General features: G+C 40.4%; 5 protein-coding genes across 8 annotated transcripts; 3 read left to right on the forward strand and 2 right to left on the reverse strand.

Annotated features, from left to right (window-relative positions):
* Positions 1-427: 427 nt before the first annotated feature.
* Positions 428-63,632, reverse strand: SHC3 (SHC adaptor protein 3). The gene is made up of 12 exons (XM_065740572.1): positions 63,093-63,632; positions 42,962-43,032; positions 30,581-30,644; positions 28,448-28,567; positions 25,071-25,124; positions 17,839-17,890; positions 8,665-8,791; positions 7,676-7,833; positions 6,672-6,755; positions 5,594-5,788; positions 3,533-3,828; positions 428-583 (listed from the first exon to the last, which is right to left on the reverse strand). The coding sequence occupies exons 1-12, from the start codon at positions 63,630-63,632 to the stop codon at positions 455-457; spliced, it is 1,890 nt and encodes a 629-aa protein (XP_065596644.1). The 3' UTR covers positions 428-454.
* A 32,064-nt stretch (positions 63,633-95,696) lies between these two features.
* Positions 95,697-97,650, forward strand: CKS2 (CDC28 protein kinase regulatory subunit 2). The gene is made up of 3 exons (XM_065740573.1): positions 95,697-95,796; positions 95,957-96,084; positions 97,377-97,650. Exons 1-3 carry the CDS (start codon positions 95,738-95,740, stop codon positions 97,427-97,429), a joined length of 240 nt encoding a protein of 79 aa, XP_065596645.1. The 5' UTR covers positions 95,697-95,737; the 3' UTR covers positions 97,430-97,650.
* Positions 97,651-98,140: 490 nt separating this feature from the next.
* Positions 98,141-123,680, forward strand: SECISBP2 (SECIS binding protein 2). Of its 2 annotated transcripts, XM_065740651.1 has the most exons (18): positions 98,141-98,182; positions 99,424-99,569; positions 101,886-102,078; positions 103,662-103,791; positions 104,194-104,417; positions 105,369-105,450; positions 107,656-107,795; positions 108,332-108,487; positions 111,316-111,417; positions 113,145-113,264; positions 114,410-114,542; positions 116,370-116,539; positions 117,609-117,747; positions 118,187-118,316; positions 119,993-120,213; positions 120,566-120,720; positions 121,568-121,769; positions 122,479-123,680. In XM_065740651.1, exons 1-18 carry the CDS (start codon positions 98,141-98,143, stop codon positions 122,586-122,588), a joined length of 2,595 nt encoding a protein of 864 aa, XP_065596723.1. In that variant the 3' UTR covers positions 122,589-123,680. The 2 variants fall into 2 exon arrangements, with proteins under 2 accessions (XP_065596723.1, XP_065596724.1); XM_065740652.1 differs by lacking the exon at positions 99,424-99,569 and having other exon boundaries at positions 98,144-98,182; positions 101,886-102,069; positions 103,650-103,791.
* A 603-nt stretch (positions 123,681-124,283) lies between these two features.
* Positions 124,284-215,973, reverse strand: SEMA4D (semaphorin 4D). Of its 3 annotated transcripts, XM_065740659.1 has the most exons (19): positions 215,946-215,973; positions 163,006-163,069; positions 153,296-153,684; positions 151,136-151,281; positions 150,239-150,301; positions 146,529-146,627; positions 145,241-145,334; positions 144,613-144,726; positions 143,259-143,410; positions 141,358-141,533; positions 141,091-141,247; positions 140,111-140,333; positions 138,653-138,768; positions 136,062-136,234; positions 135,779-135,822; positions 131,654-131,860; positions 126,622-126,831; positions 125,442-125,539; positions 124,284-124,757 (listed from the first exon to the last, which is right to left on the reverse strand). In XM_065740659.1, exons 3-19 carry the CDS (start codon positions 153,387-153,389, stop codon positions 124,713-124,715), a joined length of 2,211 nt encoding a protein of 736 aa, XP_065596731.1. In that variant the 5' UTR covers positions 153,390-153,684; positions 163,006-163,069; positions 215,946-215,973; the 3' UTR covers positions 124,284-124,712. The 3 variants fall into 3 exon arrangements, with proteins under 3 accessions (XP_065596731.1, XP_065596729.1, XP_065596730.1); XM_065740657.1 differs by lacking the exons at positions 124,284-124,757; positions 125,442-125,539; positions 126,622-126,831; positions 131,654-131,860 and adding an exon at positions 133,331-134,678; XM_065740658.1 differs by lacking the exons at positions 124,284-124,757; positions 125,442-125,539; positions 126,622-126,831; positions 131,654-131,860; positions 215,946-215,973 and adding exons at positions 133,331-134,678; positions 215,784-215,816.
* A 39,468-nt stretch (positions 215,974-255,441) lies between these two features.
* Positions 255,442-256,866, forward strand: GADD45G (growth arrest and DNA damage inducible gamma). The gene is made up of 4 exons (XM_065740574.1): positions 255,442-255,494; positions 255,584-255,685; positions 255,768-255,981; positions 256,188-256,866. The coding sequence occupies exons 1-4, from the start codon at positions 255,442-255,444 to the stop codon at positions 256,296-256,298; spliced, it is 480 nt and encodes a 159-aa protein (XP_065596646.1). The 3' UTR covers positions 256,299-256,866.
* Positions 256,867-288,358: the final 31,492 nt, after the last annotated feature.

Genomic DNA, 288,358 nt, shown 5'->3' on the forward strand with positions numbered 1-288,358 from the left:
TAGATAAAATCATAAATAAGATGCTCTTTTTTTTTCTGTCAAGAAATTGAGACTGCTGTATTCTACTTTTATCTGAACAATCACAATCGGCAATTTTCTTCAGTTAAAAACACATGGCACAGAAGATTAGTTCTATACCATCAAGAGACTGACTTGAAAAATAGAAATATATACTGTATTTATGTATAATGTGTGTATATACACTTATTATTCACAATAGAGAATCAGAACAATTTTATTGAAATTATTTTTTAAGAAATCCTTTTGTTGCCACTTCATGTCCACATAAAGCATTAAGAATTGTCAAGTGTACCATGTGAAAGAGGGTTTCTTAAACCTAAAGAAAATATACTGGTGAAATGTAGGGGAATATGCTTTTTTTTTTAACATACATTTATGTAATTTCCACCAGTTATAGCTTGTAAGTTACAAAAACTGCAAGAATTATCTAGAGTCAGTGTTTCCTCTCAGCAGGCTGCTGCAGGCAGAGTTCACTCCCAGAAGACACTATTGGCAAGTTATTCTCAAGGTGATGATTGATGAGATGACTTATGCTGTCAAAGACACGATCTTTTGTACGAACCTTCAAAAAAAGGATACAAGACAACAGATTAAGAAGCAAAATACTTTTTCCCTTAACAATTATGCACCAAATTCTCTAAGAATAAAATGGAACAATTGATCATGTCTTAGAGACTGATTGCTCTCCCATTAAAAACAGTAGAAATTAGTCTCTGCTTTGTCTATGACTCTTTTAATCTCTCCAAATAGATACTTGACTAGCTTCCTATGGGCCAGTATACTATTATTACACTTGATGAATAGGTCTGCTTGAAAAGTTTCCGTACAATATTTTGCTCTGCTTTAAGATGGAATTTTAGATCAAGTTTTCTTCTTCAAGAAAGTAAGGGCTCCTTTTAAGTGTTTTTACTTTTTTATTAGAAAAGGACCTCCTTCTGGGAACACCAGAATCTCTCTATGCTCTTCAGCATCTCTGCCTTTTCCTCAACAAAGAGTTTCTCAAGGTACCAAAAAACATCACTGGCTTCCAATGGAAAATTCTCTTTCCCTGAAGGTGATCAACCACCGCTTTCATTTGACTTGGGATTGCCCCATGCTGCATGCATAGTATCTGCTTGGGACTTGGGACTGCTGGGACTTGGGACTGCTTGGGACTGCTGAAACTGAAACATTTTAGGACAGGGAACATCATTTACTTCAGCCCACTTACTAGCATTTGTACCAGTGTCCTGCTGAGTGAATTACTACTTCTGCGATACGAGAAAATTAATGTTGCAAGGTAAGCCAGTCAAGAGCTAGGACAGAACAAATCCTAATTTATATTACAAAGCAATAATTAAATTTATAACCTCACCTTCTGAAAACATTTTTTTCCTTTTTAAATTTAAAACTACTTAAGGCTTACAGTTCCACAGGCAGAGTAAAGCTGAGATAGTGCTCTGTATTGTGATGGCTCTACAGTGTCTCAAAAAAAGGTGTGCGGACACTGCTCTAAAATTAAGTGGATCATCTATTTTCCTTGAAATTTTCTAAAAAATAGATAGCAACTTCTGTTAAAACTTTCCAGAACTGTGTACTTTAGTGGGCATGTCACTTGAAATATTTCAGTCTTCATAAATAAGTTCTGGTAAAATTCTAATAATTTGAGATACAGTGTCACAAGAAAAGAAAACAAACAACTTTGATAACAAATGATGCCTTCCACTCAGGCTGCACATAGCTACATTATGAAGAAAACCAGCAGTCCCTCATTATTTTTTATACTTCTCTAAAACATCATTTCCTGTAATTATTCAAAGCTATATTTTGAAAATTAAGATATCTTTATAACATCATCTACATTCAAACCAAGACACTTGCAGTCCTTTCAACTCAAGTCAAAGCTTTCTCACCATCAGCAGGACTCATCATCCTTATTAGGGTTCAAGTTCTAACCCTAAACCCAGTAGAAAGTGTGCAGTCCTTGCCTTTTGCATGCCTTATCTGAACAAGTAGTTTGTCTGTGTGCTGGATCAGAGCAGAAGCATCAGAACAGTTAACTGCTCCAAGAACAGACCTTGAAGAGTTATAACAAGCTGTTGAATAATCTATGTGTGAAGTGGCTGTCAGGCACTCTTTGTATGAGCTAGTTTTTTACAGATGATCACTCTGAGGGCATGCAGAGAAGCGCATAACACCAGCACACTGCTGAGGCCTTCCACACACAGTCATTTAATGGTTGACTAATCTGTGACAAGTTGCAAACAGGGTTGCTCAGGAGCTGTGTCAGGACCCCACAGTTCATACAGGCAGCTCAACTAACCCTAAATATAGCTATGGAAAGGCTATCATTATTGAGTGGTGCCTCCTGAGTCAGCCAAAGCTGCTGCAGAGTAGCAGAAATACTTGGGGAGACCTTGCCAAGGTGGTACACAGGAACCATCCCTGGCCTCAGTACTTCCTGCCAGCCAGAAGAGTAGCAGATACACATCTATTATCTGCCTTCCAAACCTGCCGGCTTCACATCCCTGCACCTGCCATACCACATCACAACATATTTCTTCAGAGAGTAGCCCGTAGCATTTATTTTTAAGAGGGAATTAGGGGGTCCAACTGCAGGAGTCAGAAAGCACCCAGCAATATTTTAGAGAAGGAGGCTACTCTGGGACTGGTGTCCTGGTCAAGTCCAGGCCAGGAGCTAGCATGTAAAAGTGTTAAAAACATTCTTTGACTGCCTCGTATGTCAACAGTAAGTTAGTAGGCCAGAGAGTGCTATGGGTCATTCTGATGTTAGTCTACAAGAGTGGCACAGTTCTGCTGGTCATGCTTCTACAGGTTTCTCAGCTGAAACAGATGCCAACAGGCCATTTCCTTTCCAAGGGTTTCTTACTTACTTTGTGGCCTTTAATGCTGTTCCTCATAGTGGAAGAGATATTACCAGCTGCCAGCTACCAGGAGCCAAGATCAAAGTACACCAATGCTCCCCAGAGCCTGCCTAAGCCTCCCTGGAAGTTCAACAGGACAGCTACAGAAACAAGAATTTCTTGTCATTTATTGTGCTGCTGCTGGGAGGTTTCAACAGCTAGAGGAGTATCTGTGCAGCAAAGCATTGGTGTAGTTTTTACCCCATCTAGCTTTCAGGGCTGGAAAACTTCATGGCTTGGGGGACCTGGTCTTGGTCTTCAAAACTGCTGGCACAAAGGCTGATTGAGGTTGCACAACCTCCAGCAGCTTCTCAGCTAGATTAAATAAGGACTTAGCTACCCTTTTGAGTAAGACAATACTGCAGTGGCCAAAGCTGGGGAACCACATTCCTAGACTTCCTGCAATTTGCATAACTTAAGCAGGATATCTTCAGCTATCCCTACAATGTGCATAATTCTTTCAGTACATCTTCTGCTAGGCATTGGGAGAGAAATGGATGTGATTGGATTCTAATATGAAGCTGTCATTACAGTTAGTTGTGAATAAGCTTGAACATTCAGAGAAAATACAAAGTTATAAACCTCCTGTATTACTGAATCACACTTACAGTTCCTTCTGGATCCACCAAAAGAAGGTGTTTGGCTTGTCCATTTTGCATGCCTGTCAGCACATAAGAACCTGGATTTGTGGTACTCTTTCTCACAAGGAAATCTCCACATTTTTTTAACAGCTGTTCAGCTTCTTTCCTGCTCATCTCTCCTTGATACCATGGCTCTATACTCAGCTCTTCTATTCTAGTGCAGTCAGCAGCTCCAGATAAAAGAGGACTAGTACATTCAACAGAAGTCAATTTACTCAACGCAGGCTCAGATGTTTGGTTCTTAAGGGCATCTTCAAATGGTTCTGGTTGTGGAAATAAAACAAGTGAAAGATTAGGTAAATAAGATTGCAATACAGTGATATTCCATTTTAAAGTGACTTATTTTGTGTTACAGCAGCTCCTCTTTAAGAAAAAAAAAAAAAAGAGAGAGAGAGATGTGTTGCTCAGCCTACTGATTCATATCATATACTAAGACCAAGGAGTGTAATATGTTAAAATAGAATGTGACATGAAAAATGGTGACAAACATCCAAGTGAACCTTGGCAGGAGTTTTTGAATGATACTGATTTTATTTCAGTAATGGCTATTGTCAACAGCTGTACTTATATATCATGGTACAGAGCAAATGAATCCTTTTGCCTTAACAGTTGGGTCGTTCAGTCTCATTTCAAATAACCTGCAAAATTCTAGTGCCCAAAGTCATTACAATCATGTCTGTTCTATCATCAAGCAACATATTCATTTAACGTCTATCCATTACAAAGCTTCCAGCCCTTAGGTATCTCCAGAAAGAATTAGTTGTTCTGATTACTCAGCTTCTTCCAACCCTCAGCTTAGGTAGAGGACTCTGTGACACAGGCAGACTAACACCTGTAGCATGATTTACATCGGTGAAATCAGCCTTTGAGAAACAATATTTTAAATTTCAGCTGAATCTTTAATTTGGTATTACTATCCCAAGAGTGGAGTGAAAATATGTGTCATTAAAAATCCCATCAGTCTTACAGTAATAGTTAATAGGTCAGTGCATGCTTCTTTATAGGCTTTACTAACATAACCGAAACTATTTTAGGTCAGATAAAAATACTGAGCTGACACAATTTGGCTAATTCTTAAATCTAGCTTGTCTGTGTCTTCACTACAATACAGTCCGTACAAAGCTCATGTTTAACTTGATGAACTACTAACTTTGTTCTAGCTGACATATTTTCAGGTACTACTTTTCCATTATGTTCTAATGGCCAATAAAGTAAAGTACAAGCTGGAACATGTGAAACGCTTTTTGTTTTTAGGAAAAGAATATGTACAGTGTAGAAGTAAGCATGTCCATATGTAAGGGCATAGCTGTAAGAAATCAATGTTAACATGTGTCATTTCAGACAGTGATTTTTCTCATTTTATACATATGTACACTCTCTAACTTTCTCCCTTCTTCCTTTTCTTTCACTCCAAAATCAGTGAAAACATGCCAGAAAGACATTTTTAAGTAGACTGAGATCAAAGAAATGGTTAAAGACATGTTACATATACATAACGTGTAGACACCAAACCCTTTGTCTCACTGCCTTTTAATTATGCAAAATAAACTGAATAAATCACATCAGCAATTGAATTGAAGTAGTAAGAGTAGAACAACAAGAAAAGTTTTCTATGAATCAAACAACTTTATCCATATTTATTTTGTAAGTATCTGTTCGTGACTGGAAATGCTGTATTTGGGTAAGACCAGCAGCAAAATTATGTTGATGCTGATGCTTAAATCTCTATTTTAAGACTGTAGATAAAAAACTGACTTTTCCTTCTGACACAAGAAGCCATGATGCTATGGACAACAAAAATTTCAGCTCAGTTTAACACAGATCTAGTACAAACTATATTCAAGATTTTGGCCAAATGTAATTTTAATCATGTCAAATATGAAACCACTGTGATTTCTAAAATTCACCTTAAGTTCACTGGAACACTAAAATCCATCTGGACAATTCTGTAATTATATGTGTGCAGAATAAATGCGTAATGATATTGATTCTCTTGTTAGAAAGGGAACAAAAAGAAAGGCAGCTTACTCATGTCGAACAGATCCTTTCCTGGACTGCTCCCTTTGGTATTATCTGTGTTTCCACTGACATGACTTTCAGCATCTGCCTGAAGTGCCAGAAGAGTTTCCATATTTATATGCTGTGTGTTCACATATGTTGGCATCTCAGACATTGTGGTTGCTTGCGATTTCCTTTCTGGCATACTATAAATATCCAGGGATCCTAGAAAATTGAAGAGATTTTTTTTTTCTTTTTCCTTTTTGTATTTTACAGAACAATGTTATTAAAATGACCAGATGATAATATCACAGCCCATCACCACAGGTTTAAAACCCCCTGGAATGGGAACTGGAAAGATAGTAATTGTTGAACCATGCTGCCAAATGGAATCAGAACTGTTCCAGTGACTTTTATTTTTAATTATTCAGGAGGAAAGGGGATTTTTTGTAAAGATTGTGAGTTTCAAAACTAAGATTCATCTGAGGACTTATGAGGAATGGAAATAAGACAAAATCCCTGAACTTCTGCACAGTAACACTAGATAAAATATTCCAGTATTTGAAAGTAAAGAGTCCCCAGAAACACCTCAGAGCAGTCACTTAAGATTAGGTGGGGTAAAATTTTATACAGACATTTTAATGTGATTTCCTTATAATTCATAGGCAACGGCAAAATGAAAATTATACAGTATTTGTAGCTTTTAGAGCACGTATTCCTCTATATTTTAAAATAGCTTTGAACTTTAGGCCCTTCCTTTGGAAACTCCATCTTGCATATTCTCATGGATCAGATTTTCTGAAAAGACCAAAAAGCCAGCCTTTTAAATACTGTAGACTTTAAGACATAGGAAGCCAGATAGCTGAAAGTTCGGGGAAAATTTATGTATGAGCTGTTCTGTGAAATACACATTTTATAAAACTGTGCATTAAATAATTTATCCAAGGTTATTTAACATATGCTTTACACTGATACCAACAATAAATTATTATCAAAAAGAATTAATGAAGTGCATTTAATTGCCTTAAGGCTTCAAGGCATTGGACTGCTGCATGCTTTGCACACCCAAGATGTCTTGCTGTATTACAGATAAAATAGCAAGTCTCACCTTGCTTAACAGTCTCCTGATGCCAGTCTTCATAGAATTTATCTCCAAAGTGATGATTCTGGTAATAGATTTGCTCTCTTCCCACTCCTGCTGCAAACTAGAATGGACACATGCAAAGAAAATTTCAATTATCTTTAAAACACTCTGATATTATTTTGAGTGGCTTGGACAATTTCCTTGGTTGTATTTTGTGGACTCCCACTCTTTCATTTCTTATTTATTATTGTATCAAAATATATATTTCAGAAATGTGTGTAGGAGTAATGCATTTCTGGCGACCTTCATGAGAACTTCTTCCTGTTTTTGTTTATTCCAAATGTTGCTTCAGAACATTTGCCTCCACAGGCAGCTCTGACATCCTATGGGAAACGAAACAACATGTGGGATCAGAGGACAACCCTAGCACTCTCCAAAGCTGAAAGACTCACATCGTTACTGGAAGACTCACTCAGGTATTGATAGGAAAATGTTTTCTGAAGATGGGGCCCTGAAATGGTCTGAAGATTGCAGCAGAACTGAGCTGGATCTAAAACACTTACATGGCTATGTAGGTGCTGCGATCAAACTTCCAACCACAGTGCTAGCAGAAATAGCTGATCTGGCTTAATTTCAGCATGAGATAGAAGATCTACCTGTGAATGACTGAATATTAATTGGTTTTGAGTTATTAACATAATTGTTAGCAGTGACTATGCTAGACTGTTCAAAAGGCTTTGTATCATTATTTTCCCAGTTAATGTACACTCATTTCATACTCTGAGACAGATACGGTGTTTACAAATGTAGTAATACTCAAAGGGTTTATCTTCCTTGAACCTATGTAATTTTTTAACACCATTAAGTATTCACCTCCCTTTACTCTCAAAATGCCTAATCTGTTGTCTCCTAGATCTTCAGTCATCATTCAAAATTGAACTAGCCACACATTTATGTTCCCAGTGTATCCACCTTAAAAAACTTATTTTTTCAGATCCATCTGCATGAAGGCAGAGATGCAATTTCACTGACCTGAGCTGTGTCTGCAGCAGTGGGAATCTTTGCTTTGAGTCTGGTATCAATGAAGCCACCAGGAGGGGGTATTTTATTTGGGATATTATTGTAGTAGGGATGTTCTGCTGCCTCACTCTCTTCCTCCATCCATGGCTCATCAAAACTCTGCATCCTGTAAGAAAATGAGTGCTTCATTTTATCCCTTACTCCCAAAGCACTTACAAATACTTGCAGAGTGTTAAAACTGCTTGTCAGGGAATCACTTCTGCATCTAATTTGAAAATTCATATACCATTTTAAGTCTGGAAGAAATGATAAATTGTGGAGCAGACCCACTCTTTAGACAAATTTTCTCTAATTTTTCTATAATCCCAGAATAGGTGAAAATTCTTTAGTCTGAGTAAAGGATGTTTTTACTTACCTTCAACAATCAATAAAAATTGCATTAGCAACTATTTGATTTAATCCCACAGGATCCTTTGTCCTATTATTACTTCATTGACTGACTAAGCTCTAAATCATTGTCTTTAATTTAACCTACTTGACCACCAGTAAATCTTAAAATTTATTCTAGTAAATCAGTAATACCTTCATGAAATCAAGAGATTGGATCTGTGATTTCAGTCAGCATTTAACATTCATTTACACCATTACAGCAACTCTAGTTCACTTCATCCAAGTGGACAGAGTGACTATGACAGTAAGAACAATGAGGAAATGCTGCAAATTACACCCATCCTTAGGCATCCAGCTCTGCATATAAACTACAACAGAAAACATATGATCATTTTAATAATTTCACTATGGAATCCAGATTTATCCCATTCTTCTAAAATGGCTGTGTTTGTTTCAGATTCAAGCTCTGATTCGCCAATTTAGCAGAAATCTCTTTCTGAAGCATGTAAATCCTGTTCCCCTTCAGCAGTTTTGTCTACAGCACGTTTTAATAAACAAGCAGAAAGTTAAAGTAAATTCTTCAGCAGTCTTCTGTAATCATACTCACCTGTCATGTAAAGTAGGTATCTTAGAGGGGAATCGCAAGTATTGCTTAAATCGAAGCTCAAATGCTTGCCCTATGGTGCTGATGACATCCTGGGCAAGGCCATCACAGCATTCCAGTATATGACAAGCTACATGTAAAAGATTAACACTTGGAAATTGTTACTTATGTTAGAGCGCATATAGTGCAGCAGGGATTCACTGATCTATAACAAAGCACCTACATGTTGGGCATAGTCGCCCTATTCATGATATGCGTATTTCTATAAACCCTGAAGCAAGCACAGTGCATTTCAAACAATGGAGTATTTAAAGGTTAAATAAAATTGCTATGGCTTATATCTGTAATAAGTCAGAGCACAAATCAGTTCCACAAAGTTAACAGGTCCATAAAGACAGGAAACCTCATAAAAACTCGCCTTTGATTACTAGAATATAACAGGCTATAAGAAAATTCGGAGGTTTAAGTTGAGCTTATAAAGACATTAGTAAATAGCAATAGCAACACAAGCTATAAAATACTTAACCACTCTGTACTTTCTTTATGTTCATTAATGCTATCCCCACTTCAGTTTTATCCCTGACTTCCATGACTACAGTGTTGGAGTGGAAAGATAAAGGCTTTTTAGGAAGGACAGGCAGGGGAGATGAGGCGGAGGTGTCACACTCTTATGTCCATGACACACTGAAGCGCACAGAGTTCTGCCCAGAGATGAACAAGGAGTTGACCAAGAGTTCATGGATAAGGATTAAAGGGAAAAAAGAAAGCTAGCTAATATTCAATTGTCACCTTCTCTCAATACAAGAACTATACACCCCACAAAAGAAGAAGTCAGGCAAAAATGCCAGCAGGCCAGCACGAATGAATAAGGAGCTTCTAGCCAAATACAAACACAAAAAGAGAGCCTAGTTAGAAGCAAGGGCAGGTAACATGGGAGGAAGACAGCAGCATTGTCCAAGCAGCCAGAAATTAAGCTAGAAAAGCTAAAGCTTGGACAGAATTGAATCTGGCCAGGGACATCAAGGTCAATAAGAAGGGATTGCAAAACTACTCAAATAATTTTGCTGAATTGCATCAAATGGGAGGAGTATTCAATGACTGCAGGGAAGTAAAAGTTACTCCTATCTTAAAGAAGAGTGAAAAGGATGACCCAGAGAACAAAAAGGCCAGTCAGCCTCATCTTGGTCCCTGGGCAGATGATAGATCCAGTTAATTGTGGAAACCACTTCCAGACATACAAAGAAGAAGATTAGCAGTATTCAGCATTGATTCACCCAGAGGACATCACGTCTGGCCAAAATGCTAAGCTTCTAGTATGAAATCACACATCTTCTGGATGAGGGAGGATGGGTATATATTGTTTTCATGGACTTCAAAAATGCTTTTTGAATGCACCACATGGTTTTTCCTCGTAGAGAAGCTGTTGAAGAGTGGGCTGGATAAGCAATTACATGGATAAAAAGCTGGATAAACAGCTGCACCCAGATGGTAGTGATCACAGATGTATAGTCTAGTTGGAGCACCCCAGTAGTCAATAATGAATCCATTCTTATCTTCCTTAACAATCTAGACAATGGAGTAGAGTGCACACTTCAGTATGACCTCAAGGATGACACAAAACTGGTGACTGAGTGACTCACCAGAGAGGAGATGTAGCCATCCAGAGAGACCTTGATAGGCTGAAAACGTGGTCTGACAAAAGTCCCATGAAGTTCAACAAGTAGAAACGTGGAGTACTGAACATGGGGAGGAATAGCCCCATGCACCAGTACATGCTGGACACCACCCAGCTGGAAAGCAGCTCTGCAGAATTGAAGCTGGGGGGTCCTGGTGGCACCAAATTCAACACAAGACAGGAGCATGCCCTTGTTACTAAGAAAGGTAATGGTATTCCTGTCTGCATTAGGCAAGGCTTTGTTAGCAGATTAAGATAGATATCTTTCCCCTCTAGTCAGCACTGGTGATGCCATACTTGGAGTGCTGTGCCAGTTCTGGGGCCTCCGGTACAAGAGAGATCTGGACATACTGGAAAGAGACCAACAGAAGGTGACCAAGATCAAGAAGCATCTGCCCTGTGAGGAGAAGCTGAGTGTTGGGAGTGTTTAGCCTGGATAAGAGGAGGCTCGAGGGACCTCATTAATGTGTATAAATTCCTGAAGGGAGAGTTCAGAGAGGTCAAAACCAGGCTCCATTCAGTGAAACCCAGCACCAGGGCAAGAGGCAATGGGCACAAATAGAAACACAGGAGGTTTACTCTGAACACCAGGAAGCACTTCTGTGCTGTGCAGGTTGATGAAGCACTGACACAGACTGCCCAGAGAGGTTGTGAAGTCTCCTCCTTGGAGATCTTCAAAGGCCACATGAATGTGGTCCTGAGCACTCTGTTTTGGGTGTCCCTGCTGAAACAGGTTTTGAGCCATGTGGACACAGAAGTCCTTGCCAGCCTCAGCCATTCATTGATTATTTAAGTTTGCAAGTTTTTCTCTTTTGAGCCTGAAATTCTTAAATTTATAGGCTAAGGAAAGAACTGTGGTATATTAATTAATACATAGGAAGTTGTGCACAAATGTGCATAGGATCTTCTTCACAGTAGGTGGTGGAGTCTCCTTCTCTGGAGATGTTCAAGACCCACTTGAACGCCTACCTGTGCAACCTGATCTAGGGAGTTGCTTTGACAGGGGTTTGGACTAGATGATCTCTAGAGGTCCCTTCGAGTCCCTACAGTTCTGTGATCCTGTGATGATGTGATCACAGATTATATTATTCTGGACCCTGATATTATCCAAGTAATTCACAGGAATTGAACATTTTCCAATTTATCTCTATGGAGAGAGATACTACCACTGAACTGCAGGGTCACTGGGGAGCACAGAACCAGGTCCCTAGTTAATTCCCTGCGTGACATCTTTCTGAGACCCCTGTTACTAAGGTGATGGGAAGAGAGGGTGGCACAGAATTGCAGAACCACAGAATAATAGTGGTTGGAAGGAATCTCTAGAGATCATCAAGTCCAGCCCTCTGCTAAAGTAGTTTCCTCAGAACAGGTTGCACAAGAAAGCATCCAGGCGGGTTGTGAATACATACATGGAAGGAAACTCCACAACCTCTCTGGCCAGCCTGTTTCACTGTTCTGTCACCCTTGAAGAAGTTTTTTCTCATGTCTGTATGGAATTTCCTGTGTCCTAGTTTGTGCCTGTTGCCCCTTGTTTTGTTACTGGGCATTGCTGAAAATAGCCTGACCCCATCCATTTGACTCTACTCTGGCCCCTTAGTCATTAAGTGTTGATAAGATCTCCTTTCAGTCTTCTCCAGACTGAACAGGCTCCGCCTTTCCTCATAAGGGGGATGTTCCAGGCCACTCATCATCTTTGTGGCCTTACGTTGGACTCTACAGAAGCTGTCTTCCTTAAACTGAGGAGGCCATAACTGGTCAGCCTTTACTCCCTTGACCTGCTGGCCATACTCTTTTTAATGCAACCTTGGATACCACTGATTTTCTTGTCCATGAGGTCACATTGGTGACATATGGTAAAACTATTGGTTAGCAACACAAGCTTTGTTCTCATGGGAGTTCGAGAAACATTTATCAGCTGATTAAACAGCTAAGTCAGTCCCAGACTCAGAGAAGAGGGTGTCTCAGAGGTATTACCTTATGTAACAACATAAATAATTGAACTCATTTCACTTAACAGTAGGAATGTAGAGGTCTGGGAAGAGCTGGAAGAGAAAGATCTGTATAAGTAACGTCTCTTTGACAGTATGAAAATCCCATGCAAATTCATCTTCCTTACTCAGCGCTGTATATATGATCTACTGGCTACAGCCTGGATAGAATTTGAGACTGGCTCTTTTCCAAGCACTCCATAGTACCATGGGACATCCCACCCTGAATACTTCAATAACTTGAAGATAAATTATTTACTTGAAAAACTACACTTCAGTGTATGCCCAGTGCCCAACTCTGTGAAATCCAGAGCTTTGGATGTCAGTGTCCTACAAATGCAGATTGATCATGACATTTTTACAACATAAGTTTTGTTAAAGCAATATAGAAAGATTCTGAAAGTCTAGCAATGTCTTTGCAGTGGTGGTCTGTTTGACAAACTTCATAAAAGACAAAATTAAAGAGTAATAATGAATCTGCAGTCATGCAGTAGTTGCTAGGGCTGTTGCAGCAGATCCTATCTCATGAGATAGGATCTGTGAAAGTGCTGCCCTGCTAAACAGATCCAGAGATGCTGTTTTCTCCTCTTACAGCATTTGCTCTGTCTACTAGCAGACTGAAACAATATCTAATTCGAGGCCCTGACTTCATGTTGAAAGTGGATTTGTTGGCCAAAACCAAGAGCCTCCATATAAAGACAGAGCCTGCCAAAGCTAGCAGCAGGATATTTGCTGTTAACATTCTGCAACAGTGTTAGTGATAGTGAACAATCAGCCCCAGATAAGCTGCAGACATATCTCCTTGAAAGTGGACCCAGAGTAGTTAGGTCAAAAAAAGCTGTAAGTTTTGCACTCTATATCTATTGAGGGCATTTAAAGAGGCCACACTGTTCAATTGCTAAACCTATATGGAACTGAAATAAAACATGAGTTATTAAGTAGTTTCAGTGGGTGACACAATGAGTAACCTGTTTCCTTGGATACGTGAATAGATGTCCAGCAGGTAGATGTGTTTCTTGTAAAAGAATGAGGTTTGGCTCACACAGAGATAGATGATTTCTTTTCTGTGTTACAACAGAAGATAAACAGACTTTAGCTAGCCAGATGCAAAATATAAAGCATGAAGAAAGCTCTTCCAGCCTTGGGAAGGAATGAGTTTAATGCATGTGCAAGCTGCAGCACAGCACTAGCCCTAGTGTCAGTAAAAGCAGCAATAACAATTTTGAGAGGTACAGAAGTAAATCCAAACTCTGAAGTGATTTGCAGACAACACTAAGGCTGTCCAGTGATGGTGAAAGACAGCAACCTAGATACCTTGCTAAAGTAGAATTATGAGACTTATGACTTATATGAGATGCTGCTCATATAGCATGATATAGCCTCCAGTCTGATGCTTGAGCCTGCAAATTGGAGGAACATTAGATTAAAACATAATAAGCATGAAGAGAAACTATCTCTCTACCTCCCACTCCTCTAAAGTTTTCTGGGTTCATTAATATTTAGCAAAATTAGGTTTTTAGCAGAGGTACTGTTTATGAGTTAATGACGAACTCAGGACATTTCTGCACAAGGACAGAACAGATGTTGAGATATCTAAGATAACTAAAGGTCACAAAATCCAGTAAGATATCGAGTTAGCTGTGCTGACAGTAGCAGCTCTGGATTTTCAGGTTTGGAGTAAAAGTATCTAAATCCTGCAGGAATCCTGCTGAAAATGTGTAGACATATTTTGGAGCTAGTCTTTTTTCTTTATGAATATATGATAATAAATAGATTCTCATGTTCATTTTACAATATTCTGCATCTATGATTAAGACCTAGTGATGCTTTCTTCATTACAAGCAGGAATGTTTTATTTATGTATTGTTACATGTGGGATTATTGCCTTGGGTTCATCACTTTCCATAGCTAGTGAAAACATCATGAAGCCCTGGGAGAAGTGAAAACAAAGAATGCAGTGAAAAGATCATAGGGCACCTTGCAGTCAGGCACTGTCTTGTGATAGAGCAGTTGCTGTTGTTGAACTATTAGCTAATGAGCTGTTAAGCACTGTCTGTGAGCACTGGGGTATAAGAAGGGATCCTGTTCATACTAAAAAAGCTTCTTTCTGACTCCTTGACTGAACAGTGTGGTTACCCTGCCACAATTACGAACTGTAATTCACACTTTTTAATATGTGCTATTATTTTTGAGACTGCCCTGGATCTCAGTCTTTGAACCCAATCAGCAACAGGTTCCCTATTCCATACTTTTCACTGACAAAGAGATAGAACCAGGAATCTCCATTAATACAACTTCACAGAAAAAGAAGACTTACAGCCTCCAGCAAGCTGGTTCAAAAGCTCACTACTAGCTACAAACGGCGACCGCATAGGGGCAACTTGAAACAGGGACAGCTTGAAACAGCAACTCCTCGAAACAGGAATCCTAAACTGGAACCTGCCTTTAATGCGACTTGAAAGCAGGTTCGGCATAATTTAAAATGCGCTGGAAGGAAGCACTGTTCTCTGAGAGGAAGTGAGAATTTTGCCATAATGAGTGAAATTCGGGCTGTGAGGAAGCAGATTTGAGTGGCCACTAAGAGAAGTGAGTTTTTCGCCATAAAACAGCGAAATTTGTGCTGAGAGGAAGCATACTCGAGAGAAACTTAACCTAAGAGGAGTGTGACGCTGAGAAAAGCATGTCTGTGCACATATTCGCCTTTCGCTGGACGAAGGTAAGCAGTTGCTCTCTATGGGGAACATATGACCTGGGAGCAGAGAGAGGCTTTGGCAGTTTTCCTTAAAAAATGGGAGAAGTCTGTGCCTTCTGCAGCTTTGCAGCAGGTGTTCATGTGGGCCACTGAGAACGACCCCACTATAACCAGAAGGCAGACCAGGTATGTTTAGTTGGAGGGGAACCTGTAAGTAGAGAGAAGACATCTCAGGCGAGGTGTTAAAGGGCAGTTATTGCCCTTTGCACAGGCTGAGGCAGACGTGTCCCCGGCACTAGAACAAATCTCCCGCACGGCCTCACTGCCACAGCTCGTAAGCAGAACTCTCAGAGAGAGCTGGAGCCCAGAGACTCCAGGTGTAACAGCATGTTACTGCGAACAGGGGGGAGTGGAGGAAGGAACAAGCCCATGGCACCCTAAAAAATATGATTCAGAAACAAAAAAAGGGGAGTGTGGGTATGATCCCCCCAGGAAAAGATAGCCAAAGCATGCCATGTTCTGAATTTTTTAAGTCAGTGGACGAAGGATGGTCCTCCAGTTCACAGACACTTAATTGTGGTGTTTCTAGTTTGACTAAAGAAAGGGCTTATGTTATGATGAAGAATTTAACTACTAATTAATGGGAAGGACCCTATCCCTTGATAACTTGGAGCTGAGGTTATGCTTGTGTCTCAGCAGGAACTGGTTCGAGTTCCAGTTCGATGAGTCTGTGTTGGGGAATGGCTGCAGGAGCAGGGAGGTCACAGTGATATGTACGAGCATAGTTTGCACGGCAGCACAGACTATATACTGATGGAAAAGTATTAGATGCTGATAAAAGGTCATGATGTCCCTGGGCCAAGTGATAAACAACTCAAGGCAGACAAGAACTGCTTCAGCTGAGCAACCCAAGCTGCCAAGACGTCTACGGGAAACTTCTGTGATTATGTTGTTCAGCCTGCCTTCAGCGAAGAGGGCCTCAAAGGACTGCTGATAATTGTAACTATAGGTATTTTTTTAGAGTGAGCTGTCCTTGACAGTCTATTCTGTTTAGCTAGCAGGTGTTCCCTTTGGGCTCTGTGTTATGCACTGGCCACACTGATACGGTGCTCAAAGGGAACTACACTGTGTGAACCTCGAGAAAAATAAAAGCAGGAGACGGTCTGTGGCGAGTGGGAGAGGAAAAGTGCACTTTGAAACAAGGGACGCCCTGCCAGCACTGCCTTTCACATCCACGGCCGATGCGTTCCTGCCTGGTTTCTTAGGATTAGGATGATATCAAAAGTCGCCTCCTCCAGAATGTGTTTCTCACTGCTGTTAATCGTTGGGAGTTGTTTTAAGGTTGTTTTTCTTGAGGCTCTCTACCAATGGTTGTGTGATATTTTCTATACACCCCTGTCTTAAACACTATAAGAATAAGACTGTCTGGGTAATAAACTGAAGCCTGATCACTCATATATGGAGTCCTGTCATGCTTCCCCACCCAAGAGCAATCGACTTGGACCCTGATATCCGTGGCAGGTCTGGCCATTGTCTTCTCATCTGCTGTGATGTGATCTCAGCATGCCTGATGGGGACACCCGTAGGCGACCAGCCCATCCCTGCCTTCATGTTTGGTGTTTGATCTATTTCGAATGATGTGGTTAATGAGTGGGATGGATGGGTGCCCTACCTACAGCAGAGCAGCCTCGAGCAACAAGAACTGTTAGGTTCTGTTAAAATGGACTACTGCGTATATTTCAATTATAGTGGACAGAAAAGATTATTAATCCAATCTGTTAATTCTAGCCTGATTGTTTATAAGAATCCTGTTAGGAATTCTTAAGTTAGGAATTGTGTGCTCTGTAGCTTTTCCTTGTGTTTTGATTTGTGTTCCTTGCTTACTACCGTGTATACAAAAAATGATAGATAAAGTGTTTCTTATAAACAAAAGAAGGGGGGAGATGTGGGAATATTGCCCTGGGGCTCAGCACTAGCTGGTGAAAACATCGTGAAGCCCTGGGAGAAGTGAAAACAAAGAATGCAGTGAAAACATCAGAGGGCGCCTTGCAGTCGGGCACTGTTTTCCTGTAGAGCGATTGCTGTTCAGCAGAACAGTTAACTAATGAGCTGTTAAGCACCGTCTGTGAACACTGGGGTATAAGAATGAATCCTGATCATAATAAAAAAAACCTCTCTGACTCCTTGACTAAACCGTGTGGTTACCCTGCCACAATTACGAACTGTAATTCTGTGCTATTATTTTTGAGACTGCCCTGGATCTCAGTCTTTGAACCCAATCAGCAACAGGTTCCCTATTCCTTACTTTCCTCTGACAAAGAGATAGAACCAGGAATCTCCATTAATACAACTTCACAGAAAAAGAAGACTTACAGCCTCCAGCAAGCTGGTTCAAAAGCTCACTACTTGGTAAAAATATCTGATTCTATCAGGAAGAATTTGGCATGTGCTGAGCTCTAAAAAATTCAGCTTCTTAATCAGAAGAGGTAATCAGAAGACTGCTTACTTCTTGCATTTTGTTTGAGGCTGAGTTAGCTGTTGACTATGTTGGCTCATGCAGCCAGGCTTTTGATTTAAAAGATGAAGAGAATCTAAGTGAAATTTGGAGATGAACTACAGAAATGTTCTGTTCCAGGTTTCAGAACCAGCTTGCACAGGGCTGTTCTTTATTGCTACACAATTCTTCCATTATTCTGTTCAAGGCAATGTTTTACTGGGCCATGTTTATTTTTTCCTGGGAGCAAAAGAAGACTGAATTACACCGTAAATAGTCTCATGTTTCTCAAAGGAAAATAGATGCCAAAAAGATGTTTCTAACTTACCTCTCCGATTAACAGGATCCTTAGCTACGTACGCAACATAGTCAGTTGTATCCTGAAAAAAATTATCTACACTGAGTGCAAAAAAATTGCAGATTAAATCAAATTATCACAGTCCAGAGTGTACGTATATTCCCGCAAGTATGTGCTCAGTATTACATGTTCTGCTTTACAGTTACACACTACTTCAAATGAATAAAAACATTTACTACTCCAGCGTAACTGAAAAAATCTCTTCCAAGGTCCTTAAAAATCAAACAAATCTAGGAGAGTGTGGATAACACCTAATTTAGAAGGGTGTAGAAATTTCAAGTCCTCGTCTTTCAAGTACCCAGGCAGTTTGTTTCAGAATACAAATAGGGAACTGGGTCTGTGACAGAAAGAGTAGGACTGGATGGCTGGGCTTCTCAGAAATACTGAGCACTGTAGTTCATTAATGGGTAACAAGTGGGTGTATTTACATTACTGGCTACAATTACATATAGCACAGAGGTGATCAACCATGGCTAGGCTGTCACAGGTGGTCTCCCAGGATGTTCTCCTGCCCACGGGCAGTTCCCATCCATCCCCATTCCCACATGCCAGGCAGTTTTTCTGACAAGAGCAGGTTTGCATTCTCTTTGTGCATCTCCACACATGTGAAGCAGAAAGGACTGTGCCCCAGGAAATGTGAGTCTGCTGGCACATCTGGTAAGTGCCATGTATCCTTGGCACAATCAGGAAGCTTTGATTAAATCCAGTATTTCCTAACATTCCTCACTAGTGATTTATAGCTAAAGCTAATTAAGATATATATAGGATATGTACTGATTCAGTACTATGACTATTATACCAAGATCTAATGTCATAACAAACAAATATACAATTAAATGATAGATTTCTTTAAATCAGCTCTCTCTGGAACAAGCACATACACACTCCTATCAAAACAAATCACTGCTACAAGTATATATACAATTTCCTTCCTAAGGAGGGGACAAGGGAAGTACATGCACAGTTTTGATAACAAACGAATAGCCATATCACTTAATGCACTACTGAAAGACACTCAGGGACGGTGGTGATGAGGTTGGTCTGCAAACAAACAAACAAACAAACAATCAAACAAAAAAAAGGGAAGAGCAGACCAGCCCTAGCATTTTGTCTAGTAATTTCTTAAGCACCCAGTGACATAGTGTCTGGGCAAAGAGTTAAGTGGGAGTAATGATGCCAGTTAGAGGAAAAATAGTTGTGTCCATACTAGCAAATAAAACAGGGCCAAAGCAAAAGCCTGAGAGCTGTCCCACACTTGCTCATATCTGCCTGCAGTGGTTTCCCATGCAATGCCCTGAAACTGCTCAAAGGGAATGTACGTGCTGGGCATCAATCCTGTGAGACCACCGAGAGAGAAGAGAGCAGATGTGCGGATGCAAATTGCATTGTGATGTTTGGTTTTGGGGTCTTAAAACAGACCACAAGACATTTTGTTTACTAGTATAGATGTAGCTAATAGATTTACTTATGACTGAGTAAATCTTAGATTTATCTAACAGCATTTCTGAGTGTGGGGATGAGAGACTGGAACCACCTACTCTTTATTTCTTCTAAGGCCTCTTCAGACACAAGCTATGATGAACTGTAGAAGAAGAGGTGGAGACATTTAAAAGTGAATAAATTATAAAGTTCTTATCAAAAGGATATGATTTCAGAGGCATCAGCTGGGCAGAAACTGATCAACTGCTCTCTTCAGGTCTCCTGAGAGACTCTAAAATCTCAACAGGCATCTCCAAAGCCAGATGTCTTGTCTAGCAGCCCAGAAACAGCCATCTGAAATGACTATGAATGAAAAATGCTTGGTGTATTGTAAGGAGAGACTAAAGATCACTAAACCAGATCCAGAACAAAAACACAGTTTTGGAAGTAAATTAAAAATGGTTCCGAAATGGTTTGTAAAAGGATCTGATGGAAAGATTTTAATCTCTCATACACTGATTAAGCCAGAGAAGGTCTGACTTACTGCAAAGAGGAGTGTTGCAAATATGTATTGGTACTCAGAGTGTTCTCCAAAACCATGGAACACTTCTCCAGTGGATATATTTTCAGTGATGAAGGTAATTAACACTTACAGAGTGGGAGGAAAGTTGCAAAGATAATAGCTAGAAAAAATGTGTGGCAGAAAACCTGACCAGGAAAATGGATGGGTTGAGGAGTGGGGGCAAATTAGCTTCTAAATAATCCAAACTTCAAAATTCAGTATAAGAGAAGTATTCCCTGATGTAGTTTAGGCACAGATCTTAGCTGCTTACGTTTTATGCAGTATTGCCTTTCTTCCTACATCTGAAATCTGATAGAATGAGATGAGCTTATGGACTAGGACTTGACTGTGCTTGGGGATAAGGTTTGGTGACTGCCATCTTCAACCAAGTGGACATAATTAAGGGCTGATTAAAGTTTTGTCTGAATAACTCACAGATGGATTAATAAAGTGGTACCTTAAATCACATTGGTAACATTTGCCTTCTCTCCTGCATTCTTGGGACAAAGGAACTACTTGCTTTATGAACGAGCTTTTGATTTAAAGTTGTGCCATATTCTAGTTCACTGAGATGAGCCTGCACAATGTCATTAGATATTCACACCTACCCTCTCCACCCCCATGCTGTGGTCATACTGGGAAAGTAAAGTTACGATTTCACTCTCTCTTACAGACTCTCTTATAGCATACCATTCAATTTCTCTGATTGTTCACTGACTCAGAAGCATGATTTTCTCTCTACTGCATTTGGAAGAGCTTGTTTACTCTAAATTCAGTCTTTACTGCTGCTTCTCTCCTCTTCTCTGGTAAATCACTCTATCAGGGGGCAGTGTGCAACTTAGCATTTGGGATGGCAGATGGGGAGTGTAGAATCTTCTTATGGAGGCAGGGAACTGTGCTTATCACTCCTCTACCCACTTCAGTAATTGTTCACTTACAGCATTCATTGCAATCTGTTGTATTTAAAAGCTGACGATGATCCATTTTTTTGTTCCCCAAATTATTATGATAAAGTGTACTTTTCTCTTCTGAAACTTAACTATGTTCAGCAAAGCTATTCAAAGACTGAAGTTCGCCATTATGTTTACCAAGGATAGTGAAATGAACAGAGGAAATGCCACCTGTCTTCAACTTAACAGAATTTAACTGAGGGAAATTATTTGCAAAGCAGGCTATAAATCACAGAATCACAGAATCACAGAATCACAGAATCACAGAACTGTAGGCGTTAGAAGGGACCTCTACAGATCATTGTGTCCAGCCCCCCTGCCAAAGCAGCTCTCTAGCCCAGGTTGCACAGGTAGGCATCCAGGCAGGTCTTGATCGTCTCCAGAGAACTTTGCCACCTCTCTGTGCAGCCTGTGCCAGTGCTCCATCACCCTTACTGTGAAGAAGTTCCCACACACATTTTAGAAGAACTTCCTATGCTTCAATTTGTGACTATTTCCTGACGTCCTATCAACATACACTGCTGAGAAGAGTCCAGCTTTGTCCCTTTGCGCCCCACACCTTAGATACTTATAAATGTGGATCACATCCCCTTGGAGGTCTTTTCTCAAGGCTGAACAGACCCAGGTCTCTCAGCCTTTCCTCATAAGAGAGGTATTAGAGGCCCTTTATCATCTTCGTAGCCTTCCACTGGACTCTTTCCAGGAGATTCCTGTCTTTTTTTGACCCTGGGAGCCCAGAACTGGATGCAATATCCAGGTGAGGCCTCACCAGGGCAGAGTAGATGGGGTGGATCACCTCCCTCAACCTCCCAGACATGCCCTTTTTAATGCACTCCGGCATACCACTGGCCTTCTTGGCCACCAGGGAACACTGCTGGCTCATGGCCAAACTGTTGTCCACCAGGACACCCAGGTCCCTCTCCTCTGAGCTCCTCTACAGCAGGTCATCCCGCAACCTGTATCAATACATGCGGTTATTCCTCCCTAGGTGCAAGACTCTACACTTGCTTTTGTTAATGCTCATCTGGTTCCTCTCTGCCCAACTCTCCAGCCTGTCCAGGTCTCACTGAATGGCAGCACAGCTTTCTGGTGTGTCAGCCATTCCTCCCAGCTTCATATAATCAGCAAACTTGCTGAGGATGGACTCAATCCCCTCATCAAGGTCATTGATGAATATGTTGAACAGGACCAGAACCATCCCCTGAGGAACACCGCTAACTGCAGGCCTCCAAGTGTACTCTGCACCACTGATCACCACCCTCTGAGCTCTGTCAGTCAGCCAGTTCTCAACCCACCTCGACTGTCCTCTCATCTATTCCACACTTCCTCAGCTTTGTTATGGGAAACAGTGTCCAATGCCTTGCTGAAATCAAGGTAGTCTGCATCCACTGCTCTCCCCTTATCCACCCAGCCAGTAATGACATCATAGAAGGTCACCAGGTTGGTTGAGCATGACACTGGCTATTCTCCAGTCTTTAGGCACTTCTACCATTCTCCAAGTCCTCTCAAAGATGACAGAAAGTGGTTCAGGAATCACCTCTGCCAACTCCCTTAGCACATGTGGATGCATCCCATTGTGGCCCTTAGATTTATGTACACTGATGTTGCCTAAGTGCTCTCAGTCCATTTCTTCCCTCACCAAAGTGGATTCTTCCATTTGCTTGGCCCTCTCACTTACCCACATGGTCTAGTAGTCCTAAGTGGGAGTTCCCACAGTGAAGGCAGAAGCAAAGAAGGCATTCATTACCTTCATATCCTTTTTGGCATCCCCTGTTACCAGAAAAACCCCTCTTTTAGTAGGGACCCACATTTTCCCTAGTCTTCCTTTTACTGTTGACATAATAAAAATAACAATAATTTAAAAATCTCATTATCCTTTATCTCTTTTGCCAGATCCAATTCCAGGTTGGTGTTGGCCTTTCTCATCACATCCCTGAAGGTCCTGAAAACATTCCTATATTATTCCCAAGTGGTCAGACCCTTTTTCCACATTTCATGGACTTTTCTCTTCCCATTGAGTTTATGCATGAGCTCATCCACACAGGTCTACTGCCACCCTTGCTCCATTTCTTACTCACAGGGATGCACCGATCCTGAGCTTGGAAGAAGTGCTATTTAAATGCTGACCTGCTCTCACAGGCCTCCTTACTTTCTAACAGCCTAGCCCACAGGATAGCTCCAAGAAGGTTATGGAAGTGACCAAAGTCGGCTCTCCTGAAGCCCAGGGTAGCAATCCTACATTTTGGTTTGCTTCTTCCGCTCAGCATCTTGAACTCCACCATCTTGCGATCACTACATCCCAATCTGCCCCCAGTCTTCACTTTCCCAACAAGCCCATTCTTATTAGTATGAACAAAGTCCAGTAATACCCCACTCCTTGTTGGCTCCACGACCCACATCAAAAAGTTATCTTCAGCACATTGGAGGAACTGTCTGGAGTGCATGTGCCTAGCCATGTTGCTTTCACAACAAATATCTGGATAATTGAAGTCCCCAATAACAAGAAGCACCTGAGATCGCGAGGCTAGTTCCAGCTGTTTGTAGAAGGCCTCATCAACTTCCTACTCCTCATCAGGGGGTCTGTAATACAGCCCCACAGCAGTGTCCCCCACACTAGCCTACCCTTAATTCTCACCTACAAACTCTCCACAGGTACATCACCCTCCCCCAGGTGAAGTTTGATGCATTCTTGCTGCTCTCTCACATAAAGAGTAACTTCACCCCCCGCTTCTCCATCTTGTCTTTCCTAAAAAGCACATAGCCATCCATGACAGCATTCCAGTCATGCGAGCTGTCCCACCATGTCGCTGTGATTGCTATGAGATTGCGGCCGTGTGACTGCACACAGACATCTAACTCTTGCTGTTTATTTCCCATGCTGCACACATTAGTATGAAGACACTTTAGGAAGCAGCATGTGCAGGTATACCTAAAGGGATGCAAGAAGATTTCAGGCAGGGAATCTGCTATTGTTTCTCCTCTGGGAAGTCCTTACAAGTTCCTACAGGATGATCCAGAGTTGTTTCCCTGCAATCCCCTACAACAACATCCCCAAGCCCTTCTCTGTCCTGCTGACCTCCACCCTCTTCCCCCATCAGATCTAGTTGACATCTCTGAACTACTTGCTCCATGGTAGCGAGCAACATTTTCTCCCCTTTCCCCTTCATATTTAGCTTAAAGCTCTCCCAACAAGCCCTGCCAGCTCCTGGCGTAGGATCCTCTTTCCCCTCAGACACAGGCAAGACCCACCCACAGCCATCAGGCCAGGCAGTGAGAAAACTGCCCCGTGATCAAAGAACTCAAAGTTCTTGTGGCAGCATCAGCCTTTCAGCCATTTATTCAAAGCCTGAGTATTCCTAGACTGCTGCATATCCCTCACCACCCCAGAGGGGAGAGAAGAAAATATAATTCGCGCTCCCACTCCCTCAACCAACCTTCCTAAACTCCTGAAATCACTTTTGATAGTTGGCAGACTTCCCTGAGAACTCATCTTACCTGCACTCTATGACAGATAAATTGTGTACAATAATATGACAGGAAAAGGCAGACTCATACAATTAGTCCAGGCTTAAAAGCTCTGAAATCTCTAAGGTTATGAAGGAAGCACTGTCCTTGTTTTACAATTCTTTCACTTCTTGGAGGTGAGAAATACTTCTAGAGCACATTTAATATGCCTTTGGTGGGCCACTCATAAAAACAGGATAAAGAACAACCAGGGTTTGCCTTCTGATCTAGATGAATCAAATGCGTAGGTGAAACTGAAAGCTTTACAAAATTATAAAGATCCAGCCTTTTCTGAAAGCCAGCCTTCAAACTGTGTGCATGTAATGAGTATACCTGTAGGCAGTACTTAACACACTCTTTTCATTGTAAACTTCAAGACAAGAAGAAAAAAAGCCTATACATATACCTGCAACGTAGCTGTATAGTACTGCAAAGAAGGCAAAAACATTCAGGATGAAAATTCACACAATACGCATATGACTATCCTATATTACTCTGAAAATTGAGCTCCACTTATCAGTTTTTATATGAATGCTTGCAGCCCTTTAATACTTTTCATTTCAGTTATTCAAAGAGCAGAATTTATGACTGCTTGACAGTCGTTTCTCTTAAAAAGAGTTTGATGGCAACAATCAATCAGAATTTATGAAACAAGAAGTGGGAGCTATTGTGGCTATATTTTTCTTTCAGAAAGCCATACAATGAATTTTGTCACAGAGTTCTCAAAGCAGTATTTGTGTAGGAGAAAGCTTTAAGTAAATGCTTACCGGATCACCTCCAGATGCAAAGGAGATAGACTGCATGTGGTGATTTGCTATGATCTGTATCAAAAGATCACAAGAATTAAGTGCAAGTCAGTAGGATTTTTTTGCAGTTTATCTTTTTTTGGGGGGTTTATCTTTTTTGGGGGGTGAAAATCTGAAACCAAGATAGGCTGTGTTACATCTTCACAGAGTACATGTGTAACATGAGAATGTAAACAAACTCGAGGATGAATGAATCCATTCTGACCTTTGTAATCCAGCAGGATGCAGCAAAATTGTTAAATGTTCTTAGAACTTCAGCAAATCATATAGATTTGCCATACAGTGTCCGTATGAGAGTTTTTAACCTGCTGAAGTTCACTTTCTTTATCACAGTTAGTGATGAATGGAGCAAAGGGTCCTGTTCATCAAAATACTTTCCTGCTGATGCCGTGCCAGTAAAATCAGTGACATCATGCCAACCTGCACACCAGCTGAAGTTCCTATCATTCCTTCCCATAGCTCTGTGTTATTCTATGCTGCAAACATAAACATTTGCAATATGCAAATGGGATTTTCCATCTAGCTACAATCTAGCTTTATGGTCAAAATTTCAGGGATACTCCAGGGCTTTGAAATGACTAAATTAAATTTGCTCATATACAATTTGAAATAATAAGATATTTATCTCTGAAGAGGTGGATTGTAGCGAACCTCTAATACAAGGATAACAGCTCTGCTGCATTGCTATCTCAAGATTTAACTTATGAAATCTTTTAATAATGAAATCATGTAAGAACCAAGAAAGACAAGATCATTTGAGAAAAAATTTCTCTTGATCATGTTATTCATTGAATCCCACCAACATATTCATCTGTTTTAGGACAGGCCCCTTACTCAGTGCCTCAGACATTTGGATACCTTGCTTAGAGAAGAAACCAGAAACTTAAAAAAATTGTGGTTTTTTTTAATTATTTGGGGGAGGGGTGGTGATGGAAAAAGAATGACTCAATAAAAAATGTTCTGTGATGTCTTTCCTCATTCCAAATTTTAGAGATCTTAACTAGCAATCATCCTTCCTTAGAAAGAAAACATCACCAAGTCAGATAGAAATAACACAGATAACTTGATATGCTTATTTCATATAAAAAGCATTTCCTTTTTAATACTCCTCTTTTTCCACAGCAGCCTCAAAATACGTCCTTAATTTTTAAGTTTTCAGTGCAGAAACACCACTCTGTACTCAGCAGTGAGGATTTCCTTTTTTTTTTTTGCCATAAAAAGGGAGAGAACTTAACAATGAAAATGAATTAATGGATATTTTCTGCACTTTTAGTGTTGTGCAAACCACCTATTTTCTGAAAATTTTGTATTTTCTGAAAAATTTTGACCTTTCTTGTACATAGGGTTAGCTCAGATGACATAGGTTTCCAAAAAGTTGCTAACCTTTGAAAGATCACTTCATTGGAATAGCTGTTTTCCCCTGGAGATAGTATCTCATTTATGTTATTACTGCCAATAATGATTACAGGTTAGATAGATATACCCTGATCAACGTGAAATTTAATAAGTTACCTAGGAAATCTGAAAAGAAACATTCAGATTGCCTCAAAAATATTTTTTTTTTCAAATTTTAAGGAAATGTGAAAGTGTTTGAAACAGTCAGTCCTGGTCAGACTTCTTCATTTTTTTTATTTTTTTTTTCAAATTCCATAACTAAATATGTTAATTTAGTTTGAGTCAGGGCTATTCTTTTCCGCAGTAAAAAAAATATAGATAGGAGTGTCCAATTGTCAATATCTTTCCCTAACTAAATGAAGCAATTTGCTTGCTCTGGCGCATAGTTTGGAAAGACCTCAGGCTACCCAAATCTACACTTTAAATAAAGAAAAGAAAACAAAAGAAAACAAAAAGGTTGCCTATGGCCTCTACTTAGCATTCTTGTGCAGGGACACAAGCCACTGCTTGCCTGCCACCCAAGGACTTGCAACACCCTTGTTCATTCAATTTCAGCTCCTCTGGTAAAAAGGCTATTACAGATGTCCACAGCCTTATTCCCGGGTGAGGCTTCCAAGGGCAGAGCTGCTGTGCTGTGCCATGCTTATTTTCAAATCAAATGCTTGCCACAAACAAGAGACAACAGCCAAATGGGATCTCTGAGAAACCAGATGTTTCCCAGGCTGGGAGCATCCAGAACTGGAATGATGTGGGAGAAACATAAGCAGTTTTGTCAACTCCTAGATTTTTTTTGGTTTTTATTTTATTTTTCAGCTTACAGGTTCATCACTTCATTACTGATACAGAAAAATCAAAGTATTTTGGGGAGGATCCTTTTCAGGGATAAAACATTTAATCGCATTTCTACTCTGACGTCAGCTGGTAACAAAGCCACTTTCAGGGTCTGGCACTTTTAAAACAGATGTAATAAACATCAAGTTTCTATGCTTCTGACTGTGAACAATTGTCCTCATGAAAAACATTGCTTTGTCTATTGCATAATAAGGCTCCAAAATACTGCAAGCAGCCATAACACGGCTCTCACTGTCTCAGTGCTCACTGTAGAGGATTACAATATCTTCTAAATGGAGGATAAGAATGAAGACAAATCACTGAAAACATAATAATAAGCAGCAAGCTTTTTAGCACACAATGTGTGTATTCCTTTTTCTTCTATAATCCTGAGACTCCCGAGGACAGCAAAAACATTTTTTGTTCCTCTGGCTGTATCTAGGCAGAAAGTTGTATGCCTTAACGCAGTGTGTGGCTCCCAGCAAATAGCATAGCAGTGACTACGCAAGTCTGTCTGCTTTCTCTTTATATCTACTCTGAACGAGGTTTTTTCATACACCATTCATAGTCCACTGCAGCGATTCCCCAATGTCTGTAGGGTACCTTCAGCACAGAGAAGAAGAAATGGGCTGCTTGAAAAAGGCTCCCTTATCTTTTGAAAAGACTGGCATTTTACTGCACTGCAAAATCCCAGCAGCTACATTTTTAGCAGCACTTTCAGAGCAGATTGCCCTTTACGGATCTAACTGGGAAAAAGAAAACAAAATTGGGGATACACATTCCATCTTTAATCACCTGCTCTAGGTGCATCCCTGTGAACACTTTGAATGCTCATAATTGTACCTAAAAAGAACTCCTATGGCCAGCAAATGCAATTTTATAGTACAGGTCCCTTAAGAGCAAAACCTAAAGCATAGAAAGGAAAAAATCAAAGCTGTGTTGAATGCTCCAGCAAAATATGACTCCTATTATGATTTATATTTTATTTTCATTCATTTTATTAACAGTGTTGAGGAATAACACCTTGAGCCAGTATTTTGATGGACTACAAATAACTGCACACTAGGCTGTTTGCCAGAAGTCTCACAAATTAATATGGTACTTACACTCACCTGTTTTGTATCGGGAGTCATAAGGTTTAAGCTTGTGGTGGAAATATTCAGTATTATGCTCATTCCTGCAAACTGGAGATTGCTCTTACCCAGGATGCTGGACAGAACTTTGCTTGGTTGCTGTGGGGGGAAAATACATATTTTTGTCTTGTTTACTTCAGTGACCTTTCTTGTACATAGGGTTAGCTCAGATGACATAGGTTTCCAAAAAGTTGCTAACCTTTGAAAGATCACTTCATTGGAATAGCTGTTTTCCCCTGGAGATAGTATCTCATTTATGTTATTACTGCCAATAATGATTACAGGTTAGATAGATATACCCTGATCAACGTGAAATTTAATAAGTTACCTAGGAGCAGTTACATAGTTCACAAACTTCCCACCTCTGGTAACTCATGCAGCTGCCTTGTCCAGGTAAAAACAGCCTGAAAAAGCAGGCTGCCCAGAAACAGCAGACCAAGTCATACATTCCTGTAGATATACAGCTGCACATGCATGTTGGTAGTCAGGTTCTGAAAGCAGAGCTGTGACTGAAGGCAGTGCTCCTCTGACACTGTATTTGTGATAAGGTGCCTGCGAGGTTAGTGAGCTTTTCCTCTACCAGACTGGCCAAATTGTCAACTTCTTTCTTTCTGTTTGATGATTAAAAACACACTGACTGCAACAACATTTGAGATTCAGTGGTTTTAATTCACCACGTTACAAAGTGAGTGTTTTCACTAGGAGCTTTTAAAACAAGTTCTTTTAACTATTCTTATTACTCTTCTTTTTTAAACCCTTCCTAGCTAATGCCTGTGGATCCCAACTAAACAGTGCCACTGATCTCAAGAAGCCTCCTTAATCAAATAGGTAACCAGGCAAAACATGAAAGTTACACTCTGACAACAGATAACTTGCCATTAACATTTTGTTGATGTTCTGTTGCTGGGCAAAGTTTTCTTCTCAATCAGTAGATTTATTTTAAGATCAGTAATTCTTTTCCACAGCTGATAAGCGGCACTACTTCTAAACACAGTAATACAGCAAGGTATCTCACTAGGCACCTAAGACTCTTATATTTGATATGACAGTGCATTTTCAAAAAAGGCATTTTCCTCTGCCTTCAGGTTTCAAAACAAAGGCCAGAAAACTTAAAAATGCCTGTGAGATTAATTTGTTGTAGAAGAGAAGAAAATCACAACTTCAATTCTGAGACAATTTTCAATTATGCTGTCAAAGATGTGATTCCATTGCCTTATTTGGGGAATATTCCCCATTGCAGAAGCAACGTGTCAGTCTCCCTGTTCTGTGGGTACTCTGCACTGATGGACAGGCAGTGGCAAGCAGGCAGACCTCACCTTCACCTGCCTGTCCTTCTGCATCCAGAAACACACGTAAGTGCTGCAGTTAATTTCATTCTGCACTCTCTACCTGAGGCTTAGTGTTAAATCCCAACTTTGCTCATGGACATGTGGAAGAGCATGCAGTGATGCAAGGGCCAAGCTGAGGTTTCCTCCATTCACTGTTCACAGATCCTTATTTCTACTACACAAATAAGAATGCAAGTATAGTAATCAGTGTGCTAGGTCAATGCTGCTCAGATCTGTCTTCAGGGCTGGCCACTGAACAACTGGCCATAGTTGTCTAAGGGAAGAGCACGTGAAACAGGAAATTGCTGGGCACATTCTCTCAATTTCCAGGACCTGCAGTTTCCAAACTCTTTAAATGGCACCAATAGAACTACACTCCAGAAACAAATCTAGTCACTTGCAAAATAAGGTATACTTCTGCATTCTGCAGTAGTTTTGAGTATGGACTTGAACAATTTATTCCTGTATTGCATGCGAAGGCATCCCATTTTGTTTTGTTTTAGCCTTTCAACTGCAAATCTACAAAAGAAGACACACACACAGAAAATGGTGTTTCTAAAGTAGGAACAAGCTGCAGTCTGTTTCTAAGATGTACTTGTACTTCAAGGTTCCTGATAAAGAAGATTCTCGCAAAAGGAGAGGCAGCACGCAGTGGGTGAAAACAGCAAATACTTTAAATAGTTAATGGTCTGCAATTTCAAAGCTGCTGTAAGACTGGTGTGCCTGGCCTCCTCAGTGTTGATCTAGGAAAAAAGTCAACTTCACTACAAGAATAGAAAAATACCTTTCGTTTCTTGAAGGCTCCTTTGGCACCAGGCACAGCTTCACAAACACGACTGATTGCTTCCCTGAAGAGACAGAAAAAAGGTTTATGGCAAATAAATGTGGGTTTCTTCATTGTGCTTCTGAAATGCACTGGAAGAGAAAAGACAGTATTTCTGCTCACATAAGAGGATACTGCATCAGTGAGCTCTCCCCACCAATAACAGAGCCACTATTCAGATGTAGACTGCTTCAGAGTAAAACAAAAGGTAGCAAACAGCCAGTATTAATGAAAGGAAGAATACTTTGAAACTGCAAAGGATAAAAAAGTGCTTTCTCACACTTCTAAAAGACCTTTAGTACCTTTAAGTTAGAACATATATTTTAATACTTTCTTCCATTTCTCATTCCTGTATCTTATTAAGACTGATTAATATCTGAGGAATCAGATCACACAATACATGCATTTAATTAACATTGCTTTACATCTCTATTTGAAAACTTTCCTGCAAGGTAAGGGTTAGTAACAATCATTTATCTCAGCACATACTTTTCCAGACACAGGAAAACTACCTTTTTGGCTTTAGATAATATCAGAAACTTGTAATATTCTTAGTGATCTGTGTTATGTATAAAGTATGTTTTAACACAAAATTTTAATTGACAATATGCTCAATATGAGCTGAATAATTTATTTGTGGCCCTATTTTTCTACTGTAATCAGAATTAGTGCCCTGAACATTTTTCCTCGATTTTCTAAAGTTGCTTCATTCTTCCCACTGTATCCAGGTCGAGTGAAAGAAAATCATGTCAAAAATGAATTTGAATGAGGAGAGTAACCAGGTACTAGATTTTATTTTATTTTTTCAAATTGTATCACAACAACAAATCTTTTAGATACTTTCATTATATAACAACTCATTACAGAAATGGGCAGTCATCAGCTTGGTGTTTGAAATGTGCCACTATACATATCTAGACATTCCCATGACAATTATCAACAGTGCTAATTGTACTGTTAATAAACCTATCCCATTCACACTGCAATATAGAATTGTTGCATGTGGTCCAGTAAAGTTGGCTGCAAACCTCGTTTATCTAAATATTAATTGGGAATAATGGCTTATTATTTTTAGACCTAAAATCATGCAAATAGTATGATTTTTATGAAAACAAAACAAAACAAAACAAAACCACCCGGAATAGAAAACAATAAACTGTGAAATAAATAAATACATAAAAAACAGTAAAAAAAAAGCATAGAAATACAATCTTGTTGAGAATATATATTATTTTAATTTTGTGCCATGTGCAGGATGTCATTTCAACAACTCATTAAGTCAATGCATAGGATCAACAAGTGAGTCTGGAGTGAAATATCATACATGTTTCAGCATTCAATATGCAATAGCTCAGCAAATGTCACAGATTTATCCATATGTACTCAGTAATTACTGCGTAGCTGTGCTCAGCCTGTGTTACTTATGCAGGCCAAAAGTTCCAGTCATCTGAAAGAATTGCATACTTTTTTGGCAGAAGAGTAAGGGAATAATAGGCCTTGCGGAAGGTTTAAAATCTTGCCATTCTGAATAGCAAGATTTATAGAAATGGATAATCAAAAAGTTTTCAGGTCTTTTCTTCGGGTCTAGAGGAGAGCTTGTTTATTCGAACACTTGACTTTTTCCTTTTTTTTTTTCTTCCTAGCTACATCTGCTCATCTAATGAAATTGCCTCTCACTAAAAACTCTGCCTTGTATATGTGCTCATACCATCAACAGCACACCATATCAAAGTACAGTGCTTGTTCCCATGTTCAACACAGCACTTCTTTGAATCCAAACAAACCTTTCATTAAAGTGGTTACTAACTTTTGTTACATAGAAAGTATAAAACAGTTTCTCTAAATAAGCAGCCCTGATATGTCTTAGAAATAGAGTACAGCAGACATCACAAACACTTATTGCCATGAGATGTTTAGACATAGGTTACCTCTGAAAATGTAATCAGAGAAAATAAGTTTTCTTCTCCACCAGAAAAAAGTATTATTATGCAAAACCAGCAGACATTATTTTATATGGAAGCCTCTATCTTCTTGCTGAACTCAACATTGTGGATTTCCATCTCCTTGCACAGAACTGAACCCTTTGAAGGCAATTTGGTAGGAAGTCCGAGACTATCATACCCACACCTCATCCTTCCCCCACTGCAAATTGTTGTCACAGATGCACTGCCAGAACTTCATCCTCTTTATCCCCATCCCATGAGCTCTGTTGTTACCAGTGGTACAATGGACACATTAAGATCCCTCACAGGTTGTGCCTATTACAAAAAAGGCTTTGCCTTAAAAAGGCATTTTAGATATGAACTGTGCTTGATGGATAAATTTGTCCATAATTCCTTTCTCTTCCTATTGCCTCATCTTCTATCTCTTGCAGAATTGTGAAGTGAGCAGGAAGGGAATTTTCTGGTAATTTTCTGTCCTGACCAAAACTGTTTACAAGTATGTTGTTTTTCTGGTGCAGGCTCAGAATTCGTAATATTTCTGGTACTGCCTTTTGTGCCTGCCATCTCCAAGTTACCAGCCACAAAACACGTAATGCAATAGACTGATCTGACTCAAGGACCTTGTTGATCAAAACCATGGCTTGAGTCTGCAACAGAAAATGAACCAGCTCAAGAGGAGTGGGGGTCAGCAGGGCAGCCTGTGCTTTCTTTCTGGCTGGGAGAGCACAGTACAGCTGAAAAGCCAGGGTACACATTCTCCTTCTCAATTTTTATGTAACAGTTCTTCCTTTCAGAAGAATACCTCAGTTTTACTGAACTCAATGTTCCCAAATGCATGAATGCTGGAAGTGAAAGGAAGACCTGGGAAAGGTGACAGTACATTGAGATGCAAATTAGATAAGTAGACCATTTGAATTGAAATTTGACAATTTGTTTAAAGTCCATTTTTTATCTCATAGTGAATACTAAATGTACTCAAACAATTGCAGGGTTTAAGTTATTGCTTTTGGTGAAAATGCAGGGAACTTCAGAAAAGATACCGTTAAAAAAAATGGCCTAGGCAAGATCAGTGCAGTCTGGCAGCAATCCTTTATATGCCTGTTAACAAAAGAAAGGTTCAGTACTTTTCTTCCACGCTGTTGAGCACTCTTATAGAATGAGGTGATGAAAACAAGAAGAAAATGGGCAGGTGACTATCTGCCACCACATAAATAACACACTTTTTTTTTCCTGGGGGAAGGTTCCTGGATCTTGTTCAGAATATCCTAAATCATTTTTTGGGGACTTTACACAGGTAGTCATTTGAAGACATATTAAAGGCCTTCTTTTAGCTTTCCTTGCCAGGCAGCACAGAGGAGACACTGCTTCTCTTTTAAGCTTATCATATTTGCACATGCCTAGCAAAAGTACCTGAGCCACAAGTCATACCCAGAAATAGCTGCTAGGTTGAGAGTGTGATTATCTAACTTGTACATGTAAATGCTTGCCTATGGAAGTTCAGAGTGTATTTGCAAGGTTAAACAGACGCATGGACTTTGCAAAAGTTGGATGTGACTTGACTTTCCTCTGGTAGGAGCTATTTGACATAGGCAAATGTTACACCTTTCTATGCCATATACCATTTTGATTGCTGGGCAGAGACTAATACTAGTGTTAAATCATCGTTATATCTTGTAAAATTAGCTGCTGTGCTGTCTGCGTGAGGAAACACATGCTAAGTTCCAAATCTGTCCAAGGGTATTTCCTATTCTGCACATGGTCATACTGTGGGGTCATTTTCTTGCCAAAAAACTTCTTGTGTATTTTGAATAGAGTTTCAGCGTGCAAATATATCTGGTGAAAAATTACCAGTATGTATTTTCTCAACCTGGCCTACTCTACCTTGAAATGAATTGACATCTTTCTCAGACAACAACAACAACAAGACATTTTACATTGCTGTTTTGTTTCATTAAAAAGGCTAATGCCCTGATATTTTTCACTGCTTTACTAATATTTTTGTCTGACAGTTATACAAAGCAACCCACTCAGGGAGCTCAAGTCTATTCTTCTATTAAACCCCACCATTTGAAAATACCCTCCTTTTCTGTGATTTAAGTGATTTTTTTTCTTTTTGGCTGAGAGGCTGGGCTTTATTATTGTTGCTGTTTAAAATGATTGAATTCAGTAGTAAGAAAACCAACAGAATTCTGGAAATGATAGCACATAAAATTGCACTGATTTTTTCAAAGAAGCATTTAGATGAGGTGCTAAGGGATTTGATTTAGTAGCTTAGTGGGTAGGGATGGTGATAGGAGGATGGTTGGACTAGATGATCTTGTAGGTCCTTTCCAACCTAATGTATCTATGAATCTATGAATCAACACATTCAGAAAAACAATAGCCACCTCAGGTATTAAGTCTAGCAACTTTGACTATTTTTTAGTCTGAAATATTTTGTATTATTAGACTAATAAACTACCAATATTCTCTCATTAATATAATCTAGACTCTTAATTCCCAGCTTTATCTTTGCCACCTCCAAAGGCTAGGGCTTCACAAGTTTAAAATTAGACATCAAAAGATGGACTTCTTTCATGCAAACATGACACATCTTGGAGAACTGTACATAAGGCTCCTGTTTACATCTGCAAAGTATTACGTTCCTGACAATCTTTTTTTTAATAATTTATAAATCATATGTACCAGTATCCGCTAAGAAAAAACAAAGCCTATGCTAAATATAAAAATAACTTGCTTCTGGAAGAAGAAAAAGAAACAGAAAACAAAGAGCATTTTCAGAAATCTGTTTAATAATTGAAATATTTACTTGTTTGTTTGCAAAACAGGCAAAATGAGTGAGTGCTGCCTGAAGTAGCATAGGGGACATGTACAGACTCTGAAGACTAGACCAAGACATTACTATTTACAGAACTTTAAATGCCAACAGATTCACAGGTGATGTAAGGCTGAAAAAGCAGCTAATGAAAACATGAGAGGAGAATACGAAACACAGAGCAGGGTTCAGACACAGGGTGCATAGATACCAGAACCCATAGCTTGTGGGGCACCCAGTGGGAATCCACAGGATACAGCTGCTACTCTGATATGTCACTGGTCACTGGTGGCTCAAAGGCAGAAAGGGCTGGTGGAGTGAGAGCAGGCTGGCTAGTGAGATGCAGTCAGCTGGTAGAGCAAGCAATAAGCAATTTGCCCTTTTCTTCCCCTCAGTATGTTTCTTGAAATTGAGTCTTTTTACCTGTCAAAAATTCATGAATAAAAAATGAAAGGAAGCTGGCCAAATTATTTTTTTTTTACAATGGATAAAATTCATATGATGGTAAGGCTGTCTTTGACAACCATTAGGGTACAGAATGTCATTAGGTACATAGCATGCAACCCATCTAGTGATAACTCAGGCAGGACAACATGGCCATTGTTTTAGTTCACCTATGTCTCCACTGAGAGACTAACTTGAATTTACTAACAGAAGCTTTTTTATGTTTTTAATGTCAACAAAACAAAACAAAACAAAACAAAAAAACATAGTATCCATCCATTTGCTTTATGACAGCATACATAATCTAACTTTAAGGGACATTTGAAGCAATTTTAACGCAATCTTTACCTTCTTCTAACACATGCATATTCCAGAAGCTTGCTCTGTTCTATTCATTACTAGCAGAGATATTCATCTGATTTGATGATATCTTCTAAGACAGTGGTTCTGAACAATGCCATGGTTTTTAGAAAGGCACAGTGAAATGTTATCCACACACTTTATCTCTTCACTCTGCATGCACACACAGTAAGCTTAGCACTTAGAAAACTGCAGCAACCATTGTCATTTTTAACACAGTTATGCCGAAGGTGTGTTACCAACAGCTGACACCAAAGAGGCTGCTGGGAATATAGTCATATATAAGCAATTGAATGTTTCTGAATTGTAAAGTCTCTGGTAATCTTGGTCCAAAACTGGGGGTACCTTTCCAAGAGACAAGCTCTCAAAATAGTTTGCAGCTTTGGGAACATAGAGGCATACAAAACCATGATTCTGAATGCATACCTACAAAAACCTTTCCTTTTGCACAACCCCCCATCTGTCAAGAATAAGATCAAAAAAGACAAAAAATAAAAAATAAAAAAAAGAAGAAGAAAGAGAGAAAGATATACTTGGAGGCTTAAACTGTTAGACAGCTCCAATTCTTTGACTTCTTTTGTGATCTCCAGGCCTTCTTCCATTCAGCCTGGTCTCTAGCTGTTTATTCTGGTAGTTGTCAGGGAGATGGACAGGATCTGAACTGGGATCACAATAACCTCCAGACTGGGTCCAGCCGCAGGTCATTTGTTATAGCATTCTCTCAAAAAACAGCCTGTAGCAGACATTTCAAAAGAAGGCATAGTAAATCTTACAAAAATAAAATGAAAAAAATTTAGTCTGAAAAATGTTTTCCATTACTGCTAATTAGCTCAACACCTAAAACAGGACTTTGGAAATAAAAAGGGAGTCTTGGAAGATATGTATTAGAATATAAATATTCTAACATCATGTTTTCATGCTATCATACAATCTTATTAAAAATAAACAAGTTGTATCTGCCAAAAAGGTCTACCTGATACAGATGAACTGTCCGGTATGACAAGACATGTCACATAAAAGGCATACGTTTCTCTGTAATCAGACATTGTGGTGGCTATTAATAGAATTTGAGAGCATGTTAAGACCACTCTGCAATAACTGTAACTGCTTCCTTGAACTTCTAACTTCAGATTCCTCTGAGAGGCTCTTTTCTTTCTCATGAAGACAAGTGGAGTGGGAGAGCTCAATTAATTACTCTCGCTCAGGCTTTGCATTGCCAAGTATTAGTTAAATGAATCCAAATTCTTCACAGTGCAGTGATGGAGCACTGGCACAGCTGCACAGAGAGGTGGTGGAGTCTCCTTCTCTGGAGAGTTCCAGACCCACCTGGACGCCTACCTGTGCAACCTGGGCTAGGGAGCTGCTTTGGCAAAGGGGTTGGACTAGATGATCTCTACAGGTCCCTTCCAACCCCTACAATTCTGTGATTCCACAAAATACCAGTTAGCATTTTCCCCACAAGTAACACATCAGAATGGAAGATCTCAATATTATGCATACAGAACTCTTTTATTTTAGCCTGCTTCTGTGCTACTAACAGCTAAATAAGCAAATGTACATTATTCCCTGAGAGTATCAGCCACTTCAGCCATCATTGCCCCACTTAATGGCCTGTTGTCTGAGTTATAAAAGTGCCTCCAACCACCTACAGGAGTACGGCTTCCTGGTACAGCAGCAGTGGCCAGCAACATTCCTTCCCAGCACTTTGGCCCCCAAGGTTGGCGTGACCACAAAACTTGGACCAGTGTTGTTCCCAGCCCTGCCCTGGAGAAGCTACATGCCCAGAGTGCTGTGCTCTGTGTTTCCCTGCGCACCTCACCTGTCCCTCACTACTGCCTCACACCCAGATCCCACACAGCAGAAAGCAGGGACAAATGACACACACCTTCTACACCAGAGGGCTTGTTTTGAGAAATATGACCACAGAACTCCCTGCAGATGATAGGTGGTACCTATCCATCCTCTGAAAACACAGAGGAAGCATATTCCTTTCCAGTGTCTTCTATTGTTTTTCACTGACGCTTGTTGATAGCGAATTTCTGCAAAGAACACAAATATGTTTTAAAGGAAACACTTTATGAACCAAATTTTATTCACATAGTTTAGCATTGAACTCAAAAACTGCTTAGAAATATGGATTTGCATTATCTCCCCTTCAAGCAGTTGGGATACTGTCATCAGCATGTTTGATTTTCACTCTTAATGAACATGGGTTCAGGCTCCACATTTGTAGAGGAATCTCTTTCAAATTGTTCAGCATGGCATAACTGAGGAGGGAATAGTTATTTGGATTTGGGTTCAGTGCTGGTATGAAGTATTTCACTCCCCTGATCTACTTGTTATTAATACAGCATGTGATTTATTTATTATGCAGTATGTTTTACTCTGCAAGGGGAGGCACGATTTTCTGAAGCTGCATGCAGTAAACTGGTGGCATTTGATTAGATATCAGCAAACATGCAGCCTTGTAGCCCAGATACTGCTGTATAAAAAATAGCGCATGCAACATTATTTTAATTCAATCCAGTGTGTAACTACATTCATGCATACAGTAAGCGGTGAAGACTCATTCCACTGTAACAGATTTAACAACAAGCATACAAATATTAGAGGAGCTGCAAACTCCTTACCTGACTGTTTTATAAAAAGCCTGAGGGAACAAACTGTCGGGTCACAAAAGCTCAAAGGCACAGACCATCTTTCTCTGTTGCTGGTGATAGGTTTCAGACAAACTTGGGACCTCTTGACACCTGCAGTTAGCTGAGCATTCTCATCTGAAAGTCCTCTTTTTCCTTCTCTATGTTGAAAATTAAATGCTTCCGTTCATCTTGCTGCTTAAGAAAGTCATCTTGACCTCGCAAGTGTTACAAGAATTGTCACCTGATTATTAATGATGCACCATGCAGATTCAGATGGCTTTTATTTTTCGTTATGTTAAACTGCTGACTCTTGGCTTGCACTTCCATTTATTTGCTCAAAAATACAGAGCACTATATTCATTATAGAAAAGAATAAATGCAGTACAACTTGTTAGTACACTACTCAAGATTTCCCATAATTAAAGAATCTTGAAACTTCAAATGTGCAACGATAAAGGAAATATTCTCTAATAAATTGTACAAAGCTGTTCATTTTTCACAAAATTCAAAGTTAGGATAAAAATACCTTTTGTCAGACACCAACAAGATCGTAAAAAATCTGATGAAGAATATGACAAATGAAACTGTTTGCTCATTGCTTTTGTGCAAAAGTAAGTGTATAGCTTAGTTTAACATATTCATTTACAAAAAAAAAGTGAAAATGTGAAAAAAAACAAAGAAGTTGTAAGTAAGATACAGTGGCATTAAATGGTATGGATTGGTAATAACTGTAATTCACCCCATGCCTGTGACAGGAAAGGAAACAGCCTGCACCAGATTGTTGATACCTTGGCTTCAATCCTGTTCCTGGTGTTGAAATCACAATTTTTAATTTGTAAAAATAGTCCATGTATTTATATTGACATGTATTCTCTCCTAAAGTGCTAACTATATAAGATGGAATTTTCAAAGCCATAAATACACCTGGCCAATCTTTTTTCATTTCCTTCCTATGTAAGATGGGTGTCTAATCAACTCATCAAGTGGAAATGGTAGCCAGGTTAGATAACTGCTAAATGTTCACCAGTGATGCAAGTCCCATGTAACAAACACTAATTCCCCTCATCACAGAGTTATCTGGGAGTGAAACTAATGGTTCTCCAAAATAATGCCCAGTGTTTGCAGAAGGTCCATAGACTTCATAACTCAACCACACCATGGCTGGGTCACAGTTGTTTTGTTGTTTTTTTTTCTGAATTGAAGCTGCTCATCTTTCCTAGAGGATTTATTCCTGCTCTGAGCCAGCAGAAAAGTAACGATGCAGAAAATATGATGTACAAAATAACCAAGAGACAGGAAAAAAAAAAAGAAAAAAAAGGTAAATGTAGGATTCTTTAAGCTTGATGTTCCATGTTGGAGCTCTGCAATATGGAGGAAAAGCAGAGAGAAGGCAGGCAGGTGAGAGTAGATGTTTCACCTGAAAGTTAATGTTTTTTATGTGTCAAACACAGTGCACTCCAGTTAGGCAAAGGTATATCCAGGTGTCCACACAGACCAGATAATTTGGGTTAACTTTTTAAAATTACTTTTATCCTACTTGGCAGTTACTGAATTATAACAGAAATAATACTGGCCCAGCATGGGTTTTGACTGGTTTTCCCAAGCCTAGGAAAAAAAACACAACAATATCATATTGAACAGTTGTGGTACAAGCTTATATCCGCAAAGTAGGTTTGAATTATAAAATAATGGATCAGAAAAGGATTAGAGCACAAAGGAAATCTCTTTCTCTAGATACCAAAAAAAGCACAGAAAATTTCACATTGCCCCTCACACAGTTGGCCTTGTAATGCAGCTGCAGGGAGCTGAGAACAGATAAAGCCCCAGCAATGCCCTGCCACAAACAGCTGGGTCACAAGTGCAGACCTTGGCTGGCAGCAGGCCACAAGGAAAGGCTTACAGCTTAGATAAGAAGCAAGGGAATCATTTGGAGCAGTTAACGCAGGCACAGGTAAACTGAAACAATTATCACTCTCAAATAGATGTAGCTTTCAGGAAGTTCTGTTTTATTTGTAATTAAAGGATTGAAAAGAGTTACAAATGTCTCTTTGAGATGGAACTGGCCTTTGTAACATCCAAACATCAGCCATAACAATTCAAAATGTACCTTAAAGCCAGTGTTATGCTTCTTAGTGCACATGAGCAAGCTAGGTGACAAATGTATTAATAACTCCTCAATAACAATTAGTACTAACTAATTAAAAAATAGGCTTGTAGATTAAATACTACATGATGAATCCTGATCAAATTGCTTCCTGCAGGTACTTAAGATATGACATGAGGATTTCTGGAGCCAGAGAAATTAATAAAATGCAGATTAAGGTGCTAGATAATGATTCCCATTTCAACTGAAGATTCCAACTTTAAAGCAAGTTTTAGTTAGGAGTAGTGTGATCAGAATGATGAATTAGGAAGTCCTTGTTTTATGAATCAGAAAATAGCAAATGCAAAATAACAAGCAAACCATGGAAACAGAGCTTCCTGCTTGAAAAAATATCCTATGCTCTAGACGTGGTCAAGGGAAGGTAAGTCAAGGATGTGTGCAGCATGTAGTCAAATAGAGTATAACAGAATAAAAAAAAAAGTGATATGAAGTGTATTTCACAGCTGAAGCTAGAAAGCATATTTGAATTGAATATGTTGCAAGAGGATACTTTGTTGGTGCAAATGACACTGCTTTAGATCAACAGTACAATTATGCTTATGCATAAATATATGCTTAAGTATCAAAAGCAGAGTTGTGTGTATAAGCAGATAATAAGAAAACTGAAATGCTATTTTAGTGGTGGCATAAAGTGTGAAGAGACAGCAGGAAAAAAAAAAGGCTGAACTCCATTCATCTTCAGTTATGTAATATAGAAAAAAAACCCTATCACAATAAGTCGTCTAAATTCAAAGTGATCATCACAGTTGTAACATCCGCATTGGAACTGTAATTCTCCCTGGATATGAGATCATTTTAGAAGTTCACTGTTGAAAATAATGCAAAAAACATACACTACAAGTTTAAAACAACACAGTAAGAAAATTCTCTGATACCAGCATTCTCTAGCTTGTTTGATATCCAGAGTTCTACCATTAATCTCTCCTTGTGCTTTTATGCTCCTCATCAAATCTGCATCTTGACAAGTAAATTAAAGATATTTTTTGGGACACACAGTGTCCTATTCAAAGATGATATATGCAAGGGTAACTCAAAGTCAGTGTGTAAAGACCATAAGAATGGCATCCAAGCCTAAAGTAAGTCATTTTACTCATGTAATAACATAAATACTTAGCTGTCTATAATATGACCACGTTTTATGATGGACTATCAGCAGCTGTGACTGTGACCATTTAAAATGTGGTTTCCAGTTGCTAGAAGATGGTAGCAGCACAGTTCTCTGCATCAGTGAGTTCAGTTTTTCAAGTGAAAACGTCTTCAAAACACTTCAAAATATAGCTTAGAAATGAAGTGATTCATGGTCACTTCTTAAGGCACCATACTACTTTTAAAACAATGCAGGGATAAGTTTAAAAGAAGAATTGTAACAAGAGACTAATACAAGCTTGCTGTTTGTTACGTATCGTCTGGTAAAGAACATGTCCTTTCATTTCTTTTTGATATCACTGTGGTGATGTATTCTCATTTATCCTCCTTGTACAGCTGGTTTGTAATCTGACACCTTTTCATGAAAAAAAAGAGTACTAATAAAAACCTAAGAAACATGATCCTTCAAATCAGCTCCCTAGGCTAATTTTGAAAAATGCCTTGTAGATCTGTATACGAATACTGTAGACACAGTTCTTCTTGCTAGCTTAAAAGTCATGAAAGTGCTAGCTAGCTAAGCTAAGTGCCTTTTTGGATGGCATAATTTAGAAAACAGACTAAAATATTCTAAAGTATTTCCTGAGACATATAATAAAATAATAATTAAAAAAAAAAAAGAAAGAAGAAGAAAAAGAGAAGAAATATATTTCTTCATTGGAGCTATATCAATATTATGTGTGATGTTTGCTTTTGTAAAGGCAAAATAAAAAGCAGACCTAAGATATCCAGAAAATATTTACTATATGCCTAGTCTTGCTATTTTCATATCCCTTCCTTTTTGTGGACACAATTCACAGTTTACTTTAAAAATATACTCGTATAAAATCTTACCTTGTGATCTGTGTTCTAGTATTGAAGTCAAGAGATCTCATTGAGCGTAAGACTTCTATACACCCCAAGTACTGTAAGAAAAAAAGAAACAGTTGAAAAACATATAATCACTCTAGAGTTCTAAGAGAAAATGCTCACTGAAAGGCACTGCACAATATGTATTTTTACATCCCATGAATCCTATGTGCCAGGTAGATTTTTATGATCATGTTCTTGTATAACAGATTTGTTCCATAAACAGACTATTTCTCTCATGTCTCAAGTTTTATTCAACAACTCTCTTTAAGTTTGATCTAATGCCTGTAATATATCTTGTTCGTAATGTGCTTATTTTTAGTTTTGCATTTTTCATGTTTTATTTTACATACAAAACTATTCAAATTAAAAATAATATTAATGAAAAAAAGAAGTGCAGAAAAACGAATTCAACTACCATTAGCTAGTGGGAAAAAAAAATGAAAATTTTTGTGTTAGGGAAGCTGAAAACAGCAATTTGAAGATTCCTTAATGATCACCTCAGGGAAAGGTGGGATTTAGTATTTCCATTAGTATTTTCACTAATGACAACAGTATCAATATACAGGAAAATCTTAAGAAAATATGCTTATAATGAGTGCAGGGAGATGGCTTTAACAGTATTATTCTAGCGAGGAGGGATACAAAGACTGGTTAATATTTAGGAAAATACCAGAATTATTGGATCAAATTTCTGCCCTGCATCTCTTTGAAAAACAGGGAGTAGGGCTGGAAAATTTTTTCAAATGTAACTGACTGTCATAGGTGTGAAAAAACCACAGGTGAATTCTGAACTTGCTTCCAAAAGCACACATAATTTGAACATGATACAGCCTACAGCTACAGCTGCAGATCTCATTGGGTGTTTGTAGAATGGCTTTTTACAAACCAGCTTATGACAGGCATATCCAATGGCAGAATCACTGCACATATGGTAAGCACTCAGTCGTTCACCTGACTTTTGAAAGGTAGGGGAAGCTGGGATGAGTCTTTAGATAATAAACTTGATAATACAAAACTAGTGCAAAAACCAAGTGAGGTCAGCACTTCCAGTCTGCTTAGGATTTTTTCATTCTTCCAAAAAAATTATTTTTTTATTATCAGGATCTTCAACAGTGCTTTTTCTATAGCAACATATGTTACAAATTGTTTACAAGTTGAGGGAATTACTTGTTTGTTTTCAGATGTCCTGTTATTCATCAGATATTATGAAGTTGTTACAACACTGAGTAAAACATACAACAATATCAAGTAACTCATATTCATTAAATTGCTCAAATTTGGATTATAATTATAATAAATTTGCTGCAGTTTATTGGGAGGCATATTTCAAGATCAATTTATTTTTTATTTTTAAGAATTCTTCTGCAATTTTATTTTAGGTTTTCAAAAAGTTTATAAAATCCTCATGGAAAATATCTTCGGAAATCCCAGCACACTGAGCTTTCAAATTCCTGGTCATGCTTTCAGGCTTTTTAGATTATTACCAATCCTGAAACAGTGAAAGAAAACGTAACTTTCTTATCCTGTTGCAAGTAGCTTCTTTTTTTAAGCACATTTCTCCCTGAGCACTTAAAACATCCAGAATAAAAATATTGTCATGTTCTGATGAGAGAAGTTAAGCTATTAATTCTGTTTTTAAGTATCTCAGAGTGTAATTTGATTTTCTTGGAGATGAAGTTCATTAAACATCAGTTGAGATAATCAGCTGAACTCAGTTAAGATTTTTCAATATACAGCAAAGAAAGATGCCTTTCTATACTCTTTGAATCATTTTGGTTTAGTTCTGTGATGCTTTTAAAGATAGATTTTCCCAAATGTTTATTTCATACAGCATATTTTTCTAATTAAATATGTTGCAAATTGGTAAAACTATTTGAAGGCATTCCAGTAACTGTTTCTTACTGAAATACTTGGTTTTCATTATTTTTTCAACGCATCCACTTAGGCTACTTGATACTAAAAAACTCTTGGATTGTACTTGTTCCTTCACTTGTCACAAGTATTTTTAAAGCTCAGTAATGGCAGAATTTTGAGGACTAAGTCTAACACCTTAGAAGTAAACTCTGAAAGGTAGTTTCACAAGTACATGCAGGCGTGCAAATAATTACACAAACACATATCACATATATATTGAAATAAACACACAAGTAATTAGACAAATAACCATAAACATACTTAGAAGGCGTGCAGTTAGACTTCTTTGAGTCATACTACCTGATCCGCATTAACAAAGATAGACACAAAACCAGACTGAAGGAAAGTCAAATGGAAAAACTATCTTTCACTTGCTTTATGGATAGCATGTACACAGCTGAACACAACATAGTAAGGCTTGCAATTTTCCTGACTAATCAAGGCAAAGATGGCGATTGATTTTCTTGGATAAAAGATGTGAACACTTAATCACCACGGCATGTTCTCAAGTAACAAAATTATTATAAAAACTGACATTCATAAGGCCCAAAGGCCAACTACAGGGACATATAACTCACCTACTGCTATGCTTCAATTATTCCCAAAGACCAACACTGTTCTCTAAAAATATCCATTTGAAGTAATCCTGACAAGGATTCACAGAAAGGAGACATACAACCAAGATAGCAAGTAAATAAATTATTCATTTATTTTGACAAATATATATCCCGATTAAAAAGAAATGCTATCTTTCGCTTTAGGCATTCCATGAAACATTTTAAATATAGTTATCAAACAGTCTACTTCTAAAAAAGCTCCTTTTCAACCAGCACTTAATGTACATTCTAACCAATTGGCTACTGCGCATCACAATAGCATCCCACTAGCATCCTCCCTCTCATGCTCAATAAGCAAAAACACCAAATACAGCTCACCTTAAAGTAGGAAAATTTGGGAGTACCAAGCTCTCTCAAATAGATAATGTTCTGTCTAGTTTCTCATATTTGAATGAGAATATTCCAGCTTATATACCTTCTCTGAATGGTACTGCACCCTAAGGTTACATCTTTCAGATGTTTTAGAATCATAAACAACACTGCATTCTAACCAGTCCCTTGCAGAACTCTGATGTAAATTTGACCAGCAAGGTGTCATATACTTCTGGAATCATGTCTTCTACTGCATGAAGTTCAAGTATGTTAGCTAGTCATCATTTTTTCAGGTAAGCGTAATACATTCCAGTCTTTTAATTCATCCCACAGTCAAAGATTTTTTTTCCAAATTACCCTAAGTATCTCTGTCTTCTCTATGACTCACTAAGAAAATTCTTAACAACTAGAATTTTTTTTCAGCTCTCAAAGAAAGAAAGGGTATAGAGTTCTTTGTGATGTATCAAAAAAAAGTTCAGTGAATGAAGTTTGAGTGTGCTCACGTATGTGGAAGCAAAGAGGAAAGGCAAAAGAAGGAAGTCACCATTGGAGTTACCCTTTTTTTCCCTAGAACACAAAACTTGCACAGTGTTTCATAACGAGCTTATTCAAAGCACCAATTTACTAGAAGAAATCTTTCACTTTTTGTGTCAGAAGCTAGCAGTAGCAACAGCCATAAATTTTTAATAAAAATGTGTCAAGATGTAGGCACATGTGGCACCACGGTAGCCCAGTCCAGGAACAAGTGTTTAAATAGCAGGTGCATGGGTGGCACTGACTAGTACACGAGTGTCTGCCCAGAAGATGGGTAACATGAAGATACATCTGTTACCCACTCTTAGACAAAATAAGGAAGCCTAATCCTTGAGCCAAAATCACTGGAGTATCGTAAGTTCACCAAAGCTGCATGGTTATTCACAGTAAATTAAGTAAGGCTGTTTTTTAAATCTGTGTGCCCAGACACCTGCTATAAATCTGAGTGGCTCACAGCACTGCAGACTGCACCTGCAGCACACAGTCTCATGCAAGTTATATAAGAGATAACATGGTTATGTCAGCAAACAGACATACACTTGGCAGAGCTGGCCATTAATTAGCCAGCATAAATTTAAAGAAAAACAGAGCAATCACTCTGTGACTCTGCATAGTGTATACAGACCTAATTTTTGGAAGTAGAAAGCTCTGAAACATATTGTAAAGTACGCTGTAATAAGGTGGACAATTCATCACCCTCAGGCTCAGAATGTGCATTTACTTATAAAGTATGCAAAAGTAAAATTATGCATAAAAAAAAGTAAAAGTATGCATATATTTTTTTACTTGCCACATGTGTTCCTTGTGTATTTAGAGTAATATCTTGACATTTTCATGATACTTTCTTTTATTTTTTTTTAAATATATTCTTGCTAGGCAAACCGCTAACAAAAATAAATAAATAAATGATCAGTTAAGAGTTGACTATTTCTAATTAAACGCAGCTGATGACTCCCTATTTCAAAAGAAGAGCTTTTATGTGTAATTCAGACTATTTTGCTTCTACTGCAGCATGCATTTATTCCTGCATCAAAACTGCCAATCATCATAATTTCAGATGTTATCATTAACAACCTAATGGGCTTGGGAAAAGGACACTAAGAGTTCCAAAATGTTCTACAGGATTTACAAGTCACTTGAAAGCTTGCCTTCCTTTCTAAGCCCTACCAAGAGTGAAGTCTAGGTGCACACTAACAAGTAGGGTAAAATACAAAAACAGTGACAGACCACTTGATTTCAAGGTAATAAACTTGTCCACACTCAGCTGAGAACTCAGTTATATATATGTATTGTAAATATATTGATGCAAGAAAAGAAGAAAAACAAACAAAAACAAAAGTAATCCAAGTCCCAGATAGAGAGTTCAGATTTAACTGCTAGTATGTGTCAGAACAATTTTTTCTTTGACCAATTCATAAGGAATAATCAACTTGAATCCCTGTGACAACACTTTATACCACTTTCCCAGCTTAACTGAATTTATAATGCCCACTTACTATGCCACTGAAAAGGAAAGCAAAATTAAAAAAGGAATTGCAATCAAAATGTGTTTCCATTAATAAAAAATACTAAGTAAAAGAAGAGGCAGACAGAATACAAATACTAAGTAAAAGAAGAGGCAGAAGGGGCAGTTTCAACAGTTTGTGGTCTGAAGTGGCCCAATTCCATGACTAATGGGCTGGGAGATCCATGGACCCACACCCTGGGAATGGGGGAAAAGGGAGAGGGTAGGGAGATGGGCCTAAAAACAAAACAGCAACAACAATCTGAGGAGGAAAAGTAATTTACTAAATAAGGTAACAGAATGCAGAATAATACAGTATAATACTGTATAATTGGAATTGAAGCTAATAAATCAAATAAAATGAGAGAGTGTCCAAAAACTGAAGGTTTTGCTGAGATGAGCAGCAAAAGAGGAAGACTCTGGGATGGGACTTGCATGCAGTTTTATCTTTCTCTCTGGGTGGAAAATGAGAATGCAAAGTCCTCTGGGGTATGTAGTTCTTCTCTTCTGAGAACCAGGTACACAGAAATTTGACAGTCCACAGAACTGGAGCATAAACTCTTTAAATCCCAGTGCCTCACATGATGTTATGATGTGAAAACCAATAACAAAAAAATAATAAAACCACAATATAATCTTTTAAAATTTTGTTTTAACTTAACATTTCTTGCCTTTAATGCAATACTGATTGGCATTAATGATAGGGAACTTTAGTTGTTTGTTTGAAAAGAGAGGCCAGCAGCATCCTGGCCTGTATCAGGAATGATGTGGTGAGCAGGTCTGGGGAAACAATCCTGTCCCTGTACTCAGCACTGGTGAGGCCCCACCTTGAGTATTGTGTTCAGTTTTGGGCACCTCAATACAGAAAAGGCACTGAGATGCTGGAGCAGGTTCAAAGAAGGGTAAAAGGGCTTGTGAAGGGCTTGGAGAATATGCCATAAGAGGAAAGACTGAAGGAATTGGGGCTGTTTAGTCTGGGGAAGACAAGGCTGAGGGAAGACATTATTGCTCTCTTTAAATACCTGAAAGGCGATTGCAGTGAGAGAAGTCTCCTCTCACTGGTGACAGGTGAGAGGACACAGGGAAAGTTGTCCTCCAGTTGTACCAGGGGAAGTTTAGGTTGGGTGTAAGGAAAAGCTTTCATTCAGAAAAGGTTGTTAAGCACTGGAACAGGCTCCCCAGGGAGGTGGTTGAGTCACCATCCCTGAATGTGTTTAAAAACTGTCTGGATGTGGTGATCAGGGACATGATTTAGCAGTGGGTTTTTGGAGTTAAGGTAATATGGTTAGGTTGTGGTTGGACTTGATGATCTTGAAGGTCTTCTCCAACCTGAGGAATTATATGTTTCTATGATTCTATGAAAACCTTGCTAAAATTCATGAAATTACTGCCTTAATTGGCTGTTGTCTATCTTCTGAATACTACATTTTACTCATCCACAAACAGAGGCAATGTAAGTCATCATCTGAGGTCGTCTGTCTGAAGGAGTATGGGAATAAAGCAGTCCTTGATAACTTTTTTAAGGCAAAATGGCTGCAGATCTATCTAGAATTTGAAACACTTAGTTACCTGTTCCCTTATGTGTAACAAAATGGCAGCTGGCAGAACACATACTACCACATCTGCATGAGGAAAGTTAATGGCTCAAAATTTTTGAAAACAAATCTCCTATCCTTATTTAGTCTGACTATATAAGGAGGAAATAAAGAATTCACATCAGTAGTTTTGTACCCTTTGAATGTGACCTAGTGTTCATACCCATGTCAGGCTAGCACACTGGAAATTTGTGGGAGGCATTGATCACTTTGAGGCACAGATCTAAGTCCAGATAGCTATGTGAATATTCTTTTTACTGTATGGAAGAATGGTACTTTCCTGATCACAACAAATAGCCAATTCAAAGAACACTGGATTTTCTGAGTTTTTTTGTTTGCTTGCTTGCTTTTTAACCTATAATACTTATGAACCCCAAATTACCTTTACCTATTTGGAAAGCAAAATGAAAAGAAAGGAAGGAGAGTATGCTAAGCAACAGTGAGGATGAGTTCCCCTCAAGGCCAGCAAAGTTATCCAGGATTTTCCTCTTAAGCACAGTTACCTTCAACTGAAATTATACGTGAGTAACAGAAAGAGTCATTCAAACCAGGTAAATGGTTCCTTTAGTTAGGATAAGTATGGAGGTAGCTTTTGTTTTGAATTCACGTTGAATATAAGGATCACTTTACAAGGAGGGTTGTTGTGAAGATATCTCCACATAGACAGGCTGAAGCTGTGCCATACATGTCTCAGCACTACAGCAGATGAGAGTTAGGATGTAAGCTGACATCATGATCATTTATGAGTACTGAACACAATGGGAAGCTCCTAAGGCTAAATTTATGCTTGAAAACTTTTAAATACAATGTTACTGCACTCACATTGTGAGAATAGAATGTTGTTTCTGCATAAGAACAAAATAAGAATTTTATTTCATGGTCTCTGCGGCCCTCTGGCATCACAGAATTTAGAAATAAAGATCGCAAATTGATTAGAAATATACAGGTATAGCTAGTAACATACCCAAGGAAGTAAAGGCAAGTTGGAAACTTGCCTGTCTGAAGAGGCATCAGGAAGTGCCCTTTGGACAGAAGGGAAGAGGCCTTGGAGGGAATCACGACGTCAATACGATATGAAGAGTTCTGAGCCATCTTGGAAACAGCAGGATTGTGACCGATAGAGTAAGAATCAGTGTAATTTACAACTATAAATCTTCGCTGGTGACAAGGTAGCATACAAATGAACAAGTGTCAGAATGTAACTAACAAATGTAAACCTGGCAAGATGGTGAACCTGAAGTACACAGCCAATGGGAAAACAGGGCAGGGGATAAGCTTGTGGGAGATGAAGTATAAAGGCTGTAATGGTGTTCCCATAGAGGTACTTCTGTTGACAGGATGCCTGCCATTGCAGTCACAAATTAAACTTTTCTTCACCAAAAATCTTATCTCCTAAAAATTATCTCAGATGTTTCTGACAATGCTGGAAAAAGAGCATATACATAGGGACTTCATCCTCATGATTCTAGGAGCTCAGCAGCTAGTCTGGACCCTTGGCCCCTGCTGGATCTGGACCCAGGGGCCAGCTATTGCACTGAAGCATGAGACCTACTCTGAAACCAAACCAGAAGAAAACACAGCACCATAGGGAATTTTTCCCAGAATTTTCTGAAGATCTGTATTCTCAATATGCAATAAACATTTTATTTAAAAAATACTTTTGTGTCTGCCAAGAGGGTGTTTGCTAAAACTCAGGCAGATCTCCTTGTAAGCAAAGAGTAGGTGTGCACTGTCCTGCCACTGCTTTACACCAGCTCCAGCGACACAGATGCCTGCAGATGCCCCTTCATGTGATGCTGATATAGTGAGATGCCTGCTGGGAAAAGGATCTGCTTTTGGCAAACATGAGCTACCACCTTCTGAAGAGACAGCAAAGCAGTGAGAAGGGCTCAGCATGCACACAGCCATTCAGAGTGATGTCAGATATCTAGATATTTTAAGCAGAAGGGTGGAATAGAAGATGAGATCTGTGATATTTCTAACAGAGGGTGAGTTACGGTATTAAAAAAAGCTGTGGGCAGAAGGAAGATGGGATATTCAGAGAAAAATAAATTTGTATGAGCAGCAGTCACAGAGCCTTCAAGTCACCTGTTATAGATTTTTCCAAACTCTGGAAGTTTGGGATATAAATATTTGCCTATGAATGCTCTACTTGGCTAGCAGTTAACACAGTATCAAAATCTTACCTATCACTAGTGCTTATACTGTACATACACATCATGAGGAAACATAAAATAGTCTGTTTGAAATTTCATCAATGTTTTGTATAAGATTCACTTGTAGCAACACAAACACATTTCATAGGTTTTTATACATACAGACTTTTTATGAACTCCCAAATTAATCCTCTCCTGTAATTATCTCTGAATCATAATTACTGCACTGAGACTCAGGATGATTACAGAGATGTACTGAGCTGTGTGTGGAGATAGTGAAGGTTGAGGTCCCTTGTCCACGCACCTCTGTGGAGCCCTGCCACTGCCTTCTGTCCTTTTCTTCTCTTCCTCTAGGGCAAGGCTTGTCATCGGGGGCTGCCTCTGGGGGTACCTCGTGCCTGTCCTCCACCAGCACTCTGGGGGAAATGATCTACATCACCACCATGTGCTCCCTAAGTATTTGCATAATGGTGCACCTGCTTCCTGCAGGGCTCAGCAGTGTTGTAAGAATGAAACACTGGCAGCATCACTCTGAATAAGGAAAAGGCCCTAAAAGACGTTGTCAGAATCTAACACTAAAAATGTGTCATAAACATATGCTGCCATGAAAAAGGGAGAAACACTCTTCTAATTATCATAGTTGTAAAACACTTTCGTAAGAGACTGCAGAGAAATGAGAATTTCTCTGTGTATCTGTGCATTGATATATTTTGATTCACTGCACCAAACAATAAAAGTGTTTCTTCAGCATCCAGAGTACAAAACAATAAAAAGAAAGGTCACATTTTCAAAATTTCACAGCATGACTGTAAGTCACTGTAGATTTGCTAGATGTCTAGCTTTAATCATGTAAATCCTTTTACAGAATGCTTCTTGAAGCTTTTCATAAAGGCATTTTGTCACATAAGTAAGAGGAGACTGACTTCCAGCAGGATACTGAGATCAACAGTAGAGCAGTGTGCTTCACACTGACTAACCAACACAGAAAGGCTGTGAAACTTCATCTAAATAAATTGTCTGATCCACTGCTAGTAGAAGTACCAGCTTTTAAACCAAAAAAGGCAAATGTATTGTTTCTCATGTTTTTGCTTAAATGTTATCTAAAGAATCAATCCACCATAACAAATATATATATACACTCATATATAAATTAAATATGTATAAGTGTATATTTGTACAAACATACAGATCTTAAAGTTCTCTTCACTGACGATAAGTATGCAGAAATATGCAGTGCTATTGTTCTTAAGAATTGTTATCTAGAATCATTAAGATAAAAAAGCCAACTATTTTTCTTTCTTCTTTCTGAAAAACAGGTTATATACAGATGCCACTATTTCAATATTTTGTAGGCAGCTACATCTATCTGCTATCATTTGGCATATGAGCTATATATGTCTATTAATAAACAGACTTGCATTATTTATGTATAAGAAGATACCAGGATCTGCCAACACTGAAAAAGATGGAAATTTGTTAACCTTTTCCCACTATGGAAATCAAAAATTGTGTAAAGTTCCTCTTTATTAGCTAGAGAATCACTTAAAGAAAATACTAACACTGTGAATATCTCCATTTTTTTTCCTGAGATTAGGTCAGAGAGAGAGCACTATTTGGCAAAGAAATGGTACCTCTCTGTCACTGTTATTAAGGCAGAAGAACAGAAGATAGAACAGTACTAAGCAATAGATTCTACATTTGTTAACATAACTTTCAATGCATGACTAGGATTTTATGTGACTAAAAATTATCACTTGCTAGGGGAAAGGGTTTTCTGAAGTTAAGATGTGCAACAATGTACAATATTTTCTCCATGCTTCCAAGTACAGTTTTCCTCTGTTGCTAAAACATATTTTCTCTGGATTTTAATAACATAAGCTTTTTCTACTAATTTTTTTTTAATACTATTCCTAGATCAGAGTTGTAGATATGAGTAACCCTAGAAATAGTCACACGACAGGACATCTTATCGATAATTAAAAAAAAAAAAAACTACTACAAGAAAAAATTATCTCCTAAATCTGTGTACCAAAAAATACCCCCAAAGACAATTAAAAAAAAAAGAGAGAGAATCCGTTCCAATTTGGATACATCTATAATTATCATAAGATATCAATAGCGGTTTTACATTTGTCCCCTGCAAAAACATTCTGGCAGCATGTCTCACAGTCAAATCATAGGATAATGATTCAAAACTGCTAAAAAAAGGCTAAGGATTCAGCTAAGGAAAGGAAATGTATTCTATCTTATCTTGAACAGCAATTTCTTAAGTCAACTCTAAAGTCTCATTTCTTGCTAGTAGGAGAAAGATACCACAGGGAAGCAAATTTTCCATCTGTCAATTTTCTAATCTCCATCTCAAACAGTATTGAAAACAACACATCTTCAAAAAAAAAAAAGACCTTTTTCTTAGTACTGATTTGTAGGCTATGAAGGAAGATTGCCAACACATAGCTGAAAAATACAATGCAGATAGTAAACGTAACGGGCTTTCACAAGATTCCACATTAAAAATATCAGTAGTTCTATATGCATCTTTCTTTTATTAGTATTTTGCAAACATACATTTTTGCATGCGAAAACTTGGAAATGCTATAATCAGAAATACACACATTAGGCCTTTACCATTATATGTGTAAGCATGTTTTGCATAACGCCCCTTTTTTTTTGTACATGTTGCGGGTTTTAGTGAAAAAAAAGGCTGTATTTACAAAAAGTTTAGCCCTATACTTTTCAAATACAATGCAAAAGGCATATAATGGACAATGAATGCAATTACTGCAGTGTGATATTAACCAAAACAAATACTTGCAATATGCACAACAGTGTCACAATTAAAATGTTTCATTTTCTCGGGTACATAATGGAAATGACTGAACACTTTCCAGACAGTTTACTTGCTACCTTGACAATCTACTAAGCTGTCTTCCCTTTTAAATCTCCATGCAGATTAGCTCTAGCAGCTTATGTTTTACATCAGATTTCCCCTATTGCAAATGTGCAAATATTCTGCAGCCAAAATGTCACGCTTCAAAACCTGAAAATCATAATTAGAAGTCTAAAATCATAGAGACTGTAGATATATCAATTTTTTAAGAACTTGCATCACCTTAGACATTAAGTAGAACTGCTTGATGAGGAGTATTTATTAAAGCAAAGAACCAGAAGATGGAAGAACGAACAGGTGCATTTCAGCTAAGCTGGGTATAAACCGGAGGTAAGTTTCTGAAAACATGCTGAAGAACTGCTGCACTTTCAAAATTGTACATTTGAAGGAGTGATTCCAGAAGCATACTGACAATGTTAAAACCCCAAATTCAAAATAGACAGAAACAGGGAGAGTCCTTTCTTGTTTAAATGCTACGAATTTTTGTCACAGGAGTCCAGCAATAAATACATGCTTCTCCTGAATCTTCATCAATCTTCAGCTTTTTTGCTTTTAAGTTTTAATTTCTTTTGTTTGCAGAAAGAGTGCCCAAAATACAGCCAAGCATGAAGAACAGAGAAGGGAAGGTTAGAGGCATCACAGACCAGATTTAAAGTACAATAAATCTCTACAGGCAGCAGGGAGGCCACCAGCTTTGCAGAACCCACCCCTACAGTCCCTTTGCCACACAGAGCAGCCCTGCTCCTCCACAGGAGGACACATCCTACAAGAGAGTTGAGGGGATGGTACTATCTACTAAATGGTATCTGCCTATTTTATGATGACAAAATTAAATTACAAAGATTTTAAAGTGCTTGAAAGCTCTGTGTTTCAACAATCAGTGTTTGATTTTTTTTTTCTAAAGTAGGATTGCTATACATATCTATTGTTGTAACAAATGAATGACAATAAACAGTGCAAAATCCACAACTAATTTATACCATATGCCTACAAGCATTTTAAATAGTCTCAACCTTGCCTTAGCTTGAAAAGTCTGCTGCTCAACATCTACAGGCTGAACTGTTCTTCACAAGTCTGATCCTGCAAAAAAAATATCCATACAGAGTACCAACTCTGAGCTTCTGAAACATGTATGTAATTTTTCTTTGAAAGATTTTTAGATACATGTTTGGTAGGAAATGCTTTCTTCCAGCTGCATCAGGCACTATGCACCACGTGATATTTTCTGCCAGTGATTACAAGTGTCACAGTGTCAAGGCAGACAGACCATGACAATTCAAAAGCAAAGTCTGAAGACCTGGGCAAGGATGTATCTCTCTCTCTCCAAAATTTTTACTATAATTTCTGCCATAAATGTGCTCCATTTGCTAATCAAAAGAGCATTTGTCTACTCTGCTTGCTCTGTTAGAGATTTGGTAGCCTGGAAATCAAACTACCAGGGGTAGTTTACTTGTTTGCCCCTGTATTTGACACTTGGAAACAAAGCATAGTCCCTGTACTGCATGTAATGCTGGTGGCATTTACAAAACATTTAATTTCTAGGGAAGTTAAAGGTTCTTTTTCGGTGCCCTGCAGATTGTGGAAGAAACTTGTTTACAAGCAAAGAGACAGATCAGTTTCCAATAATTTATTCATCAGCATCATACTGTGTCAAATGCCACTCGGGACACTGGTTCCAGTAAGGCCTGTCCTCATATCATTTCTGTGCTAAAAAGCTAAACATGGAAATAAATGATTGGTAGTACCGCAGCAGCTCCAGAAGGACACAAATAGTGCTGAGCACTCCCCTGGACACCATATCTACCTTTCAGTCTTTTCCTTGTTATGTCTGGAATTTGATCAACTATTGTAACTAATTTCAGGATCAGTTTATGAGATTTTTTTTTTAAGATGTTATGGTTTTATGATTTTTGTTGTATTATTGATATTCCACATCATAACATCATGTGGTGTATAGGGAGTTAAAGAGTTAATGCTCTAGCTGCGTGGATCATCTATAGTTATGGGTATACCTGTCTCAGAAGAGAAGAACTACATTCCCCAGAGGACTTTGCGATGCTTTGTGTTCTTACGTGTTTACGCTCAGAGGGAAAGATAAAAACTGTCTGCGGTCACGGGACACTCTCTTTCCTTTGGGATGGACTCAGCAGTGGGTGCTTGCTGCCATCCGCCTTCAGCGTTAGCGTAAGGCCTTCGGTTTGTCAGACACTCTCTCTTGCTCATTTTATTTGATTCATTAGCCTCAATTCCAATTATATTGTATTATATTGTGTTATTTTGCTTTCTGATAACTTATTTAGTAAATTAGCTTTCCTCCTCAGATCGTTGCCGCTGTTTTGTTCCTAAGCCCATCTCCCTTCTCCTTTTTCCCTTTCCCCCTTCCCCTTCCCCGGGGTGTGGGCCCGTGGGTCCCCTGCCTCAATTGTCACAGTACCAGGTCAAACTGTCCCACAAACCCTTGACAAGACCAAAATTCCAATCAGTAAACATAGTACAGTGGTATTGTGGGAAAATTGCCTAGGCAGCTTTTTCTATTTATCGCATTATTTTCTTTGTGTCTCCCTGCATCTTGTTTATTTTTGCTTAAATTTCTCTCTCTACATATGATTATTGCTTGCTATCACTCTCTAGTTTTGATAGGCTTCCTTTCTATACCCACGTTTTAAATCTTTCAGCTGCAACCTAGCTTGTCAGTCAATCATTCCAGGACCTAAGAAAAACTTTCTTGAAAAAATCTAGGGGAATATATGTCGCTTGTTAAGCAGACATGCAAGATTAGCCTTATGAAAATGTTCCTCTCCAAAAACACAACAGCTGGGATGTGGTTGCATCCTTGTTCCCATTGCAATGGGCAAGTTCTGCCCCAAAGCAGCCCAGTGCAGACAGGGACAGAGCTGCACTGAAGGCAATTGTAAGCACATAGAATCACATGGAACAAGACTACATCAGGACTGTCCAGAAAGGCATGCAAGCAATCACTTTTTCCTCTATGACTATGGAATTTGTTTCATTGTTTCACTTCTTGCTTCACCCTACCGGACTCTCAGCAGTCAGGAAGGCTGCCTGTTTGGGGCTGTTCCAGGGCAGATCTGCATTTTTCCTATTGCAAACATGAAGAAAATCTAATACTAATACGTTGTGCATTCACTTCAACTTCCTACAAGAACTGAAGCCAGTCTGGGGCACAAGAACAGCTAGTGTGCTGAAAGAAACATTTCTTGATGGGTTACGTGGCTGGGGGACGAAGAGTGCCCTGTAGCCAGGATGTGGACCTCACTACTAACAAAAAAAAGAAAGGCTTGGGTTTTTCCTGAAGATTCTGATTCATCCATGTGTTTTATTTATGTTTATAGAAGAAGATATTTAAATTGGGCACATGGTACTCTTACAATAAGCATTATTTGAAGATAAATAAAACAACAATCCAACTCCTAAGGGGAAAGAAAGAATTATGTCAGTAGTTCTGCCTCTTAAAAGGATTAGGTAAACTTACCTGTGGAATTTAAAACTGTATCAGTTTCACTTTAAAAAAAAAAAAAAGTACATAGTTCTGATTTAAACTATTCAAGTCAACATAAGAGTGCCCAAACTCTGTCCCTTACAAAACCTCAGGTGAAGAAACTGTATCAAAGCTTCCATACCATTTTGCAAATACTCTAGCTGTACTGTAGATCAGACATTTGCTTTGACTGTTGTTTGCATCATTACTGAAATCATCAGGTGCTTTTCTTTCTCTGAAAGGTGAGCAAACGTAAAGTAATAATACTTGATTCATATAATTAGAATAATACTAAAATTAATAACTATGCTGTGTGACTTCTGTTTGTAGGGTCTGATTTAACTTCTGTGGGAAACTATTTTCATATCAGTGCACTGTACAACAAACCCAGTGTTTCAGACAAAGGAAGCTCAGAAGGGGACTTTGGACAGACTAACAAGCATCATTATTTTTTACTTCTAACAACAGCAAAGCAAATGTGAAGGATACTAACTGATTGCAAAGTAATATAACATGCTGGTAGGAATTAACTGCTAAAATCAATACTGTCTTTATCATTAAATTCATGCATGCAGCAGTAACAGCCAAGGTGACAAGCCAGTCTTATAAGACTCTGAGCTCTGGCTAGCACTGTTTGGGTACGTAGGAAGAAGACAGCAGTATCTGAACTAAAGGGTTTTTGTTCAATGCTAATTTACCTGAATCACAGAATCCACATCTTAAGCACGTAAAATTATTTGGGATTGTTTTCCTTGTTATTACAATCACGTGCATAAAATCCTTCTGACTAGGTTTTTACTCAGGCTATGCAAAAATACTAATACTACTGCAACTTGACTGGTGGAAGCAGAATTCAAAAATTAAAAAAGAAACAAAACAGAAAAAAAAAGACATTTTTCTCTAAGAAAGGATGATAAATCTAGTATCAGTCAGAAAGGAAACAAAAAATTATTGCTGTAAAATTAACGTTCTTAAAAATGAATAAAACGGCAAAATGGAAATTGTAAATTCGGTTGGAAAATTGACTTCAAGTCTATTTAAAGGAGTAAGAGGAAGCAAGAAATCCTCTTCAGATTTTTCTTATGCTGCACAGAGTACCTTTCTAACAGGTGAATAAAGACTAGTGCAACAAAGGCATTTTTTTATTTTACTCCTGCTTTAGGCCATCAGCAAATCCAATTTTTGTTAGAAAAGGTGAAGAAAAGGCAATGTCAGTTTCCACCATGTTAGCTCCATGTAAGGCTGTGCCTCAGACTGTGAATGCTGTGATGCTGCAAACTCATTACCTACCTGCAAAGAACTACCGAAATCATACCAGCCTTGCACAAATGCTGAAGGGAATACTACAGTGAAGTATAAAATGATGCAATAGATTCTATAACTCAATACTTCAGCTCATCCTTAAGCACATACTTAACTTCCAGCACATAGGAGCAGTTACTTCAATGAGAATATTCCTTTAATAAATGTCATGCTGAAGTGCATGCAGAACTGAAGCATTCACTTCATGATGTATTTGAACAGCTTCATCAAAATATCTGTTTTCCTCATTAGATGTAAATTACTGTTAACCCCTCCCAGGACATGAAAGTGTTAAAATACTATAGAAATGATGTTAAAGAATAACACTTAGGCATTACACTGTAGCTACTCTGCTATAATCTTAATAACTTAATTTACTTTACATTGAAATATTACTTGCAAGGTTTGTGGTTCTTTAAGATTAAGTCCTTTTTCCTTCCTCTCTATTAGATATTACCTTTGTAAATCCTTTTTTTTTTTATTTTTTAATGAGATTTTCCCAATTCTTTTCTAAGCTAATATCTTTTTTTAAGGCTTTTTCAGAGATACTGAATATATAATTTTAACATTATATTTCAGTGTTTTGGCTTTGTTTAGTTTTGAAATGCTGAAAAATAGAATTTTAAACTCATCATCACAGTGTTACAGAAAAGACCAACCATGAGTTATATAAAGGCAGATGTATATTTGCCTCTTATAATGACTGTTGATTGTACTCCTAGTCGAATCATCTAAAATCCAGAACATCTATGCCATTACACATTTAAACTCATCAGTAGATACTTATCATTGGAAATAAACAGATTTCCTTGAAGCATTCAACTGTTTTTATATTTCAGAAGTTAACACTTTTTTATTATATGTATTTGACACTCCAACAACATTAACATTTAAAATTACTCTCTGTCAGTCTCACTGTGGGAAATACAGCTAGTTATTCAGTTACTTCCATTATCATAAATGATTTTTTTTCCATTAATCCACACTTTGTTAAACTGTTGAATGCTACTCTTAAGTAAAGTATCAGTACCTCATCACTTTATGTCTCTCATTTTGGCTATGGCCAAAGTCTAATTTGTTACACAAATGACTTTTTTTTCCTGTAAATAAATTTTCTAATTAAAATAATGTAAAAGAATTCAATATGAAATCCACAGGGAGAAAAAAAAATAGAGAAAGCACCAGTAGCTCAGTGGCAGAAAATAATTCCTTTGCAGGAGACCATGGAAAATATAGTTTCTGTTTACCATAACCCTACACTTCTTTTTAAGAATTACCATTACACTGCCCATTTACAAAATAGCTAAGCAAAAATATGAATGAGCACTGCCAGAAAATGGTTAGCAATTATTATTCTGCTGACCACTGTGGGTTTGGTGAACAGAAACTTATGAAAAGAGTGTAATAAATGTCTTACATTCGTCATACACTGCATGTAGAAGTTTATTTCTCTCGCTTCAAGAGATTCCAGTATGATTTACTAAGCTGTCTGGCATTGATCAGTCACATTGTCCCACATAATATTCTCAATTAATATGGAAAATGCCATCCAGTACATATTTGCAAAATAATAAAAAGTAATAATTAAATAAATAAAAGAAGATAAAAGCTTTGCTGGTTAACAAAATATCTAATTTTTGTCTCACTTAGCAAACAGCATATGGAATGTTCTGCAAAGCATATGGTAGTAATTAAACGTGGTATGAGTCCCCCAGATAGTCAGAATAGCCATGAGATATCCAAGGAATGCTTCCCTTCAGTGTACATTACCTGGGTATTGATTTGATGGTCTGAATGCATAAAAGCCTTGGGAACTAACAGTGTCTAATGATGGAGGAACTGCACTTCTATTCTTATCCACATGAATGCTGCAGTTGCTGAGGAAAATTCTAAGATACTTAATAAACAGTCAAATTATAGCTTAATGTTACTTTCATTCATTCATTAACCACTGATATTATGGCAGAGGGGACAAAATTTAAAATACCGCCCTGTTTTGATAGAAGCAATATTTCATAAAAAGTAGATTCTGTAAATTCTAATGACAGGAAAAAAAACATCAGTAGTTTAAGTTGTATAAAGTGCTAATGATTTATTTTGAAATTCTAATATTCATAATACGTAGACATCCACTTTCATATATTTGAAATCAGCTGCACTAATTATAGTTCTTGTTCTAATATTACATATAGATTGATGATTAACTTCAGATGAAAATTTGCTCATATATAATTTTAATTTTCCTTTCAACTCAAAGCATTCATAAATTCAACCACTGAGAAACATAGAAAAATGAATAATGTGTTTGTTTTCAGGTAAAACAAACAGCAGCAGCTAATCCTCATAGTGACTTTCTGCTACTTACAATGTCTGAAGCAAAATAAATAAAATAGTTGAGTTTCCTGAGTTAACTGCAGAATGTTAAACAATCTTCTGCCAACTGGTGTATTCCTGGTGCAGAAGGATCTCCACACAGTTACATCTAGCACTAGTGGGACACTGTTATTGAGATACTTCTCAAACAGTAACAGAGGAGCAATTTACATCCCAAAGGGTAGCACTAACTCTCTTTTCCTTTTGTGGTACCAAATTGTCAGAAAGTGCTATTTCAGATAAGCAGTGCTCTGAATTGGCTAACATACTTCATCTGCCATCACTTGCAAGAGTTGCCACTAGCAGAAAAACAGGGAAGCTGCTTCCCAGCGTTCCAAGGGTAAAGTATGCTCTTTTCTTTTGATAATGAGACTTGAGAAATATTGCTAAGAGTTGAGTAACAAGACTGTAACTCAGTTTTAAAGCATCCTGATACAAAGTAATGCTTTGTATCACAAACACAACTTCTGCACCAAAACCAGAGATTTTAAAAAGGTCTGCAACCTCAATAACAGTCTGCCACATAACAGTTTAACACTTACAATGCAAAAGCATCTCAGCAAAAAATAAATAAATAAAATAAAAAGAATGACTAAAGAATGAACTGTAGGCATGTTATTTTTATTTATTTTAGAACACACTGTGCTAGAAGGCATAACCAGCATCGTATCTAACTACAAAAAATAAATAAATAAATAAATAAATAAATCTGCACATACATACCCTTTTCTCAAAGAATCTCTAATTTAACAGGTCATTTCAAAATGCATCCAAAGCATACCAAAATTTTACCCTGGAAACTTATGATTTGCTGCTCTTGACATGCAATATTAGTGAACTAAAAAAAGCAATAACATTTAAAGTGGATGAATTCTCATTATGTAAAACAAGCATTTCCCTGCTCTACTCACAGCAGTATTTCCACATGTGGAACATGATAAAAATTACACTCTGTGCCTTATACTTCCACTTTAAAAGCACACATGCCTTTAAAAGAATTTTCAAACTGAAATATCATGCAAGATAGATGGTCCTTCAGACATCAGGGTGTCTTCTCTTTCTTACTGTAGATTGCACCAGACATGTTGGAAGCCTATGCATCGAAGATATTTACTGTATGCTAGATAACACTGAAAACCTAAATTAGGAAGATGGGTGGGAACAACAATCACAACAGTAAGAAAAATAGCTTTTAGCTTAAAAACAATATTTTTACCCAGCTGCAGAATATTATCTGAGAAGTCTATATGCAGGTTTGCTCTGATATAAGTAACACTGCCTTTCTGCATTTACATACCATGCATTATGCACAAAAAAGGAGCATACAAATAGAGATCCTTTTAGCCTGTCTAGCCTGCCATCAAAACCAACAGAGAATTTTTCATTGATAAAAAAAGAGAACAGAAGAAATCAGACCAACCTTCACAATGTATGTCACACCAGGTCCCAGGATCTTCTCACTCAAGTGCAGCCATCCTCGAGAAGGTTTATCGACAAAGCTGCTCTTTTGATTCCTGTCTTCATCTCCCAGGCGCGTTTCCTCTGACCGTGTTTTTTTCCCCATACTCATCTTGTTCACGTCCTGCTGCGAACACGAAGTGGCAGAGACGAGGTTACATGTGTTGTCAGAAGCTCCTGCTGCTGAGCTAGAAGCACTCAAGCTTCCCTGTAACTTGGAGACCGCAAGCTCCTTTACTGCAGAGGACAGGTTTTTGATACCCAAAAGGCTGCCTGTGTTAGAGAATTTCAAGTGGGACACTTTATGGATGAGGGTACACAGGGTGGTGGGTCCATCTTCTTGGTCCTTGTGGAGAACCTCTGGAGCGACCAGGTAAGAAGGTGCTGCCGAAGTCGTAGCAACTCCTGAAACCTTGCTGTTCATGGACAAATTGTGAATAAGATCATCAACTGATGTCACTGAATCATTCCTGAAGCGGTTATACTTGGTACGTTGAAGCATGCCCTTCTATCTAGTTTCCTGCATATGTTCTGGCAAATCTGATGCCAACGCAGGAGATGTCCGTGCTAACATAGCAGGCAATTCATAGCAACACAGGCAGATAACAAGATTTCGGGGTAAAAAAGCAAAGAATATGAGGAAGAACAAAAAATATATATTTTTAAGATATTTCTCGTGGTTCCACGTTAAGGTTAGTGAAGTAACAGTTATCTATGACAGAGATCCCAGTCCTGCTTAGAGCTGCCAACTCACTCACAGCAAAAGCATGACTCACACAAATGAGAAGGACCCTTTTCAACAAAAGGCTCAGTGAGCACTGCAAATCACTTCCTGTAGCAAAAAAAAAAAAAAAAAAAAAAAAAAAATCCACCCACTTACAGCACACCAGCACCAATCAATTCTCAAATTTCCTTATCCTGTCTTCTCAAACAGATATTTCTCTCTAACATTTAATTCCCCCCACCACCCTTTTATGTACCAAAGGCAATTACCTTTAAAAAGGAATTAACAGCCTTTGTAAAAAACACCGCACTTTATTCTTCTTTTTAAATGGCTTTTTCACCTCACATATCTGTGCACCTATAGAGAAGACACAATTAGATAGCAAATACCTGGATAATGTATACACGTATAAGTTCTCCTCTCCCCCCCCCCCTTCAGCAAAATGCAGATACCTTGGAGGTTTTCAGAATACCACTAAGCATTTCAAAAACAGATGATAGAAATAAAGAAAATACATGTTTTCCTTCACAAAAGCAGCCTAGCAGATTTTATGAGCTTTTGTGTCAATGTTGTTTCTCACAGAAATTGTTATATCCAGATTTTACAGAGATAGCAATCCTTCTCCCCTACTTCCCCACAGCTACCTTATATTTTAATGCAGGCTTATATGAAGCACCTATGTGTGGAGTATTTTTCTGATGTCCGACAGCAGGCAAAGAGATGCTTTTTCTTTCAAGACTGATATTCACTCTGAAGAAAATTGTGAAATAGATCTTCCATTCCCAAGAATATTAGCTATAATTCTGAAAAACCGAGAAATGCTAGGGGAATATTCAAAAGTCCGTGCATCATCTCATTGATGTCCTGCCGTGAAGAATAAAAGAATACACCAGTTCTTGTTAATCATATGTATCAGTCACAAGCACTTGATTTCGGGAGGAGAAAAACATGAAGAAAACAGATACTTCATTCTCTCTCTCTCTCTCTTTTCTTTTAAAATGCAAATAGTATAGAAGGTTGTGAAATACAATGCTCAACACAAGCCATATGGCTCTTTTCTATAAATTGACCTTCTTTGCAAAACATCTTTCAGGCATAGGAAAATACAGCGCACAATATTCTTTTTTTTAAACAGATGAATAACTACAACAATTTTTAAATAAAAATCCTGTGTTATTCCTTCCCCCTCCCTTAAATAAAGGCTGCAGCATTCAAATACATCAGAACTTAAATAGCTTAAATGCAGCTACTTAATTAATATATTTATACTATTAAATTAAAACAGCACCTCTTATTCCCGCAGTGATGAATAATGGCAGTGTCAGTGTTTCTAGTGATCTATGGAATAGCCTCTCACCATCACACTGCTAACCTGCTACAGCATCCACACAGCATTCATTCCTCTCTTCATCCTCCTAGCACAGCAACTGCAAACATGCATACCACGGCCTATTTTTACTTGTCTCTCCTGCCCAGAAAACCCTATCACTCACAAATGGCTCTCTTCTTTTGAAGCGGCTAGCGAAACTGCAAAATGTGAATGAGATGCTGACTGTGTGAATGGAAGGGCTGGCTAGCATCCTCACATTTCTGTGAATGAAGCAAGGCCTCGCAGCCTCTACCATGCAATCCCTTGGGTGCTCACCACCCCAGCCAATACCAGACGGCTTTGATGACTCATTCAGCAAAGGCTTGCTAAATAGTGGAAGATCCCATTCCGAGGGCAGGTGGCATTTTTCTGCAGCAACACGAGAAAATAAAGCTGCCGACAGAGTGGGTGACAGCACGCTGTAAAGCCCCGGTAGAAGAAAAGGTTTTGCAGGAGAAATGTGAGGGGCATCCGGGTTAAGAGGGGGCAGCAGAGGAAAAATGGGGATCTAGGGTTGGGTTCTTCACCGAGCCGTTGGTTTGTCTGATTCATTTGCATCCAGAGTGGGAACATGAATGTGCGCATTTTGTTTGATGTTTGCTCTGTTTGTGTGCCAGCAGATTCACAGATTTAACAGGTCTGCATTCATAAGTCTCTAAGGAAAAATAACAAAAACAAACAAACAAAAAAAAAACCTACCAAACAAACAAAAAGAACCCGAAGCTGCTCAAAAAGAATTGCAAACTAAAACAATTGCAGACTTTTATTTGCACAGTTAGCACAGTAGGTATTTTAAAATGTGATCATCAGGACATTGAGAGAGAACCAGAGGGAAGAGGATTTATTCCACTTCCCAGACCCACAGCAGCAGGATGCAATTTTGACATTGCCACAGAAATGCTATCTCTGAGGGACTCTGAGCTCTCCTGGTAACATGACATTTAATGCTGCTGCAGAAAAGAGGAGTAGTAGCCACGACACCCCAAGGGCTTGAAATGCAGTCTGATGGGAACTGGTTTCCTTTGAAAATCTGTCCCAAAACTAGAAGAAGTGCACATCTGAAAATTTAGTCCCTAGTAGTTTTCGGGACCAGAAAGTGTAGAAAATCTTGTCCTGCAGGCAGCACACCCAAATCTCACTCCAGAAAATAATAAATTTAGGAGTACTCATACTGGCCTTAAAGTGCAATTAAAATTAGAATTCAATCGCTTCTTCTGTATTGTCAGATCATTATAAGGCGTCTTCTGACTACATGCCCACAGTCTGCACACATACAATACTATGCTAGCCTGCAACCACTGAGCTCATTATTATCATTATCAGTGCATTCTTGACAGTAAGGCACTCAATTCACTATTTCCCTCTAATCTATCTGCAGCCATGCTAGGTCAGCTAGTAAAGTGAATCCAAGTTATAGTGTGCCTTTTTGTTGTTCTTTTCGCAGGGATGTGAGCCAGATACTGGCACCATGAGTAATAAGTGGCCATGGCACAATGAGTACATTGTTGACTCAGTAATAAAACGGCAGGTGAAAATTCAGTGTTGATAACAGTAAAATAATACATAGCCCTAGCAATATACATATAATGAGGGAGTGTAGCCACTTCTGACCAAAACAGTATTTCTTAGGAACTACCATTAATTTTGGCATCTCAGATTACTCCTTCTTGCTTTGAACTTGTCTCCATTAGCTTTTCATATGAATGCAGACACTAGTTCACATCATTATTCCTTCTTCTTCCCTTTCAGGTGGCTCTCAAGTGCTATTTTCCTTTTGTTTCTTAATGACCTCTGCAGCCTGTATTTCAGAAGAAATGAAGTTTTACTATCCACAAAGGGGAGGGGAAAAAAGGTAACGGAGTGAAGATCAGAGAAAGGAAAGGGAGAAAATTCATTTATTTCGTTTCCATTGTTGGGATGAGGTTTTAAGAGATTACATTACTTCAAAGGTAGGAGGCACTGTTGATGCTGGAGGTGTTGTGATTGTCACAAAGGGAAGTGAAGGCAGAACCGGAGTGTTTCAACAATTTTTGGTAATAGCTCTCCTGAATTGAAAACATGTGACTTCCAGTGAGTGACCCATATTTAAAGAAATGTTGATCATTTCAGAATCAGCAACAAAACCCTAGTACCACATTGTGAAAAATATGTAAGCAATTTTGACATTGCCACAGAAATGCTGGGTGATATTAAGATTGTGCGGAAAGGACATTTGCATTTCTGACCAGTGGAGGAAAAATTCCTTTTGGTGTAAATTTTTAAAATGAGGAGCATGAGAAAGACAGTGATTTTGGAGAAAACATACTCCAAAGTAATTTGGAGTTAGTTGTTACAAAAAACATTGAAAATGTCAATCAACTTTGAATACTGATGTTGCCATGGGTTTTGATTGCACCTTACACAAAGTAGACATGAGGGTTATTGTAGTTGACCTTCCTCTTTACAAAAAGTCATAAATAGTCAATGCTATGATGTTGGAGCATTAAATCATTAGCGTATAGGATGATAGTTTTCCTTACAATCTGGTAGGCACGAAGGTTACTGCTCCTTTTTAGTAAATCATTTAATGTAACGAGTGATTGATTCCTCACATTAAAACATAGTATTTCAACATACAACGATTTCTAATGCTCTGTGAGGATACTTATTCTCTTGATTTGTTAATTGAGAGAGGAAGATATCAGCTTTCCTCCTATGAGCTAGATATTTTCCGGAAACCTCTAACAGTGTATTTATCAGGCTTCATCCAGATTTATATGTGAGGCAAGCTCAGTTTACATGTACTTACAGACAAGCAAATAACATTACAACAAGCTTCAGAGTATTATGATCTAAATTTCTTAGAAAAGTAAAAGGTAAAGAAATGATTCTGCTTAATTTTGATATATCTATTTTGTTTGTACATACTTAATGTATCACCATCTGTCCTCCTCCCTATCTCTAACATACTCACGCACAGAGGTCAGTTACATGCCCCTGTGATTTGAAGGGATGCTTTCACAAAGCTGACAGGACTATACAAATGAAACAAAATTTCCATCACTGTCATTAAAGACAGCCATGACGACTACAAAACTGTCCGCAGGAAAAAACATAGTTGAAGTTTTGATTACTTTGCGTTTTTTTACTTACTGGCTATTTGAGGCAGAACTCAGCTTCTGTAAGACTATGCAAAAGAAGACAAAACAAAAACAAACTGAACAATCAAATGAAAGCAAAGTACAAGACCTGTTGCAAAGTCTGCAGTTCTGTTGAAGAAAGAAAAGGGAGGGAAGGAGGGAAGGGAAGGAGGGAAGGGAGGGAAGGGGAATCATCATCAACAACAACAACAACAAAACCTTCCAACAACTATTAAAAAAAATTCTAGTTGATTTATTTCAACAAAAACCTGCTGCAAATTGCCTTCATCTCCTTTTCATTCTATCCTCTCACACTATCAGTTTTGCTGTTTCCATGGAAACATTATTGCTAAGAGTTGAATGTGTGAGTAAATTGGAACATTATCTGCAGTTGTGCAAGTTATTTCTCTGGAAAACCACACTGTTGGAAATATAACTGTTTAAACCAGTGATTACTATTCACTAACGTTCAACTTCTGCCTTAATTTGAAGTAGCCCATATAAATTAAGGTTCAAAGTATGCCTACATATTTTTGTGCAAATGTGGAGGTTTTAAGCCAGAAGCTGATCCTAAACAGGATTGTTTCCTGTTACTTGAAAATACCGGAGCATTTTTGCATTGAGACACTTTCATCCTGTGAAACATGTCATGGCATAGTTGGCAGTGAATGAAACTTGAACTCATGCTCCATAAGTGTGACTCCTGTGGGTCTACTGTTAAAAGCCAGAATACAATAGAAATTCAGAGTGAAGATGAATCTTATACAGTACCGAACCTGAATGCAGCCTTAAGATTCTGAGAGGTGGGGAAGTCTATCATAATATGCAAATCAACACTAGGTCAACCTTGTAACACTGATCCTGATCTTAAGAACAACACACATTTTCATAGTAAACTCTTATCTATGCTATCATCTGAGGTGAGAATGGAAAGCAGCTAAAACAGTAAGGTTGCACCTTCTGAGCACAGCCTCAAGTGCAGTTGTATCTGTGTGGGCTGTGGGCTATCCTCTTTGCCATCCGATATCACCTGTGTTGAGGGACATTTTCACCCTCTTAACAACCTCTATAGATCCTGCATTGCTTCCAGTATTGGTTTAAAAAATACCACTTATTTTACTTCGAGCTGAACTAGCTTATTTTTTTGCTATTCATTTTTTCTCGTTTGTTTGTTTGTTTTCTTTTCTATATAGCCCCACTTGAGCTGATTCACAGGAAATTTTTAGGGAACCTCATGTGAGTATTTTACATGAAGTGACATACCTAAACAGCCTTCCTCACTTTACAAAGATGGGGTTGCAAGGAGCTCAGCAGAATCATTTTAGACCAATGTTCCAATACTCATAGAAATGACAGTTCTGTGGTATATAAACATTATCATCCAAGTATCTCTCTCTGCTATTACAGGTGACACATGAATGAAAGCTGAGAATGAGTTTTGTCTCATGTATGAGGATATGAAAGCTGTCGTTCAACTAAATGAAACCTGGAAGCTAGAAAGCAAGACAGCAGTTTTAACACTGAAATTTGGTCATGATAATGATGCAATCCATTTATGAAGAATAGACAAATTAGAAATTTAGATAAAAGTTTATCTGTCTGAGGCAGGATTTTAAACAGTTAGAAAGATTCACTGGAGGAGGTAAACAGCAACATCCTTTAAAAACAAATGATGCAAGAACTCTCACTGGCGAAGAATTTCATCAGCATGGCATGTAATCTCTTGTTCATTGCCAGCAAAGATGCATAGATAATTATAGTGGTTGTTAAAAAATATTGTTTGAAACTGAGAACTTGTTCTATCAAATAGTGCTATTGCGCTCTTTTAATCTGTTGTCATTTCCATGGAAATAAATGGGAGGCATTACATTCTGAGTGACCTACTTAGAACTTTTTACACATACAACATATACAACAATGACACTGCACTAGCAGAACTTACCTAAAGGTTCTGACCCCAAAACTTTCTCTGTATAAGCATATTTGTCTGAAATTGTTCTATGCATGAGCACTATGGAAAGCATACTGCTGCTTCTTGAAGTCTTCATATAAATGGCTACTGCCTTGTCTTTGCCAGCAACAGTCCATTAAAAATGATAAACTTTCTTCTGGGTGTGTGTCCCCCTCCTCTTACTAAAAAGATGCAATCAAAATGATAAGGATGGAAAAACAAGGGATAGTATAAATGGGCACCTTTGCCTTGTACTGTACATGTAACCAAAATCCTGGAGGTTTGCATAGACATTTGGTGGCAGTTGCAAGAGCTGTTCAGCCTGCTTTCACAGTCCTCTCACTGACTTATCATCATCTTTGCTGTGTTGGCATAAAATGCGTTCTGTGGCACTAGTCTGAAGAATAACACAGAAAAATATAGTTATTTTTTCCAGGCAGACAAGTTGATTCCCTAAATGAAAAATTGATATGAGAGCAGAGCAAATGCAGGAATAAGTAGTCTTGGACAGTGAAGAGAGGAAATATACTAATTGCATGAGTATTGCACATTTGCCTGATTTTCTATTTTCACCTTGAAATAGAATCCACAAGCTTGTGCCATTGAATTGTACAAGTTTTCTTGGCAAACAAGAAGTTACACACTGTGCTGTATTTAAAGTGAAGATATCACTGATCACTGCTTTCACTGAAAGAATTCTAATAGTTCTGCATCAGAGAATAACCAGCAGTGGAGGGTTACTGGCAGCAGCACTCATCCTAGCAAATTGAGAATTTGGGGTACTTTTTCATTATTTGTACAAACTGCTAGTATGAGTTACTGTACTTGCTCACAATAATGCTGCTTTTTATCTGGCTTGCAGTGATGGTTAAATTCTTTCTGGATACAGTAATATAGAAGAGGAAGCAGTAGAAACACATATATATGCACATACATGCCTGTTTGGACACTTGTACTTATGTCTTAAAAATGAATTTTCTCAACTAGGTTGTTCACCTTTCATACATTTCAGATTACTTATATGAAAATGTGAATGAGGAATAGGGTGGCCAACCTATAAAAGGTCTGAAGATAAAGTAGGGGTGAGTGGTAGAATTTAAACAGTTGAGAAGTATTTAATGGGTAATAAAAGGGGACTAAAATTTATAAAATCCACTGCAGTACTGCAAGAAAAGACAGGAAGTAATACAGCTGTGAATGGGAAGACTGAGAAACTCTGACTTAATTCCCCATGCTTGGAAGCAGACCAGAAGGGGGGAAAGCATCCTTCACTCTTAAAAGACTCCAAGATTAAAAACGTTCAGAGTGAATGGAGATGAAAAATGTGTAGCATTCTGCAGCATTTTATATGTTCCTTGCAGCAGCAAAAGTATGCAGTGACTATCTAGGTACACTCAGAAAATCTATTTTGTATGCTTTAACAGTGCAAGCCTCTGAGAACAATTAAGGACGTGGGAAATTATGAGCACTATTGATATTCTGAGAGCTGGCAGCTGTCCAAGGGACCTTGGCTATAGGAATAATAGAATCACAAAATCATAGCACAGTTTCAGTTACAAGGGATCTGAAGATCATCTAGCTCCAAGCCCTCCAGTGTGGGCTGGTACCATGATGAACAGGGAAGTGTCGCTGGCGGAGACACAGACTGCAGCACCCACTTCCAGAATGGAGAAAGAGAAAAGGGACACTGAAGCTACCTCGTGGTCTAAGAAGGCTTGTTAGAGCAATAAGTATAGCAGAAGGAAAAATTCTATTAAGTGGCACTGAAAACAATCAGACTTACTGCCTCCTGGCAGCAGTAGGGCTGCTATCTCTGAGTAGTTAAACCTGTTGCAGCAGCAGCACATCTGAGAGACTACCTGAATATTACTATTATAGTCAACATGTAGGCATTGCATAAATGTTGTCTGCTGTTATTATCAATTTATATGTGACTGAAAAGAGTAAGGATGAAATTACTACGTGTCACTGAAGAAATTTGCTAGGCTTTTTCTCTAACAGCTGTTATTGGCCTCCATGAATGGTTGTTAGCTTTAAACTAGTATTTTATTTTAATAGGACTAGGAGCACTTCATCTCTCTGGCAACACCAAAGCAATGCCACAGCTGTGCTTTGTCCTGGCAGTGCTGCTCATCTAATCAAGTGCAAGAAATTGCACCAATAATGACACAATACATAATATTGTGTAAATAAAAACAGCCTGATTTTGCACAGCACCTGATGAACATACACTTGACCGGCATATCTAAACTGGCAGAAATCTGTTCTTTAGATGTACGATTGCCATGTGGCTACAAACTCTTTAAGTGAACTACAAACTGACATCAGTTAATGACAAAATAAGTCAACTGCACAAAATTATGTATCAGAATAAATAAACACATCTGCTTCCTGTGACTCAAATATCTCTGATCAGACCATCACAACAACAGTCAAATGGAAGAAAAGGGAGATGTTAGAAGGTTTTAGTACTGTAACATGGATCTAGATGTTAAAATTCATGGCATGGCACTCTTTTTTAACCTTGTCAGTAACATTTTAATATTAAAATTTTGGGGCAAAACAAAAGCTTTTAAAAAAGAAGTAAAAGAAGATTCTACTAGAAAAAAAAATCTTCATATATGCAAAAAAGCATCTATACTATATCCTTGTAACACTTTCACAAGCGCAGACCATTTCTCGATGTACCTGCCGTCAGTCCCCACGATAAACATGAAACACCTGCCCTCTGCTGTCCAAGATGCCAAGGAAGCAGGAAGGAGCTTTTCCTTTCCACAGTGTACACTAGTTCTCTCATAAGTGCTAGAACCCAAGGTCAGCTAAATCAGCAGCCTGAAAAGCACACCTAAAAGAGAAAATAAGGAGAATGGAAATTTTGCATCTGAAACCCAGAAAGGCCATGTTACAGAAGAAAGAACTTAGTGTGGTCCACATGAAAGTAATCTTGTTTAAGATGGCAGCCATGTCCTGCCTTTCACATCTGACTTCTTCTGTTGGAGTCAAATGTAGTATGTTTGTAGAGTATGCTCTTACTTACTGCTAGTACTGCTAAAGCTTTGGAAAATATGTGTGTGTGTGTGTGTGTAAGTGTGCGTGTGTACATACAGAACTATCAAAGGTCAATGACTTATTTTCCATTTGCCTAATCTGTGCAATATAGTTATTTTTCTTGTAGTGTTTGAGGCAGCTTTTTTGACAAAATATTTTAAACTGTTATCCACAGCAGAAGGAACATGTATAAGTCAGTGTTTAACTATTTTTTTCTTAATTGTTGTTGGATATTAAGGTTACGAATGATAAGAGATGTTACTTATAAGAGAGACTGTGGAGTCCCCTTCTCTGGAGACAGTGAAGACTGTCCTGGACACATACCTGTGCAACTTGCTGTAGGGAGCCTGCTTTGGCAGGGGGTTGGACTAGATGATCTCTAGACGTCTCTTTCCACTCCTACAGTTCTGTGTTTCTGCTGCTCTGATGAGCACACATAATCTCTGCAATAAACATATGAAGTAGAATCGATTTCTGCTCAGATATTCATGCTTTTGAAAGAAGGCAGTCAATCTATAAAATTCCAACAATAGATAAAGTGGTCCTCAGCCTTAAGGGGTTTCTTTGCTGCAGAAATGATCACAGAATCATTCAAGAAAAAAGAGAAATGTTTAGTGCCAGGAGAGGTGATTCACAATAAAAAAGGATGAAGCATGAGAAGTGTAGAGAGAGCTATATGATACACCTTTATGTCATTTTAAATTATGTCCCCCAAATTATCTCGTGCATAAAAATCAGCAGAAAGACCAAAGTAACGAATGACTAAAAGAGAGGTGTTCTCCTCATATCATAGCAGTAAATGTCAAAAATGCAGAGGCAAAAGAGCTAACTTTCTATTCCCAACAATTGTTTTCCCATTTATAATCAAATAATTTTTACTTCAACATAAAAATCGAAACTTCTCAGTACAGCAGATGTCCAGAATCTTATGAATAAATAAACTGTTTGATGAAGCAGCAGAATACTCATTTGTTGGCATCAGAGATCTTGCTGAACTTCAACAGTATGAATATGTTCTTCAAGAACAATAGAGTGTCTTTTGAGAAAGCTATTTCTTTTCTAAATCATTTGTTTGTTTTGAAAAAAAAAATATTTGTCCGAAGTAAATTAAAATTTCTTGCTAGGAAACTAGCACAAAAGTGTCCTTGAATAATCAAATTAGCATCCAGCATTTGTTAGCTTGCTTACCGGTCCCTGGTTATCTTTGTAGCAATTCAATAGCTCTATGAGTCTTTCTGTGTATTACTGTTCAATCAGTATGTAGTGCAAAAAACCACCAGCCAGTTTTAGCCAAGTATTACAAAGAGAACATTTCAAGATTGTCAAGTAACAACACATTCATGGAGTAGGCAGGCAGGGAAAAGGGTGAAATTCTGCCTAATCCTACAGAGAAAAACATACAGTGGTATGTGACCATCTTCTGTAGAATCTGAGCAAAAAGCAAATTCAGTGATATAAAATGTAACTAAATAATCAAACAAAATAATTAAATATATATAATATAAATAATATATATTATATATAATTAAATATTAATTAAATATATGTATATAATTAAATTAATTAAATAAATTAAATTATTTATATACATATATAAAATTAAAATTAAGTCTAGCCAGGATACAGTCTTTTAGACAAGCTACACTGGAAGTACTCTATAAATGCCTCCAATAATATAAAAAGCTTTGAGCATATTAAGTTACCAGCAAAGCCTGTTGTAGTTCATCATAAACAGAGATAATCAACCAAAGAAGTAGAATATTTTTTCCAAGACCTGTTCTTCCATAATACCTTCTCTCTTTCGCAGTTCATACTTTTGATAAACATGCTTTACATGTTGTTTTGGAAAATTTATCAGTGCTGTGAAGGCTCACAGACTGTGTCCAAAACATCTGCAACATAAACAACACAATTAGCAAGAGTTGTTTTGCTGTCACTAGTTGGAGTGAAAAGACCTTGTATTATGAAACAGAGCTGTGTTTACACTTTGGAGTAAAAATTGATCTTATAATGTGAGTCTGGAGCTTCAGATCATGTTCTTTTTTTTTTTTCCTGCAATCCTGAAATTGTTCAGATGTACTTAAGCTTTCTCACAAAGTAAAGCAACCTGCTTTTAACCCTTCTTGTAAACGTTTACTAGAATCACTTGGCTATACCTTATCACTGTACTTCAGTACACTTGTTTTCATTATAGTTATTTCAGCTAATATTCATAATATAATATAATGTAATATAATGTAATGTGATATGATATAATAATATACATATTGAGTGCTAACACAAAAAAAAAATTAAAGTCTGTGTTTGCCAAATTCCACGTACTGAAGTAAATAGAACTGGTTCAGTTCATCTGTCAAAGATCCATCCCATCATGATTATGATTACTATCACTAATTAGAATACAAAACTCAGGATTCCTCAGTATTTTGGCAAATTCCAGTCACTAATCCAGCTGTACACATGCCCATTTCAATAGCACTAAATGCTACACCATATAATATCAAATTTACCAATAGGCTTTAAAATTATTGTTATATTTATTATAATTTAAAATTAAAATACAGTCAATAATTCCTAGAACAAGGGCAAAAAGTGTCATTGAATACCTGCTCTGATCATTCACATGAAACATCTTTGCTGAGTTAGTTCTTTACTGTTACTGGACCACTGTGTATTTTCAAGGAAAATAGCTATTTTTTTTATTAAGAATTCAAATAAGCTGTCACAACTCTGGGTAAGTTGCTACCATAATCAATTATTCAGTTGTTTACTGCTTGTAAGCAGAAGCAACAAAACATGTCAAACTATTCTTAGGAGACTGTTCTTAGGGAGCTAAATAAGGTCTGTATCAAGTTTAGATTTTCAGGGTAACTCTTAAAGCTAAATCGTCCCATTAGTAGCTGCCGGTGCTGGGCATACTTCTACGTAATGCAAACTAATCACATACATAGATTTGTCTTTACCTGCAGTGGCCCATGCAGTACTATTCTGGATCTTGATTATGGACAACAGGACTAACAGTATGCATTATTACAGCTTTTGACATGCAGCTGTGGAAATTCTTGAAGGAAAAATGAGAAAAAATCTGAATCTGTGAAGGGAGAGTGGAGGGTAGGAAGCAAAACATATTTAGCAAAAAATGAGCTGCAGACATATATCCTATGCTTGGCCTTGCCAGCAACAGTTTCTAAAATGTTGCAGTGTAACAAGTATTTTAGTAAAACAAATCTTTATGTGAATAATAATTTTACTTTTTCTTTGATGATCTTGTACTCAGGTCAAGTAAACAAACGTATGTACACATATGTTTTCACATATTTTCCTTCCAGTACTTGAAGGGGGCATATGAACAGGAGGGAAAATGACTGTTTATGTAGGTTAGTAGAGATAGGACAAGGGGGAATTGTTTTAAACTGAGACAGGGGAGATTTAGGTTAGATATAGGGAGGAAGTTGTTCACTCTGTGGGTAGTGATGCACTGGAACAGGTTGCCCAGAGAGGTTGTGGAGACATTAAGGCAAGGCTGGATGCAGCTCTGGGAATCCTGGTATAGTGGTTGGCAGCCCTGTCCACAATATGGGAGTTGAAACGAGATGATCTTTGAGGTCCTTTTCAACTCAGGCTATTCTATGATGCTATATATAAATACATACACAAACATACACACGGATACTGTTTTTACCTTGTTCTATGTGTAACCAATATACAGACTGAGTTTATTTTTGTCCCCTTTTCTATATTTATGCTATATATTTATAGATTTATTTCTGTTACTTATACATTTCTTTATAATTCAAACACATTTTAAAAAGACCAGCTAACAAAACTATCAGACACCTTTGATTCTGTTATTGAATTAGTTTGTCATCAATGGGAAATAATGTATGATGGGCAATTGTGAGCATATTTTTTCTTTTAAGTGAAGTCTCTTCCCCTATTTCTTGATCACTATCACCCAAATCTGCATTTTCATTGCAGAATGAACTTCTCAGTATTTAGAGTATACAAAATGCCAGTCTTCAATGACTATCTACTAAAATTAGTCAGTGTATCAGATCCCTTTTAATTTCACCAAAAGCTGTTAGATTTAAAAATATGTAGTATTTAGTCATGCCTTTCTTTTTTTCCCTTTTAGCTTGAAGTAATGTTTACTTCAAAACAGGCTGGATTCTGTGAGAAGTTTGAGAGTATTTGATATGGAAGATGGTTTTGATGTTTGCAGGGTTAATCTGCTGAGTTGTGACTACTTGTAACTGTCAAATTCTCTCCAAGGATAAATAATCAAAGCTCCAAGAAGAAGCACACAGGAAGTGGTAGAGATTGGATGTGTGTAGGTGTTGAGGGCATTCATTTTTATCCGATCGCTGAATAAAAAGCACATTATTCATGCAATCTTGTTCATTCACTGCTACGTGATCTGCACTACAATAGCAGACTGCAGCATCCGTTGCTAAACTGAACTGATTAGAAGCAGGGATGAGAGAGCTCTAACATACAGGAACAAAATGCCATTTTGTAGTGACTACATAGCCTTTAGTTAATGCTATAATTAGATGAGTTACAGCCCTTGTGACTAACGTCGAAAAGACACAAAAATATTGTTTCTCATATATATAGTTTTTCTTTGGAGTAATAAAATCAGTAAATATAACCCTTAAAGTGAAATGGTTCTTTCACTTTCTCTTCAGCTTAGATAACTCAATCAAGTTGTTAAAATAAAAATAAAATAAAATTTAAAGCATTCATTGATCAACAAAGCAAAATAAGCACAATACATTGCAACACTTGATGTAGACAATTTATGATTAAAAAAAGTATTCAATAAAGTGACCACTTTAAGGTGTAAAAGCTACAGGAAAACTATCTTAACAGTGAAAAAAAAACCAAAACAAAAAACCACACACAAAAGCACGTGTGTTCATGAAGGCTTCTTACAGCACAAAAACAATTCCCTGCTCTAAAATAGATTTCTTCACCTTCACATTCCTATTTAAGTTCCATGTTTACTCGTTGTGAATTCTCTTGTTGGCTTGATCTATCATATGCCTATTATCTTCTCCTTTAAAGAAGTTGTTTACTTGCTTGAATATTTGTATGATATATATAAAAGGGGAAACCTAAATAATACTCTAGTGAAAAAAAAATACACAAAAAAATTGAAAAGTTATGCATCTATAATCTTTAACTGAAGTCCAAGATTATTGTATAGCAAGGACCCTGCTAAAAGTGTTCCTGTCATCTCCCACCACTACCTACTCACTCTGGTAATTTTAAGTACCAGCTCACTTACATCACTTTTAGTAGCAGATGTTACAGCTTCTTATCATACACCCAAGCATAAACAAAACTAGCTAAGATTTCAGCCCTCATCATGAAACACAATAATCTTACAGAAAGGCTTGAAAGATGAAGAATTTCATGTTGGCATATTTGGAGGTGTTGAAATGTCATCAGAATTAAACTAATATTATTTTGATATGAAAGATATGAAAACACTGTCCAGTACATTTTTAAAGAATATAGGAATGTGGGAAGGTAATCAGCTTCTAATCACAAGACAGAAATGAAACAGAAATTTAATAGCTACAAACCTTGTTATTTAAGTAACTTTCCTAAGAAGGGTAATGAAATTGTTAATCCACAGAGAATATGGATGGAAATAAGTGATATAATAAAGGATACACATGAAGAGTGGGAAAAGAGAAAAATTCTAGTCAGGATGTTAAGGGAAAAAAAAAGGGAGAGAGAGAGAGAGAATTTTAATTTAGAAATAACTGGTAAATTTAATACTGAAGTCCTCAAAGAAAGGTAGCTTTTTGTCTCAAATGAAGCAACTGTGTTTCTTAACACAGACCTGAAAATATTATCATAGACTGATTGGGAAAAAAAAATAATAAATAAATAAATAAATAAACTCAGTATATTCCTAGTTAATACTTGCTACTTACAAAGGAATTGTTCCCTGCCTGCATTTGCAGCAAAGCATCAAACAATTTCCTGGAGAAATTAATAAAACACAACAAAATAAACATTCTGCTACTACACTCAGAGAGTGTGGAAAAGCTCTCATAGACTGGAATCATCCTTTGAAAAGCAGTGCTTTGATACAGACACAGAATTAGGAATCAGCATAAAAGTCTCAGTAATAGGCCACTCTTCCTGCATGTGCATTAAAGCTAAGGATTGTGCTGCCTAGAATGTGAAGCTGCAAACTGAAAATGGTGAGGTTTGTCCTTTTCATTGATCAACCTCTTCACTGGATCCCTTCTAGAAAAATGCTATAATAGTATGAGATATAAATAATAATAATAAAAAGATTTTCAATTTAAAAGAAATGTTAATACCAAGGAGCTTTTATAACTCACTGTTACCATTTGTGGTATTGGTGGAAAATTAATTCCTAGAAAGTAGTTGACCAACACAAATGAGACTTTTCAGAGATACAAATAAAAGTGATGAATGACACCTACAAACATTTGCTTGTAAAATTCAAATACGTTAATGAGAACTTAGTGTCTAAAATAGGAAAAGACAACTCAAGTATGATTATTACATCTCAGCAGAAATGCAACGTGACTGTAACAGCACAACTGTTCATAATGTACCTATATATACCACGCTTCTGACATTAATACCCAGATTGGAAGTAGGAGTTTCTGGATGCAGTGCTGATTTTGTAATCGAGTGGCATGTCTCCTATGTCCATTTTCAACACACCTAACTTCAGTCATTTATTGGAGAGTCTTAAGTTAGTCATCCTAAACAAACATCCTTAACAAACTCTTGAAAGAAATAGTCACTCATATGAGGACTAATCAGAGTTTAATGCAGTTGAATTACACTTAGTAAATGTCCTATCTAGTAATTCAGGCTGAAGCAACCTGAATTTGTAGTTCAAATGTTTGAATAGCATTTGGAACAAACAAATTCTATCTAATCATTAAATAAGTTGTATACTTATTTTATTACTGAACTAATTCAATCTTCTCATGAGCTGTTTTTGTGAAAAGCAACTTGGCCTTTTAATCACCATTACTTCTGTATTTAGTATCTTCAAAAAGAGATCATTCTTTCTCCTTTCAACTTGTTCCCTTGGATACTAAATAAGAAGTAATTTATTATCTATGAGACTAGCACAACAGCCTTTTTAGGTTAAGGTGGATGAGCAGCTTGTACACAAGTCTGCTTGGCATACTTCAAAAACATCAAAAATTCCCAAATATTATGGCTGGTGTTCAAGGATCTTCTCTTCCCACAACCCAAACGTCTTCTCTCTTAAACATACTATTTTGTAAGATGAAGCCCGGGAAAGTAATACCATGTCACACCGTCAGTTTTATTCCAGAAAGCATAAGGAAAGGCTTGAGAAATAACAACTCCAACAAATACCTTGTTGACAGCTATAGTTAAATAACTTTCCCAGGATACATGATGATATGGTAAAAAGGAAAAATGAAGGCATTACTGGCTTTTCCATTTCAGTCATCTACAAAGTGACAACATGAACACTGCAAGCTATCTACTAAGTGTATACAACATAACAATACATATTCTAAGCCAAATATATTTTGCTTAATAAAGACAAAAATATGGAGTGCAATTGAAAATTAGAAGCAAACAAGTAGGAAAAAAAGAACAGTCCTAGCTGAATTTTAAATATCTTTAGATGTAATAATCTTTTGATTGCTAAGTGAATACTTATTAAAAAGAGATTCTGGAAAAAACATTATCTCCTGGGGCAAGAAAGTATATCCACAACAGTTTTTAGTCTAAATGACATCATATCTGCTTGGAACATCTACCTATAGATCTTTCCTCATTATCAGTTTTAGCATTTTAGTAACATCATACATAAGAAATATCAAGACTTTATTTTGTATATAAAAGAACCTTTCATATTTACTAGGTAGTAATTTTTATTTTAAAATAAACAAACAAACATACTATGTTATTCTTCTTAAGAATCTGAAAGGCAATAAAGTTTATAGAAGACTTTTCTACCTATGCAGGGCTCCACTACATTTATTGGGATTTACTGCTGATAGGTAACAGGTTACACATTATAAACATTTCCAAAAAGGTACTATATTTCCTGATTTCTACAGTGAAAAGATTTGGAGATGATGAAATGCATGAATGAATAAATTAACAAATAAAAAATAATTTCATTGAAGTACAAAATAGGACAGTATTTCAGTTATGCCATTAAATATTTTGCTATTCAGTATTCAGTGGGATATAACTTTCTTTATAATAGAAAGATCAGAAGCATACACATGTTTCTCTCACTTAGAATACTTTTGAAGAGTCAGTTAAGACCAGCAAAGCCCGTTAATTAGTAACAACGTACAAACAGTGCAAGATTACAGGAGTTGTTCTCATTTGTTTTTGAATGTGTTTTAAACTCAGCACTTTAGAATCGCTGCATTCTTATCTTTTTTTTTCTCCCTTGAATAAAGTTCACTTTTGTTCCCTTTCACCTCCTTATAGAAGCTACAGCTCTCCCCTGTCTCTCTCCAGGAGCAGCAGTGCAATTGTTTGCTCTATAAGCTTATCTCCTCTTGCCCTCCTGGTCTTGAAGCACTGATGCTCACTAAAACATTATGTAGGGCTTCCTCTTAAAAACCAAACTGGAACCCTCCTACTTCTACCATCCTTCTAAGTACCATCATCTTCACTATTCATATTTCACTGACGTGTAATGGAGCATAATGTCATTGCAAAAGATACTGCACGAGAACAAACCAATCAAGCAAACAAACAAACAAACAAAAAAAGAAGTGCAGACTGAGATACTACCATTCAATGGCAAGGTACCATCAGTCACAGCTGTAGGTTTCACTCACAGTGCCATAAATGACATCAGACCATCTCAAAAAACCATTACCATGTTTATCAGATGCAAATAGCATCCACCTCATTTAATTTTGCCTCCCGTGCAGTGAAAAATATTGTAATTTTGTAGGAGTTACTGTCAAACTCACAACTGTAATTACATTCAGCTGTTTTTAAAGTGATTGTATATGCAGGTAATTTCAAAAGGTGTCACCCTGAATACTGAAACTCTGTGCATTCATGGAAGAGATATAAAGTTACATAGGTTGCTCCGAAAGTAATACCTCCCATTTATTGTCATGGAAACTTCAACAGACACAAAGAACACAATGACACTACATGTTAGAGCAAATTCTCAGCTACGAAATACTGTTTTATCAACACCATTAGCTATATATTTACACCAGCAATGAACAAGAGCCTACATACTGGGCTCCTAAAAATCTGCAGTCAGAAGAGGTAACCCACAGCTTCACAGCATTGATGGCATTGTTGCTAGGAAAATGTTGCCCACACAGTACATCTGTCATCTGAACAGATGGAAGTCAGAAGGGACCAAATCCAGAAAATACAGTCAGTGTGGAAGGACAGTCCAGCCAAGACTGGCCATGTACTCTCTGGTTTTCATAGAGTTATGGGGCCTGGAGTTATCGTGCTTGCAAGAGAAACATTGATTTCTTCTCTGGCCTGCTTCTGGAATATTGAGTTTTCAGGTTAGCCAGTGTCACGACTGGCAGTCAGAACTGATGGTTTGTCTGGGTTCCAGGAAATCTACCTTTCCTATCCCAAAACACAGTGCATGTCATTTTATCCACAACTTTTGGGAAATGGGGAGTTCTCAGCTTGACACTGTTTTGACTTTGGCTTGTAGTGCTGATACCGCATCTATAACTGGCAATGATGCAATCCATGAAACTGTCACCTTCATCCTCACATTGGTTCAATAGGTCCTAACAAACTTGTATATAGTGTTCTTTCTGTTTCTGTGTGAGCATTTGTGGGACCCACCTGGCACAAACTTTGTTGTATTCCAATGTTGCCACCATTGAGACTGATATTCCGCTCTGTTCACAGTTCTCTGGTCACAATTGGATGAGCTGACCACAATGCTCTTAATTTAATAGTATGACAGCTGTGCATGGCCATCTGGAAAGTAATCTTTCAAATCACTGTTCCTACTGCTGAAAAACCCACCACCTCACTGTGCTCACATCCTCTGTTTGGACTGCATGAATGTTCATAAAGCCTCATTACCTAGCTCATCACCTGGAAATATAATAAAACTCACATTTGGTAAGGCTTTCTATAACAGGGAAAGTCATATATTTTGTCAAAACTGAGGAAAATGTACTTTGGAAATTATAGAAATTTTTGGTAAATTATGGATTTAGCTAAGCATCCCTATCAGCCTTCAGTGGATTGGTGAGCAGTCTTATTACCACTTAATATATTTCACAAAGGTTGTTCCCCTGTCAGACCGCATCCTCATCTCCAGAAATAAGCAGATGACACTGATAAACCAACTCAGTGAAAATCTTAATCAATTACTCCATTCAATTTGATGACCCTTTTCTAATTTTATCTTTGGAGAACATAAAATATTAAACCTCCCAAAGTTTATTTTTCCACTCCCTCAGATACTATGACTTAAATAAGGGGATATAGCTTTGAATTAGATAAAGGCTGACATTAATTATTACTAATTGTTACAGTAATTGACTTTGGCTGTATACAGATCAGATCACTGAAAGCACGTTTAACTAACATGCAATACATAACATGACAGTTTGCTTTAATTTATCATCAAGCATACAGAACATTTTTATAACAAGTTTATTTTAAAATTATTCTATTCCAAAATTCTTCACTCTAACCTGTTTTTTTTCCTTCCCTTGCATCTCCATCTGGAGATTAGAAAAATGTAGCAAAGTACCATGGCAACACTTGCAATGTTATAGACATACTGAATGAAGTTTTCAGACTGCTGAGGTCTAACAAAGATATGAAGCACAACAATGTCAGGCAAACACTCCATAGATACCATTTTTGGTGATTTCATAGATTTTTAGTATATTTTATATTAAAATATTTATAATAGACTGCAAAAACAGTCTTTCCCTATTAAAGGCAATATAGTATTTTGTGGATTCAGTACATTTTACAGTTTGAAATAAATTTAAAGCGCCCTCAAAATATGACCTGGCTATTTGATATCTAAATTTTACTGCTCATCATCCAGCTAATGATGTGAATGATCACTATCATCAAGAGACAAGTGATACTCACAAGAACTAACTTTAAGGCACAAGGGGTTAAACTCCCTAGACTTCCAGTGGTCAGGTAAAAAAAAAAGGACTCCTATTGGAATATTCAGAGAACAAAATTTTTCCTTTAAAAGGGTATATCTTTGTCACAGAAGAGACCTAGAGGACCAGTTATAGCATGATTAGATTACCCTTGTGCCCTCAAAGGTAAAACAGTTGTGATCTGCATTGAAAGCTTCCATAAAATTAAACCAGTCCCGAACATCACTGAGAGCTCCCTTGCAGCAGCACAGGTTAGTAACTGATATGAAGAAGGAAACAGGATGATCAAATCATGGCTTTCACCTCTTACACAGCCTTCTATTTCATAAGAAAAAAAAAACCACTGGTCTATGTTACCTATATTACGCTCATTATTTCTCCCACCTGGAGCCTACTGGGGATATGTCCACTTCTCAAGCCTGTCCAGGTCCCTCTGGATCACATCCTTTCCTTCTATTGAATCAGCTGCACCACTCAGCTTAATATCATCAGCAAACTTGCTGAGGTTGCACTTGATCCCACTGTCTAGGTCACTAAAAAAGATATAAAAGAGCACTGGTCCCAGGACATACACCCTGGGGACTCTACTTGTCATGGCAACAACCCTCTGGCTGTGACCTTCCAATCAATTTGTATTCACTGAATAGTCCACTCTCCATATTCATCTCTCTTCAACCTAGGTATAAGGATGTCAAGAGGGACCATATCAAAGGCCTTGCAGATGTCCAGTTAAACAACATCAGCTGTTTTCCCTTGTGACTGATGCAGTCACTCTATCACATAAAATCACCAGATTGGTGATCAGCTGATACTGCTGTAAAATATGACATTTTAGGCTTAGAGAACACTGACCAAGTCCAAATGCAAAACACTATAAAGATGGTTTTTCTTTTCTTTTGAGTTTCTAATTCTACCAATCAAGTGTAATTTAAAATATAATAAAATAAAATGTATCTCTGGAATCCTCTATTAGAATTTGCCTCACTTTTAACCTTATCCACTATTATTTCAACAGCCCTAATACTTACTTATAAAATTAATTCCCTCCTTTCAATGAAGATTGGTTATCTTTGGAGGAGTAGCAAAATGCAAGAACAGTGCAAGAGTAAGCTGGCAGGACCTTGAAGTGTGTTGTCTTCTGAGATGGCTGATAATATATATTCATTTCTCAATAGAGGAATAAGATGTAGAAAACTTCTGACAACTATTATGAAACAGAATATTTACATGCATTGTACCCTTCATCTAAAATTCTAGTCCAAAATCTATTTAAATGATCAAAGACTTTTTCTTCACTTATTTCAGTGGAATCTCAATTAAGCCCACTATGACAGTTATCTCTAAAAAGTAGGAAGGGAAAACTCCAGTTTTGGCACATCTGCAAATTGGCAAAATGAGATCTGACTCAGTATCCATGACAATCCTGCTGATATGCTGCTATAAATAAGACAAAGACATGAAATTTTAATATGCACACCAGAATCGGTTTGCCTATTCTATTCAGTGAGCTTTTGTGGGGTTTTTTTGTTTGTTTGTTTGTTTGTTTGTTTTTGTTTGCTTGTTTGTTTGTGATTTAAAGTAAGTATTTATATAGATTTGTGCTATAGCCAAGATTCAGTCAAGAATATTCTTAGCATAGCAGAAGGAAGGCATGTTCTCTTTAACTGGAATAGTTTAAGGCAAGTTCTGTGAAGACAGGCACTCTCCTTGCTTAGACAAGATGTAGCTGAAAAAAAATAGATGAAGTCTCAAACTAAGCATGTTGCCTATTATGCATCTGTTTCAGAAATGAAGTCATCTAAATAAGTAATTTTTTTTTTGTCACAATACGTCCCCACAGACAGCAAGAGTGCAGCAGAAGTGAGTCTGGTTAAAGTTTTCAGATGGACAGGTAGGAAAGAAGGACCCGAGAAAAAATTATGTCAAGTCAGAATCTTCTGTACATCTATGTTATAACTATTATTTGTTGTATAGATATTACACGGTAAAGAGTAATGAGAGAATTTAACTAGCAGATATTTTCCCTCCAATCAGTGTCTAAAACGCTTAGGAGGATATTGGTGAAACACAAAGAAACTGAAAATGTGAAACTGATTATGAACAAAAGAGTTTTACTTGTTAAAACAAATTTAAAGTTCTGTGTATCTCCTACAGCAAATAATTCTCCTAGTACCTAAAAGGAAGAAGGAAGGAAGTCACCAGGAACACTGAAAGTTGGAAGATACAAATGTAGATAAAACAGATAGAATTGGTTTGCAAAATGGAAGATTCAAAGTCATGGAAAGGAAATCTAATTATCCAGTGTAAGCCAACAGTTTTGAAATAGACATAACCAAAAGTTTCCATAGGAAAAGAATAAATGAGATGAGTCTCCATAAAATAATACAAAAAGTCTTAGTGATATTCTGGAATAATATCTATTCACAGGAGCAGAAAGAATTACATAACCCTACTTACTGCTAGTGAAACCGCTCTAGGAACAGTATATTTCGTGCTGAATGTGCTTGCTTTACAGAAGGATGGTAAACATGGCTGTGAACTCAAGCAAGATTGCAATACTGAACATCATGAGTTTAGCTATATTTTAGGGATATGATGACTTTTTTTTTAATTAAAAAAAAAAAAAGAAAGAAAATGGAAAAATGATCCATACTAGGAAAACATAACATAAGATTAGAATCTATAAATAGAACTGATAGTACCTAAAGATTTTGAAAGATGAGTTCTGCTTAACAGTAATGAAAGCTGAGTAAAAAATTTCAAGAGTCTGACACCAATTAAACTTGTTCCCAGCCATACAAGTGCAGTCGGGATATGCCACAGCATTTGGCCTGACTCAGCACTAAGCCTTTAGTGCTACATTCATAAAAGAGAAAGAAGAAGTTCTGTCAGAGATATGGTGGCTCCCCAAAGGAGGGAAGCTCTGCTGTCTGACAGTGTGACTTTTTAAATTTTTATGGTAAGGGACTGGGAAATCTCATCTTTTTATGTGCGTTCTATGACATTTAGATCCTGCCTTGCTAATCTGTGTAAATGTTCCCTCAGAGGTATTAATCACAAGAGTGTTATTTTTTGAGATGAAAATATATGAGCTCTCTGCAAAAAAATCTGATATTATAGTCTTTTTAAAATGTTTAATGCACAATTAATATAATCTCAGCTAATAACTACAACTGCTGGCTTTCAAAGAAAATTTATCACAAAATCAGTGAGACCTTCAGCGGCCATTGTAAAACATATATTGTTATATTGTATTCTTATTGAATAACGAAAACTATTTGTTTAGTTTTTACAGTTTTCTTATATTCAATTCAGTATCAATAAAATTCAGTCATCAACTACTATTCTAATAAAACACTATCTTAGCAACATATTAAAAGGTTTTAACAATACCTGCAAACATCACACATTTTCAACTTAAATACATTTGCTTCCTCTCCTTTGTATGTACAAAAATTCCATGTGATTACATGGCCAGGCACGCATGATCGTGATGGATTCTGCAATGTGTTGAAGATAACTTTCTGATGCAGGTGGTGGAGGAGCCTACAAGAGGGTGGGTATTACTTACCAATAATGATGCGCTTGTTAAGGAAGTGAATGTTTGGGGTAGATTGGGATGTAGTGATCACGAGGTGGTGGAGTTCAAGGTCTTAAGCAGAAGAAACAAACCAAAAAGTAGGATTACTACCCTGGACTTCAGGAGAGCCAACTTTGGTCTCTTCCACAACCTTCTTGGAGCTATCCTGTGGGCTAGTGTGTTAAAAGGTAAGGGGGCCTGTGAGAGCTGGGCAGCATTTAAACAACACTTCTTCCCAAGCTCAGGATCAGCTCATCCCTGTGAATAAGAAATTGGGCAAGGGTGGCAGTAGACCTGTGTGGATGAGCAAGGAGTTCATGCATAAACTCAATGGGAAGAGAAAGGTCCATGAAAAGTGGAAAAAAGGGTCTGACCACTTGGGAAGAATATAGAAATGTTGTCAGGGACTGCAGGGATGTGATAAGGAAGACCAAAGCCAGCCTGGAATTGGATCCGGCAAGTGAGATAAGGAAATATAAGAAAGGCTTTTTTTAAGTATATCAACAGTAAAAGGAATATTATGGAAAATGTGGGTCCCCTACTAAAAGAGGGGGGTTTTCTGGTAACGCGATGCCAAGAAGGATATGAAGATAATGAATGCCTTATTTGCTTCTGTCTTCACTGTGGAAACTCCCACTTGGGACTACTAGACTGTGTGGGTAAGTGAGAGGGTCTGGGAAATTAAAAGAGAGGAAACACCTCTCTTATGAGGAAAGGCTGAGAGATCTGAGTCAGTTCAGCCTTGAAAAAAGAAGACTCTGAGGGGATCTGATCCATGTCTATAAATATCTAAGGTGAGGGAGGCAAAGGGATGAGGCCAAACTCTTTTCAGTAGTGTGTGGTGATAGAATGAGGGGAAATGGTCACAAACTGAAGCATAGGAAGTTCTGCACAAATGTGTGTAAAAACTTCTTCACAGTGAGGGTGACAGAGCACTGGCACAGGCTGCACAGAGGCGTGGTGGAGTCTCCTTCAATGGAGATGTTCAAGACTCGCCTGGATGTCTACCTGAGCAACCTGGTAGACCAGGGAGCTGCTTTGGCAGGGGGTTGGACTAGATGATCTCTAGAGGTCTTTTCTGGCCCCTAGAATTCAGTGATTATGTGATTCAGTGGTTAGTTTTAAACATTTGAAGAAACTTTTTCTCTTAAGGGGAGAAAAAGAAGTCAATGCTCTGGACTCAAATTCAAAATCCTAGTCTATAACCTTCTTATATATAAATCCTGGAAACTACAGACCTCTGGAACAATGAATAAATAAATCATTCACAGGCTCCTCCAGCATAAAAACAAGGATGAGGCAGACTTAATACAAACAAAATAAGGTGCCTGTGCTCAGAAAGGAAGATGTTCAGCCATGGAACTCCTTGCTACAAGATACAATGGATACAGGATATTGACATAGGCCTGAACATGACAACAAAATTGATGAAATAAATATCTATCTGGGGCTCTTACATGCAAAAAAACAGTAATCCCTAAAATCTAAGGGTAATCTGGGAAGGTATAATCACATACTTCACAGAATCACAGAATTGTGAGGGTTGAAAGGGATCTCTGGAGATCATCTAGTCCAATCCCCCTGCCAAAGCAGGCTCCAACTCTTACACTCTTTCTTAGGCATCCAATACAGAAGGTTGCAGAGATGTGTTTGGCTAAAATATCTTTTTCTCAGATATAGCACTGACATTTTAAAATTTAAATAAAGCCATTACTCTAACCATTTAATCACTGTCCCAAAAATATGCAGGGATTAAAAATAAATCAGAGAGATTCCAATGCATTTTTTTTTCCATAGGTCTACTTTGAGATACCGTCATGTTGCACAGCCTACCAGAAAAAAATGTGAGCAAGACTGTGCCTCATCTGACAGTATATTCAAGTACTTGATTCTCCAGTCATTTATGATACCATCCTGAATTTGCTGTATGAACACTGGTTGCTATGGAAATAATCATCTCCTAAATTCAGCATTACTGAATTTGGTTAGTATAAGAGTACTTGAGTGTGGCTCCTGTTCAGATCAGAGCTGTACTCCAGTGATAAAGTTCTGTTCGCTCTTTACAGGAAATTCATAGGAAGAAAGTTTAAGATAATTAAATCTTCATTTAATGACATAGATCTACACTAGTCCCAAGGGATCAGCCCCACCTCTGTGCCTGGGAAGATCATGGAGCAGATCTCCTGGTTACCATGTTAAGGCACATATGAGATGAAGAGGTGATCCAAGATAGCCATCAACCCCTTCACCAAGGGCAGATCTTTTCTGACCAAACTTCTATAATGGAGTGGCAGCACCAGTGGAGAAGGGAAGGACAACACATGTCACCTACTTGGATTTCTGCAAAGCCTTCAATATGATTTCTCACCACATTCTTCTCTCTAAATTGGAGAGGTATGGATTCTAAGGATGGACTATTCGATGGATTCAGAACTGGTTGGCTGGTCGCAGCCAAAGGGTTGGTGAATCAAAGGGGTTTTGCATCTGGGTGGAGGCTGCTCACAAGTGGCGTCCCACAAAGGTTGGTCTTGGGATCGGTGCTATTCTACATCTTCATGAATTACACAGATGATGGAATTGAGTGCACCCTCAGAAAGTTTGCAGACAACACCAAGCAGAGTGGCGCAGCTGATATACTGGAAGGAAGGGAAACCATTCAGAGGGACCTGGACAGGCTGGAGAAGTAGGCCCATGTTAACTTAGTGAGGTTTAACAAGGTCAAATGCAAAGTGTTGCACATGGGCCTGGGCAATCTCAGGTAATAATATAGACTGGAGGTCTATATTATTCTATATAATATATATTCTATGTATATTCTATATATAGAATTCTATATCACATTATATTATATAGAAGTATTCCTTGAGAGCAGGTCTGTGGAGAAGGACTTGAGTGGACAAAGAAGCTAGGCATGAGCCAGCAGTGTCTGTGCTTGAAGCTCAGAAGGCCAATTATATCCTGGGCTGCATCAAAATAGGGGTGAGCAGCAGCCATATTTTCCTCTCTGCCTTCTGGGGTGGTGAGGGATACAGAGCAGTCTAGGAAAACTCAGGTCCTGAATAAGTGGCTGAAAGGCTGGTGCCACCAAAATAATTTTGGGTTCTTTGACCTTGGGGTGGTTTACTTGGTGCCTGGACTGATGGCTGAGGATGGGTCTTGCCTGTCTCCAAGGGGAAAGCAGATCCTAGGCCAGGAGCTGGCAGGGCTTGCTGAGAGAGCTTTAAACTAAGTATGAAGGGGGAAGGGGAGAAAATGTCACTCGCTAGGGTGGAATGAGTTGTTCAGAGCTGTCAACTAGATTTGATGGGGGAAGAGGCTGCTTGGAGAGGTTGTGGAGTCTCCTTCTCTGGAGATGTTCAAGACCTGCCTGGATGCCTACCAGTGCACAACCTGGTCTAGGGAGCCTGCTTTAGCAGCAGGGGAGTTGTACTAGATGGTCTCTGGAGATCCTTTACAACCCCTACAATTCTGTGATTCTGGAATGTTTGCAAAATACAGTTCTTGAATCAGTGCAGGTAATGGAAGGTGTATCCATAATTTGCTCTTTTTCTAAATTCAGTTTAACCTTTCTCTGATGGCAGTGCACTGTAATTAGATAATTTCCAGCGCTTGCACTTGCTTATTTAAAGATAGCTAAACCACCAAAATACAGCAACACTCTTCAGTCTTTCCAAGAAATAGTTCACAATCACATGTGAAATGAAGAACAAAAGATAAATGATCAATTTTCTTCAATTAACTGAGGTTAATTAGCATCCAAATTAACTCAGTGCTTCTGAAAAGATATTTCAAATTGAGTTTGTCAATAAATCCAAATGTAAGTATCTAAGATCAGATAAACTAATTCTGAAAATCAAATATTCAGAGACAAATATTGTTAATTTTAGACATACAAACAGTCTAATTTAAGTCTATAGAATCAGTGTTTTGAGGATTTCTAGGGTTGAGAAATACTAGGCAAGTACCATGTGAAGCTACAGGTACATCACAGTTAATGAAGGACAGAACTAATGAATTGTACATGGTTGAACTGAATTCATGGTTTGTGAATGGCATTTGCACCAAAGGCTGGAGGATATTTGCCACAGGGGCATGCGTATGTTTTTAGGTCCCATTCTTCAATGTTGAGTAAGGTCTGAGTTTGCTATAATGTCATCTCTCATCAGAATATTTCTGCTCTGTTACCAAGAAATCTGCAATAAATTTGTTTATGAACATTTCTGTTAAATTTGAGTGAAATTAACCAAGAGGTTCAATCAATAACCAAATTCAATAGAAAGCATAATAGCTTGATCCTTGTTTTCAAATAGAACAGATTAAAAGTACAAACACACTGTTAAAAGTTCGTTAATATATATAGTGATTGTGATATACATGCTAATTATTCATAAATAATTAACGGCACATGAAAAAGAAAAGTTTCCTTGACTGTGGTCTCGTTCTATTTAGGAGAACACATTCAAGACATTAATGTCTTGGAAGAATGTGTTTAAAAAAATAACTGTAGTAAAAGTATATTCAATTTCAATTTTTCAAATGTCCCATAGAACTGAGCAGAATATGCTGCAAAAAAAATTGTAATGCAAAATTGTTCTGAAGACCACAGATGGGAAATTTTACAACTTCCCCTTTTGCTAAAAGTCACAGATTTTTTAATTTTTTTAATCCACAGTAACTTAGTTCCTAAATTCTGTACAAGCAATTGTAAAGTGAACACGAGCTCTTCATTAAGACTTTTGCATAGACCATGCAATAAGCTTATTATATTTTTATGAAGTATTTTTACAAATACCCCTAATGTTAAGGTTTTCATTTTAAGAAAATGTTAACAGTGGAACAGAGCAAGTTAATGGTACTGTTGATTCATTCACCAATTTATCTAGTTTAGCAAGGGAAAAGAAACGATGAAAGAGGGAGCTGAAATGGCATTCTAGCACTATCAGAATATCTCCTAGCTTTAGATTGCAACAAGCAGTATGTTCATTTTATCTCTGCCAGCTGATTAACAAATGCAGTTCTTCAGCCCTGAGGAACAAGTGTTTTCAAAATAATTTCAGGGATCTAAGGCAAAATTGAATGCCTACCTACCTAAGAATTCTTATAATCCTCTTTAAAATTATTGTTTGGTATAACTGTGTTTGAAATGAAAGAACAAGTTGCTTTAAAGAAATTCCAGGCTTTTACTTTTGAGTGTACTTGAAGGAGGCTTATACGTAGGCTGCCATCAAGGTCAATTTTCTCTCCTACTCAATATGCATGAGAAAAGCTAAAACGTTTCAAGTAAGGTACATAGAGAAAACATCTTCAGTGCAACAGAATCCCTTTGTTGAAGTGTTTTCTATTTCCATCATTAAATAATGTCATTCCTAATAAAGTACTGTGTGTAAACCTGCCTGAAGAGTTAAAAAACCATTGTTCTGACTGAAAACTAAGCAAAAAAAAAAAAAAAAGAAAGAAAAGAAAAAAGATATATTTTGTTCAATTCAGCTGAAACTTTAGGAATCTTACAGGTGATTTGCTCTTATGTGATTACATTGGAATTGATACCTAAGTTGAGAATCTTTGCTAACAACTGAATTTGAACAATTAACAGCACCAATATGAATGTACTTGTTTCATTTTGACTGTAAATGATCTGTGTAAATGTGCTCTAAGATTTGGTTCAGTTAAGAGAAAAATATCACTGTCAGATTATAACAAACAACTCCATATAACATCCAAATCCTTGTTTGCGGTAATGTTACATGTTACATAAGCAAATCCTAATATTTATTGAGCTTGCTTTAAACTTTAGCATTCAAAGCTTCAGACTTCTTCCACTTCAATGGAGCCCTGCCGCTGAAAACAGCAATCCCTATCCAGGTCACTGTCTCACCTTGAAGCCTTGCTCACCTTCTAATATTTTGGTCATTAGAACTTTTCTGAACAGAAGCATTGCACTGCCAGAGACAAAACATGCATTTCTGATAGCACTATGAAAGCAGTAAATTAGCCTGGGTTTCTCTTGAGAAACAACAGAGGGGGCAGAAGAGGAATTTCAAAGAGAAAAGCTGCCTTTTGGACAACACAAAGCTTTTCTAATCCTCAAGGTTAACTGTAACCAGGAAATAACTCAGGTTTGGGAAAACCATTCAGTGTTCGCATACTGAAAAATAACTCATATCTTACTATCTTTCAGTTTCTGGGAATTTACTACTGGTATTCTACTATAAAAACATTTAATGTGCTAGTTCTCTGTGTAAGAAGGCTTGTAAGTTTTTACTTGAGTGCACCTGTACCTAATGTTCGTTACTGCACTCTGGGCGTGAGCTGTCAGTACCGTGCTCAGGCCAAAACAGAAGCAACAAAGTGAAGGACGTAAGAGTGCCTCAGAAATTCCCCATGCTGCAATAAAAATTCCTTGGAAATCCATCATTTTCCTGCACAAGTAACACGCAGTACCATATATAGGAGCAATTACCTAGTAAGGACAGGGAGTAGAGACATTTCACAGCCAAAAAACCATTTACCAAGTGGTGTCCTGTCCTCTTTAACATCTTTATCAGTTAGATAGATGACGGGATTGAGTGCAGCTGTGAAGTGCAGTGTGCTCTTGCAGCCCAGGAGGCCAGCTGAATGGGGGGCTGCATCAAAAGAAGGGTGGCCAGCAGGGTGAGGGAGCTAATTCTCCCCTTTACTCTGCACTCATGCTCATTCTGGAGTCCAGATCTGGGTTGTCCAATGCAAGAAAGATGAGCAGCTGTTGAAGCAGGTCCAGAGGAGGCTATGAAGTTGATCAGAGGGCTGGAGCACCTTTCCTGTGAAGACAGGTTGGAGGAACTGGGCTTGTTTGGCCTGGAGAAGATTCTGGGAAGACCTCATTATGGCCTTCTGTAACAATGGAAGATTTTGAAGACAAGGGAGATCTACTTTTTACACAGGTTTATAGTCAAAGGACAAGCAGAAATGGTTTTCAGTTAAAAGAGGGAAGATTTAGATGAGATGTCAGGGAAGACTTTTCACAAGAGGGTGATGAGCGCAAGCTGGCTGGAGAAGCTGTGGATGCCCCATTCCAGGAGGCGTTCAAGATCAAGCTGGATGGGGCTCCGGGCTACGATCTGGTGGATGGTAACCCTGCCTGTGGCAAGGGCTTGGAACTAGGTGCTCTTAGAAGCCTCCTCCAACCCATTCTTTGACTGCGGCACACTACGCAGCACCTGCAATGTCCAGAACGCACTTTACGCTTACCCTAAACTTGGAGGCGGTGGGAGGAGCCTCCTCCGCGCGTCAGAAGGGAGCTACCCCCTCCCACTCAGAAGCTCGTCGGGCCAGCAGCGCACGAGACCGGCACGGGACTGCCAACCAACGACCGCCTCCGGACCCAACCGCCCAACCCAACCCGCTCGAGCCCACCGGGGCCGACCAATCACCGCGCTCCTCCGGTTCACGTGGCGATCCGGCCCCACCCCCCCTTCCCTCGCCCATCCTTCCGCTCTTTCCTCTGCGCCGTCCTTAGATTGGTGAGTCGGAGAGAGGGCGGGACACGGAGAACCTCCGCGGGATGTCATTGGCTGTGCCAGCAGGCCAATGGGAAAGAGCCGATGGATTCAAACGGTAAGGGCTCGAGCGCGGCGGTTAGTTATTGGCAAGTCTGCGAGCAGACTGCACTGCGCCTGGAGCTCCTCTGCATCCTGCCATGGCTCATAAGGACATCTACTACTCCGATAAATACTCTGACGAGCAGTACGAGTACCGGTACGAGAAGGGAAGCGGGAGGGAGTGCTGCCGGCTGCACCGAGGCTGCCTCTCGGCGCTCGGGTTGCCTTCGAAGACAGAGCTCTGCTGTAGAGCAGTAGAGAGCTGTGCAAGCTATCTAGGGATCAGCATCTGTAACGTGTTAATTACTGATCTACAGGCATGTGATGCTACCACGAAAACTCTTAAAACAAATGCCAAAAACTCACCTTCTGTCTGAAGAGGAATGGAGAAGCCTTGGTGTTCAGCAAAGTGTAGGATGGGTTCATTATATGATCCACAAGCCAGGTAAGTATAAATGAATACAAGCGATGAAAAAAAGGAGCTTAAAATATGTATTAAAAAACATATATCTAAAATACCGCTTGAGCCTGGTATTTTAGTATTTTTATACTAAAATAAAACGGTATTATTTATTTCATACTTTAAACTGAAGTATGAAAATGAATAGTTCCTCCTGCTGTCGAGTGTGCTTCTAAACGTCTTGATTGTTTGAGATTTCTTCTGTCAGCTCCTTGCTGTTTCAGTTGGGTAGCAACATAAGCAACACAGGAAGCTTTTTCTTTTTGTGTGTGTGTAAATTTCACCTCTGAATCTTCGAACTGATCATAGAAAATGTTAGTCGTGTTCTAGGTGTATGCATTCTCAGTGTACTGACAAATCACTGAGTTGTAAAATAGTTCAGAAGGGACCTTGAAGAGCACCTAGTTCAAATTTATTTGTACCTCTGCCTCTGGAGTAAGTTTTTCATGAGCTCATTCAGAATATCAGTGACTGACGAAAAAATTATATAGCAGTATATTTCCATGAAATGTACTTGGAACACCTACCTAATACAAAAACCCTGCAGATGCTAATATAGACCATGTCCTGCGTTTGTGCTATGTAAAATCTGTGATAATAGTTTGAGGTCTAGTAGCTGTGAACTAAATGCAGCCTTTCAGTTATCAGATGATGATTATCAGATGATGAAGACCTTGAACCTCTCCAATAACCACATACTAAGATAGGCATACCTGGTACTTGTTAGTCAGGCTTTTCAATGATGAACTGAAGCCAGCCCCATGAAATTCCATCTGTCCAGAGAAACAGATAAATAAACTTTACCTTTCAAAGCTTCACTTACCTGGATACCTTTGGCACTTTTGAATGAGCTTTTTGGAGAGGCTTGTAGCTTAGTTAGATCAATACTAATATAAGCTAGCTATTATTAACTGAAGAGGCTTTTGTTGTTTTTTGACAGTATATGCTTAACAGGGACAGCATCAACAGTTTCTTACACTGAGTAATTAAGCTCTTCAAATAATCTAATGCAGAGAGACAAAGATAGTGTTCCATATTTGCAGTACTTCCTTCCTCCACAAGGTTTTGATACTTTCAACCTTTCGTATAAATTTTTAAAGCACGTTTTTGTGAGTTCTAAGGTTCCTGTAGCATTGGTCTGTAAATACTACACTTGAGGACACTTTTGTGGGCTCATCTGTTTCTTATTTAATAGTATGCTGTAAGTATTGTTCAGGCCTTATTAAATTGATGAAATGCTGCTTGTCAAGGCACTTTCTTCCATTTTATTCCCACAGAGCCACATATTCTTCTGTTTAGAAGACCTCTTCCAAAAGATGATCAGAAGTAAATTGCTTACTAGAAATATTCTCCTGAATCTTCTGGAACTTTATGTATATGTGTTTATATGTTGGTAGTATTCAGTGAATACCTTATGTACAAAACATACAACTGTAGCTGTGCATGAGCTGTATTATTCACAGCAAGAAAGCTCAGTCAAATGCAATTCCTTGTAGGCTGCTATTCTTTCAAAGGGAAGTGGAACTGTTAATGTTTCTTAATCTGAAATGAATTCTTTTAAATGCAGTTTACTACTGTACATTTTGAGTCTTATCCTGTTTGTAGTAACTCTGTCACTCAGCTTTTCTGCTGAAACGTTGCATGCTAAAAAGCAGTGCCTCACCTTCAGAAAGAAATAAACTGCTTCTAGTGCTCTCTGAAATCTACATCTCTATGGAGTTTTAATTCACAGGCCAAAGAGAAACTTCATCTGAGTTGGATGGGGTCTCTGGAGATGCACTAACGCAAGCTCCCTAGGGCCCGTTACACACTGCAGCGTCCAGGCGGCTCTTGAATGTTTCCGCAGAAGGCGGCTCCACAACCTGTGGAGTGCTGCCTCCCGCGAAGTCCTACTTTATTAAGATCAGGCGGAACTTCCCCCGCCGCCGTCAGCGCCCGCTCGGCGCCGTACTCCCGCCCCACCGCGCCATTGGCCGTACGTCATCACGGCGCGCCGGTCGCGGCGGCACGGGGGCGGTCGGAGCAGGGGGGGGACGGGGCCATGTTCGCGGATGGGCAGCCGGGCCCGGGCCGAGGCGGCGAGGTAAGGGAGGCACCGGCCTCGCGTGCGGCCAGCCTGTTGCGTAACGCGGTGGAGCGGTCACCCCCGTCCATGTCGGACGATCGAGGGCCCGGTGAGGCCCGGAGCCGGGCGGGGGATGAGGAGCCCCCGGCGGGGCGGGGCGGGGCGGGGCGGGCGCTCCGGTGGTGGTCTTCGGGGAGCCGGACAGGTACTGTGTCCCCGCCGGGAGACGGGGCGAGCTCCGCCTGCTACCGTCTGGACACCAACCCCGTTCCCACATAGCCTTCCCCGCTTCTGTATAGTCACACTCCTGTGTTACGCGCTGTAGAATTCGCAGTCCACCTCCCGCTGTTGAGGCGGCCGCTCGGCGTGTAGTCGAAGCTGCTGGTGTGCTCAGGAGCGGAGCAGCTTGCAGCTCCTGCGCTCCTTAAGTCTGTCAGAGGTCCTGACGCGTTCATGCTGAAGTCAGTGCAGGCCACCAGAGGGAGCGCTGAGCCCGGTTTGTATGCCTGGGCGCTGGAAGTATTCACTATTTCAGTATTTTCGAAATTCACGTGTTATTTAGTTACTGAAACTGCCCTTCGCAAGGCTTTCATAGAGCGTGCTGTTCAACCCAGGAATGCACACGTGTCTGGAACACCTGTTCCGTTTATTGCAGTGAGTAGAAGCCGTGTGGCACTGTAATGGCAGAGAGTGCACTGACCTACATCTCAGTGCCACTACATGTACATAGATAACCGCTTTAAATCGGTGGTACTTAAGAACAAGTGGAAAATCTATCTTAGTGGATTGCCATTGTATAAAAAATGAGAATGCTTTATAATTAAGCATTATTTCCACACAGACTAATTTAAAACACAACTGTACACAAAGCCATTATTATTAATATGTACTTCCAGAGTCAGGTGTATCAGCAGTGTTAGTCACACCTTGTGAGCTTTAGATCACATTGTTTGAATCTGAACTAAGACTTTGTGTGCTAGTTCTTAATGCATCCTCTGTTGAACAGTCCCTCTGTGCTCTGTAAGTGACCTTTACGTGTGTTAGATGTGGATATTAAAGGAAATGGTTTTCTAGAGAAGCCACGTTTTGCCTAGGGCTCCTTGGTTTTGCTTCTCTTTCCTTTTGGTCAGCTTTGTTTTTCATATTCTCCTGGAAGAGAGCAAACTTTTCTGAGAGTTGTGCTCACAGGGGTGAGTATATTTTTCACTTAGAATACTAATCTCAAAATGCACGCAGCCAAAAAACGTTTTGTTTCTCAGGGCATCGAGTTGTCAGCAGAGGTCAAACCATTTGTTCCAAAATGTGCAGCGGTAACAGTTGCATGGCCAGAACCCTCAGCAGCGTGTGTCTTTCCTAGATATTTAACTACAGGCTACACATTTGTTCAGGAGCCATCTTTGGATAAGTATGTTTATTTTCTGAATCTTATTTCATGGGGGATTGTAACCTTCCATTTTTAGATATTGATTACTCTCAGAAAGTCAAAGCTCTAATACATTAATTTACTGACTAAATACATTCTTGTCCCTTGTCCTCAAGATTTAGATTTGTGAATTTCTGTTCTTTGGGTGTGTACCTGTCACGGTGTTGTCCGTGACAGTGACCCAAGGGAAACCGAGAAGGGAGAGGGGAGAGAAAAAGAAACTGCGTCAGTGGCCGCGCTCCGGGAGGGGGAGGGGGAGGGGGAAACAGCGGGAAGAGATGGGTCTACAAGAAAACAACGGCACGATCTGAGAAGGAACGGTAACTTTACTAAATCTAATAAAATTGAACAATTGAGAGAAAGATAAAAATTTCCAAACCAAAAGCTGTGAGCTTACATTAAGGAGGAAACTGCAGGGGAAGCACGCGTGCTGAACCTCCACGGCAGCCCAGAGGAACGCGCCCAGACAGAGCGCCGCCTGGCATCCGGTGCGGAGCTCCGCCCCTCCCCTCTGCTGCTCCCACAGCATTAACTCCTTCACTGCTGCGTGATGCTCTGATGTGGAATACCGGCATCAAAACCACAAAACCACAACAGTACCTGATACTTCACCTCTTGTCTCCAAAGTCCCATGTTGCAGTGGATTATTAGCTTGTTGGTCTGTAATCATTGCTCTGGTGATTCTATGCTGAATTTTGTTCTTGAGTGAAAGAGTGGATGTGTTATGATAAAGCTGAGACAGAATCAAGAAGAAGGCTATCCTCCAGGAGTGTTTTTCCTACTGTAAATAACGTATGAAGTTACTCCTCAATCTCCTCTTCACAACCTCCGCATCCCAGGAAAGTAACTCTTACTAAGAACATGAGAGCCTTCTAAAAGTATTTTTCTAATGAGGCCTGTAAAACAGGCATTCATGGTAGATTTATGATTGTATTGTTAACCCCAGAGCAGCCTAGAATAAAACCCACATACTGGGATTGGAAATTGAGTACTGTAATACTTGTTTTTGTTTTATTTAGCCTTCCAGTTGCTTCTCAGGTTCGTAGAACTCTGAACATTGAATTAACTTTGGAATTACTGCAAAATTATTGTTATGTCCTTACAAAGCTCAGGTATAGCGTTAGAGAACATTTTAATTCCAGGCTTTCTTAGCGTGTCAGACACTTTATTTATGGAGATTCTGAGTATCTTCAACCCATTTTTATGTGGTTTAGCAATGAGATATGTATGGTCTTATTTATGGTATTTTTTAGCATTAAGAAGATCAGGAGCAGAAGCAGTATTCCCATGAATGGCTGAGCTGTGTTATGGCTGAGCTGTAGTTTTTATTGTGACTCAGACTTACTACTTTTTTTTTTTTTTTTTGTAAACTATAAGAGTTGTTTTGACTACAGTCTATCAATTGCAAATGCATCTTGTTCTGGTGGGAGTGTTTTCCACTTTTTTATTATAAACCTGAGTTTGGGATGTTGTGCTGAACTACTTTAGATGCAGCTTCCTTTTTCTCTCACTTTTCTTTCCTATCATAATGTCTTTATGTCATCCCACAAGTTTTTTTTTCCTACAATTCTTTCCCCTGCCCCTTTGTGAGGAAGTGAATGAGTGGCTGTGTGGTGTTGAGCTGTCTGCCAGGTCTCCCTTATCAAATCTGTATCTCAGTGTACAGTTTATATAGAAAATATAGAACGAAATTGGAAGGGAAGTTTGAAGTACACAGCTGAAGGAATAAAGCATGCTGTATAAAACATGTGCGTTCATCAGCTGTTATGGTTAACTACAGTCTGTTTGCAGGCTGTGTAACACATCCTTACACTCCATAAGATGCTGTACCTTGTTGTTATGCCATCTTAAGGTGGGCTTCACTGTTTAGTGTTTGTATTTTTTTTTCAGGCAAGCGCATAATGCATGTCATATAGTTATACTGTGCTTTTAGTTTGTTTCACAAGAGAAAGCCTACCAAACAAAGGGCAAAGAAAGCGAATACCCTTAAGCAGAAGTGTGGGCTATAACTCTCAAGCAGACTAAGTTTGCAACTTGAAGCATGTAACATCTGTATTTTTAAATATTTGCTGCAAAATGCATGTTTTATCCAAAACAAAATGCACTATTTATTAAAGAATATATGGCAGTTAGTAAATAGTTGGTTGAAATAACATGGAATACGTTTCTTTTGAAATATAGCTTTCTTGTTAAACAATTCTTCAGCCAAGGAATTGTATATTTATCTAAGCAATGAGTACATGCTGAAGATTTGCCTGGGGATGGCCTCTCATCTCTTTTTCAATGTCCATCACATAGTGTTGTGGGAGATCCTGCATTCCATGAATACTCCAGCAGCTCTCGCTCACCTGATGTTGTTTCAAATACAAATCCAGTAGCTGTCTCACAGTGTCATTCTAATGGGTCAACATACCATAATGATTCCGGAATAGTCAGCGAATCTGCTGAACAAAAGTATCCAATTAGACAAGAAAGTAAAAGTCTTTCAAAGGTGAGCAAACACACTTTTTTAAAAAAATGAATTCTGACTTTAAAGTAATCTAAATGTTTTGTTCATTTTTGAAGTGACTAATCACCCTTTGTTTGTGTAGTAATAATGAGTGGTGCTTAAGGAGGATGATAGTATTAATGAGCCCAATTTCAGATTTCAGTGTTCATCACATTCTACAATTAGTCAGTACAGTTTTCCAAGCAGCATTTTTGGACATGAACGGAATGTATTGTTTTTCCTCATAAAGTAGTAGCTGGAACAAAAAAAAAAAGCCCAATACATTACATTTGTGAAACATGCTTTCCCCTACTCGCTGTTGGAGTTCCTTTTTTTTGAGCACAGTAGCAGCCTCCACAAGCATAAATAATAGAGAATTGATGGCTGTGATCAATTACATGACCAGCATGTTACTGGACTACATTTATTGTTCAAGCATTTCCAAGACCTGCTGCAGAAAACAATCCAAATGAGAGGAGGACCTGCCTGGATGCCTGCCTGTGTGGCCTGATCTGGGAAGCTGCTTTGGCAGGGGGCTGGACTAGATAACCAGCCCCTACAATTCTGTGATTCTGTGAGGAGCATAATGGAGTGGACAGGGAGTAAAGACTCATATTAGAAGTACTCTCAGTCAAAAGTGAAACTGATATTCAACAAAAATCTTTAATGATTCTTTTTGGAAGAGGCATTTCTGTGGTCTAAGTAAACCAGGGCTGAGCTGGGTACTGTTTGACTGTCTTTTTAGCACTTGTAATTTACCTTTTGTGATCTTTAAGAGAAGAGTAGAACCTAGTGGCTTTGCAGTAATTTGGTCAAACGTCCTGGGGCTTTAACGATACAGCTTTCAAGGGCCAGGGAGTATCCTCCCACTATTGAAAATCGTATTGGTGCTGCATGTACTTCGAATTCAATTCCTGATCCTCTGAACAGAGTTAAGCCATGCATCTGGTTTGATGCAGCATGATTTGCATAGGTGCCTGTTCCTTCCCTGCCTCTCTGATTCCTGAGCCCAAGTCTGCCAAAGAATGCTAAAATCAGAAGGCTTCAGGACTTCTGTGTAATACTGGTGAATGTTTGCTTTGCTGTGAACATGCAGAGATAGCTTTTCTAATCACATCCCATCCTGTTTGCTGCAAGTGGTTGGAGTGTTGTTACAATAGTCTTGTCTCATTTTGACTGTGATATGTAGCTTAGTCAAAAACTTGGAATGCTTTTAGGATTTTAGCCCTTTTCTAGAACAAACTCAGTTGTAGAAAATAAGAATTGGGCAATTTAAGACCAACTGATTATAAGCTATTGATAATGCTGTGATTAATGTTAGTGAGATCTTAAATGTGTAGTTGAAATGTAGAATAATCCCTCTTGAATGTGTATATGTGGCATAAGTAGCACAGTTGACCAGGCAGATAAAATACATTAACAAACCTCTAACTGACTGTTCTGTTTGTTGGTTATATGTGGTTGTGGTATAGTATTTATGATGCATCTTCAAACTCCAGATATGTATTTAACTGTAGTGCATGGAATGCTTGAAAATTTTACAAAGTTAAAGTAAAATGAACTAAATATGTGACAAATACTTGCAGCAGAGGAAAGCAAAGGAGGGTGAGAAAAAATCAGACAAGAAGAAGCAAAATGGAGAGGACTCTTCTGTCAGAACTATGAGAAGGACTGCATTCCAGACCTCTGCAGGCAGCAGAGATTCCGTGAAGCCAGGTACAAATGGGATATTTGGTTTGAAATACCTAGAGTATCCATAAAATAGTTGTCTGTGATGTAAAGTCCAGTTTGTGATTGTGTTTCTACATCTAAAACAGTTAAGAAACAACATATTTTCTTACTGTGTAGAAGTAAGTCATTTGGTGGTTGCATGAGCTCATGTAAATTGAAACAAAAATATTGTAAGGAAGTATCTGAATTCACAGTCAGTTGTCAGTTTGGTGTTTTCTATCCCCATTGATTGTAATCACTAGATTCTTTTGTGTTTTGTCTTTTTTTTTAATGTAAGATATTTATAGCAATAATTCTTTTGCTGACTATGTCACTGATGTGCTATAAGACAGATACAGAAATGATTGCAAGCAAGATCTATTTTTAGACTTTACTTTCTTTATTCAGACAGGTTCAATAAAACTGCAAGCAAGAAGTCAACTCAAACTCCAAAAACGGAGTCTTTTCCTGTACACGCATTTGAAACTACTGTTTTGGATTTCCACAAGTTGCAGAGTTTGGGAAGCTGTGAGATACTGAATGTGCATCATGAAAATGGACCAGCGTGTTCAGTGGAAAGTAACATTATGTGCCTTAGTCAACCACAGATGTCTCCTTTATTGAACACAGAGGTTAGCTATGCTTTCATGTTGCAGAATTCATAAAAATAGTTTTCTTTCCAAAGCTCAGGAAACTATTTTTGCATTCAGTATGTTAATACCTGATTAAGTAGCTTGCAAGCAGGAAGTTTCATAGCTGGAAGTTTTACGCTTCTTCTTGCAAATGCAGGCATCAGTTCTTGCTTTCTTTTTCTCACTATTTCTTCTGCCTCTGTACACTAGCAGACAAGAGAAAGCTCAAGCCCCGTTACAGTTTGGTTTGGTACTGCTGTGGTCTGAACTTCTGGCTCATATATCCAGAGCACATACGTTCCCTGAGGTTTCTTGACAGTTTTTCCCTCTTACCTTTAACAAGAGTGCAGCTTAACTTCATTATTCTTGCAGATTTTCCTATTCCTATTTTTTGCAGTTGTTAGTAAATGCAGTACTGACACATTCAGGTGTTTGACATGTCTAGTAGGTCCTTTCCAACCCTGTGATTCTATGATTCTGTGATATGCTGAATCAGAGTTTTAGCAGAGGTTATAGGTAAATTATTTTGAAGGATGCAAATAGCGAAAGACTGCTGGTACCTTTAAGAGAAAAACTGCTAATGGTGGCGAAAATGCATTTTGCTGTTTCTTTTTTTCCGTTGCTAGCTTTAATTTGATGGGTAGATGTGGTTCTCAGTGTTCTTGGAACATTAAAACCTTTTCTTGTTCATTCTTTAGAGTCATTGTTCGGATGCTTTTGTACAATGGAAGTAGGCATCTTGCCTGGGCCACTGAGGAAAGGCATCTGCTTATACTTTAATATACAATAGGGCCCAAATGATGTTTCCACTAAGAACAGTAAAAAATAAAAAAAAGGTGGGCTACAAAATTCCCTATATTACATGGATTGAGGTTTTTTTTTAATGTTTAGCTTTCTTTAAGCAAGTGCTTTTATTCGTACTCTTATGATACCTGACCCCTTATTTTATAGAAAGACGTTTCTGTGGAAAGCAAAGCCTCGTCAAGAACTTCAAAAGTAGCAAGCTTAGTTCCCTCTTCATTTGATGGTAGAGGTAAGTACTGCCAACATAAATTGTTTTCTCATATTTGAACTGCTTGTATGTCATCAATTAAGAATAATGAAGTATTATGAAGCTGGTGAACTCTGAAATATACACAAAATTAAGCTGTAAACTCATTACAGAGTAGGAAAAATAAGGTTGTAACAGTTTCTTCCAAATGAGATGACCACTTGTAGCTTATTCTTGCATCTAGATTTTGATAGTATATCAAAACTGTGATTGTCCTCTTTCTTTTTTGTCTCACTGATGCTGAAGAACTAATGCTTCCATGAATTGTTCCCTTGCTGTTTATTAGGAGAGGAAATAATAAATATCGATTATTGGAAATCTGTTGAGGTGTTCTTAAAATTTTTCAACAATAAATCTGAAAAAATATTTAATCAGTCTTGATAAGCAATTAAAAATAAAGGAATAGCAGTTGGTCTAGAGTCCAGTATGTACTTCTTTATTCTTTCAAAGTTGTTGAAGAATTTTGTGAAGATAGTTATTCCAGCAACTGTTATCTGATAACGTTTTCCCACCAGATGGTATCTTCAGTTTGTATCCCCATGAATAAAATAGCTGCTTTTGGTGGGTTAACCTCAGTTGTCCACCAAGCTGCACTTACCTTCCTTAAAAGGACAGAGGGAAAAAGCAAGATGAAAATACTTGTGAAACAAGATAAGGACAGAGAGATTACTTACTGCTTACCATCATGGTAATTAAATAGCTGTCAGTCTGGAGTCTAGTATATACTTTTTTATTCTGTGGCGTATGTTATTTCTTTCATCATGGGCAAAACAGACTCAGTGAAGATTTTTTCATAGCTAATCAAAAATAAAGTAGGATGGTGAGAAACAGAGACAAAGCTAAAAGCATCTTCCTGAACCTCACCTTCTTCACTGGGTCAATCTCACTCCCAAGTCTTTTACCTTCTCCCCACCCTGAGCAGCACAGTGGGGTGAGGAATAGGAGCTGTGGTCTGTTCATACCAGTTTTGCTCTGCCACACCTTCCTTGTTCCACTTTTTACTGGTCCATCAGCAAGTCCCAAGGAATATGACTATAATATGACTTCGTGAATTGCACCAGTGTGGGTCCTTGCCACAGGCTGCAGTTCTTCAGTAACTGCTCAAGCAGTTACTGGATCCTCTCTGTACAGTAGAGTCCTTCATGGACAGATTGATGTGGTGTGTCTCACATGAGCTGCAGCTCCTGCCGTTAGTATACTGCAGTGTGGGCTCTCCACAGGCAGCAGCTTTTTTCGGGATGTGGCCATCTCTGTATTGTGGGGTCCTCCATAGGCAGCAGAGAGATTTCACCACAGGCTGCAGGGGAATCTCTACTCCAGCATTTGGAGCACCTCCACCTCTCCTTTTTCATTGACCTTGGTGTCTGCAGGGCTGTTTCTCTCACATTTTTTCTCACCTAGTCTCTCGCAGCTGCTGCACAGCAGTTTTTTTTTACCCTTTCTTAAACATATTACCCTAGCTGGAGCTAGCTGTGGGGCAGCCCCTGGTTTTTTTTCACAGCAACCATCCATACTGCCCTGCTCCTACCAAAACCTTGCCATATAAACCCAATAAGCTATTTCCTTTGATCTCTCATTGGAAGTTTTCATGGTTGTCTGTTTATTTTTTGTTTGTTTGCTTTTAAGCTGTGTTTTTGCTATGTTCTAGGAATATTTACAGATTGGAATGAGTAATTCTTCCAGAACACTGCTACCACCAAGTGGTGGTGGATGAAACTGCTGTACTCGGGGGCATATAAGGAAATTTTTTAGGTAGTGTTTATCTACCTACAAGGTGGGAAGTTTTTAGAAAGTAGAAGATATTGATATTGATATGACCTTGTATGCAAAGGCTATCTAAGTTACAGTGGGATAAATAGTAAAGGAATTTAATATGTAAATGCAGTATGAGTTCATAATTTTAAAGAAAAATAGGTTAGAAAATGAGCATAGAGTTATTTAGGTAGTGTGACAGTATGATTTCAAATTGTAATTAATGTCTTAAATGTGTACATATAGCACTGGACAGTAGGTGGAGTAGAATAAATTGTGTAACTAAGCAACTGAATTCAGTTTTTCCTCCGAAAAACATAAAGCTCTGTTCTGTATTTTCTAGTCCTTGACAGATCCTCTGTTGGTTCTGTATCTTCTGAATATTTGAGAAATATTTTCTGACATCTTTGGATATCACTTGTTTTTCCACAGCAGTATTTCCTGAAATGTCTACAGATGGCTCTGCTCAGCCATGTGTGTCTTGGGCCATGGTACTTTCACAGCCTCCAAAGAAAACTGTGTTATCACCAGCATCTGAATGTCTCCCCAAAGGGAAGCAGGATAGTCAAGCAAAGGTACTTGAGAACTGTACACTTGAAACTAATTTAACATTGGTACTTTTTCTTAGACTTTGTTCTGCTTCTAATGTAACTTTTAATAAGTAATATAAAGTTACCTTGTTTTTGTTACAATTTTTCTTCTCTTGTGGTTAAAAAAAAAAAAAAAGAGTATCAAGATAGCAAAGAGTCAGTGCAACTCCAGCAACACCAACTTCCAAAATAGCTGATTTTAATACACTATATTTAGACAAAACTTTGTTGTTCCAACTTCTAAATCAGGCACAAAGCATGGAAATCTTGTCCTTCATGGGTACTGCCTAGTGAAAGCTCATATTATGTTCTGACAATTTTGCAGTGTGGTTCACTTGAAGAGTTCTTGCACTACCTCTGAATTTCTAAGAGATCTTGAATTTTCCTTGTCACTTTATGTTCTAGCCTAGGCTGATGCATACTAGATGCATGTGTAAGTGCGGTCATTTGCATTTTCATTGGTAGGTAATGATAAAATAAATCAATTTCTAATTGTCATGCCTCATGATTTTTGTCACCAGGCAGAAACAAAAAATGATGGTAGTGAAACTGAGCCTGAAGAAGAGTCAGAAAAGAAGAAGAAAAAGAAGAAAAAGAAAAAGAAAAACAATCCACCTGCTAATGTAGAGAAACCTCAGAATGAATCTACTACAGTACAGGAACCACCAAGGATTGAGGTACGGTAGTGAGGTTTTTGTTGTTGAGGTGGTATTGTTGTTTCTGATGTTACAAGTATGTATTGGAAGACCAGAATTTAATCAGCTTTCTACAAATTTAATATCAGATGTCATTAGTAGAGGAAATTCTGTCAGGCCCATTTGAGTTAAGGTTCATGTTAGAAGTTAGAGGAGGGAACAGATGTGCCTTTTAATTTATAAAGGATTGAATGAGTATGAATTCATGCAGGAGGGACTGTTGAGTCTGGGAATTAACAGGTTCCAAAAAAATGGTAGATTTCCCAAGTGAAAAATATCCTGCAATAACTGTTGGTAAAGCAAAGTGCAAAAAGGATGGGGATATCACAGTGTGCCAGAGTTTTAGAAAAAGTAATACTGGTAATACATCTCTACCTGTCTCAAATCTGGAAACAATTCTTATGGAATGTAGATGTCACTGTTTATATTCCTGATTATTATTATTATTTTTCATATTCACGTGATCAAAATATACACATTAGTGTTTTGATACTTTGTTTAACCAGTTTTACAAAAGCTTTAGGTCCTCCCACCTTAAAGAACTGTTGTGTAGTCTGTGGTTTAACAGTGCTTTACTGTAATGCCAATATTGTACAATGTGTACAATTGTACATTTCAACATGTGTTGAATTATATGTTTGATTCAGTGTACATAATGTTCAGTCTGTGAAAGGACAGCATAAAGAAGACATTCCTGGCTGGCATCTGTAGTTTACATTTTAACTTGAACTGTGGTTACCTGTTCTTTTCACTGTGTAATTTGTTGTCCTGAAAGGGCAAGAGATGAGGTTTTATTAACAGACATCTTCTTTATTGAATTGTGTATAGAAAATCAAGATCTGCAGGTTCTGTCCTGCAACATCTGGGAGTGACTTATCTAAAGAATGGCCAGAATTGCAAGAAACTGGTAGAAAGGTCATGTCTTCCTGAAGACATAAATGAAAAACAAACAAACAACAAACATAGAATCATAGAACAGGACATATACATTATACTGAAATCTATGATTTGGATGGAACGTCTGGGTGGGCAGTTGGGAACAGCTTTCAGAGACTCCTGGTTTGCAGGAAATGTTCATCAATATGAAAAATGTGTGAGATGCGTGTGATGCTCTTGATATAGAAAAGCATTAAAGGTCATAGATAGAACTTCTGTGGACTCTGAGAATTAAGAATTAGGGTTCTATATTTGCAGCTACTCACTGTATCAGTGGTGTGGATTGTATACTAGATTTATAGAAGTCATTAATTTAAAGAAACTGCTAATGAGTGAAAAGTAACGCATTTGGAAAAATCCTATACACAATGGCTGGCTCCAAACTAGGCATTTTTGCTGAAGGAAGAAATGAGAACTCTTACTGATAAGCAGGCCTGCACTGTAGCACTGGTCCAACATGCGAACAGTGTTAGGAATCATTAGAAAAATAGGAAATGTAATTGAAGACATGACATACAGTTATGACAATATACAAATCCAGGATAGATCTGATCTAAATATAGCATGGATTCTATTATACTGTGTGCCACCTCTTCTTAAAAAATACACATATTTGAACTAAAAAAAGATAGTGGAAAGGCTCCAATGCCAATCAGAGGTATGAAACAGTTCCCATTGGAGGTGAAACTGGATAAAGTAGGACTCTCTGTAAAATAGATGTCTTAGAGGGAACTGGAAGAGACAAAAGGATAAAAAGGAAAATTTCTGCTTGCTCTCATTATTTTGTTTGATGTTCTCTGGTTCCCATAGGTGCAGAGTTAAGAACAAATAGGTATTAAGCCATACAGAATTTAACTATTCCCTCTACTACAGGAAGTTGCAAATGCCAAAAGTTTATGCAAACTCAAGAAATAATTTGGACAAACTGAAATAACTATTTGTTCTACTGAAGGCTATTTAAATCCAAAGGTACTACCCCTGTGTGAAGAAATCCTATGATGGAAGAATGTATCTGAAATTTTCTTCCCCTTTTCACAGTCTTCTTTTGACCTACTTACACGCTTCTTTTAAAAATAGTTAGAAGTGTCTGCTAAGACTGAGCATGCCTGTTCTTAGGTGTGCTAGCTTGGGCTGTTTAAATCAGAAGAAATGATGGTGTGCTCACTAGTATTGTAACTACTGGAAGCTTAACAAGGCCTTTCACAAAGTGGGAGGAGAATCAATTGAATGAAAACCAGGTTGGTGGATCAGAGTCATTCCAATAGAATTAGCGAGCTTTCCTGGACTTAAGGAGGCCAGTGTAGAGAGAGCTGCAGCCTGTCAGTGTTTTGATTAATCCAGAATCTGGATAACTGATAATAAAATATACTTGCAAGTAAGCCTACACAGCCCCTTGACTGATTTATTTTTTTATTTCTGTACTAGCAGTCAGCTAGTCTACTAGTTACCCTTTTACCTATCCTTTTGTTCTTTACCACTAATGTATTTAAGGCAGAATTGCACAGCTGGAGACTGCACCGGAAGAGGAGAGTTGTTTGCAAGACTGTTATATGATCTGAGAAACACTTCTTTAGGAGCTCTTTTCCTCTAATTATTTGTATCAGCTGATAGCGATAACAGGCTACTGTTGGAAGCCTTTCTTTCTATGTTCTTTCTTTCAGCCTTGAATTAGCTACTACTGTACGGATGGCTTAACTACTGTAGTGTTTGTTATAGTTGGTGGTCCTGCACTCAGCTTCTGAATTTTGTACAGAGAGGCAAACTGTGATGAAGATAAACATGAAGAAAATTATTTGAATGTTGGAAAACTCAGTTTTAGTAACACAAACATAATAGTTCTTACAAATGCAACATCCTTTGTCTTATTTGTTTAGGATGCTGAGGAGTTTCCTGATCTGGCGGCTGCTTCTGATAGAGGAAACAGATTAGGATCTCAGAAAACATCATTTATTCCTGCTGTCAGAAAGCAGGCTGAAGTAAGTAATATTGTGAATGTAATCTGACTGTTAAGAAAATAAGCAAGAAAGGACTACTTGTAGTCCCATAGTGTGAACCAAAGGGTTCAGACTCTGTTCTGTGAACTGCTGACATAGGGTCATGTAATGGCTTGGGTTTTAAGGGACCTTTAAGACCATCTAGTTCTAAGCTCTTTGTCAGGGGCAGAGTTGCCATGCACTAGATCAGGGTGCCACCAGCCTGGCCTTGAACACCTCCGGGGATCCACAGCTACTCTGGGCAGCCTGCTGCAGCATCTCACCACCCTCTGAGCAAAGCATTTACTCCTAACGCCTCATCTGAATCTCCTATCTTTTAGTTTAATACTGTTCCCCATGTTTGATGACTATATACCTGTAAACAGGGGTGGTTGACAGAGCCTTTATTTGAGATACAGGCACTATAGAACAAGATACTAGAGAAAAGGGGAATTCACTCACCCCTCCTGGCAGCCTTGGGGTAAAGGAATGCAGCTGCTTGTCAGAGTCGTTTGAACTCTGGTGCACCGGAAGGAAGAGAGCAAGGGAAGGGGGCAACCCTTGCAGGCTCTGAGGACGGGTGGATCTGAGCTCTTCCAATCTGGTCACTCAGATGCTCGTTTACTGGTTCAGGCTGTGAGCATGCAATCCCACTGCAATACCCTTGTAAAAAGTTGGTCACTCTGCTGCTTGTAAGTTTCTTTTGAGTACTGGAAAGCCACAGTGAGGTCTCCCCAGAGCCTATTCTCCTACAGTCAGAGCACACCCAGCTCAACTGTTACTCACCAAATACTCCATTCTTCAAATCCAACTGTCTCCAGTTTAGAGAGAAGAATGTTGTGTGGGACCATATGAAAGGCCTTGCAGTTGTCCAAATAGATTTTATCAGTTGTTTTTCCTTTGTCCACAGATGACATCTCTCAATCGTAGAAGGCCACCAGATTTGTCAGTAATGATCTGATGAGTAAACAGCTTGTCACAAAGTTATTTCTAGATCTGTGTCCATGATAGAGGGACAACAGGCCCACCAGCCCAAATGATGAAATTCATTCAATCTGAGAATGAATCTCAAACATCAATTACAGAGATGTTCTTATAATTAATAATAAAGGCGAAATTTCATGTTTCTGTTTCTTTAAACCTAGTTCTGCTGCTAGAAATTTTTATCCTTGGTTTTGTTTCACTGTGAATACTAATAGTATTAAAAAAGCAAAACACACTTGTTAAGTTTGTTTGAGGCAGTAAATTTCACTGAGGGTCAGAGGTAAACAGCAAAAGACAACATGGTTGCTCAAACCACATTTGCTGTGAAGAAAATGCTTTGCAGACCTGCAGCTTAAATAAAAGAAACCTTTGAGCTTTTATAAGCTTTGATGGGACATGGTCTCTCAAAACATACACAGATTATAAAGGTATTATCATAAAATCACTTATATTCCTCTGTAACAAGTATCTGAAAAGCAACATGCCTTGCTTTTTATAATTCCAAATCTGAAAATATGGAAATAATGAGTCTGTTGAAGTAATATGGCAACAGATAAATGATTGCACTTATAGAAGAATTGCTTGCTACTTAAGGTGTTGATTACAGCTTTGAAACTCATTTACTGTACATAGGATGACTAGTATATATTATGCTAATTTAGTATTATTTTCACTTTTCTCTTCTTTGAATGTCTTCTGTTATGTTATCTTCCTTCGTTATCACCTCTTGTCCATAAATTTCAAAGATCCATCTCTACAAAGAGTTTTGCAACAGTCGTTCTTCCACAATGGATGGAGCTTTCAAGGTGGATGGGTTGTCAGGAAAGCAAGCTTCATCTTTTATGTTAGATAAGAAGAAAATGCAGGTAAATTAGGAATGCTTGAAAATAAACTGAAAATTCAAAAGGAAAAAGGAAACTTGCATATTTAAATATAAGACTTGTTCCAGGCTCATCTGTAGTTGTATTCATACTTTGTATTTCATACTTTGAGGTAAATTACAACATGTTCTTTTTTCGAAACATTGAGAAGTAGTTATTGTTAACTCCCTATTTGTGTTGCAGTTTTTAGGGAGAAATGCTAGCTTTTCACTAGTGATGTGAGTTTCACTGTCAGGAGTTTTTCTTTCCCATTTTACGTGGTCATGGCATAAATCTGACCCTCACTGATTGTCTTTAGAAGCTGAGAATTTCTGGCAGAAGTGTTAGGCCAGATTAAGACATTGAGATCTGCTTAGCTTGGTGCAAGGAGAAGAACACTGCAGTGAGATTAGTGAGTAGGTTCTGACCCAGCTCTGATGCAGGTGAAGTGATCTCAGAAAGAGGAAATGATAGGCTTTAGTTGTGTTATAACAAGAGATAATAATTAATTTTCCAGCATATGTACAATATCAGTAAGTTATTGCCTTAACATGTTCTGGAGTTACAGTTCATTGTTTCGTAGTCTTTACTGAGCTATGCATTTGTAATCTTTTTTTACATTTTAAATCATTGCATGTAGTGTCAATCATGGGACACTACTTTCAGCTTCTCTTCAAATCAGTCAGGAGGACAACAGCTTAGGAGGAAATGTTGCTTAAAGGAAAAGTTTGTGAATTTTCCTTTATCAATCAAAAGACATTGAAGATAATGATACATTTATATTGCAGTCACATGTCCTATAAGATTCACAGAGTATTTTCACAGCACTTTCATCGAAACCAAATTCTTGTAAGCCTTTTCTTTTTCAAAGATAGGTGGCAGTTTGACCAATGTGGGATACTGACATGAGGCTCTTGCCTCAATTTTATATGCTTTGTTCTAGTAACTATTAAAAGGTAAAAATACATTATTTGAACTGTTTTTAACTTTTTCTCATTCATATTGAAGGTAATGTATGTCTGAAGGTTGAAATAATTCGATAAAATCTAAAAAGGAGAAGTATTGTGAATGAAGGTGGTAAAAACATGTTGTTAAACAGTTTCTGTATTCTGAAATGGAAAGCACTCCTAATCTGTATTGTATTTGCTCAGGAAACACCCAAGAGCAGTGGTAAGAAGAGCCAAATTCCTGTGCAACTGGATTTGGGTGGCATGTTGGCAGTTTTGGAGCAGAAGCAGCAAACAGAGAAATCGAAACAATCTTCTAAACCTGTTGTGTTTTCAGGTATTGATTATGATTAAATTTACTTTCTTTGTCTTTCATCTTGAATTGCACCTAATTATTCAAACTTCTAAATGCCACTTGATTCTGATACGCAGTGATTTGTGAAGCAGGAACACAGTTCACAACGTGCCAGAGAAGGTCACATTCTGTTAGTTTTTCTTTGTTTTAAAAATACAAGAAAATCTGAATTGTTTGGGGGAAGACCTGCGGAAAGAAAAATCTTAAGGACCATGAGTTGTGAAAGAATACCTTGTATAATTACTAAAAGTTATTAAAATTGAGCTTTGAAGAAAATACTGATGTTTTTGAAGGTTTTTGCTTTGTCTTGTTAAGTGTCTTGCTATTGTGATTTTAACTCACAAAGAAGTGATGTGGTAAGAAATGCCATCTTAAATCCCAGTGATGCTAAAAGGTCTAGAACTGTAACTTAAGTAAAAAAATATCCCTTTGCAAACACAGAGGTTAAATGGGAATCAGTCAGCCCAAGCCAAGGGATGAGTTTTGTTGTTCCTGATGATTGTGAATTGATCACTATTAAAAAAAATGCAACATTATGGCACTTTGGTGATAGAATCCTCAGACTTTGTTAATGCATATGCAGGAAACAAGTAGCTCTGTGTATTTCTTGTTGAAAGTATAAATTTGGTCTTGACTGTGTTAGTGCCTTATATTTTTCAAAAAGAAACATAATGTTTGCTAGAGGTTAATGATGATAAAATTTCTCACCTTATTTTGGTGCTGAGGAAAAAGAGCTAATCAGAAGAGCATTCATGTCATAATGTTTAATATGCATTCTTGGCAGTGTTCAATTTGCCTTTGCTACACAGGACCCAAAAAGAGAAGTTGCTATGTGCAGCTTTATGAAGTAAGCTGCTTATGCTAATTATAGGGTATGTGACATTGGAGGCTTAGCATGTAAGTACTTTGGCAGCAGTAAATGAGGATGGTTGAAGACAAATTGCCAGAAACTTTGTGTAGTTCTTAGTGGAAAGAGGTTTCCTCAGGTGCAGAGGTGTCAAACACATTTCACTGTTACTTACAACATCCTGTTTGTTACTTGGTAATGTAACCTGGTTTATATTACAAGTCCTGAAGGTCTGACAGAGTGCTGTCGCCATCATACAGTAATTCTTAGTGATCTAAGTTGTACATGGAGAGTTGTTAGGTTGTGATTTGACAGATCCAGGTTCAGTCGCTTCATCAGTCATTTCAATTTCTTGTGCCCTGAGCACTCAGAAAAATGCAGGTATATTAGGCATCCAAGACCAGTGCCTGTTAAGCAAGAGAGACTTAGCAGTATTTTTACTTTGCTTATTACTTACCTGCAAATGAACTTAAACCAACATTATTTAGGCATGGCTGAATGGTTGGAGTGAGTGCTCCAGATCACTTATGGCAATTAAGTCTAAAAGCTTTAATCCTAGAACTCAGTATTCATGTTAACACAATACAGAATGTGAGCATGGAGGAAGAAATCCCATTACAATGAAACCTGGAGATTCCTGAAGGTTCACTAAGCTGGAATGGTTCAATATTGAAGGTAGCGTGGACTGCAGTGATTTGCCAAATTCTGCTTTTGGAATACAGTTTGTGATTCCAGTAGCATGATGATAGTTGGGAAATGTTACTAACTTATTGGATGTCAAAGAGTGTACTTATTCAAGAGATTATTTCGTGACAGAGGGTTGCCTGTAAGCATTTTTAATAGCAGCTCAACACAAATGTAATATGTTTAATGACTGCAACAGAACTAGTATACTCTTGCAGTAGATTCTGGTTTAGCTATTTTCTTATAGGTGTCTGATGCAGACTTCTTTTTTATCTCAGTTGGTGGTGCCGTACCATTGCTTTCTAAAGAATCTGCTACAGCCACAAAAAATCACCGGTTAAACCAAGAAAAGATGCCTCATAACCCCTTGGATTCCAGTGCTCCTTTGGTGAAGAAAGGGAAGCAGAGAGAAGTCCCTAAAGCAAAGAGACCAACACCTCTTAAAAAGGTGCTGATATTTTTACCTTAAAGCGGATGATACAGGCTAAAGTTAATTTAATATTACTTGGAGTCAGTTAAATCTCATAGTACACAGATCCACACCTTGGCTTCCTCTTGTTTAAATTCAGTTCTAGGTTTCCTTCATTTAAGAAGAAAAGGGGAGGGAGAAGTCTAGACAAATGACATATACAAATTCACCCCAAAATTCATTCCTCACTTAAATGTCTTAATAGCTGAAGAACTGCCAGTACAAAAGTGTGTGCAAATGATTGTTGCAGGACAGTGTCCAAATAAACTTTGTTTTGGACGAGGTATGCTTATTTGCAGGACTGAGGAGAATGGAACAAGCAGTTTTTAATTAATGTATCTGTATTCTTCCAAGGTGGAACTTCTGCTGACTCTCCAGAAGCTGGTGTTCGATCAACCAGGGGCTTTCTCTTTTCTTCCCTCTTTGCCCATTCGTATTGTTGGTTGTTATGCCTTCTATACTGAGTGTTTTGAAATAGCACAGATTTCATATCTAGCATTTTCCTTTCCTCATGTAGCACTCCATCCCTAGTTTATGCTTTGGTCAGTACTTATTCTGTGCTGATTGAGAACTCTACAGTATAAAACAGTAACAAACTCTTGGGGGATGACAGTGATTACTTTGTGTCTTTGGGTGTTCTGTCTTCAAGTCATTTATTTTCTGAACTGGGTCTGAGAAGACAAATATCTACTCTGTTATGTTGGTGTTCTGAGTATGGTAGGAAGCTTATTTTTATTCCTCATTCTTCCTTTCAAACATGTAAGAATAAATTTATTTTGGCAGTTAGCTTCCATGGTGTAATTCATTATAAACCTTGAGCATATGAGCTGAGATAGTAGCCATGTGTACATTAAGTGCTTCTTGGCCAGCTACAGTTTTAGAAAATGAGTTTAAAAAAACACAATCATTTTTTCACCTACCACAGTGTATTTGAATTAAACAGGTCTTACCTTCCTTCTTCTGTGTACCCTGTATGTAAGCACATATTAAGGGAAACTACTTTGTGATACTGATTTTTAAATATTATTGTTATTATTATTATTATTAGATTATTTTGAAAGAAAGAGAACTGCGAAAACAGCAACACCTATTAGAACAGACAGCAGTACCAAAAGATGGAGATATTTCTTGTGTGTCTGCAGAAAATACTACTGAAGACGAAACACTTCCGCAGGATAGTCAAGCAGGTATTTTTAAGAGAATGCTGTAATATGGTACATAGATAGAGATCTGTGAGTGAGCACACATGGTACTTTAAAAAATAGTACCAAATGCTGCCAAACAAAAACTGTAGCTTGAGAATTTTCACTGGTTCAGCATGGGCTTATGTAGAGTTTAAAGTATGCCCAAGTTGCTACTCTCTGTAGCTAAGTAAGAGGTATTCAAATAATTGCTTCACACTTCAATGCCTGATGGATTTATATGGGATAATGAGATTCTCTGTATCCTTCTGGCAGTCTATTTTTAAAAGAGGTACAAGTGAGAGAAAAACAAAGATAAATGACTTGTTTTCCTATTACCACGGGCTGCTGTGGAATTGAAGTAATTTCGGGAGATAGAAGTTAATCTCTTCACAGCAGCTTTGTGATGTATCTTTTTATTGAAACATCTTTATTTGCACAATAGTTGTTCCCGTAATGCAAGTTGCTGAAGGGTCTCTGGAGAGCACAGGGATCAAGGAATCTACAGAAAGCTGTATGACTTCGAAGCAATCAATCTCTAATCTTCCAAAAATTCATAGTAGAAGATTTAGAGAGTAAGTATTGATTGTACTGATGCTTGTTTTTCCACAAATGTAGCATTTTTTAACAACGTATGCTAACTGCATTCTGTGCAACAATGTTTGGAGTTTAGATTAATGATTCTACATTTCTTTTCAGTTTTCTGTAAGCTGACACACAAATGAAGAAATGATATCCAGGGAAATAAGTCTGTACATTGTTGTAATTTTCACTTGCAGGAAAAAAAAGGATGAGAAATTAACGAGAGGCTAAGGAATGAAAAGGATCTGCTGTTTAGTATAAGTATGTTGAATTAATAAGAGTACCAGTTTAATACTCAACAATAAGAGTAAGACACCTTAATTATTTTTAGAGTGTAGCTTGACTTTTTGGTACCAGGCCGAATGGCAAACATGTAAAGAATGTGACTAGTGAGATGAGATCCTCATGTTGTCGCAAGGCAGAGAAATAAAAGGTAGATTTGCTATTTATTTTGTGCAGACACTTCAGTTTTGTTTAAATAGATAGCTGTGCATGCTTCCTTATAAAAGAAGAAATTATCTTTACTGTGTGTGAAAAGGTCAGAGATCCAGAGTAGTAATCATGACAGGTCTTAACAACTGTTAAAGACAAGCCGGTTTGACTTCTGATTTTCCTCCCTTAAAGGCACCATTGGCCTTCTTTATAGTTGCTTTTACAATAAATAATAATCTTGATGCCACTGTTATTTTTTCTCTTGATGCCATGTATTAATTTATTAGAAATTAATTTAGAAAATTACTTAATTGATGTTTATGCAACAGCGTTTTACTGAATGCCCTATTTGTTAGGGTGGGATATGTACAAGGGGGTTGTTCTATCTGTTACAACGTGTAGAACATTCAGCTATAAATATTTTGTATTCTTTAGATTAGATTTTCCAAGTTTTTCAGTATTTTAGTTGACTTTGAGACTTTAGTGAAAAAACAAAACAGTAAACCAAAAAAAAAAACCTCTTCAAAGCCAAACTTGTATGTCTTCAAAAGCCAGCATAGATCATGAGTTCTTTTCTCATAATGATGTGTGAATTTACCACTTGGCATCTTTCTGTTGGGTGTGTGGTTGAGGTATCTCTGGTTTCTTCCCTTGATTACTGAATTCTACCCTTCCTTACTGAATGGCTGTGTAAAAGATGGTTCATTTGGAACGCTCATCTTTTCCAGGGAATACCAGAAGGATGGAGTACGTCTGTTATCATCCTTTCCTTGTGAAAACCACAAGGTTGTGCTTTGATAGCTAAGTGAAGCAGGATGGAAGGCAAACAATATGAATCTGGGAAGGAGAAATTTGTTTCAGATTTCCATCTTTGTTATAAGTAGCAATATATTTAACGAAAACTTGTTGTACTGTTGGTTGTACTTTGATTTGTCAGAATGAAAGTTATCAGAAAAAATGCTTCAATGGAAAAAAAATACTAACATATTCATACAAATGTGTAAATATGGGTTTAGTGTGTTTATTTATATATCCTGCATGTATGTTTGAGTGTAGTTTGTTACTTGTATCTAACACTTTTATAAAACTTTCCTCTAAGTTATTCGTCAATGAAAAAAATCCAATGTATTTTTTTTTTCTTTTATGCCACAAGTGTGTGTGGGTTGGGAGTAGAAAAAAGGCAAAGACACATTTGAGATTTCAGAGTTGTTAACATTTAATTTGTTCTTCCTTACAGTTACTGCAGCCAAGTGCTTAGTAAAGAAGTTGACAGTTGCGTGACAGATCTCTTAAAAGAACTGGTTCGGTTCCAAGATCGTTTGTATCAGAAAGACCCAGTAAAGGCAAAGATAAAACGCAGGCTTGTTATGGGCCTTAGAGAAGTTTTGAAACACCTGAGGCTGAAAAAACTGAAATGTGTCATCATCTCTCCTAACTGCGAAAAGATTCAGTCAAAGGGTAAGTAAGTTTTCAGTGATACTTCGTTTAAGAGTTGTTTTGCTAATTACTGTTATTTTTTTCTAATAATTTTTAAATAGCTTCTTAACATTTGGATTTTTTTATAGTTGACTGGTTCCTGTAGCAAGTGCTATTCCTCAGGTGCAGTAGAGCATGGAATAGCAGCAAACTACTGCTAAACAAGGAAAAAGTGTCAAATTCTCCTAGTAGTGTTACTGAGATCCACACATTCTGTCTTACTAATCATTATTTCTAGATGTTCCCATATTCCTGCAGCTTCTGTCATCTCCTAACACTACAGTCTTCTAGCTTGAATAGCCTCGTTCATTGTCAGTTCTGTTGTGTGCTCCAGGTGGATTGGATGAGACTCTGCATACCATTATTGACTGTGCCTGTGAGCAGAACATACCATTTGTTTTTGCTCTTAATCGCAAGGCCCTCGGCCGCTGTGTGAACAAAGCGGTGCCTGTGAGCGTCGTGGGGATTTTTAGCTATGATGGAGCTCAGGTGAGCTGAAAGATAAACTTCAGGCTTTTGTTAAGCTTTACTACTTTACCTTCAGGGGAAAAAATAATTCAGATTTTGAGGTTTCGTTTTGCTTTTGCACACGTGCACTCTTCATCCCAAGTCAGTGATATCTGTGTGGAGTTAATTATGAACGTATGGCCATTCAGCACTATGTTTTAAGTGATTTTGCCATCTCTTGCTAACATCATCTCCACTTAGATCTCTTTTCAAAATGTTTCAGAAGAGTTGTTTCTATTAATGCTTTATTTTTATTTTTATTTTTATTTTTTTGCTTTTCATACTTTTATAACAAGTTAACTGGTGCAAAGCTGCAGCATTCAGGCAACAAGTGGATGCATTTACAATTGTCTTGCAGCTAGGGAAAAACTAAGGCAAAAATGAAGTCAGGAGCATGGGGCCAGGCTTTTTTAGTGGTGCCCAGTGGGCACAAACTGGAACATAGGCAATGCCATACAAACATGAGGAAAAAAACTCCACTGAGAGGGTGACAGGATGCCGGAACAGGCTGCCCAGATACTCAAAACCCACATAGAAACTTTCCTGTGCAGCCTACCATAGGGAACTTGCTTTAGCAGTGGGTTGAACTAGATGATCTCCAGTGATCCTTTCCAGTCCCTACGGTTCTGTGATTCTGTGAATATGGAAGATAATTTTAACCATCACCTTGCTCTGATTAGCTGAATACATGTCTGAATGAATCATCAAGACAAGCGTGCCGTGAAAATGGATGTATTACATAGAGCAGCTTTTTAAACTTTGCAATGCTTACTTGTGTGAACAAAGCTTTGTCTGATACAAGCTATACTAATATCTTATATTTCCATAGGACCATTTTCATAGAATGGTACAGCTGACAACAGAGGCCAGGAAGGCATATGAAGATATGGTTGCAGCGTTACAGGAAGAAGCTGAAGGAAGGCAAACTGAAATGGAACTCAGCGTTGTAACCACTGAATTAGAAAAAAGTTGCTTATCAGAAGCTGATAACACTTCTTCCAGGAACTCTGATGAGGATGTACCAAATTACAGTGAGTATTTATTGACTTGTTTTTGATTCAAGTTTTCAGTCTGCTTTACCATTTTCACTGAAACTAATGACACCTGACATGTTAATGGTTAGTAATGAGGAACTGTGTGGTTTTCGTTTTTTACTGTTATTTTTTTCTTCCTAGTTCTGTGAACCTGAGGTCAGCTCAGGCTGAGAAAGACAAAATCTCTCTGTGAAATCCTCTGATGTTAGGTGAAATGCACTGCTTTGTTCATGGAGGCTTTTAAAGAATTCTCATTACATATACTTCTTAGAAAATCATGTGTTTCTTTCCTAAACTGTATGTTTTGTAATTACAGTAGACTCAAGTTTTTGTAAAGGTCTTGCATCTCTGCTAATGCATTCAGCTGACAATAGTTATCACAAAATACCAGGCAGCCCTAAAATTTGACTGCTTTAGCCCCCTTCAGACTTTAAGTTTCACCTGGGCAGATGGCTGGACCAAGGACCTCAGTGCATCCCTTAAAGCCTGAAGTCTGCTTGCATGGTTTCATCTGGTGCTGAGCAGTGTATGTGCCCACATGCCAAATTATCTCAGCATTTGATTTGAGGAGGAGGAGGATGCTGAGAGTCAGTGACTTTTCACTCTAAGTTTTTTATTCAGTGTTATGCAGTAACTTCGGGGATCTTTTTGTTTTCTTATTTTTTTCTTCTGTTTGTTTTTCTTGTTTTAATCTAATGTTCTCTAGTTAAAATCTGGAAGAAAAAGCTTGAAGAAGAATATAACCCCTATGCACTGGAACTGGAAAAGAGTGCAACTGCTGACATGGTGGTTCTGAATTCAGAAGAGCATCGCTAAATACAGATCCTGTCCTGTTGGGCTTTCGAGGTTTATTTTGTAATAGATCTACAAATATTTTATCTAAAATTAAATATCCAGGTAGAAGAATGACATAGCAAGATAAAATAACTTAAGGAATGTTTATTTTAAGTCAGATAAGTAAGCTGTTCTGAATCCCCTTACGAAAAATGCACACTGGAGTATATGAAGTACTAATTCTTCTGTGTACTTGGCTGATTACTATAGCAGATGATAACAGCAAACAAATTGTTTTAACCCAGAACAACCTGAACAAGCTTGGCATATTAGTAATGGTTTTATTTTAATTTGTTAACAGTGCAATATACCAAATAATTTGTTAACAAGATTGTTTAGGGAGAGATTCCACACGCTGGATGTTTGGAGCTTTGGGGATTTGTTTTCTATTTCTAATTCTTGTTTAGAGAATTTAAACTCTTTTTTTTTTAATTTGTTGTTGTTGTTTGTTTTTGTTTTTCATGATCCTGCTCAGGTGGGCAGGTTGGCAGAAGTGTCACTTTATACCCCTCAGCAGGAGATGAATTCTGGGCAGGCAGCTAGTTGGAAGCTAATTAAGGAAGGCCATGCTGTTGAAGATTCACAGTTAGTTCTTTCCCTGAGACGATCTGGGAACATATTGCAGGTGTAAAGGAAAGAGTACAGACTATACAAGTCTGAAATCCATGAATTGAAAAGACTCTGGCAAGTTAATAATCTGAGCAGTGATGATGTTTTTGCACTATGATGCCGCTGCACTCAGTTCACTTCAGGTCCTGCTTTCAAGCTGAAGGACATAAGATGGACCAGCCTGCTTCCTTTTTGTACCTTTCCACTCTGATAGATTCCTTATTCCTTCATTTCAGGATTATGTGGGTGTATATATCCAAGGGTTTTTAAGTCAATTTCAGTTTGTTTCTAAGGTAGGGAAAGATTTTATCTTATACATAAAGTGAATTTTTGAAAACACAGTGTGCTCATAATGGTGTGGTTGAGCACTTTAGTGGGAACACAGATATAAACACCTCTGTTTACAGTTCACAGGTGTAAGATGACAAGCCTAAGAAAGTTGGTGGAGGAGGCACATGTAACTGAAAAAAAAAAAGTAAGATTTAGATGCCACTTGCTGTAGCCAGCATCTCTGAAGTGGGTTTATAAATGCTGGAGCACATTTAACAGCTGTAGTGCTGTCCTGGGAAAGCATGCAGTCAGATGTGATACAGAAATCTTTACGTTATTCTTAGGTGACGTTGTACCTGCTTGAAAATTGTTAATATAAAAAGAGAGAAGAATTATTTCAGACTTCTGTTCGTAGGCCAGATCTCTGAACCGCACTACAATAGAACTGTGAAATAAGTTAGGTCCGTACGTTTTCAAGCTGCAATTGTCCACTAGAAATAAGTGAACTCAACACAAATGTAGTCTTAAAATTCACTCCCTGTGTAAGTAAGTGTTTAAAGCTCCTGTAGTTAACTCAGAATGGAATAATGATTTACAGTAAATGAGGATTTTAACTTGGGTGTTTTGTAAGCCATCTGTATTTTCAGCATTAGTCAAAAGCTCTCTGTTTGGTACTGAAGCTTTATAACCAAAGGGCATGTGTATAAGCAAGTTCACTTATTCAAACCAGAAAGGAATGTTCTTCAGAATACTGGGAACAGAGTCCAAGGGTAAATGCTTGAAAAGAATAGAAGCATGGAAGTGCCTTTTAAATAAAGTTATTCAAATCTTATTTATCAATCTCTAATTTACATGCCAAGAACCTCAAGAGCAAAATTACTAGTCTGCATAATGAACTCAGAACAGGAGGTATAAATCATATTACATTGGTTGAGCTGCACAAGTCATACTAGGACCACTTTTGTTCTTTGTAAAGCTAAAACAACCAGCATCAGAAAAGTGGAGATGGTTCCAGCATGGATTAGATGGTCTTTCTTGTAGCACTGGCACATACTGTGCTCATTCTTTGATGAGCAGGGATATCATGTTCCACCTTAAACTTCAACTGATTTCTTCTGAACAGTAATTGTAATGCTGGCACTGACATTTGCAAATACCTTTTTGAAAGCTATGACGTTAAGAGTATTGGACAGTGGCAAGTTGCATCCATTCCTCCTTCCAGTTTGTTCATTCTTTTGTACATGAGAGGCTGCTTTTCTTGTTGCAACTTTCCTGAAGGATAAAAAGAGCAAGCTGTCAATATATCTTTAAAATAAAGTGAGGTTAAAAGTTATGCCGACTGTTACACATGCAGAAAGTACGTGCTGCATCCACAAGCTATCAATTAATGTAATTAATGTTTCACAGAATCACAGAACTGTCGGGGTTGGAAGGGACCTCTAGAGAACATTGAGTCCAACCCTCCTGCCAAAGCAGCTCCCTAGCCCAGGTTGCACAAGGTTGTACAGTTTGCTGTAACCGCTGGAAAAAAAACATTGAAAGCTAAGTTGGTGCTTGGGGTTCTGTTTTGTTTTTGTTTCTAAATAAGGGTGGCTTTGATTAGACAATATCATTTACAAACTCCAGTAATGTAGAGCAGACTGAAGTCAGCAGATGAATGTGATAACCTTTGCTGTATTTGGTAAGCAGGCTTACTCATTGGGGTAGGATGAGGACTGACTTATTGATTTAGAAATTGATCAGTGCACTGAGGGACCAAAGTGACGTAGCTGTATGTGATGGATCAAGCAGACTGTACTGTTAAGATGGTCAAGAACAGCAGTGTGTACAAGAGCTCTGATCACTTCATTATATAAATCCATTCAGCTGCCAGTGTGCCACTGGCTATTTACAACTGTGAGACTAGTGTGCCCTATAGGAAGGCTCACAGGGAATATCAGATCCCAAAATTCTTACCCAATTCTTCTTCCAGTTTTGCATCATCTTGTCATGTTCATTGATGGCAGTTCTCCAGGTATCGAATTCTTTGGTCCATCCATCCTTACCATCACTATCTGAAAATCATAAATGGGATGGTTACATGGGATGTAATACATGGGATGTAAGCAGGCACCAATCAGATAAGCTGAGAAAAACTTGAGCCATGGTGGTTTTCATAGAGGACTGGGCATTGTTTTATCTTCTGTTCGGCTCTGCCTTCTCTTAGCTTACATGGAAATAAGTTCTGCTCAGATAGATGGTCATCTCCTCCCTTCTGCAGCAAACTTTACAACCTGTGGTGTGAACAGACTCAGTGCTTTTATCTGTCAGTCTGAGTCTAGAAAAAAAAGTGACCTACTCACAGGCTGAAGCCAGTCAGAAGCACAGGGATGTTGCTGTCACATCATGCCAAGGATGAGGAGAAGAATATGATACAGCCAACTGTCTAGTTTGTCATTTCCCCACTTTATAGTAATGTTGTGTAGGAAGTTGTTCTTTATTCTGTACTTCAGAACATGAGATGGACTGTTTTACCACATTGTGATGAATTTTTAGTTCTAATCTTGCCTGCAAACCATTTTTCCTTGTAGTCCCTTAACCCTGTGGTAGAAGCAGCACACACGGGTGTAGTATTTAACCTGCAAGGATAATCATGGTATAATGCTTTTGAAGCCTCCTTGTTTTACACTGACAGCAGTTTCAGTGGGATGCTCCTCATTGCTACTGAAAAGGGCTGCACTGAGCTGCTCTTGACAGATTCACATTTGGCACTGATCAGCTAAATACACACACATACACACACACACACACACACACACATCTTTGCTTGCTTAGAAGTAAAGGTTTTTTTCTTTTTCACCCTGCATAGTTCTTGCAGAGAGTTACTTTATACTTCTTTTCAGTGCTCACATCCAATTGGTGTCTATTAGTTTATCAGTTTTAGTTTCACTTCTGGGCATATCTGCTGACTTGCAGGTTAGTTTTATAAGAGGGTGAGGAAGAAGCATTTTTCTGTGTCTGCAAAGACCTTTCATACACAAAGGAGGTGGGTTTTTATAGAGGAGGAGAGTTACGAGCTACACATATGAGTGTTTTATGGGATATGAATTATTTTTGCTGGCAGAGCCACCAGGGCACTCAGTCAGAACCAGCATACCTTTATCTTCCACTGTGATGAGCACTTCTGATGTTGCGTTCCCAATCTTTGAGATGAATGAACATTTATATTTTGTATTTCCTGACACTGAATCTTTCACCCAACTTAGGACATGCACTCTGCCATCAAACAGCCTGTGGGCCTGCTCAGTGATGCGTGTCTTTATCTCCTGTCCATTTTTCTTCCAGATAAAATAGGAGTCATCTGGACCTGTAGAAATGTCAGTCAGCTTACTTGGGCAAGAAACACAAGCTGAGTCTTTGAAAAGAAAGCAAAAGTTTAGGATCTCAAGATTAGGCTCAAAGGCATGTAAAGTTTGATTTCAATGTTTCTTAAGTTTCTTCATCTGAAATTCCAGACGTCAAAAAGCTGGGATAAAAAAGAAGTAGCGATGATAATTTAGGTGCAAGCCAAAGCAGGCAATTAGACAAGATGATAGTACTTGGAAGCAGCTTGTATTGAGAACAAAGAGCAACTCAAACTTTTACCCTTGTTGCTATTATTCATCTCAACCTGCAAGGACAGACTTCGAATAAATCAGAGAATTTCTGTTAGCACAGAGGACAGAACAGCTGTTAGCAGAAAGTTAGCAAGGTTGGATGAAGTGTATTTTGCAACATCTGAGCCCTTTCCCTTAAAGGGAAGGCATCTGGGCCAAGCTAAGACTTTGCAGCAGAATTCTTACTTAAAATGTGCCTGTTTCTCCCTTAGGGCTTGCGATGCAGAACAGCCTTATTAAGAGAAGGTGTAAAAAGAAAGCTGGATGAAAGGAAAAGAAAGGATTCTTGCAACTATGCCTTGACAAAACAGAACATCCTGCAGCAGTCAGATTTCACTGGTTTTTTTATTATTATTATTCCAAGTGGATGTGGAATTTTCTCTGGGAACGTATGTGACTCCAGGCCCGCAAACTGGATACATTCCAGGTTATCTCGTATTTATTGATTTAGTGCCCGCCTGCACGGCAGCCTTTACATCTACCCGCGCACTTTCTCAGCATGCATTAGGTTTAATTCATTTGGAAACACAGCTAGTATCCTACAAACATTGTGAAACAATGTATTAAGTACAAGGATGAACAGTAGAGGATGTGATCTCAGTGCAGTGTGGTGGATTCCGTCTTGGAAGGAAAGAGGGGTGGTTAGAGGGAAGCAGCACAGACTTGGGAGGAGCGATGACTGCTCTGTCAAGAGCTGGGGGCAGGAAACAACCAGTGCAGAATGTTCTTTAAAGAAAGTAAATGGTGTTTTATAAGCCACAGGGAGTACAGCCATGAGTTCATCTGCTTATTAGCAGTAATTCAAACCCCTGTGACATGACAATAGAGCAGTTTGTTACCTAAGACCATGAGTTGGAACAGCACCATTTTAGGGCCGGGCAAGGAAGTGGTGCATTCAGTGCAGGGCATTCTCTAAATGCACTTCAAGATAAATGAATATTAGCAGCATCTGCTGTGGTTGCTGCAGCACCAGTGACACAGACTTGAAAACAAGAATAGCTAAAATAAAAACTGATCTACTTACATCACCATCCACCTTAAGAATGCTTGAAAGATTTAAGAAAATATGAATATTAAAACATAATATTGAAGCAGAGAATTAAACAGCAAACCAGTCGGGATACGTAGACGAATTATGCAACAGTGACTGATGCTTCACATGGCTCATTTTGAAAACATTGCTTTATCTCAGTAAATGCATTGGTTACTCATAACCTAATCCACAATCTCGACTGTTGTTTTAGAAAGGAGACGGCTAACACCACAGCTAAACAAATGTGACCTTTCTCTGCCCACACCCTCCATGACGACTGTCTGCTTCCCAGGTGGGTCTCACTACAGCTATCAACAAGAGTTACAAACTTAAACTGCTTCAGCAGCCAACCTTTATTCACTGAAGCATGGGCTTACATCCTATTGTAGCTTACAATCAAGCAGTAAATTGAGGTGTGAGGAATGGAGTAACACAGCTGCAATGCAGAGCTGCATGCCGGGGACACCACTGGGTTGTGCTCAGCATCACATCTGCTGTATCCACATGAAAGCCTAACAGGCATATACCACTTTCCGTTTGTCCTGGATAGCGATGTAGGAGTGGGTGATGACATGTTAAGTGGAGCTGAGGCATAAACGGGGAAGGGGGAGGGAGCTGGAGCCAGGTCCTGCCAGCAGTGCTGAGCCCTACAGAGCTACCCCGCGGGACTGGGAAGCAGTAGGGCTGCTCACAGCGGGTGGCCCAACAGCTGCTGCCAGTGAAGGGTAACAGCAGAACCACACCTCCCTAACAAGGCTGAGAAACGTTTCCAGCGGGGAAACTGAGCCCAGTGCAGCAGAGCAAGTGCTGTGAGCACAGCCCAGGGCTCCAGCAGCTGGCAGCAGTGCAGGGTGGGTGGGTGGCGGGTGCCTGCAGGGTCTGCCTTGTGGGGCAGCAGGAGCTTGTCACACACAGCTGTGATAACAGGCACACGCACTGCCTGCACGAGCGCCATTTCACACATGCTCTCCCATGCTGGGCTCTCTCTCTGCACCGGCAAGAGAAAGCCTCTGTCCTTGGCCCCAGAACACCTTTTGTCAGAGCACAGTTCATTCAGACAGCAGAGATGTTAACTGGAAGCTTCCAATGGTGCAGCTTCAGGTGTTTGAGGAGTAGCAGCCTGTTTCAGTAGGGCACACACAGGTGTTTCACAGCATGTGACAAGCTGCAGCACAAACGTGGTTTCAGATGTTTTAATCTTGAAGCACATCACAACAGCAACAATGATTGGCAGGCCACAGTTGTGCATCCTAACCTGAATGATTTCCTCATGGGGAAAAATATTTCAGTTCCTTTGACATCTTAAGCATTCATGAAATTGCCAGAAGTCAAACAAGAACCACACCTTGTTGCTCACTGTGTTTTCTTAGCTTGGCCACAGATTTCGCATATAAAAGTAAACAGAGAAACAAAGAATAATAATTATATGCAATGTAAAATCTGCTGTTGATGCCACAATTTAAAAATGCTGCATCCACATCATGGAACCACATCGTGGGAGGGACTGCCAGGGAGTGCAGTGACAGGGCAAGGGGAACAGCTGCAGCTGGAAGAGGGGAGATGGATCAGGTGTTAGGGGGAAACTTTGCAGTGAGGTACTGGCATAGCTGCTCAGAGAAGCTGTGGATGCCCCATTCCTGGAGGTGCTCAAGGCCAGGCTGGATGGGGCCCTGGGCAGCCCACAACAGGGGGCTGGAAGTGGGCAGGCTTTTGGGTCCCTTGCCAGCCCCAACACTGCAGCTATTCGTGATTCTGAGGCACTGCAATCCACTGTATCAAGGATACACGCTTTCAAGGTCTTTGACTTTTAGGCAGTATGTAACTGATTCTCTAACCTTAAGTTGTATCTTTTAAGGCATTAACAGAAGAGCACTTAGCAATCGTTAACTTCTGAAGTTATCTTGTAGATGCAATATAAATAAAAAAGAATGCGTCTCACTGAAATAAAAGGTACCATCCCACACCTAGCACCTGACTCCATCGGACTCTGGCAGCCTCAGATGCTGACACTGCCCTGCATTCAGCAGGTAGCAGCAGCTGCACACCAGAGAAGCTGGTCTGTGAGGGGCAGAGCACTCAGCAAGGTGCTGGCACAGCGACCCATGTGAGGGTGAATACAATCCCAGCATGGGTCAGCAAGAACCATAAGGATCAAAGCCAGGGGCTGCAGTGAAGCCTCACCACTAAATCTCAAAGTCCAGTGCAGAAGAGCTCACTTGCTTTAGGGGGCTGACTTGCAGCCAGAGACAGGTACTTGGGCACAGTTTGGGCCCAGCACAAGGCCATGCATGGGTCCATCCTGCATTTACACTGCAGGAGCACTCCCTGAGGTTGAGCCTGGCCTGCAGCAGTCTTCCCAATGCCTCCCCCCTGGGCTTTCTGCACACATTCCAGTGCAATTTCAAGCTTTGCTGAAGAGAAGAAACGTAATGAAGCTCCTGTGACACTGACTTGTGAGGGATATGCCTTCCCCCTGCACTGCCTGTAAGCAGCACTACAGGGCACAGCCACAGCCTATGGGTGTGCATCAGGCACCCACCTCAGTGACACTGCAGAACGGTGACTTCTTTAAAGAATGTGCTTGTGAAACAGAACCAATCTACCAAACTAGCCAGGCTGCACCATACCTGAATGCAGTGCAAGTGTGCTCTGCTCCTCCCCCGTCCCAGACACTGCAGTGTTTGCACAGTTACCAAACTGCATAAATCCTCTGCAGTATTTGCACCACTATTCCTTTATTTATTTATTTTTTTTTCTTCATGGTGGACATTTAAAAGTACCAGTGTCAACGGCAACAGTGAAAAAATTACTGTTACCCAACCAGACCCCACTGCTGCTGTTTTGTTGTTTCTAGCCATGGAAATACAAATCATTCTTTGGTAAGACCTGCTTTAATGAAGATGGCTGCATTATGATCTGATTCCGTTAACATTTAACAATCACAGACACACCAGTAAAAAAAACAATCCTACTTAATTAACTTTTTTTTTTAAAGGACAGAAGTTACATTTTATGACCTGTCTTGATTCATTGTCTCACTTAACCAGGCAACTGCTGTCCAAACAAAAGGTGAAAGACACACCTTGATTTCCACAGAAAAAGAATTGTTTTGACTTTCTCTCATACACCACAGACAATATATTCATCATAAAATGGAAGTTATCATTACTGTACATACTTTACCATGTGAAATAAGTGAGGAATAACTGACCAGGTCCAAAGGAAGAGCAAAATTCAAATCCAACAGAACAGTATTTTTCTTTAATTGCATACATCCTAACAGTGAAGACATTGACCTGCTACACATCCATCCTCATTCAGCATCCAAATGAGCACTGCTTACAGTGCCCAATTCCCAGCAAAAGCATGCTCACAATACTTATCCCCGAACAGTCTTTTTCTTTCTTTTTTAAGCATCAAAGAGCATACACAGTACATGGCCACACAAACAAACCTTTAATGCAGAAAATGCCAGTTCACACAGGGCTCCTCCAACTTACCTGTGCCTTGGCAGAAGAGGTGGAAGGATCCCCGAGCACTAACGTGCTGTGCCTGATCATTTAGGAAAGGCTGCAACAACATGACCTTTAGAGGGTCTGTGCTAGACCAAACGTCAGGCTGGATACTGGTGGGTGAAGGAGGTGGACCACATCCCACACAAGACAAAAAGGAAGTACCAGTAGGAGGGAAAGGTATAGGAGATGAGGCTGTGTGACAGAAGAGGACAGAAAAGAAAAAAAAAGGGTACTGAGGAAAAAAGTTGCAGGAAACACATGACACACTGAAGAAATAACGCAAAAAGATGAACTTCAGAAGGGTCATAAAAGCAAGGATCCCCACAGGCCTAGGAAAAAACACTTTCCTCTTTCACTCACCTCTTCTTCCATCCGTCCTGTACCTCAGAGGGTTACAACCCAAGTAAATAAAAGTGAGAAGAGAACCTGCTCCAAACTGATAAGAGTTGTCTTCCCCCCACTTCCTCGCCCTCCTTCCCCCCCTTCAGAGGGAGCCACACAGCACTCACATTACGGAAAGGATGGCCATTATGTTAACTTCCATAAAAGTCCAAGTGTAATACAATTTATTTTAATATTTATTCTGTTATATGTACATAATTAAAAATAGAAAAATAAAACCGAACTGAATCTTATAAAATATAAACTGTTCACACTAAGATGGTCTAAATTAAAGTTTGCATGAGATTTCAACATAGAAAAGCAGCCTAGGCACACTGCTATTTACTGTTAAAATGCACTCCTAGCAATATTTACAGAAAGATGCAGTGAGAGGGATGACTCTCCGTGGGACCGTACCACACAAAATGCTCTTAGAGACAAACAGTGCAGCTGTGAACCAGGCTTAGAACAAATGCACATTTTCACTTTTGCAGACATGAGTCACACGAACAGTTCCAATGACTGATTGTTTGAGCAGCTCCAGTTTCAGTCTCCAGTTGCATAGGAGATTAGAAGATGTCATCCAGAAAGGGTGACGCTGCAAAGACTTGCCACAAAAAAATAAATTATTTCTGAATTTGAAAGAAGAAATGAAAACAAAAAACATCCCCAATGTTTTCTTATCAGGCTGTGTCCTAACAGTCCATTCCAGCAAGTTGCAAAAGTTGAGTTTACTGCAGGGAATTCTTCTCAATTCCTTTTTTGCTTTCTCAGTGCAAAAAACCTCTCTCGGTGTTGCTGCTTTCTTGTACTGTGTCATTGGAAAAAAAAAAATCAAAAGAAAGTGGAAAAATCCAATTGTGTACAGAAAAAAAAATAACCAACCACGTGACTATGTCCAGCTTGTCGGTTAAGGAAAGTAAAACGTTTCTAAATCTATCATTTATTCTTTCCCCTTCTTACTCCAGTCCACATGTTTTATACTGATATTGTTACCTAAATTTCTAGAAAGCAGAGAGAAAAAAAAGCCTTTAAACAAGATTATCCCTGAGAATCTTACACAAATCAAGCCAACTATATATATCCCCATATTCTTTAAAGGCTAAGATACTTAAAATGCAGTTAAAGAAATTAACCAACTAAAGAGATCTAGCGTTCCAAAACACAAAGAGTCAAACAAAAATAATCACTAGAAGCAAAGAAAAAATGTCCCAATTCGGACAATAGTCTATAATTTACCAATCTGATAAACTAAACTTAATTTCCAATTTGGAATTCAAATTAAACTAGAACTTTTTTTAATGGCAGCTAAAAGATTTGCAGACTGAAGTACTTTTTGAAGCCAACTGAATTAGTTACTTTTATCCTAAGGAAGAGAAGGGCTAAAAAGGGGTGCAACTGTAGAGGGCAACTGTTCACCAGAGCACAGCTGTGCTCCATGTGTGGGTAAGAACTGGGAATAAACAAACGGGGATCTGAAACTGGCCATTTAAAAACAAAACAAAACAAAACCTGACAGAACAATACAAGATGCTATGGTCTGCAGGCTAGACACTGCTTCTGTATCTGGTGAGATCTGAATGCAAATTGGCTTGCTGTGTAGCTGAAGCATGTAAAGCTCGCCTATGGCTCAGTGGTCAACCATGTTCTCAGTGCTCAACAACAGCTGTTGTACCACAGTTGGTTTCCAATGCAAAAACCAGCGGTTGTGTCCTTCAGTCTCCCTCCACATCAGAGTCGGCATACTTGAGCTCACACTTCACATCAAAAGGTTTGTCCTTGGCCTCCCTGGGCACCTGCACATCCCTGGCCTGAAGCTGCCCATTCCCACAGTCCGGCTCCGTCTCATAGCCAGTGTCATGTGCTGGCTTTGGCTGCTCCCCACTCTGGTGGCTGACGCTGCCTTGCTCCACCAGGTTTTCTTTCACGCTCTGTTCACAATCAGAAAAATCTGACTTTGTTTTTTTCTTGCCAAGCAACATGATCGAGCGAAATTTCAAGCACTGCCCTGGCAAATACCCTTTGTAACAATTGTAAGAAAGCAGGCACAAGAAGAGGACAAAAAAGAAGAGGAACAGGAACATCAACAGGAAGTTATCATTTGACTTCAGAAACATTGTCTTTTCCGGGACTGTGTCAGGAAGTGAATTGAAAAGCTCGATGTTGGAGGTCGCACCTGTTAGGATGGGGCCAATGGGTTTCGTTATTATCCTTGCTGTTGTTACTGGTACAATCTGAGTGGTTGTAGAGCTTTGAGCAGTAGAGCCCTCAGTTGATACAGCTGATGCTTTTGGTACACCACTACTACCTTCCACTGGTACAGCTGCCGCTGTTGGGCTTGCTGTAGTATGCTTCTTCAGTTCCAGAACATGCTTAGCCAACACCTGAGAGAATTTCTTGTTCTTCACTTTTTCTTCAGACAGACACTGGTAAACACCACTGTCTCCTTCGGATAAATTGAAGATGAGCAGTGCCTTTTCCAGTAGACGGTATTTGGGACTCTCCACTCTCAGTACATCATCTCTGAACTTCCAAACTACCTGTGCCAGATTGGACTTTTGAGAACACTTGAGCTCTGCTGTGCTCCCATGCTTGAATGTATGCTGTAGGGAATTCTCTCTTACTTTATCTGGAACACCAAAATAAACGTGCAAAGTATCAGCAAAGATTCCTGTTTGATCTGATCTGTACAGTTTCACGAGACTGTGCAAGTCTTAACGGAATCACAAAGACTATGGTGTTAACGTTCTCAAGACCAAGGTAACAGCATGCAAGAGTCTCTGTGAAACACTAAGCTACAGGTGTGTGCAGGACATCAAAACAGACTACAACACCTCAAACTCCAAAACAGCCTCCACTTCCAGAAAAGTAGGGGGAAACTTGGTTGATCCAAACTGAGTGTGCCTCTGATATAAGTCACCATTTGAAAGAAGATGCTCAACTTGGTATCACCTTCAAAGCAACTGCTGTATTTTAAGTAACCAGAAAATACCCAAGAAATTTGATTTTAGGAAATTTAAGTACCAGTACTCAAACTCTTTTTGGAAAACATTGATTCCTATTGCATGTGCACAATACAATACAATAAATTAGCAATATAAATAACACGTCAAACTCTCATGGTGGCCCTTGCCATACTTGGATAAGAAATGATAGCAGATAAAAAATGTTTACTGCAGTACAAATATTCTCTACCACTAGTTATCTTTAACATCTCCACAGTCTGATGGCAGCAACACACACTAGAAAAGAAGGAACCTCCAGTTACTTGTCTTAAAATACACCGGAGGGTACTGCAGCCATTCTCTATAATGTAACAAGCCCTCTTCTCCTCTCATAATAAAAGCAGCTTTTTTCAGGATCATTTCATCTGATCCAGCAACAACAATCAAGCACTTATCAAGGCTTGCAGTAGAATGTCAAATGTTGTTTTATCAGAGACAGACCTCTCCACTAAAGGTACTTATGATAAATAGTACTTTCATTCACAAAGTGCTACTGAGGTGCCCCCATTCATTTCAGAAGTTTGTGCACTCCACACTGAAATGTACACAAATACAAATATTTTAAGACAGGATGAAGGCCATACAGATGCTCACATATAATAAAAAAACAACAAAACAGAACTTCATACATATTAAAATATAAATGAAAATCTCAATAATCACAAACAACTCTTTCCTATTCCACCTAGATGCATGAAATAGCTTTTCAAAGAATGTGACTTACCAGAACAAGAAGATGCATCTCCACCTATGTTCTGAATCCAATTCCTGTAAAAGAGTGCAAGTTTGACAGCTTCAAATGTTATTCCCATGCCTCTCCATCCTCTAACATAAGATAAAATCTATCTTATCTAAATAGCACAAGTTGACATTTTTTTATGTAGGCAATTAGTGGAAAGGAAGAAGTATGTGTTTGAAGGCATTAAGTTAAAAAATATCTTGTTAAGGTAAGGTAAGGTAAGACTGATACAAAACCAATTGCAACTGTAGTCAAAAGCTGCCATTACCTTTCAGTTTCACTTTCTTGAAAAATATCAACGCAGGAACCTTCAAGAGGTTTCCAAGCACAGTAAGGATCCCTTGCTAAAACACAGTCAACACAAGTGGTATATTTGTCACAGAATGCCACAGGAGACTGAACCACGCCAGAATTTGAACCAGCATAGAGGTATCTTCTGCTCTAAAAACAAAAACAAACAACTACAACAAGAACAACCCACATAAAGAAGCCTACAATCACATTCATGAAGCATGTGAAAAATTATTAAAAGTTGTGCATACATACTTGTATGTTTGTAAAAAAACATATTTTAAAATATTTAGTGACACTTGAAATAAGTTGAAAGAACAGAAAACTACAATCAGTACACTTTATAAGAAAGGAAAGTAACTGCCTAACTGTGGCTAATGACAAAACTGCTGTGGATGCATCCAAACCTGAAAAAGGGAAGGTTTTCTATACTGGTCCTGAATCCGTTGATCCAATTGCCTACTAGTTGATCCTTTGCCTACTAGTCATGTCTCTGTAGCCCCAGCATCAAACACAAAAAAAAACCAAAACACCACCACTTAGGGCTGAATTTAGATTTGGGGGTTCACTGTGATGTTTTTATTTAATTATGTAAAGAGGTATTATCATGAGAACTCAGAAAAGGATAGTTCCTTTTCCTTCAATGCAAAGAACACAAGAATGCGTGTTTTTGAGAAAACTAATGAATGATTCATGGTGGCTAACAGAAGTCTCTGGAGGACGATCAAGCCATCTCTCTTATGTATGAATTTCAAGGAAAAACCTGACAATAGAAGACAAAATTGCATCAAAAAAGAAATGTACTGACACTACTGTAAGATGGGTCTTTCAAAGAGAACTAAACTTCAGAGACATAAATACAAATGCCATCTTTCATCCTCAAATTTAATTTAGGTTAGCATTAGTCTACACTGCACTGTCCACATAAATAAATTTATAGAATTAAAACATGAAGGGCTTTCTAGGAAAAGCTTGCCTTGGTTCACTGCAGTTTGTCTGCCTTTCTAGTGTTCTGTTGGCTAACATCCAAGCCAACAGGGCAACAGTACACAAAAGTTTCAGCGTCTTGACACAGCTCCCAGCTGGTACATCCAGGGAGTCCAGAAAACAAGTAGAGACTGAGCAAACCATTGCAAAAATCCAGACATCTTTCAGCCAAACAGGAGTTAGAGGATCAACTGTAGACTAGCTTACTGACTACAACCCTCTGAGCAAGATGAAGGTATCTGAGGGTCCAAGGCCCACTGTCAACAGCAGGAACTATTGCATTCCTACTGTTAATCTGTTACTACAGGATTCCACTATATGTACCAAAATATAGCTGTATGAATGACTTACTCTGGGTGTTCCTGCTAGAGCTGGGGTTGGACCAGATGCACTTACAGGTGCCTTTCAACCTTAAAATCATTCTGTAATTCTGCAACCTAACCAGTGTGATGAATGTCATATAGAAAACAATAGATTTTACTGAAATCTATGAAAAAGGAAACTTTTAATCACACTGACTTTGCCTTGGCTGTCAAAAGTATGCTCTATTTTCAGAATACTTATTTCCCTTTCTGTTAGAAGGACTACTTAGCACGCAAGATAAGCTGAAAAGTTTTGGTATAAAGCTCTTTTCCATGGAATTGATCATGCTAGAATAACTGCTCTTAAAGATATCATGGCAGTATTCCCAAATCCCTAACATGGGAGTATTTACTGATGGCTGGGTACTTACTGAATGTCAGTAAGATTATCAGATACTTTCACACAGAGCCGCTCTTTCCTTAAAAAGCTCAGAAATTTCACCAGTTGAAGGGTTTGATGCTACAAGCCACCAGCTGCAGTAATAATTTTGCAGACATTCATGGATCTGAATGTCTGAGTAAATGACCAGAAGACTGGTGTACAAAATACACAAAATGACTATTCTCCCACTGTTGAAAAATCACTCAGTGTTTAAACCTAGTGATTGTTTAATAAAGCAGAATATCACTGTGTTTGGAGCCTGTAGCTGTTTGTGTTGCCTTCTTGTGGCTGAAGCCCTATCTGGCTGGCAGGATCTCACCAGTAATTCTTTTTGGGAAAGAACTACCAACATGCTTAGTCTCCTGATAAATCTACCAGACAAAACTAGCCTGAGAAGTCTTGGAAAGCAGAAATCAACTAGATACAAAAGCTTCAGCCTGTTAGACAAGACTGTTTCCTCAGAAAAATATTATCATTCCTACATTAAATTCCCGAGGATCCTTAGTGGCTGCAAGGGGTCAGGATTTTTACACTGCTCCTACCCTAAAAACTAGTATTAAAGCTTTTAACTCCTGTACAACCACTGTGAGACTGCGTTCCCCTGTGTTCCCCTCCCACCATCACACACACTTTCCCCAATCTAGACAACTTCAAAAGGCTGACACCTAGCAAAAGCAACAGAAATTATCAGGGAAAATATTGATACTGTTGCAGAAACTACAGCTGCAGATTTCCACAGTCTGCACTGTTTCATTATGACTGTTTTACAAGATAAGTAGATCGGTTCTATAGAACAGAAAAAAAAAAGATTAATGCCGTAACGCTTATAGCACCTACTTTTTTGGATGAAAGTAAGAGCGTTTGGACTGGCTCAAAGTTTGGGAAAAGCTGTGTTTCTTCAATAATATGCATTCCATTTTCGTAGCTGATAGCTTTGTGCAGGGCCCCTTGATCTGCATTAATACAGCAATGTATTTAAGTGACATCATTGAAATAAAAAGGCAAGGCAAAAATGCATACTTGCTACAATTTGCATCATTTATCCAGGTGAAGACTTCATACCATCCTGTGCCAATGGCAAACATTATACCTGCTGCTGAAGGAGTTCTGGAAATGAAAAGGCCCTCTGACAGAAAGAATGCCTTTCAGGGATTATCGTGTGTATGTTTAAGTGGAACACTACAGATCTGCAGTTCAGAGATTGGCTTAGGTTAGATTATCCAATTCCAACCCTCTGCCATGGGCAGCATTGCCAACCACTAGATCAGACTGCACAGGGTGCCATCCTATTAGGCTTTGAACATCTCCAGAGCTGGGGTGTTCACAACTCTTCTGGGCAGCCTGTGCCAGTGCCTCACTGCCCTCTGAGTAAAAGATTGCTGCCTAACTTCTAACCTATATCTTCCCTCTTTCGATTTAAAGCCATTCCCCCTTGTCCTGTCACTTTCAGACCATGTAAAAAGTTGGTCCCCATCCTACTTGTAGCTTCCTCTCAAATACTGGAAGGTGACAGTGAGCTTTTTCTGGAGCTTTCTCTTCCCCAAGCTAAATAAGCCCAACTCTCTCAACCTTTCTTCATAGAGGAGGTGCTCCAGCCCTTTAAACATCTTCATGGCCCATCTCTGGACCCACTCCAACATCTGTCCTGTACTGGGGGCCCCAGGCTGGGATGTAATACTCCAGATGCAGTCTCATGAGGGGAGAGAAGAGGACAATCACCTCCCTTGCCCTGCTGGCCACCCCTCTTTTGATGCAGCCCAGGATACTTCTGGCCTTCCAGGCTGCAAGCACACACTGCTGGCTCATATCCACCTTTCTGTCCATCAGATCCCCAAGTCCTTCTCTGCAGGGTTCCTCTCAATGAGTTTTTCTCCCAGTCTGTACACACACCTGGGATTGCTTAGACCCAAGTGCAGTATCTTGCATTTGGCCTTTTTAAGATTGTCATCTGCCTTCTTTTCAAGCCCATTCAGGTCCCCGTGGATGATATCCCTCCACTTCTATTATGTCAACTGCATCACTCAATTTGGTGCCAATCAGCAAATTTGCTGAGGGGTACACTGAATCCCACTGTCAGTGTCATTGATAAAGATGTTTTTTTCAGTTCTCTTCCTGCAACAGCTCCTCAAAGCAAGCAAGGTTCTCCACGTACTTGTTGTGGCTCCTCATTTTTCTATGAAAATACCACATATTGTAAAAATACTGTAAATACATAAATCTTTTGAGTTGCTGTTAAAGCTTACTTCTGCCTGTAGAGTAAGTACATTATTAAAAAGAATATTTTGCAGAACTCACCTGTACTGATGAACATAACATCATATATTGTACCATTGAGTGCTCTGACTCTGTCTACCACAATCTGGGTATATTTCACATCTCGTATTACAAGGCGGGGTCTGTCTCCTACTGGAGTCACTGAATCATCCATTAGTGGATGGTCTTTTACAAACTGCAGTGTTTTGTCTGGTAAATTCAGAGAAGTCATGTAGTTCAAGCCTCTGGCTTCATTGTTTATACACTATTATTTAAAAATAGAATGAAGAAATAATAGAGAGAAAAGCAAGTTACATTCTAACAGCAGGTGAATGCATTTTCTTCTACACATAAGCACAGAACCGTACATTCTAGCCTGGAGGATACCTGAGTTCTGCAGCACCTTGGCTTCTGCATTATGCTGATCTCTAAGCTTCACATTACATTTTATTTGGGCCCAAAATGTATTTTAGGAAAATACTCTTTATGGATTCCTATTCTTCTTACAAGCTACTTTTAACTGTAATCCAACTCATCAATTGCAATAAGACGACTATGAGAAACTTGAGTGTGAAAGAGACACAGTAGTGTAAGCATTTCAGTTTGCAGAGAAATACACTGCACTGGATAAACTTGCTGGAGCTAGTAAGACAATGCAACAACTCTTAAACTCCTGTTCACTTGAACTAAAAAAAAATCTTTGACACCTCCTAAGGTATACTACAATCTATTTCACCACTACAAACATAGTAATAAAATAATGACCTTATAAAAATTGCAATTAGCTGAATGGTAAGTTAAAAAAACAATACAAAAACACTGATTCCCAAAACTTCAGAATAAATATCTTGAATTGTCATTCAACAAAATCTTTACAAAAGAAAGTATCCAGATCAAGGCAATCTAATACTATGCATTAGTAGGGTTTTTGTTTGTTTGTTTTTATTATTTTTTTTCTCTATTTGTTTGCTTGCTTTTCTACTTACTTTACTCTTGTGCATTATATCCAAAATTACACTTACTGCACCAGGTCGAGGGTTAGGAATCTCCCCATTGTACCGTACCCACTTCGTATGAGACTGCTCTACTGTAGCACTCTGCATATACTTTCCTTTTGAGAAAACTTCTTCTACAGTAGACAAATTGTAGGCACACACGGCTGACAGTCCCACATTATTCCTAAAAATACAGGAATTAAAAAAAATAAATCACAGGAGTAATTACTTGCTTTAGCAACCAGCTGAGATCAAAGGTACTCATCCAGAGAAACACTGTAATGGCACACTTACAGCTGTGGGGTAAAGACTCCATATATCACTGGTTCCTTCAAGGTTGGAGACTTCAGAATAAAAACATCATTGATAACATTGAAAATTAAATTCTTATCAGGGATGGTGCATATTAATCTGGCCTTGAGAAAAGAAGTCCATTTTTTCTGCAAAGTCCTTAATCCTCCTTGGTCCCTCTTTTGGCATTGGAAAAAAAAAAAAAAAAAGAGTTCATGAAGATAATTAGGCAGCAGTTTAGCATTTAAGAACCACAGCTACAAAGCTATCTGTTGTTTTTTTTTCTTCAAACTTTTCTACTGTCTTTCTCAAACATTTAATCTACAGCAACACCAAAAACTGTTAATATGCTCATACACAGGAAAGCAAGGAAGCCACAGAATTTATTTACAACAGAAATAATACAGAAAGGTTTCTGTCAACATCTGGAAATAAGATGAGACATGGGACTACTAAAAGAACTGCACTTCAGTATTTGAAAAACAGAGATGTGCAATGTACCTCTATAAAACACAAATGCTTATTAGAACAATGAAACATGAAGGTATTATATACATCCTTTAACATAAATCAGTAACACTGCATTTTTTCTCTGACATCCAAACAGAAATAATTTATACTTTATACTGCAATATGCACTTATCTTGCCTGACATTAACAATTCCATTAGAAAAAAAATGCACCAATGGCCTAATCCTATGAGCAGTTACCACCTTTATTAAGGATCTGTAGTATCAGAACTTACAGAAGATATATTTGATTAGACTAGAAATATTCCAAAATATTTAGCTTGTGAGTTGCATATTTGTAACCCCATTAATAGTTTTTGTTCACTGTCCAGTGCTTTTATGCAAAAAAAAACCCTGGAAGTTTGAGTATATTTAAGTAAAACTTTCATAAAAATCCCAGTAGAACTGCAATCTGCCACTGGCTCCTGTTACTAACAAGCAGCAACAATAAATCTCTCATGTTCTGTGACACTCCTTTTCTGAAGAGTGCACAAGTTGTCAGTGGGCAGACGGCCATAATATTAACTCCCATGTAAACCTGCCTTCAGCTGCTTGTTTAATGGAAATTTCAAGGGCACTGACTTGTTATTGATATTTTGACTTCTGTATTTAAATATAAAAGAGTAAAGTCAAAATAAAACATTTCAACTTCAAAATGAAATGGCTAGATAAATTTCCTGTTGGAAAAAAAAAATACTGAGGAAATTGATAACATTCCAGTGAAATGGGTATTTTGTTAAATCAGTACTTTCTACTGGAAAAATTACTGTCTTCCACTAGTAAGATTTTTTTTTTTTAACCAACACTACTTGATTGAGCCCACAATATTAAGGTTTAATCACACAAAGTGTGGCAGAATCAGACCACTGGTGATTTTTGTATTGAGGCAGGATCTGGCAGCTTCATGGACGTCCTGTCTGTTATAACTACTGTGACTTCAGGAGAAAATGATTTTATCTCTATGCTGCTGCCTGATAGTAATAATAACTGAATCTCTGACAAACTTCCTATCTGGTCAACAGCAATCCAAGCCTTTCCGTCCCTTCCCCCTCCCCCCCCCCCCTCCCAGTTTAAAAAAATAATAAAACAGAAACAAGAGTAGACACATTTTCTGTTCTTTTTTTTTTTGTAATTATTGTTGTTTTCCCACACTCCCCAGGGGAGGGCAGAACCCTCATACTGAAATTTCACCATTAATTAAATTAAATCAACTATAAGTTTCCAATGTAACAATGTGACTTCATCAGTTATGAGAAACAGATTAGAACCACTGACTGAACGAGATGAAGTTAAATCATTTCTATTTAACTTACAATAAATGTGGGTTTTTTTTTTTTTTACACTAACAAACAGTATCTACTGTACTTAGTAGAAGGCAAATGAACCATGTCCCACCTTGCACACTCTAGCTATTCTTGGAATCATAAGTTTTCCAACAAATTCATATTCCACAGACACCTCAGTGAAAAAGAAATATATCTTGTCATCTTCTCCATCTGTGCTGTTTTCATCTGCTCTTACCACATCAGCAAAAACAAAATTTGGCTCTAAAAATACAAAGAGAAGAATTTTACATTATACACAACTCTTTTAACTTCATTCTCCTGAAGACTCTCTAGGAATTTTCATCTTACGAACCTCATGCTGCACTTAACTGTTCTTAATCTGCTTACACTTTGTTGGTGAGCCCATGAATAGCACTTCTAAAAAAGTACAATAGTGGAGGAAAAAAACCCAGCTATTTAACATACCATACCTTAAAGGTCTCTAATACCTCTAGGACTGTTGTACCTTATTACTGCCCATTTTTCACTTACAAACATGCTTTTCTGATAGGTCTGGATACCTACCAGCCGCTGCCCACTGGATATGGTATATTTCTGTTCATTCATATTTAGGGATAGAAAGAATTAGCTAAATCTTGCAAGTAATAAATTCCCAGGGTTGTCAGCTATCAGCACCTGCTAATCTGGCAGCTGGCTGGACACATATGAAGACCACACAGTCCCATAAAAAAATCATAACAAATCCAAAACACTAACCATGCTCTCAAGCCCTGCTGGCTTTCAAACATGCGTAATCCCTTTGTTGTCATCCAGCCCTCATGCATGAAATCAGATTTAGGTCAACTCTGCCTTGTAAAAACAACTTTCTTTCAACTACATGTACACAATACCAGCCACTAAGTATTTGTGCTGTGAGCTGAAATACCAAATATCACAATAATAACAGGATGTTCTACAAATTCAGCATCCTCTTCTTTTTGAACACTGTATTTTTATTCTTAGGGAATATGCTGACTTTATGATGTTAGCCTTTTAGGGCCAAGAGCCACAGAATCTGGAGAGTTCACAAAACTCAGTCAATTCTGAAAGTCAAGAGCTGAGAATCAAGAACCAGGAAAAAACTGGTTTTAAAATATACATGTTGATTACATGGGATATTCTTCTTACTGCATGTATGTTGTATAATAGCAAGGATGAACAAATAAATGTAAAACAAAACCCAGCACTTAAGTCAAAATCTGTGTTTCTAAATTATTTTCATTGCTAATGCTGATAAAAGTTCTGAAATTTCAAAGACAAAATAAAGTCTACACAACAGTGTGCCAATATAACAAAAGTCATCCCCTTTAAGACAGTGAACAAATGCTCGTACCTCAGAAAGGAAGCTTAAACTCTTTGTCTGAGTTTTTGACATTGAAGAAGAATTAAGTAATTTGACCTGGTGTGTTCTCACACCCACTTACCATTGAGCCAAGGTATTGCATATTCTGTTCTCAGAGGACTCTGATGAGAGTTCCGTGAAATAATAGGTTCACTTCCCAAGAAATTGTAAGAAGTCCCAGAATAAAGCTCCTCATCTTTAAAATAAAAACAAATATTTTAAACTCTCTTATGCACTGGATACCAAAAAAGGTACATAAATATTTCAAGAGACTATGTTAGCTGAAACTTCTCACAAGAAAAGATAAACAAGGATTTCCTCTCAGTTGCCCTAAACAAGTCTTCTGTGTTTATATTTCTGCTGACCATTCTCAAAGCTAACATTTTTACACTTGGTTTATTATTGCTTCTACTCTTTCTAACACAAGCACCTGGCAAAAGTCAGCACTGTTTTCATGGTTCTTTAAAACTTCCTACATGTACTAAAGCACTTAAATTATTATCTTGAAAGCTGCTGTTCTAAAAGTTGCTTCCAGAACAACGTTCTGCTTTTAAGAAACACATTAAGGTTGACTACATGAGTGTCTTTATGTCTACTTACATGCACAGTAATGACTTAGAAACCATTCTAATAGTGAAAGACAGGAGAACAATAGTGGAGAAGACTGAATACTTATACATCATAATGAGGTATGCAAAGACCGAACTTACCAACCATAACAGATGTGTAACTTTGAGCAGGATCAAATGGGCATCTACCTTTACCATCTTCATTCTTACCTCCGAGCTCAAACAAAATTAAATTCTGCAAAAAATTAAGTTGAAAACCACAAGTCAACCATTTCTACTCTTTCTTTCAACCAAATGAATTATGCAAAGATAACTAAAAAACAACCAGTAACAGACCAGAAACTTGCAGTCTGAAATTCCCATTCTCTCAAGATTATAAAACACATACGAGTTTTCAGAAAATATGACCAAGTATAACAAAGAGGAAATGGAAACTGAGGGAAATAGCAATAGAGAATACACAAAAAGTTAAATCCAGGCATAGAAGGAGAAAGATTGGAAATATTTTTGTATATTTATTTATAGGAAAAGAGATATTTACCAAAAAAGAAAAAAAAACACGCAATGTGAAAGGCAAAGAAAACGATGAAAGGCAAGAACTTGCAATTATTAAATTAGCTTGCACAAAAATCATCAGTTTTATAAACTAAGAAGGCTTTCTGAAGTGAATTTCACAATTTTATAGACTGTTAAATTTATTAGGTGGGGTATAATCTAGCTGTATTTTTCAAAAACAACTGAGTGACTGCTACTTTATAAATCCCTTAAAAAATCAAGGGAACAGGGATCAGTAGGATGACAGAGAGCTGAAGCAACAATACTGGGAAAATAATCACTTATACTGTTTAATGAAGACACTGGAAGCTGAGGACAGTGACCTCTGGCAATGTTCCAGAGCTAATGGCAGACAAGCTTACAGGCAGGGGAGACAAAAAGAAGAACAAAGTTGAACACAATTACAACATCTCTGAATTTCAGAATTGTTAAGATACACAGTGAGTACAACTGAAGAGTAAGCAGTGAAAAAAGGGAGTTCTGATTTTAAGCCAAGACAAGCAGAGACAGAAATATTAGAAATTTCAGGGAAGTTCAGTAATGGATGAAAGTCACACAGAGTATCATTTCAGTTTCAGAAAGTACTTTTACACTAATGCAAAATACACAGAAAAGAAAGAGTAAATCTGCTGTTAACCAAGATGAATCAATAATTCAGTGTTTTGAAAAAAGAACAGTACAGTTTATTTCTGTACTCTAATTCTCACTGTGAGAAGTATCATGAATACATCAAAAGCTACGACAAGCACTTAAACTGAAATACTATTTGGAAAAAAAAAACAACAAAAAAAACACACAAAAAAAACCTCATTGTTTAGATGAGCTGCTTTTTTGTTGAAGCTTTTAATGGGTCACAAAATCTACATATTCTTACCAGGTAATCACAAGTTGGCTGAAATGCATTAGTTCCACACACATAGAGAAAAGTGTCGTTTAGCTGTTGCAGGACACGCACATAGTTACGACACTCTGTCTGCAATAAAGGATGAGAAAAGCAGGTCTGATAAACCACAACTCTACATTCCAACATAAATAAATAAAGCCGGTGCTGTCAATTCTTCTGTTGCTGCTATTCATGCCACGTCATGACAGCAAGGAGTCTAAACAAAGCTTTGAAGAAAGGATGCCATAAGGCAAGTACATCCAACCTGTGGGCCGCATGCGGCCTAGCACAGCTTGCTCTGCAGCCCACACCCTGCCTCATGGCATCAGCTCTGTCCCACCGACTGGCCCAGCCCTGGGATAAAGGCAGGGCACAGTGCAATGCTGACAAATAATACAGCACTACGCTTAGGAAGGAAATTATGTCAGTTTTTGAAAATTACAATTGGAAAAGCCATTATATGAGGTAACAGTGACAAATTCAACGCGTATCAAAGAAGGCATCAGAAAGACAAAATAGTGGAACTGGAAAAAAGTCTGTCACCTCAACAAATATATATATTTTTTAAGTTAAAACTCAGACTCTATTATAAAAGCTAGTTGCACTGCAGCAGATCTGATTGCAAAAAAAAATCAAAATCATTTCCTGACGGTGACTTGGTTAGGCAATGCATGGAAAGCATGACAGATATAATACGTTCTCATAAAAAAATGGATTTCAGAAAAAACGGTTTGTCTCACCAGCCTGTAGCCAGGTGAACTGAAGACACAGGAAAATATATTGGAAGAAATTTAGATTAAAGCTGCTAATTTCAAATTTTATGCTTTGGCAACAGATGAAGGTACTGATGCTACATATATGGCTCACCTTGCCTTTTCATTAGAAGTACTGATAGCAAGTATTAATGTCACTGAAAAAAATGGTTTCTCTGATGACACAAAAAGACACAACTATACCTCCTGACTTGTTTGAAGCAGTAAAAAACACATTGAAGAGATTTTCTTTAATGAATGTATCTGGTGTAGCTATATTGATGGCATCCCAGCAATAGTTGGCAAAAAAAAGAGGGACTTACAAAATTAATGTAAAAATGGCTCACAGATTTATCACTTTTGGCGGATTTGTTTGCTCATTTAACTGAGTTAAACATGTATCTTCAAGGTGAAAAATCAACTTACCTGTGCTATGTTTCAGACAATGACAGTGCTTGAAATTAAACTTAAATTATGGCAAGCTCAAGTTACAGCAAGTGATTTCATACATTTTGATACATTGGCTAAACACAGTCCCATGAACAGAGAAAAATATGTATCTGTGTTTTTTCTTTTTTAAACTATATTATATACTTTATATATGGACTATGACAATTCCTGTTTGCTGACTGAGGCCCAGACAATCCAAGAAGTCACATATTCATGCCATAAGGATTCAGAACAATGAAGATAAACACTGTAAGCATGCACTCAGAGAAGAACAAACAGTATTATCAACATCCCTTAATCCTCTCTGGTACACAGCCAGATACCAACACTGTACTGCAATTTTGTAAACTATTTAAGCAAGTATAACCATCGTCCTTACTCTTTATACTTATGAGACAAACTAGGTGTTTCTCTGACTGTGTGGTGAGTCAGGTATGGAAGAAAACTGGAGACAAAAAGAACAAAACCAGTTTTCTGCTGGATTAGTTCCCTGAACAGATGTGTGTTTTGTTGTTGCTCTTTTTTGCTGGCACGGCGTAGTGACGATAGCTGGGGGCAAGGACTTCCCATTTTAGTATAAGAAATATTAGTGACTGCTTAATACTTCCAACACTTTTGAAACAACTGCACTTTGTAAAATATAATGGCCATAGCATAATCATACCCAGTAGTTATAAATGCTGAGAACAATGGAGAAAATGCATTGATGGGAATAAGTAAAGCTTCTTAATCTAGGGGCAGAAAAAAATAGTAAGAACAGTTTGGAGTTCAGGGAGAGTTAAGGCAAAATACCTATTTCCAGACTAACATCTTTTCCAATCACCATCAATAATCTCCAAAAAGGACTGCTGGATACAAAGACCTATTTGCTGAAGTGTATGCAGATGCATGAGAGATGAGACTCACATCATATACAGCCATCATGTCTGTACGTAAGTACTACTAGCAACCTCCGTGGAGAACAAAGTAATCAGAATGCACCAGGGAGAGGCAAAGAGGAAGAGGAACCGGTCCTCAACAGCCTACCACACCTTGTGTTAGGAAGCTAGGTTGCCTTGATGGCTCTCAGTTCAAATAAATGCAGGGAGCTGAGTAAAGCGAAGGTAACTCACTTCACCTCAAATGAGCCCCTGGATGCACCTGCAGTTTTACAATCAGAGTGCAACGAAGAAACTGGAGATATGAGGTGCTCATGTCAAAACTCTCTAATTGGATAGTAGTACTACTTTCTGCACCTGCAGCCTTCGGAACCCTATGCTTTCAAAGCTATTGATGAGTAATAAGGAGACATACAGTGGGAGGGGAGAAACTCAGAAGGACATAGTTCATTATAAATGAACACCATATAAGGAAAGTCTTAGCTTGCAGGGATTCACACTGCTCATTAGTGAAGGCCGTGAAGACCCTGGATGTCAACAGGGAAGGAACTGGCTTGTAAAAGTTTACTGATAAGACAAGATCCGGAATGTAAGCATCAGCTGAAGGCCGGCTGCATTCTGCCTGGTGGGACTGCACCTGCGCACAGCTTGAGTTCATGGAGAGTTCATGAGGGAAAGATTTCTTCATACCTGAGACCCCGGCCCACGACCACCAGGAGGCACCGTGCAAGTGCAAGCTTGAAGAGATACTTCTAGAACTCATTGTAATACAGAGTGGAGACAGGTTATAAATAAGTAATAGGCACTTATGTATATCCATACCTGTACACTATTAAGTAGCTGCTTGTCAGACGTGAGTTGGGCAGAGTTATCCCCCTCACACCCACCAGCAAAATATACACCAGCTTTATAACCTTTAATTGAGTTCTACTGTTTGTTCCACAAATAACTACGGTGAAAGTCTGACCATCAATTTTGCCAAGTAAACCCCAAGTCTGACATATTACTAAGCCATGTGGCAGAACACAAGAGAGGCAAGCCTACCTATGGCCAATTACCATAAACAAACTACCTCTACAGAAAGTCAGTATGAGCAGGTGGAGGAGTCCGTGGCTGACAGAAACACTGAGAGAGCCAGAGACTTGAGCTGCCTGCACTGCCAAACACAGAAGAGACTGGGCTGCTCAGGCACTGGGAAGCATTCTGAACAGTCAGGCCAGCAAGAAGCACACCTGCTCAGGATCACAAAGATGCATGCAGTTAGTGAAAAAATGCACTGGTGGAAAAATTCTGGCCTAGAAAATAAATCCTACATCCTTAAAGCAAACGTAACAGCTGCTATCAACTTGTTCAGTGAAAGTAATATTGGTTTATTAATTTAACGGAAAAACTTATAATAATAAAAACATGAGAATATGCACAGATTCAAACAAGGTTCAACAACAAGCAATAAAATAAGAACTACAAAAAAAGACTAACTGCACTTTCCAAAGCTCGAGTTCATTTAATAATTTAGGTGATTTGAAGATTTAATTTCAAATACTTGGAACCTTTCTTCTTTAGCATCGCTCTTCTTTAAAGGAAGTGTCTATCTTTCCCCATGTTCAACAGAAGAACGTACCTGTTCTGATTTGCCCTTGACTGCACATTTAGTTCTTTTATCTTCAGTGACCTTCCAGTGCAACTAAGCAAAAAACAAGAAACAAAGTGTTGTTTTCGGAACACTTTAATGCAAATGGAGTATTTTCAGTCCTTGCATAATGTAAAAATTAAGCAATTTTAATGCTAGTGGCTGCAATATTTATAAATCATTTTGTAAGTAGCTTTTGAAGGTTCAAAGCCATTCTTCTCAAGAAAGGTGACACTTCCAAACAAATGTGTCATCAGAAGAGTGCAGAAGCACTGCTAGTATCTTTTGGGTTCATTATGATCCTTCTCAAGTTCATTAATGAAATTCCCCATTAACATCTTCATTAGGGAAATGCAGGCGTGTTTTAATTATTTCTCAATTTAATTTGCACTAGAAAAGAACACTTAAACTTACTGGACTAAGGTATACTTTATGATAACAATATCCACTCAAAGCAGTAACTGAAAATCAAGTACTATATGCACGTGAAATTTCCTATCACCATCCTTAAACATTTTGTTCCATGGATTCCATGATGGATCTCTAAGCACCAGCCTGTGTTGCAGATGAGATGAGATGAGATGAGAGTAAGGAGCCTGAGAAGAACCTGAGGTAACACAATCATGTTAGCAGATTTCTGCATGGGTTAACCTACTCAGAGAAGAGTCAGTACATCCAAAGTACCCCTGTAGGTAAGCTAAATCTGAGTGAGATAAATCATATCTCTTCCCATATTACATAAATGTGCAGACACAACTCGAAACATCAAACAGAAGCTGAAACTTGAGGGATAAGACCTTCATCTCAAGCACAGTGCTAACTGGTAAAAAAAATAATGAAAGAATGATTTTTATATGGAGGATAATGTATTCACAAATGCATACTCACCTCATGTTGTTTTTCAGCAATATTCATTGCATTTAATGCAAAGATGACTTCTCTGGCTCCTACATACAGAACATCTCTATCCTTGCTTAACAGCAAGGTTGAATAGTTTGACACTTCAGGTTCATGAAAATGTATTAGTTGGACCTCTGTTGAAATGAAAGGAAAATAGCAGACACAGAAAACATGATCACTCAGGGTCAAGTTTATGGGTCATTATTATAAACTGCCTAACAGCCTTTGAGTATCTTTGAAAGCTACAAAGCTTACTTTGGGCAACACACATAACAACTGACGTATCACCTTGGGAGCTTGGTTCAGCAGAAACAGCAGCTCCCATCACCGACATTAAAATCAATGCTCCCTATTTTCTAGTTCAATTTCAAATGTCTACAAACTTCCTCCTGCAATGATCCCTATAACTCATGTCTGCCTTAACCACTGGAAAAAATTAATTCCTTTTTTTTTCTAACCTTCCATTTCAGTCTGCTGGAATGTCTTCTCCCTTCCACATATCCACCTACCATGGAAAATTAAATAATTCACCATGTGAATTCACCCTCCCTAAAAAAATCCCACCAACAATCCTGCACCGAGAAAGAAGACAATTAAAGATACTACCGCAGCAGAAAGAAGATGTAACCTAAAAAGGAACCATGTACTCAGTGTAAACAAGATTTTCAACTGCAGACTGGAAATGATTCTATAATTCTATGAAATAATTGCACACAACAAAAAGAAATGAGGGAGAATCAAAATAAAAAGGAAGAAGACAAAAGAAAGAGGTAAACATGGGGGAAACAGGCAGTGGAATGAAGAAAAATGCACACTGGAATGGAATGGCTTGGAGAAGGGTGACCAAATTATTAATAAACAGGAATATTTATTCTGCGTGTACAACTGTTATGGAAAAATTACTGAAATCTTGGGATGACAGACTTTGTAAAAGAGACTACCACAAGGTTAATTTAGTTTCACTTTCAAGAGACGGGCAGAAAATATACTACTACTCCCAGTCTTAACAACAAAAATTGCGCCTTTTCATCTGCAGAACTCAAGAAACACTTATTTAAAATTAGATTCACAAGCACGCATTTTCAAATCTTTCACTTGGCAGGAAAATTTCCAAATGGATGAACTGGTTCAGGCAATTCTACCTGTTCATACCAATAAACAGGAAAATTGGGAAAAGTATATCCTACAGCCATCTCATATATCAGCTCATTATATCTATGTTCTTAATCCATTTATCTTTTCCTGTGGAGTGACTCCTTGATATTTAACGTCTTTACTTAAGGCTGCTTCTTCACAATGCCCATATATTTATTTGCTTACAGCACTCCAGGGCTGCTAACTTTAATCAATAGTAGAAGTACAAGTCAAAAAGTCTTTTAAAAGCTAAAATATCCATGATACATGAAAGTGCAGGGAAAAAAAAAAAAAAAAAAAAGGAGTTAAGCAGCAGCCAGTAACTACTTCACAGCCTGTGCTATAGAGATCTCTTTAGATCCAGGCTGAACAATGAAGCCAAGAGCCTACAGAACTATCTAATCCTCATTAGTTCTATTTGCATTTCATCTGATACCTCTTTTTAACTCTACTGTGAAGTTACAACTACTTGCTCCAATTTTACAAGTACAGCAAAATAAGGTTTCTGCAAAAAAGGCTACAATGGTTCGACTCCAGGAATCACAGAATGATCAAATGTTTCTTCACCAGGTGATTTATCTAGTGCTCAATACAATTCAGCACCAATATTCACCTCACCCTGAAAAAAACATTACAAAGAAAAAAATATTAGCTGGAGAGGTACATTTTGTTAAGTATGTTCAGACCTGAAGTCAAAGTAACTTATTAAAACAAAACATAGCTGCTGACTTTTAATCTTGGAGCAAGATTCAGCTGCATGATCCTTCAGCTCAGAAATCTCAATGTAAAAATCCTCCTTTAAAAAGTGACATGTTCATAACTGTTTAAAGTATATGCAGTAAGTCAACTCATTGCACAAGTGACTTGAATATTCTGGTCCTAAGCACCATAGATAGGCTGAGCAAAACCAGAACTAACTGACCAAACCCCACAAGCAGCCTGGAAGAACATACACGCAAAATCCTGATATTGTTGCAATGTCCCACAGTACACTAATGTAGTTTCTTTTCTTACCTCTGTGTTCCCAAGTGATTCTTGGTACAGGACCAAATGCCACTGCTAATTCCAGCAAAACTGCCCAAATTGAATAAAAAGCAAGAAGAGCCATCTTCAGTTCCCTGGCTCGTTGAGAATCCCTTGATAACGGCAGCAGGTAGTTTCTTTAGCAAAAGAAATCCAAATTCCAAGGAGTATTAAAGACCAGACATTTCAGAGCTTGAAAGCAGTTCAAGAAGATTGTTCCAGCCTGACTTGAAAGTGTGTGCTTTCAGCAGATCACTTCTTCAAGGGGACACAGTTTCCAGGATGCTGAATAAAGACTACCCACACTCTCCACAGGCTGCAGAGCTGCTGAGAAGTGCTACTGAACGCATTCTTCAATTTCGTTGAAGAAATAAATGATGCTGTGGAGAGAGGAGGGGAGTAAGAAATAGAAAAGAAAACTGAGTATTGCCAAAAATAGCATACTGCGCACACTGAACTTGCAATACTCCTACAGCTGCCTGCATTGCTTAATTTGGATTAATTGGTGAAAATAAAGTCCTTCAAAACACCCCACACATTACATGGCAAACAGGCAATTATCATAAGCAGTCACTTCAATCTAGAATCCGTAGTATAAATATTTTGAGCTGACACTTATGTTTGATGCTAAAAATTTGATTCCAGTATATAAATTTTCTTACTTAATAAAGAGTGAGCCAAAGAAAAATCACCCTCTGTGATACTCAAAGATAAAAGAAATCACAAAAACTAATTTCAGAGAGCAAGCAAAAGAAGTGCGGCCTAATGCTAAATGCTATTTATATAAACCTGCCCCATCTCCCATCTCGGGATCTTACAAGCAGAAGTGTCATTTCTAGCAGTGTCACTATGCACCAGGAGTGCATGGGGGTCAAAAGAAATACAGCAAACAAAAAGCCAATTTATTGCGTTAAAAGAAAAAAAACAACCTTAAATATTCAAAGTGTTCAATAGTCATGGGGAAGTCAGTCAGCCTCCAAGCTGGTATTCTTAGGCCCAAAAGAGCTCTATCTTCAGTGATCACTAAAATTCATTCATTTCCAATGCTGTTTTTCCATAAGCCTTCACTTTCTTCACTTTCCTCTGATCATTCCTAGGTCAAGGGTCTTGCAAGTATTTACCTTCAGAACAAACTGGTGAAAGAAGGTGAATGCATTCACCACCCAATAAATTACACTGTTTCTAAGTGTTTGAAGTTCTCCACGGGGTTGTACACTTTGGGGGTGCGAAAAAACAAAAAGCAAGCTGCCTTTTGCAGCAGAGCACGAAGCACTTCAGAACTCTAAGTGCCATTTAACAGGGCAGCACCCAAAGATGCCAGACATAAAAGCTAAGAAAGTGAGAATATCTCCAGCAAGAGTGGTTTCTGGTGCTGAAGTCCCTCAGCAAGATAAACGTCCCAGGTTTAGACAAGCAAAGACTAAGAATCTCTGGAACTGTAGAGAGTAATCCACTGTGAACTTAGAAGTAACATGAGTGAGTAGAAGGCAAATTCATCAGAAGCTTTTATGCATGTTTTACTAAATGATTATAGATAAGGTTAAAAAAAAATCTTTGTTCTTCCTACAAATCTTCTGCCTACTCAGAGAAGACAAAAATACAACTTGCTCAAGCAAAGTATTTTATTTTATTTATCTATATTATTTTATTTTGTTGTTATCATCATCTAATTCTCAGTTTGGGTCAGATCTAGCTATTGTAATGGAAAATATAAAAAAGTAATTCCAGTCACTGTATTTTTAGTTAATTTCACTAGGCTTCTTTGTCTCATACCTTTCCTGTTCATTGTCACGGCAACTTCGTGTTTCACTACCCAACACTGTAAGAGCACCCACACATCGGAGTTACAGAAGTATTTTGTGGTTGTGATGCAGATGGTCTTACAGGTAAGTATTTAGAGAATTAACAGCAGTTAAACGACTATGTTCAAGGCAGCTTAGTAATCTTATTTTAATGGAAATGTTAGAGGAAAAGCAGTTAGAAAAAAGAAGTCCGGGCCATTATTTCTACGCATTTTTTCAAGTCATACAAAAGTCTCAAAGAAAAAAAGTCTCATTTCCCTTAAACTTTTGTTGTTGTTGTTGTTTATTTCCCCCCCCCCCCCCAACAGCCGGAACAAAATTGTTCAGCACCAATTCCAGCAACGATTACGTAACTCCTCCAACTTTTCGGGGCTTTTCCTGTTCAGGACATCTTCATTATGAACAATCTTGAAGTCTCCCCAAAGCCACAGTTATACTCCTAGCCTAGCTCACCTAACTCTGGAGAAGCAAAATGACGAAGCACACTGTATTACCTTCTGAAGAGGACAAAATACTAGGTTGAGTTAGTGCATACTTTGCTGTAGGCCAGGGAATTCCTCAAAGCAGAATTCTGTCCTTTCATGTATATGTTTGCAAGACAGAGCCTTTTCATATTATTAAGTTTGACTAAGAGGAAATTATTTGTTGATCTAAGGTAAAGTTTTGCATATTAAAAAAAAGGGGTGGAACACACCACAGTAAATGCTGAGTGCTGAATAGTGCAAGATGTTCTTACTCCTGTTAGTTTAAATAGAGATTAAAATGCGCTCAGTACCCTGTCCTTTAATTTAGCTTTCAGTTTAATTACTCCTCCTCTTCTTCTCCCTCCCTGTGCTGAAAATTGTCTGGAATAACTCCTTAATTCACATCCACTAGGAAGTCACCCGTGATCTGCTAGGAGCCTGTTCTTATGTAACACAAAGGGTAGAAGGAGTCTTTCATTAAAGTTGAGTGCTTTATTTTTGGAAAGTTATGCCTCATAATGCTTTAGGTTTTATAACAAAATGAGAGCTGCAATCACTTGAAAACGAGAATATTTATGAAGTAACGCAGAAATAAACTTGAAATGCTTAGTTAAATAATTGAACTCTAATTAGTGACCACAAGTCTACTTTTTAGCTCTCTGTAAAATTGATGAAAGTTTTCTGACATAAATTTAAATGACTGACTTTCATTTAAGCATTCTGCTCTTGTTTTTAAATCAATATCTGATTAACTGGAGCAAAATAATCCGTACACCACTTGCATGAGTTTTCCATGTTGGTATTTATGGTGACTGAAAACAGGGCAACTACAATAGAAGAAATGATTACCAGAGCTCCTGTCAGTTTGGCAGAGCACAGCTGGAAACAGAGAGCTGTGAACATTCCTGTTGACACAAACAATTTTAGTGCAAAGGCACAGAAAAGAGAAGATAAGCTCCTGCTCTCTCAAAGAACATAAAACTGAACTGTTAGAAAAATTTCAGGATAAGGACCTGCTGCTAACAGGGAACTAACAATGTGAAATACTAATATAAACTAAGAAAGCAGAGAGCTGCTATTTTGACTGGTTTTGAAACAGAAAAAAAATAGTCTGTCTCTCACATGACCCCCACATCACTGGGCATCAAATGAATACATGACAGATTTGCTGGAAATAAAGTGCTCTTGTTCACCTTCCAGAAAAACAAACAAACAAAAAAAAAAAAAAAAAAAAAAACAACCCCAACGCATTACAAAACAGGCTCTGCAATGGGAGAAGCTGAGAAACCAGTAACAGGGAAGAAGGCTCCTGTCTACAATGGAAAACCATCCTGCACAGAGAACACAGAGGCAAAGTATAACACAGAGCTGTACGTGGAAAACAGTGTCATCTTTTACAGGTGTTAATTTTATTAACTCTTATCACTATTGCATTAATTGATTAACAAAGTAATAAAATGCAACACCAAACAACAAGAAGTCACTGTGTTCTCCCCAGTCAGCACTGTAAAGCTGCACTCAAGTGTGAAGTCAGTACGTGGGACACTTGCACAATCCATTTGAATTTTGGAATTTCCAAATTAGGAAATGCTGAATTTTGTAACCCTGATTTTGAAATCAGTTGCTTTTTCCTTTTTTTCCTTTTAATAAGAATTTAGCTGAATTGTGCAATGCCTAAATTCTGCTCAGTATCTACTCAAAGTGCTAAATGGATCTTTTCTTGACAAACCACAAACAGTATGGCAATAGGCAGAGGCACTCGCAACTCCAGCAAGACAGTTGGGACCTCATGATCACTAGCAACAGAACGCTTACCCTCCCTTCTGAAGCAAGAGGGGCACAGTCCCTCCTGGACTCATCTTGGCAGTCCTCTCACAAATGCCCCCACACACCAAGCACCCACAGCATTTTACCCTAACTTTGTACAGCCCTGTACTCTCACTCGGGCCATCTTCTCTTGCCATGGCCTATTCTGGGCTTGTGCTCCCACCACTGCCTCCCCAGCAGGGAGGTTCTCAGACCCTATAAAGGATGAAAACAGGAATGTGGTAAGCTGCATCCAGTTACACTAGCACAGGTGATGCAAGCCTTGGTGAGACTGCAAGACAAATGGCCACCTTCCTCTGGGAAAGGAGGAAGACCTTACATTTACAGTTCTCTACCTCTCATCAAATTACTTCAACATTTTCTGCTGCCCAGGCAAAGCAAAGGAAGAGTGGGCTTCCCATTAAATGCCACCAGGCATCCCCCACCCCACTGGAGCAAACAACACACAGCTCTTCTAGACAACTAATTATACATTAGCATGCTACCATGAAAAGGGATATATGAAATTCAATATAGGGAGACGAGCAAATTTAAAAGCAGTCTGCTGCTTCTGGCAAAAACGGGGTTAAACAATTCATCTGTCAGGGGGCATAAATTCTATGTTCTTCCAAAATAATCTTCAGGGGCTTTAGAAAGCTTTAAGAGAATACAGACATTCTTCCATGTTTACTGTCGCCTATTTAATAACAAAGTTTTTCAGGCCCTGTTAAAAACAAACCACAGAACTATCACTGCAAGAATTTACCTGATTATGATTTTTTTCAATTTGCTTAGTTATTTATTCCAAGAATAGAATGAAAAGTTAGCACTCTTGTATATTAAGCAATCAAAACTACAGAGACAGAAACATACAATTTACCTCTGACAACTGACTTTTATTTATGTAGTTCATTTATTTTAGACCAGTAAGGGCAGGCTAGACATATCCCTTGCTTTAGTTTTCAACCTTTCACAACTCAAAAGCACAGTGCCATTTTTAGTCTGCATGACAGAAAACATCATTTCTACACTCTTTTCTTTATTATACAATACATATAAGCTCACTTTTTGACGAGGTGAATTAAAATCTCAAACTAACAATTCAGAGTCCCTTTATGAGTAATACAAATGTAGAGAAACTGAATTATTTGCTTTTTGAACTTAAAAATATCTTACAGGTACTAGGTACTCATTTAATTTTTGAGCTTATAAAAGTATCTTACAGATACTAAGTTCTCATAAACCAGATAAAGCTTTCTACAACAATCTGATGCAGTCTTTACCTGTACAGCAAAGCTTGTTGGAAGATACATGCTAGTACTAAAAGAGAACAAAAAAATTCTAAGGAAACCAAATTTTCAATTATATGTCCTGACTAAAATTTTTAGTCTCTCTGAGAGCTTCAGCCTGCGAGCAGTTGCAGGGCAACAGTCCTCCTGGGATCACTGATTTATGGTGGTATAATCCCCATGACTAAAGTCACATGAAAGGATAGAGGCTCTCTAGGAAGGACAGGTTGTGAAGGGAAGGTGCTCTTTATGTGACAGTGCAGCTGGAGAACATGAAGCTCTGCCTGGGGATGAACGAGGAGCTGACTGTAGGCTTACAGGTGAGGATTAATGAGAAGACAAGAAAGAGGACATATCTAACTAGAAGGAACAAGTGGATGAGGCCCTTCAGACAAACAGAAGCTGCCTCACTATTGGAGGCACCAGTCCTCACGGAGGACAACACAGCAACGTATAAGCAGTTCAAGAAGTTCTCCACCAATAAGAGGCTTATTGGGCATGCCAGGGTCAAAGGCAGCCTTGGCTGCAATGACCACGACCTAGGTGAGTTTGAGATCCTGAGAGCAAGGAGGAAACAAGCTGTTATGTATAGGTTGGATGGGCAGGTTGAACAAAAACTATTTGAATGGCTGGGTCCAGAGTGGTGATCAGTGGTGTGCTCCAGGGATCAATACCAGATCCAGTCCCATTTAACATCTTCATTCATGAACTATGTGGTGGAACAGAGCACAGCATTAGCAAGCCTCCACATAACGTAAGTAGGAAGAGTAGATGACATGCCACTGGCACCTAGACAGGCTAGAGAGACAGGCTGACAGGAAACTCAAGTAGTTCAACTAGTAGAGTTATGCACATGGGGAGGAACAGCCCCAGGCACCAGAATATGCTGGGGGCCAGTCAGCTGTAAAACAGCTACACAGAAGTGGATCTGGGGGTTTCAGTGGGCACCAAACTTAACATGAGTCAGTAATGAGCCTTTGCTGCTAAGCAGACCAATGGTATCCTCGACTGCATTAGGCCAAGTATGGCCAGCACGTCACAGACTCATAGAAGCCTTAGAGTTGAAAGGGAACTCTGAAGGCCATCTAGTCCAACTCCCATGAACTGAACTGGGACACAACAGCTAGATCAGGTTGCCCAGGCCTTATCCAGCCTCGCCTTGAAAGTCTCCAAGGAAGGGACATCAACCACATCACACTGAGTTTGTTCCATGTTTCAGGTTTGTTCCAGTGCCTCGCCACTCTCACTGTAAAAGATCTTTTCCTTATATCTAACCCTAATCTATCCTCTTTGAGCTTGAAACAATTTTCCCTTGTCTACCACCTGCTAAAGGGTCGGTCCCCTTCTTTCCTGTGGCTTCCCATTAAATACTGAAAGGCTGCTATCAGGTCACCTCACAGCCTTCTCTTCTCCAAGCTGAACAGCCACAGCTTTTTCAGCCTGTCCTCATAGGAGAGGTGTCCCATTCCTGTGGCCCTTCTCTGGACACACACCTATAGGTTTATGTATCTCTTCTGTACTGAGGACTCCACAGTACTCCAGATGAGGCCTCACCAGTGCAGAGTAGAAGGGCAGGATCACCTCCTTTAACCAGCTGGCCACGCTTCTTTTGATGCAGCTTAGGATACAGTTGGCTTTCTGGGTTGCAAGGGCACATTGCTGGGTCATGTACAGCTTTCCATCCCCCAGTACCCCCAGGGCTTTTATAGCACAGCTGTGCTCAATCATTTCATCACCCAGTTTGTATAGGCAATGGGAGCTGCCTTGACCCAGGTGCAAGATCTTGCACTGGATTTGTTGAACCTCAAGAGGTTCACCTGGGTGAGACTGACAGGTCAGCAGCTCCCAGGGTCATCTTTCTTACCCTTTTTAATGATGGGCATGATATTAGCTATTTTCCAGTCACCAGAGACTTCATCTGATTGTCACAACTTGTCAAATATCATTGAGAGTGGTTTGGCAACTGTATCAGCCAATTCCCCTAGGACTCTGGGATGCATCTCATCAAGACCCACAGACTTGTGGATGCTCAGGTTCCTCAGGTGGATATTAACTTGATCTTTGCTTACAGTGGGAGAGACATTTCTTCCTCAATCCCCCTCTACCACATCAAACATTCGAGGGCTATGGGACAAGCAGTTATCAGGGAAGACTGAGGCAAAGAATCTGTTGAGTACCTCCGCCTTCTCTTTGTCTGTCAATACCAGCTTGTCTCTGTCACTCCCGGGGGGGTGGTATGCCCTACTAGACTTTCCTTTTCTGGCTGAGGTGCCTGTAGAAGCCTTTCTTGTTCTTTCTGGCACTCTTAGCCAAGTTCAGTTCAAAGTAGGCCTTGACTTTCCTGATCCCATCCCTACACATCTTAGCAGCTTCCTTTTACTCTTCCCACAGTATCTGCCCCTGTTTCCACTGCCTGTGGATTTTCTTCTTGCTCTTAGTTTGACCATCAGGTTCCAGTTCAGTCAGGCTGGTCTTGTGCCTTCCATTCCTGACTTGCTACACCTGGGGATGGAGAGCTCTTGTACCATGAAGAAAGTCTCCTTAAATATCTGCCAGCTCTGCTTCAAACCCTTGCCCACGAGGACAGTTTCCCAGGATGTTTTGTTGAAAAATTCCCGGAAGAACTGGAATTTAGCTTTCCTGAAGTTCACCTTCCTACATTTACTCTTCACCTGTTTCATCTCTCCAGAGCATGAAGTCAACCAAAACATGGTTAAGACAAGTGATCCGATCCCTCTCCTTAGTGGAAGCATAAAGCCAGGACTAGAAGCAGTGGGCACAAACCGAAACACAAGAGGTTCCCTCTGAACATCAGAAAACATGTTTTTATTGTGCACTGGCACAAGCTGACCAGAGGCTGTTGGAGATCTTCAAAAACTACCTGGACATGGTCCTGGGCAACCTGCTCTTGGTGGTCCTGATTGAGCAGGGACTTCAGACCAGATGGACCCAGAGGTCTCTTCCAACTCAACCATTCCATGAGGTCAAGCAGAATATTTTCCTGATTCCGCATGATAAATACTCAATACACAAGTACTCAGGAAAATGATTATTGAGTATAAATTGGGAAATATTTACAATCTTAAGTGGAATACCTGAGTCTTTTTTTTAAGCCCTCATTCCTGTGTTTGTTTGGTTTTTTTTTTCTTAACTACTAGGCCAAGCAAAACAAAGCAGGGAAAAGCAAAATCCCAGAAAGATACAAGACAAACCACTATGCTGAAAAAAGGTAAAGTTTACTAGAAGATGAACTACAATGTCAGGTGGAAAAAAAGAAACCAAAGACTACAAAAGACAAGGGATAGTGAGTCTCATTTTCCAGATAATTATAACTATAATGTCGTTAGACCCTGTCTCCAAAGATAACAGGAAAGAGTAAATGGGTTTGCTTCTGCTTACTTCTTTTTCTTAAAAGAAAACTGACTCCGGCCTTGGACAAGTCAAACTCTGAGACAGCAGAAGCTGAGGGCATTGCTATAGGTCCTCAGCCTGGCTGTGTAAAAGAAAACTAAACAGAAATTATTACTAAACAGAAATTATTAATGTAAAACAGCATGGATGATAAGTGAGACCAATTTACAGCTGCAATGCCAGCACCTTTTGCTAACCTGGTTCATGAGCTATCCCAAATGCAGAATTTAAGACCTGCTCAGGGAAAACATGTTTAAGACACTTTTCTGCTTCAGTGAGTTCTACTAGACATTGAACTTATGTTATGACAATGTCAGTGGTACAGTAGGAACTGTTCAACTAAGAAATAAGGCTGCTGAAATTTCAACTTCATATCCCCCTACCATTTAAACATATCCTCACACTATACAGTATTGATCAGCTTCTTTGTAATTTCTTCTCAGCCTTATGGGGCTAGCTCAATCAATCAAGATTATTTAAAGATGTTTACTGGTAACCAGTGGTACTCTCGAAGGCACCTGAATGTCTAAATCAGCTGTTCTTAGTTAAAAAAAAAAAACTGTACAGGATGTCCAGCAATGCTTTCACTGCTTTTCATCTTTCAAATACACAGTTGTCTCTGAAAGCAAGGCCACTATCCCTCTGACACATACTTTGCAATCATGAATAGGACCTTTCAGTAGTAACTAACAGGTAAGGTTAAATTCTGTTATTAAGTGGAAAAAATCCCTTTTCTGATAAATTTCTTGATAAATATTTCAATCTCTAACTGAAACAAAATAATAAATCAAGCTTACTATAACTTAATTCATATTTGCTATACCAAAGAAGATACTAGTGTTCCTGTTTATGAGTATCTTATGTATCTTATGAGCCACTAATAATCTCATTGCAATAGCAGGGAGGGGATAACCCACATTTTACCATACCTGGCACTTCTTGGAAACTCCTGCTCAACTCTGAAACTGTGGAGTCATCAGAAATCCTTCTCTTCTGCAAAAGATAATATACGGAATTTGACAATTATTACCACATAAACCCAAAGTGCAATTTTTGGTAAGGGAACTGTAATAAGTCCTCCCCAAGAGTTTTGCTTTCATTTCCCAGATTCTCTGTAAGAGACTGTTTCCAATAGAGACCAGAACTGATATATCTGTATCCAACGAGCCAAGATCCTGATACTGCACTTAAAAAAAAAATACTAAGCAGTTCTGATAAAATCACATGCACCAGCTTTCTTCAAACTCTTTGTTTGTTTGCTCTCTCCCAAGCCTTCCTGTACAAAACTATTCAGCATTTGTTTGTGGTAGCAATTATTGATCCTGGTAAGCACCTGGGACCCTCTCTTACACCACAACTGAATGTACCAAGTTCTAAAAATTTAGACTCCAGCAGTTACAAAACCAATTAGCTTTATCAAATCTACGCCCAGCAATTTCAACACTCCTGCATTACCAAGCTGATGTTTACAAAAGCTTAGAGCAAGAATATCTGGATATTTTTGAAAAAACCTAGTGTGTTCATACTTGGGAGGATTAATGTCCTTAAATACAATTCACCACAATTCCCATTTGGATTTTACTGAACTGAACACTGAACTCTTCCCATCTAAATGGGAAGACAGCACATATGAAATAATTACCGCTGTACATCTGAAGGTTCAATTCTGGATCCAGAGGATTATATTTCAAGGCAGACAATACAGAAGGCTCAGAAACAAATAGACCAGACAAAATTACAAAATCTGAGATAAATATTACAGGTCTAAAAGGAAAGGCAGAACCTATACAGTATATTCTCAGGACCACAATGTCTGTCCTGTCCTTCAACAGTGCACATTTTGTGACGCCCTGTATGCTAGCAGATATCAAACAGCGACATCAAACCTAGTTTTGCTAGAGAAAAATGTCTTTCAGCAATTTTTTTTTTTTTTTTTTTTTGCTACAGAAAGGGAACTCTCTGATTCTTTCACTACAATTTTTTAGACAAAACATCCCACAGAAATCTCTTCCCTATCTATGGTATTACCCAGTAGATATTTTTTGCATGCACTAGAAGCAAATAAGCAACCCTTGTTGTAAATACAACAACCTATCTTTCATTCTGCATAAGAAAAAAGAACAGCAACGACAGGCAAACAGTGAATCACTCTGGAAATCAAGAAGCTCTCCATAAGCTAGCTTACACCTGATCATCACTCTGGCTGTAAAGAAATGGAGTTGAAATTTGTAGAAGTAGCCACTTGCCATGGTGATTAACAGTAACTTTGATTTTCAGATCCCAGAGTGCTTCCTCACATCTTATTGCTTAAGAGTGCAAATAAACATACTCATTTCAGTTGTAGGTACATTACAGAGTAAAGAAAATTCTCTTTTGCTCTCCTTAGAGATGACATCCAATATTCTGTGGCTTTCGCGCTTTCTTTATAATGAAGCACTCACATCTAAGAAATAGTTACAGGTAGATGACAAATTGCTCCAACAAACCTTTGCAGCAAATCAGCTGATCAGCAGACTTCAGCTGCTCTGAACATCGCTTGTCAAGAAGCAATCAGCTTCAGGTTTCTGAGCCCAGACACAACGGAGGGGCAGAAAGCCATATAAGGGAGGGACATAAGGACAGAGCCTATGTCAGCAAACCCCTGGATCTCCATGGAGGTGGGAGAGATGGCAAGAAGCTGCAAAGATGCAAAGGCTGCCATGCCTCAGCTCCAGAACTCAGACCCCCATGAGCTCTTAATTCCAATTCAGGGCTTCCTCTTGAGAAGGGACATGGAAGGAAATGCCTGTAAACAGTTACCTGGTGGGGGGTCTAGGGTGTTAGTTTTTTGTTGTTGTTGTTGTTTTTAAACACAGAACTACACGGCTGCAGGATCTGGAGTGAGGGCATCTAAATGCAGATGAAGGTTAGTCTGCAGTACAGGTAGACTTAATCCTTTGGTGAGGTGTCTGCTGGCTGCCTGTTTGGACACCTGTTGTCACACTAGGCATGGGTAACTAGTCACAGACTGCCAAAAGCTATGATACAATTATACATTTTAATTCAACCAGTACTTGAATATAAAATTAACATTCATGTAAATTACACAAGTTTTCAGGCACTCTACAGGTCTTCTCATTTGACCCAGATCTCTCATACGATCCTTTAGAACAGGTACTAAAAGAGTTCCCTAGCAACCTCAAATGTTGTCAGCTTTTAAGAGCGAAAATCATATTTCAGGGTAAATTTGAGGGAAAAAAAACCTGATTATTTTAGTAGAAATTACTTAAGCTTGGAAGAAAAGTACATAGACAACAACAACAAAAAAAAACTACACAACGAAAAGCTCATTATTTTGACAACTGTGACTAAGTCCTCCAAGATTAAAGAAAACACCTACTGGATTATAAATGAAAGATGTCCTGGAATACATTAAGTAGAATAACATGACAGCCACCTTAAGCAAAATTCACATAAAAGACCATCAATCTTTCATGTATATATGCAGATATACATATATATATACATATAAATATGTATATCACATGCACATGCATACATATTAATTTATTTGAGGATTTTCTTCTAATCTGTCAAACCTGAAGACACAGCTATTGCTATTGCAACATACCTCTGACTATCACAGACAACTTGCACACATACAAAAACCTTGTACGATTTTCTTCTTGTACCAGCTACCATCCAAATCAACAGCATTTATTTAATCTTTTATTTGGGCTTACATTTTAATGATGTATCTAGGTACAAGCTAAGCTAACAGAGAAAAAAGAAAGGAAGCAGAGAAAACTTATAAGCTTATATATAGCTTATAAGCAAATTCTAAGCACTCAGAAAACCCTCTGGGAGATGATGGAGGCAAACATTAACTCTGGGAATCTTTGCTTTACTATAGCGTCATTTACCCATCTTACCAAAACTGTTTCCAGATGAAGATCTTGATGACTGAGAGTTAGCATTTGCTTCTCATACCTAAAGTCAGCCACAAACTACACTAGGAGTCTTAGAAAACTATTTTTAATGTTCGTACTGAAGCCACAGGTTAAGCGGACAGGTAGCTATGAATAATTAAAGCCACATACACTGCTCACATGCACCACGGTACAAATGGTCTTGTGGCTACACAAGTGATTTTAGAATTTTAAAGTAAAATAATTACATGAGAGGATAAGTTAGGTAACAAAATTTAAGAACCATACCTATTATCAGTTCTTTATTTCAGTAGTTTTGTATTTACAATCATAGAATCACAGAAGTGCTCAGTCTGTAAAAGACCTTCAAGATCATCAAGCCCAACCTCAACCTAACCATACTACCCTAACAGCCCTTAGTCATGTCCCTGAGCACTATTATGGCCCTTTGTCACATGAGAACTCTTCTTCTGTCTCGGCTATTTTCAGTTAGCCCAAGCTAGACTAGGACCATCAGCTTTCAATTCTCCTTACCGTCCTAACTCTATGAAGCTCACAAGCACCATCAATTTTTCCAAAGTTATAATCTTATCCAAACATTAACTCAAGACGATTGTAATAAAATTTTAATCAAGAGCATACTGGTGGTTCTGTATCAGATTCTGGGCACCAGAATTACAACTCTGTAAGACCAAGAGCCACAGAACATTAGAGAAAGTTAAAGAGGAAGCACAACTGCACGTAGATAATAGCAGATACGAGCATTTAGACTTTATATTTTATATTATATTTTATGGTGATGTAAAATTTATGTGTACTCACAACAAGGTAGATTTGCTTAGCAAAGCAGCATTAGAATATTTTAAATGGTCAATAAACAATGTACTCTTTGCAGAGGAAATATCACTGGAAGCGTATCAATCACACTTGCAAAAAGATCAGTTTAAAAAATAAAATGAAAAACAAAAAACAAAAAGAAGCTTGTATATCACAACCTTTGCCTCACGGATGCCTTACCCTAAAGGACTGTCAGCTGCCCATTACGTGGATGTGCTTCCCAGTATTAAACAGAGAAGTGAATGTCATCAATTTCTATATCCACTATAACAAAAAAGCTAAAATCAACACGTTTTAATTTAATGTGTAATTTTAATACCTTAGATCATACATTTTGTCTCCTTTCAAATATTTGCTATTCAAACATTCCATCTGATTTCCTTTGTTTTTTTTTTTTTAATATAAGGTGCTCTAAGCACTGGTTATAAGCTACAGTTTAAATATGTACAAGAGCATTTCCTGAACACTGAGACCACAAACAGAGAAGTGCTACTTTCACAATGTTTCACACTGAGTGGTTTTCAACACTTCACTATTCTTTTCTCCCTACATTTAAGATGGATTCTTTGAGGGGAAAAAAAAAAAAAGGAAAGCAATGAGAAGATGAGAGTCTTTAAGGTTTAAAGAACAGCAGCTTTTAAAACAACAAGTTTCACAAGTTACTGAGATAGTTGCCAGGCCCTGAAGTTTTCTGGGTTTCAGAGGCAAATAGAAAAGCCATCTTGTCAGCAGAGTGCAAGTTTTCAGCACCACAGCATCCGAGCATCATATGCTCATTTGCAACAACCAGCTAATGAACTGTACAAACCCAGTGTGCACTGCCAAGCACTGCTCACTGAAAGCAGCAGCAACAAGGCAAAATGCAAAACACAACTCTTAAACCACAGATCTTCCAAATTACTGTCTTCTGCTTTTCAGTTTTGTTGTTGTTCTCTCCAAAATAAATTGCCTGGCAGCAGGCAGGGAAGGAAGAGAAGAAAGAAGTTTCAACTCAGTGCACAAGATAAAAAACATCTCTTTAACCTGCACAGCAAAACATTGTTCAGCTCCCTCAAGAGAAACCTTGGTAAAAGTTACCTGTAGGTCCCGAGTAAAGGCATCAATGCTTAAAAAACAGCAACATTCATTTCAGGGAGACAGAAGCCACTTCCTAGGTTGTGCAAGCTACAGCGTGGGTTCCCCAGGGGCACTGCGCAAGACTGCTGAAACAAGGAATTTGACCCAAGCTATTCTCAAAACAAAACAAAAATAACAAAAACAAAGCTTAATTTTGTTTGTCTGAATGAAATTCAGAAGTTGAACCGTGCAGTAAGGTTCAACTATCAAAAAAACGACTAAAATTCACAGGTGGAATTTATCCACTTTTTGTGAAAACAAACTAAAACCAATCACGTCCAAACAAAACCCTAAGAGCTATCAAAAAAGGATTTCCTCAAGCTTTACAAGTTACGTAAGGACATCTCCAACTTAGGAAAAATAGGTAAAATCTGTTGTGCTTCTAAACATCCTTATCTTACTGATCATGCACTACCACTCTCTTATCACACATGTCTTCAGAAGTATCTTCTCACATGTCCAGCTGCACAGTCATTTACATAACGAGAATGTGATTAGACTGGTTAGAGTGATACCTGTGTGAAAAACATGCTCACTTACTGGCAAAACAACCATAATGGACTGCAGGAGATTGGGACATTCACAAATCCTCCTGAACTGCACTCCCAGTTTCAATTGGTATAAAGAGCTGTGACACCCAGCTGGCAAACAGAACTGTAGCAACAACCTGAGTGCTCAGTTGCAAATGCTGAAGGGAAGGCAGCGTCCCTCCCATGCCTCACCTGCCATTCCACTCAGTTGCCCTGCTGCCCACTACACACACTAGCTTTGCATTTGACATGAATCATGCTTGCTAAACTGGAAAAGCCATGCCACTTTTCCTTCATCAGCAAAGCCCTCTTTTGAAATGCTAGATGTTTTCTTTGACTAAAAGAAATATGCATTTTATCTGCACGGAGTTTCTTGAAATGTCACCAAGTGCTGTCATATTCCTTCTTCCCAGGCACCCAGATGAAGCCAGTGCAGACGCCACCACTCCTGTAGCTGTTTCGTTTTTTTTTCCTGCCAAGAGTTTCAACACTCCTGTTTCTATACAAGACAAAGAAGCAGAGAGGTTCTGGGAGCTACACATAACGTGAATTCCTTCTTTCCCATGATCCAGTCATGGATCCCCCTTTGGGATAGGTGTGTCCCATCAACAGATAACAGGCCAGGAGCCGAGTAAACTGTCCCATGGTCAAAAAACCCAAAGTGTCTATCTCTACACCAACCTCTCAGCCAGTTATTCATCACTTGTGTTTTCCTAGCCCATTCTGTGTCCTTCACCGCCCCAGAAGGTATGGAAGCAAACACCACTTGTGCTCCCACCCCTTGAACTAATCGCCCTAATCCCCTAAAATCTCTTTTCATAGTTCGCAGACTTCTCTGAGATATTTCATTGCAGTCTGCCTGAACTACTAGTAATGGGTAGTAGTCAGTGGGGCGTATCAAGTCCGGGAGTCTTCTAGTAATGTCCCTGATTCGAGCCCCAGGGAGACAGCACACTTCCCTGCAGTTTGGGTCTGGTCTGCAAATGGGGCCCTCAGTTCCCTTTAGAAGTGAGCCACCCACTACGATCACCTTCCTTTCTTTCTTAGTAGCAGCAGTCTCAATGCACGGAGGTGACTGCCTTGCCATTGGTGACCTCCTGCGGGAATCTTCCTGCACTTCACCCCTTATCACCTCTTCAACTTCCAATGCTGCAAATCTATTGCTTAGGGGTATCTGGGGGCACTGGGGAGGCAGAGGGGGAGATCGCCCACGGCACCGAGTAGGGACTCTCTGCCAGCCCTCCCTATCCCTCAGATATCCCCCTTCTGCCCTACGGGGACAGGTCAGGGAGTCCACCAGAAACTGTGGGGGATCTCCCTGGTACCTTTCTCTCTGGCACTCTAGGGAGTTACTCCACCAGTCAATCTCCCTCTCACAGTCCCTGATGGCCCTCAGTCTCTCAACCTCCTCCTTCAATTCAACCACCATGTTAAGCAGATCTTCCACCTGCTCACACCTTGCACAGGAGAACTGCTTAGCACCCTCATCTAGTAGTAGCAGGCTCTGACACTCCTTGCAACCAGAGACCTGTGTAGCCACACTTCTAGGCAGACCTTCTGTCTGGGTCGCCACAGCCTTCTTAAGGCAAGCCCTCTGTCTTGTAGAGACCATGACAGAAAAAAATAAAAACAAAGAAACGAAAAAAAATTGAGAGTAAATAAATAAATAATGGTTTATAATAATATATATATAGATATGAATTGAATGTGATACTTCGCGGCCCTCCCTGAGCCCTTCAGGGATATACCCCTTCAGCCCTAATCAGCTGAGGAGTGTGGGCGAGGGCGCTGAAACCCTGGCAACGCCTATGCCTCGTTAACACCTACCTCGTTAACACCTGCGCGTCGTTAACGCTTCGTTAACCTCTCGCGAGAACAGCCGTTGGGACTAGCTGCTCTCACTCGGTTCCCGAGAGACTGGAACCTCCCGAAAACCCACCCTGTACCTCAATCAGCCACTGCAGCTCCGGCTGTGCCGACTCCAAAGCAGTTGATCACGAGGACTGAGCGGTACTTCCGGGTTCTGATCGTTTTAAATCCCCCGCCGTTTCCCTGGCAACGCCTACGCCACGTCAGCCTCTCGCGAGAGAGAGCTGCCGGGGTCTGCCGGGACTAGCTGCTCTCACTCGGTTCCCGAGAGACTGGAACCTCCCGAAAACCCACCCTGTACCTCAATCAGCCACTGCAGCTCCGGCTGTGCCGACTCCAAAGCAGTTGATCACGAGGACTGAGCGGTACTTCCGGGTTCTGATCGTTTTAAATCCCCCGCCGTTTCCCTGGCAACGCCTACGCCACGTCAGCCTCTCGCGAGAGAGAGCTGCCGGGGTCTGCCGGGACTAGCTGCTCTCACTCGGTTCCCGAGAGACTGGAACCTCCCGAAAACCCACCCTGTACCTCAATCAGCCACTGTAGCTCCGGCTGTGCCGACTCCAAAGCAGTTGATCACGAGGACTGACCTCGTGATCATGCTCCAGTTCATGCTCCAGTTCCATGCATCATTGATAGTTCTGGGTATACCTGTACGAGAAGAGAAGAAGTACGTACCCCACAGGACTTCGTGTTACTTTCAGTTTTCCATTCAGAGGGAAGTATCTTGGCAAGTCACAAGATCCCTTTCTTTTGCCTTTCTGCTCATCCCGGCAGCATGCGTGCTACCTAGCCATCTCACCTTCAGTGTTAAGAGTAAGGCTTTAGGGTTTTTGGACACTCTCTCATTGTATTTGATTTATTAGCTTCAATTCCAATTGTACTGTGTTATTTTGCACTCCAATATCTTACTTAGAAAATTAGCTTTCCTTCTCCTACTGTTGCCACTGTTTTGTTTTTTTTTGGTTTTTTTTTTTAGACCCATCTCCCTGCCATTTTCCCACTTTCCCAAGGTGTGGGTTTGTGGATGCCCCTTCCCCATTAGTCATGGAATCAGGCCATAAAACCACTGACAAGAGCAGAACTTGTTAAATGTAGTTTTTATATTGAAGAACTTGTTGAGCATCAACTCAGCTAGCAAGGGTTAGTAGCGGGCAGTTCTGGAGTGTGAAACAGCAGCTCTGACTTCTGTGAGGTGGCACAGATGCAGTGACTTCTCTACTGCACCTACTCCAAGAGGTTACAAAGCATCAATCACAATCTGTACCTACACTGGTATAATCCTTGTGTTGGCACTAAAAATGCCAAGCTAAATCTCAACATTATCGATGAACTGGGTATCACTCTGTACCACTATTATGTCTTTCTACACATTCAAAAACACAAGTGCATGTCTCCCAGTATAAATGCTTCAGATCTCACATCAAATTATGTGTGAGTATGTCAGCAGCAGGATTAATAGAGGCTTTGTTTGCAGAACATTCTCATGAGCATTACTGGGATTTTAACTCCTGCCAACCCTAAAATTAATCTTTCTCTTATGCTATATGAAATGTGGCAGAGAGAGTCATTATTATACTCAACGATTAACATGTAAGAATCTTGTTTTCACCATCATTAAGGACATTATGAAAATATAAAAAAGAGATGTGACAGTTGCACACCACACAAGTTCTGCCTCAAAGTTTGTTGACACAACAGTTACTATTTCCAACCCTTGAATGCTAAGAAAGATGACAAAGCTTGACGTTTTAAATATTACAGAAGAACTCTAAAATTATATGAAAGCACTACTCAGAAAAAAGACAAAATTCACGTGCTTTCTTAGAGGGTTAGGTCTTAATAGCAGAACATAAAGCAAAAGCTCAGCAAAGCTGACCTCAAAATGCAACCAGCAGCTATCCCCAGACTGGCACCCCAAACCTCTCACAGCTCTCATATTTCAAATGTCACGGTGAAACGTTAGGTTCAGCAAAAATGAATCAGAGCTCAGAGAGATTTTTCAGAGAACTTCATAGTAACTAAGTGAGATAATTTTAATTTTGCAGAGATGGTCAAGCCGTCAACTGTTTCTCTTTAGCCCTTGCTAACGAGTTCTGTATCTGTAATAATGTAACACAAACACGCACGCCAACACACCACTCACTCACTCCCCCCCTCCTCCGTGGAACAGGGAAAAAACAAAATTCTAAAAAAAAACCAACTTGTGGGTTGAGATAAGGACAGGGAAACAGCTCACCAATCATGCCACAGGCAAAAGAGACTTGGCATAAGAGAGACTAATATCATTTACTCCCTAATGATAACAAACCAGGGCAGTGAGAACTAAAAGCAAACTAAAAGCACTTTCCCCTCATCCACCTCCTTTTACATTCCCCATCTGAGCATGGTATGGAAGTGAAGAATAGGTTCTGCAGTCAGTCCATAACACTTCACCTCTGCTGCTTTTTCATGGTCATACTCTGCCCTTGCTGCACCATGTGCTCCTCTGCAGCTGCATGGGGAGATCTGCTTAGCGTGGTTTCCATGAGCTGCAAGGGAACAGCTTGCTCCTCTATGAACCTCTCCTGGGCTGCAGGGAGCTTCTGCTCCGTGCCTGGAGCTCCTCCTGAGCTGACCCGGGTGCCTATAGGGCCACTTCTCTCCCACTTCTCATTCCCCTCTCCCAGCTGCTGCTGTGCAGCAGTTTTCCCTCTTACTATCTGGTCTCCCAGACAGAACACACCCAGAGTACCTCATGGCTCAGCTCTGGCAGCAGTGGGTCCCGTCAGGGCAGCTGGAGTTGGCTCTGCTCTGACATGGGGCACTGCTGGGCTTGCCCACAGGGGCTCCCTCCGATACTAAAACCTTGCCATATTAACCCAATACAGTATCAGACCATCAAAAGGTATCAGAAGAATAAAGAGAAGATTCTGAAGACAGCAAGGTCCACTTCCCGGTGATGTCTCAGGACAGCCAAAGAACTCAAGAACGTATTGCCATCAGTGAACTGCAACTGTCATTCTGCATCTCAACATATCCTTCTCTTCTGAACTGCACCCCACAGAACAAAAAAACCCAAACCTTATTTCCCCTACATCCTGCAAAATAAATTGTCTGTTTCTATAAAAAAAAAAAAATTATTCCATATTAACTCAAATTGATTGAACTTAAGTTCAAAATTCTCTGCAGATATACTTATTTCCTACATTTCAAGTGTTTTGTAGGTGATCTCCTGAAACAGTTTAACCAGATTTTTGTTTGTTTTCAAGCAAAGGCAGATTTTGCATAGCAAACAAAATAATGATTCTTACTAAGCATTAGTTTCCTTCTAGCTCTTCCTGCACACTTCCCACCCGTTTTCATTAACTGGGATAATTAGATGTAGCATCATCAAATCAAAACACTGTCCAAGTATTAAATTGTGAATTCAGCTAATGTTATGAGCTAATTTCATTTATTTTCAAATCAGGGAACTTTTCACACATGCTCTTCTTTCCAGCAAAATACTTACTTAGACTCCAAGTCAAAATAAATTGTTTCAGAAATTCAAAACTAGTAAGTTTTCGAGAGAACACACAAGTTACACTTAGAATAGTCTACCAATCAGCTTGCTTTTCTGAAGTAGCTTTTGCAGATCTCTTAGAAGTCTCCCATGGTACCACAAGCTGAATATCATCAGCATTGCAGCTTAACACTATTTTACCATCTGCTTTGCTACGGCTCTTCCACAGTGAAAGACTGAATTACACTTTTCATTACTGTTGTTGCTATGAAGGCTGTCTCCTGTTGCTGCTGGTCCTCACTTATTATGACAGATTTTAAATAGGAAGCTTAATTTAAGCTCATTTGCTCTTGAAGGCTGCGGACATATTTCTGCTAGGTAAAAACACTTAGAATCTTCAACATAAGATTCATTTACAGTTTCCCTGTAGTGGTTTGAGAAGTCCATTGGCAAGGTCAGTAGACACCACCTATTTCAATGCAAAACACAATCTGTTCCATATTGACTCCAAAGTTATGGAGCTCTTATATTCAAACAACCTCTCTATCCTTCAAATTTGAGACAGATCAAGCATTTTGTTGTTAGCTCCTTTAAGGAAGGAAACTAATCTGAGTACGTTGAAGTTTTTTAAATTCTAACTTGCTCTGAAAGATTGGTAGCACATCCAACATTTAAGTGATGGGCAACAGTCATGCAATCTTACTACAGCTGACTTGTCCCTCAAGACTTCTAGCAAAACACTGTCACACTACGGGTCATCTTGGATGATGAGAAATGACATCACTTTTTCAGCAGAAGAGCCCCTGCTCCCATATCCTTTCATTAGCATGAAGCAATTCAAACATTAACATTTAAATACACTGCCTGAAATTAACCTTCTGCAAGACAATGACAAGAGGAAAGCTAAAAGTTTTGGGTTTTTTTCCTGTAACATACCTGAGATGCTTCATCTGTTAATGTACACCTATACACCTATGACATACACCATGCTACTGATACTCAGGGAACCACTACCTCCCATCTGCCCCCCTTTCTCAGGACACGGAAACAGGTTGCTTCACTCTCAGTTCAACCAAATATTTTGCAGGATTTCTTACAAGAAACCTTCTTCTCTGACATCAGTGAGGCGCCACAGGACACTTCCAAGTGAAGGTCAGAGCTGACCTAAGAAAAGCAGGTCCTACACTGTCAGGTCAGACCCTGGCCAAGATGAGCTGACTGGAACTGCTGACAACAATTTCTCAAACCACTTTGTGGGTGATGGATCCTTACATTCCGGGTCCAGGACCTCTCAGCCGCATTTATTTCTGGTCTAAACTGTTAGGTCCATTTCTAGCTCTTGCAGGAAATTAGGGTTAACCTTCTCTGAAGTGTGAGTGCAGTCATCTGCTCCCTGTCCAAGAACACCTGCAAAAATACAACTTTGTGGGCTTCATCCCTGAAGGACACAGTAACTACAAAAGCAGGAGAAAGTGAGAACGTGCCTGTGCTGCTCAGCAGAGAGCTCCACCAGTTTTGTGGTACATCTGGCTTTTAGTGAGAGCTAGGCTCAGGTAGCAAAAAGAATTTTCATGGTGGGCTCCAACCAACGTGAAGCAAGGGCAAGCAGCCTCACCACCTGCTCATTCTTATGCCACTGAAGTAGCACCCATGGCCAGATGAGCAGCAACAGGGACAACAGGGCCTCACTCCACATCCTGGAGTGCTTGGCGGGGAACATTTCATTTCAGGGCAGCAACAAGAAGGATCCTCTGCTTTGCAGTTAGTGAGCCACAGGGTCTGATCTGGGACAGCCCTGGCCACTGACAGGCAAAGATGTACAGTTTCAAATAAATAACCACAGTTACCATCTGCCCTTCTGACGCCCTATATGGAGTACTGAGTCCAGGCCTAGGACCCCCAGCACAAGAAAGGCATTCCAAGCTGTTGAAATGTATCCAGAAGAGAGGCCAGAAGGATGACCAGAGGGCTGGGGCACCTATCCTGCAAAGACAGGCTGAGAGAGCTAGGGTTATTCGGTCTAGAGAAGAAAATGCTCTGTGGAGACCTCACCATTGTCTTCCAGTACTTACAAACAGGAGGGTGACCAACTTTTTATATGGTCTGATAGTGACAGGACATGGGGGAACCGTTCAAAATAAAACAGGGGAGAGTAAGGTTAGATGTCAGGAAGAAATTCTTTACTCAGAAGGCGATAAGACACTGGCACTGGCTGCCTGGAGAAGCTGTGGATGCCTCATCCCTGGAGGCACTGAAGGCCAACATGGACAGAGCTCTGGGCAGCCTGATCTGGTGCATGGCAGCCCTGCCCATTGTAGGGGGCTGGAATTTACATACCCTTACAAATCAAGCTGTTTCATGATTCTAGGATCATTTGTACCACCCTCCCTATCCCGGCCCAAAGCACAACAAAAGCTACAGCTGGCCCATGTCCTCTGCATGAAAGCTTCATAAACAACAACAAAAAAAAAACCTGCGGTCCCCTAGCCTTTGCTCCCAGTAGCTTTGAAATTTAGACAAACAAGTTTACAAGATATTTAACTGATCCATTAAAGTAGATGAAGCAAACACTTCAAAGCATAACTGCGGCAACCTGAAAGAGATGGCCACAACACAAATCCCATTTCTGGGACAGGAAGGCCTTCAGAGCCACAGAGAACCATGGGGTTGTTACTGCTATCACTGCCAAATTTAAATGGAAAGCACTAAATCAAAATGATTACAGAACATCAATTTCTTTAAAGTCCATTTCAATAACGTAAATGGTTTGTAGTCCAAAAGATTAAATTCTGTTACAGTAATACAAGTGATAGGTCACTTACAGAAAAGCCATTCTATGAAGAATGCATCCACAACACTGCCAAAGCCTACCTGGGGACAAACCAAACTGGAATGAGAGATGGGGGGGAAAATCAGCCAAACCCTGTAGGTAAGACCACAGTCAAGTTTGTGTTTAGGAACTGGGACCCACTGTGTAGGCCCAGACACTCAGCCCTCAGAATGGGTGCTGCTTCTCAATCTGGACTTGAGGACGGTGTAAAACTACTTAGATTTTCTGGCTGGGTGGTAAACAGCTCTTTGCTGATAGGCAAGATTTGTGCTAAAAAAAATAAAAATAAAAATCCAGTCCCATCATAAAGACCTCATTTGAGGGAAGATGTAGTAGCACAGGAGGCAGGGAAAGCGAGGAACAGGACAAAGAACACTCAGTTATAGTCACTGAGTTCAGTATAATCCAAAGGCACAATTTAAGTCTGTATCCCCAAAGAGTTAGCCTTCCTTCTGCATGCCACATTTTGTGACAGCTCAAAGCAGTGCAAAACTGCTCCTATTTATGAGATGTAGTGCTGACAGCAGACTCAGAGCTGCAGGAAAACACAAGGATGCTCATCTGTTTTTCTTTGCTGCAGGTTAGGAAAAGTCTGGAAGCAAGGCAGGCAGTAACTCCTCCTGAAGTTTACTTACACTCAGGTTTCAGTTTTATCTTTTTCACGTAAAGGCCAGGTACTAATACAAATCAGGGTTCAAGGAAACTGATAATTAACTCAACAAGTACAGAAAAACATCATTACCAACAGCAAAAAATGTTTGCACATGCTGATTATTATTTGGTCCAAACCAGTGCTGAGTGGAAACAGTAAGTGACCTGCCTGTGGTTCTTCTGCAGGCAGTTTTTCCTTTCCATTTCTATTCTACTGCTAGAAGAAGGTAAGCACAAGTGTGAAAGTGAAGTTTTTCTATGGGCCTAATCGTTCCAAAATCATGGACTTCAAAATAGTGTTCATCTCTGTATTCATGGGAAAAATACAGAGTCAAAATAAGCTGAGTGAATTTATTTAATCATAACCACATTAAGCTGTTCATCTCTGTGGCAGAATGTCCCAGACTTCATTGCAAACATCCCTCTGTGTGAATGGATAAAAACATTTGCTCACATAAGCTGGTTAAATGTGATTCAGCCCAGATGTCCGGATGGCTTAGCAGTCTTTGTTGTGAGATGTTTGTAAAACATCAAAAAAGAATAACAGACACAAATACATGACGAAGTGCCTATCTAGCAGATGTGCAATGCCTGGAATTCAACAAGACTATTTTTGGTAACAGATACTGATAAAATTCATTAGTGTACCACAACTGTAATTATACAGCATTCAGCTCTTGTTGAAAGAAACAGAAAATACAGAGTACAGTTTGTTCTGTAATGGGAGTTGCTCATTAAGGTCCTCTCTCCTCCCCAAACAACACTGTCGCATCCATCAGCAACAAGGAAAGGCAGCAGAAAAGTGAGCTCTATTAAATACTGCCAATCTTCAGTGCACTGGAAAATACCTGAAACAGTGTGTAGTGGGGGGGAAGTACTGCACTTAAAGCCTTGACACTGACCCTCAGGTTTGACAGAGGTGTACCAGGAGAACTCTTAGAAGTTTACCTTATGTATGGTGGCAGTCATTCGTTAACTAGGTTCAGAACTCTACTTATAATTAGTCCACTTAACCTAATTCTGTGAAAAACAGTGGTACTATTACTCCTAATTCCACATTCTGGAGAACACGTGTAAGGGATAACATTTCACAAGTATGTATTATAGGTGTATAAAACTCACTAGAAGTTGCAGAGAATAAAGAATGGAAGACCTCGTAGCAAGGACAGAAACATGCCAGTAACACAAACGCAAGGACATTTTCTTCTGTCACTGTGAAATATATTGATTCTAACTATGTACTATCAGACAAGCCTCAAGAGAATAGTTCAGGCTTCTCATCAGCAGACCCCACCAATTTCCTTGTGAGATGAGCTGGTACCTTAATTTGTAATACTGAGGCATTTCACAGGTGAAGAAATGAATGTGCAGTCATAATACCAAAAAAACCTCCAGCACTACAATATAGCACTCTCTTCCCTACTACCAGGTTTACTGACTCCAAATGTAATGGAAACAACAACAAACCAACTAAATGAAAAGCACAAATCTGTAAAACTTTCTTACTTTCCATCCACAAGAACAAACTTCAAATTCTTGTTATTAAATTCCATACCTACCTGTTAAGTGGCACACACCTTTTCCTGATTTCAGCAGACTGATTTAGCCTCAAAAGTAACTTGTGACTCATAAATACTTTACCTTAAACCAAAACATGGAGGTTTGCTTTTAAATCGTTGTGGTAGAAGGAAATCAATCATATCATACCCAGTTACAGCTCAGATCTAAGCACAGCAAAAATTTCCCTGTAATCTTCATTTTGAGCTATGACCTCACGTAATGCAACTTTAACCTACAGAACATTGAACCTCTGAGTAGCCAGATCACTTGAAACGTTTCTGCTAGACATCTTTGTATTTATAAGGAAAGGTACCCATTAGATATGGCTCTCCTTCGCAAGTTATTTATAAACAAAACTAGTTATAAATGCATTTTTCATCAGTATTCCCAAAGGGAAAAAAAAAGGTGAAACACAAAAGAAACAATAAGGTTTTAATGCAAACAGAACTACATGACGATTTTCAGGATTGAGAAGAAAAACAAAAACAAAAAAAACCAAAAATAAACAAACAAAAGAAACTAGCAGAGCTTCCCCCATGCAGGATTTAAAATACAAGCACAAAACATTATGATTAAATATTCAGGTTTTTTTTTGTCCTAACTTTTGCCTATCAGCAAACTCAATAACTCCACTTTTTACCTAGTTTTTTGAAGGCACTGGGACTGGTGGCTTTACATAAAATGTTATACAAATAGTATTGCTACCCAACACACACTTGGAATAGCAACATAAAAATAGTTGCTCAGGACAATTTTCTTCAAAAAAGAAGCAATTCCTTGCTCCTAAAGAGAATTTAATGAAGCCATCTGCTCATGGCTGAGCATATTCTAAAAACATCCTGCATTCTTTATGTTCCCTTTTACAGTTCAAAGCCTGGCTAGCATCCCAAGGCTACAACCTTTGCTAACAGCAAAGCAAAAAGCAGAAAGAAACACTACTAGAAGTGTTCTGTTCATATGTACATTAAAGTAGTTCAATATCTACACATATATTGTGTATAACTGACAACAATTCTGGCCATATTTATGTTTTTAATAAATAATAAATTGCAACATGCATATTGAATTGAATCTCGCAATGCTAGTTTTTGTTGTCATGCACTAAGTTCCCTGGTAATCAAACATGTCCAATTAAGGAAGATACTTAAACTGGTCAGCAATTTTGAAATACTTCTGTGCAAAGATCTCATATAAGCTTAACAAAAAAATGAAGAACTTATTTTTCGTTTTTCATTTTTCTCCAAAACCTCTTTTCAGTCCAACTGTAAAACACTCAAAGTCCAGTGATACAGATATAAAACAACTGCTGTATGGGAGCCCAGGAAAGGGCTCCTGCATGGCTGAGCTGCCTCCTTCAGTTGTAAGGATGTCTCCTGTCTTTCATACAGGACAGGAGTGCCAAATAAGTGCACACAGACAATCTAGCACAGGTCCACCTCCTATATTAAGTTATTGCTCTTACAAAGAGATAAGATACATAACACTTGTCAACACTTCCATACTCACAGGTATATTTTTCCAATGTATTGTCTGTGAGCATCCATTTGGCAGTAGATTTAAAGGATGTCTTTTCATGGTGAAATATACCATTGCAAAGGATTAAATTCTACTGCAGCCAGCAGTACAAACAAACATAAACCTGCTCCTCCAACTCAAAAATATACCCATTACATACAAAAGCTTAAAAAGGAAAAAAAAAATATGATGCACTGTATTTTCAAGAAGAGCCTGAAATTAACTGTACTTTCTGTCCCTAAATGACCTGCAGCACTATCATGACAGAGCCAAATACAATGGAGTCTTCAATTCTGCCTGGTGCTTCTAGATGATTTTTCTACATAATTCATTGTGTAAAGTTAGAAACAAAACATCAAAAAAAATTTAGGTGGCATGATGGGGTGAATAAACAGAACTGTATTTGTAAGGGTCCAAAGACATGAACCAGTAAGAGACTGAACATACACCATTATTTTAGGTTTCACAGTTTCTATCATAAGATTTGTAAGAGGCAGAGGACAGTAAAAGGAGAAGCATCTCCATTATGAATGATTTCCATACCAGAAAATTTCCAAAGGCATACTTTCACAGCTGGAATTGTACTTAAAATACTAGACTGCCTATTCAAAATTTCAGTAATTACCTGTAGGTTGGAATAGTCACAGCTATTCAAATACAGCATAATTCCACATTGAAAGGTGAGCATGAACATCTACTCTACTCTTGCAGCACTAAATCATAACAACCCAGTTCTGTGATCACACCTCAGAACATTTGTGTTAAATTGCTGTTCACAAAGCCAAACCTCCTTCAGTATTAACAAAAAAAAAAAAAACCCACAGAACTAAAATATGATCACAGTTTATCACAGGGTAGGACAAGGGGAACTGGCTACAACTGATGCAAAGGAAGTTCTGCACAAATGTGCAGTAAGAACTTCACAGTGAGGGTGATGGAGCGCTGGCACAGCTGCACAGAGAGGTGGTGGAGTCTCCTTCTCTGCAGATGTTCAAGACCCACCTGGATGCCTACCTGTGCAACCTGGCTGAGGGAGCTGCTTTGGCAGGGGGTTGGACTTGACCTCTAGAGGTCCCTTCCAACCACTACGATTCTGTGATTTACTTTTTTTTTCCTCACAGATTTCTCAATAATAAAAACCAGTCCTTGTCTTGTACTCATGAAAACAAAAAAACAAGAAAAACAAACAAACCAACAAACAAACAAACAAAAGAAACCCTTGTGAATTCCAAATTTAGCCTTTTCACATTCACAGAGGAATGAAAGCAAGGCTGTCATTTTTTGATAGTGACAAGCAGAAGTAGAGATGCTACTGCAGAGACTTAAGACATCATTTTTTATCCAGTGCCTGCACTGTCCAAGTAGGCATAGCTAACTTGCCTGAAATATCATCTGACTGGCAGAGAAAACTGAAAAATTAGGCCAAGGTTACCAGAGGGACTCTTATCAACCCAAAACTCAACTTCCATGTGAAGCCAGTTCCCCAATTGCAAATGGTACAGTTTTCTCTTTCTGCACATGCTAAATCTTTAAAACAAGAGATTAATAAAAAACAAAGCAGAAAGCACAAGCATAGCACCACACAGGTGTTAAAGACATACATCACTTTATATTTGGAGAAGCAAAACTACTCTGTAATTTCATGAAAATGGTTCAGGCATGGTGTTTATGACATCCGAGGATTTAAGACAGACGAATACTTTTCTTCCTCTACACTGGCACACTGAACTGCGCCCTGACTGCAATAACCAGCATGCTGCAGCCTGGCCCACTGTGGCAGGCCAACACAGCACAGACCCTGCTGTTAATCTCCTGGCCAAGAGCTGCCCAGGCATTTGTCACATGCCACTAGTTTCCAAGAAGCCGTCTGTTATACTTCCTGGCTTCAGGCCTGAAAGCTGAAGCCAAAACCACATCCCATCACTGCATGACAGAAGCAAAAAACCAAAGGTGGCAGGGTAGGCTGTGTGAAGGCTGGTGGCCTGCTGGTGGCCCACTGGTGAACTGAAGATTCAAACATCTTCACCCAAACCCTTCTCCTCACAGTACCCCCTTCACTGCAGTACCATACAAACCCTGGCCAGAGAAAGCTGGTTTCCTCTGCTAATGCAGCAAAAAGAAACACAGCTGTCTCCCCAGTCTTCCCTTTGCTAACCAGGTCTCAGCTGAAAGCAGAATAGCAGGAACCTGCTCTGCTGCTTGTTCTAGCACCTCTTGGACCTGAGGATATTGGCAGGCAATCTTGGCAATCTTTCTGGGATACAAAAGAGCAAAAACACATATATTCTCCACTATACTGATGGGATCACATCTCTGCAGGCAAATTTCTCCTCTCACTGGCTGCTGTTTGATAAATGTTATCAAGAATTAATGTTATGAACTAACAAGCAACTGCTTGAACCTCACTCAAAAGGGAAAGCCCCAAATCTTTCTTGCTTCAGTGTGGCAGGCAGGAGATGGAAGACAATTTGAACAAACATTAATAGAACATTAACAGAACATTAATGAAGATATAGAGACTTACCAACAGCAGATGTGATCTCCTCCCCACTACTACAGCTCAGGGCAGAACATCGTTGCCCATGGGACCACAGGCAACACTAGTCAGACTAGCGGAGAAACTCTTGGAATACTCTGAACAACCACTGAGTTTACAGCACCTGAAAGGGCACTCCCACAGTAGAAAAAAATACTTTATTCATATGCCAGTGGAAGAGATGCAAAAAGCTGCGTGTGCATAGCTGTCTTCCCTGCTGTTATGGTTTCTTTAACTCCCAATACACCACATGATGTTATGATGTGGAATATCAATAATACAACAGAAATCATAAAACCGTAACACCTGCTCTCAAAGACAAACGAAAATATGAAATTTAAGCATTACATTACATTGCTCTCAAAGACAAACAAAAATATGAAATTTAAGCATAACATTGGTTCAAAAATCTACCCCGCTGAAACTGAGCCATTCAATTTTCTGGACAGAAATGGAGGTTGAGAGATGTTCTTCTCTGCTGGATCGATATCTGCATGTAGCTCACTGTACAGTTAAACAAGTTTTAATATTATCAAGAACTCATTTAACCTGCATATTTTCAAGAAGATTTTTCTCCCTCTCTTCTACTGGAACTGAAGTTTTGGAGAGTGCTGAGGCTTTGTCTGAAATTCTGCTGATCAGAGAGACTTAGAGAGGAACTACCAGATCAGCTGTTGTCACAGAACATCAAGTATCCTCAAGTACTAAACCTGCTCCTCACAAGTTTGGTTCCTGCTGGCCCACCTGTCCTGGTCTCTGCTCAAGGCCATGTCTGCAGCCCACTGCACTGACACAGAGGTCTGATGAGAAGCCAACACATGCCTCTGCAGGTTAGTCCTCCCCTCACTGACCAGTGAGCATGGTTCAAGGCCTGTGCCTTCTACCCACTCATGCTGAAGGGGCCTGGCAGTCTGCAGTGCTGCACAAAGGAAGGCAGTTGGGCTCATGGAGTGCTGCAAAGAGAGAGAAAGAGAGGGACAAGTGTTCCAGACAGAAGCCAGCTTGCTAATTTGTGTTCATCTTCAGATTTCACATCGCTATAAACTGCTTGAACACTGGAAGATAGAGCAGATAAATCCCTGTACCACAAGTTCAACAACTGCAACTTCCGCCACAGGCTGGTTTCACTACCTGGAAATCTCAAAAAAAGCACTGTTTGCATATTTTAGCTTACCTGCCCCATGTTGAAGTCTGAGAGTGTATCATAAAGGATCACTTATGCACCCCAAACACTTGGTGTGGCAGAAATGTACAGTGCATATTGCACAAAGTACACAGCCCCCAGCTCCATGCAGCAGCAACACCAGCCTGCAACACCAACACCAGCTCTTGCCTCTGAGGAAACACACTGAAACAAACTAATGTTTAACCAAACACTGCCACTTGACTCTTTCCAAGTTAAACTTATTTCTCATCAGAAGATGCAGAAACTGTGAAACCAGAAAGTAGAGGCCACCCTCTTCTGATCACTGAGCAGTGACTGAGTGACCACAACCTGCAGCACAAGCGCAAAATGCAACACAGCAGGCAGAAACTGCTGCTTTCTATCAAAGCTATGGACAGAAAACTTTACAGATTCCAGAAAAAAAGTTAACATGCAACTACAAGCTTCACACATGGGCATCTCATTATTGTTAACCCTTGCTTTTCATGCTCTGCATTCCTTAGTAGTGCCAGCATGGTATTTTATTTTAGAACTCTAACTCACTATAAATATGCACTAGCAGAGGTTCCCAGAGATAAAGTACTAATTGCTAAATTAACTTAGATGCAAGTAGTATCTGAAGAAGAAATGGTAGGTCTGTGGTTAAAACTCAGTCTACATGGATAAGACATCCACACACTTCCCTACCAGAAGATTTGGATGCTAACTGCTACTCCAAAATGGGGCTTCAGAGTGGCTAAATCAAAACCTGCAACCCACTGGCTTCAGCTTAAACTGTCTATCAGCAGATTCCTGAGGCTGTGGCTCAATTGCCAGTCTGAATGATTTTCAAGGCAGATGATTAAACTCCCTGCAAGTCAGTGTATTGCAAAGCAAAGGGCCTGCTAGCACAGTTCAGATGAGCTGCACTAACAGACTGTTCATTAATTAAAGCTGATGCTTTGTTACCCATCAGGCAACAGCACATTCAAGAACTGACACATAATAAAACCATTGTTAAGTCTTTTCTTTACAAATTCAGCTGCAGAACAAAAGGTAATGGTTGCACAGTCAACAAAGTGTTGAATTTCTGCAGGTAAGGTTGCTTCTCAAGAACAAACCCAGCAACACAAAAACCTTGCTCTGAAAGAAGTGAAAGCTTTATTTTTTAAACAAAAACCTAAAGCTGTCTGCTACAGTTGTTCATGGAACAGCACCCTTCCATAAATGCTGCCGGTCATTCTGACTTCATCATCATACAACTTACTCATTATCATTAGTTAGAAAGGCAGCACAGAATGCCTCCAAAGGGAAGATAGCTTACTCTCCACCCGTCCTCCTAAGTTGTCATATTCAGTGCTCACTGGCAAGTTTTCAAACCTACAAACAAAATAAGACACCTGGACATCTGAACGTGACAGTTACGAGACAAATGTCTCAATAAATGAGACACTCTTTTTTCCAAAATGTCTTTGTTAAGACAGAGTTATCATTCAGTAAAAAAGAAATATAAGAACAACATGCTGCAGAGCATTGAACAGAACCAGGCCCCTTGCATAAAGTAGCAGAAAGGGGATTCTGAACTTGTGGAATTGGCCATCGATTTGTACACCATTTGAAAACAAAAATCCATTCATACTCATATTGTTTCTGAATAAGACATTTCATTAACCACACTAACTATAAATAACAATTACAGTTAGCATAACATGAAGTCTAATTCAAAAGAACAAAATAAAAATTTTCAACATAGAATCACATAATGTTTTAGGTTGGTCAGTATGTTAAAGGTCATCTAGTTCCATCTCCCTGCCATTGACAGCATTGCCAGACACCAGAGTAGGTCATGATCCTATCCCACCTGGCCTTGAATGCCCCCCAGAGTTGGGGTGTTGACAACTCTTCTGGGCAGCCTGTGCCAGTGCCTCGCTGTCCTCTAAGTAAAAGATTTCTGCTAACTTCTAACCTATATCTTCTCTCTTTTAGTTTAAAGCCATTCCTCCTTGTCCTGTCACTTTCAGACCATGTAAAAAGTTGGTCCCCATTCTGCTTGTAGCCTCCTCTCAAGTACTGGAAGGTGACAGTGAGCTTTTTCTGGAGCTTTCTCTTCCCCAGGCTAAACAAGCCCAACTCCCTCAATCTTTCTTCATAGAGGAGGTGCTCCAGCCCTTTAAACATCTTCATGGCCCTTTCTCTGGTGTCAACAGTTTACAGGCAGGTTCGGCCCCGTTCCGCGACAGTTGGTGCAGGGGACCCACACTCCGGGAAAGGGGAAAGGAAAAAGGGAGATGGGCCTAGAAACAAAACAGCAGCAACGATCTGAGGAGGAAAGCTAATTTACTAAATTAGATATGAGAAAGTAAAATAACACAATATAATACAATATAATTGGAATTGAAGCTAATGAATCAAATAAAATGAGCAAGAGAGAGTGTCCAATAAACCGAAGGCCTTACGCTAACGCTGAAGGCGGACAGCAGCAAGCACCCACTGCTGAGTCTATCCCAAAGGGAAGAGGATGTCTTGAAACACAGTTTCTATCTTTCCCTCTAAATGGAAATACGTAAAAATACAAAGCAATACGAAGTCCTCTGGGGAATGCAGTAGTAGTTCTCTTCTGAGACAGGTATACCCATAACTATTGATGATCCACAAAGCTGGAGCATTAACTCTTTAACTCTTAATACACTACATGATGTTATGATGTGGAATACCAATACCAAAAATCACAAAACCATGACATTTGGACCCACTCCAGCATCCATCCTGTTCTAGGGGCCCCAGGCCTAGATGTAATACTCCAGATGCAGTCTCATGAGGGGAGAGTAGAGGACAATCACCTCCCTTGCCCTGCTGGTCAGGATATTTCTGGCCTTCCAGGCTGCAAGCACACACTGCTGGCTCATATCCAGCTTTCTGTCCATCAGATTCCCAGGTCCTTCTATGCAGGGATGCTTTCAATGAGTTTTTCTCCCAGTCTGTACACACATCTGAGATTGCCTGACCCAAGTGTAACATGTTGCAATTGGCCTTATTAAACTTCAATATATTCTCATGTGCCCTCTTTTACAGACAGTCCAGGTCCCCCTAGATGGCATCCCTACCTTCTGCTGTGTCAACTGCACAACTCAGCTTTGTGTTATCAGTAAACTTGCTGCAGATACACTTCAGCACACTGTCTACATTGTTGATAAAGATGTTGAAGAGCACCAGTCTCAAGACGGGCCCCGGGGGGCATTTCTCATGACTGGCCTCCACCTGGACCTAAGAGTTGCTGACAACAACCCTTTGCCTACAACCACCCAACCAATTCTTTATCCACCAAACAGTCCAGCCTCCATCTCACTCCCATTTTCCTGAAAAGAGCAAAAGAGATGACAATGTCCAAAGGTACAAGGACAAGGAAAGAAAGGAACCCCTGAACAAAAAAGAGTAACAGGTTAAGGCAGGTAACGGTCTCTAATGGTAGTGATTTATTTTATCACAGCCTGTTAGCATCAGGTTATATAATCAGCCCACATGATTTAGGAATTAATGCAGGGATAAAATGCTTTTCAGTTAGCAATAAGTATATGGGTTGGCTCATGTCAAGCATCTTTAAGTGTTAATTGCAAGAAAATGACATATGGTGACTTAAAATATCAACTAAAAATTCAGTACTTTTTATGGCCTTATATTTAAGAAAGAATGTCTTAGTGCTATCTTCAAAATAAACAACAGAGAAAAGCACAGATGTAAGCTATAATTCTCCCAAGTACCAGCAATTCCCTTACCTAAATACTTTCAGAAGTCCCGTCTTCAAATTAGGATACAAACAAAATGACTTACGAAGCTGAAACACTGAGGACATAACCTCTATGAACAAGAGGGGTGTAAACTCTTGTAAGCAATGAAATGAAACCACAAAAAACAACTTACACACTAAGTACTTGCATGAGGGAAAATATAATCATGCAGATACAAAACCAAAAGTTGTCACTGAAGCTTGGTTTGTCCTCCACAAATCAAAGACGAACACCATCAATTTGCCATGGCTCAGACACTACAAAAAACAGTAACTACAAAAAATATTAAAAAATTTTCCTTACAGGTCCTATACAGTGTCTTTTAAACCTGCTTTCTAAGGCATTAAGAAAATGTCTGTTCTTGATGCAATCAAGTTCAAAGCTGAAAGTCCTGACTCTGGAGTCCCCAAGACACACTACTCGTGTTTTAGAACACCAGGAGCACAGCTGGAGATCTCTCTTCTTTTCCTCACCTTTTCTTAAAGCACTAACAAACAACAAACAAGCTTCAGCTGTTATCTCAGTGCACCAAAATCTTTCACTAGGTGATTCAAGTTCAGCCACATCACCTCAGAGAGGTTACTGCTAGGTTGGGGAAGCAAAAATTACATTTTAGAGCACTTTTGCATCCTTCCCTTTTTTGACTTCATGAGGGTAAAGAAGCTGAAAGTAAAGAAACAGTTCTTTTGCCAACATACATGCATAACGTAAGCTACTGAGAGTAACAATAGGTTTCTGTAGGGACAACACCTTGACCATTCTAGGAACAGTTACCTCCCTTCCACCTGAATCCCATTTTCATTTTCTTAAGAAAGTTTAACAACAGTAAGATATGAAAAAGAGTAAAATTTAATAAAAGACTATGCTTAAGTGAGCCTGGTAAATCAAAAGAAAGATAATGGTATGAGTCACTGTTTGGAAGAAACAGCAGTTTGCACGCTCTCAGATCACAGAGAAGAAAACCTTAATGCCATCACCGAGGGCACATATTTCACAGAAGCTGTTGAGAGAAAAAAGTTCCATCTCTCCAAGGCTGTAGGGAATCAGTCTGCCACAAGAGGTTTGGCTTTTTTTCCCTCTCTTCTGCACCAGACTGAACATTAACCTGTATAAACACCACAACTGTCAAACCACCCATTTCTCCACTTTGCCCAAAGCGTACAACATGCATAGCTTCAAAAAATAAAAATTAAAAATTAAAAAAAAAAACAGAGAAAGGAAAAATCTTCACAGAAAGCAGCAGCTGTGCTGCTCTTGAGAAGAAGCTACCAATGGGTAAAGCAGCCAGAGGGGAGGATGGGTGGGTGCAGAAAACTCAGCAAAGCAGCACGTGTGACAGAAAATAGTGCAACATTAAAAAAAAAAAAGCAACACACAAAAAGAAGCAAAATCCATAAATCACTACGGAATCCATTACTGCACTGGCACAGAAAGGAGCTCAGGCAGTATGACACCTTTTGTAATCATTAACCAAGGAGGGGGAAAAAAATCCTCATGCTTCCTGGTGGTAGGTCAGGACAAGTTTGTAACTGCCTCCTTCAACTTCCGAAGTCTCCAGCAAAAGACAGCATTTCTGAAAGCAGATACACCTGGCAGAGCCCCTTCCCAAGAGCAAGTGAAGGCACAGTGCTGCAACAGCAGGGAAAAAACACTGCTGGATGTCAGTGCCTTCGTGACCACAAACACTTGTTTGCAAGGACATGAGGGCCAGAAAAGGCTCACACCTTGCCTCTTGTTCTGGGCCACCCCAGTGTCACAGCCAGAATCCCTGCTAAGTAGGCAGGACAAACCTGTCAGGACAAGTGCAGAACACAGGACTTTCAGATGGAAGGAACCAACATCAACCAGCAAGTCAAATTGGCAGACAGCTTTAGGGCTGGCCCACAGTTAAAGCACAGTCATGAAAGACCATTATCCAAATGCCCTAGATTCAAATTCAGACTTGGCTGAAGAAGTGAAGGTGATGCATGAGCCTAGTGGCTATCACTTACCATTAAGAATTCAAGGCACAATACCAGACAGTTTTATAATTTCACAAAGTGCTTTGTTTGATGTTAAACCATACAACTGATTTATTAGAACCTTAAAAAGTACCTTATCCACGATGAGCACATTAGCTGATCAATTAGTTCAACATAAAGGTCAGCTTTCTTTTTCTGAGGCTGTTCGTGTTCACATTTTCCAATTTTGCCACCTAAAATCTAAACAAACACTTTAACCAGTAAGCTGAAAACAAAACAAAAAGACAGTACAGATAATGTACCTACTCCAGGTTCTGGTGTACAGGAAACTCAGCTGCTCTACACTCCTCTTCACATAAAGAAGCACTGTACCCTTTGAAAAAGGAGATGTCCCACCGACTAAACAAAGGGAAATGCAACAAGGTCTGCGACTTTCATTTTCATTAACTCTTCTGTGACAGTGTACCAATTCCTGCACTAACTGGAAAGGAAGCTCTGTATATTCAGCAGAAAGGAGCCTGTCATAGTTCCATGATTTTCATTATTGAAATTCCACATCAAAACATCATGCAGTGCACTTGTCAATAGTTCTGGGTATACCTGTCTCAGAAGAGAAGAACTATGTACCCCACGCGTCTTTGTGCTACTTTGCATTTTTCTGTTTTCCATTCAGAGGGAAAGATGGTTGTTGGTAAGTCACGAGATCCCTCTCTTTTTCCCTTTCTGCTCAACTCAGCAGTGTAAGCTCCCTAGCCATCTCACCTTCAGCTTTAGAGTAAGGCCTTCAGTTTTTGGATGCTCTCTCTCATGTGATCTGTTAGCTTCAATTCCAATTATGTTGTATTATATTGTGTCATTTTGCATTCCAATATCTTATTTGGTAAAATAGCCTTCCTCCTCAGATCACTGCTGCTGTTTTAGTTTTTAGGCCCAACTCCCTGCCATTTCCCTTTTTTCCCTTCCCCTTTCCCAGAACATGGGTCCATGTGTCCTCCTGCCCCATTTGTCATGGAACTGGGCCAAATTGGCCTATAAACTGTTGACAGTGCCAGAGCTCATTCTTGTTCTTAAAAATTAAAAAAAAACTTCAAAAAAACACTTTTGTGGAGAAATTCATGTCAGATAAGTCTTCACAAGTTTCAACATCTTACCCTATTACCAAAACGGATTCTCCAGATTAACATGTTATTTGAAATAAAGCCCTACAGGAGAATACAAACCTGGCAAATTACTGGTTTTAAGTGATAGGTAAACACAAGCTACTTGATTAAATACAGTTGCTTCTCCAGGCACTCTGCAAGAAGCAGATTCAAGACTCATCATCCCTGTAACTTCCTTTCCTTCAGGAAAACGATTAAAGAGAAGAGACTCCACACTGTTCTGTCCTCGTGATGCAAATTTTGACACAAGTTTTCTGTACTCCTAAAAATAAAAACCTCAAATCAAAGAGGAAATTAGACCACATTATTAAATAACAATGGCTTCCAAAACATTTCTAGATTTTTTTTGCCACCAATTCAAAATAAATGCTGTTAGATAAGATATATTTCTGTAGTATCTTACTCTGTGAAACACCTATCAATCCAAAGTGGTTAACCATCTTCAAATTCAAACACTTTTTTTGCTGTTAGCCCTCTTAGCTTATCAGTATTGTGGTACTAAATCAACTGGACCAACAAACATTGTGACAACTGTCACACATAAGGGCTACCTGAACCCAGATAGTTCTGTAACAAAACACCGCCTACATTCTGCAAATCCATTAATGAATGACTGTTCCCCACTAAAATTAGCAACTTGTGAAACATATTTGAAATATACATTGGAAGTAGCATATTATATCTCAGAAAAACTACTTAAGCAGCAGAACATGAGTTATGAAAAAGCAGCATCCACCAATAATAACAAAGAAAATACTACCCGATTCATTAGCAGCAAAGCAATTACTGAAAGTGAGCTAGCCAACACTGGAAAACACTGAAAAACAATGCCTCTACAGCATATTAACCAAGCATTGCTCACCTTGTAGACAACACTCCTTTTACAAGGAATGTCCATTTTTAAAACAAGACAGCCTGCAGAGCAAAATGACACCTACTGAGAGTAGATGAAACACTGGAAATGTGGGCACAAACAACAGATCAATCATCAACTCAATATAAAAACTGGAAAGTAAACAAAATACACATAGTCAAAGTCTAAGAAACTGTCAACAGAAATACTTTATAGTGCCAGATGCTGTTATTAAACCAGGCTGGAGAAGTGGAAGCTGAGGAGCAGAGGAGAACACTGAGCTGAGAAATAAAGACAGCAGCATCAAAAGGAGCATGTCATGCAAGAAGTTCTCTGAAATTCCATCCTAAAACATGGGGGGAGAGAAAAGATAACCTGACAGCCTGCCGTCACAGAGATTATATCTCTTGCTTCAGGGAGAAGCACGGAATTAAAATAACCTTCAATTGCCACCAAGGAACATGACCTGCAATCAGTCAGTCCCACAACAGGTAATAGCTTAAAGAAAGCCAGTAGCTATGAAGTATTTTTGTTGTCTGAAAGAAACAGTCACTTCAGTCAAGCCAGATTCAATCCAATTTGTTGATGACCGTTTTCATGCCATGGCTTGCGGCAGCACCAATTCCACTGCAGTTTCACAGGCCCTCCACTCCCCAGCAAAACCTGCAAAGCAGCTCTGCTCCACAGCCACTCTGGAAGCCACTCATGGGGATGCACAACAATTAAGCAGCGCTAAGGTGGCTCAACATCTAGCTCGACATGGTTGATCCACTTACCTCTGGGAAGGCTGCATGGGGAAAGAAGAAGGGTGAGGAATGGCAGAAGAAGCTCAGGCCAACTCTCTGGACATGGGAAGCATGGAATACTGATGATGGGGAGCAGCAGCCTCTCCAGACATTATACATGCCACTTCAACCATGTTAAACCACCACCACTGCCACATCTGGCTTAGCTTGAAGAGTAGCAGCAACTCAAAAACTGCATATTCGCACATGTATTCACAATAAAACATAGTTCACTGCAGCTTTCAAGCTACACTGAAACAACTCATACTATCAGAGTGGAGAAAAAAAAAGCAACTATTTCTGCTGAGGGTAGTCAAGGTTAAAATACAGGCTAGCACTCTTTGGGAACAACCATAGTGTCTTGCCAACAGGGCTCAAGCTCATGCTTTACTTGCCTCAAGCTACACCTAAGTATGGTTTAGGAGGAAGAAGGACAGCACAGACACTGGCATGAGTCCAACAGTACAGAAAGGCCACATGCCCAAGGCACCACACCACTTTTTATCATGCTACCATGGCAGCACCATTGTGCCTGGGCAATGGTAACCGCATACATTCCTCACAAAGTCCTTCTCAGGAAGGTCCATACACCTTCGTCTCCACAAACCAAACATAAAAGGTAGATCAGTGCTGAGGTTCCCTGTATTATGGCAGTCACCTGGTCCCATTCTGAGGGATTTCTGTCTGTCCCAACACAGAAGCAGAAACTACAGATTGGCCTCAACTCAGCCTTTTTGCCTTCAGCACAGCGCCAATACCCGTCACCAGCATCTCGGGATCTATGTAAAAAACAGCAGTACCTCTTCTGGGTTATCATGGATGTGTAACTAGCACACACTAACAATTACCCCATGGCAAAGGACACCCCACTTGCTGTACTTGAATACCATTGGTAGTCACAAAACCATTGCCATCCTTAAGTAATCTTCGTAAACAAAATGAGCCTCTTCTATGCAGACCATCTAGACTCACACTGCTAATAAAGGACAAAGCTAAGAAAGCATTAAGTACGTGCTTCTGAAACATGCCTCAGCACAATGTACAGGTTGCAGAGAAAGAACATAGAAAGTGTTTTCAAAAATGTACCCAGATCTGATAAGAAGCTGTACCTCTAACTGAATTTTTAATTAGGTCTCTCTCACTAACATGTGCATAGGATTATAGACTTTTTTTCCAAAAATCAAGTTTCAAGTTTGTGGAACAGATCCAAAGAGTTGGTTTCTACACATTCCTGGGGGAGAAAGGGCTATAGAAAAGTCTTTTATTTCTGCATGTATTTCCCAGGAGGCCTAACTAATGCAAAAAGAAATGTATCAGGCTTCTACAGCGGGGGGAGGGCAGGAGGGGATTAACATGTTTTATTTGCAGAGCGTGTAAGTGGGGAAGAATGAGTGCTTCAGTACTAGCAATTAAATACATTTCTGGTGTAAATCTTATGGTAAGACAGCTAAAAAATCATTCTCAATATAAAATCCTATTTGAGTAAATGTCAAGGTGAATTGTGGTGAACCTGGTCAAAAAAGCTACCGTGACCCTGAGGGACGCTTTAGACAACATATGTACAACTCCTGAGTCACCAGTATCAGCACATCAGCACCCTGAAGTTACAGTATAAACAGAGGAGAGCATGCTCTCATTACAAGTCAGCATCATCTGCACAGTTTCACACACAATTACTAGCAGCACTTTCCTCCTCCTAATTTGATTTTATACATGCTTTTCTGTTAGACTCTTCAAGAATTTGCCAAGGTTGATCCCAGGTTCAGAAACACTTCAAATTGAAATCAACTTTAAAAAAAAATAAGAACACAAAAAAAACCAACCAAAACAAAACAAACCAACCCAACCAGGAACAGAGCAACAGACATTATTCCAGTTTGCCCCTTCAAAGAGTGTGAATCATTCATAGCACCAGTCAAGAGTGGGGCTCCCCAGGGGTCAGTACTGGGGCCTGTCCTCTTCAGTATCTTTACTGATGACCTGGAGAGGGTGTTGAATGCACCCTCATTAAGTTTGCAGATGACACCATGTTGGCTGGAAGTGTCAATAAACCTAGGGATAGAAAGGCCCTAGAGAGAGATCTGGACAGGCTGCATCACTGGGCTGAAGCCAATGGGATGAGGTTCAACAAGACCAAGTGCTGGGTCAAAATATACTCCAGACTACTGCATGCTGATTTTCAAAGTAACGTACTCCCTTCAAACATCTCCAGTTTATTAGCTTTTCAGTCTTTACTTTTTTTAGTATTCATTAAGCAATGCACTTTTTCTACCCTGAATTTCCCTACACTGAAATAACAGTGCTTCCACTAGGAACTCCTTCTCACATATCAGTTCCAACCACTAAAATAAACCTACTGGAAAAAAAATGAATTATAGGCTGTCGCTCCAGAATTAAGAATGGTGCTACCTGGCACTTCACTGCCCATGGGCAGTGCACTGAGCAGTTTTTGCCCAGTCAGATCTCTCTGGGGACCTAATCCTGTCTCCAGCCATCACATCCTGTGTCTCCATCTCCAGATGCTCATCACAGCACCATTGCTGTTCAGGGAGTGGATCCCACCTCCACAACTCCTGGAGCTTTGCTTCTGGAGTTTTGGTGTTGTTCTATTTTTTAAGCTTTCTTCTTCCCCTTACTCTATCAGAGCAATAGGAATTACAGCAAATGTTCACAGAATGAGCTGCTGAAGGTATAAGCTCCCTTCATTTCTGCCAGGAGGACAGACAGCAGACCATGTGGTTGCAGCCCATAGATTAGAACGCACTTAACAAAGAACTAACTGAACAAATTCTCAAGTTTTACTGCACTTGCAGGTTCAGAAACACCTACTCCATCTTTCATTTAATTACTGTTTTCACTTTTAATATAGTGTGCAACTGATATATAGCTGTGTTCACACAAAGTAAAAACAAGTTCATTCACAGAGTTGTTTGGCATTAACATTAGTTACAGTGTAAAGAAACTATGTTACTTAACAAGTCCACTCAGTAACAGGATAGTCCATCCTTCCTCCTCGACCCACTCTCAGGTAAAAAAAAAAACAACCAACCAAAACAACAACAACAAAAAACCAAAAAAACAAAAAACAATAACAACAACAACAAATTAGTTATGAACTAAAAACCATATAATAACCTCGACTGCTCTGGAACTGTACTTTTAGATAATGTGCTACTTAGTATTATATTTAAGACATTTAACAATAGGAAAAAAAGTAACCAAGATTTATTGTTGATTGTCCTCAGCCATTTATTCTTTTCTATAACCTCATTTTACAATATCTTAGGAGTTCCAGCTTTGCAACATTATATTCTGGAATAACTTTACAAACGATAGAGATTTGTACACCTTTCTGAACTCAGAAAACAACATCTTCAACAGTAAGCTACCTGCTAAGAATTTGAAAAAAAAAAAACAAAAAAAAAACCAAGTCTAAGGAAGAATCTAGTACAGCTTAGCAGATAATTGCTACAGTTGAAGGTGATACTGAATAGCACACACTTTCATTTAATAAAACAGCCAGGAAGTGAAGATCAACAATACAGAGTTAGAACTACTTGTACAGACTCTCAAGGTGCAGAGTAATTAATCCCCAAACAATGACGACAAGAGATTTGTCACCATTAGAAAAAAAGGACGGAAGAGAGCTCTTTTCTGGATAAGAAAAACAAGACAAACGTGAACTCCTGAATTTCACTCAATAGTTTCAGATACCAGTGTTACTTAAGGGCTAAGGTAACCACTTCAATTTTTTCTTTTTTTTTTTTCTTTTTCTTTTTTCTCCACAGAATCATGTAACAGCTCAGGTTGGCAGGGAGCCCTGGGCCCATCCAGCCCAGCCTCGCTCCAGCAGGGACATCCAGAGCAGGATGCCCAGGATCATATCCAGGCAGCTTCTGGAGATCTCCAAGGAGAAGATCTCACAGCCTCTCCAAGCAGGCTGTGCCAGGGCTCTGTTGCCTGCATGGTTAAAAAAGTAATAGTGGATATTCAGTTGTACTTCTAAGTACTTCTAAGGCAGTACTGAGCTACATTTTTGTCAAGTTACCTTTTTGACTCAGTCAAGTTCAAATGCACTACTCAACTTTTCTCGGGCATGAAAAGGGAGCACTGGAGAGTATGCAGGATACCAGCTGATGTGGTTCTGGGACAATATAAGACAACTGTTTTCCAGGATGTTAGTCTGGCTTTAATCAAGCTGCTAACTAACTTTAAGACTTCAGCTGACAACATCTACAACTGTCAGCTTTAGATAACAAGATCCAGTAGCAATGAAAACTGCAGCACAGCTGCAGCAGTAGTATACAAGTCACTCTAGTGTAATACCACATGAGGGCAGTGACTCACTCAATTGCCCACTTCTCCAAGCGCTACTACTTCTTTCAATAGAGAACCCTCAGGATCCTGTGCATGCCCAGAAAGACTTCATCTTTTGGCTACTTTGAATGTATTTCTCCACAAAAGTTTAACCATCACAGCAGCTGCTTTGCTCGTTATTACTTTATCCACTGCATCACCAAGATGGAAGCTACACTGAAAAAAACTCCTTGACTGCTGTTTAGTTACTTCCACAGCCAGGAAAAATTCCATCTAAATTGCAAAAAAGTCTCCTTCACAAAGCCAAATTCCTTTACATCTGCTCTTACTGGCCATGAATCATTTCAATGAAAGTGTTACACATTAAGTCCTCCAAGCTCACATAGCATAACTAAAAATGTTCTCTTTGCATATTTTTGCATATTTAACTGAGTGACATTTCAAGCTAATGCAAAGGAAACATCTTAGTATATGTTTATTTCATACATTACGCTTACCTTGCATTACACCATTTACTTCTCAATTTCCAGATAACCTCTAGCATACTGCAGGTGTAATTTATAAACAGCAATTATAACACAATATGAATTACAACATAAGCACACTAAACGAACATCAGCAGAAGTTAATGCAGAGGGAACTCCCCGAACTGCACACAATAATTAAAAGCCTTCATGAGAAATCCCACATGAACTAAAAATAAAAATATCTCATGGCAGGCCAGGAAGGCTATAAAATTAAATTAATGGGAAGGTAAATTTCAGCCTCAAGATCCTGTGTGTTCTGCATGCAAACCAGACCTCAAAAAACTTGAGATGTGAAAACAAAATCTGAAGCTGTCTGGGATAGTCTGGAGCAAAGAGAGAGCGGCAGTAGGTGGTGTTTAGCAACATGATTTGAGGAACTCATCACTGCTGGTACAACACATCACTGCCCAAATTATCATTCAATACAGCATTTGCACTGTCACTGCAGGCAGAGGGATTACTGAACCGTGTGTTACAAGAACACAGTGGTGAAAGTGGCTAAGAGAACCCACTTCTATGGAAATGGTTCACCAGCCTAGAAGCCAGCAGCATGCGCTGGCACAATGTAAGGATTTCTTCTTTCACTTTCATGTTTCCCCTTGACAGCATTTCCCTCCTCAAGACTGAAAATTTGCAACCCAGTGACTGGTATAGAGGCACTATTGATATGCACTTGAAGGTACCAACCAGCAGCACTGCAAATCTCAAGCCTCTGAAGTTGGCATGATCTGTGCAGGAAATAATGCATTCATGCCACATCAGCCTGACAGCCAGATTGGTCTGTATCAACTAGCCTCCCTTTCCCTTCTTTCCCACTACTTCGAATATATCATCTGCTTGTGTCACCCACAAATCTAATGCAGGAACAGAAGATCCTATAATAAGAGCTATATAATTCTGAGCTTATAACTAGTAGCTTCCCAAATCAAAGAAACAGGTATAACTCGAATGACTTCAAGAAGAAATAATATGTGTCCTCTGTATAACGTCTAAACTTCAAGCAAACATGTTCCTTCAGGATCCTGTCCTACACCACATTTCCAGACAAGAAAATCTGTATTTACCTGATAAATGTAATTACTATAATGACTTATAATAACATGTATTACTATATATTACATGTTATGTACAATAATATTAATAAAGTAAAATAATTAATTATAAAGAACATTTCAGAAAGGTACAGACTTTAAGTGACTGGTGCCTTTAAAGTTTAAAGCAGCATTTAGTTCAAAAGGAGAGCACTTAAAGGGCATGAAAGTCAGGTGAAAACGCTCGTTTTATGTTGGTATCTCATTCAAATCTAAGCAACGACTGGAGAATTCTGAGAATTTTCCTCCTAGTTGAATAGTCCAAACACAGGCTTAGGTTGCCCACACAGCTTACTTACATGATCAAAACATCATCACCTCAAGTCCCAGGATCTTTAGAAGCAGACTTCATTTTGCATCCAGTCACACTGCGGCCTTCCTAGAGCCATGAACTCTCCCTAGCCTGCTGCCATAGGCACCTCAGGAGAGTAACACAGCAGGCCAATGCCATAGCACGTGTTAGCTGGGAAGACAGGGATGCAGAGCTCACACCCCATCTGATCCTTCCCTATGCTGTCCTAGCAATGCCAGACTAATCCCAAACATGTGTGGTGCTTTTAAAAAGATGGTTGGTTTCACAGCAGCTCTTCTGGATCTTATTTCACACTGAGGCAATGGCCAGAAGAACAATAGCTGCTTTGTTAGTGCAGCAAAACAATGTGACACTGCCCAGATCATTCTGAATCACAAAAACTGTGAAGTTTTACTATCCTGTTAGCTAGTCTACCAAGCTAAGCCATAAAGCATCTGATCTTAGAGGTTTCCCTCTTCTATTTACCAATTTCCCTGCTGCATTCACTATCTCAAAATAGATGCCACCTCCTTCATTAGCTACATTTCATTAACAAGAAAAGCATGCAGCCAGCTGATACAAACAGCAGCAGTGCAGTGCTGTGGGTTTAGGCAGGGACATCGCAGCCATGCTTGCAGGCACCCCACTGCCCCTCACCACTCCTTTCTCTGCAGCCTGCTCCCTGATGCCCAGACGTTCCCTGAAGCCCCCAGTATGGGGATCTGGAACCTGAGAGGGCACAGGCTGAGTGGGCTGAGGACAGACAACCCGGGGTGGCAGTGCACAGGGGTCAAAAGGGGCTCTGATCAGCCTCCAGTACAGCGCTGAGGGGAAGCTAATTACAAGGTGAGAAAGACATACAGGAGCAAGGGAAGAATGCTTTGTACTCAGTGAATTAATGATCCCTAGAAAGGGCACACTGTTCATGGAGCATGGTCTCCAAAGCCAGATAGAGTACAAGGAGGCAGCAGAAAGACACCAAAACCAGCATAAGCAGGACTGTTCCTCAAGCTGCTGTAGCCTTCCAGGTGGCCCACATTACAGCCATCCTTCCTGACCCATCTACAGCCTCCAGCCAGGCCTTAGCCCCACATCACCTGGAGAACCCTCCTCTCCATACAGCCTCATCTGCTGCCTGCTCACTTACCCCCTGCACAAGCCTTCTCTGGATCCTTAATTTTATTCTCTCGACTGATTTCTGGCCACAATAATGAAACAATCCAACAAATACATATATGTATGTATGTACATGTATCTGCTAATATTGCAGGGCAATTTTCTCAAAATTCTTAAAAATTCCAATCCCTTTTGTTTTCTGTTTTCTATTAGAAAAAGAATAGATGTCTATAAAACATAACAGTGACATCTCACTATTTAATACGCGTTACTATTCCAACAGAACTTTCAAAACCATAGATTATTCTGACATCTTCTAAAAAACAGATTTATTCCTTGCTTGCTAATGCTGCAAAGCAAAATGCAAACTACATCCTACTGATCGTGGATCTGGAAGGAGCGAGTTGTTTGTTTAATCAAGTGAGCTTAGGTGATGCTGATAAGCAAGGTATGCCTAAATTAAAAATAAGCACAAATGGAAAAGCATTTACTAGTTATGCAACAAATGCCCTAAGTCTCAGCTAAAACTGAAAGCATCAGCGTGATTTAATAGCAATAATGAGAAAAACTAGTAGTACGTTCTAAAGCACAACCACAACCCAGGACTTTTATTCCCATAATTTGTTCTTGTAATGTAGGTATGGCTACTCTTTGAAAAACATACTGATATTCAGCTGCTAGTTGTTTACATAAATACAAACTGATCTGTATATGCCAGTATCGATTGCTTCGGAGTCTGATATCTTTGAAAAACATCTCAAGATTCAAAAATGTTGCACACCAACAACATAAAGCAGTATCCTGTGCAGATACAATTTACATAATACAAATATCAAACAGTTGTGCGTTTCTTATCTAAACTGTATGGCAAGTAAAACCATACAATGTCTATACACAACACACCAACAAAAGAGAAGGCTCCCAGGAGGTCCCATCATAGCAGCACTGAGCTCCTTCCTTAAGCATTTCTGTTCGCAGAGAGTATGCCTAAATGTGTTCAAGTCTTCTGAAGCCACAGACAGGTGCTGAATTCAGACTGACAGAAATTACAAGGACTACTTAGAGCAAGGAGATCTCTCTGCAAAGCACATATAAACATAAAACCATTTACAATTAATCTCCATACAGGGAATGTGATTCACAGTTGGACTAAGAAACTCAAACTGCTGAGTTACTTGAACAGCTTTATTGTTAGCTGTGATGGAATGAAAACAGTCAATCAACAGTGACAACACTGTATAAAACTCTCGCATTTGGAGCTTAAACCACACCACTTTACAAAACAGAAGCAATTATACTCTGCTGCTGTTAAATTATTCCCTGTTGTAACAATTAATTTAGGTGATAAAGAAACCTGTAAATGAGCTTTCAACTTCTGCTGAATAATCAAAAATTGTTTCTTACCTTCAACCCAAGCTGTATGGTTGTTCTCACAGCTCTGTCACAAAGATCATAGCAAAAGGTTGCTTTAAGCCGTAGGCAATGGCTTGAATTTTGTCATCAAATAATGAGTCTGTCACAAAAATAATGACCACACGGCAGCAGCCTGCTGGATATCAATCCAATCACTGCTTGAAACTAGATTTTAGATCAATAATAAAACAAACAAACCAAACAAACTAAAAATCCCATAATATTGCCCAAAGAGTAGCAAGAATTAAAAGCATCTGTGTTGGTCTCACTAACCGTACAGCAGGATGCATATTAGCAATAAACAATCTTTGTTTTAAGCATATGTTAAAAAATAGACTATGAAACAGAACAGGTAGTTGCATGCAGAGTAAGCTAGTCAAGAAGTAACACTAGTCCATAAATGCCTCACCATGCCAATGGTGAAAGCTTCCTAATAAGAGAGCCCAAGATATAGAAAAATCAAAACAAATGCTCCATGTTCTGCGAGCTCCCCCTCTTTCTCTGGCCCTGCTCACCCCCCTCCTCCCCCCCAGGGCCTTGGTTCTTGGTTAACATCTCTCTGGCTGGAAATAATTGCCTGCCTCCAAAAGGCATCTGGGACAGTGTCACCCCTTAATCAGCAGCAGGACTGCTAAGCGACACAAGGTACTGCCACCTCCTCCCCAGAGTAATCATACTGTCTCTGCAAGGCAGTGCTGTGCCATCCAGAATTAAAGTGACTTCAGATGTGTTTCTCTGCCCTAATGAGAACCATTTCCCTGCACAGCCCCCCTCCACAGGCCCACTTCACACCACTACACCAGCTGCCTATTAAGGACATTTCTTATCAATACAGCTACCACCAAGGGTCAATCAGCCCAGCTGGCATGGAGATCTTAGGGAAAATCCATCTGTAGAGATGAAGTAGGCTTGTGGTATACTTCAGTACATATATGCCAGCATTAATCAACTGTGTTAGCTCTTATTTTTTTCTTTATCACAGTGTAAGCATGGTAACATGCCACAGTACACATTTGCAAGTCCTCAAGCCCTGGCAGAGGCAGGATTCCAATAAAACTACCCTAGATTTACAAATCATGGATGAATTTACAACAAAAGACATTTAAGCAGCTCTCTGCAGAAATAACTTAGAAAATAAAATCAGGTATCTACTTCTCAGTAAACTGGGGAGAGAGTGAGAAGAACCAATGCTTGTAGGCTTTATCACTTGCTGTAGGTATGCCAAGGAATAGACTGTAATAATAATCTCAGTTTCCAGCAGGTGCTCTAGCTTCACTTTAGGATGCAATGTCAGCATCTGAAAAACTGCACAGACACATTCCTTCAAAATGGTCACTTATTTTTCCTGCAGCACATTTGAAAGATAAAATCTGAACACAATCCTCAACATCCTCACTCTAAAAGAGGCACCAAAATCATCTTTTCTGGCAAGACATGACAGGCTTAAATCCCATAATTATTCCCTCTTACCCATGACTAATAACTTCTCATCACTTGGTTTGTGAGACTTAGAGGAAGCCTCATGGCGGCTGTGGCTGCTCACAGAGAGCAGAGGGGCAGCTCTGAGCTCTGCTCTCTGGTGACAGTGACAAGGGCCCGAAGGAACAGCAGGGAACTGTGTCAGGGGAGGTGTAGCTGGGGGGGTTAAGAAAAAGGTCTGCACCAGAGGGCAGTGGGCATGGAATAGGCTGCCCAGGGCAGTGGGCACAGCCCCAAGCGGCTGAAGCTCAAGGAACATCTTGACAGCACTCCCAGAGATAGGGTATGAATTTTGGGTGGTCCTGTGTGGAGCCAGAAGTTGGACTCAATGATCCTTCTGTGTCTCTTCCAATTCAGGATATTCTATGGCAGCCAGTTTTCTGTTCTTCACATCAGTACCCCTCTAAACAAACTCACAGCCAGTTCCCCTTTTCTACCCCATGCCTTTCAGATCCCTGTTTGCAGCAGAATTTAGAGGAGAGCACTCCCAGACAGCAGCTAATCAACACAATGCACAAGATGAGTCAGCTCACCTTTAACCTGCTAAAGCTCCACTGCTGCTTCTCCTGTGGGGCTCACTCACTCCTTGGTTCAAACCCTTAAACAAACCTCCCCCAGAAAGGGACTGTCTTTCTCATGTCTTCATCTATAAACACTGAATGGCCCTTAAATACTAGAAGAGCTCAACAGCCATGCTGCTGCAGTAAAATAATCAATCATGCTTGAATCTGATGGCTTCAGATAATGAAAGATTTCCATTTCCTGCAAGTAAGGAAATGACAAACCATCCTCTCCCAGCCCTCAGATCTCTCCTCCGCACAAAAGGAACTACCTAACTTGGTCATGTTACTGTTAGATTGATGGGATGGAAAATTCAAGTTTTGTAGAACATCATCCACGGCCTCTCAGAGATTCCAGCAAACCTCAGCTTTACATGAACATTCTGAAAGGCTGACGTTTCTGTCAAATGGAGATTAAACTACTGTTAGTCCAACCCATGTCAAAGACACACAGGAACCTTTAAGACTCTTCAGAAAAATATCTGAAAAACAAATGAGGGTGCACTTGGGAACTGAAAGTAATGAGTTTTGAAAAGGGAGGAAGTCATCCTTGTTCTGGGTGATCAGAAATAAAAAGTTTCATATTCTTAAAGTGAGAACGGGAAACAGAGGAAAGCCCCATAGTAGGCTGTCACTGCCAAGCGCGGACCTGCTGCTGCTCTACAGGACATGGCATGGGAACGCTGTGCCTCTCATCCTCTGGCACACACACACTGCTACTGGATCACTGTGATGAGCCTGGACAGTGCATGCCAGCATGGGTGGCTATCTGCTGTGCACAATTTGCAAACTGAGCAGATGAATATGTATATGCTTGTTGGACAGTACAGAATTAGGAACTCAAGGCAAAGGCAATTACTACGTGCAATTCTGCTTTGTTCTAGGCATTAGGAACACTGCATACACAACTTGATTTACATGTCCTAGCAAACTGAAGTACCTACTTTGCTCCATGCATGTAAATTTCCAGTTTGCTACTGAATTTGGATTAAAACAATTTCAAAGCAGTTTAGTATTAAAGTTCAGATCTAAAATGGTTTTAATTCCAACAAAGCCTGAATTCTAAGTCCTGTAGGATATAATTATCTTTATAAGCAAAGTACCAGGTCCGCTTTTTATCAACTGCTTTGAAAAAGAGGAAGTAAAAGAATCGAAAATAAACTGTATTCTATCTACCACTTTTTTTTCCTTTGGATGAGCAGAAGTAATTATTTGGCTTTGTTACAATTTTGTCCTTCGGATTCTTATACTTGAGACAATCCTGGAAACAATAAAGCTGTTTGTTCCAATACACATAGTACCCACCTGACCCGTCCTGGTTCACAGCAGTACAAACAGTTCCACTGATGTATTTTCAAATATTGACTGGTAGAAACAAATGCAGCAGCTCAAAACTCTCTACTTTTCCTTTCTGAATGCTGACTGTAATGATGCCTATAGATATCAGTCTCACAGCAATAAAACATTGCTTCACACTGCCAAAAAGAATTCTTTGGAAGTATGCCAGTGTTAAAAAGAGCGGCCTATGAAGTGCTTATGGTTTTCCTGTCGATATTTTAGTAATTTTAAATCCAACTAAAGGAACCTGACAGGTGTTAATGTTTAAACAACTAACATAATCAAACTGCCTGAATAACTAAGTACAACAACTGAGTATCAATACCACATTTGCAATTCTGAACAGCACTGCATCAGATGTAAGTATTTGTTCCTGTTGAGCCCCACCCAGATACACACTGAAGGATCTGCACACTTCTATCACCAAGATTTCTCAAATGTCACAGTTCACACAAGTTCAGAGATACAGCAGCACCTTTCTAATTGGATGTGCACTATCAGATCATTAAAACTTCTGAGAGATGAAGTTGTGCACATATAATATGGAACAAACCTCAACACACACTTTCAGTATGCTTAACTGTTGGACAACTCCATTCTCCATCTCTGTAAGTTTCTGCCAGGTTTTGAGAAAATGCCAAATAAACAATATTATTAGGAGCTTTCTTATCATTGTTCTCCCTGTGATGAAACAATTTACAGACCCAAACACTTTCAAAGCTCCTACAGCTTCAAGACGGAGCTTTGAAATCTTACAAAATTGGATTTCAAGAGCCTAAAATACCAATTAAAATTTAGCTATGAATGCTAGAAAAATGTTAGAGAAGCAAACTAGCAAACTAGTTTATTAAACATTGCTGAACACCAGAAAAAAAACACTAGTGTATGCATTTTCTTGATTGCAACTATCAGAAGTATAGCCAGGCATAAACATATGTTTAGGAATTAGGATTTCTTTCCTCAAGCACTGACCCCATTCATTTTCTACACAAGTGTTCCCCTTTCAAGCACAGGAGCTGATGAAAACCTTGTGGCTTTTATATTTTGGTGATTAAACACTACAACAAAATTACCTCAGAAAGCAACTCTGCGATTCCAGCTTTCACTGAAAGGACTCTTTAATCACAACACAAATGACTGCCCTCTTCAGACATGTAACTGGATACAGTCATGGAGTCCTTTATTCAGGTGGAAAGGTAACTCAATCTAATGCTCTCTTCAGCCTTAAATGTAATTGTTTCACTGTAGTTAAAAACAAGCATTGTCAAAACACCTGACCCTTCAGCAACTGGGAAGAAGCTCAGCAGAAGCTATTTCACATTCAGATGGGTCTTTATTTTGTCAGTACCTAAATTCTGAGACTTGTTTTCCAGCTAATTTACACAACTGCTAGAGCCTCCCACCATGTAGAGCAGAGGTTCCTCCTGGCTGGTCCCAGGAAGCCTGTCACAGAGCACTTCCCTGGAATACTGATCATGTGAAGCTCCAACATGGCTTTGACTGCCCTGCCTGCACAGCAGCCAAGTCTCTGGCTGGGGACCAAGTCCCATGATTCCCAACGAAAGCACCTGACACGAACCTCAGGGAACAGCAGCTAAGCTCTGCTGAGTCTTGCCTTCCCTGCTATAAGTGGACTATCTTCACACAGGAACTCATGTGGTGCACAACTGGGACACCAAACCTGAGTTATGTCACTGAACAACTGTCACCTCATCACGTCTCATTGCTACAAATCTTACAACAACAACAACAGCACTTTAAGGCTTAGTAAATTTTAAGTAAATTTTAAGCCAAACACCTTTAAAGACCCTGAACTGAACCAGCAACATTTATATGCAAGGGAGGAAGTGCTCAATGCTGTTCTGAATGGGGCTTTGGGCATCTCAATCTGGAGATGTCCCTCTAGGTGATCTGCACAGCCCCTTCCAACCCAAGCCACTCTGTGGCTCCATCATTCTACAATTTATCTGTGTCAGGCCTGTAGCCAGGACACTCATTCCACTGACACAAGAAGACACTCACGAAATCTGCAAGTCCTCAGGCACTGTAAACCTGGCACCCTTCAGTAGAGCCTTTTCTCAGACTTTGGCCAGATGCCTTCACATGAGCCAGCAGAGTCACTCAGCGCAGGTCTTCAACCCCTCCTCCTTCACACGTAAGCCATAGCCATGCTCCTCTCCTTAACATCTACACATCTCCTAAGGGGGAACAGCATAAAGGTTAAGTAGGAACTTTTATGAGAAGTCATGTGAACTGCAGAACAATTGTAAAACTGCAAATTAATAGTTATTGTAAAGGTAGGAAGAGAAAAAATAGAAAAGAAAGTAAGACAAGGCTGCCCAGGGAGGTGGTTGAGTCAGCATCACTGGAGGTCTTAAACTTTTAGATGTTGTACTAAAGGGAATAGTTTAGTGGGGAAATACTGGTGGCAGGTAGACACTTGAACTAGATGATTTTGGAAGTCTTTTGCAACCTTAGTGGTTCCATCATTCTAATGCAAAAGAAAAAAAAAACAAAAAAAACTGAAGCACAGCATCATCTAAGTCTGTACAATGTAAAACGGAGCTGAGTCCCCTTAGTACTCGTAACATCCATACTCTCACAGACCTAGTAAAGGAGCAGCTCCATTATAAAACACAAACTAGATCACACACATTTTCATATACTGTAAAAGAAAGCTTAGGAAGTCAACTTAAGAACATATGGTACCAAACTGTCCACACTAGAACGTACATATTACAACATATGGGCAAGCCCTTGGGCTGTTTCCTGAGTCAAAGTGGCACAGTTTTCATCCTCTGACTACTCAGAAAAATAACTGACTAACCCCAAATCCACCCACTGCTTCACTACAGTGATGAGAAATGTCATAACTGTCAATAATCTGCCTGATGTAAGGTCTTGACATCAGCATACTCTCTGTAGGCTGCTACCCTTTAAAAGCAGATTTAGTTCCAAAAATGCATGCCCACGGCAACATGTTACCAAAAAACATCTTTCTCTGATTACATAGAACAGCCAGAGGTACTTCCTCATATCGTAACTCTTATGTAGTCTCTATCAACTTTCCACAGTAACCAGCCAGGTTTTTCAATAATAAAAGCCTTCTTGAGGAATTTTAGGAGCTGGATCTAGCGGCAAAGAAAAGCGCTAACGTACCTCCATGGTCCCAAGTTAAGCAGCACAGCCTTAGAAATCTGGAAAGAGCAGTTATCTACTGCTGTTAGGTTTTCTGTTTTGGTATCCCTGTCCATCCCTGTCCATTTAATCTACCCATCAACTGCCAGGTTTAGCAGTGTCTATAAATCTCTGGCCACTAAAAGAAAAGAGGAGATGTGACACGGGAGAGAAATTCAGCACACAGTCCTAGCAGAACATTCCGTTAGGGCTGTGCTGTTCAGTCACTGTGCCAGCCACACCACTTTTATCCTCCTCTATCATCGCTGTGGACTAGTTTGAAGCAAAACCAAATGTCAGTGGCACAAAGCAAAGGCACAGAAGAAATACTACTTTACTTCATCCCTCTTCAAAGCTCCCATTTGGCCAGTTCTGAAATCAAGGCACAATTTTCATTAGTGCAGCCATGACGTCTGCTAACGTGCTCAGTATTTCTGCCGTCTTCCCAGGAATGTGTGAAAAACAGAGGCAGGTAAGGGGCAGAAAAGATTAAAAAGAAAACAGAAAAATTTATCAGAGACAATTCCAGCTGTCAGAAACCTCCAGAGCACAATGTGCTGCACACAAGCACAGCATGTGACAACACCTGACCTGTATGGACAGCATTGCTGTCCAAGCACCGCTGCAGAACACAAAGTATCTGGAGAACAAGTAAGTGGGGCAAAGAGGGAGGTGCACCCAGCATACAAATGCCCTTCTGCACAACACACATGCTGTTAGTCAGCCTTCCTTCCTGCAGTCACAGCTAGCTCTCCCTTCTAGCACAAGGCTTTTGTGCATCACTACAATCACTGCACAACTTCAGAGACTGTAATTCATGATTGATCTCATGTCCCTTCTCTTTAGAACTCTATTTTATACAACACAGAAATAGGCATTTTCCTCAAACCCTCACCAGAGAGGCACATTTCCTTGCATAACAGACTTCAAGTACAACTTTGGTGCAAAACACAGTAACATAAATAAATAGCAACTAAATTGGTGATGTCAGCACAGCTACGATCAAAGTCAGTCTGCTATCTCCAGAACGTGGTGCTTGCCCTCAAAATGTCATCTTGGGGCCCAACAAATGGGGAAGGGGCAGCTGCACTCCAAATAAAACCTCTATACTCCAAGGAATATAAATAAAGAATATTGTTAAAACAAAAGTTTTAAGAATAGTTAGTTAAAAGCTTTACATTTGTAACATTTAAAAGGTTTTCCCCTCCTTTCTGTATCTTTAATCAAAGGTTATAAATGTTTAAATGATGGGATGGCTATCACCATGGAAACATGCAGTCCAGGCTCTCTCTGCGGGAACCTCAAAGCCTCATCACCACTGAGAGCTACATGATGGTGGGGTCACGTTAACACCTCTGGCTCCCAGAGCCCATTTGTTGCACGGAAATTAGCGCAGCTGACTAGCTTCACCTCCTGCAGGCAAACATTAACTGCTCCTGCCGACCCAGCTTCCTGCTGCGTTCACCCCTTCCCACACCAGCACCACTGCTTCTGAGCAGCACAGGGATCCCCAGCAAGTACAGCGCTCCCTGCAAACCCCAGCCTGTCGGACACCTCACCTGGTCAAAAGTACTGATCCATAATGAACTAAGAAAACGTTTCTAAAGCTACTGAAATACAGCACATTTGAGTCCTGTTATAGATGAAGAAGACATTGCTATTTAAAAAAACAAAGGCAGACATGCGGTGACAGGAACTGAACTCATATAAAAGCCAACAATTAAATTAAAGAACAGAAGACAGGCTCTGAATAATGGTTATTGTTTTCCCCTGGTGACTGTCAGTACTAAAGCAGGAAAGAAAAGTTCTTAAAAACCTCTGTGGAATTCCTGATTATCAGCATGTATCATTAGATGCACAATCAATTCATGCACATGGGAGGCTGACCTCAGGGCAGACGCAAGCAGATACGTAAAAAAAAAAAAAAAAAAAATCAACCATTTGAGAATATTTACATACCAGTACCTACACACTGCAAGGAAACACTAATTGAAGCTTTAAATATAAATATTTCATTCACATACTGTGAAGTATATAAGTCAGAGATTTATTTCATACAGCCTCTGCCAGTGAGATGGTAAATTCCTCAGACACATGAAATATGTGAGAATCAAAATACACTGTCACTCCTCTTAAGTGTTTGATAAAAGAATATTTCTGTAGCATCTACCCCTGGTTGAAAATATCTAGCCAAGTATCTTAAACAGCTAATATGCTGTAAGTGTATCCATATGGATAGGGTTTTCTTCATTACTGTTTAATTCTTTTGGGAGATAAAATTGCACAGAGGAAAGCTCTTAAGCCTATGAAACGTCCTGTCTTACATATTTATCAGAATCCCTCAAAATAAATTCCTGTGCAAAGGAAGCGAAATGAAAAGGCTCGCTTACCTAGCTGATAATCAGGACAACCTTTGAAAGCAGTTTATCAATTCCAGTGACACATAAAGTAAAACTGCAGTCAGACTCAACTGAAGAGTGAATTTATTTTAATAGGAGTAAGCATCTGGACTTGTAGGAGCAGATTTATAACAACGCTAATAATTTCAAAAGGAGAAAGACGAGCATTCTCTATCACCTAAGTAAGAATAGATTTTAAAAGGAAAAACCAAATAATTCTTACTCCTGATGAAAGGACAGATACTTTTCAGTGAATGGTGGTTTTTGTTTGTTTTTTTGTTTTGTTTTGTTGGGGTTTTTTTTGAAACCACTTTTATCAACAGTGTTAATTTTCTTTACACTCGCAGCTGTGATGGACTGCTCATTTTCTGACAGATGGATCCTTCAGGTAGGGTAGATCTGAAGAACAAATATGCAGGGTGAAACACGTGTGCATACATCCGCATCTTTAGCAAATCCTTCATAATCACACAACTGCTGACTTGAAATCAGATGCATAATATTTTGCCTCAGTTATTTTATGCCTCTTATTTTTGTTAGAAAGAAAAACAAACAGAAGTGTGAAAGCAAAGGGATCCCAACCATCCCAGCATCATTCCAGCAACTTCCATATCCACAACAACACACCAGACCGTCTTTGAGCCACCATCCCAGCATTGTTACAGCTGTGTTTCTGGGAAGCCAGAATGGCTACAGCCACACAGACCCCATGCAGGGTGGGAGCCACCCACAGCTAACTGCTGCCAGCAGCAGACCCCTCCAGCGTTAGATGCTCTGCAGACAATCCTTGCTGCACCCGAAATTAAATACAGACTTACAGACAGAAACGCCTCACCACGTGGCAACAATTACAGAGGCTACTACGGAAATCCAAGCTGCGGCTTACAGAGAAGCACAGTAAATGCATTACTAGATCAAGCTGGAAAAAAGCTCAGTGTCCAAAGGCATGCCTGCACTCCCATCCCTCTTCCAGCCATATCACCCACACATGGAGAGGGAACCTCCCTTGCCACAATCCATATCCTCCCGGCATCCAGGTGAGCATGCCCAGGGGGAGGCCAGAAACCTCATCTGGCCTCATCACGTGCTTTGCTTGTGAGAAACAGCCCCAGTCGTTCAGACGTGATCCAGTATGTAGCTTCTGAGCTGCATACAAGCATCTACAGATGAGGTAAGGATATGGAAGGCTATCTTAAAAATACAGTACTGATATGTGTTCTCATCATTACAGATTAAGTAATCAGAGGTCCCAACAACTGTGCTGCCTGCGTGCAGTCCTGGCACAGCAGGTTTGTTCTTCCCATTACTATGAGTTATAACAACACACTGGACAGAAATAAGTCCACAAACCCCTGAGCCCTCAAGCAGATCTGCAATAGGATAAAACAATTTCAAGCTCTGCAAGAAACAGCCAGCTCCTCCTAAAGCACTTCCAACTTGGGAGCTTTTCTTCTACAAACCTAAGCAAAGCCAAGCACAGCCTGAGGACCTGGTTCAAACCAAAGTCATAGGACGCTTGTTTATAAAGTGTGTATGTTTATTCTCCCACAAACCCTTTAAATTTGAAAGTAGAGAAATCAAACATGAATACACCCCATACTGTTCTTCCAGTAACAGACAACTATAACACATTATCTCTTCCAGTGCAAACGAGAACAAAGGCATTCTTTAAAAAAGTTACCCTCCACTTTTCAGTGCATTCCTTTGTATAGACAATGACAAAGTTCATAGAGCATCATTTGTTTACAAAAAAATAAATTAATCAAGCACAACTAAGCACACACATATATATAAAGCAATCATTTGGGGCAAGAATAATGCTTGCTTTATATCAAGGGAAGGAAGGACTCAAAAGAACTGCAGCTAAAGCCTGCCCCTGAAAACCACTCCCATACAAAGCAGGAACTCTAATCATGTTTCATGCTCTCTCATCCCACCCTGCTAACCATGCAGTGAGCAGTGGCACCGGGACAGGCAGGCCTCATCTCATCCCATAGGCTCACCACAGCCTCAGCACAGAACATGGGGTTTGCCAAGGCTCTGTTCTCCTGCTCACAGTTTGCTAATCCCACATATTTCCCAGTCACTTCCATTAATGTATTCCACCAATAAGGCATCTGCTAGGCAAGCACAGCAGTGTGTAGGGGTACACCGATGGTGAGCCATCACCTTGCTTCCCACCAACCCACAACACAAAACAGGGCTGAGAGCAGAACACAGCCCACCTGTCCTTGCTGAGAGGCCACACTGGTTCTGCAACACAGCATTCAATCCGCTTTGGCCTCCCTCATATACAGGCTAATACTAATTTTTTAAGAGGATCAATGCAGAAAATGCCTACTGGATAATGAGTTCAGTGCTCTACATGAAAAGAATGAAAAGGAAATGTGGAAGAGGAGGCAGACAGCAAGATGCAATTATTTCTGTACCATTAACAAACTTGAGCAAAACTCAATACATGAGCCACAATTATCTTCACTTATTGTCCTCAGAAAAGTTCATGGCATCCTCACAGCTACAGTTCAAGTTTCTGTTAATTTGCCACCTGTTTTGTTTCCCCTTATGTACTGTAAGAACACATTCCTGCAGTAAAGCCTGCTGTTTTGTGCTTTAACACGCTTACTGTGAGTAACCTCAGAACCACAGTGCTGCCAACAGCAGGCATGCCCCTCACAGGAAAAAACAAAAACAAACAAAAAATTAAAACCAACCCCAAACCAACACATTCTCCTACCATCCCCCTCATTAACAACAACAACAAAAAAGTTCTAACAGGATCAAAAACAACTTTCTGCTTACACATTCGTACCATTTCCATAAGTCTGCTCTCACTCCCAGCTCTGCTTGCTGCACTTTATAGGGCAGGACAGCCCAGAGTGCCTTGCCAACAGGACAGCCTGCTCTCTGTATGGAAGCTACAGCAGCATCCAGAGGCCTCACAAGGCTCCAAGAATGCTGATGCAAACTGGCAGCTCTTCATCTATCCCATCCCTGAGCACCGGACCTAACGAGACCAGCAGGACTTTCCCACACTTCTTGGTGAACATCCATCCACCTGCCTGCCTAGACACACTTGATTGTCATCAGAGAAACAGACAGGAGAAAGAAGAGAGGCAGAGCTCCAGAGAGAGATAACCAGGTACAGCAGCCAGAGGTATCGTCAGCTCCACATGTATCTCCAGACACCCAAATGGATGAGCATATTCCCTTTCATTGACTGAGGGCAATGCACAGCATCAGGCACAACAAAGAGCAACCTCAAAGCATGCAAAAGCACTACATCAAGAAGGATCTCAACTCCGTAATTCCCAGCAAAGGAATTTACATGTATGTGCTAAAATAAGGGCCCTTAAAGGATACATCAGGAAGGCTTATGATCTGCACTACTTCTTTCTGTTGTCACCTTTTAGGCTCTGTCACCACATGCTACCCAACTTACACTCCCATGTTTCATGCATTTTCCGAAAAGTAAGCCACCATGAAAAAAACTCCTTCACAGTTGTGTCTTTAATTAAACCTTAGAGAGGCATAGTAGTTAGCATCCATGCATAAATAACACTTCCCTGGTCACATGCCTTTTTAACTCATTTAAACCACTGAATAATTTGAATTTTTACAAGATCCAACATTTGGAAGCATCAAAGGCTTACAAGAGGTGTTACTAAACCTTGGCAATTATATCTTTCCTTACCACTACATGTTTCAAGCTATCTTTGCATAGCAAAACCTAGGAAAATGCTTCTCATCCCTGAACACTAATGGGAAATGTTTTATTTTACTTTCATAGTAACTACCTGTGAAGAGCCCAGTTCTGGAAGACACCCTCAGAAAAGAGCAAAGCACCACCATCTACCCTTGCAAAATAGATGGCAGTGACTGAATCCAAGGATAGGGATTAACTCTGGCACATCTGAGATAGACCCACTCCAACTGCAACTCCAAAAGCACCCACAGCCACAATGGACAGCCAGGTGACCTGGCTGCATAGCCACAGAGCTCCCATGGAGCCAACATGCTGTAACTCATGTACCCAGGAGGCAGCCATAACAAAGTAGAGGGCACGAGATTCCCCTCTCATCCTCATGGGACCTATATGTGATATAAGGCCATAATGTTTTGGCATCATAGTTGCAGCCATGCAGTCTTATTGACAGAAGGTTTAAGACTACAGTAGCTGTTTACACCAGAGGGAGGAGAGGGCACTGAATCGTAACACCAGCAGAGAGGTGCAGCACAGCACATGAAAGGCCATCTCCAAGCACACCAGTACCTACACTGTCCAGAAGAGCTATGAGTCAGTTTCCCAGCCTTGAAACAAACCCATCCTCAACAAACACTGAAATCAAATGCTTCATTCACTGTGGAAGAAGCAGTCACACTCCCTACCAGCTTAAAGCCTTCTGTTTCATTTTCAAGGAAAAAAAAAAAAACAGCATCAGCCTGATTTCAATGGGGCCGAGGGCACAGTGCATTCACCACCTCCCTGAGTGCTCCCTCGGAGCAGTGGCACAGGCTGCCCAGGGGGATTGTGGAGCCTCCTTCTCTGGAGATATTCAAGACGCGCCTGGACACCTACCTGTGCAACCTGGTGTAGGGAACCTGCTTTGGCAGGGGTTTGGACTCGATGATCTCTTGAGGTCCCTTCCAACCCCTACGATTCAGTGATTCTGTGTAATTCTGAGGGCTGCCTCCCCAAGGCCAGTGCACACCAGCAGGAACCTGCTGCCTCACTCTGTCAGCAGAACCTCTCGAACCACCACACCTGGGCTGCCCAAAAAATGCCTCTGGACACAACGGACCCGACTGCTACACTGGCCTGCAGAGCCCACCAGAAATGCTTGGGTGCAAGAGCTCAGAGGTGGCAACCTAGCTAAAGCATTTGGCAGTAACAAAAACAGGACATAATGGGAAGGCAGGAACATCATTCTGCCTTAGCTCAGAAGCACACACAGGAAAACCCTGCAAGCCACAGGGTGGTCGCCAAGCTCCGGCTCTTGTGGCAGCTATCACACAGCCAAGCGCCTTCATCCACTCCAGAACACATCCCGCCCAAAAGCCCATAGCCTTACAGATTCCACTTACAACCAGCACCAGACGAGCCTCGATAGGCAAGACCGAAAGCTCCCGCGCACTCAGCACCTCGGTTCAATCCCGATTTAAACCCTGCTGACAGCTGAGGACTGGAGCAACACGTTCCCGCGGCCAGCACGCTCATAGGAAGGACGGTTCCCCAGATTCGCAGGCCCAGCCGCCGTGCCGGCACGCGGGGCGGCCCCGCCACCGGCCGCGCCCCGACCCCCAGCTCCCGGCCCCATCGCAGCAGCAGGTGCAGCGCCCGCCTGCAGGCCCACAAGGGGGGCAGACGCCCACGGCCTGTGACCGCTGCCAACCTTCCAGCACCGACACGGTACCGGCCGCGCCCGCCTGCACGCGTCCCGGGCACGCGACGTCTCCGCCCGCCAGGCCGAGACACCCACCTTGGCGGCGCGGGGCCGCGGGGAGAAGAGAAGCGAAGCGAGGCGCCTCGAGGCGACGCGAGGCGCGGCCCGGCGGTGACGCGGCCGCTCCGCTCCGGCCGTTGCCTGCAACGTCTGCCCCCAGCTCCCCGCGCCCGCCGCCGAGCACAACCGCGCTCCTACCTGCACTGCACGGGCGCCTCGCCCAACCCCCGCCCGCCTCGGCCAACCCCCTAGGAGCCCTCCTCCCGCGCCGGGTGGGGACGGGGCGGGACGGAGGTGGGAGGAGGGACGGCACTGCGCGGCGTGCGATAAAGTTGGGGTCGGCTCTCACTATGGCGGCTGTGCGTGTGGTTGAGAAATACCATCAAAGCGGTGTTAGTCAGGAAATGGAGCCTCTTAGAAGTGTAGAGCTGTGATGGTGACCTCAGGGAAAGAAAGTTTACATGCACGGTGAGACCTGGCTGCTGAAATGTTTTAACAGAGCAACGATGGCTGCGTGCAGTGCACAAAGAAACGCTTTCTCTCACTGTCTCGCTGCCTTCCCCAGGTGGTGGTGTGGCTTGGACTCCGGGCTGCTGTCACGCCAACACGCAGCACGGCTGCACTGAATAGTGGCCTAGCAACAGGGGCGAGTGTCCACCCTCAGGCCTAGGCATCAGGAGATGAGGGGCTGCAGGGAGCCCTGGGGCAGCCTGGCAGGGGGAGGCCAGAAATGGGTGCCCTTGGGGCAGGGGGACCACAGGCCATGTATCTCCCATCTGTTGGAACTTGGAAAGGGATTGCAGAACTGGTCTGGAAAATCCTCTGTGTTAAGTACCGTGGCAAGGTAAAAAAAAAAAAAATTCCTCACCACGTATTAGATTTTATTTGGGGAATTTGCTGTGATTTATGCTAGCACAAGAGTAAGCTGTGTCTTGTCTGTGCTGGCTGCAGGTATTAATACAGCAGTGAAACCTCCCTGGAGTACGTAAGGCTAAGCAACTCCTGAGGGATATAGCTATGATATGATATTCCAGAGGAAGTTTCTTCTTTTGCACTGTACAAATTCCAGGCAGTTCTCAGAATAGATGAGGAAAATCACGGGTGTTTGCCAGGCATTCCCAGGCAGCTTATGGTCTGTACGAGCTTCCCAAGGCCTAGAGCAGCACTGAGGAGCTGGAGTGAAGGCCAGCACCCAGGCAAAAAGCCCATTCTTTCTGCTGTGCATACCTAAGCTAGATCCCACCACCTTTACAAGTCATAATGTTTGCTATATAGCATAGTTATCAGTTGTCAGTCTCCAGTCTCAATGAACTTACAGAGTGTTTTGATATGTGTCTTAGATCTAAGGGGTCCAAGGAAAACAAGAATTGGTGTCTGGACTTTGTGCAAATACTAATATCTCAGTAGGGTTCAGGGTCTCCTTTCAAATCAGTTGTGTTACTTACAACATTAAGACATAGAAAATGCTTTAACAGAGCAGTTAGGAGTGCAAAACAGGTTAACAGAAATGGCACCACTGAAAATTCCCATCAGTTCCTATTACAAGTAACATTTCTCACCGTTTTTAAAAACAAATGTCCCCCCAGTTGTGCTGCATTCAGTCTGGGAGATTTTTCAGAGGTCTGTAACATCAGTCTGGTGCATGTGAACCAGTGGAGAAGGGCTAAAGTCACTGATCCTCATAGTTATTATAACTGGATTTGTTTTGCTAAAAATGATCATCTTCCTTCAGATAATACATGCTGCTGCATTGAGATCATGTGACAAGTTAACTAGTAAGAGATGTCCACAGCAACTCTATAATTGGCATCCCAAATATATGCATGAAACGTAACTCTTAAAAGCTTCATAATAAGCATAATAATCTTCAAAAGTACGTATAATATATGCAGTGAAATAATAATATGTAACAAGTGTCTCAGTCACAGTATACCTCATTCTGATATCATGTTCAAGGGTACATGCACAGGGGCATTTGAAACCTAGGTAAACTGTATCAAATCTACGCTGGGGAAACAAACAAACAAACAAACAAACAAAACACAACAATTAAGTAAGGAAAAGTTAAAGAAAGCTTTAGCAACAGACTGTTGTTAAGGTCCTTAATTAACCTCAGGAAGAAACAAGCTGCAGAGCAGGAGAAGGGCAGAGTATGAAGGCAGAATGGAGCTGGTGGGGAAGCTGGGTCTGAAGCCATGATGGAGAAGTGTATGAATGAGTGAGTGAACGAACAGGAGGTATGTATTCAGTCAGTCAGGGCAGAGACAGAGAGGTTTGCAGATCAGTATATGACGCAGTGAATAGGTCAGCAGCAGAGTGTGCAAAGGAATGAATGAATAAGAGAATAAAAGAATAAATAGTTGGCTTGAATGAGTGTGTATATGTGAACAATTTTCAGCAAAGTTCAGCCATACTGTTTTATGGCTAGGTAGCCATGATGTTGTGGTTTTTCAGATGATTTGTCATTGGTGTCAATCAATGCTAGGGGAAAATAAGATGTATTCCTAAAAAGAAAAACATACAAAAGAAGTTTTCAAGTAATAATCTTGGGAAAATAGTTTGATGAAAGTATTGATTTTAAACATGTTTTATAGTAATGACAATAAAAGCAATTTTGGAAACCCTGTACATGGGCATACAAAAGGCACTCAGAAGCACACAGTGTCCAGTACATTCACACTGCTTAATGCTAACATTTTTAACCTAATGACGATACAGGCCTAAAACTATTTGCAGAATCGAATAATGTCATTCACTCTTTGTCATAGCTAGAAGGATGATACACAAGAACTTGAAGTGACTTATGCAAGATTATAGAGTCAGTCAATGAAGAACCATAGGCAGATAAAACCTTGACCTTTTACTTCTGTATCTTTCCCATCAGGCAGTGAAAATGCACTGCCATTCACATTTGCAATTACAGAGGCAATGAAACTAAATTGTAATAGTCAAGGGGCATTATCTCCTGACACTGAGGGTTTTGTGTTTTGTTTTGTTTTGTTTTGTTTTGTCTAAACACTCCCTATGTCATTATGGATAAACACAGCAATTATGTAGAGGATACACTCCAAGGTTTAAAAACTGTCTCTGTATTTACCTTGTGTCTTCTTGTATGTCTAAGACTGAAGCAGCGGGTGGGAATGTAGGTGCTGCACAGGCATCTGCATTTAGATTGTGTGCTGCAGAGGAAGTGCGTGACTGGACTGCATGGGTGAGGAGGGTGTCTTTGTCCTCTTTTCATGAGTATAGTGGCCAAGAATACCAACCACAGGGAATAATTTCTTTTTCTAATCTCTTTACTTTGTAATCTTCAATTACAGATTTGGTGGAGTTATACTGTCAGTGTCCAGCCAAAGGGCAGTCTCCATGAAGTCTCCCTGCAAAGCCTGAAAATAAGTTTGCTAAAAGGTTGGAAGACAGACTGATTTTAGCAAAGGACTGCAATGATGATAGGATATCCCTCATTCTGATTCTGTGTAATTTACATTGAGCTCTCACTAGCAAAACGGATTACTGACATGTTTTGCTCGCAGACAAAACAGCAGCAGCTAAAACAAATATTTTAAACGCTAATAGTTTTCATGTACCAGTGTTCAAACTTTGAACCTTTAATTCTTAAGCAGCCAGTTCAGCCAGGTTACAAGGAGGGTTACAAAAGGAAGAATCTCACCCCTCAAGTTATCTTCTTGTAGCAAACTGGCATGGAAAGAACCAGGATCAACATGAGTGGTCAATGTGAGTGATAAATGAATGAGAATGGCACTCAGATAAATGAATAAAAGGCACTTTATCCTCTGTACATAGTGAGAAAAGTGCAAGGACTAGCAAGAGAGGCATGATGTGTTTATGAATGAGAAAAACAATATAGAAGGTGTTAGCAGTGCCTATCTCAAGTGACAAGGCCAAAGAGATAACATTAAGAATGTACAGGAAAAATAATGAAGGGAGTTAAACTCAATATATTGTTTGTCTTCTCTTTTGAAAATGTGATTATGTTCCAAAAAGACAATAGTTAATGACATTTTCAAAGTGAGGTCATCACCAATCACAGGAATTATGTTCCATTATATGTTTTTCACACAAGTCAAAATCAAACTATGGATGTGGGTTAACTGTGCTAGTCATGAAGAAGTATGATTCCAGAGAGATAACAAAAGCACTTTATTGTTAACACATGAAATGCAAATATAAGGTATGACAGTAGTGGATCAAGATACTTAGATTTTACACTAAGTTTTCAGTGTTCACACACGAAACCCATATATTTATTGCCTGCATTATTAATAATTCTTTATGTTTTGTTTATGTTCTCCAGAAACATTTTTTAAACTAATAACTTCTTATCACAGTTCATAGAAAAAAATTAAGAAATTGAGTTATCAGGGATTTGCCCGGTAGTTAACTAGAACATAAAAGTTACTACCACAGACCTGCCATCTCTATTGTGTGATGAGCAAAGAGTTTGCCAAAACCTGCAAAATGGTAGTCAGGAATGGAAATATACCATGAGTGAAATGTGAAAGCAAACTCCTGCTCTCTTTTTCCATGCCCTCTTCATTTCCTCAGTGCTAGCATCCCCTGCCCTTCTCACTCTGAGAGAATGCAAGAACCTGATGTGATTTGTTGCCTAATCTAAGGTGCTGTAATAACCACCCCTTTGCTATGCTAAACCTTCCCAGCATAATATTGCAGGAACATTTATTTCCCACCTTATAGTAAGGTTTTGCTTTCCACCAGTTGCTTCTATTAGATTTCTGCTACTTCATATGGAGAACAATGGCAAAGGATCCAGTTGCCTCGTTATTATACATTAAATAAAAGGACACAGATTTCAGGGATGGATGGGAATTTCTAAGGTGGTATGTGTAATTTGCAACTAACAGAAAACTCTTGGGAACACAGCTTTATTCCAGAAAAGGAAGAAAAATAATAATAATAAAAATAAATAAAATAATAAAAAAGGCAAATAAAGGATGGGATAGAAGGGAGCAAGGATAGTCTTTGACAAGAGACTTATAAAGCCATAAAGGAATCACTTTAGGATGCAGAAGATGGGATGATTTTTTAGCTTCTATGCCGTGCATCACAGCCTGAGTGAGTAGAACTGCAGCATGTCCAATTTTTTATCTGTAACTCTCTGTCCTGTCCCTGCAAAAGAAACAAGTGCAAAAGCTTTTAGTTACTGCATTTCACTCACACGGAGCAATCTGGCCAGTACAAAAGAAGTGTATCGTAGGTGTCCAAAACATCCTTCCTTAGAAGAGGAAGAAGAACTATCAGAAGTTTAATTGTAGAGCAAATTGAGAATTTTTTTATGTGCGTGAAAATTTGCCATTGGTCAACATCAAAACTCTTTGCAAGGAGACGGTTTCAGTTATTGTAATTAATTATTTATTTTGTTCTTAGGCCTATCAAGGGATCCTTAGCCAACAGCTTTTATGCTGAAGGACTTCCTATTTTGAAACTGTATTATTTTGTTGGTTAACACTAAAAAAATAAAAAATAAAAAAAAGAGCAAATAGAAATCCTGAAATGTAAAACAATTTGATAAGCCATTTATGAAGAAACAGTGTCTATATCACTTTTTGGCTTTGAGTTTAAAATCCTAGACACTTTTCTAGGACAAAGGAGAGCCCACAGTCCTTCATAGCCTCCAGGTACCTGGAACAAGCCAAACAGCTAAGGTCTGCTTGTCCCTGATGTTCACACTGCCAGTTCCATGGCGGTGTGGCATAACTGGGGGCAGATGGCATTAGAGTCACAGGGTACAGTCACTCAACAAGCTGCCATCTGTCAGCTGGGCCATGAGAGCTAACTGTCTGTGCTTCAGCTGGCACTGTTTTTCACCCCTCACTCCTCATTCCTGCAGTGGTTCATACAAGTGGATGCCAGCCACTCAGATGGATCTCTCCTTCTGGTGTGGCCAGTGAGCTGCACCTTCTGGCAGGTTTGCCAAAATGGAAGAGCTGTCCTAAGTCCTATTGCTCAAGCATGCATCTGGTTTGGAGTTTGTTCTAATGCTGATAGAATTCGCTGCATCTGGCTCAATGATCAGGAGTGGTAGTGTCATAACATTTACTCTTCTTTTTTTTTAATTTGTCTATTGATTTAAATTTCTATTATTTTAACAGAGATAAGAAAAAGGCTGAGAAAAATGTCAACAAAAGAATAATTGTGGACATTATAAGCTGATAATTGCCACTGTTTTGTCATTAGGAATGAAAGTAAGTAGGGGAAAAACAGTTCAATAGAAAAACAGTTCAGCTTATCTATAAATAAAATAAAAATAAAAATAAAAATAAAAATAAAAATAAAAAAAAATTAAAAAAATAAAAATGAGGTAGAGTAAAAAGGGTCAGATAAAAATCTTAGAAAAATGAAGTAACTCAGTTAGGTCTGCTATTTAAATGCTTCTCATATATAGTATATGATTTTGCACTGATATGTGAAGAAAGTTAAAGAATATTCTTTAATTAGGAGCAATTAAAAATAGCTCCCTGACTTTCTAGGGTTTTGAAGCTCTTTTCAAGAGAAAAAGACAACTCTGTTGTCTCTGGTTATTATGTATCTTCAGTGTCCAGACAGGCCTGGATTTTCTGCCTCTGCCATTGCACAACATGCCTAGAGGCAGATGTTTTAGAGGAGCATCGTGGAGGTATGTTGTTACTGTGTATTCAACCTTTCTATACTGTGCACATTTGTTTATTGGAGAAGGGATATGCGGTCCTATTGGAAAGGATAAGAAAATAACATTTACTATTACTCTTCTCAACCACTTTTCCTGGGATTCTGCACCTGAACAAATAGCTTAATCAAAGCCACTCTGAATGGATTTCAGCAATCACTATCACACCTTTTCCCGGCAGCCACTGATGCTCTTCTCTCCAACCTGCCTGCTTTTGCTGGTTTTTACTGGTTGCTTAGACATCCTTGTACATCCAGCAGGCAGGCATTTCTGATGGTCTGCTGAAATTGTGTAGCATGGCACAACTGAAACAGCCAACAGCATCCAGAGAGCAGATAGTGATTTTCTCAGAGGCAAAGAGCAAACAAGCCACATGCAGACACATGAAGGTGCTGGCTACCTTTTCAAGATTTTCACAGATGTTCAGCAATCTCCCAAATCCTAGCACTCAAGTGGACAGCATGGAGCTGCAACAGGGGAGGTTACGGTTGGGTATCAGGAAAAGATTCTTCACCAGAGAGTGGCTGAACAGGCTTCCCAGGGCAGTGATCATGGCACTGAGTTTGCTGGGGTTCTAGAGGCATCCAGACAATGCTGTCAGTCATGTGATCTGATTTTTTTGTGGTCATTTGCGGAACCAGAGGTTGGACTCAATGGTTCTTCTGGGATATCCTGGGCTATTCCATGATTTTATGATTCTAATGTACCTCAGGAAAAAGATTCTGGTGATAAAAGTGGTAAGGATGAGAAGCAATATTATCTCCAACTTGGACTGGTGACAAAATAATCAGTGGTACCATGTTTTTGTTGAAGATTCATGTGATGTGGTTATTGAACAGGTGGGAATAACGGGATAACCAACAGCTGTCCCAGGGGATTTTAACCCTTGTAATTCCAGTTGGAGAGCATTATTTTTCATGCGTCCTTATGGAGTCTTGGGCAGTTAATTTGTTTTCAGTGAAACGGACAAGGCAAGCAGTAGCAACATTATGCTGGTAATAGTATTTGCCAGTCTCCTTATCATGGAAGGACCTCCCTTTCTGTAGTCTTTGCATGGCAGCCTAGCCAGCAGTTTTGTCAAGATGGCCTCACCTACCTCCAGCTCTCTGAGCACTGACCATGTCTGCATTCAGAGAGTTGGTGCAGGACTGCATGCCCTTGCTACATCATCTGGGCAGACCCTGCTCTGTCACCCAAGGGTGCGTTACAAGGCTGGCCATGTCCTCCCAGGCAAAAGTTATGGGTGCAAAGGAGAGCCCATCCCTCTGGAGAAACCTCTTCTTCTCAGAGAATCATAGAATCCTAAGAGTTGGAAGGGACCTCTGGAGGCTATCTAGCCCAATCCCCCTGCAATGAACAGGGACACCACAACACCACATCTAGATCAGGTTGTCCAGGCCTTATCCAGCCTTGCCTTGGAAGTCTTCAAAGACAGGACATCAATCACATCACTGGGTAACCTAGGCACCTCACAACTCTCACTGTAAAATACTTTTTCCTTATATCTAACTCTAGTCTACCCTCTTCAAGTTTGAAACCATTTCCTCCTGTTCTACCTCTAGAGATCTGCGAAAGAGTCTGTTCCCTTCTTTCCTGTAGCTCCCTGTTAAATACTGAAAGGTCGCTATTGGGTCACCTCAGCCTCCTAGTCTCCAGGCTGAGCAGACACAGCTTTCTCAGCCTGTCCCTATAGGAGAGGTGTTTCATTCTGTGGACTGTTCCCGTGGCCCTTCTCTGGACATGCTCCAACAGGTCTGTATCTCTTCTGTACTGAGGACTCCGCAGTACTCCAGGTGAGGCCTCACCAGCACAGAGTAGAGGGGGAGGATCACTTCCCTCAATCTGCTGGACATGCTTCTTTTGATGCAGCTTAGGATACAGTTGGCTTTCTGGGCTGCAAGGACACATGGCTGTCTGTACAGCTTTCCATCCACCAGTATCCCCAGGGCTTTTACAACAGGACTGCTCTCAATCCTTTCATCCCCCAGCATATATTGGTAAAGGAAAGTGCCTCAACCCAGGTGAACCATCTTGCATTTGGATTTGATGAACCTTATGAGGTTCACCTGGGTCCACTGCTCAAGCCTGTCTAGGCTTTTGGAGCACCAGTTCATGATAAATTCAAACTTGTTTGAGTTAGGGAATATTCACTGACTTAAGAACAGCAATAAAAAATAGTAAATACATCGCTGTCACTGATGTATGGAGTAGTGAGATTGGCAGGAGAGCCAAAACAGGCTGTCCACACCCCCTGTGCTTCACAGCCCTTGCACAGCTCACTTGCACAAGTCCTCAGTACCTCCACCTTCTTCCTGTCTTCAGACATTCATTTGACCTTATGGGGCTGGATTTCTGACATGAGTGAATGCTGGTCAATAGGCATGCTTTGTTATCTGAATGGAGGTCAGGCATCCTCTCAGGCTCACGGTACAACAAAATTATCCACCAGCCAGAACTAGTTCACAATACAAATCTATTAAAGAGAAGTAGAAGTGAAAGCAGGAGAAATAACGATGTGATTTTTCACTCCTTGTTGTATATTGCTCCTCCCTGTTCTCAGGACAGCTCAAAAGAAGTTGCAGGAACTGTGATTTGCATAGCTTGGTCTTGTTTGTACACGTTGTTAAACCACTCTTCATGCTGGTTCAGTTACACCCAGTACAGACGCCTATAATAAATGCAGGATTTTATGAGGCAGTGTAGGAAGTGCAGAGCCATGGGTACTGGGGTTTGTGCCATAGGTAACAGAACAGCTCATATTGCAGTGAGTTGCTCACTCCCCTCCTTCTGTTCATAGATATTGAGGATTAAGGGAGATTGATCATCCAGTATCACCCTTTGTATCATCGAGGTCAGGAAATTTCAGCCAGGGATTCCTTCAGATGATAAGCAAAGTAGGTTTTCCTGGAGCACAGTGCAGGTAATCTTATTTGAAGGCAGAATTAAGATGGAAGGATGCAGCTCTATCCTCCGGTTCTGAATTAAAATACTGTGTTTTATGGTGTGGGAAGCTTGTCCAGCTGGTATTCAAAGTTCGTGTAATTGCTTCTCACACTGCTGCTTTGAGGGAGAGAATGTTAAGTTTTCATGATTATCTGTCCAGCGCAGTTCACAGACATGAAAGTAGCATACAAATGTATGCACATGGATATACATACCCACCTTGCAAGACTGATCACTTGCTTTCAAAGTGCCAGAAAGCTAAAGAAATGCTGTCCTGGTATATATGTAACCTAATAAACAAAGCAGGATTGCACACAGTAAAATAATTCAGCACAAAGCTCAAGGGGATGAGAATTTGGTTGTTGGTTTTCCTCCCACCCTGCCCTGGAACCTGTAAGCCTGAAAATACGAATACGTGTGGGAGTCAAATGTATTTTCTGCGTGCGTGATGGCTCTGCAAGGGGTGGTCTTTCAGCTGTGCTGCCTGAGAGCTGACTGGCCTACCTGCAGGCTCTCAGCAGCATGGGGGATCTGTTTAATCTGGGGACACCAGCTAATGTCCAACTGGCCACTTTCTCATGGCACGTCAGAAAACTGCAACATTGCTCACTGCCTGACAGATCCTTCTCCCACAAAGCTGCAGGACCACAGGCTTTCATGCTGTTGTGCTGAAGGTAGCAATAAGCACAGGCAGCTTAGCCCTGTTCATGTAATGAAATTACCTGTTACAATTCGGTTCACTCTGGTCATTGCCCTCAACCTCCATGTGCAGAATTATTTCCCTGAAAGCAACTGCTCTCAGAACTCAGCTGTACCATCTCTTGCATCCTGCTGGCTTTTGAAGCAATAAAAGCCCTTATTTCCTTTTTCATTAAATAAGCCAAAATGTCAGTGCCTGAATGCTATTAGAAAGAAAGAACAATGTGTTTGGCTCTAACTTCGCTGACAAAAATACCAATCAGGCTTGAGAGAGCAGAAAAAAAAGGAAGGGGCACTGATAACTCTTTAAGCATGAAGCTGTAATTATCACTCAATGACTCACTGAGCCTGGGCACAAACACATCTCCACTCATGTAAATGCTATCACACTCCATGGCTGCTTAATTGTCAGCCACACTGGCTGTCTGCTGGCACACAACATGGCAAGTTCCTGCCCAGGGAGCTTCCACGCCCCAAGATGTTCAAGGGTGAGGTAACAGTCCCTGCACATGGCTTCTGTGCTCCTAGCTGTGCCCCCTGACATCAGCTGTTTGTACCTTCTCCTTCCTGTGCACCATGCTTCCCTAGGCACAGTGTCTGGTTCTTACAGGTTTCATTTACCCCTTCATTGGGCTGTTTGGAGGAGCAAACCTGGAGCGGTCTCAGCCAGGAGTAGGCAGCAACATGGCTATCAAAAGCTCCATGTCATGAAACTGCAGCTGGAGCAGTCATGCTTCTGTCAGCACCACTCCTGATTTCATTTTAGTGCAAGGAAGACAGGCCACATGAGAAAGATCAAGGGCTGTGATGATTAATGAGTTAATTAGGGGAGTTTGAAGCACCCAGCATCTTCCTGACTCCTAAGCACAGAGCAGAGTGTGAGGAGGACAGGTGGTGACACTGAGTGTGATAGCTGTACCTTGCCAGGCTGCAGGGCCTGAACCAGCCTCCTGGGAGAGTCAGGCCTGCTCTTGGTGGAGCTGCACTCCTCCAGCAGCCTTCCTGTTTCACCTGCCCACAGCCCTCCTCTCTATGCATTTCTGAGAGCTTTATGTTGCTCTGCAAGGCTGGGTGGTTCCTTATCAAGCTGATTTCTCATCTTTCAGAAGTTGTTCATCAGTAATGCAGAAAAGTTTCCCATGCACTGCAGCTCTGAGGTGCTGGGGGTGATGCCACGCACTGTTTCCTGCCAGGAAGCCAGTGTGTCTGCCCACTGCCAAGCTGCAGAAACGTGTGTTTACCAGGTGGGATGCTGCAGCTGGGAGATGCAGACTGAACTCAGAATTCAACATCTGCTGGTACATGCACTGCTTCTCTTGTAGCTTGCTGGCATGAACCAGAATGGTGATAAATCAGCAGAAGTGATGCGTGATCAGTTCTTTGCAGAAAACAATTACGTTGCAGTACTGCTTATAATTTATTCAGTGCCATTCAGTGGTAAGAATGACTTGTCCACACATAAAATATTTTGATATAATCTAATTATACTCAGCATGCATATGTGTGCAGTTACTGCTTGAACCATAGTCAGCTTCACAGAAATCTTTTCGTTACTAACCTGCTATGATGGAGGCTGAAATATTTCTCTCCAGGTTTATGAATATCCTTGATCTTTCTTGATGAAAGAGAGATAAAGTTCTTACTTGAAATAAGCATTCTGCATGGCTTCATCTTCATTTTCTTTACACAATGTCAAGCTCCCATCCTACATATATGCTGCACACATCAAGTAGCTTCCAGCCCCTGTCCATGCTGGATTAACTGCACAAATTGCTGGTAAGTGATAAGCAGCCAGAAGTGCCTTAACCTTTTCAGAGAAGGCCTATATCTGCATTCCTTGTGAATGAGTATTATTGTTCCCTACTAAATATTTGTACTTCTATTTTGTGACATGTCTAACGAGTCTAATGTCAATTTCTGAGGAAGATTTTTTTTTTTATGAATCTTAGTCTCTTAAAAAAAGAGGCACTGAAACAGAAAATGCTGAACTTGGGTTTGCCCTTTTTTTACGAAGAAATGCTGTGGCAGAAACAATCCTTTCTTGCAATTTAAAAAGTATACATTTTGGTTTTGGGAGTTTTCTTTTTGGAAGAACTGCCCAACACAGAAGCTTTGAACTTCCACAGAAGTGCCCTCTCATTTGTGAAATGTTTCCTCCTTAGATAAAATGAGAATAAAACATTTCCAAGACAGATGTGCACTATAGCATGCCATGGTGAGTCTGACTGCTGTAGAGAGTAGTAGTCTGTAGCCTGTGAAGGATCCTAGGAAGATTTCCTTATTTCCTCCAGAAACTTTATCTCTATAAAATCAGGCCTCAGGATTCAAATACAATTTGTGACATTTCCTGTCTGAAGATTGTCACAAAAACTGTCAAAATAGCTTTTTTTTTTTTTTCCAGAACACCTTTAAATGTTGCTCTTTCCGAGGATTGGCACCTCCGGCTCTGGTGTTGGCTGCTTCCCAGGCAGACAACGTGGTGCACAGATGTTCTGCCTGGTGGCGGAGGGACAACCACCTGCCTAACTCTGTCAGATTTCCTGATGGTTGCTGGAGCTATCAGGTAAAACCTAAGACTCATTTTTAGTGAAAGTTTTAAATTAGGCAACATTACAGTGAGGGACCAGATGGCCAGGAAGACTCTGCAGCTATGGCTTGCACTTTGTGTCCAGCAGCAAGGAAGAACTGGAGTGACTTTATAGTCATGGTGACATCCTCCTCTCTTTGGGAGCCCTGTGTCCTTGTCTGAGTAATGTGGGCTGATGGCTGAGCACCTTGGGACACATGGGGACCGGGGGAGGCACAGAGGGGGTCAGCCATTGTGGAGGCCACTCCTGTGCCTGACCAAGCAGGCTATGCCATGCTCCTGCGCAGCTGTCCCCTATCTGGCTTGGCTGTGCAGCCAGGCAGGCTACGCTGGCTGAACAATGTGAACTTTGCTTGTTCCCTTTTTGGAGGTAATTAACTGAAAAGCCTTCCTAGCTATATAAATGCTTTATTGTTAAGCTGAGGAGGAGGGATGGGGAAGTACTGTATTAGAAAACATAGCAACTTAATGTTAGTTAAATGCTTTGTCTAGAATTAACTGAAATGTAAAATGGAAACTAACACTATCAGATGTGAATCCTCAAGTCTAACTGAGGGTAATTACACTTAAAACCATGTCAGCAGGTTGTGGGGATGCCAATCACAGCCAGCTAACATGTACTTTTTTCTCACTGCAGGAGCCACTATGAATAAAAGGAATGTTGTCAACATGTAGGAGAAATGAAATATGGCTTACATCCGTCTCCTCTGTGTTCCCTTACCAGAATCTCAGAAAATGATTCTTCTTTGCACAGCAAGTCTCTACAGGTCTGAGTGTATGTTAGCCATGTGCAGGCTGACAGCTTTTTGATCTCAGAGGCTCCGTTTGTTTCCAAGCAGGCCTTTCGGTGCCGTGGAGCAGAGCCATAAAAATGTGTCAGGAACAAAGAGGAATTTGAACTGCTGAGTGCAGCTATGGGCAAAACACAAAGCTCACAAAACCCGGAAAAATCCAGGGAGATTTCCTATAATGAATTGCACCAACCAAACACCCTCTGGCTAGGGAAGCATCCACTGTGCTGATGAGTTACAAACCCACAAACATCACAGCTAAGATACTATGCTAACTTCTGCTAGTGATTACAAACTGGAGTACGATTCCTGGGAAACACAGATGCTGTTTGGAAACAAACAGAATGCTGGAGTGGAGTACAAAACATCTCCTTGCCTTGTCAGAACCTGCCTGGACAGGATGCAGATCTTGGTGGGGAAAGAGGAGACCTGGTGCCTTCTCACTCTGGTTCTTAGTTGGTCCCCATCCCTGGGTACCGCATATTTCCGCAGTGACTACTTTCTGACTGATTTATCACAATTCCCCTTTTCAGTTCTTCCTAGATGTTGGCCCTACCATCCTCTCAGAGGTATGCTTTACTTCTGCCTCCAAGACTTCTTTTTTTTTTTTTTTTTGTTCCCCATTCTTGTAATTGGTATCCTCCTTGTTTCCTACAAATGTCCCACCTTTCATGAAGAGTCCTCGTGCCCAACAGTTTACCATCTGCTTTGTTCTCCTTGGTATTTGATCTCTAGGATGATGCCACAGTCTTGTTCTCAAAGTAGTCTTGTTTGTGCTTGCGTAGACCCTACAAGAGCACAGTGACCTTCCTCCTTGCCCTCCCCCACTGTGATGTGATCCGAAGTTTAAGGAACATTATTCCTTCATTTCTCATAATGACTCATACAGGCCTCATGTCTATAGATGTTGCATTTTTCATCCCCAAGATAGGATACACCAGACATCCCTTTTCTTTCTGACAGCAGACGCCTGTGCTAAGCAGCAATCTGCTATCTGCTGCTTTGGGCAGCTGCCCTGAAGAAGTGCTCTGCTGCATGCTGAGTACTCTGCAACAGGCTTGGGAGTGAATCTCAGCCTGAGTGAGGCTGTAAGAGTTTCAAATAGGGAGCAGATAAAAATCAGGCAAGAAAATGTATATAGAAGAAGGAAATCATTTCTACCCACCCTTCCAACTCCGTTGCCTGTTCCATAAATGTGCTCCTCTACCTGTGAGTGGTACAGCCTCCTAAAAGCCCTACTCATTTAACTGGTGGGACACCTTCAGACCTGTCTGTCCTCACACACTATGATATCTCTGTAAGGCTAAGGCTCTCTCTCTCTTCCTCTCTCAAATTACACAAATTCAGTTGATTGAACAATATATGTTCGTAGAGATCTAACTACAGAAGAAAAGCATTTGAATGCTAAGTATGGGTCAAGTGACCACCAAATAATTCTATAAATTACTGAGCTAAAACACCTGTTTTTCATTTTTTTTTCTGTTTTCTTTTTTTTTTTTTTATTCTTCTATACTAGGTAATAAATTTAACTGAGAACAGTATGTACCTCAGGCTGCCTTCCCTTATTAAAAGTCACTACATTTTTCACCCACTCTTCTCCCTTAGCTTATCTGAGGAGCAGATGCAGACCTCTTTGCTTAAATCAAGGCTTGTGATTCACCGACACATCAAAAGAGCAGTCCTGATCATGTCACTTTTATTATTTAATCTTGTCTCTATGATCTCCACTGAATCCATGCTGCAAGAGGATGTCCCATTATTACTTCTCTTCCTTTCCTCCTGCTCTCTGTGGAATCTGAGCTAGCAATCATAATAATAATAATTTATCTCCAAGGGAATGTGACTGCAAGCCAAGTTCCTTTAGGAGGCAGAGAAATCAGTTTGGTATTGTTTACTCATCCCCTGTGGATTCACCAGATGGCATCAAACAGCACTATTTTGACTCCCTGCTTAAGACTTAAGCAGCAGAACTGATGGTGAGAACTTAACAGGAATAGTTATGATTTTTTTTTTTTATTTTGTTTGTTTGTTTGAGTATGTGGCCTGTCTTTTATACTGACTGTAAAACAAGCAAGGAAACAAATTATTCTGCTGCACACCTGGACTCCTAATGTGTTAAGCAAACCATTCTGAATACTGCCATTTATGAGTGATTTTGTCTGCTCTCCTAATAGCTGCTCCCCTGGTGAGGATGCTCTCCTTGGACTGGGGTGAAGGTCCTGAGCGGGTCAGCAGAGGGGAGGCAATGGGAAATGAGACATTGCAGCTGTTCCCTTCAAAGCAAGCTCTGCATGAACTCAGTAAATAGAGGATTTAGGTTTCTGTTCTTTAAATATCCCAGGCATAAATTATTCACTCAAAATACATTTGTCAAAAAACAGAAGCACTAGGAAAACAGAAACGGAAAGCCTGAACCAGCCACAGCTTTACTGACCACAGCACAAAGCACTCAGTATTGCCTGGCTGCCCTGCCTGAGGGACAGAGGAGATGATCTAATCATTCTTTTCCAATTCATTTCTGCAATTCTATGACTTGGATTGTTTTCGGTCCAGATCCTAAACCGATGTAAGTTCGCACTGCTTTCCTGCTGTGAATACCGCTGCATTGATTTAAAACTGTTTAGCATCTAGACTTTGACAACAATTTTTAACTTCCAGAATATTGATTTCTTTTCTTTATTTTCCTCAATGCTGGAAACAAGCCCCTAAGTCAGACCTCCAGTTGAGCACTATGCATAAACATGGTAATACCCTGGTTAATATGAGTAGCCAAAGGGATGAGCGGTTTGGCACCCTCACTATGTTGCTGCACCACCACAGCAAATGAAGATCTCAGCAGTGCGGATCTGCTGCAGATCTGCCTTTCTGGAAGTTGCTAATTGTAATGACAAGAATGCCCATTGCCATCACACTCCTAACTCTGCGATCAAAGGCTGGCTCCAGGGGAGCACACGTCTGTGTCCAGAATGGCCCAGAGGGGACCAACTGCCTGGGGACAGCAGCCTTGTCCTATGCTGTTATCCTATGGCTGACAGCAGCAATGAGCAATATGCCTAAGTGTGGGATCCAAAGCTTAGAATGCCTGTGGGATGTACCTGATCTGTGTCCTCATTAATAGCTGAAGAAGGAGAAAGCAAGCTTTTGCTGAATTACTTATCAAAGAAGGCCTGTAGGGCCACAGCTCCTGGCGGCAGGATTGTAGTGCTGTGAAAGATTCACCTCCCTGAGCATTTCCCAGGGCAGTAGATCCTCATGTGCCAGGCTGAGCTGTAGCCTGGGGGTGCCATGAAATGCCACTATCAGGCACTTCCTTCCCCTGCTTCCTCATATCCATGTCTCACAGGAACAGCTGCCCATGGTGCAGTGCAGCTGGGAATCTCGAAATACCTTCTCACACCTCTTCCCCTATGCAAATGTCCCAACACAGGAAAGTCCAGAGAGGCGGGTAGCACAGGGACATCCTGCTCCTCAGAAATTCCCTTCTTCTTTTACAGCAGCCCTCCAACCTTTTTTAGTACCATGTGATTATCTTTCCTGTATTTTCTGTTTCTTTTGTTGTTGTTGACTTTTGTTTGTTTGTTTTCATTTTTGTTTAGTAATGATCTTGCAGCTGATCTCACTCAGTTTTATTCAGATCCATGGCTGAGGGTCCATTTTTTCACCCTGACTTTTACACTTGTTACCCATAATGATTTCCCATTGGCACATTAGACAAATATAGAGAAAAGGATTAGCTAGATAATTTGTGCAATTGCATTCTTATCCCTGAACAATTGCATGAAAATTAAGAAAGGTGCACATTAAATATGTTAATTGCTGTCCATTAAATCACTTTTTCACCAAAGTTAGATGGTTAGCAGTGTATCAGTTTGTCTCTTGGTTTGGTGTGAGGATAGGCATTAGATCCACTGTTATGAAGACTGCTACCCACAGGATTCAAAATTCATCTAATATTCTGTATGAGTTTTCATTACATGTACACTATTATACTGCCACTTCTGTGTCATCAGGAGAAATTAAGTCAGCAAATATTTTGGGAAAGACAGCTTGATATGATCACTGTCTTATGGGAACATTTGATTCTGTACATTTCTCAAAGACTTCATACCCATGGTTGGAAGCACTTCCAGGGGTCAGTGGTGGCCTGTATCTCATTATTGCAGGAACCCCATGGCCTTTCCCATAAGATATGGCATTATACACTTATTTATGTCTAAAATCCAGAGTCTTTTTATTTTATATCAGCTGTGACAACCTTTAATTATGTCTTCCAAAAGCATAACTGCTGTGCTTGTATATCCATGATTGTGAAAACTCTTACTAACATAGCCAATAATCTGATCATCAGCAAAAAGTTTATATCCAAGCCTGAATACAGGGGAAGCAAACCTACTCATCAGGTCAGGTTGGTGGTTTCAAGATCATCTTAATTACTTCAGGTCCGATATGAAAAATGTCTGAAGATTTTTAGCTTACGTTGTAATCACTGAAAAGCAAGTGCTCAGAACTGTGCAAGAGTGGGCCTGAGAAAAGAACAATTTCAAGCATAGGGTGCCAAATCCATCACTACAGTGGCTCCTCTGGAGCTGAACCCACTTGCAGCATGCACTGGTTTGGCTCCAAGGCAACAAAGGCAGAAAGCTTGTCAAGGCAAAAGTACACCAACATGCTATGTGAGAGAGACCAAAGTGCAAGTTAAAACACATCGTTCTGGCTGCAAGGAGCCCTGCGTAATTACTTGAGAGTGCTGTTGTGCAGAGTCTCACTAAACAGGTCTCTTTCATTTTACTTATTAAATACAGCAAGTCCCATGACTGATCTGCTTACTGCTGCATAAAATGCAAGGCCTGCTTGTGAAATCTGATTTCTCCTCCTTGCCTCCTGACAATGTACTTTTCATGTTCTGAAGCAATCATAGGTAGCTAATCCTGTATTATTTGTAATTACCGAATGCTCGCCTCCGTGGCTGCAGTACCACTTCCAGCTGACTCCCCAGTAGCTCACAGGGCCTGTCAGCAGACAAGACTGTGGGGCTCTGTGGCATCCTCACTGTCTGTGCAGCAAGTGCACACACCTGAAGGACACAATCCAGCTTCAGATCCATGAGCAGGCTGCTGCTGTTCTCCAAGTGCATGTAGCTCAGACACTTCTGTTTTCCTACAGTGTTTTTTCCCCTATACCCCAATTTTGGATATTGCAATTAACTGATTGGAATGAAAAAGCAATTATCTATACCAAAAGTCATTTGGCATTAATATCCAAAAAAAGAGGGAATTCAATGTGGAACACAGCTTGCTGGAAGGGAACTGTATGTCTCCACATCCTGATTTTGTGCTTTGTGTCTCATATGATAAATAGAAACATTCTCTGAAGCAAGATCCAGAACTCAGGTTTTCAGTCTCACAGATTTTTTTTCCTCAATTTCAGTCTTGCACTGCTCACTGTCCTGTGATGATCCCACCGTGGGACTGAGGCATGAGGATGAGATGTTTTTCAGAAAGGGATTTTGAACAATGGTTCCTGGCAGCCCTGGCCTGGAGAAGCCTCAGTGTGGGAAGGCAACTTATGTGTACTTGGTGCTTACTTTTTATGGCACAGACATGCAGACATTTTGTTTTGCCAATGCGAGGTGCCAAGGACTTCCAGCACACAGGAACAGTACCTATCATATATAACATTCATCTAAAAATCAAGTGTTTAAAGATCCATCTAGCAGGTAACTTCTGTGCATGTCTTAGATGAATCTAGCCCACAGCCAGATCTTTGAGAACTTTCAGCTTCTGAGAATTATTTCATTTACTATGCAAATGATTAAGTAAAATATGAAGTGATCCCTACAGGTAGAGCTGTTTGGCAGACATAGATGATTTGAAATGCACTTGGGAAAAGTCTTGCTTTTCTGTGTCAATTTTGCAGTCTGTATAGAATCAGGCGCTTGCACAGCACTCAGCAGAACCCAGCTCCGAGTACATTCCCAGTGGCACAGCTCTGCTGGGGTCCAGGGCTCTGCACCACTGCCACAGAGTATGGAATGGGACCTGTTCAGATTATTTCAGTCCAAAAGTGTGTTTATAAAGTATGATGCATGACTCTTAATAGTCACCAAGTTTCCTCCAAGTTACATCATTGAAGCATTAACCGATATCAAGAATATAATTTTGAATTTACATTGAAGTATTAAAGGGAAAACTTGCCCTCAAACCTATCTGCTTCTAGCCTTAAGTATTTGTATTTTCTGTCCTTCCTAAATGTCTCAGGCATGTGAAGAGAACTTTTGTTTCCCTTGTTATTTCATTTCTAGTGTTCTTCAGCAAAGTCTGACCTCAGTGAGGTTTTCCTCAGCCCACGTTTTAGGAGCAGGCAGGCCTCTTTCTGCCCAGGACGCTGACAAATTCCTGCCTGCAGTGCTTGTTAAAATTGCTAGCACTGTCTTGGGGACCGTAGGGTTAAGTAGCACTGCAGTGCTTCACTTTTAGCTGAGCACTAGGATGGCAGCAATGCAGACACAGTGGCTCTAGCAGCAGTTCAGCACCCATCTCTCAACAGCCCCAGACTCAGGGCTGTTCTGACATACACACTTTTGGAAATGGGCCTTGGCAGGCCCAAAGTGAAAGTAACTAACAATAAAACTTCCCTGTCTTCTGCACATAAGGTTGATAAAATGATAAGTAGATTCTACTGGTGAAATTGTGGGTATTTTAGGTGGGGCAGGGGGAGGGTGAATGGTAATTTAGAACCTCTCTGATAGATTACATGAGTGAAGAATCAGAGATCTCGCATACCTTAACACTGAGAGAAAAACAAAAATCAACTAGCGATTTCCCCTGTTTGCTGTTCATCCACTTGAGTGGTCATGAACTGCCAACTGGAATGTGTCAGGCCTGCTTGGCAGGCAGTTGGCCTGGGCAGTGGATGACAAGAGCCATCACCACCTGTACCCCATGGCCTAGCTGTGTGGGGCTTGCCCCGCACCAAGCAGTGCTGTCACAGCATGGGGCTCACTCTTGGAGGCTGCTGTGATGCATGGAGGAAAATCACTACACAAATTTAGGGGTAACTTGCTGCTTGAAGGCAGTGGTATTTGTAGCTTAGGAGAATCAGTTTCAACAAGAAAGATACTTCTTTCCTACAAGATTTTTTGAAGCATATCTACATCTTTATGACAGAAGTTGGTGCATTCAAGGACAACTCTAATTTCAGTACAGACCTGATCCAAGTTCATCATTTTAAAACCACTGATCAGGGGGACAAGCATTTCAGGAGAATAGGAACTGGAGACGTGCCATGCAGGTGGAATACATATCAAATCCTCCCTGAGGCTGCTGGTTTCTGGAACCCAATTCCCTGCACACTGTGCAGCGTTGGCCTGTCTTTCTTTCTGAATCATGCTTCCTGTCCTCAGGCCACTTTGTCCCAACTGACTGAGGAAGTGACTCAGCTGAAGCAAGGAGGAACCAGGATACACCAAATACTTTGGAGCAGGGACCTCTCAGCCTGGAGAGAGAGGCTCAAGGGATCTCATCTATGTCCACAAATAACTGAATGGAGGATGCAGAGAGGAAGGAACCAGGCTCTTCTCTATGGTGCCCAGTGCCAGAACTAGAGGCAACAGGCACAAATTGGAACACAGGCAGTTCCCTCTGAACACCAGGAAGCACTTCTTTGCTGTATGGCTGACAGAGCACTGACATATGTTGCTCAGAGATGCTGTGGGGTTTGCTTCTTGGACATCTTCAAGAAGCCACCTGGATGTACTTCTGAGCATCTGCTCTGAGCATCCAAGCTGGACCTAGATGTCTCTGCCAACCCTTATGCACCCTGTTACTCTCTGGTTTGTGACCACACTTCCCTCTACATGCAGCAGTTGGTGCAATACCACACATCCCTTAGCCAGCTCCCAGGGTGGCATCAAGGTAACCAGGAGAAATCCTCGCACAGGAGAAGAGACCGTGAGGTTATTTGCTTACGGATATGTGGAAATGGCAGAAACAAGAGCTCTTCTTATGGTTGCATGCAGAGATTGGCTAGGAGGGCTTGCAGCAAGGGAAGGAAGTGTAGGAAACCATGCAAGAAAAAGTGAAACAAGGCAGTTTATAGCCACAGGACTTCAGGTGGCAGATTGCACAGTCTTTGTCCTGCAGCTTGCTGCCCAGGATAGCTGGCTGAGATGAGCAGGGACCAGGGATGTGAAATTGCTGCTCCCTGGAAAAGAAGCATTAGAGTTTGATTGATGCCTGAGAGACACAACACAGCAACGATTACTTTCTATTCCATTAGTGAGTGACTAGGGAGGATATTAAGTGCAGATATTAAACTCAAGCATTTGAAAATCTAGAGGATTGGATACCTTCCAGGAATTGTCCAAGGAGTTCTCCGATCCATTAATGCTGACACAATGGAAAAATACATAAAAGGAACAGTAAAGAAATTGAAAAGGGTTGTAAGAAAGCTAATATTTTAAAAAAGCTAATGGGGTGACTGGGACACTCAAGGCCTGTGAACTTGACATCCATCATGGGAGAGAATGGAGTGGCTGGTGCAGGTTGTAATTGGCAAGGAGCAAAGGGCTTCAGCTTCCATGACATAGGTTAAAAAGCAGTGGTAACCAACACTACACAGAATGGTTTTAGCTGTGTGAATGAAGAATTAGGTGCCTGGAGACTGAAAAGAGCAGCCATATGCTGGGAGCTGTTGTCTGTGGGAAGTGTTTTGCAGGGAGTCTCAAGATCTAAGGGACAGGCCAGTGGGGTCTGGAGGTGCCAGGAACACAGTGTTCCTATGCCATGCTCTGTCAGAGCATGATGCATACATACCAGGTGTGATACTTGTGTGCAAGTACTGCCAGTTCTCATACATGAAACAGAAAACTAGCGCTGCTTCCTGCTACTCTGTACGTAAGGCTACGTCTCATGCTTTTTCACCATTATTTCTCTGCTAGTATGTGATGTTACTTGACAGACAGTGGCTAAAACTGTTTCAAATTAGGTTAGGAGAGTAATTTGTTTATTCCACATTATTCCTGTAGTAGATTCAAGAGCAAAAAAAAAATTAAAAATCAAAGCCAAGCAATCCTGCCTGTTCCGCCTTAAAATACGGCTGAGACTGTTAGTGGCTTTCTTTGTATTTGCTTTTTTCTATGCCATGAAAGGATAAAGACTCATTTCAAGGAGCAGCACTGAGTTAGGTTTCCAGACAGGTTGGTTACACAAACTTTCCTTTCTCAGAAGATGTCACTCCTTTTCATGAGCATGTATTCTCTGTCTCAGACTGGACAAGCTGCTACAAAAGTTAAGTCAGGTTCTTGCAAATTATTTTCAGCTGTAGTATTTGTCCTTGGGCTGTCTGCAATTCTAGTTTAACAAAATCATTCGAATTCATTACCAGAAGATGAGCTGAAACGTTTCATGAAGGTTATTAAATTTGGGAGACTGTGAGCTCTGCTCACTGTGAAGTGGCACTGGGGACCAGACTCCCAGCTCCAGGTTATATAAAGTAAACTCAGTATTATCTCGTGCAGACCCCACAATGGCTGCAAGACCCTCAGGCAGGCAGAGCCAGCATGTGTGTGTGTGCAGCCTCCATCCCCTGTGCTGCGAATACTGGGTTGGATGAGCGACTGGGGGATCAGCACAGGAACCTCTGCACACCCCCAGGAACCTGACATAGACAAAGGGTACGGTGCAGCCAGCTCCAGCACAGTGCTCCCATACCTCCCCAGCACTACCTGCAAACACAGCAAAGCAGATCCCTCCTGCAAAGCAGCACAATCAGGATATTGTCGTCCAGGTCACACAGATCAAGTGTTCCCCAAATTGTTGTGAGATTCTATTCCCTTTGTTCTAAAAATGCAGGATTAAGGCTCCTGGTGCAGCAGCACACCTGAACTCAAGAATTAAGTTGGTTTCTCACAACCTTTTGGAGTTTTATTTATAGAATAATGGTGTGAAATTTCCAGAATCATAACAGAATTTTTTTGTGGCCATACACCAGCAGGGTTACCTAGGACCTGCACACTGCCAGTGTGGGCTCCAGCACATCCTGTATGCTCAGTAAAACATAGGATCATAGAATGCTTATAGTTGGAAGAGACTTTTAAAGATCATCTAGTCCAAACCCTTGCAATGAACAGGGACATCCACAGCTTGATCAGTTTGCTGAGGGCCCTGTGCAGCCTGGCTTTGAATGGCACCAGGGACTAGTCATCCATCCCCTTTCTGGGCAACCTTTGTCAGTACCTCACCACCCTCACTGCAAAAGATTTTTTCTTTATAGCCAACCTAAATCACCCCTCATTTAGTTTGAAACCATTTCCCCTTTTCCCATCACCACAGACCCTGCTAAAGGGCCAGTCCTTTTCTTTCCTTTAGATACTAAAAGGTACTCAGGTCTACCCAGAGTCTTCAGGCTGAACAGCCTCAGCTCTCAGCCTGTCCTTGTAGGAGAGGTGTTCCACCCCTTGGATCATTTTTGTGGCCATGATCTGAATATGCTCCAGTAGGCCCATGTCTCTCCTGTACTGATGACTCTGCACATGGACACAGTTCCCCAGGTGAGGCCTCACCTGTGCAGAGCAGAGGGGCAGGATCACCTCCCTCACCCTTCTGGCCGCACTTTGTTTGATGAAGCCCAGGGTCCAGTTGGCTTTCTGGGCTGCAAGGGCACACTGTGGTTTATGTCCTGCTAGCCATCTACCAGTATGCCTAAGTCCTTTTCAACAGGGCTATGCTACACCCTTACCTCCACCAGTTTCTATTGGTACTGGGGATTGCCTTGGTCCAAGCACAGGATCTTGTACTTGGCTTTGTTGAACCTCATAAAGTTCTCCTGGGCTCACTGCTCAAGACTGTCTAGATCCCTCTGGATGATATTCCATCCCTCAGGTGTGTTGACCACATCCCACAGCTTGGTGTCTGAACCCAGGCCACATTCTGTCACACAGATAGAGCTTTGGCTGGGAAAGAATTGCATCAAGTCTGCAAAAAGAGAACCTAAAATACTTTGTTTCTGTTTCACAGCTGGTGAGCTCTGAGTGAGAAAGCAGAACACACGTCTTAACATCAATCTACTTTTTCTTTCACTCATGCCACAGGCTTCATTCTTGGCTTACTGGGTGCTGATGTAAGGTCTGTGTCTTGCATGTGCTTCCTTTGTGGTGCACTGCCCAGCTGTGCTGGCGGGAGCACAGGCATGCAGGCAATACATTTGCAGGGGAAGCTGGGAAGAGATTTGTTCCGTTTCACCATGCAGTGGTCAGGAGTACGATGACCCCTGGAAGAGGCTCCATCTCTGTGTGCAGGGAGAGCTGTTGTCAAAGTGGAGTGGAAGAGCAGAGACCCAGAGAAGTGTGCAGGCTGTGGGGGGTGCCCATAACATAACATAGAATGGGCCCTCTCTTGTCATTCTCTTTGAGTGCTGAAAATGTTGTTCTCTGGGTTTGAGCTCTGGGAAAAAGAGCACTGTGTAAAACCTTGAGCTTTATAATTATCATCAGAAACATCTAACTATTTGTGTAAAATTACACATATTTATTCTGCTTTTTCTATAGCATAACTGTAGCCAGACTTCAGGTTTGCAAATGAATGAAAACATAGGATCCTCCAGACATTTTACAAGCACAAATGCAGTGATAACATCTAATTGTAGGGATGTGAGACTGTCTGACTGGAGATGGGATGCTATTAACTTCTTTATGTCTGCTACAGATGTGTTAGGAAATTGCCAAGACAGTGCAGAGCGTACTCCAAGTCTGTGTGATGGAACAAACATCTAGGTCCTGAATCTGCAAGAATCTTACCTGTGCTTAGGTTGATGCATTGCAAACAGTCCCCTTGCATCAATACTTTCAAGGTGCTTTTGTATATATAACAACTTGTAAGCAGCAGTTATTGCAGGAGTATCCTGACTATCATGATATTCCCCATTACAACGTATGCAATATTTCAGGTGCTGGAATGCCAGACGGATTTAAACCCAGGTTATGGCAGTAGGATATGTATAAATAGTTTAACATTGCTTGATGCCTCATTTACTGTCATAGCAGTAAATTGCTCTTTCCTTCCAAGTCATGCTTCCTGCATCCTTTCTCATTTCAGGAGTAATATTTTTTGCAGGTGGCTATGGAGGTGGTATTGGTATTGGTACAGACATTGCTGTCCCTGAAGTCCAAGGGCATTAAGGTGAAATCAGTATTTTCTTCACTTTTTCCTCCTGTTACTCTGAACCGTTGTTGCTAGGCTCAGATCCCACCCCTCTGTACACAGCTGTTACATTAGTAAGGACTAGTTCCTATTTTATTTCCAAAAGTGATGACAAAAGGAGTACTGAAAACTATTTGGGTGTGCTTGGTGAAGCAGTGATCAATCGGAGCATGCTCAGTCTCACAGTACATAGAGACATGATGGCCTGTCTGGTCGGCCTGTATGGGAAAACCTGGTGCTCACAGGTGGATTTCCACAGGTTTTCAAAGACTAGAGAAGAAGCTGAGCTTAGAAGCTTTGTGAAAGCATGATCCACGGCTGACACCTTGTGAGCAGTCTCTGCCTTGGAGTTACTGATTCACAGACACAGTAATCCCTGCTGGCTTTTCATTACCGTCTGGATACTGTATGTCAAAAACCAGAAAGCAGCAAATGTGGTCCTGCTGTGCTGGCAGTGCAGCCCTGCTGTGGGAACGTGTCACCAGGATTGGTGTCATGGTTATCTCTATCTGTGTCCATGATAGGGGGACAGCAGGCCCACAGGACCACCAGGCCAAAAAGGAGGACTGGAAAGGGAACAAAAAAGAAAAGGAAAAAGCAATCAATCAAACAAACAGTGACAGTGATGTAAGGAGGAAAATTAATTTACTAATTATAATAGCAGACATACAAGTTAGTTGGTGTATGGCAACTGCTGAGTCATGCTTATGGATCTGTTGCAACAATTTAAACAAAGATAGCATGAGAGCATACTCGATTGGCTTTTGAGATTACGGGACATGGGGGCTGAAAGTATGGTAATCAACAGACCTGAGATCTCTAAACTGGCATCCATTAGCACACATCCAGCCCTCAGTCAGAGACTGTATGTGACAGCAGTGCATAATGACGAGAGCCATTCTTTAATTCAGTGGATAATGGTGGCATATAGAATCACGTGGCTGAACGAAAGTGAGGTACTGATAAATGCTGGCCTATGGACCTCAATGGAGGAACTCCTGAATTATATCAGAGAACTGGGAATGAAGGAGTCAGTTCATGATACATTTAGGAGTCCAGACTTGGTTAAATTTTCAGCAGGGATGAGAGACCTCATACTACAACAGGCTTCTCCTCACCAGGATGGCACACTGGTGTCAATACTGAACCCCTTAGTATCCTCAGAGGCCATCATCCAACAGGCTGCCCAATTAGTGGCCAATCTAGGGGAGACAGAGCGACTTCAAAACAGGTGCAGTATTTGAACACTGGAAGGCACTGAGTTTCTCCCAGTAACTAAGACCAGGAGACCTGTCCCACATATTCTTTGTTTGGAATACCTATACAGGTATCCCAAAAACAGATATTCAATGACTTGATCCGGGCTGGAGTTCAGTTTTTTTAAAATTGATCACCATCTCAATGAATTCCTCCTCCAGCTGTGGAAGCAGTTGGAGGGCATTCAAAAATTTCAAAATCACCCCCAAAAGACAGGGGTAAGAACTCTGAAAGAATACCAATGAAGCGGAACCTGGAAGATATCTTGGTTCCTAGTAGAAAGAAAAAGCCTCCTCAAGTGACCCAGGCCCCTATTCTTGAGCTGCCTGAGCTGAAAGATTTTGCAGCCGCAAAATTCATGGTGTAACAGAGAATGTTAATCCTCCCATAGCTAGGGCTTCCAGATGGGGCCAGATGCTCCATGGTGAACTGACAATTTTTTGGTCCCAGAAAAATGCGAGTCGTGACATTGGTGGACATAGCTGCAGAAACTTAGATTGTTTATGGAGACCTGATCAAGTTTAACGAGGATAGAGTGATGACTGGTGGGTCTGGGGGGCAGACCATTCCTGTTACCCAGACATGGTTGAGGCTGGGGGGTCAGGCATCTCCCGCCCTGGGAATGTAACATATCTATTGCCGCAGTCCCAGAATACATCTTGGGCACAGATATTTTATGTGTTCTGGCTCTCCAAATGACTGTAGGAGAGTTCAGACTCTGGTAGAGATGCATTAGTGTCCAGGTGGTGCAGGAGATATTGAGAGGCCATGCAAAGCATGGGCCTATTTGCCTGCTGAAACCATGCCGGATTACTTGAATGAAGCAATAAAGACTCCCAGGGGGGCAAGATGAAATATCCAGGACTGTGCAGGAATTAGAGAAAGTTGGAATCATAAGACCTGCACATAGCCTGTATAATTCCCCCTTGTGGCCAGTACGGAAGTCAGACAGCACATGGAGGATTACAGTAGATTATAGAGAATTAAATAAGGTCATGCCACCCATTCTCACAGCTCTACCCAATATTGCCTCCTTACTGGACACATTGAGTAAGGAAATAAAAACTTACTATTGTGTCATAGACTTGGCAAATGCATTCTTCAGTATTCTAACTGCTGAAGAATTGCAGAACCAGTTTGCATTTACATGGGGAGGCAGGCAAGTGGACCTTTCAGGTCCTGCCACAGGGGTATGTGCATTTACCAACTTACTGTCATAACGTGGTGGTGAGTGACCTGGAAAAATGGGAAAAACCTAGCAGGGTTAACTTATATCATTATACTGATGATCTCATGTTGATATCTGACTCACTGAAGGTGTTAGGACAGGCATTCACTGACTGCCTACCTGCAGGGAGAAGGATGGACTATAAACCCTCAAAGGGGCAGAGTCCAGGCCTGTCTGTAAAATTCCTGGGAGTAGTTTGGTCAGGAAAGACTCAAGTACTACCCAGGGCAGTAATAGATAAAGTTCAGGCATTCCCAATCCCTATGACATCAAAGCAGCTGAAGGTGTTCTTATGTATATTGGGATACTGGCGTACTTTTATACGCCACTTAGTGCAGCTGCTGAGGCATTTGTATGGGCCAACTATGGGGGAAAACAGAACATAAGGATTTTCAACAGCCAAAACTGGCTGTTACACAAGCCCAGGCACTGGATATATTTGATCCTACCCTTATGGCTGAATCGGATGTTCATACCACTCAGCATGGCTTTGGCTGGGGCCTGTGGCAATGCCAGAGTTCCATTTGGATCCCAATCAGGTTTTGGTCTCAGGTCTGGCACAGAGCAGGAGAGAGATATAGTATGATTGCAAAACAGTTGTTGGCTACTTACTCTGCACTGCCAATAAGTCGAACATCTGAAATCATGACCAAGACAAGACCACTTTGCCAATTCAAGGGTGGGTTAAGGATATGGCACACCTTCCTAAGATGGGGGTGGCCCATGACTGTGGCATGCTGGGTTGCCCACCTTAGCCAGAGGAGTAGTCTGTCTTCATCATCAATGAAGGAAGAACTTCAAAAAATCCTAGGCCCAGTGACATATTACAGCAATGTGCCAGAGGAGACAATGGTTACTCTACTGGAGAAGAGTCCCCTTCAGGAAGGAAAACGTCCTATTCCTGAAGATGTTTGGTATACGGATTGGTCCAGCAGAGGTAGTCGGAAGAAGTGGAGAGCAGTGGCATACCTTCCACTGAAGCTGTATGGTTTGAAAAGGGGGATGATCAGAGTAGCCAATGGGCAGAGCTGTGAGCTGTGTAGATGGTTATAACCAAGGAACCTGGTGACAGTAACCTGAACATCTGCACAGATAGTTGGGCTGTGTACTGGGGGCTCACTTTTTGGATTGCACAGTGGGCCACCCAGGAATGGACTATCTACACCTAACCAGCATGTGGTAGAGGTATGTGGTTAGACATATGGAATGTGGTTAAACAGAACCCTACATATCTACCATGCACCTGGCCACTAACCCGTACAGTCACTAGGAAATGATGAAACTGACACACTGGCCTGAATTTGATGGATTGAGAATACACCGTCCAAGAGCATCACCCACTGGTTATATCGGAAGCTGTGGCATACCAGAAAAAAGACAATGTGCGCAACTGCTAAAGCATGGGGGCTGCCCATACAACTATCTGATATCATCCAGGCATGCCAAAACTGTGATGCTTGCTCCATGATGAGACTGAGACTGTTGCCCAAAAGAACTGCCCGTCTTGCCAGAAGACACAGTCCCCTCTAGCAATGGCAGGTCAATTACACTGGGCCCCTACCACAGTCTGAGGGGGTGAGATATGCCTTGGCCTGCGTTGACACAGTAAGTAGACTAATGCAGGCCTATCCAGTGATAAGAGCAAACCAGGGATATATCATCAAGGGACTCACCAAATTGTTAGCTGTCTATAGGAAATGTCAAGTCATCGAGAGTGACCAAGGGATGCCTTTTACTGGTGCAATGGTACAACACTGGGCAGAAGAAAACAACACTAAGTGGAGATTCCATCTGCCATAGAATCCAACAGGGACAGGCCTTATTGAATGCTTTAACAGTATTCTTAAAGCTGCCCTGAAGACAGACTCTCAGTCCCTGCAGGGATGGACAAATTGACTATAGAATACCCTGCAAGATCTGAATGAAAGGCCTAGAGAGGGCAGACCCAGTGCCCGCAAGATGCTACAGACAACATGGGCCTCCCCTCTTAGGATACAAATTGCAGGCACTTATAATCAGGTAAGACCCCAGACTGGTAATGACAATAACCTTCTGCTCTCTGCCCCTGAGAATTTAGAACCCGGTACTCATAGAATAGAATGGCCCTGGAATGTGCAAGTAGGACTGAAATGGTATGGCCTACTTGCATCTTGGGGGAGATTATTGGAGATGGGAGGCTTGGTAGTACCTCCAGTAATCAGTACATGGCCTACTGACACTGTGATCAGCACTGCAGTCTTCATCCCTATGGGGACCCTTATCATGTCTTTATGACGGATCAGAATTCCCCCTTTGGTGCCTGGTATAGTTATGCAATTGCAGATATCTGGCCAAGGGTGTGGTTCAGATGGCCAGGACATGCCCCAGTGTAAGCCGAAGTATTGACCTAGGATAGGAATATGTCCTGTATTTTGCCTTGGAGGGCAGACCTCTCTCTCTTAGTACCTCTGAAACTCTATACTACTCCCTGAGAGTTTTTGGAATCTCTAGGATCACCAGAAGGAGTGAAATGTCATCAGAGCACTCCAATGTTGCCTTGAGATCGAGATTGCCACCCAATTATAACCTTTGTGGGGCTGAAGGAACATAAGATGGAGCTGCACCAAACAACTACATACCTCCAGTAACACCATCAAGTACTGGCCCATGAGAGAACATGAACCTCAACCATGAACTGATCATCAGCAGCCTAACGTTATGTCAGTGTGTATCACAACTAGCAAATTGTATAAACATCACAATGTACAGGATCCCTGTATTAGGAAAGGCTCACCCTCCAGCTGGATCAATTATTGGTTCATGCTGCGAAGGGGTGGAGTGTGTGAGGACTAAGTCACAGCCTGAGCCACTGACTGAGCACCTGAAGAAAAGGCCTGGTCAGCCTTGGGAGCACAGGTGAAAGCAATTTACCTGTGCAACTGGAAGGATTGGAGGCGGGCTCAACCCCTCTTAGACCTCATTTAAAGGCTGACTGCCACTGAAGAAGGGCCTTTTGTTGGAGGTACCTCCCTGGTGGAGTATTTTTTTCCTGTGAGCCTTGATCTTTAGAGACTGCTGAACATTCATTTTCTTCTTTCTTTGTAGCATATTCTCATTGTGATGGTCCTGTTGCCATTGTACCACTACAGTTAGAATTGAAACTAATAAATCAAATAAATGAAACAGTTGCAAACAAGAAGTCCCATTTCTTCTAATATGCAAATGAACACACAAAAGCAACGCAATCTCATGCCTTATTGGAAAGTGAATAATTTTTAATCTGGGTTCATCACATCATTAAGAAGAGACAGTTTAAGGGCACACATTCAATTTTTCAGAGGAGGAAAACTAGATTTCAAGGAATGATTGCTGCTTATGTGAGCTGGACTCAGCAAAAGTACTCTAAGCTTGACAAACAACTTCACATTATAATCTTACTACTGCATAAAAATATAAAATGCAAAAAGAGAGTCCTAATTTACTTACCTTAACTTCCTTCTTCATGAATCTTGTACACATTACAATTGCACCTGAAAGTGTCAGATAAAAGCAGGGCGTCATTGTGCAGGAAAAGATGTGGTTTTGTGGTAAAAGACTGTTCCAGATCTGAAGGTATGACAAACCAACCAGAGAGGGACAAGAAATTTTGAGATATACAGTATTATTGTAAGCTCCTCAAACTCAAGTGTTTACAAACAATAGGTACACCAGGAATAAGGTCCCCAGAAAAGTTGTGAAGATTCATTTTGGGAATGTGAGGCTGCTTTTTAATGTGTAGATTACTATTGTTATTATTTTAGTTTTATTTTTTAATGTCAGTCTTAACCTTTTATTTGCTGATAGTTTTTCTTTCAAGCTGTGGGAGTCAGAAAGCTTTAATTAAGAAAAGGCGTCCTTTTGATAGTATGAATCAGGACTGAAGGTATTTAAAATTACAGAAAACATGAGATGATTGAGACACTTTGTTAAACCTGTTTTACAGATATGGAACTAGACCTGTCTCGGTCAGATTCACCATTTTGCCTAGGGTTTCATATCATTTTGGACAGAGCTACATGCCCCCAACCTTCACCTCATCAGACAAGTCCTCTTCTGCAGAACTGAGAAGACCAAATTCTACAATCTCAAGTCGTAACAGAAGATTACTTGGCTGACACCACCTCCACATTTACCAGTACACATCAAGCTGAACATACAATTTTTGGAACTTCCTCAGTGATTGTTTGTTTTCGCTTTTTTTTTTTTTTCATGGGAGAATCTTGCAGGTGTTCTCCTGTTTTGATCACTACACTTTGCAGTTTTCATGTAGAAAGAGAAAATCTGTTGCAACTTAGTCTCATTACTGTTATTTAAATACTGGTACCAGTGCCCTGAGATAGCCAGTTTTGAGCAGGCCACAGTCCCAGACCCATATATCCTGAATACCACATGGGAGCAGTCACCACAGCTAGTAAAAGAGAGGCATGTCTTCCTCCTGCTGTATGTACACGAGCTGGAGCCAGGATAACGATGTTTATAGAAATATTGTGCCATTCTTAGATTTTTACGTGCTCATCTTGGACCCTGAATGGAGAATATCCACAGAAGTGCAGGGCCTGTTTGTGCCTGTGAAATGCGTCTTTAACCACTAGAGGTCTGTTTTGCACAAATGCTTTGCACTGAACAGGAAAGATTGAGTTCCCAGTGTGTAAGCTGTTGAATGTAGGTTAAAAAATACAAATCTAAACTGTTTTGCTTTAAGTAGCTAGTACAAGAAAGCCACCCTAAAGAACTGGGTGCATCTTTTTTCTGCTGTTAACATGTTTTCCAATGGAAGGTTGTTCTTTGGTTCTTCAAATGTTTGTCTAGTAGATTACTAGAGACTAAATCAGTGTGTGTATGCTAGCAATTTTAATAATTTCTTTCCCTAAATACAGAGGATGGAGTTGCTGTGCAAAATAATTAAGGAAAGCCCACTTCAGTGCCCTTATCTTGTTCTCAGAAATTTTGGAGACACAAAGGAACTTGCTAATCACTGGCTCCCTTGTCACTGTTAGACAAATTACAGCAACAAAGCTGCACACTGGGAAATGAGATAATACAACCTAAAATGAATTCTCCACCACGGAGTTATGAGGAGAAGAGCTGTTAGTGTCAATATGGATTTTTAATCATCAGTAAAAGCATTTACCAGTGCTACTGTTCTGCCCCTCTGCCATATTTGAGGTCATGCTCAGTAAACTTTTCCAGGACTTTCAAGTACCATTGCTTTCCCAGATGAAGATTTGAGTTAAGCCTTTGGGTAATCAGCTACAAAAATACTTTAAGGTCAGAGATATGCTGAATTCAAGCAGAAAAAAATTACTAATTCAGCAGCTCCCAGCCTATGCACTCACGTTTCACTGGAGATGGCCCCAGAGATGCTCTCTTGCCCACATTAAGTGTTTAGAACAATATCAGACCCTCAGTGCTGCTTTCCCATAGCTAAGCCAAATCTGCCCTGTGAAGCCAAGCCCACACCTACAGCTGTGCTGTCCCAGCTGGGCCCTGCACTCCACTACTGCTCTGCCAGCAAGGCTAGGTTGATGCTGGCGTGGCTGCTGCCTCTGCAGCTAGGCAGAAAATGCTCCACAGCCTCTTGTGGGCTGGTTTCCTGTACCAAGCTGCCTGGGAATGTGTCCAGTTTGAAAACACAAACTGTGCATGCATGGGCAGTGTATATCCTCTCTCTGACAATATAAATACACAGCAGACAGTTTCTCTCTCCACCAAGCACAAAAATATCCTCAGCTTGAGTGAGTCCAGAAACTGCAGCATGTTCTGGTCCCCATATGAGAACCAAAATATCCTTCACTTCAAGCTATTTGTTACAAACACTGTACATGGTCCTCAGAGTGTGTCACAGACTGGACATATTTCAGAGCTGGTAGAGCTTACGCTGTTGGTGTCGGTATGGATTTTTGATCATCAGTAAAAGCATTTACCAGTGCTACTGTGCTGCCCCTCTGCCATATTTAAGGTCATTCACAAATTGAGAGATTTCAGGTACCTGCATTTTCTGGAAATAAAGGTAAGAACAAATGCTTCACAGGAAGGCTACCTCCCACCTCCTCCTGCTACATCCATCTGTGGTCCCCTACAGCAGACAAAAATCTCATGAAAAAGGAATTTCATTACTTGTGTGTTTTTTTGCTATCTGGGGTCACATTTAGCATTACACCACACCTAAATGTTAGGTTATATTTAGGCATATTTATTAACTGTCATTGCTCTCTTTTTGTAAACCGATGCATCAGAGAGCAATTCTAGGGTGGAGATATTCAGAGTATACTTCTCACTTTGGCCATTGTGTATCAGCTCTTTAGGGCAAAATAAAATTACTTGTTTTGGGTGAGTTGAAAGGGAAAGAGAAGAAAAACTTATCACTTGCTTGATTTAAGCTAATTATTGTTTTATACTTGTAAAGACGGGATGATGCAAATGCTTTGTTAAGGCTCCTGATCAGAAAAAAACCCACATCTGCAGAAGTATCTTGGCAAGTACTTGTAATTGGTAAAGACTTCTGCTTTTGTTACACTTCTGTTTGTAGAAGCTAGGATGAATTAATCCCTTCCCCATCGGCCACTTGTCTAATCTGCTTAGATATAAGAGATTCATGGTATTTTTTGAAGGCAGGAAAAGACAGAAGAAATCAGAGTGACACACCTAATATCTGAATTTTTCATCCATGCTTTCCTTCTCAGTTTTTCTATGTGCTACACGTGTGACACAAGACACAAAGGAGCGAATGAAGGATCAGACTGTATTACTCAGTCAGGCACATCTCCACAATAGAAGCTCCATTAGACAGTTTTAGGCTGAGACACGGGTAGTGGATGTAGGGTAATACATCTGCCCTCTATGTGAATCATATTTCACCCATGAAGTAAACAAACAGCTATGTCAGCATCTGAGCTGAGGAAAGCCTGTTCTCCATTCACTGTACCATACAGGCAGCTGCACAGAGAACTCCTTCAGCAACTGATTTTTGGCTTTCTTTGTCATCCTTAAGAAAGTTCAGCATAAAACAAAATAAAAATGAGATTATTTAGCATAGTTCAAGTTACATTCAGCTGTTCAGAAAATTCCTTTTGGGATTGCATGGGGCCATTGGCTCTGCGGAAGCTGACATTGTCACACAAAGCAATCCCTAATGCTGGTCCCTAGTGGGGAGCGAGCAAGGCAAGGCTGTGTTGTTCAGTGGCTTTGCTTTGCTGGAAGAGAGGGGCCCCTGTGCAGCAGATTAATGGGTATAGCAGAAGAAATATGTTAATATACTAGGGGAAGTGCAGACGGAAAACAGCTATACCACAAGAAATTCCTGAGTTTATTTGCAGCTGAGGCTCACTTGAGACTATTATTGGCAGAGACCAGAGGGATTTATGATGCTTGGATTTGCCCCTGTTCTTCTGGCTGAAATTATTAGTAAATGCTATTTTTAGTATCATTTATTACATAATTGTCTGCCTGAAGCCATCCTCAGAGCAAGGCATCCATTTCCAGGCATCTCTTGAGAAAGGTGTTTGTTCAGGGATAGTAAACCTGACATCTTCTGACAGGCAGGCTTCAACTGAACATGCATGCACAATCTGTCCAATCTGGCTTAAAAATGTTTTCTGAGCTGGGTGTTAGGCAGCCATGGCGCACATGGGCTGTGAATGTGTCTCGGATTTCCAGTCACACAGCAGCCAGCCAGAGCTGCTGTGAATACACAATAAGGTTTCAGATGTTAGACCTACAGACACACGGCGATCCCAGGAGAGGGCCTGCAAAATTTGGCCTAAGAAAAACTGCCTGGGAATAAGGAAGGCACAGCCAAGAAAGCCTAGCACCCAGCAGTTCCTGGGTGCAAAACCACCAAAAAATTAAGAAAAGAAAATAAAACAAGCAGGTTAAAACAAACAAACAAACAAAAGAAAGAAAAAAAAAAAAAGAAAAAAAAAAAGAAATGAAGAAGAAAGCGTTATGCCTCCTAGTGCTTCCAAGGAGCTCCTGGTGGTAGCAGTGATGTAGCAGCCAGTCCCCCCATGCTGTCAGCCATCCCCGTAGCTACTCCATGTCTCCCGGGTCCCTGTGGGTGCTGATTGCAGAGACCTCGGCACAGGAGGGCAGCCTGCCCCAGACGTATAATTTTTGCATACTTGCAGCTCACCACAGCCTGAATACAGAATGTGCAATATAAGACTGTGAATTTCTGCATTTTTGTGTCTTCAAAGAAGCATGCTATAGTGAGTTCTCAGCATAGCACCGAGATTTGAAGATGAAGACAAAAAGGAAAGCTTTTTCTGCCTGCAGCTTCATTGGTGACTCCTGGTGGGCAGATAGGCACAAGATGTATGGTCTTTAGAATACACAACACAAATATGTAGTGCTGTTTCAGACAGTGTATGTGACTATCTTTAATTGAAGCATGTCATGGTGAGATAAGTTCAGTACAGGAATGTAACCAATTGCATAAAGAAACCATTTGTGATGGTGAAAAAGTGCTTGAACTTGCCAATGAAGGTAAATCTGCTGGGGAGAATAGCACCCTGTTTTGGGGTGGGAAGGAAGAAAAGGAGCATTTCAGAACCAGTTCCAAAGACAGCCAGCATGCCCTGACCCTAGACAATGTCTGTTTGTCCCAGCAGGTTAGAGCTGCTCCCTATCTGCAGCAAAACTTGTTGAACTGTGCAGAGAGGCCCCAGCACGCTGCTAGGGACAGAATTTCTCTCCTTTGCTTAGCTTCTGCTGAGCTTGGCACATCCTCACAGAGGGCTCTTGCTGATCCAAGCCTGTGTTTTCAAAATTAGCTGCTTCAACATCCCACCTATATAAAAGGAAATAGACAACTAAAAATAGCACCCTCTATAAAACCTCTAAAGCAGCCCTTTCTTTTCTTAGATGAGGGGAGAAACATTCATCTATTATTAGAAAGATGCTTCTCTATTATTAGAACAGCATTTCTGGTTTCTTGCTTAATTTCAAGCACAGCATATGCAGGAGAATAAATGCACTTGTGGTATGAAATTGGCAATACCAGCAAAATAAATAAATAAATAAATAAATAAACCCAAACAACTCACTTGACTGCAAGTAGACACTTGATGCAGTGTGCCATTATCTATAGAAAAATTCCAGCAACCAAAATTAATGCAAAGGCTGCTTTTGTCTTTTGTTAGCTCCAAGTCTGAAAAGATGTTTAAATTGAGGGCTCTGTGCTGAGCTGCAGTACAGCCTATAATGATCAGGTCTGTGTAGCCAATGGAGTGGTGTCTGTCCTACAGCACTTCATCTATATTTGCAGGAATGCTCTATTTTTTTAACACAACAGTGGAATGCTTAACTTTGATGAATGATGCTGATATTTTCACAGCAGCATTTTCAGCCAAGACTTGTAACGTGAAGCTTTTTTGTTATTATTATTATTATTATTATTATTTTTTTTTAGAAAAGAAGATGCTACAAAAAGCTTTACCTCACTCCTTTCTCATTAAGTTAAACGCCTGCAAATCATGGCTGTTTGATTTTGGAAGCTAAGCGTCACAGAGCAGAGTGTCAGCAGAGGGAGCTGTCTGCTTGGCTTCCAAAGCTAGCGTGTTTCCCTGGGAGGCTCTGCTTGGTGTTCTGGTTTGAGAGATGCAGTACCTGTAGAAAAAGGCTTGCAGGGTGAGTATAGCAGGGCTGAGCAGAGGAAAAGCAGTTTGTTATCAAGTATTCGAGAGTGCGACCTATGTGCATTTCTGTCTGCTTTTATTTTGCTGTACTCTTTGCCGTTGTTGTAATTGAAAAGACACCTCCTTCCCCATTACCCTGCGCCTGACTTATTGTAAGATTTGGGAGATGTTTTAATGGCTTTCTTCATGCAGGAAATGCAATATATATATATTTTCCATCTAGGCTTTCAGGAAGAACACTCATTATATGAAAACAGGCACAGCGTCCTAATGTTGGCCCGGACGTTTGTTGCAGCCCTAATAATTCAGATGTCCAGAAGAGGTCAGGTTTTCCTGCGGATACTCCACCACTCCGGGCTGTGGGGTGCTCGGCCGTATGCTGGCTGCCGGATAACACAAAGCCTTCCGTGCTGGGAAATGGGACTACTACTGTAGTGGCTGGCCAATTTAATGGCAAAATGTGCTTCTTCTTGCCTGAGGGGTACAGCTGTGTGGATATAGGGTGGCCTGAAGCACTCAGCAGCAGAGCTATCCCCAGGACCTGTTGTCGTCAGTTCCCCACCAGACACACAGAACAGGTCCTGCAGAACTGTGTCTGTAGCACTGGGTCTGCAGGAGATCGCAGGGCACCGGGTTTGTGGGCAGAAATGCGGGTTTATGTGTAGAAAGTTTGTGGCTGCACACTTGGGATGCTCCGAAAGTAATGCCTCCTATTTTATTATGTCAAGCCAAGACATCAAATGTGGAAGGTGAGGTATAGCAGTAGAGAATGAACCTTCCCACCAGTATTCCACCGCATTTTGTTGCTATATGACAGATGGCAGCAGAGGGGCAGTCTGACAGAATAGTATCTGACATAGAAGCGTGTATCGAGTGAAGCTGTGTCACTGAATTCCTCCATGCAGAAGAAAATGGCACCCACTGACATTCATAGATGCCTGGTGAACATTTACACAGACCACACAGTGGATGTGAGCACAGTGAGATGGTAGGTCGTGTGTTTCAGCAGTGGCAACAGTGATAGTGGATCACCTGTCATGGAATCATGGAACAGTTTGGGCTGGAAGGGACCACAAAAGTTCCAACCCCATGCACAGGGCTGTCACCCACCAGATCAGGTTGCCCAGGGCCGGGGCTCACCCGCCTTGCCCTTGAATGCCTCCAGGAATGGGGCATCCAAAGATTCTCTGAGTGACTTCCAGCAGCGCAGAAGTTTATGAACGTGGCATACGGCTCTTGCTGAAGTGGCGGCGGCTGTTGAAAACACGTGTGTTGAAGCTGACAGTTTTCTCTATCAGATCAGAGCTGTTGCGCTCTTGGTTGTAGTTTCCGCGGAATTAAATAAACAGGAGGCATTACTTTCAGAGCCACCCGTGCCCTCCTCCCCCGCTCCCCTCCTTCCGCTACCACGTGGCTGCCCGGCACGAGCCGCCCGACCACCCCCTGCGCGCGCCTATTAGCAAAAAAGCGCCCTCCCCGCCCCGCTCCCCGCCGACCAATGGGAGCGCGCCGGCCTCCGCCAGCTGCCAGCGCCGCAGCTCCGCGGCCTTTAAATAGGGCGGGCGCCGGTAGAGCCGTTGCAGAGCGCGCCGAGTCGTGCCGGGAGCGATCGCTCGTCCGTTCGTGTTGGGGCGCTGCTTCGTGAGGCGCTGCTATGACTCTGGAGGAGACACAAGGACGGGAGCCGGCGCCCGCGGGCGAGGACTGGTAGGTGTTGGCGGCGGTCGGCTGGGAAGGGTGCGGGCGGTTGTTGTCCGTACGCCGGCGCCGTGCTGACCGCTGTCGCCTGCTTGCAGGATGCAGGGCGCCGGGAAGGCACTCCACGAACTGCTGGTGTCGGCGCAGCGCCGCGGCTGTCTCACCGCCGGCGTCTACGAGTCGGCCAAGCTGATGAACGTGTGAGTAGTGGAACGGGCGGAGGGAGCGGGGCGGAGGGGCAAGCGAGCCCGGCCGGGGCCTGACGGCGGCCGCTTCGTGCAGGGACCCTGATAACGTGGCGTTCTGCGTGCTGGCGGCCGACGAGGAGGACGAGGGGGACATCGCCCTGCAGATCCACTTCACGCTTATCCAGGCCTTCTGCTGCGAGAATGACGTCGACATCGTGCGAGTGAACGACCTGCCCAAGCTGGCTGCTGCCGTGGGGCCCAGCGAGGAGTCGGGCGAGCCCAGGGATCTGCACTGCATCCTCATCACGGTACGTGGATGGGGGCGGGGGTGCGGAACCGTTGAACTGCGGCGCGCGGTGCTTCCCTAATGGGGCTTTCCGTTGCCGCTCGCAGCGGTGATGCTCAGCTCCCTGCTCTCTCTGCCCGAGAATGCTTTGCTTTCTAAGCTAGCGCTTCTGTAGAAATAATGCCGTGACTTCACGCACTCATGCTGTGCGACTCTTTTTTTTGGCAGAACCCAAATGAGGGTGGCTGGAAGGACCCAGCTCTGGAGAAGCTGAACTGCTTCTGTGAAGAAAGCCGGAACGTCAATGAGTGGGTGCCAACTATCGCGTTGCCTGAGTGATGATGACCTGGCATGCTGGGGAGGCTGAAACCTCTGTTGCATTCTCAATGCGGTGTTGGTTCACCAAAGTGTGCAACGAGCTGCTGATTCCATGGATTAGCCCGGTCAAGGGACTGGATTACAGTCACTCAGACTGGCATGCAGTGGGCACTTACAGAGGAGAAAGGAAAAGAATAGCTCAACTCACCGGTGAGCCTCAGTAGACTGCAGCTGTGGGGAAGCTAACATACTACGGAACTAAAACAAGTATTGCAAGTTTCCTGGTCAAGCGGAGCTGTTTCAGAAGGCAGAGAGAGTTAAGGGAAGCAGGCCAAAACTTTGCAGGACTGAACCGAGTACTGTGACTAGAAACTGTTGGCGCTGCATACAAAACAAGGAGAGAAGCAAGTTTCAATACTTCACAAACTTTTAGAGACTGATTACAGAAATAGAGACTCTTGAAACAGACAGAATTCGGCAGGCCTCTTGGCCACTCTGCAGAATGGGTTTAGTAATGCAATAGTTTTTATTGAAATATTTGCTGCTATGGAAGTTTTCATAATAAATTTTTGACATTTAATTTCTGGGAGTGTCTGCTTACTGGGTGGGGAGGCATGTCACTGCAATACCTCTGATGCTTTGCTTGTGTATTGTGGTCAGAGGCGTACTCAACAGTAATAGGGGTGTTGCTCACATACTTTCTCTCTAGGTCCACCTGGAACACGAATGTGTTTTCCAAGATGATAATTCAACTTTTCACCCTCTGCAACAGCTGCTTATCACAACAGCTTGCAAGACTAAAGAGCTGCATACTTAATGAACTCATTTATTGTAGTAGGTGGTCGTTGTGGTCTGCTGAGGGATCACATTCCATGCTAGAAAAGTCGATTCCAGGAACACAGATACCCTGTAGATAGTATCACCTCTTCTTAAATAAGAGGTATTCATGTGGAACTAGAGATTTCTACTTGACAGAAACAGCTCAAAAGGTGATGGTGGCCAGAAGATCTCCTTAAATGTCAAATACATGCAGTGCTTGCTTTGATTGGAGTGACACAGAATGAAAACTCACTAATAGTGAATAAACATCACATCTGCCACAAGCTGCTCTCTGATTGCCATATGCTTCAACAATGGAAGCTGTCACCAGAACACAGTTCTGTGAAACTTAATTGCATGATAATACCAAATTAAGTCCAAAGCAACTTAAGGATAGGGTGGCCTTTCTCAGAAATCCTGTCATGAGAAGTTAATATAGCTGGACCAATTTTGTGCTGTGTGAAAAGGGAAAGACATCATCCCTCTTCTTTGTACAGTCTTTAGTTGTGCATCAGTGTTCAGCGTAAGGGCATATAACTGGTATGTACTGGTATACATGTACAGTATACTGGTCCTGTCTCCAGAGAACACGAAAGCTGAACTATTCAATTCTTCTTTGGGTGCTAAAAATATTCTGTTATTGGAACAGTATTTCCCCTGAGCTGGTTGGCAGTGATTACAGTAGCACTTGCTGAAAAGTGGTCATGTCTGCATGGTGCCTGTGAACAGCTGAAGTTTCTGGGAAGCTGCTTCCTTTTGGTTTCATTGTTTCTGACAAGGGAAGTTCAAGTCCAGCATTCCTAGAAAATGATTCAATGTATGCGAGGTATTTAGCACTGCTTGCATTTGTTATTGTGTCATGAGAGACTGCATGATAGCAGCAGAACCAGAGGTCAGCCTGCAGCAAAATCTGTGAGGGACTCTGGCTTCCAACTAAGACTCCTGACACTTAGAGCTCTGCTGGAGTCTGCTCATCAAGGTGCTGGGCAGATCCGGTTTGAGAGAAGTCTTGCACAGAAGCTGAGAGAATAAGTGGTTTCAGCAGCTGTGATGGGCACTAACAGAAACTGCTTTTAAGGCAATTGCACTGATACAGACAAAATGTTCTTCATTATGGTGGTTTTTTTTTAAGTGTATTTTCCTATTAATCAAAGGCAAGCTTCTTCATTTTCAGTGGTTCTCACTGCTAAGAAACACATTTTTGTTCGTTGCTTGGGGCCTAACCAGTACCAGAGCAAAGAGCAGATGAAAGCAAAGTGTCCTGAAATCAACTTCTTAAAGGATAGGCAGTCCATTAAAGTCTCAAGCAGTTTAAACAAAAGCCCTAGCAGATAAGATTAAAGGAAGTTCTCCAGCACCCATAACAAAGTGTAGCAGAGAAAAGTGTGCCCAATCTGCTGCCTGATCATAGGCACAGACAGTTGTATTGAGTAGGAAGTTTAGCCTTCAGCTCTTATGGAAGAAACACATTGCACAAGTAATGGAACTGATGAAGCTGTCCCTGATACTTCAGAGTATGAAGGGATGACTTTGCCCCTCCATTTGTCCTCCGCAGTGGTGAACTATGCCTCCTGTGACATATACATCTTCTCCCATACAGTTTCCTGAAATTCCTCCTGGCTCAGTGCAGATGCAGTTCAGCACAAATGGTATTAAGCTCAGGTTAGCCTGGAAATACGGTGTTACAAACAAAGGCAGCTGTAGCTGGAAGTTATGTACTGCTACAAATCAGTGCTACTTAATGTAGCAAATACTCAGCAGCTGGCATCTGGTAAAAGTGGGCTTTACCTTTACACGCTATGGTGTATGAGGGTGCAAGGATCAGAGAGACAGTTTTATCAGACTTGGGATTTGTTGGTAGGGTCACCAGGTGCCCCTCCTGAGAAGGGGGACAGAAACTTCAGGCTCCTGGGAGCACTTCGCCTGCACCTCTTGCATAGCAGATAAGAGTGGCTGGGACAGAGGCACTGAGGGCCTGCAGGTCTGGCAGGCTGTAGAGCTACATCCCAGCCTTGCCACAGGGCCTTAACGTGGGCTGGTTCACCCAAACAGGTGTCATGGGCTGATACTGTGCGTCTCTGACGTTAATCATTGTTACTAATAGGGGGGGTGCAAGAGTGGCATCACAGGGTGACAGAGCTTCTAGCTCTGCTTTGGGAACCCTCCCTTTCATCAAGTCCCTCAGCCCTATGCCACCACCTCATCACCTCTGCATTCATACACATTTGTCTTGCACAGTCAGTACTTCTGGAGTGATATGTAATGTTTGTAATCATATAATGATATGTAAAGTTTAATTTAATTTAATTTTATTATTATTATTATTTGCATGATGGGTTTATGTTTCTTTGTCTGAGTATCTTTTGCATCATCATCTAGCACTGACTGACAGAAATTCCCCTTGTACCCACTCTGTTTCCCTCTCTTAACTCTTGTTTTTTATAACTATAGAATATATATAATCTATAAACTGTATTAGAAAGAGGCAGACAAACTGATGCAAAGAATGTTTCTAAGATCTATGCAGATGGTAGAAAAAAGTGTTTAGGTACAAGATGCTCAGGAAAGGAGAATTGACATGCCCCATCACAGGCCTAGAGCTCTGCGGGCTGGTTGAGTTTTAATCAGAAGTGGAGGGGGCTCTTCTGCTTCACATATGTTGTGCAATGAGCTGGTCTGTGTGAAATCCCTTAACACAGGAGCATGCCATGACTCCACTATCAGGTACGTAAGGAAGAGCAATGTGTGTCAGCAGATCCTTACCTCAGTTTGCAGAGCCCCTGTCCTTGGGAGAAGAGGGTACTATGTGCTCACAGAGTGTGTTAGGACAGGTCCTTCTTTCTACAGAGGTTCATGAAAACAGCTTTTGATACCTGCTCATTCCTTATCCATTCCATCATGGCAGGTATGATTTCCTCACTTTGTAAAGTCTGAACATGCAGTGATAGGATATTGGAAAAGCTGAGCTAATACTTCGTGTGTAATTATTTCATACCAAGTGAGTGAATACTTCATTGTCCTGCAGTAAAGTGTCCTTATGTAAAATGTTAAAAATACTGGAGTGTGTATGAAGAATTATCTTGAATGCATTCTAAACTTGAAAAGTATAATTAAGAATTAGGCTGGTCACAGCAACTGTAAGAGTTCCTCCTGTCTGCCTCTGCACTGGAACTCAATTACTTTGTCATGCCTATTTTCTCAAACTTACAGCCTTCTGTGTGTCCAGACCTCTTTGAAGAACTGACTTTTCTTTAAAATCATGACTACAACAAACTCATATGAACAGACACTGCTGATTAAAAATTAGTTTGTGACACTTTTTTTTTTAGTAGTATTTTTTATTTGTTTTAGTTTCTGCATTGGAGCGATATCTGTGAAGGTAGAATAAGAATTTTACTGAACAATTAAAAACTTCCTGCATGCTACAACTGATGAGGGGAAAAAAATTATTCATTTATTCATTCATTTATTTATTTATTTATTAAAAACTGTTCTAACATTTGTTGCAGAATATTGTGGCACTATTTAGAAAACAAAACCCAAGATGAATTCCAGTATCAGGAGCTGTTTTTACTGTATCACCATACTGTAAATTTAAGGTTTGATTACCACTCCCTATTATCGGATAACCATATTATAATGGTCTAGATGGCACAAGTGAGCATCAAAAAAAGTCAGTAAGAAGCAATGGTGCTTCATAATTTATATTTACATTCCTAAACAATAAGGCTGAAAAATTCAAATTGGACTTCCAAAGAGAAAGCACCTAGATGAGAGGACTGCTAGGCACACTCAGATACCTGCATCATCAGCAAGGAGCCCAGAGCAAAAGCCCTCCAACTTATCAACTAATTTAGATACATCAACCTATTTACCTGGCCTCAGGCTTTGTTCTTCAGCCTAAGGATGTGTACGGCATAAGGATTTCAGCCCAGACTGGAAGAGTGGTTGAAATGGACCACAGGCTGCTAGCCTGCTTGGATCACATAAACCAAGAGAGAAGATGTATTCCAAGGGATCATCTAATAATTTATCAGCTACAGTTGAGCATTTGGTTCATAGGGCCACACTTGAAACACATACTGTGCAATTATTTGGTCATTAGGAACAAATAGGCAAGCCCTGGCAGTGAAAGTTGAGTAATACGTTGGCCTATTTTTCACCAAATAAGTTATTTTAGTGTAATATACATACCAATTTGATTCAAACAGTTGCACGCTCTTGAACTAACAGGGTTAAAAATCTGCTTTGGCAGCAGCTTGCTGAACATAATTATTTCTGAGGCAAGAATATTGAATGGGACTACTTCTAGAAGTGGTTGCCAATTTTTATTTTTCTATTTTTAAATAGAGCAGCACTGCCCAACTGGCAGCACTAGGACAGCTTGGTCTGGCCCATTGTCTTTGTGCCTGAGGAGCAGGTGGCTCCTTGGGCCACGTGTGGCCCATGATCCATGGGGCAGCTGGGGCACCATGTGGATCTTGTGCTGGCTGTTGCCTTTGTAGATATAAACACAGTAGATACACACTACTTGTAGATGACTTCCAGATGACATAAGGATGAGTAGGACTTTGTCCCAAGAGAATATATTACAGAGAGATCTGAATCACTAGGCTGAGTTGTTACAATGTCAGAAAGCCTTTTTTATAATATAGATAAGAGCAAGGTGATGCAGCTTCTTGCATGGCAGAAGATGATAGCTACTGAATGAGAGATGAAGAAATTGTACCTCAGTACCAATGCCCCTAGTATTTATTGCTGTTTTACTACTTTTCAGTGCTTCAGGTTTGTCTTTTTTAAAAGAATATGTAGGCTTTTCTCTTTTTTCCTTGTGTTTAAATGTTAATGAAAACACCACCCACAGTGTTACTGTAAGTTGTTTTTTGCTGTAAAAGGCATGTATATGGTGAGAAGTATGTGCGAACTTGCTGGCTGCAGTTAAAAATCAGAGGATGGTAAAGCATTTCACTGTTTCCTGTGGATTGGCTTTATCCGTCTCTAATACAGATGTTCTCAGTGTTCCAATCTGTTTCTGTAGCACTAGAGAAAGACCTTCAGAAAATTACTGAAGAAGAACCAATGGCACTGGATGGCTGATACCAGGTGGGTGAGCTCAGGAATGCTCTCTCTCTCCAGCATGCTGTGGAGAAACAATGGACAAAGCCTGGGATGGCAACTAGTCACTGCTGCAGACACCAGGCTCAGCCTTGAGCAGGTGATGGGCTTACCATGCTGGACAGAACCTCGGAAGCCGGGTCATGCTTCAGGGCCATGGGTAAGAGAAGCATGCTGTCTGCCAATGAATTAAGATGACAATAAATGCTGTAGGTCTCTCTAACCAGCTGACTAATGTGCGTAACTTTAAGGTTGGCAGCATGGCTCTGTGGAAAGAAGCACCTTCTTAGCCAGAAATTGTTTTGTTTTAAATAAATATTAAAAAGTGCAGCTGTTTTCTTGTTTTATTAGTTCAGGCCAACATACTGGAAAAGCAGAGTGCACGCACTTAATCAGAATACGTATATTCTCACGGTGTCTACAGAAGTGTCAGGCCTGTGAACGTTCACTGTGGATAGATAGCTGCATACACTCACAGGAAGGAGATGCAGAATGTCTCAGATCTTACACATAAATTCAGTTGTATTTTGTCTTTGCTCTTCCCCATCTTACTTCTGGAAATAAGTTACCCTTGGAAAGCTGCTGCAGAATGGAATTCCTTGGCTCAGCCCTTCCTGCAAGCTTTGCTTTCATCAGCCCAGGTCATGGGCTGATGAAGTCCTCTGACTCCTCATCCTCACCTCTTCCATGGGGCCAGCATTTCCAAGAAATATTGCTTCATGCTACGCTTCTCAATAATTGCTAATTCTCCAGTATCTGGGGCTCTCCAGGGTGCAAACACTGATGAGGTTGCACAGAGTTAATTCAAATGAGAAAGGTGTGAGAATTGTGCAAGAGCTCATCTTGCAAGGCAGCTGAAAGCAACACAGTACACTGCTTCTGAAAAGCAGTGATATCATGTAGTTCTGACATAATATATTTTCATATCTAAACAATCAGAAATAGAGGCTGCTCTGTGCCTGGCTTCCCAGAGGAGCTCTGTGATGCTCTATCACACCTGGAGGTGGAAGCAGTAGAAACGTTCTGTCAGGTCAATCCAAGGCAGCCACCACACACAACGAAGCCTTACACTGCGCACTGTTGATGAGGCACACACTCAGCTGGCCTTGCTATGCCTTCACCTGCACTGCTAATAACTTACTGCAGTGTGTTGTTCATAGCAAATGGCAAGAGTATTAATTATAATAATAAGCCCATGCAGGCCAGATCCAGGAGGACCCTGCAGAGAAGGCGCTGGAACACATGCTGCTCTAGAGGTCCTGACTTAACCCCTTAGGCCTCAGCTGATTGAGGGCATCTTGCAAAAACTGGTTCACTCATTTCCAAACCTGTATTTCTCATCCTTTGCCCCACATCCTGCACTGCTGACACATCTTGGCTCAGTGACCACTTCCTGTGGGACACAGCACATGTGCAGATTCACAGAAACTGCCTGCAGCCCTATGGAAACCAGGAGATGGGGGAAATTTTAAGAAGTTGCAGTTCTTGCCACAAGTTGGAGACAAATATTTCCTTCTATGGTGAGCACAGAAGAAAGCAACCACCCAATGGAGTTCATAGAATCATAGAATCATAGGGGTTGGAAGGGACCTCAAGAGATCATCACATCCAACCCCCCTGCCAAAGCAGGTTTCCTACACCAGGTTGCACAGGTAGGCATCCAGGTGGGTCTTGAATATCTCCAGAAAAGGAGACTCCACAACCCCCCTGGGCATCCTGTGCCAGTGCTCTGTCACCCTCACCATAAAGAAGTTCTTGTGCACATTCATGCAGAACCTCCTGTGCTGCAGTTTCTGTCCGTTCCCCCTTGTCCTGTCTCCACACACTGCTGAAAAGAGTCTGGCCTTGACACTTTGTCCCCCACACCTCAGATATTTATAAACCTGGATCAGGTCCCCTCTCAGTCTTCTTTCCTCGAGGCTAAAGAGACCCAGTTCACTTAGCCTCTCTTCATAGGGGAGATCCTCCAGGCCCTTCACCATCTTTGTGGCCCTGCACTCGACTCTTTTCAAGAGATCCCTGTCTTTTTTGTACTGGGGAGCCCAGAACTGGACACAGTACTCCAGATGAGGCCTCACCAGGACAGAGTAGAGGGGGAGGACTGCCAGCCACATTCTTTTTAATGCATCCCAGAATGCCATTGGCCCTCTTGGCCACGAGAACATGCTACTGGCTCATGGTCAACCTGTTATCCACCAGGACACCCAGGTCCCTCTCTGTAAAGCTCCTCTCCAGCAGGTCATCCCTCAGCCTGTACTGGTACATGCAATTATTTCTCCCTAGGTGCAAGACTCTACACTTGCTTTTGTTAAATTTCATCCAGTTTCTGACTGCCCAGCTCTCCAGCCTGTCCAGGTCTTGCTGAATGGCAGCACAGCCTTCAGGCGTGTCAGCCAATCCTCCCAACTTCGTATCATCAGCAACCTTGCTGAGGGTGGCCACTATCCCCTCATCAAGGTCACTGATGAAGATGTTGAACAAGACTGGACCCAGCACGGACCCCTGGGGGACACCGCTGGTTACAGGCCTCCAACTGAACTCTGCATCGCCAACGACAACCCTCTGCGCTCTGCCAGTCAGCCAGTTCTCAACCCACTTCACTGTCCACTCATCTATCCCACACTTCCTCAGCTTTGTTATAAGGATGTCATGGGGGACACTATCAAATGCCTTGCTGAAATCAAGGTAGACTACATCCACTGCCCTCCCCCCATCCACTCAGCCAGTGACAATATCATAGAAGACCACCAGGTTGGTCAAGCATGACCTCCCCTTGGTGAACCCATGCTGGCTACTCCTGATGACCTCCTTTTCTTCCAATTATCTGGAGATGGCATCCAGAATAAGCTGTTCCATCACCTTTAAGGGACAGAGGTGAGGCTGACTGGCCTATAATTACCAACATCTTCTTTCTTGCCCTTTTTGAAGACCAGAGTGACATTGGCTATCCTCCAGTCATCAGGCACATCACCCTTCTCCAAGACATCTCAAAGATGATGGAGAGTGGTTCAGCAATCACAGAATCAATTCTGCAGAAAAAATACGGTGTAGCTGTATTGTTTACCAAAAGGAAAAAACTGAATATAGCCCGCAATTCAGTTTACCAAATACATTTATAAATGACCGGAAAGCTTCTCAGAGCAAAGTACATCAGCTGGTGAGGCTGCTACTAGAAACTAAGGTTTATTTGTTTCTTAGCAGCTGATGATTTCCTCTCCTCAGGCAATTATGCAACCTAATTGCCTGTAACAATAATCCCTGTTAAAAGTGTGTTGTAAGCAGCCTTCTTTGTTTTTGAAGTGTCTCCTTACCAACTTCTTGCTTCCAGAGATAGGCTCCATGAGTTTGGAAAACACAAATAACATTGGAGAATCCAGCATTTGATTACTTAAATCCCTTTGTTTAGGCTGTCCTTGGTGCATAAGCTCCTATTTTAAAATATATACATTTTAAAAAAGGAAAAAGATAATGTTATTTTTGAAGTGTGGCCAGTCCTTAAGAGATTCATTGCTCTCTTGCTATTTATAGTTGGATTTGGTGCATTTTAGTTTTTTAACAATCTTTTGTGTTTATTCTTTCTCTAAGATACCAATTAGATATGCTTAAAGTAGACCATATTGTGTTGCACTACAACAATGAAAAGTAAGCTGGAAAATTGAAAAAAAAATCATAGAGTATATTGTACATGGGATGGATGAATTAGATAATATTATACAACTTCACCATTAATGACTTTGGTGATTTCATTTAGGTGTTATTTGTGTTTTCATTCTAGCCCGTTGTTGCAGCAATACATAATCATTCAAAAATATGTTTTTTAACATTTGCATATGAAGAAAGTAGGGAATATCCCCTGACTATATTCTATGAAGTTCAGCAAAATATATGCAAATGATACAGAACCAGAACAAAGGTCTGTTAAGCTTAATATCCTGATTTTCTCAGTAAACATGAGAAAGTATCTAGAGAATTGTGTCACTAACCCTAGGCAACTAGAGATTCTTCTGTAGGTGACAGACTGAAGAAACCTGCAGTCTTGAGGCTTTATGTGCCTAGAACTCTCTCTCTCTATACGTATTTTTAAGGCAAAGTGCAATGCTTGGAGGTCAAATGTTTGAAGTTCAGGTGCAATCAGTTGCTACAATGCAATGCATAGGCAGGTCAAAAGCATGTGCAGTTCACTGAAGAAAGAGTGGACCCCCAGAATTTTAGGGAAATAGAATTTGCAACAGCTTATTTGTAAAATGTATAGAAACATCAGAGAAGGGCTGTATTCAGCTCTTCACAGACGCTGGAAGGAGTTCAATATGCAGGTCAGGGAGAGATAATTTATGGTATAACTGAAATGGATGAGCACTTTGTGAGCAGCTGCATGCCATGACCAGGATGTCACTGCGCTCAAAGAAGAAGTGTTTCCTCACAGTTTGGAAATTCAAACAAAAATGAGAGATGCTGGATCTTGAGTGGTCAACATTTGTTCTGTTCCTGGGAAAGTGCTTCCCTGTGCTGCCCCTTTTTGTCTAATATAGTGATATACCAATCCAGACACCAGAAGTAACCTCATTATCTGGAGGCTTGTACTGATATACAGTATCTCAGGGATGCAGGCTTTACACTGCCTGAAAGTCACACCGACACAGTGGGAACTAGGCTGGCCCTCAGTCTACTTTACCCAGTGAGCTATCATCTTTACATGGCTGTATCCAAACAAGGACCTGAACCTCCTACAGTGACAGGACAGAGAGGCAAGGAAAAGCCTTAAAGGCAGTGGCTGTGACTTGTTTCTTCAGTTTTGGATTGAATCCGGATAGCTGAGGAAATATGCAGGAAGGCAGCCATTTCTCTGTGCCTGAAGCCAAAAGTGAGTTACCCACGTCAAAGTGCCATCTCCATTGGTTCCCAAGAGGTGCTGTTGTCTGTGCATATTTGGCTAAGACAGTTCTGTCCTATACAAGTGAGATGCTGGCAAGGAAGAAGGGAGATCTGCGTACTCAGGAGTCCTGCACTGAGGACCAAACAGCCAGTGGAGTCATGTCAAATAAAGCTGGCTGAACCTGAATGTTTTTTTCCTCTCACGCAAATCACACAAGAGAAGTTAAGGTTATTTTGGGCCCTATCGCTTTACACATATGAGAACGCTAGGCACATTAGTCATCTCTTTGCTCCATAAAGAGTGATTTGGATGAAACCGCACAGGAGATAACAATAAATAGGTTATTTTTATGAGGAGTTGAAGTCTTTTGCAGTCACAAAAACCATCAGTCTTGCACTTTCTGTAGTGGAATTTAATTGTTTCACCATTGCTTTTCAAAGAGCAAATCTGGCTGTCAAAAACACTGACATACACAGTCCCTAGGAAAATCAGAAACTGAGCCCTCATTAGTAGAACCTTCTTTCTGCATGAGGTACTGCTAATTACCAGGAACATGCAATGACACTGGAGAAATACTGACTTTTGCAGAAGCTGAAGATGCTTTGAGGTCTCCGTTTATGGATATGTTTACATAGCAGACTATAGTTACAGAGCAAAAACATAAAGGAAAAGCAGACATTGAAAGCAGATTTACAGTCTCTCTCCTTTATGTAATTTGCACAGAATGTGTGCTGCTGCTGATAAAAGAGTGACGCTGTGCTGAGCTTCAATAGGAAGCTGTAAACATTGAGCCACACTACCTTGGTTGTACTCTGTTCATTTCAATGGAATTAGATGAGAGCTAAATTTGGCATCTTGTGACTGCCTCTCATGGATAACTGCACAGATGCCTAGGAGTCCTGTGAGATTTATCCCGCCCCTGACTTTCACTGCTATTTTTGGGATAATGAGAACAGTGACCTCCAGGCTGCTTTATAGACATTGTGCCCATGCAGCCTGTGCCACTGAGGAACTCAAAACATTTAGTGCCCATCCTACACTGAACACCCTTTTTCAGGTTGCGTGTATAGTGTAGCCAAAAAACATCACTTGATGAGTAGCCAAAAAATACACTTGATGAGTAGCAGGAGAATAAAGTTCACAGGAGGCTGCTTTATGGTTTAGCTGTCTTCACCTCTGCCTACCTGCTTCTCCTCCTGGAAGCTGCCTCTGTGTTAACCTTTGCTGTGTATTTTTAGTTAGAAACAACACCTTGCTCTTAATGTTGAAATACTAGATTTCCCCATGGAAACACTGCACTCAGCTCACTTAAAAAGCAAAACAAAACAAACAACAAAACAGAAGAAAAATAAACAAAACAACATCAAAGCAACAACAACAAAACAAATAAGCTTGGCATTCACTGATTTTCTTACAAAGGTTATGCAACAGAAAACAGAAAAGCAGGCTTCCTGCAACACAAACCTCTTTGAAGGCAGATGGACACTGCTGTGTCAGTGTGTCTGCTTGCCCTATCTACCTGAATAAGGAAAGTACTGTCTGCCCTTATAGCTTTTTGTGATTGCCCCAGGTGCTGAAAAATTGCCTGGCACCACTGATGGGCACTGCATTCTTGCTCAGATGTTTGAACCATTTCCTCCCTTTCTCCTGTGATAGGATGATTAGCCAAAAAGTGTGTCTATCTTGTAAGCATGTGGTTGTTGCTCCAGCTATTCACACTCACCCACACAAGGAGCCAAGCAGACTAGAACAGACAAAGGCATTTTTTGCTGGCATGGCAGTAATGCAGCCAAAATTGAAAAGGAAAGAGTGAAGAGGGATACAACTGAATCACAGCTGTTGTGCATGCAATTGCAATTCACAATTTTCTTCAAAGAGTTAGCAAGCTTTTAAAAGAAATGACCCCTGCAAGATTCCTTACTACTGAAACAACCACTGAGTTTGGCAAGTTACAGAAGAATCGCTTTCTTTACACAAAGGGAAAGTCAAGGCAGATTCTCAGTGGAAATCCTGTGCTTAGCTTCTGGGCTTTTGATAGCTGTCAGAGCAGCAAAGACTTTTTTTTCAGTTCTTCATCATAGATCTCTTATTAGACACACTCCTTGTGTAATTTTCTTAGTCATGCTTGTCTTGCAGTCATGCCGGGTCCTTCACTCCTTGAAGATCTGCATGCTACTTATACACATAGGTTGCTTAGACAACATGGATTGCTTTGACATTGGTCCATGTATTTGTACAGATAGGATGCCATACAGTGCAGATGTATTCCTCTAAGTTTCGCGTTCTAAGGCCCTGGCTGGACTTGTTCCATCTTTTCACATTTGGATTAAAGCCCCTTTGAGATTACATGTTCGCCTATGTTGAACATTCACTGAGAGCTGTAGCTTGAGAAGTTCTTCTGTTTCACATGCAAAGCTAGGGGAAAAATTCATTTTTGACTTCTCAGAATCATTCACCAGCAAAACTTGGCTCTACTCTGAAGCTGACCCTTGCGAATGGGCAGCAACCTTGGTTTCAGATATCCGCCTGCCTCTCTGGAAACCTTTGCCAAGTGACCAGCTTTCCAACATAACTTCTCTGAACTCCCCAGAGCAGGAAATCGAGGATTTTCCCTGACTGGGATGCATCTATTTGCCGGCAGAATATCAGAAGGATGTAGAGGCAGTTATCAGGGCTAGTTACCCACCTGCCTGGCTCCCTGGACACCCCTGAGGCCAGTGGGGGGCTTCCCTTTGCCTAGGGAAATCTGGAGATTAGGGAAATGGTGAGTGACTTCCACCTTATGTACTGACTGCAGATTGTATCCTTCCTGGCATCTGTTACTGGTAGTTACTCCAAGAAAGGGAAGCAGGGTATGCTATGTGGTATGAAGGATAGCCATATTTATTCACATGCACATAGTTCCAATGTCATTCTCATTCCTATGCACAACTGATCTGGGAACTTAGTGAGGGGAAATATCTACAGAAATGTAGAGTGCAGGTTTATTAATTCTCTCCAGGGAAGAAGATTGTTCAGATATATTCCAGAAACCCAAATAAGAACAATTACAACTGTTTTTGTCAATTGTTTTCCCATATCTGTGTTTCAAGGTAAGATGAATCTAGGCATCATGCTCAGTAATATGTAATTTGAGTGACAAAAATAAAAAGTTGTATTGAGAATTGAAAGACTTCTGTCCCACCAAGGATAGATAACTACAAATATTATGTGAACATGTGATGGCTTTATGTATATGTGGCTCTTTGGGCATACAGAACCAAATACAGATTTCTGACAGAATGACTGAGAATGTCAGACTCCCAAGTATTCCTTCTTTTTCTTCCCAGATAATGATGAACAATTGTGGAAAAGAAGGAAAATTATGAAAAAGATGTCAAATGTAGTAATATTATGCTTAATGTGCAAAGGAAATGGAAGCAACAGATTAGCATAGTAGAAATAAACTTAGCCTATGCTTTTTTCCTTCATGAAACAGTTACTTTTTAGAAAAACATACAAGACTATCAGAAGACATTCATGGATTAACCCTCCAAATTCAGATTGTATCCTATTGTAACACAAATCAGGTGTGGAGACCGATACCCAAAGGCAAAGGCAAAAGAATTGACTTCTTCAGAAGACGCACACTGAGGAATAGGCACCTCCTTGTGTACCCAAGGCAGTCTTATCTCTCATTGACATAATTAGTTTAGGACCAATAACAGCACAGATGTGATTGGATGGCAGTTCAGGTTGGTTCAGACAATGGATGGCACAAAGACTGCCATCTCTCTATTGTTGCTTTGACAATTCTCACTGATGTTGCAGATGTTTCTGGTACAGATCTGACCTGCATGTTTTTTTCAGCACATGCTCTGAGTTCTCAGGATAAAGCAGGTTGAAGGATGCCAAGGGTAGCATGCAGAGCATGTCTGCCAACATGAGCTGCTTGGCTCTGAGGTGACCCTCCTTTGTGTGGGTCTCTTTTACATTTCTCTTAAAAGTGGGTCAAGCTGGAAGAGCTTACACAGTTGATTATTATTATTTGTCCCTCACCTAGAATTTGGCCCTTGTTTAACTTACCAGCTATATACAGAGGGATAGTTTACATACACAGAAAAACAACTTTGTTCTACAAAGGTTTTACAGGACCTGGAAAGGGGGCAACATCTTAGCAAGACTTAGTTTAATGTAGATGGTTTTACAACACTGTGTTTTCCTAAGAATGTTTCTGGGTTTTTTTTGTTGTTGTTTTGTTTTGTTTTTTAAATTTATTTTTATTCCTATAATGGATATGGTATGGATATGGTGTGTTTCTCTAGTGTTTTGGAAGAGAACTATAGTGAGTGGCACTTGTACCTAGCTTGCCCAATGCTGTGAGAGCTCCTGCATGCAGGTTTGTCTTTCTTAGCACTCCTAATATATTCCTGGGTCATGGCAACCTTTTCTTTAGAAATGAAGTTTTGTAGGCCAGAAACACTGCCCATAATCTCCTAAGCTGAAGCCAAAGTCAAGGTGACCTTTCTTACAAAGCCAGTTGCTTAGTGGATGTTGCTTGCAGGTCAAGGCTCACAGTACTTTTTTTTTTTTTTTTTTTTCTCTGGGCCTGAAACCTTGCATCAGCTAAACCAGAGACAGGATTTCAGAGCACAAGTGCACTTCAGAGCTTGATACCCTTCAGTAGCAATACTCTGTGAAAGCAGAGAATCACATTAAAACTTTTACCTCATAGAAGAGAGTGGTGGGTTTGCAGATGTTTTAAGATTGGGCTTTATATTGTTACAGAGGTTTTTTAGGGTTCAATTCACCTTACATAGAAAGCCAAATTTAGTTCCAAAGCACTCGTCCTAACATTGCAGCCTTATAGTATCTACTATATTTCTTAAACATTTCACAGCACAAATAAATTTAAATAGTGAGGGCACGCCTAAAGAGGAGAAAATTGCTAACAAATGAAAGCCTACAAAACTAACCATGCAGCCCTGGAGAAGATTCTAAGGAAGATTTTCAGTATCTAAAGATGGGCTAAAGTAAAGGACAGACTCTTTAGCAGGGTCTGAACAAGGGGAAATAGCTTCAAGCTCAAGGAGGGTAGACGTCAGTTAGTTTTTATAAGGAAAAAATCTTTTACAGTGAGTGTGGTGAGGCATTGGAACAGGCTACCCTGTGTTGTGGTTGATGCCCCATCCCTGCAGATTTTCAAGGCCAGGCTGGATAAGGCCTGGGCAGCCTGACCTAGCTGTGGTGTCCCTGTTTATTGCAGGGAAGTTGGACCAGATGGCCTTCAGAAGTCCTTTCCAACTCTAAGGATTCTATCTTTCTATGGATCATCTGTTTGTTAATAGTGAGATTTAGCATTAGGTATTTGACATTTCAGTATTATCCATAAGAAAAATGTATTTGGAAGAACATATTCCATCATTTCCAAGTGGCAATAGAAGGCCACTAATAAACAGCTATGGACATCAGAAAGCTCAATCTATGTCCAGGATGACCTGTTCTACAGGTGTAGTATTTGTCTAGCAACAATTTTCCAGGATTACCTAGAAAATATTTTTCAGAAACAGGAACATAATGAGGCCCATAATTTCCAGCTTTTCCATTATGTATAGATGAACTTGCTTCAGTTTCAGTGATAAGAGTCTGTTTCCTTAATGCACTTCAAAGCTTTTGCTTTGCCAGTTGTTAAGCACTTCTGCAGTCCAACAAAAACTGAGTTGTGGCTCAAGCACTATGTTGTTTCTACCAATGTGTTGGCTGCAGCCAAAATGTAAGGCTAGAAGGAAAATAAATACCCAGTTATGGAAGACAGTTCATCTTTCTGTCATCTCCTTACCACCTGTTAAGGTGATTTTTTATCCTTATGGAATGTTACAAAATCTTTCTCCAGACACATGTAAAGCAGGTCCTGATCAACCTGATTTAGCTGTAGATGTCCCTGTTCCTTGCAAGGAGTTGGACTAGATGACCTTTTTGGGTCCCTTCTAACTCTAAGGATTCTATGATTCTATGAGTCTATGATTTTAATTCTGTGTGTAATGAAAATCTTTAAAGAATATGAATTCAATTTCTAAATTTATAAACAAACATTTTCTAAGAATTGTTTACTATTAAATTGTTTTAATAATAAAACCACTAACAATAAAAGTTGAAAATTCTGTGAATATGCCAGAATTGGGTCAAAAAATGTTTAATTGAAAAAAAATAATCAACACATATCTAGGAAAATTCTGTATGAAGTATTTCTTGTAAGTGAGGAAAGTAACTCCATTATGTGAAAATTCATCTCTCCTTTGCCTCCAAACACTTTGGGGCAGGTCTACAGTTCCTATATGTTGAAGGGATGTATCAAGCCAGTGAAGGAAGTGCAGGTGGTCTGACTTGCTGACTGGACAAAGCTTCTCTCCCAGCCATGGTTTCTGGATGCTGAGGTAGAGGCATTTGTGGAGCCTGAAGTGTGACTATGACTTATGACTTTGATTCATGACCCATTGCCACTCAGGACCACCTAGCAAACACCCGGCAAAAATCAGTTTTAAATCTCCCATTTTGTATGAAATAACCCTGTGCAACAGTGAGAGCTGGACTGCCCATCTGAAGCAGCAACTCTGCAGGAAAGGTGGCAAGGGTCCTAGCAGCCAGCAGGCAAATTGTGCCTGGGTCTGTGAAGTCATGAGGGCAGCCAGCATCTCTGGGATAGGAGTTTTCTTCCTCCCAGGAGCTACAGGGGCTGTAACTGGAGCCCTGTGGCCCACACGAGAGACATCGACCGACTGGTGCAGTCCCAGGCAGTGCAGGCCATACCACTTCATCTGCTGCTGTTGTCAACTCCCTTATGACAGCTGAGGTAATGGAGCCAAGCACAGCTGCGTCCTGCTCAGTGAGAGGGTGAGGGGCAAACCACCACAAACTGCAGCACGGGAATTTGCAGAGAGATTTAAATAAAAATGTTTCTTCTTGGAGAGTGGTTAAACCCTGGAGTTGGGTGGATCAAACCATCATAGGAGGAACTCAGATGTTGAAAGAACACAGGCCTGATGAAATGTGAGTTAGCGAGCTCTGTTTTATCATAGGGGGGGGGGGGCCGGTTGGCCTTTAGTCACCTTTGCCAGCCTAAATGATTCTATGATTCCCTATTGTCCTGCAGGTGCTCTCAGGCTGTGCTCATCCCTTGGCCTTGGTCTTCAAAGGAGATTAAGCTGTCAGTTGGCCACTTTTGAAGGACAGAGGAAAAAAACTTCCTTATATCATTTCCTTCCATCCCTGTCTCCTGAGGCTGACACAAGTTAATCCATTCCTCCAAGTCTGGGTTCTGGTTAAAGGCATCTTGGCCTCACATGAAATACGTATTCACTTAACTGAATTGTTAGGTCTTTTCCCTCCCTTTCTCACCACTGTTCTCTGGCTCTTGACAATGCTCATCCTGCTCGTGGTCATCTTCCCTTGTTTGATGATAAATCTAAGTGTATGAATGTGCATTTAACTCTTGGTGATGAGCTCAGAGCATTTACTCTTTTTCAGGAGCAAAATATGCCCAGCTGTGACTGAACTGGTTAAATATGAAAAAGTGATTTGTGAGTATCTTTGTGAATCAAGTCACAGGCATAAAATTTGTCTGTAAGAATTCTGATACAGATCATCAAAATATCTGCAGCTCTCAAATGTTAGTCTGACTGACAGATTTCTTGAAGTACCTACTCTAAACTGATGATTCATGCGCTGTTCTTTGTAGCTGTATCTCCTTTAAAAATTAGTGATCCAACCAAGGCAAGTATTTGCTATAATAGATAGTCAAGGTGAGCCAATGAAAGGCTAAAACTTGGTCACGTAAACCAAGTAATTCGGAAGCAAATGCTATTACTAAGATATTGCAGAGGTGAGCCAAGTTCATGGACAGGGTAAACTGCTAAACTCTCAACATGTATTACTGTGAGTAAAATGCAATCTGACCAGCTGTGTGAAGAACATTACTACAGAGCAGAACAAAGCAGCAAAATCACTGATCCTGTGTCTTCCTTCTGTGACAGGTTACTGTAAAAATATTGCTGCTTATATATGGGTTTGTCAACTGTTTGGTTTACAGTACACTGTAGGAATTAAAGCTGTTTCCTCATATGAACCCTCACTTCCTTATTTCCAAACTTGCTCCCATTCCTTATTATCAAAAATTCTTCCAGGTTTCTAGGGCACTATGTTGTGCTTTGGAACTTGGATTTCCATTCCTCCAGCACTTTTGGCCATCATTTCTCTCTCTCACTGCTCATAAGCCTAGGAAAGAGAATAGCATATGCAGAAGTACAATGGCATAGCACTTACTTGCTGGCAGGGGAATGAAAATATTTGTCCTGGCTGGGACGTCAGAAAACAGATTTGTGTGCAGCTCTGCCCCTTATACATCTCAAGCCTGTGAAGCAGCATGTGTTGTTTTTGTGATGCTGAGGCTGTGAGGCTTGCCAGAAAGGAAAGAACCCTTCCTTAGAATTGAGATCTACCGCTTTCAGGTGGCCAGCTGAAGCCTACTCACAATTTGCAGTCTACGAAGTTCTTTAAAGGAAAAAATGTTCGGTGGTTGTTGCAGCATTTGCATGGACATAACACTGATTCCCTGTGAGCTGCAAGGAGGCAGAGGCAAAGCTAAGGATGGATTTCTAGACCTTGGATTGGCTCTTCTACACCAGGCGAGTGTGGACCTGTTACTGGGCCAGAGGTGAAGAACTGCGGGATTTGGAAAGCGATGTGGGGAGGAGGCTCCCCCTGCTTCCTGCTTCCTGCTGGCACTGCCTGTGGAACAAGCACGAGCGTGCTTACACAGTGAGCACAGAGCTGCTCCAGCAGCCCAGGTTGCACAGCACAGAGATAGGAGTAAAATGGCTAGGTATGGGTGGCTACATGTACAGGGCACTGCACAAATGGCCTGCAATTACATAGCTGACACCCATCCCCAGAGCAGGACATAAACACATATCAGAGCAAATGGGGTCAGTATCTCAGTTACTTTTCCCGTCCCTAAGTCAGGGATCTGGTGACAGTTCCACCTGCAGCATGCACCATCCAGTGCTCCTGAAGCCAGTCATCGGCCTGGCTGCTGGGAATGAGAGGCAAGCTGCAGCAAGCCTTGTCAAGTGTGGCCAGCTTCTCCTTTCAGTGCTGTTATTTCAGCCCTGGCTGCTTGTACTCAGGAACTTTCCCTTTATACAGATGCCTGAGATGTGACGAACAAACGTTTCAGCAGTAAAGCACATACACAGGCTTACAGAAGATGTCTGAGTCAGAGTTAAAATAGTAGTAAATATTTTCCAGCTCTTTTCTGCTTGAATTAGAAGTGTCAGGGTGCAGACTTCCCTCTTCTCCTTATCAAATCTGCTTTCATGATGGTTACTGTATCTCTTATCAGACTGTTTCATCTTGCTTTGTGATTTTCTTGTCTTTGGTTGTAAACAGTATCTCCTAGAGCTTGTATTTCAAGAACTTATGTTACAAAAGCATTCACCAGGGTATAACCAGAGTATAACCTGATATTTTCAGGAGAGATTTGGTACCTAGGTTTCAGGGAGATCACTTTACTTTGCAGACAGAAAGCAACAATTAAAAAAAAAAAAAAAAAAAAGGGAAAACAAGAAGTCCAAAATTAAAAAACAAAAAACACCCTTCCTCTGAAGTCCATTTGGTGAGATGGGTGACCACGTGTGGGCTGCAGCCAGACTTGTGGCTGTTGCTCCACATGGCAGCAACGCAAGCAGTTTCTGTGCATAGCCTGCAGTTATGCTGGAAACTGCACCAGATCAGAGCCAGTGTAGCCCCACTGGGAGGGCAGGGTGCCCGATACCACCACCTCTCACTCTGACTCCTGCCCAGGTTCCAGCCACGCCAGAACCCCTGGGCCAGAAAGCTTGGTTGGGCCAGCTCTGCAGGCTCCTAGGCTACTTGTTTCTAATAATAACCCTACATCATGTTTTGGAATGTATCTGCAGAGAGTTTGTGTCAAGTGAGAATGTAAACTAGGACAAGAAAAACAGGAACAGAGACCTGTTTGCAGAAGGTTTCAGTAACCTGCACAACTTCTAGGCTGAAGCAGCCCCAATGGGGGCAGTCCTGTGCCCCTGTCCTTTGCTTACGCCAGTCAGGACATCCCAGTCCCACCTGCAGGCACTAAGCAAGCAGTGGGGCTTGGCTTCAGAACAATGCCTGACATTCCCCAACCCTGCTTTCCTAGCACTAACAAAGGTGGGATTTCAGCTTTGCGAAAGTGTCAACGGTTTACGGGCAGATTCGGCCCGGTTCCGTGATGATTGGTGCAGGGGACCCATGGACCCACACCCCAGGAAAGGGAAAGGGGGAAAGGAAAAAGGGAAAAGGGAGATGGGCCTAAAAACAGCAACAACGATCTGAGGAGGAAAGCTAATTTACTAAATAAGATATCAGAAAGCAAAATAACACAATATAATACAATATAATTGGAATTAAAGCTAATAAATCAAATAAAATGAGCAAGAGAGAGTGTCCGATAAACCGAAGGCCTTACGCTAACGCTGAAGGCGGACGGCAGCGAGCACCCACTGCTGAGTCCATCCCAAAGGAAAGAGAGTGTTCCGTGACCGCAGACAGTTTTTATCTTTCCCTCTGAGCAGAAACATGTAAAAATGCAAAGCATCGCACAGTCCTCTGGGGAATGTAGTTCTCTTCTGAAACAGGTATATCCATAACTATCGATGATCCATGGAGCTGGAGCATTAATTCTTTAACTCTTAATACACTACGTGATGTTATGATGTGGAATACCAATAATATAACAAAAATCATAAAACCATGATACAAAGAGACCACATGGTACTGCTGAAGTAGCTAGGGGATGAGCACAACCATATGCTGATCAATACCCTACTTTCTTTCTTTAGAATCCATTTGAATTGTGAGTAGTTCTATTAAGTGAGTAATTTCTCAGTCAAGTTCTTATTTAAGGACATAAAACTACCAGAAGGCATACAAAAATTGAGAACAAATATGGTGAAGGATCTGGAAGGAAAAATGTGTGGGGAGCAGCTGAGATTGCTGGGTTTGTTCAGCTCTTTGCAGAGGAGGTTGAAGGGAGGCTGCATGGCAGCCTAGAGCTCCTCACAGGTAGGGGAGGGGCAGCATGCATGCATGTAAGAGGAGAAGTGACACACCTGCTCTGCAGCTGGGGAGCTCTTCATTCCCTTGCTACTGGCACAGGCACTGGATATTCGTGAATCTGATGAAAGCCCCCAGGAAAACCTTTGCCTTTAGGAGTTTTGATGGGATGCTAGTGGCGTGTGTGGCTATCTGGGGGTTAGCCCTGGTCATTGACAAAAGCTTGCCCACCAGCTGGTGTCAAAGCCTGCACACAATCCTATCTTGTAGTATCTTACTGAGGATTTCTCATCAAGATAAGCAGCATCAAGCATAATCCTCACCACACACAACTTGGAAATGTGTCCAGTGACATGCTCAAAGTCACCTCCTCTTCCAGATACGTGCCTAGGATGCATGAGTGAGGAATCTTGCCCTGTCCCAAGCCTGCCAAAGGGAATATAGACCAGAGCTTTCAAGATCCATTTCAGTGGCCTATAAAGACAGAACCCTGGCCTACCATCAGATAGGAATGGATCAGTTGCTCAGGTACCTCTCCTGCATTTCATCTATAGCTGTTGCAGGGAGTAGAATCAACTCCAGCAATGTGCCCATCAGTACTTGGCACCTGTGGTAGGACCCTTTGCAAAAGGATAGGAAGGCTCAGAAGTGATCCTTCAAAGTCAGGTTTAGATAAAAGCAAAGAAAACAAATGGTGGGAACTCGGGATAGGAATAACTGGATTCTATTTTCATGAGCACAATTAAGTGGGATGCTTCATAAGTCAATATGGTATGTACACTACTGCTCAGCATTTTGATTTGCAGATGTTTAACTGTTCACTCCCTAAATCTGAGACTTTGTGCTGGTTGGAATAGTGAGCATCCCAACTCTGCACATCAAACAGAATCATAAACAAATGGAAATATAACATACTTCAAGAGAACAAAATGGCAACTCAGTAAGTACTCAGCAAGATTTCTTAAAGCAGTTATTTGTGATGCTTGCTCCTGCCTATCATAGACCAACAGCTTTCTAGAAAGAAAATACATCTGAGCATCTGATTTATTTATTTTTTATTTCACCATCAATCTGCCATAGAAATACAGGACTAATTTAAAGTGAAATTACTTTTAATGTTTTCAGCAGAAAATAAAACCTGGAAAATGTCTCTCCTGGGTCAAGTGAGAAAAAATTCCGACCCCATACAAATCTATCATGGTTGGTTGGGGAATTTCTAATGAGAGCAAATTATCAGAAATCAGGCAACATTCACAAAAGCAGCATGGACTGGCAGCTCCCATGTCCTCAGTGAACACTCTTCAGTATATTATGATGCATGGTCTTCAGGAAACTTGTTCCATCAAATCCCAATTTATCCTGTATACAATTCTTACAGGCAAGCTCTACACAAAACTTTATTTACTAAGGTACACAGTGTTTCAGGATCATAACAATGCACTGGTTACAAATCAACAACCTCCCCATATAATATGTATTTTTGGTTACTCATTTGATCCAGTGGTTATTAGAAGAATTTAGAAAGATACTGCATTGAAAGACTGACATTATTGCAATCAATTGCTGGCAGAAAATGCAGATCAACAGGTCAGTCTAGACACTGAGGAAAGTGTTGAGTGAAGGCTGATTAGAAGTTTCATTAAACGAGCTTAATCAGTAGCTACTGTCCATCAGCAATTACATGCAGTACACCTGGAGAGCACCCAGGCTAGTCTGCAGCAGTAGTGCATTTTCTTCCAGGCTTTGCTGCTGTTCAGCTCTATCAGTATGATGAGTATCACTGGTTTCACTGTGTTCTCACACACGGAAGTGTTTGCAGGACTAGAACTTTAAAGCTCAGACTCAGTGCTACACATACCTACATCCAGTATACTCACATACCCCAGTGGCTCCTATTGCTCCATTGCTCAAAGTAAGAGAATCTAAATCTGTGCATACTTGTCTGTAAGGTATCTGTAAGGCCTTTCTTTATAATTACTTGAGGTGAGGGGTGCATCCTACTCTGTATTTAATAAAAAGAGGCATTTATATTGCTGGACTCTTTTTCAGAGTACAAAGCAGTGTATTCTTGTTTTGACTGGGATAATGTTACTACTGCTTTATATCACAAGAGCTGGCATAATATATAGCTTGCTCTGAAAGTAATGCCTCCTATATATTTCATGGAAATTAAAACAGCTACAAAGACTATAAAAACACTATTTGATAGAGCAAACTCTCACCTGTAGAACATGATTTTTCAACATAGCCACCACCATCACCTGTTCATTTTCACCAGTGATAAACAAGAGCTTGTATACTGTGATTGTTGCTGTGTATCTATATCAAAAGAGTGTCCTTTGTGTTACTGTCACCACTGCTGAAACCACCCACCACATCACTGAGCTCACATCCACTGTTTGGCCTCCACAAACATTCAGCAAATATCCGTGAATGTCAGTGAGTGCCACTGAGGAACTCAGTGACACACCTTTGCTTCATATGCACTTTCATGTCAGATGCCATTTTGTCAGACTTCCCCTCAGCTGCCATCCATCATAGGACAAGAAAATGTTACAGAATACTGGTGGGAAGGTTTCACTCTACTGCCATACCACCAATATCTACCTCTGACATTATGAGCCAACATAATACAGTAGGAGACATAATTTTCAGAGCAGTTCTTGTACAATGTTTTCCACTGCCTATATCTATATTTTAAAGTTCTTAATGCACATTTGGCTAACATACTCCTCAAATGACTTAAACTCCCTGATTCTACAAATACCCCTTCCAGGAGAGCAGCCCACTCAGGGGCCTCAAGAGTTGAGAAGCAAGAGGCAGGGGAACTGTTCCCTTGCTTGTATGAGTAATGTGGATCTCACTGGTAGCTATTCCCTGGCCTCTGCTATAAGCTGGTGTACCAGTTCCCCTTTTCTAACACTAGCATCTCTGTTCAGGTTTTCTGGGCTTTGTGGTGCCATGAGTGCTCCGTCTTGGAGTTTTTTCCATGCTGGCCTTCCTGTAAGGTGTATTTAGTGCCAACAAAGCTTTCAGTGTGATTAAATCTGAGATGCTAACAGTACAGAGCACACTCCACTTGAAGCTTACTACTGTACAAGGGGATTTCTCCAGATCTCTTTCACTGAGAATGAGGCACAGGTATGAGGAGCTAGTTCTCTGCTGTCAGCTCACGTTTGTGAGACAAAAATGTAGACTGGCAGTAGCTGTTATTTTGTTCTGTATTCACCATGAATTGGTGAGGGTTCCAACTACTTCAGCCTGTAGTGTTCGCAACCATTCAGGTTAGGTAAATTTATTAGCTTTGTTTCTTTTTCTTCCTCTTGACACTATGCTACTTGCTTTTATGATTTTACATTCCAAAGTGGAGAGCAATAAAAGCTAATCAGTGCCAGATAACAAACAAACTTGTTCAACTGTAGGGAAAAAAAGCTGCTTTGAGTTCTAAAGAAAGCATCTTTCCAATATTTCTATTGTATTACCTAGTTTCACCTGAGATTCATAGCATCACTGATTACAAAAAAAGAACAAAAAGGTCTTTATCAGATGTTTTAAATCCCTCATGTTGTCAGGGACCAAGTAACAATGACCACTTCTGTGAATAAGCAGTGTTTATGGGTTACATATATGGTATGCTTTACAAGTACTGCACTACGTTTATTTAAAAACAGATAAAATGGGAACAAGCTATTTCAGCTGTTATACTTGAGCTGTATCCATACACTATTTTCCCCCACTTTTACTGCTTTACTCTGTGGAGCCTGTAGCTACCATTCTGTTTGGTGCCAATGTAGGGACCATTATTTTGCGAACAGCATGCAGTTTTCACTGGAGGGGTAGGTTTCAAAGTTCTTCATCTTATCTGTGGTTTTACCATGAGAATTGCTTTAGGATACTAGTGAACAATCTACCCAACAGCTGAGTAACAAATTATGCTGCTGGATAAGGTGGCTGTGTTTTCACTAGCTGGCAGCAGCAGTCCTTTAACACGTACTAGTAACAGTATTAATTATACAAAGGGCAAAGCAGGCCCTTTCCTCCCCCAGCACACATTTTGTTGCCTACTGTCCAGCTCTGGAGACATGCATTTCTAAGTAGCCTAGTGCGTATTGCAGTTGCTGCCACCGCACACAGGAATGCGTGGGGAGCTGTGAGATGGAAAACGTGTGCATTGTGAATCAGGTCACATGTCTATTGTGGAGCCTGGTATGTGAAGGAAACAACCAGCAGCTGATGCTCTTCAGGTAAAACGCTGGCCATGGCAAGAAACTGCCTTTGTCTTCCATCCCAGTATCAAGCTTAGATGGCTTAGCAATACACTCCTATTATTCATACATGATTGCTGTAACTACATGGGGAGGAACATTAGCAAACTGCTCTGCTGGGTGTGGAACAAAGGCTGCTTTTTCCATCATGCAACCATTCCTGTGGTCTCCACAGCTATTACCCGACTCTGAAAGCAGCAGAGCATTTGTTATGTGTACAACTTGTCCTTTGATAAGTCTGGCAAAGAACAATGTGCCCACTTTTGCAAGCAGGATTTTTCTCTTCAGACATTTTTGATTGTTGCTGAGGAACAGACCATTGTTGTAACTTGCATTTTGTACACTTAAGGAACATTTCTTCAAGTGACAGAAAAACAAGCCAGTTCACCTGTTCTCTGGGCACAGACAGCCTCAGTCATGAAGGGACAACAATATTTTCCATGTAAATAAGTACCTTCTTTCAGGTGTGGGAAATGACATATTGTTTTTGCAAGAGTAACAGACATATCTCAGAACCCAAGATACAGGGTAAGTTTCTGTCTGTGGTTGAAGAGTAGGGTATGCACATTCTGGAGAGATATAAGGAGAATCTGGCTGGTGTGTTAATTCATGTACTCTCCTTCCTTGGGAAGATCAAATGGGGGTGGAGGGGTGGGGGGTGGGGGGTTGAGTGGATGATCAAAGGTAAGGACTGCAAGGCATATATCTGCACCCAGAACTGTGCAAGAAAAAAAAAAAAGAAACTTATCTGGCATGACATGTCACAGAATATACTGGCCTGGTGACTATTTTGTGGATTATGCTTATTTGGAGGACTAAAAAGAAATGGACTTCGTCAACTACCTGGATGTGTATGTGAAGAATGTGAACCTGGCAACAGGGGAGGGACTCAGCGTGAGGACCGAGGAGATATACGAGCTTGTTTTTCTTACAGCAGCTGCTCTTGCTTGCAGGATGCCCACTGTTGCAATCATGAATTAAAAGTTTTTCACAAGTGATCCAGTCTGCAAAGAATCATTTGAGGTACTTCTCACGTCAAGAAAATTCTGCTGGCTAGCAAAGTTAGATGGTCAGCAAACAAATAGCCTGTTGCCACTGCCTCACTGAATGTCTTACACTTCTGCTACTGCTGGGTACTGGATTTAGCTTGTGGTGGGCAAATCTGGGGCTTGTTGGAAGGTAAGAATGCCCCTGATGGCTAATTTGCTTTGAATGAGACTAAATGCCAGCCTGTGTAGCATGACAATGGAGCACTGGCTGCCAATTTGCAAGGGAACATCGCTGTTCCCACACATCCTTGTGATTAGGGCAAGCCTTGGTGCTCTGCTCACAACCATCTAGTAAAGGCTGTCTGCACATGGAAACATGCACAGCACTCCTTCGGAGCAGGCATGAAGTACGGCCAGAAGGAAAGAGAGAGAGCTGTTTTGAGGTGGGGGAGGCAGCTGGATGCTAGAGTAACACACACCTTAGGAAATACAGGTAGAGGTGCCATAAGCCAAAGACAGAGAAGAAAGAGGATCAGGAAAAGGATTGTTCTGCATTCATTGCACGGCACAATCATCCTTCCACATAGGAATGGAGAAGGTGAAAATAAGAAGCAGACTATACAATAAAGGAATTCAAGCAGTTTTTTAAATATCCATAGTTATATTAGTTTACAGTGCAAGCAGCCAGCATAAAAAGTGGATGTGGTTTCAGTAAGCAGAGCTAATCCAAGCAAGGAAAGAACAGTGTTGACTCAAATGCACTGACCATACTGATTCACAGGATTATTTCCCATTGTCGTGAGAGTGGAGCTGAGAGCAGCATCAACACTTCAGAGTGACCCTGGGGGAGAACACTTCCTCCTGTTGCTGCAGCATAAAAACCTCGAGCTTTACACTGCTGACCTAAAGGGAAATTTGTAATGCACTGCTGATCTCTCCTTGTCCTCAGATCCCAGAGTGTCCAAGGCAGCTGGCCGAGGTGTGCTGGGCACAGATGCAACCACGCTACGCTGCGCTCCTTTCCAGCAACCAATGGCCTCATCTAGTCTATGCAGCAGCTTTCACACTTCTCCTTGTCCCTGGGTGCAGGCTGTGAGCCACAGGCCAGCTGGTCACTCCACAGCAACCACGTTCACGTAGAAAAGCCCCAACTCAGCACTGACTGATCAAGCTAGTTTCCACTCTAACTTTTATTGACATAGAGCAGAAACAGCTTTACAGGGGTTGAGGCTGTTACACTATCTAGGAAATCAGAGCCTGCTCATATCACCATCTTACAGCTTCCCTTCTATTTGGCGTAAACCTTTTTATCATTGTTTGGAGAGAGGGGAAAAGAGTGGTGCAGAGCAGGGAAGGGATTATTGCACCAGACTGACTTGGTAAGATGAGTAAGGAAAAGATGAGGCATGACTGCCTGCTAGGCTGTGGGGGTCTCTCCTATGCAGTGCTGAGAACAGTATCTTGGGTGCTTCCTCCTCCTGCTTTTCTGCCTTGTGCACAAGTCAGCCCTTCAGACTGATCCTGCAGTCAGCCCTTTGCTCTTTATTTATTTTTCCCTATCAGCAAACTGTAAGGGACAGAGCATACTTTTTTTTTTTTTTTTCCGCACTAGCTTTCTACTCTTCCAGTGTTGCATTCTGTGCTGCTTCTGGCAGAACATTTTGTTACTATTACAGCAGATCAAATGAAAGCTCCCGGACTTGTTTATCAATTAGCAGGGTGCTTGCAGCACTTGTGCCGGACTCTGAGAAATTGTATTTGCGCTTATGGGAGGCCTCAGCTGATTTGGGAAAGGCTTGGAGCTGAATTTGCCTGGTGGCATACAGAGAGCCACATCGTTCCCTTCTGCTCCGTGGAGCTCTAAACACTCTCCCCCTGTCCTCATGCCAAAAACTCTCCACTCTAAACGCTGCAGCCCAGGGAAAAGGGAGGTGGGGCGAGGTGGCTGGGGAGGGATGGGGGCGGGACGGAGGTGGGAGGAGGGGCGAAGCTAAATTGAGACGGAATCCCGATAGCCCGAGGAAAGTAGAGGCAGTTTCCAAGTGCAGCTTCTGATTCTTTGGTACAAAGTGCTTATAAATAAACTACTAACAGCAAAAGTGCATGCAGAGGGAAGACAGCTTCCCAACTCCCACACTGATTGATGACTGGGATGGCATGTAGTTATGAAATTCAGCTGGGCTTTTGTTCCTCTAGGGCTGCACAGCCCTGTTTATGTACAAGCTGTCCCATGCTGTTGCTTTCTATCTAGTGCAGAAGGAGTTCTGAGCAGCTGAGGGAAATGATGGAATAATGTGAAACACTGTTTGCGCCATTGTTTGTCCCCTTACTTTTGACCCCTGTGAAAACAAGTGTCTGCTGATGGTCATGAGAAAATAAATCTTGGTTTCTCTCTTTGCAGGAAACTAAGGAAGATGGAGCTTGTTTTGTAATGTGGTTTCTGCAAAACAAGCCTGCAGTTACATCAGGGACTGGCCACAGGGGCTGTGCAGCTTGGGGTGCTATGGCAATAAGGCCATGGTTATTCACTTTCCAATAATGGTTTTCAGTGCTGACTTAACCTAACTCAAAACAAACTGCTAGAGCCAGAATTTAGGATATAAAAGACTATTTCTGAGTGTTTGTTTTCTGCTTTCTTCACAGTTTAGCACCCTGGCATTGTGCAGTAGGTGCTGAATGACCAGCATTGCCATGGAGCTGTTTGTAAGTAAGAATTTTGCAGGTAATCCCTCCATAGCTGCCATAATACATTGCTGCCGTTCTGCAGTATTAGCTACAAAGCTGCACTTCACTGCCCAGTTAACTCCTTGTTAGACTGCATCTCTTCATATGTGGTCCTCATGCCCATCCATGGCTGATTAATCACATCCAAACTCTGGCTCACCCAGGCCTGCAAAGAGCTGCTGCAAGCAGAGGCAGAGAGGAAAGCAGAAGCAGTTTCAAGAAACTCTACACAGGTAAAGGTCTTTTAATGTTGAGTGTACTTACACAGCACTTGTATTACCAACTACATTTAAAAACAAAAACAACCAGATACAGATTGTAATGTGACACTCAGTTTAGCCCATGTTCTCTAACAAAATGTGGATAGATGGTAAATCAGCTTCTCAGTGCCCTGCTGAGATCAATATTTCTCCTGCAAAAAATACAGGAATATTGCAAGGAATCTTAATTAGTTGCATTGTGATATTCACTAGCATGTAGGTGTGTGTGTTGATACTGCATGCATGTGCATGTTTAAAGTCATAAGATTATTTAAAGATTACCTGCAGATACTTGCTCCAGTTGCAAAAGTGTGCATGCAGTTACCACTTTCAGACATGCATATGGAAACCTTTCTAAAAATGTACAATGTTTGAAAACATACAGATGTACATCTCCTATGTACAAATTGCATTGAGATGGCAGTGGGCAGATTCTGTTCTCAGTTTTTTTCATCCTTGATCCACAGGTTGAGATCTATGGATGGTCCTATAGAAAATTCTAAGTAGAAAGCCTTTAGAAAATGGCTTGATTCCTGCATACTGTCTAGATTTATAGGATCTCCTTTTCCTGGAAATGGGTAGGCTAGTCATCCTGGGAACTAGTAGGTTGAGGGTACATGTGACTTTTGCTCCAGGAAGATGATAGCAATACTTTGTGTCACAGGGTAATAATATACATAGATGTATCCTTTCCTTTTATCTGTTTTAAGGGGATGAAAGACAAGAACAAGTCAATAACCACCTGAGATGAGATTTTCTATGGAAAGGTTGTATTTCTGGCCCAATTATCTTCTGTCCTAATTACTACAGGCAGAAATTAAATGGACTTCATTTCCACTGCAAAGAGCCACATGAAAAACTGTTCACAGGAGTGATGCTTGTGTTGATCTTGTTGCTCCATTATCAACCACAGTGGGTCAAGGCAACCTTTTTAATGACACATTTTAAAGCTTGTGCAGTGGCTGTTCTCCTCCAGTGCAGTGACCTAGGACTGCATTTTCAGAAGCGAACACCAAGTCCTGTAAACAAGAGCTCATGTGAGAGGTATGCCTTCATTTGCAACCACTGTTCCCAGAGAGACAACTGCAAGTGATTTATATACACAAATAATTAAGACTACAAACAGACATTTTCCTGCACAAACACTTCATTTACACATAAGGTCACAGTGCTTGAGTGGACAGTTTTCTGTAGGGTGGATAAAACTTGACACCAACTCCCTCAGGCTGTGTGGGCTGACCTCATACTCTTCTGAGGTGTTGTGTAAGGTATGTTGTGTGTGCGTGTGTGTGTGTGTGTGTGTGTGTGTGCGTGTGTGCTCAAACACATGTGCATGTAGCCCTTGACCTCATTCAAGGTTTTTAAAGAGGAATTGCATAGCTGTGACATGTGGCTCCTCTCCTACCCAGCCAGTTCTTCTGCCCTTTGCCCTTCACAGCAGTGAAGCACAGTGTACTACACAGATGTGGCATGACACTCCTGGCAGCCAGCACCTGCAGGGGAAATCTCAGGCTAAAGTTTGCCCAGCAGAAGAGTGGCACAGCCCTACAGCCCACACTGACACCACAGCCTGTGCTTTGACTTTGTCCTGCCTCTTGTGTTTGCTGGTGTTTGGGAATCTGCTGCAGGGTCAGAGGGCAAAGCTGCTGTCGTCCGCATTGTGCACTTGTCATAGCTGAAGGACAGCAATCCCTATGTTGGGAACACGGTGTCAGAGCTGGATGATTTTTTTTCACTGTTCTGCACATTCTGCAAGTTTCCACTAGCAAATGGACTGTTTGACTTCTGGGCCTTCCAATCACACTATCCAGAGAATTAATGTTGACATGAGGTGATAAGATGGGGAAATGTGGGTAGAAAGCTGCTAACTGGGCAGCTTCTGGAGTGTGCAGCTCCTGGTGGTGAAGGCCTGACTTACAGGGTTACTGTGGACAGCAGCAAACAT

This window comes from Cyrtonyx montezumae, unplaced genomic scaffold, assembly GCF_038088225.1.
Source record: "Cyrtonyx montezumae isolate F1298 unplaced genomic scaffold, pur_monq_1.0 scaffold_29, whole genome shotgun sequence".
In the NCBI taxonomy this organism is placed as follows: domain Eukaryota; kingdom Metazoa; phylum Chordata; class Aves; order Galliformes; family Odontophoridae; genus Cyrtonyx; species Cyrtonyx montezumae.

Coding starts and splice junctions, on each gene's coding strand:
- SHC3 (XM_065740572.1), bottom strand. CDS start 63,632: ATGCTTCAACGTACCAAGTATAACCGCTTCAGGAATGATTCAGTGACA. Junction 43,033..63,092: donor GTGTGACATACATTGTGAAG/GTTGGTCTGATT, acceptor TTTTTCTTACAG/TACTTGGGGTGTATAGAAGT. Junction 6,756..7,675: donor TGCAGACACAGCTCAGGTCA/GTGAAATTGCAT, acceptor TTGCAGCAGGAG/TGGGAAGAGAGCAAATCTAT.
- SECISBP2 (XM_065740651.1), top strand. CDS start 98,141: ATGTTCGCGGATGGGCAGCCGGGCCCGGGCCGAGGCGGCGAG. Junction 114,543..116,369: donor TAAACCTGTTGTGTTTTCAG/GTATTGATTATG, acceptor TTTTTATCTCAG/TTGGTGGTGCCGTACCATTG. Junction 116,540..117,608: donor GACCAACACCTCTTAAAAAG/GTGCTGATATTT, acceptor TATTATTATTAG/ATTATTTTGAAAGAAAGAGA.
- SEMA4D (XM_065740657.1), bottom strand. CDS start 153,389: ATGGCTCTTCTTGCTTTTTATTCAATTTGGGCAGTTTTGCTGGAATTA. Junction 151,282..153,295: donor AATCACTTGGGAACACAGAG/GTAAGAAAAGAA, acceptor TCATTTCAACAG/AGGTCCAACTAATACATTTT. Junction 143,411..144,612: donor TGCAATACCTTGGCTCAATG/GTAAGTGGGTGT, acceptor TTGTATTTTTAG/AGCCAAATTTTGTTTTTGCT.
- GADD45G (XM_065740574.1), top strand. CDS start 255,442: ATGACTCTGGAGGAGACACAAGGACGGGAGCCGGCGCCCGCGGGCGAG. Junction 255,495..255,583: donor GCGCCCGCGGGCGAGGACTG/GTAGGTGTTGGC, acceptor GCCTGCTTGCAG/GATGCAGGGCGCCGGGAAGG. Junction 255,686..255,767: donor TCGGCCAAGCTGATGAACGT/GTGAGTAGTGGA, acceptor CGCTTCGTGCAG/GGACCCTGATAACGTGGCGT.
- CKS2 (XM_065740573.1), top strand. CDS start 95,738: ATGGCTCATAAGGACATCTACTACTCCGATAAATACTCTGACGAGCAG. Junction 95,797..95,956: donor GACGAGCAGTACGAGTACCG/GTACGAGAAGGG, acceptor ACTGATCTACAG/GCATGTGATGCTACCACGAA. Junction 96,085..97,376: donor TTATATGATCCACAAGCCAG/GTAAGTATAAAT, acceptor TTATTCCCACAG/AGCCACATATTCTTCTGTTT.